General features: G+C 38.1%; 4 protein-coding genes and 1 long non-coding RNA gene across 12 annotated transcripts in view; 2 read left to right on the top strand and 3 right to left on the bottom strand.

Moving 5' to 3' along the window:
* The window catches only part of gramd1bb (GRAM domain containing 1Bb), a 132448-nt gene extending 93941 nt beyond the window's left edge, over positions 1 to 38507 (bottom strand). For 4 of the 8 annotated variants that reach the window (XM_039647567.2, XM_039647568.2, XM_089135287.1 and 1 more), the window contains exon 1: positions 38331 to 38507. The gene's annotated coding sequence lies outside the window, so the exon portion shown is untranslated. The remainder of the gene's footprint in view (positions 1 to 38330) is intronic. The other 4 variants (XM_039647571.2, XM_039647575.2, XM_039647576.2 and 1 more) reach the window with 2 other exon arrangements.
* LOC148977283 (uncharacterized) lies at positions 23220 to 25681 on the bottom strand. The gene is made up of 6 exons (XR_016169823.1): positions 25600 to 25681; positions 24644 to 24893; positions 24410 to 24471; positions 24205 to 24296; positions 24001 to 24119; positions 23220 to 23902 (listed from the first exon to the last, which is right to left on the bottom strand). It is a non-coding gene; the product is annotated as an uncharacterized LOC148977283 (long non-coding RNA).
* A 28723-nt stretch (positions 38508 to 67230) lies between the features above and the next one.
* Positions 67231 to 184324, bottom strand: clmpb (CXADR like cell adhesion molecule b). The gene is made up of 7 exons (XM_039647347.2): positions 183919 to 184324; positions 93515 to 93672; positions 87069 to 87264; positions 83740 to 83907; positions 75279 to 75401; positions 72843 to 72984; positions 67231 to 71740 (listed from the first exon to the last, which is right to left on the bottom strand). The coding sequence occupies exons 1-7, from the start codon at positions 183947 to 183949 to the stop codon at positions 71401 to 71403; spliced, it is 1158 nt and encodes a 385-aa protein (XP_039503281.1). The 5' UTR covers positions 183950 to 184324; the 3' UTR covers positions 67231 to 71400.
* Positions 184325 to 259499: 75175 nt separating this feature from the next.
* Positions 259500 to 262855, top strand: rbm7 (RNA binding motif protein 7). The gene is made up of 5 exons (XM_039647670.2): positions 259500 to 259696; positions 260468 to 260630; positions 261204 to 261291; positions 262108 to 262201; positions 262330 to 262855. Exons 1-5 carry the CDS (start codon positions 259604 to 259606, stop codon positions 262654 to 262656), a joined length of 765 nt encoding a protein of 254 aa, XP_039503604.2. The 5' UTR covers positions 259500 to 259603; the 3' UTR covers positions 262657 to 262855.
* A 5076-nt stretch (positions 262856 to 267931) lies between these two features.
* Positions 267932 to 287760, top strand: barx2 (BARX homeobox 2). The gene is made up of 4 exons (XM_039647387.2): positions 267932 to 268279; positions 279972 to 280245; positions 285341 to 285425; positions 285876 to 287760. The coding sequence occupies exons 1-4, from the start codon at positions 268093 to 268095 to the stop codon at positions 286122 to 286124; spliced, it is 795 nt and encodes a 264-aa protein (XP_039503321.1). The 5' UTR covers positions 267932 to 268092; the 3' UTR covers positions 286125 to 287760.
* Positions 287761 to 288358: the final 598 nt, after the last annotated feature.

Below are 288358 nucleotides of genomic sequence, written 5' to 3'. Positions count from 1 at the left end.
GGATGCTTTTGCATCTGAACTCTTCATATATATATATATATATATATATATATATATAAATAATCAAACCCGCAAACTTCCAGTCTGGGTCTCTAACCATTAGTCGTAGGCCACGACTGCTCAAAAGTTTGTATTTATCATTAAAGTACATGACAAAAAAGGGTGTTTAAACTCAAGCATATTCCCTTGTCAGATTTATACCATTGTTTCTCAATTCACATATATATTTTCTATAATGTATACAGGAAATAGGTTACCAGATACAAAGGTTCATTCCTCCACACCCTCCAAGCAACCCGGTCTCATCCCAAGACGTCATATTACTGACGTTTTGGGACGTCTTTTGACCATACGTCAATATTCGCCTTTTTAGGGCCCCCTTAAACGTCGGTAGATGAGGTTATGGGATCCTAACTCTACCCCAGACCTAAACCTAACCCTAAACCCAACCCGTCACCTTACTGACGTTAAAGGTAAAGCGTCAGTTGTATGACGGCCCGGGATCGCCATCTACCGACGTTTAAGGGGGCCCTAAAAAGGCGGATATTGACGTATGGTCAAAAAACGCCCCAAGACGTCAGTTATATGACTTTTTGGGATGAGACTGTGTTACTCCAAGCTAGTTGTATTCCTGTTTTTATGTAATGTTATGTAACTTGCCATGTGTAGAAATTTCAACAAGTTGGCCTGGAAAACATCCCAGCAGGACAGTCGACAACACAAGCCGGCATTTCACTTGCCTCTTCATTCAGGTCAGCATTGTGTGTGTGTGTGTGTGTGTGTGTGTGTGTGTGGTGTGAGTGTATGTGCCGAACACTCACTCCCTCTCTGCGTACCGTACCAAACACCAACCTCCAAAACTAAAGCATTTCAATCCAGAATTCTGTACAGTTTATCACGAGTTTATCATATTTTCCATTTATGTCTGTACAGTAATCCAGTGCATAACACCCATGTGGTCTGTGCAGTTTCTAATGTCACATGTTCACTATCACCTATAAACCAAGCCAGGTCACAGGTCATGACCTTGGGCATGATAGTGAAGAGATCCTGTCAGCTAGAGAGATTGATTTCCTCCTCTTACTCTCTTCAAAACAATAACCCTAAAACAATGGCATATTTATACACTGTACTGGTGCCTTCATTTCCATCCGGGAAGATACTTTTTACAAGTTAAGAAGCTGATATTGATTCTAACTTTATTTCACTCATCTTTAAATACAGGTTTTGATTGGCGCACAAATCACTCCACACAAATAACCTGTGGTTGTAGAAAACTGTATTAGAAAACCGATTGAATTCTTGAAAATGTGGTCCTTTTAGACCCTTACATCTGAATCCAACAACACTGAATGAGGATCATTGAGTGTGTAGCTGCATAATCCAACAAGTGAAATCTTTATATTAGAATGGACACCTGTTAACACACAAACACATGCTTACTGACACTCACACACAGCTTTGCTCTTTAACTTTGAGTGAAACACACAGAGATTACCATGAGCCAGTTGACAGCTGGGAAGAGCTAGTGTTACAAAAGCAACAATAGTCTGTGTGTGTGAGTGAGAGAAGAAGGGTGATATGAGATTGAGACGTTCTGATCTCACAATCTCTGCTGGATTCCAAAAGCAAAATACAATTTCTTCATCTACAACATGGATAATGAAACATATTTCAGGCTTCTCAGCAGAGAGCTCAGATGAGGGCCCACACACAGATATATATAACAACACGGTGAACAACACCGCTGCAAACAAATCAACCTTGATCCATAAGTTAAAATAAAATATTATATTCAAATATTGTATTGAAGGTGCACTTATAGTTATCTTAGATAATATGCAGATAATATAATATTAATTAAATAAATGGCCACTGAAATGTACATAAAGAGAATAAACTTTTTTTGATTATGCGAACATTCTATTCACTTATAAAGGCATTATGGGATCATTCTTTTTTTTATTTTCTTTGAACAAGCAGTAACATTTTAATTTTTTTTTTTTGCCAAACATTCAACTAAAACTTTTCAGAAAAACAAAATGTTCTGTGCTAACATTTTGAGAACCTTAGACCTGAACTCTGACCTGAACTCTGAATACTTCTATTAACATTACTGGATGTTTCAAATAATAAAATAAATATCAATAAATGAAATAATAATCAAGTATTCCAGAGAACTGCCACAACTGTATGCAAATATAGAATTATTTCTTCTACAACATTAATAATAAAAACATTTCCTTTTTTAATTTATTTATGAATAACAATTGGGAAAATAGCATTACCAAGGGATTGCATATAAATAGCTAGGTCTACTTAAAATACCCAAAATAGTTCAATTCAACACACACACACACACACACACACACAAAATACAACAATTTGAGAGAATAGTAACAATATACACACACACAACATATAATGCCCTGCTCCTTTGCAAAGAGTACACATGACGTCACACAGACTCTGGTCCTTTTTTGATAACTTTTGTTATCACTGTCATCTGTTTAATTCACTCTCGTGGAATCCATGGTAACTGAAACTTTCCCTGACCACAATATCTTATAGCCTATGAATTTCCACATATAACCCGTTAGACTACATGTGCGTTTTAAATCTCGCGTAGTCTATTCAAGTTAAGTGTGCGAGTTAGTGTATTCCTCCTATAGCCTATAGCCTAAGCATCATGAAAAATGACAACAACAAAAATCCTGACTGCAAACCCGCAACATCGCGAACAAAATAAACTGCATTGTAACCCTTACCTGCCGCGATGTCCAGCGCGCGCACTTTCCACATATTATTGACATCATCTCGCGTGGTAAAAGAAGTCGTAACATATTAAAACTCATTAAAAGTCCGTTTCTTCATGTCGAACCGCCCTAGGCAGCTGCCAAAAATAAACTCTGCGGCTTCTATCTGCGCCAGTTTTGAAGCTTTTAGAGAAGTCCGCAACTTTAGACACAACACCGCGCATCCATGTCATCATTGACTCCCGTTAGACCGTCACGGCGGCGGAGGAGGGGAGTCGAGCGGGCGAGCAATCACTGCTTCTCGGAGGAGGAGTTCAGTCGAGCCGGTCCTCTGGAAGTGGAGCAGACCACCACACACTGACCTATCAGTACCACTACCACCACCACACACTGACCTATCAGTACCGAGCGCGTGCTGAGCACAACACCGCTGACGCTGCGCTCCGTAAACACTTACCGAAACCGAGAGAGAACCTGTTGTTGTGTTCGAGTCATGTCGAAAAGATCATATTTACGCGCTGAACACACATCACCGACACCACAAAGTCGTAAATACGAGTTTTCTTTAAGCCCCGCGAGTTGGGGTCGCGTAGCCTACGTGTCAATGGCGGAATACCACAATATCTGTAGCAAATTGTCAGACTTTTTTATTTACAACACACTAAGCTAATTCCCTGCACAAAATGGCATTTACAATATAATATCCTACAATAAAGTTTAGAGTGACTTCATAAATTAATTAAAAAGATTAGAAAGCAACACACAAACACACCTGATGCACTTTGTTCATTTTCTGGAGAGTTTAAAAACCTTGCCGTATTATTGTGTCCATCTTGCTCCAAAGAAAGTCTGCACCCGAAATCATATTGAGTTATTTTAAATAAGTAGCCTAATTACTTCACGACTAAAAAAGTAGGGTATGTTCTATAGCCTATGAATGAATGCATTTAGTAGCCTAGTATGAATATCATTTGGATGTAGGCTAGCTATATTCGCCATGTTGACCTTATGACCAACCAGCATCAAGTTACGACCTTCACATACTTTTTTTGTCACATACCGTTTTTTGCTTACTATATAGTAGGGAAGTATGCAATTTCAGATGCAGTGTAACTTGAACGCACATGAGGTTTTCCCAACTCACTTCTCACCATAGCATTTAAGTGTCAGCGTGATGCTTTATGAGTTTAACCAACTTTATGAGAGCTGAAAATAAACCAGAAAAAAACTTTACAGCATGTTACAAAAGTCAAAGTAAAGATGTGATCTTTGAGGTTGTAATTTTGGTTTTGTTCCTATTTTTCAAAAATGTTTTAATGCTTGAATCAAAATGATCGCCCCATGCAGAAACCACAAAATATAACCTATTTATTTATCCGTTTGTCTGAACCAGCTTGTAACATTTTAGAAATGTTTATCAAATGAAAACAGGCAGCGGAACAGTTGTTTCCTAAGTCAACTTTCTGATCAAAGTCCCATTTTTTTTTTACATTTTTTTTTTTTATATAGGGCATAATTACTACAAATAATAAGTAGTGGACGAGACAGCTTCATTAAAGGGATACTTCAGGATTTAGCATTAAGCTTTGTATTAGTAGAAAACCTGTAGTATTTTCGAATTACCATGCTTTAATTGTTGCTTGCTTTAATGAAAGCTTGATTTAATTATTGTAACCTCATACATAAGCCTGACACCATTTAAAAAAAAAAATGTGGTGAATTCTAGGCATGAATATATGCAAATAATCAGCTATGCGTTGGGTCTTTTGCGTCATAGCTTAGCAATCGCTGTACTTAATCACTGTAATTATCTACACATTTTTTTCACACAAAAAACCCACTTCGCTGCTTAGCAACAGGAATATAATAAGTGTTTTGCCAGTATACTTGCTTGTATACTTGCTTACAGGTTGTTTTTATGAAAAAGGCAAAAAAAAAAAAAATAGTTGCTATTAATGATAATGCCATATTTATTATTGTCCTAATCAGAATGTAAAAACATGATCATTATGCAAGGGAAATACAGAGAAGAGTGATAAAATGTAAGATTTTGTGGAAATTACAGTGCACTTTTTTGGTTACCCAAACATTCATTTTAATGGTCATGCATTCAAAATGTGCAGCACAGATTATACACCGATGAGCCAAAACATTATGACCACCTGCCTAATATGCTGTTCGTCCTCCACGTGCTACCAAAAGAGCATTGACCCGCCGACACGGGCTCTACAAGACCTCTGAAGGTGTCCTGTGGGATCTGGTGCCAGGACATTAGCCGCAGATCCTATTCGAGGTGGATCGAACTTGTTGGTCCAACACATCCTACAGGATTGGACTGAGATCAGGTAAATGTGGAGGCCTTTATTATGTTCCTCAAACCATTCCTGAACAATTGTCATGAAGGGGTGGACCTGGTCTGTAACAATGTTTAGGTAAGTGGCACGTGTCAAACTTACGTCCTGGCCGGACTCAGGGTTTCCCAGCAGAATCCACCGCTTCAAGGTCCAGTTCTGATGATCACGTGCTCATTGGTGCTTTCAACAGTGGACGGGTCATCATAGACACTCTGATTGGTCTGCAGATTTCCAGCAGAGTGAGTGTTGTGACACATTCCTCCCTTAACCATCATTAGGGACCAGATCGGATAGCCTTTGTTTCCCTCGTGAGCTTTGGGAGCCCAGAACCCTGTCGCTGGTTTGTCATTTCAGAGATACTCTGACCCAGTCGCCTTGCCATAAAAATCTGGGCTTTGTCAAAGTCGCTCAGACTGTATTCCTGCATTCAACACGTTGATTATGAGAAGTGATTACAAGAATTGAACTGATTGTTTGCTCATCTAATCAACCTTATGTGGCATTGTTGAGATGATCAATGATATTTGCTTCACATGTGAATGGCCAAAATGTTTTTGCTCATCAGTGTACTGTATATTTACAATTCATTATTTCTATTTACTATTGCTCTTATATTCCTCGCTGTAGGTCAAATTAAAAATCAGTATATTTTCAGCTGCATGAAATCAACATTAGCAATTTTAACCTTCAAAATAACAGTCTGACTCTGTGTGCACTATATGAGTGTCCTTAACACATTGTTCATCATTGATCTTCAGCCGTCTCCTCGTACCGCTGTATCGATCACATTGACTGGTGTTGCAAAGGCTTTCTATTTATAACTTTCATAGTCACCAGAGCCAATGGCAGCCGCCGAACCCATGAAAAATGGGATTCAACTGAAGGTCAAACTTATATTTGTTTAAAAAGGAACAGAAATCTTTTTTAATCAGATATATTTCAAATCTTTTTTTTTAATCGGATTGATTTAAAAGGTAACAGCCACATCTGGGACAATACCACACAAATTAATCTTGAATGTCACAGTCCTAATGAATCATCACACATCTCTTTAAGGTTCAATATAAAAACCTTTCTTCTAAGATTGCATAATAATCTTAAAATGCCACTACCATTCAAATTTCTTCTTATTTGACTTAAATCAAAATGTCAAGATGCTAATTAATTCAGCTCATTTTAACATTTATTTGCATAATTTCCTCGGTTCCTTCTAAATATATTGATATACCATCTCTGTGAATATTAACGACAAAAAGCAATTTTAGTGAGAGAAATAGATAAAACCATAATAGCAGCCTAATCACACATTTCCTGTGCATGTACAGATGAGCTGATTAACTGGAATGAATCCAAGCCAACATGATTCAATTCAATAGTAATTATAAAACAGATCAATGACCCATCAAAACATTCAAAGACTAATTATCGTAAATCAAAATGATTCAGTGGATCGGTTGGCTCTTATTAATTGACTGTCATGATTGTAATCGCAACATCAATTTTAAATGCAACGTATAACAAATCTCATAATTAGACGTTGTTCATTAAACAGATTTTTAAAGAAATCAATTTCTCTTTGCAGTCCTGCTGCTGACAGCGTGATCTATATTGTATATCGTGCTGCTATAGCAACTAAATTCTCTCCAATAATCCAAAACAAAACAGTCAACTTTTGTTGCATTACATTAACAGCTACTATGAAATCAAAATGGACAATTTTGGACAAGTTTCTATTATTAATAATTTATTCGTCCACATTATTTTAAATGAATATGCTTCGTAATATTTAATCAAAATAACTTGCCCGACCAATAAAAGATACAAATATTTTTGGGTTTTAAAATCCGATATTCCGATATATCGGCCGATATTTTATTTATTTATTTGAAACTGGACATGATAGTCACAAATTTTTTCATGCTTATTTGAGATAAGAGAACTGATGGGGATGTTCTTTTAATCGTTATTCAAGCAATGTATGTATCGTGACCAACTCAACGAGTGTTGCCAACAGGGACTGTGTAGAGTGCCCTCTGGTGGACAAACTATACAACTCCAACACTCGTGACATGGTTAATGCGTGTTTCGTGCGTTTTTATTTTATTTTTGAAATATTCATTTATCGGCCATTATAACTGCCGATACCGATAGTTTGGAAAATGCCTAATATCGGCCGATAATATCGGCCTGCCAATATATCGGTCTGGCTCTACTTCACCCTACCTAAAATGACTTCTCTTCACTGATGATGAGGGCGGGACAACCTGTCACTCACATGAGATCCACCAATAGCAAACCACAACCATCCAATCAAATCCCCGTGGACCAAATCAAGCCCCGCCCTCCATTTGCTCTTGTTTGAGAAGCCTTTTCACTCATACATCACAATAGGGAAGAAAAGACCATCACAACTACCATTTCATGCAGACTTTCAGATTGACTTTGCACATTATTTACAACAAAACTTTACAAAAGCATTAAAAACATATTTCATGTTAAATAAGAAAATATCATTCTAAATAACCAGTCATGACTAATTATAAAAGTGCTGCTAGTGGCGATAATGAGCGAGTGATTATTCTTCCATAAGTCTGAACATCAAACTCAGTGTGATCAACAGCCTGGCATTGTCACAAAGTTCCTATTTATCTAAATTTCAATCAGTTTTTTTTTTTTTTTTTTTACAGTGCAGACACAAATGGATATTGATAGTGTGTCTCAGCTGAGTTTTTTCACACATCATGGATATTAGACTGAGGAGAGAGGCATCATTCACCCAAATAAAGACTGTGAAAGTGCTGTTCACATAGTGATGGGAAAATTACAAGTGAATTCAATTTTGCCAAGCTATTGTACAACTTCAGAAAACTTATCGCAAATGGACTACTTTATTTGAGCCACTTTTTAAAATGAAAAATTAATTTGTATAAGACATAAAAGACTTGAATGCGGTTTTGTGCTCGACAGAAAATCATGAAATATCATGATCCTTTAAAATGAACTAGTTAACAGCATACCAGAATACTATAACATTAAGGCAGACAAATAGACATTTTAAGATGTGTCTTCGGATGTCAATATATTGTTTATCTTATATGTTCGATGGTGATAATTATGATATACGTATACACATACATACAATACTTTTATTCAGAAAGGACGCATTAAATTGATCGAAAGTGACAGTAAATACATGTGTAATGTTACAAAAGACTTCCATTTCAAATAAATGCTGTTCTTTTGAACTGTCAAAGTATAACCCCTATGAAAAATGATGTTTCTTGAACAGCAAATCAGAATTTTAGAGTGATTTCTGAGAGGTCATGTGACACTGAAGACTGGAGTAATGAAGCTGAAAATTCAGCTTTGATCACAGGAAATTACCTTTTAAATTATATTAAAATATAAAACAGTTTAAATTGTAATATGTCGATTAAATTAATTAAGCCTTATTGAGCATAAGAGACTTCTGTCAAAAACACACACAAAAAAAATCAATACCAACCGTACCATATTATATTTGAATATAAATAATGAACTAAATTAAAGGAGTAGTTCACAAAAAAAAAAAACTTTAGCTGATAATTTACTCACCCCCATGTCATCCAAGATGTCCATGTCATTCTTTCTTCGGTCGAAAAGAAATTAAGGTTTTTGATGAAAACACTCCAGGATTTTTCTCCATATAATGGACTTCAATGGGAACCAAATGGTTCAAGGTCCTAAAGACAGTTTCAGTGCAAACTGCATACAGTTCAAAGGGCTTTAAACGATTCCAGACGATGAATAAGGGTCTTATCAAGCGAAACGATCGCTCATTTAAAAAAATAAATAACAAAGTTTAAGTTTCATAAGCTCAAATGCTCGCCTTGCTCTGTTCTGTGACGCGCGTTCGTGACTCTCCTGTTCGAACACGTTCATCAAAAAAGATTTGTTCATTTTGATGAACAAGTTCGTTTTCAAAATGAACACAAATCGTTTCGCTTGATAAGACCCTTAGTCATTGTCTGGAATCATTTAAAGCCCTTTCAACAGTTTGCAGTTCGCACTGAAACTGTCTTTTGGACCTTGAACCGTTTGGTTCCCATTGAAGTGCATAATATGGAGAAAAATGCTGGAATGTTTTCATCAAAAACCTTAATTTCTTTTCGACTAAAGAAAGAAAGACATGGACATCTTGGATGACATGGGGGTGAGTAAATTATCAGCAAAAGTTTTTTGTTTTTTATTTAAAGTGAACTACTCCTTTAAGTTAATTTGACAGTTCTAAATATATGTGTTTAATGAGTTTAATGCGATGTTTTCTCACACAGGCTCCAGTGACTGAATGACCTTGTTGTTGCTGAAGCTGGATGATGTGCATTCACAGGACGGACACAGAGCGTGGCTTCTGCTGTAACAGTAAAGCTGGTTAATTATAGCATGTGTCTTACACACAGTCACACCGAGAGACGGCAGCGGGGGGTTCTCTGAATAGACTCTTTCACACTCTGCATGTTTGGAGGGTGACTGTGTGCTGAATAAATACACAAAACAGGCGCGGGGAGGGAAACTGACAAGCCAACTCAGTTTCCAAGGAAACGACAAAAGTTCACAGCGCTCCGAGTACCAGATCCCCCAAGTCTAAAGAGTCTATTTTAGGCAATTTCAGAGCGGCTAGCAATAGCAAGCTAGCTTTGAAAGCATTAGATCCCACCCTCCCTCCTCCAAAACACATGAACACATGAACAGCAGAGTCTGCAAACCATCACAAGAGACGGCGTAAAATTTCCAGTACCTCATGTCTCAAAGCACAAAACATTACTATAATAATGACAGAGCTCTGACTTGCACTAACTGACTGCTGCAGATTTAGGCCGTGTGTCCACCAAAGCGTTTTTAGCCAGCTGAAAACAAAACGCTAGACGCTCTGCTGAAGACGCCGTGTTTTGGGCGCTTGAGAGCTTTTTTTCCGTTGAGACGTTTCGTTGCTATGATACAGAATATCCGCAGCAGTTGAATGTTGTGACAGTTGGTCGGTGTGGTATTAGTCCCGCCCCTCCTCCACTGTGATTGGACGGCTGGGAAAAAAGTGACAGTGATGAGCGCTGCGTTTTATCCAAAGTTGAACATTTTTCAACTCCCAGCGTGGCGCTCAGGGCTTCAGCGTGAAAAAAACGCTCAGCGCCTCGGTACGCTCATGACGTTTAAAAAACGCGGCGCTCCCATCGAAAACAATTGAAAACATACGCCAGGCGCGTGGAAAAACGCTTTGGTGGACACACGGCCTTAGTTCAGCGTTGATATTGTTCCCATATAAAAAACATAAAGCCGAGTTTAACGGCGTAAACTGCTCCAGGTAGAACGTCACGGGTGAACGACCCGGCATGACATGGCATGAACGCATCATAATCTTCTGTTTGTTTGCGGCACTCAGTGACTGTCTACAACTCTGCATAGCCTCATTGAACGCGCTTATGACATGCGATTCGATTATGCTGTTCCCAATGAGTCATGGGATTGTAGTTGAGGCACAGGTTAGTACACAGTCTTGTATTTTCGCCTGATTTCTAAACAGTTCTTTGCTTCAAGTCAAAGTTTGAAATGTTGTGATTCATCTTGTGGCTGATTGGCTTGGTTCAAGGCTTATATATATAGACTTTTAAAATGGGAAAAATGAATGGAAAAAATACTTCCAAGACCAGCGCCAGTGAAAAAGGGCACTGTAGGTACGTTTAGGATTAGGAGTGGGGTTAGGATTAGGCAATCAGGTATCGGCCTCAACGAGGGGGTAAATGTGTCCGAGAGATCATGTCCACATTCAGCATGTCCCACCTCTAGTCTGTGTTAAAGTCTTGTTTACAGACTTTCGAATATTTCCACACAAATGACATTTTGAGAAGAGACTGCAATGCAATTTGTCTGGAAGTCAAGAAATATCGGCCAAAATAAAACAAGAACAAACCGGTTGCTGATCATTTGTTTGAAGCAAAAACCGCCCGGTTCCCATTGATGGACAGTGAAGCGCCGCATTTCTAGTCAAGGATTGCCTCTACACCAGAGTTAGAGGAGTCAGAGGGATCAGACTGTAGTGGTTGATTGAAGTGTGCGCTCTGAAACCCAGTGGCATGCTGTAGCAACACCTGTCATGGATGTGGATTTGTAATTCTAGCAGTGTCTCCAGTGCTGTGCACCAAACAGGTCACCGCTGTAACAGCAAAGGTCCATTCCCTGCCTCACTTTCCTAAACAATCCACACTTAAAATATAACATTCTGAAAAAACGATGTGATATCACAAAGATAATATCTAATCACATGAGGACCATTGCATCCAATTGGAGGTAAAATGCTCTCCACAATCTGCCATGATTACTAATCACGTTGTAAATAGCAAACACATTCTCATCCATTGGCGTCATATAGGTGACGCCATATGACATTTCGTCGAAATACTACGCACATGGCACCCTTTAACGTCAATATAACACGCAGAACCCAAGGCTTCATACATGAGACGCAGACCCTACCCCAGACCTAAACCTACCCATAACAGTGCGTGTTATATTGACGCTAAAGGGTGCCATGTGCGTAGTATTTCGACGAAATGTCATATGGCGTCACCTATAAGATGCCAAAGGATGAGAATGGGCTCAAATAGCAGACCAGCATCATATTCCGTACGGGCCTAGATTAATTTATGCTGGGTAATGCTGGACAATTATATTGCTCAGATGTTCCTTTGTAATAATTGAGGAGGCTCAGTGGAGTTATATTTCTGAAATACCCGAGGAGAAATTACACCTTGGTTTGCTCTTTCGTCATCGAATACAATCACTTTCTTACTGCACAAAAAGCCATCATTTCTGCTTTCTACCATACACACATAAACAGTGCATTGACCACATTAACCCCGCCGGTTTGTCCCAGTTGTTGCCTGTCGAGGTAATCGCTCCTGACAGCTACTTGCACTCTTTACAACACAACACAAACCCTGAGAGACCAACAGAAGGAAAACACGGCTACTGTACTGTACGCACAACAGAGATTTGTTTAAAAATCTAAAAAGAAAAACTAAATGCTCCAATATATGGGTGACCCCGAATAGTCAAAGATTGGATAGGAGGAGCCTGATTCGACTACCAATCTCACGGTCGAATCTCCGCAGAGGTGTTATCAATCGAGGATCATATATGAGGATGCTCAGTGTCTGATTTCACAGAACAACTGGTTTTATTTTTTTGGAGGGAAATGCTTAGTGTGTAATTAAGCGTGTTGGGTTCATATTCTGAGCTCATCTGCTTTTTTATAGGCTATATTGTATGCTTTATTAATAAGGTGTGTACAGAATTGAATCTTTTAATACAACTATCTTAGGACATTTAAGCCATTGAATCTTTTTCACGTTAAGTGTTTGAGAACGCACACAATTTGAAAAGACTCAAACGGACCCAGGCAGAGTGAAAGACTGGATTTTTCTCTTTTTTATTCAGGTACAAGAAAAAAACGGTGCCATTTTTACTGTTCTTGTTTTTCTTCAGAGCAGAGAAGGCTCTCGGAAAGGAGGGGTTTGGAGAGACTGAATTCTTGATCAAACTGATGCTGCAATGTATGTCATGAGAACATTAAAGTGTTTTTGACCTTGGATGCATGTAAACCTACTGTAGGAGACCTCTAAAACAAAATTAGAAGCGTTTAATAGCATAATAGGGGCACTTTCATTTCAGAAACTGGTGGCTTAGTACTTCAATCAGAGATGGTGGCAGTGTCTACCTCAAAAAAACAAAATCAAATAAATGGAAATATAATTACACATGGTAGCAGGAGCTAAACTAAATGCTCTCTGCTGGGAGTTGGCACTCCATTTCCCTTAAAGAGACCCAATTCAAAAGTGATAGATGAACAACGATGACCAAACAGTCCTGGAGAGCGTGATAATGTGTGGCAGTGTCAGGGCTACAAGAAAATAAACATGATGAATGAACACAAAACCATTCAGACTCAGTCTGAGTGCTTACCGAAACTACAACCTTCCACTGCCTCTGCCATCACAACCTGATCGTACATTAGCCTTATTCCTCAACAGCTCAAGGTCAACAGAGTATGACAGCGTACAGAGGAGAAGTCAATGGGATGATTCAGGAAAGGGTGAGAGAATGAGAGGAGGGAAAGAAGAAGAAAAAGGAAGAGAGAAAATCAGGGTTATTTGAGGTTTAGTCACTGTAAAGGAGTTACTGACACCACCTGGATTTTAGAGCATCTACTGATAATAACGACATCCTTTCACCTTTGTAACCTCCATCACACAGCATTTCTGAAATGAGAATGCTGTTATGACAGTAAAACATTTCCATAAGTGTCATCATACTCAGCATGTTATCCGAGTGGGTCGAAGTGGCTGCTCGGAGCTGTGGCCTTAAGGTCTCCAGTGCCTGTCGAGGTGGCAATCCCTCAACCCGGTGATGGACACCGGAAGTAAAGGATGCCGTCAAGCTGAAGGAGGAGTCCTATTGGGCCTGGTTGGCTTGTGGGACTCCTGAGGCAGCTGACGGGTACCGGCAGGACAAGCGTAGTGCAGCCCCGGTGGTTGTGGAGGCAAAAACTCAGGCCTGGGAGGAGTTCGGTGAGACCATGGAGAAGGACGATCGGCTGGCCTCGAAGAGATTCTGGCAAACTATCCGGCGCCTCATGAGAGGGAGGCAGTCCCCTCCCAACGTTGTTTACATTGAACGTGGGAAGCTGTTAACCTCAACTGGGGATGTCGTCAGACGGTGCAAGGAATACTTCGAGGATCTCCTCCCGCCGTCACATCTTCCATTGGGGAAGCAGAGGCTGAGGGCTCAGAGATGGACTCGTCCATCAACCTTTGCTGAAGTCAACGAGATAGTCAAGAAACTCTTCAGTGGCAAGGCACCGGGGGTGGATGAGATCTGCCCCGAGTACCCTCAAGTCTCTGTTGTGGGGCTGTCTTGGCTGACACGCCTCTGCAGCATCATGTGGCGTTCGGGGACAGTGCCTCTGGGATGGCAGACCGGGGTGGTGGTCCCTCTTTTTCAGAAGGGGGACCGGAGGGAGTGTTCCAACTACAGGGGGAATCACACTTCTCAGCCTCCCTGGGAAAGTCTATGCCAGGGTACAGGAGAGGAGAATACGGCCAATAGTGGAACCTCGGATTCAGGAGGAACAGTGCGGTTTTCGTCCAGGCCGTGGAACACTGGACCAGCGCTATTATCTCACACAATTTGAAAAGATTCAAATGGACACAGGCAGAGTGAAAGACTGGATTTTTTTCTCTTGATCAGGTACAAGAAAAAACTGCTATTTTTACTGTTCTTGTTTTTCTTCAGAGCAGAGAAGGCTCTCAGAAAGGAGGGGTTTGGAGAGACTGAATTCTTGATCAAACCGATGCTGCAATGTATGTTATGAGAACATAAACGTGTTTTTGACCTTATATACCCTCTACAGGGTGCTGGAGGTTTCATGGGAGTTTGCCTAACCAATCCACATGTGCTTTATGGATTTGGAAGGCATTCGACTGTGTACCTTGCAGCGGCCTATGGAGTGTGCTCCAGGAGTATGGGGTCCCGAGTCCCTTGCTAAGGGCTGTCCGGTCCCTGTATGACCGAAGCAGGAGCTTGGTTCGCATTGCCCGTAGTAAGTCAGACTTCTTCCCGGTGCATGTTGGACTCCGGCAGGGCTGCCCTTTGTCGCCGGTTCCAAGGTGCCGCCAGGGGCCGGAGGGTGTCAGGTTTGGGGAGCACACGATTTCGTCTCTGCTCTTTGCGGATGATGTTGTCGTGTTGGCCCCTTCAGACCAGGACCTTCAGCATGTGAAGAAGCTGGGATGAGAAGCAGCACCTCCAAATCCAAGGCCATGGTCCTCAGTCGGAAAAGGGTGGCTTGCTCACTTCAGGTTGGTGGAGAGATCCTGGGGTTTTGTTCACGAGGGAAGGATGGAACGGGAGATTGACAGACGGATCAGTGCAGCTTCTGCAGTAATGCGGTCGATGTACCGGTCTGTCGTGGTGAAAAAGGAGCTGAGCCGCAGGGCAAAGCTCTCGATTTACCGGTCAATATATGTCCCTACTCTCACCTATGGTCATGAGCTTTGGGTCACAGTTTTTCAGTTTTTCTCACAGTTTTTCTCGATTACCCACACATTAAATGCAATTTTACCAGCTGCAAATCCAAAATAAGGTATCCAGCACTCAAAAGAAAATCACATAAAGTCTCAAAATCCCTGATTTACACAGAAAAGCTTTTACTGTCACTTTACAAAGTCATACCTGGTTAAAACACAATGTAAAAACAGACATACTGTTTTCAGAGTATTGTCAGAAATACTGCTCAATTTCAGCGCTTGTTCCTAATGCCTGCCAGTTCTTTCTTTCACCGGTTCCTGTGCTCCTTTGGGCAAGATTTTACAGTCATAGCCTATTTTAAGATGATCTCCATATGGTGGGTGATTTTTTTTCTACGTTGCTGTGTGAAGCTTTGAACAGATTTGTGAATAATACTCCAATTTTTTTGTTTGTACATGTAATAAATAAATCAGCACTACATCCCTCTGGATAAGAATAGACTCCGTGTGGAATAATTCCTCATGAACTGGCAGAATGAGGTTCAGTGCAAAAAACAGGAAAAATATTCAGTCATCATTTTCAACCACCCAAACTGGAGCAGCACGGATGCGTGACTTAAACTTGTAATGCGATGTAATGTAATGTACATGTTACATATAAATTTCTGCTTCTCAACTAGGACCCTTATTTTATATGTTTTAATATTATAATGCACAGGGCCAAAAATACGCAGAATTTTTTAGTCTTTTTTTAAGATATCTCTTGAATTTTCACATCATATCATCAAAAATAAAACATGTGAAACATTTTCATGCTCTTTTAAAACTTTATGTTTGTATTGCTGTTCTAATGCTAGACGATATGATCATATATGATTATATAATAATACATTCATCATTTGCATCAACTCTTTTCCCCCATGCACTCCGCAGCTCAGAACCGATGATATAAGCCTTTCCGTGTAAGCCTTTTCATATTCCACTAAATTGTATGTGAGATTGAAATCATCCATCTTAGCAGTGAGAAATTCAGGGCTTTAATGACAGGGAATTTAAATTCTATTAACTCACAGATAAAAAGGCTGACATGAAATTGCATCTATATTTCATGAGGGAACAAGTAGATTAACGAGCAATTAACACCTACTGCCTTCAGCCAATTCAAAGTTGCTGAAGTGATAAAACCATCATGCTTTAAAATATGTGTTTTAGCTGTCAGATGTTTTAATTATGGTTGAATGGATTTGACCTATAATATGTAACCTCATAAAATGAGTAATATGAGTTGAACATGGGAAACTTGTTGTTTCAGTGTGGTTTACTTTTACTTTTACCTCAGTTCTTATCGCATTATACTTGGTTGTTTATTTCCTCTTTCTAGTCTTGAGTTTCTTTGTAAAATAATCGTAAACATTTCTATTTAGATCAGTTCTTACGTCATTATTTGTATTGCAACCATCTAAAACAGAAGAACTGACCTTAAAGGAGAACTTCGGTACAAAATGAACCTTTGGTCTAATAAAACATCGGTACCTAATCAATCGTTCACTGAGATTTGTTTTCATGATAATCGAATGTAAAAAGTTTTATCTCTAAACACTGTTTAGCGTATAACGCCAGTAATGGGGCATTAACGAAGTAAAAAGAAATCGCTAGTTTATACCGGAGGGAGGCTACAGGAGGACTTTAACAACAGACTACACAACATTATTTGAAATAGCTTCTTTATAAATACTACCAAGAGCTGACGTGATGGGTTGAAATGAATACAAAAGTCTATTCAAATATGTTTTAAAAAGAAGCGCTTCCAGAATATTATGTGTTTCCAGGGAATTGAGCTTATATGGTGCTAAATGCCATCATAAATGCCAGAGTCAATCCATTCAAAAGACATAAATCGATGAAAAAAAAGAGATACTCCTAACCTGCATTAAGTCAGGTTCCAATATCAGATACTAAAATCTCTGCCAATTATCATAAAAATAGGAGAAGAAATAAACACACACACACCTCAGTGTGAGCCAGTTCAGTGAATGCGTTTGATCAACAGGTTATTCCCATATTTGAAACATCCTCCATCAAATCTCTCATTGGACATCATACAACCATAAAGGGCAATTGGAAAATTGATTGTATCCTATTCATTGTGATAAAAGGCTAACAACCTTATATGAGGTTTGCCAGAACTGGTACAATTACTCCTAAATTGTTCTTTCTTCAGATGCCCTGCTGCATTTCTGCTAGTCATTAGAATGGTGGTGTCAAATGATTCAAGACCATTTAGGCTTAAGCGACTGCAGACAGATCAATTTACTCAAGAAATAACAATCCTGAATGCTATTTTTATGTTGTTTCATGTCGGTCTGTAAAATGCATGGTAAGAGAAGAGGTTTAAATGGGGTTTGCGATTGGGCTGTAAGAATGCAAATATTTCATTATTACAGCAACTTGAATGAATGAATACTGATGAATACCATACACTAAATGTTTAATTACATTGTCAGAAACCCGATAGTGTTCAAAGCGACTAACAAGCTCCACCCCTGTTGCTAAGGTAGGATTACAGTTACAGCTTTTACAGGGTCTGCAGCAGCAATACAGTTAAGAGTAATCTAGTCATTTATTTGCCAAGCCATTTATCCTACAGTAAATCATTAAAATGTCCCTCACATGGTACACTGTAAAAAGTGATTCTTCGCAGTTGTAGATAAATCAAAGATTGAAGTATGGTTTACAAGAATATGTTTCTTTCTAATGAGGTTTGCCATGTTCTTTCTGAGGGAATTCTCAGATAAAAAGAAAAGCATATTGACACCTGTAATGTTTCTGTGAGCCATACAGTCCTGAATTACTGCTGAGAAGAACCTGACTGGCAGACTATAAGTGAAGGAAACTGAGGAGCGACATCATTAAATGAAGGAATAATCGCGTGTATGTTGTTCACATAAAACGCTAGCAGGGGAAATGTAAGCTATTTTTAGATGAAAATATTTATTTCCCCTATAGCTGAGCAGGTTGGTACAGTAGCGCTCATTAAACCCGACAGTCCTTCAGCTGAGTTCATCTTCATTACCTGCTGAAACTCACTGCTGTGTGATGGGAATTTTCCAGAAGTTTCCCAGATGTGTCCTGTGTTCAGCAAAGCATGAAAGCCACAAAACAAACACCACTGTTAAGCCATAGTCAGGATATTCATGGCTTCAGGACGTCATTCAGCTTCAACTTCTGTATAGATGGCAACACAAAAATGAAAATTCTGCCATTATTTAAAATCACCCTCGTGTTGTACCAAAGCTGTAATATTTTTTCATTCAAAGGAGGACTTCTTAAAGGACAAGTAAAGCCCTCTCCACACCAATTACTGCAATCAGACACAGGTGTTCATCATCTCCACTTGACCTACTTACTCAACGCGTGGCTCCGCCCTTTCTCTCCCGCTATAGACTTCGCGAAACCACGCCCCCCTCGCCACACAAGCTCTTTCAAGGATTCGTAAGAACCAAACGTGACGCCTGTTCTAACATACGGACCAGAGAACAAAAGTTAACAGCTGACCAAGGGGAAGACTACCAGTGGAAACTCAATGACTGAATAGACTTTTTTTGGCTTCCCATCCTATAAACATTCATGATATGAAAACTAGGATTCTTAAAATATTTATAATGTAGTTGTAATTTCTTAAAATAACCAAATTAAACTGAGAAAGACGTCAAGGGAGTCTGCGTTTTTAGGACTAGGGGTGTAACGGTACACAAAAATCACGGTTCGGTACGTACCTCGGTTTTAAAGTCACGGTTCGGTACGTTTTCGATACAGCAAAAAGAAAGAAATGCCATTTGTTTAAAGAAAAAATATTTTTAAATAAGTGTGAGTTTTCCTAGATCTTGAAACTTTCAGGTTTATAAATAGGGGTCATCTTTGAAGGATGAACAAATAATGTTTCGGTCATCACATTAAAAATAACTTTTAAATATATATTTATTTATATAATATTTGAATTTTGAAGTGCTGGAAAAGATGTGTGAAGTACTTGAAAGCATTTCACCATTCCAGCCAAACTGGTTCCAGTTAGTGTTACTATATTAAATCCATGGTGAATGTTGCTGGTCTGTGGACGAAAGTATTACTAGTTCATTCACGGCACACTGTTTCTCCTGGTTTCCACGTCAGCGCTGTTTGATCTAATAGAGATCTACGGTTAATAACGGAGAAATGTGAATGCATCACTAGATCTCGCAGCGATGTTATTACCTCAGTGGCGAATTCAAGTGTTTTCTTTACCGGATCTCTTAGCGCTGTGTAGTGACATTGTTGCTTGATCGAGATCGGCTCGCGCTGCACAGATGTTGCTGGTCCGAACTGATAAACGATCCGTGAAGCACATAACGAGTAGCGCAGTTTAGGGTTGGGTATCGTTTGAATTTGAACGATTCTGATTCCGATTCCGATTCCTTGTTTCGATTCCGGTTCCTAACGATTCTCAATTCCGATTCTTTTAAGAGGCAGGGTCAAAAAAGTTTAGCTAACCTTGCTAACCAACGGTCTTTCGGAAGGAAATAATCCTTTCTGAAGGAAATACTCCTTCTGTCACAAATTTTGCATTTTGCCGAGATTTCGTTATTTTTAGAAAAGTGAAGCCACACTTTGGACCGCCGACGTAAGCTTCTCATGTTCGACTCGCGCGGTTATGCCAACACTTCCGGTAGACGCTTCTTCGTTGGTGTTGTTCAGCAGTTTCTTCTTCCGCTCGGCGGACTGTGAATATCGAAACTAGGAATCGAAATTTTAACTTTTGAACGATTCCGGGAAAAACGAAAAGTTAGTCCCGGTTCCAATCGATACTCGATTCTCGATACCCAACCCTAGCGCAGTTTCGTTCTGCTTTCATTACGCTTGCCATTTGATGTTGCGCAACGTTGTGTTGGTCGCGTCAGCACGAATTTTGCCGGCAGGAAAAATGGTCCAAGCAATCGTTCGGTTTGTATGCGTACCGAACCGGAAGCCTCGAACCGAAACGGTTCAATACGAATACATGTACCGTTGCACCCCTATTTAGGACCATTGTAAAAAATGTCTAAGACACGTCAGCACAGCAGCGTCATTGCGGAAGCGTAAACGAGCATTGACAACAGAGCCGGAAGAGAATACAATGCTGAATAAAGTCGTTGTTTTTGCTATGTTTGGACCAAAAAGTATTTTCGATGCTTCAAAAAATTCGAACTAACCCACTCATGTCACATGGACTACTTTGATGATGTCTTTATTCCCTTTATCGACAAGGACAGTATAAGGTAAATATATTTTCAATGGAGGAACAGAAAGCTCGCCGACTAAATCTAAAATATCTTAAACTGTGTTCCGAAGATGAACGGAGGTCTTACGGGCTTGGAACGACATGAGGGTGAGTCATTAATGACATCATTTTCATTTTTGGGTGAACTAACCCTTTAAGAACATATTATGTTCTTAATATAAAGCAATATTTGCTGAATACCAGGTTGTTTTAATGGTTTCGACGGGGTTTGGGAAGCACAGTGTTGTTCAACTGCCTCCTCCTGAGGTCGAGAGAGAGAGAGAGAGAGCTGCTTTCTGGGATAATAGGTAGGAAAGTACCAGGTGTGTCTTTGGGGACTCGTTGCCATAACAACCTCAGGTTTCCATACAGCCGAAATAAGACTGGTACTCATGACCTTGTCTTGGTAACTCAAATGAGACACTACACTATCTTAAGCTCTCAGATCTCTCCTGAAGATGCTCATGTTGAGTCAGGCTTTAAATGTTCATACCAATCATACAGTACACACACACACACACACACACACACACACAATACTCCTTCTGTAGGCCCTGGTGCAGTTCAGATAAATACAAGTGCAAATTCTTTAGACATTGTGGTTTATGGCCATATATACACTAACCTAAAGGATTATTAGGAACACCTGTTCAATTTCTCATTACTCCAATTATCTAATCAACCAATCACATGGCAGTTGCTTCAAAGTATTTAGGGGTGTGGTCCTGGTCAATACAATCTCCTGAACTCCAAACTGAATATCAGAATGGGAAAGAAAGGTGATTTAAGCAATTTTGAGCGTGGCATGGTTGTGATTTCTGTTGAGACACTCAGATGGTAGAGTCAGAATTTGGCATAAACACTGCTAATGGCCTACCTGAGCATTGTTTCTGCCCATGTCCATCCCTTTATGGCCACCATGTCCCCATCCTCTGATGGCTACTTCCAGCAGGATAATGCACCATGTCACAAAGCTCAAATCATTTCAAATTGGTTTCTTGAACATGTCAATGAGTTGACTGTAGTAAAATGGCCCCCACAGTCACCAGATCTCAACCCAATAGAGCATCTTTGGGATGTGGTGGAACGGGAGCTTCGTGCCCTGGATGTGCATCCCACAAATCTCCATCAACTGCAAGATGCTATCCTATCAATATGGGCCAACATTTCTAAATGCTTTCAGCACCTTGTTGAATCAATGCCACGTAGAATTAAGGCAGTTCTGAAGGCGAAAGGGGGTCAAACACAGAATTATTGTATATACTAGAGTGTATTTGGCCACCACATCCCCATGGCCTTGTTGAGAATTTACAAACTGGAATAGTCAAATCCGTGGGACCTATGAAATATACGTTATGATCTATAACGATCCCTATAATATATCACTGCATGAAAATAGGTGTATCCGGACCAGTATACTCCTGTATACACTGCTGAAATTCGGAAGAATCCAGGAGTATAGTGGCCGGATATGTCAAATTCCATGGGTTTGTATATATCCGCATACATCCGGAATGATACCAAATCGGATGTATGTTGTGGACGTATACTTCCGTGCTAGAGCCATTTGTTGCCATGGCAAGTAATCCCATTAAAGCAGGAAAAAAATCACACCTTTTTGCAGGAAACATTCACACCTTTTTGCCTTCCAACCAAACTGGATTGGTTGTTCTTTTAAAGCCACTCCCAACACCCAGACCACTATTGGAGGGCAGGACACATTGAAAACCCAGTAAACGGAGTTTATTGGTTACTTTTAAACATGGCCCACCCTAGGCCTTGTAGCATACTGATTTGATTGGTTATATACCAGCTATGCAGATATTGCTCAAATATATACCAAACCTCCCTCCCCCAATTTTAATATATTCATTAAAAGAAATTTGATATATATATATATATATATATATATATATTTATATTTATATTTAAACATACAAAGAACAATGGGAAAGTCTGAAATTTTTATTAAGGTATATAACACATTCCAAATAGCATTATAAACAAGCATTACAGAGGAATTGGGAACAAAAACTAGAAAAAAAAGTATGAAGTAATAACATCTCAAAGGAAGAAAAAAAAATCATGGACATTCCAAAGAAAATTATAAACATACATTAAATAATTTGTTAACTTTTTATTTTCGTTAATTTTTTTTTACCCAATCATTTTAAAGGACAGATGTAAAGGAATAAAGTACACAGTGTATATAAAAAGTTACATATATATATAAAATATATGAAGAGTTCCATTTGAAATTTTCTCCTTTAATGATGATTTTTATCAAACTTGTGTATTTAAGTTCAGTAATTTCTCTTAAATGGCAATGATAATTGCCTATTAATTGCTATTTAAGTGAAATTACTGAACTTAAATATACAAGTTTGATAAAAATCATCATTAAAGGAGAAAATTTCAAATGGCATTTAGAGGCTTTTGCATCTGAACTCTTCATATATATATATATATATATATATATATAAAATATACGTAGATATTCCAAGTAAACAATATAAATAAATAGAACATTACAGAGAGTGCATTATAAACATACATTAAAATGCAAACAAGTAAACAAAATGGAGATAAGCAACATGGACAACAAAAAAAGGAACAAATATATGAAATAATACGAGAAAAGTAAATAAGAAATTAAAGTGTATATAAAATATTCAAGGTGTACACTGCCGTTTATAAGTTTGGGATCGGTAAGAAGTCTCATATGTTCGCCAAGGCTGCTTTTTTTTATATATAAAAAATACAAAAAAAGTAAGAGTAATATTGTTAAATATTATGACAATTTAAAATAAACGTTTCTATTGGAATACATTATTCTTGTGATCAAAGATGAATTTTTAGCATCATTACTCCAGTCTTCAGTGTCACATGATCCTTCAGAAATCATTCTAATGTGATGATTTGATGCTCAATAAATATTCATTATTATTACCAAAGTTGAAAACAGTTGTAGACTTTTTAGGATTATTTGATCAATAGAAAGTTATATTTCATTTATTTGAAATATGATGTTTTGTAACATTATAAATGTCTTTACTGTCACGTTTGATTCATTTAATGCATCCTTGCTGAATAAAAGTATTGAGTTAATTTGAGCTATCCCCCCCAAACCAAAAAAAAAAAATATCTTACCGACCCCCAAACTTTTGAACGGTTATATATATATATATATTTTTTTTTTATATACGAGTTAACATTTTTCAAACTGCCATGATACGCTGGTGGTGTGACGCATAGTGTGGGTCAGCCTCTAGTCTGTTTTATAGTACCTAGCAGAGAGCAGATTGGTGGAGACCTCACCATTCACACTGGCCTTCCATCAACAATAGCATCATCTTCATCAGACATCAGTTCTATTGTTGCGGTCTTCCAAAGTTCCTTTTCTGTGTTGGTTTGTACAACCCCGGACCTGGTCTCCAGCAACTGAAAAACATGACAGTAACTTAACCACTAAAACACAGAGAGGAGGATAGTTACATTCTGAAGAGAAAAAAAAGTGCTTAACCAGTTTCTTAACTTACCAGTCGCTTTCTTTGAAGGTTCTTTGCAATGCTCGTCATAGTTTTTCTTTTCTGGGCCTTTTCAGGCTGAGCCAAAGAATACTTCCTCCGCAAAGTCTCAAAATACATCTTCCAACCTGCTAAATATATCATAAATAAATGTAATGGCAATAAAAATAAGTAAAACAGAGGACAATAAAATGATTACAACATCTTTAAGATTACCTTTTACACATTCAGGGTCAACGTCTGTAAAAGTTGACCTTAATTCTTCGAAGAGGTAAGTGGTCACAGCCAGGTTATGTGATGAATTTATTCTGGGGGGGAAAGTTGCAGGTATCATTACTGAAATTCACTTTTGGCATTCCAAATCCACAGAGTAGTAGATTAAACTAACATTTAGGCTATAGTATATAAGAAACAGTCTTACCTGGTTTGTGGAACGTATTTGTGTGGGTTGTTCTCTGAATTATGGAGGCGCCTTACAGATTCCTGTAAAGTTTGAAATTAAAAAGCAATTAAATTGATTCACAATCTTCAAGAACCACAAAACTGAATTTTCAGTTGGAATAAGCTGACCATCACAGTAACCGCAAGAGACAAAACAATAATTGTAACCGAACTATGGCTTACAGCCACGTTATAGAACAATAATTGGACTTACCGCAATGTTCACGTCATGTGCCTTTTTTATTCTATTCGAAGCGTTGTAAGATTCTTCATGTAACGTTAGTCTGTGCTGCTCATACTTTCGCTAAAGAGCATCAAGACGCTGGAGAGTCTCTCTGAGAAGATCAGGTTGTGGCCAAAGACAGATTGATCCTCCCATTGTGATTCTGCATCACAGCTGTGGGGCATGTGGATGTGATCATCCTCATAGTTATCCACTGCATTACTGACTCTCATTGATGCATCTATGGAAATATTATAACCATAAACATTTTTTACATTAGTAGCTACTTAAAATAGATCATGGAGAATTCATTGATGATGGCACCCATAGTTACACAGAACAGTGTGTGAGAAAGATACATTAATTAAAAACGAAACAATACACAATCTCCTAACTCGCCATAAGTCAATATCAATATCTGAATGAGAGATGTAGCTAGCTGGCCTGCTAGCATCAGCAATCTCTGTATAGACCATTTCACAAGATTTCACAAGCACTTCCTGTTTCAGTTTTAACACTGTATAAACGTTGGGTTAAAGTACAACCAACAGAACAACTGAATCAAAAAGTTAAACAAACATATTCAAGATATTTTCTTTACATTTGAAATTAAGAAGCCTTTTACAAACTGAAACAGGAAGTGCATCTGGACCAGTGTTGTTTACATCTCGTAATGTGCAATAGCAGTAATGTGAGCTATTGTAAGACTAATGTAAGTTACCATACTATCTTGTACTACCGTGAATATTCATTCATTCATTCTTTCAGACTCTTAGGTCAATATCACAAAGTTAAAAAAATAACATGTATGTGGGCAATGGTAATCATGCAAGATTCATTGTATTTTGTTTACGGCTTGTTACTGATCTTAAAAGCATTCATAGAACGGACTTCACGAATCTAAAGTTAGGCAAACAAGCACATAACAGTTAGGCAAGTTAGCTTACCTGAATCTGACAATATTCAACACCCGGCGTGACTTCTTTATCGGAACATCGTAGCCGAGCCATTTCTGGGGTGTTCCTCAATGGGCTATATGCACGCATAAGTTCCGCATTTGACGCAAGGATGCTCGTCCATTTCCGGTTGTGGAGATTTAAGCGGAGGAGAACCGAGGAAAACGGGATTATGGTGGAGTCTTCAAAATTTACTGTCCTCCCGTCATTGAAACGAAACGTACATACGTTTAGATGTAATTTTATATATAGTTATGTTTACTTAATATAATTTTAAAAAGAAGCATAAACACAACGAGGGGTGTCTGTTTTATCTGTTTTTGTGACTAACGTTTCGTTAGTATAACCATGGAGTATAAAATTCAATATAAATTCTCGGTATTTCATTGGACTCTACGATCGGCGGAAGTTATCGAGCATCCCTAATGCTTCACCGGAAATACCGCCGTGCATAGAGCCCATCGGATTCCCGTCCTTAGGCCCTGTTCACACGAGAACGCTCGCGGGTGAAAACGTAAAAATATTTTATCGGATGTGCCTTTCGTTTACACGGCGATGGCGTTTTTGAGGCTCAAAAACGCAAAAAAAGTGAAACCACCCCCCAGAGTGGAAATCTTAAATCTTACCCGTGTAAACGATATAAACGCAAAAGTTTGCTTGACGGTGAAAGTTGTACGCAGGCGCGTGGACTTGGTGTTGTTGTAGTATGCACTCCTAGCCGCCTGAAGTGCATACTACATTGAATTTCACACACTTTTGCGTCTCCATTTGCACGCGGATTTCTCACACAAAACGCTCGTCTAAACGCAGAATAAAAAAAAGATGACGCAACGCCACTTTTGCGTTTTCTCATCAGAATCGTTTCCGTGTTTAGCCTCAGTTGGGCACTTTCAAGCCTATGCTTCCAAATGTAACGTTAGTGCCTTCCGCCATTGCCTCCGGTGCTCCTCGTCTTTAGGTGGTGGGTGTAGCTAAATCGTAAAGTGCACCACAACAACAATCTGACCGCCTCACATTATGTTCGTTACACCGTTGGTCCAATTGTTCTCTCCTCTTAATCCAACTGTTATGGCAGCACCTAACTGAACATTTAATACTTGACATATTTTACCGTTCGTTTCAACTAGCGCAGAATCTCATCCCTCTCATGAGCCGGAAGTTGAAGTCTTTCTCAGACGGGAGTAAGATGACAAAACGAACGCAATGGCGTCACCCTTGTTGTCGTGCAAAATAAGGTGAATAGAAGAAAACTGTTTCCAAACCTCGAACTGTTCTCTTTGCTTCGGGAAAGAATGCTGTAATTTTAAAGTATTTTTCTCGCGCTTGAAGCAATACACTAACGTTATTGGTTGCACCTCCATTACGTCACCACATTGTTGTGTTTATGGTTGTGAGTGGTGAATTTCAAACCTCAAAACGCCCCCTTTTCTTGCAGCTTGTTTGTTTGCGGAAGAACTTATTCACTCAAACCACAAACCTCGGTATGACGCGTTGCAAGTGAATCTATTTAATTTTGTGAATAAATATGATGCAGCTGGACTTACCTTTCAACATGGAAGGATAACCAGCTGCTGACAATAACACGGGAAAGCCCGGTGGTTTTGCGACCACTCGTTTCACATCATGCATGCCCAAAGAAGCATGGATTAACTCTGCCAAAACCGTGATGTCATTGTCCATCTCAGTTCAGATCTCATATAATGGTGTCGCAGGCAGTTCAATAACATTGTTGAATATTAAATAAAAATGTCCCCAACTAAGCAAAGCCAATGGCGACAAATGTTGTCTGCAATTTGTAAAACTTCACAATAAAAATTTAGATATTCTGAAATGTTTCCCTGTATTTTTTATTTCATTAAATATTCAGATGTTTTTGTGAACGTATATTCATGGTGTTTATTTTGTCCTGTTTTTATAAAAGAATATTGGATTAGGATACTTTTTTTCATACAGTGGTTTTAAGGCCCTGACACAGGCGACATAAGCCAACCCTAGAGTTGGCTTTAGTCATTGCTAGTTCTTTGACGTCGGTTTTCTGTTTCAGGGCCTTAAGAATTTATTTATTTTTCTGTACAAAAAACTTGTTTGCTGTAGACCAGAGATAATTTTCAATCCTGAAGTCCCCTGCCACTCCTCCATCTGAGAACAGCCAGCACCCTTAGTGTCAGTCATTAACATATGAAAGGTCTTCTTCACACCTCTCACACCCAGCAGTGTTTCAGCTGTATATGTCCGTGAAATTTCACGGATTCCTGTATATGCCCGCTTAGGTGAGGTTTCCGGGTTTGTCTGGAAATATACTGTTCCGTGTTACTCTGATCCGCTTTTTCCCACATACATCCAGCAAACATCAAATTGCACAGGAGTTTACCATGCCCGGATATTGCCGGATTTGAGTCTTTTCATGCAGTGTATGTCTGTCATAATTTCTTAGGGTTAAACCAAACTTTTATGTAGGTGGGATGTAGTAAAGAGATTTGAATTTCTGTGATTATCGAACTATAGTTTTATCAAATGAATTGAACTGCTAATGAACACACAGAGATAGATAAAAGTATTTTTGCTTTTTAATATTCACAGACACTAGTCCATTTCACAATTTAAGTGTACAGCTCTGCTTTTGGTTTATTCATCTGTGGATTCTGTGATTCAGTCCACATTTTCTTCATCTTGGAGAGCATAGGGCACTAAGTCTGTTAATTATAAAGAGGTGTCCATATACATTTGGTCATGCACTGTAAGTCACAAATTTTGTTTTGGAAATATTTCATTATTTCACATCTAGCTAATTGTTGTAGAACAGATCCCACTTAGCTGTTGCTAAAGCAACCGATGTTCACTCTTGCACACAAGTCCAATTACAGACAGACAAAGAATCACAAAATGAAAATGCTGCTATAAACATGTAATGTGTGAATACATTTCCCTTGACCAGACTTCTACATTTAAAGAACTCTTAATTATCCCTTAACAGACGTTGAAGTCATTAAGTCAGTTGTAGAAACACATCTAAGTGGCTCTTAGATTGATTAGCATCAAATAGTAGCTCAGCAGTAATTTGTGTCTTACGTATTTCCAAGAAAGCTATTTTTAAAAGAAACATTACAGGGCAGATCTCAATAGAATCCAATGATCTGATAAATGCACAGAGTAGATTGAGTTGTGAGTGGACTGGTGAGTGAGTCAAGGGTCGCTTTAAACCAGGAATTCACATTTTGGTCAATAATCTATTAGAAAGAAAACATGTTAACATTTAATAACTGAACAGGATTGCTCAGCATGCCTCCCTTAATACTAATCTCTCCTCTGATCACAGCAAAGCCTGACAAATATGTTCCCCATATTCCACAAACCAGTAGATCATGTGGACCAGAGCTGAATATTATATATATATATTTAGTAGTAAAAAAAGTCTGACTTGTACCGATTACTATTATTATTAAGTTATGGTTGATAAAAAATATATTCAAAATCTAGTGTATTTAGTCTAAATAAATGAAAAATAAAACTTTAAAAAAATAAAATGTAATTTTAAAGATAATTTTAGGTGCATTTAGGCATCACAACATATACTTAGAGATGCACCGATACTGTACTTCATTTCTCTGCTGATTATTCAGAATGATATCTGTCGACACCGATATTTCGATTTCATTGAGGAAAAAATATCTTTCCCAACTAATGCTGTAAACTGTTATAGTATAAGAAACAGAAAATAATTCTATAAATCAAAGAAATTAGCATGCAATATACATTATTAACCAATACAATAAATAAAATAAGAAAATCCTAATATGAGACTACAGGTGAAACTCGAAAAATTTGAGTATCGTGCAAAAGTTATTTCAGTATTTTATTTATTTCAGTAATTCAGCTTAAAAAGTGAAACTAATATAGTCTATTGTATATACTCATTACATGCAAAGTGGGATATTTTAAGCCCTTATTTGTTATAATTTTGATGATTATGGCATAAAGCTTATAAAAACTCCAAATTCAAAATTAGAATATTGTGAAAAGGTTTTCATAAGCTTTGAGCCATAATCATCACAATTATAACAAATAAGGCTTAAAAATCCCACTTTGCATGTGATGAGTATATACAATATATTAGTTTCACCTTTTAAGTTGAATTACTGAAATAAATGTAAATAAACTTTTGCACGATATTCTAATTGTTCGAGTTTCACCTTTATAACCAACATGGTCCCATTATAGCATGTAGATGTAGAAGTAGATGTGTAGTTTTCAAAAATGTGTGTAAAATAATAAAGTAGATGTAGATGTGTAGTTTTCAAATATATGTGTATAATAATGTCTACATGAGATGGAGACTCAACTAATATTAGTAGTCTAATAAAAGTCAAAGTTGAGGTCAAATTACCAGCCGAATACTACTTCCATTATCTTCCACATTATTAATCACTGAAAGAAAACAGAGCATTTCTTCAATGGCAGCTGTAACCAAAAAATGTTGCATTAGCAAGTCCAAGATGACTACTACATCAACAAAACAGCGAGTGAACCTTAATGATCTCTGTTCTCTGAATGCTTTCCATATTATCTGGGCGCCAGCTGTTTACGCAGTCCATTGTGCTACAGAAGGCAATGAGGCATTATTTAATAAGAAGTCATAAACTGAATACAGAATCAATTACAGCTCCCTTGGCTGATGGCGATGTTGGCATTCCCTTCCTATTAATATGTCTGGCACTAACCGTTCTCTGAATGCTAACAGGGAATGGTCACTCTAGTAGCAATCAGTACAAAAAAAATGTAGCAAATGTTGTTAAATAAAAAATAAATAAAAAAATCTTGTTCTGAATTAATTATGTTTTCCTTCCAATTGGTCCTCGAAATCCATAGTCAGGACAGACAGTGTTAATCCTGGGATTCTGTGGGTCAGTGCATAGCTATACATCAGATAATGATGCCAAATGGCCAACTGGTCAAGCATTTGAGGAGATTTGCTTCAAATAAAGGCAATTTTCCCTCCCTTTCAGCAAAATAAATGATTTTTCAGTAAAATCATTTTGGATAAATGCACGACAACTTGATGTTAGCTTAGCTATTACATTTTTTATTTTGATTATAGTCGGTATTTACAGAAATTTACACAGGTCTATTCTGAATTATTGAAATGCAGTTTTTATGAGACAGTCTTGTGGATCTTACCAAATATATCTATTTTTTTGTTGTTACTCTGTCTGTATATTTCTTGAGTTTGTGAATGATGCACTGCCACTGCCAGTACTCAGGGGTCACATTATCCACACACGTAACATAATCTTGAAACTTTTGATTCAGTTTCCCTCTTTTTGATATATATATATATATATATATATATATATATATATATATATATATATTTCGTCACTGAACCAAAAAGGTGAGGAGGATAAATAAGGATAGAGACAAGGAAGGAGACGAGTAACAGAAACACCATCTATCTCTGTCCCTGGTTTGCAGAAGGTGTTCTTTCTATCTTTGTCAGTTCTCTAAAAATGTTTAAATGCCATTCAGCATATGTTCGTGGCCACTTGCATGGCCAAAGTCTGGTGGGTTTAGCCAAAAACAACATAACACAGTCAAACGGATAAACCACATACTAATAATCCTATAATCATTTTTGAAGGGGCAACCAGATTTACACAACAGATTTAAGTCTCCATGAGGAACGCAATTATTGCTAAATCTGGGCTGACTTTCTCTGTTCCTAAATAAAGGTAAAGAAAGATGTGGCATTCATGCTCCAGAGTGGCATGGTTTGACCTCTGTAAACTCTGTCTGTCTAAGTTATGTCATTCACATTCACATCCTATAGATGCAGAAAAAAATCAATAAGCCAAAGTCACGCTCTCTTTACCCTGTAAAATGAACACTCTGCACCAAAGACAATGAATGAATGCCTTTTTAAAAAAAAAAATCTGCCATAGTTACAGGGACATGAAGCAGAGCCCATTATACACCTGAGACTCTCTTGTTTGAGAGAGAGAAAGAGCAAAACGATGGGTAAGGAGATGGCTGAAAAAGATCATGAAAGAGATGAAGAGATGTTGCTCGGGGAAGGAAAATGGCAGAGGAAGTGAGAAAACATGAGGGAACAGAGAACCCTCACACACCAGATTCATGTCCACTGAACACATGGTTGCAGAAACATTATAGAGTGACATTACAAAGAGAGATAAACAACAAGAACAGATTTACTTCAGACAGAGTTTCCACTTAAAGTCAACATAATAACAATAAAACATCTACACTGTGTAACTCTTTTAGTTTATTCTTAGCTAAAAACACAGTTCTTTCAAAAATATATGTGCTCATTAATGTATATTTACTTCGTTCATTAATGAGAGTTGGTTGATAAGTAGTTGCAGATTAATGAGAGTTAGTTTGACAAGTAGTTGCAGATTAATGAGAGTTAGTTGACAAGTAGTTGCAGATTAATGAGAGTTAGTTGACAAGTAGTTGCAGATTAATGAGAGTTAGTTGACAAGTAGTTGCAGAATAAGGAGAGTTAGTTGACAAGTAGTTGCAGATTAATGAGAGTTAGTTGACAAGTAGTTGCAGAATAAGGAGAGTTAGTTGACAACTAGTTGCAGATTAATGAGAGTTAGTTGACAAGTAGTTGCAGATTAATGAGAGTTAGTTGACAAGTAGTTGCAGATTAATGAGAGTTAGTTGACAAGTAGTTGAAGATTAATGAGAGTTAGTTGACAAGTAGTTGCAGATTAATGAGAGTTAGTTGACAAGTAGTTGCAGAATAAGGAGAGTTAGTTGACAAGTAGTTGCAGATTAATGAGAGTTAGTTGACAAGTAGTTGCAGAATAAGGAGAGTTAGTTGACAAGTAGTTGCAGATTAATGAGTTAGTTGACAAGTAGTTGCAGATTAATGAGAGTTAGTTGACAAGTAGTTGCAGATTAATGAGAGTCAGTTGACAAGTAGTTGCAGATTAATGAGAGTTGGTTGACAAGTAGTTGCAGATTAATGAGAGTTAGTTGACAAGTAGTTGCAGATTAATGAGAGTTAGTTGACAAGTAGTTGCAGAATAAGGAGAGTTAGTTGACAAGTAGTTGCAGATTAATGAGAGTTAGTTGACAAGTAGTTGCAGAATAAGGAGAGTTAGTTGACAAGTAGTTGCAGAATAAGGAGAGTTAGTTGACAAGTAGTTGCAGATTAATGAGAGTTAGTTGACAAGTAGTTGCAGAATAAGGAGAGTTAGTTGACAAGTAGTTGCAGATTAATGAGAGTTAGTTGACAAGTAGTTGCAGATTAATGAGAGTTAGTTTGACAAGTAGTTGCAGATTAATGAGAGTTAGTTGACAAGTAGTTGCAGATTAATGAGAGTTAGTTGACAAGTAGTTGCAGAATAAGGAGAGTTAGTTGACAAGTAGTTGCAGATTAATGAGAGTTAGTTGACAAGTAGTTGCAGATTAATGAGAGTTGGTTGACAAGTAGTTGCAGATTAATGAGAGCTAGTTGACAAGTAGTTGCAGAATAAGGAGAGTTAGTTGACAAGTAGTTGCAGATTAATGAGAGTTAGTTGACAAGTAGTTGCAGATTAATGAGAGCTAGTTGACAAGTAGTTGCAGAATAAGGAGAGTTAGTTTGACAAGTAGTTGCAGAATAAGGAGAGTTGGTTGACAAGTAGTTGCAGATTAATGAGAGTTAGTTGACAAGTAGTTGCAGATTAATGAGAGTTGGTTGACAAGTAGTTCATAATATCATATCATAATGTCTAAAGTGGACTATTGAAATAAAGTGTAACCTATTTTTCTTTCTTCATATGGCAACAACTTTCTTTGCTTCGGATACCATTTTCCTTTATGGATGTTGTCATCAAGCTCTCTTATTTTAGAACCCCTGCAAAAACGTAAAAGACCACAAAAGAATTTGAATAGAGGGAATTAAAGAGTATTTACTCAATAATCTTTGTTTAATTTACAACTTTGAAGATTTTTTTGCAGTGTTTTCAGTATCAAGTGGCTTTAGAAAAATGTCACTAAAGTGCCCACCCACATTCTTTCCATGATTATAATGTTGGCGATTATTGAGGGTGGATTATTTCTTAATAATTACTCATGTCTGACACGACATTCCACATCCTAAGCTGAAAAAAAATATCCCAAAGGTGTACAATCAATCTGAGGTGTTTAGTTCAGTTTGAGGTAGAATATCTCATCATCTTCCGTCTCCTCAGGCACACTGCCAGTGTGTGTTTCTGATGTAACTGAATGAAAATCGTAATGCGTTTCAGAATCACAGCCTGTTCTGCCCATGGGGAATAACCTGCATTTAATACTTCTGTCCTCATCTGTTGAATTGGTGGATACGTTTTTGTATCTGAAGGCATTTCTGCTGACCTTTTTTTTTAGACGACAAAAAGTCATTCATTTATAAATTTCATTGTGCCCTGAGCTCAGATCACTTTCCAGAGTTTATTTACATAGAAGCGGTGTTCATCAGAGTTGAGTTGTGTTTCTCTGGGGTGAAAAGTGAATGACGATAACTCTAAGCCTGTCTCCGCAGCAAAAGACTTAACCCTGATGGATTGTCCTCTCTATATCTCTCCCGTCCTCCATCTATTACCACTATCAGTGCTCATTACACATGGAGTATAAGAGATAGATGCATTCAATACTACAAATGTCTCACACATACTTCATATTGTGTATTTCCTTCCTTTAAAACCATTACAAGCAAACAACATCCGATCCAATCGATTCTTAACAATACACGCAAACCAACTCGGACCCAGGAATTAATCAACTAAATAATCAAAAAGTAGGGCTGTCAAATTCTTTTAGATTATTAAAACAGAATCCAAAAATGGAATTGATATGGAATTTGATTTAAAAAAAGCCAACTCAAAAACCCCATAAGAGTCCATTCTGCATATAACGCTATGTTACAACATAAAGCAATATTCCAATAATTTATGTATTATTGTATAATTATACCACTTTATATAGGGCCATTTTGCATAATAAGTAGTATCAGCTGACTACTTACTTGTGCCTATTTAAAATAGTATTAAAGTAAAAGTACTGTATGTAACATGTTGTCATGGTATGGTATTATTACTTTTACTTTAATAAAAAGATCCGAGTAGCCCACTTCCTCCACTGGTAGAGACTAGAGGAATTTGGACTAATAATAGAAGATAACAGGGTTTTGCAAGTGACCCTTTCAATATGTACTTATTGATATTATTTTGTATGATATATTTATTTTATGAAGTTATTTTTTTATATAACATGACTAAAAGACAAAGCCATTAGTGAAGATTTCAACAGTATTTAGAATATAATATAGAATAGCATGCAATTCAAACTAGTTTGGTTACAGTTCAAATGTATCATTCACCCTGCCTCCATTACATATCTTGGTCACACAAGTGTTGGATCACCACAAAAAATATGTTTATATATACATATATATATATATATATATATATATATATATATATATATATATATATACACAGTATGTATACTGTATTCTACAGTATCAGTCAAACGTTTATACACACGAATGGGAAAGTGTGTCCAAACTTTTTACTGGTACTGTACTATAATATGCACATAAATAATATTGCTGCTGTATTATAATATATACAAAAATAATATTGGCCTATATATCGATATGTGCTTTTTTTACTCCCTAATATCATAATCGTCCCCGGGCTTTAACATATAGCTGTGTACCAAATGACGCACTATACACTATGCACTAAGAAATGCTCTAAGTTCTCTAACATCTAGAGTACATTTGGTATAAGGTTATTTTGACATTCACATTGGAGTCTGATAGTCCCTTCCACTACAGAAGAAAAGCTGCGACAGCTGAGTACATGAAGTGTCTAAGGGGCCATTCACACAGAACATATTTTTGTCAAGGTCTAAGTGCTGCGAATTTGGAGCGAAGCGTCAGATGCTGCGTAAGACGTGAGTGCAGAGGTTAAAGGAACACTCCGACTTTTTGGGACTTTAGCCTATTCACCTTACCCCCCAGAGTTAGATAAGTCCATACATACCTTTTTCATCTCCGTGCGTGCTATAAGTCTGTTTGACGCACCCACCGCTAGCCTAGCTTAGCACAAAGACTGGATGTGAATGGTTGCAGCTTTCATACTAATCCAAATGAGTGACAAAATAACGCAAACGTTTTCCTATTTACATGTTGTGATTTGTATAGTCACATAATGTACAAATAACAAAGTCAAATGAGACACAGACATCTTTTAACCGTATAAAACCTGGGAACTATTCTCTGAAGGCGAAGCACTGCTACTTTGACGGCGTAATAACCGCAGCACCGGAGACACGCTGTGGTGAGGAGCGGAGAGTTCGCTCGGTGTTTGGGTAATAGAGTCAGCAATTTATAAATAGTAAAAGCGTAGTTTAGAGTCATGGGTTTTCGCTCTATTGTAAATAGCTGCGACTGTAAACAGGGGAGGTAATACCATGTTTCACAGAATTCCAACTAAAAACGCTGACTGGATGAAGAAATGGCTAACTTACTCTGGATATTTATCCAAACACACCTAAGATTATCAAGGGACATTATGTTTGCTCGGTACATTTCAATGAGGACGACTATTTTGAAAAAATGGAATTTGCCACACGGACCATAATGTGCTGAAGGATACGGCCATCCCATCGATAGCACAGACAGGACAAGTGGATCACCTGCGGCTGAGGTAAGTGTTATGTTTTTAGATGACCTACTGTAACAGTGCCTTTAGCCAGATCTAATGTAACGTTAGTGACACTATTATATGATTAGGGTATGAATATGTTTTTATCTTGATGCGGTGCGGACGCGCTTGGGAAAAAAAAACTAACGCGTTCACCGCGTTGAACTTGCACCCTGCGCGCGGCGCGCCTAGTAGCCTAAATTTGAAATAACCATGGAAATAACGAACTTGAGCGTGCAAAAGGGTACGATAGGCTGTGAGTTCATTGTGCAAAAACAATTTGTGCTATTACTTTCCCCTTATTCTATCCTATAGTAATGCAATACTGTATATTATATAGGCAAATGTATTTACTGTTGAATACATTTGGTTCAGCTAATAAATTGCATTTAAAACATATTGATTCCTGTAATAATAATTATTTATTCATGTGATATTTATAAATCTGGGTGCGTTTTTGGTTGGAAATCAATGAAACATGGTATTACCTGGTCTCCCCTGTTTATTGTCACAGCTCATACATAAAGCAAACACCCATGATAAACTTTGCTTTTCTATCTAACGTTAGTAATTGCTGACTCTTTATTCCAACGCTGAGCGAAGCGAACTCTCTGCTCCTCGTCACGGTGCGTCTCAGGTGATCGTTATCACTCTGCCCAAGTAGCAGTGCTTCCCCTTCAGAAAATATAGTATTTATACGGTCAAAAGATGTCTGTGTCTCATATGGCCTTGATATTTGCACACTCTGTGACTATACAAACCACAACATGTAAATAGGAAAACGTTTGCGTTATTTTGTCACTCATTTGGATTATATAAAAGCTGCAACCATTCACATCCAGTCTTTGTGCTAAGCTAGGCTAGCGGTGGGTGCGTCAAACAGACTTATAGTACGCACGGAGATGAAAAAGGTATGTTTGGACTTATCTAACTCTGGGGAGTAAGGTGAATAGGCTAAAGTCCCAAAAAGTCGGAGTGTTCCTTTAAAGACGTCCATCTAGCGAGTGTCTGTGCTGAAAACCAATGGGAAAGTAGTGCAGTGGAATGAAAGTGCGTTCGTTGTGAATGGCCCCTAATGCTAATTAAGTTCATAATCTGGATATTTAAACTGCAGTTGTTTTTTTTTTTTGTAAAAACACTATATATATATATACACTATATACTCTATATATACTACAAAATGTCACAGTATTATACATGCTGTAAGTGAATGTGATTTGGGGGTCTGATATACTGTAGAGGCAGAACCACTGAAGAACCTTTAGTTTTAAGAGTGAATGAATTAAAACGATTAAATACGGCTCTGTAAACACTGAATCTTGCTCAGCTGTCAAATAGTTGGATGCTCAAAGACATGGAAATAAAACAACATCAATTTCTAACACCACTTTTTGTCTATTTAGTAATTTACTCATCCATTGCAATTTGCAACAATCTCTGATTTATTATTTTATAGGTCTATTCTATGGTTATTAAATGGATGCATTTTATTAGTTGTCTACTATTATGCTACACAATGCCGATCAAGTTTCAAGCTTTTGAAACTGAAATACCAATGGGAAGTTGACAAGTTATACTGTGTAAATGTTGTACTCCATCTAAATCTACTTATGCACAGTAGTAAAGGGGTTTTATTACTATGCATGCAGCTTTTATGAGCTCAAATTATATGGAATAACTGAACTTTAAAAGATCCATTTGTCACACAGCAAGAACTACTGAAGGCAAATAAGTGATTCAAATATTGAAAACAGCCCTCTTTCTCTAAATTCAAACACAACTGAATCTATATATCTCATGGACATGTCATGCATCACGCAGCCAGCAGAAGTAATATAAGATTTAATGGTTATTTAATACTGTCAGACGACTGTTTCTCACTGTTATGTATGCATGTGCACACACACACACAAGAATACACATCCACACACAGCATGCAGCAAGTAAAAACTGTGCAAAATAAGAGAGGAAGAATGGCAAACACACAAAGCAAGCTTTATCCACACATTGATGCTCCGTTACCTTACAGCAGCTGAAGAACACACACTACGAGAGCGCTTCACTTTGCCATGCCATCTGCTCCGAGCACAGGGTGCAAAGACCAGGAACAACTCTCTCGTCCAACTCTGACGTTCCCCTGCTCTCTCTCTCTCTCATTCTCTCATTCTCTCCCCCCTGCTCTCTCTCTCTCTCTCGCTCTCTGTTCTTTCCCCTCTCGCTGTCTTTCTTCTCCAGCTCTGCCTTCAGATCATTGTAGCGCTCTCCTCCTGTGTGCTCTCTCCCCCCCCCCCCCTCTCTCTCATTAGATCACTAAGTTGACTACTTATCAATTGCATGTTGTTTATGGAGAAATGAGTGAGTGTGAACACTACTGGTTTTCCATAATAACCCTCTGATGCATTCATTGTTAATCACAATGGAAAAAAATACTGCCTCATTTTTTAAATAAGAAAATAATCATCAGCTGGTCATTAACTGAAAAAAAAACACCTTAAAATGTTTGCCAACCAATCAGAACAAAGCATTTATACCCTTTTTCCTATAACGCTGCGTTTTAGAATATGTGAGGCACTTCCGGTTCGAGGAGTTCCACTCAAAAAGACTGAACAAATCATTTCAAATCATACGGTTGTACAACAACTAATCCGTATCCGTCAATTTGACTGAATGAGCTGGACAATTTCCTTCATGTTCAGACTGCAACACTCTCAGAAAAAAAGGTACAAAAGCCGTCACTGGGGCTGTACCTTTTCAAAAGGTACACTTTTGTACCCAAAGCTGCATATTACTACCTTAGTGGTACTGTACATATTAGCACCTAAAATGTACATATTAGCTCCTAAAATTTACATATTAGCTCCTAAAATGGACATTTTAGCTCCTGAAATGTACACATGAACACTTAAAATGTAGATATTAGCACCTAAAATGTACATATTAACACCTTAAATGCATATTAGCAACTAAAATGTACATATAAACACCTAAAATGTACATATTAGCACCTAAAATGTACATACTAGCACCTAAAATGTACTTATTAGCACATACATTGTGCATATTAACACCTTAAATGTATATTAGCAACTAAAATGTACATATTAACACCTAAAATGTCCTTATTAGCACCTAAAATGGACAAAGGGTTATCTTTTGAAAAGGTACAGCCCTAGTGACAGCTTTTGTACTTTTGTTCTGAGAGTGAAGAGAATATTGTAATGCTTGGTATTTTAATGTGACGTGGAATAACAAGAATATAGTGAGAGCTGATTTCAGTGGCTACATTCTTTTCTTCCTTATCATTTTCTTTTTCCCCTTTTGTATTCTGCTGCAAGAGAGAAAAATGATACTGTGCATTTGTGGTCTGCTCTTCTGGTTTAATTTATGATATGTCCCATTAATAATTCACTGGAATGCACGAAGAACCTCTTTTTTTTCTACCCACATCCTCATGTCCAGGTTTGGGTTTTTTTAAGCCGATGCTTTAAAAGGTAATTGTCTCCCTTTTGACTAATAAATCCCTATTAGCAGTACTTACTGGAATGTTTCTAAAGCAGGTAAATACAATATTTATTGTCTGTCAAAACGTGTGCATGTGTGAGTAAACCTTAAGTTGTTATGTCAACCAAACTCAAAATGATATTTGCAACATAAAAGGCTTAATTAAATCAATAAATCAGAATTTTTATCTTGCAACAATTCATTTCATTAATAAGTGATAATTGGTCCCTTGAGAGTGTATATAGATAAAAGAGGAAAAATGGAGCAGTTTGGAAGTCCCTTTAAATACAAAAATAGCGATACAAATCTTAAAACAATTACTCTGCATGACCACGAATTAATAGAATGTCAAATGAAAAGAGTTCTTTATGTAACATAAGATACATTTACTCATAACCAATACATAAATAAAAATAAGATTATGTATTTATAACCCCACATCTTTAGATGTTGTTCTGGGGATTAACATTTTTTCAGTGTCTGTGATCATTTTATGCACACATCTTCATTCGTGTCTCATCATCTGGCACTCACAGCAGTGGAGCGCTATGCCCATGTTTCATTATGAATACATGTTCCACGATAAAAGAACTATACGAATTTGTGATGAATTATTGCTCTCGAAAGAGGGAAGTAGAACAATCTGTTTTATATGAACCTTTTTAGATTCGTTTTGAAAGGCTAGTATTGATATGCAATGACCGAACTGAATTTACATGAAAAAAATCCCTTTGTATAGACTACAGAATCTCAATTGATCGGCCGCATTCAAAATTATTGTAAAATGCCCAATAAAAGAGGCAGTGCATTGTGAAGGCTGATAAACTGAGAGCTTATATACTTTACCGCTTATATTTCTGATAAAATACCCTACTGTCTCCTGTAATCCAAACATTTTCCTATCATAGACCAATTCTGACAGATTTATGCATTTTAAAGGAATTAAACTCCCATTAAGGTGCAAAATCGTCTGTTGATCTCTCATAGAAAAATTAGCTTGAATCATGCAATGCACAACTTGCAGGATTTAAGAGCTTGCCTTTCAGGTTAATTACATTAAAAACCTGGTTGTCACTTTGATGCTGGTGTTAATTAGTTGCATGACACAGAATATATCAAAGACACTTTTAACAAACACTGAGAAAATACACGTGTGTATTCAGTTCTAACACTCATAACCATGACGGGATCAGTAGAAACTCACAGGTAGGTGTGTTTGATCAGGGTTTGAGCTAAACTCTGCAGTTTGGGGAATCCTGCTCTAGTGTCTGACCGTTTTAAAGAAAACAGTCCTCTTTATCAGTTAAGATCAGTTCTTGTTGTGTCACATTGACACTGGTGTTAATTGCATGACAGAAAATGTATCTAGGTGAGCTTTGATTAAAAGAAAATTCTGGCACACAAATAAAGCAAACTATTGAATCTAAAAACACAACTTGTGCATTGGGACTGATCTTGTTTGTAGAGGTCAGGCAATCTGAGTGTAATTGCTATGGATGTCCTGGAAATGGGCCCATTCATCTCACTGGAGAGCTCTTACAATAAAGATCGTGTGACGGACAAGCACCAAGCAGGTCAAAGGTCATCACTAAGCATTTTTACATGCACAACAGGCAAAATCAAGGAAATGTCAAGGCAAAAATCTGGGTTTATGCTTAAGGAAAATGGGTTAACGTCTTTACATGACCACACACATTGTAGGCTTACTAATCATAATTGGGTTAAAAACATGCATGTACAGGTCTTATCAGGAACATGAAAACATTACATTCTGCAGTGACGTTCACACACTTGTGGTTGGATTCAGTACAGTCTGACTTCTGCAAGTAATATTCAGAGGTCAAAGTCATCTTCAGCCCGTGATATATCCATTTTGGGCACAAACACATATTCTTCTACTGTATGTGAAAAGGTAATGGACGGGATATAAAAGATTACTTTAAATATAATGAATAAAATGTATGGAGTAATACAATTATTTCTTTCCATCTATCTATCTATCTATCTATCTATCTATCTATCTATCTATCTATCTATCTATCTATCTATCTATCTATCTATCTATCTATCTATCTATCTATCTATCTATCTATCTATCTATCTATCTATCTATCTATCTATCTATCTATCTATCTATCTATCTATCTATCGGTCTATCTGTCTATCTATCTATCTATCTATCTATCTATCTATCTATCTATCTATCTATCTATCTATCTATCTATCTATAATCTGCGAACTTAGAGTGCTGCTGTCATTAAACAACAAATAGGGGAAAACCACATACTGATACATTCAGAAATTCATATTTACTTGCCACTTAATATATTTTATGTGAAATTACCCTGACAATAACATTGGTAATGTTTTAAATTAGAAAAGGCAAGCATTTTTTAACAACTGCTCTATAAGTTTTTTTTTTCGATTCCCCACTATATAAATACACACACACACACACACACACACACAAAAAGTGGTATAGTTCTCCTAAAGGTGAGAGCTCTCATGGCAACCACCTCTGATTCTAATTGGTAGATGGTCTATTGCTAATGATGTACATTCATACATAGCTTACATCTTTGCAGTCTTTAAGTGCTATGAATTCATGAAAAGTCCTATGCAAAAACCCTTTTAATATAGAGAAAGTGCAATTCCAAGAGATATATCTCAGTTAGACCATTTCCTACTGTAAATACATCTAGCGAAACGAAGGATAAAGAGCATATTCTCTACTTGTCAGAAAAGCATGTTTTAGAAAAAAGAAATCAGCCTGGATGATAAGAAAGTTCATTCAGTTATTTCAGAAGCCTTTAACATTTCTTCCATTCTCCTTTTGAAATTATACCCTAACTCCTGTAATCTGACAGAGCAACTGACAACTTGCAGTTCAGGAATATCTGAAGAAATCTGGCAGGGTGATAGAAAAGTTTTCACACATACACAGTACAGGAACACAATGTTTTGTTGAAAGACGTTGAAAATCGTATTAATTGCATGCATTCACTTACAAATTTACAGCAGATACAATTCTAGCACGTAGTTATCCATGGTGAATTTCGTGTGAATAATGGTTTTAAATAAGTTTGAAATTGTTGAAATGCTTTGCTCACGGAGTGAGTTGCATAAGCCAGCAAGAGCATATCAGGAATAATTTTATTCATTAAGATTGCAAAGAATGCAGGAGAAAATATGAGTAAAATGTCAAACCGCAATGTAGTTACTAAGAGTAAAATCATGAAAGGTCATTATGCGGTTGCTAGGGTGTTCATGAAGGTTGCTACAGTAACCGCTCCTACTCGACTCAAGGGTTCTGAGCGGGCTTTGAACCGGGGGTCTCCGGCTTGGAAGTCTGCATTTTAACATGGGCATTAAAAACTAGAAGCTGAGATCAAGGGAGTGAGGTTTACACGCACAGCTCTTACAGGCTTACGTCCGTTATATATATTTTGATGTTTACTGGCTCAAGTAAAAAGAGCCTAAGTTAAAGACAATGGCTGCATCTGAGTAGGTCTGGCTCTTGAGTAGGTACTTATTTTGATTAACCCTCTGGGGTCTGAGGTGTTTTCTGGGTCCTGGAGGTGTTCTGACATTTGTTCTTATTTCCAACATGACATCATTACTTTTGCGTAAACATACACGCCACTTTCGAGTCAAGTGGCGTGTTATCTCTACACATTTTGAGCTATCCGTGTGTATCCACGTGTATGCGTGTATGTCTACGCCATTACCGTCCGAGTGATTCCGCGTGTCTGTACACGCCGTCAAATGTCCGCGCGAAACGAAGCAAAATGTACGTCCACATCTGGGGAGCAATCTTTTATTTCCTAGGATGATAAGGGAACAGTCATAAATGCCATTAACCCCAGTGACGGTTAGGTTTAGGGACGGGGTCAAAGTAAGTCATACGGCATCAACGGCATTCATAAACACGCTGAAAAGCGATTATGCGTCTTGATAGCGCGCCAAAAATGGAAACACGAATTGGCGTGTCATACACACGCCACTTCATGAGATCAGTCTGCTTATTTCAGTAGTTTGTAATATTTCCATGGCTAAAGTCTGATTACACTGTATTCAGCAAACTCTGCTGCAATAATATGTCAGCAGCATGTATGTAAACGTTTGCAGGGAAAAGAGATATGTTTTCAATTTGATTTAAAAATGTAAATGGAAGGTGCAAGGCGGATGTCCAGAGGCAATTGATTCCATGAAAATCTGAAAATCTCCTTAGTTTTTAAACGAGAGTGGGATATGGATAATAGAGCCCTGTCTGCAGATCTTACTCTGGAAGGAGGCAAAGGGGTAAGAAGATCTGTTAGGTAAACTGGAGCTTGATCATTAAGAGCTTTAAAAACAAACAACAAGATTTTAAACTGAATTCTAAAATGAATCGGGAGCCAATGAAGGGATGCAAACACTAGAGTGTACACTACACTAGCAATATATATATATGGATTATCATATATTACTTCAAATGTTCCCATTCGTTATGACGTTTTGAAATGAGATTGGAGTAAAATTATTAAGCCTAATGTTTGGCGCGTTTTATTTTTCAAACAGAGAACATTTACTAAACTTGTAAATATGTTTGTTTTTCGAAAAGCAAGCACACACCTCTTCTCAATGATTCGCGGGATTTGAGGCATCATACATGTCTGTAGCAAAACAGTGTAAGAAGAGTTATATTTAGACAAAACAGGATGCCTACATGAACCTCATTCAGTACTTTTAGGAGGGCATGCTAAACATGTTTTTCAGATGTGGTGATGAACATAATGCCTTTCATTTGCTGTTGGCTCTTACAGGACTCACATTGTTGTCAAACAGGAGAATGGTGATAGATTTGCATATCAAATGAAATATCCACAATTTGTCATGAATGTGGTTTGTGGGTGGCTAATACTGAGAGACAATAATGGATCTACTTTAGTCCTGTTTTCCATCTCAGGCTTTGAGCAATTGTGTTGTAAATCACGTTATTCAACACGTCCAATGCAGTTCCAGTAGGTGGGTGTGTTTTCCCAACACATTATAAAGTTGTTTTAAAGGGTTAGTTCAACCAAAAATGAAAATTCTGTCAGTATTTACTCACCCTCATGTTGTTCCAAACCTCTATGTGTTTATTTGTTTTGCTGAACACAAATGAAGATATTTGGAAGAATGTTTTCTGAATCAAATACATCTCATTCCCCATTGACTACCATAGTATGTATTTTTTCCTACTATGGTAGTCAATGGGGAATGAGATCTGTTTGATTAAAACATTCTTCCAGATATCTTGACCTAAAACCAGTCAGATAGACTTAAAACCAATCAGAGCGATGAAGGAGATGACGAATGCAGAGCGGCGGAGAAACATCTCCGAGTGTTGTTCTTTGCTCGGTTTTTAACAAAAAGGAAACGTTCAAATCGCTTAAAAACAGACGCGATAGCTGATTCGAGCGAGTGATGTTCGACGGCGGCGTCCATCTTTGTAATGTAGGCTACAAAATCCCAGCGCTGTCATCATCGTGTAAAGCCCGCCCAAACGTTTCTGATTGGTGCCGCGATTTCTGCGGACTGGAAATGGGTTTGAATGAGCTCTTTGCCAGACTAACTTTCAGAGCAAATCTAAATTTGCCGGAAGTTGTCTGGGTTTTCCCAGGCTATCAACACAGCTTCTTGTAGGTTTTTAGCATGCCTAATGACCTTGACCAACAGCTAATCAAGACCTTGAGGGGTCCAGCAGGGAACATCTAGGGTTGACTGTCACCTTGTTCCCTGAAACAGCTCATTGCCACACTTTATAGAGAAAGTTATAACCTGAATCCGCGTCTGTTTCACTTTTATTTATAGCACGAGTGAGCATCCCAATGACGTCAGCGTCAGAAGTTATTTAGAAGCGTGTTTGCCACACATGCTTCACAACCAGTCAAACAAAGCATAATGAAATGCAGCATCTCATTCCCACTTTTTCAGGGAACAGGGTTAAAGAGTAACCAGACACATTCACTCAAGTACGTAAAATGCTTATTTAAAAATTACATTCACAATTTAAGTAATCAACTAAAAAAAATTATTTGATTAGGTTTAGATAAAAAGTATTCAAACTTAAAATTAGCCTGTACCGCGATTACTTCTGTAAAATCAATCCACCAGATCATAGCTGTCAACCCTCCCGCTTTTTCCGGGTTTCTCACGTATTTTATCTCTGTTCCCGCTGTCTTCCCGTTTTACTATTTTCCTGTAAAATATCCCGTATTGTTACGCTCTGATTGTGTGAGACGTACAAGCTCGGACCTATTCGGCTTGAAGTCGTTCATACTCGGATGCAGCGCCGCGCGCGCTGGCCGGAGACACATTGGCTGCGTGCCTCTAAGCTGCGTGGCGTGACCGTTTTTATTTTACTGTCTATGGTTTTTATTTCGGCTCCCATGTTAACAGATTAGAGCTTGCACACACGCGCAAACGCATGCAATCCGTGCATGCTAGAAATAGAACCAGAAATGCCTATTTTTCACGTGACACGCAAGCGTGTTGGAAGCGTTTCCAGGCAAAAAAACAAACAAACAAAAAAAAAACGATGTTTATATGTCAAAAATTTCCATTATTTATGCCTATATATATTTTCATGTCACTTTTTTACACAATCGAGTCCTGGTGTCCACTACAGAGGTCATGGCATAACATAGGAATAAAATATCTTTTTTTTTTTTTCATTTGTTTCTTATGCTCTTAATAGTGTAAAAAAAAACAACCTTATTTTGGCGATGGATTCGGGGAAATCTCCCTTATTTTCAATGTTCAATGTTGACAGCTATGCACCAGATCCATACCCCTTTCAAAACGCTGACACATTGTTAGTGGAGATCACATAATACTGGAGCGTGATGCTTTAAGGAATTTTCTGGCATTAGGGAAGACTTATCGGAAATAATCTTATTCATTCTTTAAGCTGGCTGTCATGGCAATAATAAAACGAATTCATGCAAAATGACTTAATTACGAAGATGATCTGAGTTCACATCATCTGTGTAAATAACCATAACAAATAATTCATCTGGAATATTTTGTGAAAACAAGTGTGAAAATCATACAGTCGGAAGTATGAACTGGCAGACCTTCAAATGGCACAAGATAGCAGCAAATCTATTTTAATTGGGTTTTATTTTAAGAAAAAGAAATGGTGGTACACAGAGCTGGCATGAAATCAATAGGATATACGATCTTGGCTGCTGTTAAAGTCAACAGAAAAATTCAGAGATTAAAGTGAACATAAGAGCTGATTTTTTTTTTTTTTTTTTTTTTTGAGTATGAAATCATATTGCATTGTCATCTGCTGACATCATCAACGAGTCACACAAGAGCTTGTAAACCATTGTGACTGAATCAACCTCTTGTGGCCTTTCAATATAATGGGCGGGTGATTCTGGCAATAAAGAATGGCCTCTTATGAAAGAATGACATTTTTGGCCACAAAGAGAAAGTTATGAATCATTCTCAGCGTGACAATCCGTCCCGTCTGTGTTGAACAGGAAGACTTTTGGAGATGAGTGGGCATTTGTCATCAAAAGCAGCCATCAACACTGCTCACGTGCAAATAAATCAGAGGATGTATGTGCACAATTCAAAGCTGCTTCATCCCAGAATAACATTACTTAACTGATACAACCATGAGCAAGAACATGTCTTCTGCATATTCAGTTCAGCCCCAGAAAGAACAATCTGAACATCCAAAAACCTGTGCTAATTTGTTTTATTTTAAACCTTCCACGTTTTAAGCATTTCTATAATAGAAAGAACAGGAACAAGAACAAAAAAAAAGTTCTCAATCAATTCACAATCTCCTGTCGCAATGCCAAATGAACCCAATTATACTTTCCCAGACAAATCCTTAGAAACAAGCAGTCACTGGATCAAATCCTTATTTAAACCCAGCAGGAAGCACTGGCTCACTGCCCACTTAACCAGACACAGTTTACTACACTTCATACTATATGCATTCAGTCAGAAAAACAACGATGTGTGTTTGTGTGTATTACTGCTACAAAGTTTAATATGTGAATCTACAACGGATACAAAATGTATTTGAACACTACCTTTTGTTGAATTACAAGTAGTACAAGCACACTTTTCAGGCAAAACATTTCACACAAGTTTGCCGTTCAAAAGTTTGGGGTCAGTAAGATTTAAAAAAAAATAAAAAATAGGGCTGTGCAAAAATTATTTGCGATTAATCGCCTCCAAAATAAAAGTCTGTGTTTACATAATATATTTGTGTGTGCTGTATATAATTATTTTGTATATATAAATACACACACACATGCATGTATATATTTAAGAAAATGTGTTATTCATATATAAAATATTTATATTTATATAATATAGATTATGTAATTATATATATATATATATATATATATACAGAATTTAAGTGCAAATAATTCTTAAATATATACATGTATGCATAGGTATTTATATATACAAAATAACTATATACAGCACACACAAATATATTATGTAAACACAGACTTTTATTTTGGATGCGATTAATCGCAATTAATTTTTGCACAGCCCTAAAAAAAAATAATAATATTTTTATTCAGGAAGGACGAAACTGACAGTAGACATTTACATTGATACAAAATATTTTATGTCAAATAAATACTGTTCTTTTGAACTTTTAATTCGTCCAAAAAAAAAAAAGTCAACATTGATAATAATCATGAGCAGCAAATCAGCATATTATAATGATTTCTGAAGACTGGAGTAATGATGCTGCTGAAAATTCAGATTTGCATCACAGGAATAAATTACAGTTCAAAATATATTCAAATAGAAAAAGGTTATTTAAAATGTAAAGGTTTTATTGTATTCATGCTTATTTTTAAATGTTTCATCTTTTAAACGGTAGCTTGCGGTTTAAAATTAGTATAAAATCTGGATCATGTTGACAGTTAATTAGCCTAAATACACGTGCACATCGGTTACTTTAATAGGACATCAGTGTGAACTTAAGAAGAACTGATTTTTTTTTTTATCTTACCCCTAAGAGTTCTCCAAAATAGCAGCATGAGTGAAGTCTTAAGCTAAGGGAAATAACGGGTTTGATCTTCTTGCTATGGATAATGTGGATCACGCTTACTATCTAATGTTGTAGATCAAGGTATCATATTGACAAATTAAATACAGGTTTAAAAAATAAAATGTTGCCATATTAAAATAAAGATTTAGAAACAAAGTTAGGGAAGATCACTATCTAATCACACTGTTAGACCTTACCAGGTTTTTTACAGTAAAACACTGTTGCCAGTAATTTACTGTAAAAATGCACTAAAACTAATAAGTTGTATTAGTTAACTTGAGTTTTAGTGCATTTTTACAGTAAATGACTGGCAACAGTGTTGCCAGTATTTTACTGTAAAAAACCTGGTAAGGTCTAACAGTGCAGCTCGAGAGGAGGCTTACATGTACATACACACACATGTACAGTATGTATACATAAGCCTCCTCTCCAGCTGATTAGATAGGGATCTTCTTTATACACACACAGCCGACTCAACAGTTTTCTGCATCCCTCCACCAAATACACTTATTTTACTCTATTCAAACATTTGTTAGTGTGAAGTTAAACTATTGAAAACAACAGCCAAAGGTAATCGAACATTATTTTATTTATTTATTTATTTTTAAAGATTTATTTTTGCCTTTTTATTATGATATGACAGCGAGTAGACCGAAAGCGAAATGAAAGAGAAAGGGGGGACGGGATCGGCGACACATAGGGAGTTAATGTTTTATTCTCCAACAGTCAATGCATTGTACATAAATGAACCTTTATGTTTGCCATGTCATTGCCATTGCAGATTAAAATCTAAAAATCTAATTAAAAGATTAGATTAAAATCTCCTAATCTATAAATCTATTTATTGCATTTATGAAGAAAAGGCTTAATCGCCTCGCCTGTTATAGCTCAATGGTCTCTTTGCAACGGATTTTTGCCTATAAGTCCTCTCGACTACCCCTAACTTTTCAGATTTAGGAGCTGGCTTTAGCGTTAAAATGCTTTGTGAAATAATCTTAGAGCAAACATTTAGAAGTCTTAAAATTAGGACGGACATGCCCGTTATTTTTAAGAGTTTCTCCTTAAAGGGCAAGATGTTTTGTGAATACGGCCCCAGATGATTAAAAGTCATTCCCTCACCAAAAGATACTGTTTAAAAAAAGGCTCAGAAAAATATGACGTTAGTTCTGAGAAAAGCTGTTTTGTTTGCAGATGCTGCTTTGATACGTTGGTTTGATTTTTGAATGCCATGAACATGTTTACATAGCTCTGCCCCGAGGGGTGTCTCCATTTTTCTGCATTTCTTCTTTGTCCAAGTATGACACCAAGTGGCTAAAAGGCTTTGTTGCAGAACGGCCAAGTGCACCTTCTCTACTCTCTGTTTCTGCTGCTGTTGCTGCTTCACTTAGTCATAAAAGCCATTAAAGTGACAGTAGAGAGAAAATTATGATAGATACATATGAAAAGTGTCATTTGAAATTTTCTTCTAGAATTATCATTTTTATCAAGCTAGTATATTTAAATTCAGTGATTTCACTTAAATGGCAATGATAATTACCTATTAATTGTTATTTAAGTGAAATTACTGAACTTAAATATACAAGTTTGATAAAAATCCTCATTAAAGAAGAAAATTTCAAATGGGATTTAGAGGCTTTTGCATCTGAACTCTTCATATATAAACAGAGGCAAACTAAAAGAATGAGGCACCAAAGAGGCATTTATTGGACAGTAAGAGTTTTCTTTAAATAAAAGTTTTTTTTTGTTGTTTTTTCATTTAATCTCTTACTGTCCAATTAATCATTGCTGTGAACCCCATTTAATCATTTGTTCTAGCCCACGAGACCATATAGCCCAAACAGAAGATCTATAAGTCACTGGCCTCCTCTCATCTTTCTCTCTCTCTGTCTCTTACACACAGTCCCTTAAGTCACCATGAAAAAGGTAATCCTGTAGTTCACAGAGCTCGGTGCACCGAGAGGACCTCAGAGAAAGAGAGTTGAAAATGTAAAATTCACAGTCGTGTTGCTTTGAAGTCGGCACAGCCAAAAGCTAATCAGAGAAAGCTGGCATGCTAGATTTGGCAGGATAAAGGTTTGTGATTATGTTTACTGAAACCCAGCGCTGGGTCTCGTACCTCTAGGGCTTTAATTGAGTTCGCACAGCAGGCGATATGAAACACAGAAAAACGAGGCCTACAGTAGAGATCTGTTTTGGTAGAATCAGCCTCCTGAGGTACAGTAACCAGCATATTAGCGCCTCGTGACTCTTCTCTTGTTACCACATCCACACCTTCTTGTTTGACTGCTCAAAGACTCCCGATGAGCATTACACAAGTCTTATTTTTTTTAAATGAAGTAACTTATTTGTAATTGGAACCTACTAAACCAGTCTGAGGTCCTGTCGACACTACTGCGTTTTCATTTTTAACACGGCATTTTACAATGAAAACGACCCTCATCCATACTGGCCATCTCCATCCACACAACATGTGAACACATGCACATACTGTATAAACATTCATACATTCATCAACATCAGATCTGGTGGTAAACAGATTAAATAATGTAGGCTATGTGTACAATTTAATAATGTTTTGTTTCAAATGGAAACAAAGAGGAAAATATAGTGCCTTGAAAATCTCTGGGGGCATCGACTTTACATATTTACACCCCTCACGATCAGTGTTGGGTAAGGTACTCTAAAAAAGTAATTAATTACTAGTTACTAATTACCTCTTCAACAGTGTAATTAGATTACTGTACTAATTACTCTCTCTAAAAAGTTTTTAATTACTTTTAAAATTACTTTCAAAATCCCAGCTGAATATACAAGGATAGACATGAATCTGTTTTAATTCTTTGAAATAAATACTATAAAATTGCATGAATTATCCTTAAACAGACCAAGGTGGAGAAGGTTACATTATAAAAACATACTTTTTAGCATCAGACAATACATTTTGATGTTAAACCCACATGATCTCATGACATTTCACACTTTTTTCATACATACTTTACAATAATTCATACGAATTTGTACGAGTGCGGTCGTACTATTTAGACACCTCATAAAATGCATACGAATCGCTGTGAGATCGGATTGATCTATACACAGTATTTACCTCAATTACATCAGAAGTAACTGTAATTAAATTACAGATAAATTAAGAGTAATCCCTTACTTTACATTTTCAAGGGAAAAGTAATTAAATTACAGTAACGAATTACTTACACCAAACACTGCTCACGATGAACAAAACAAACGGTGACTGGTAGCTTTGCATGTCGGTCAGAAATGTCTTCTTGGGTGGTCCTAGGCCAATGAAAGCTATTCTGGAGTCCTGACCTTCTGCGATCAGTCTGAAGGTGTGGATAAGCGAGATTAGCAAGTAAAGGGCATAAAAAACGTGGACTTAAAGGGATACTTCAGGATTTAGCATTAAGCTTTGTATTAGTAGAAAACCTGTAGTACCGTTAAACTTCAAACAATAGCCGAGTCCCAAATGGACGACTGTCTCTTTTACACGCCTGGTGTGGCTGCAGGTTTGGATAAATAAAAGCTGGTCTCAAATAGAGGTCGGGTCTGTTTTTTTAGTTTCGGGTTGTTAATCTTCTAAAACCATCAGATCGTCCGCTTTTTGGAGGCCGCCAAAGTAAATTTTTGTCCCGCCAAAGCCTATTTTGATCGGTGAGTGATGATTTTCAATGAACACATAGTGTCGGACATCTTTTTTTGGAAGCTAAGCTAGCAGAAAGCTGAGGACACTATTAGACCTTACCAGGTTTTTTACAGTAAAATACTGGCAACACTGTTGCCAGTAATTTACTGTAAAAATGCACTAAAACTAATAAGTTGTATTTTTTAGTTAACTTGAGTTTTAGTGCATTTTTAAAAAACCTGGTAAGGTATAACTGTGGAGTAGCGGTTTCCATCCTCTTTTTCCCGGAAAAGTCTGGCCGTCGATGTCCGGGATACAGCTTTTGCTTTCTGCGGTCGCCATTCTTTGTTTACATGCACAGCTTTTGTTTCGATCTAACTGAATTGATTCCGATTGGTGAATCTGAATGTCGTGTTTACATGAACGCTAAACAAGTGATCGGTTGATGTGCGTTTTAACATTGCTAAGAAAATTCCCGCTCCTCCGTGAGAGACGAGACCGGTGCATCTCACAGGTGTCGCTCATCGGTAATCATGCCATTGGCCTCGCGCCGTTCTCCCGCGGCCCTCACTCATCCCGCTCGCCACAGTAAACATGGCGAATGTAGAACGCCAAAGCCGAATCCCGGACATTTTGGGCGATCTCGGGCAAGTGCATTCTGGGAGTTGTTGTCTTTCATCCACATACGTAAGCCCAAAATACATTTTCGGAGTCTAGAAAGCTCCAAATTCAAATATAATTTCACATTTCTTGATAAATAAATGACCAATTTTAAAATACACATTCATCTTTCCAGAGGTGAAGCATCCCTTTAAATGCAATAGAAGTTAGCTCATTGGTGACTTAAAATGGTAGTACAACAACTACGGATTCAAGTGAAACATGGCTTTTTAATAGCCCCAAATCTTAATTATTAAATCCATTTTCCATCTTTGAAGCTTGTCACAAACATAATGACAACATGGACATGACACAATAAAAATATTAGGGGTAAAAGTAATAATTGTTTCATAAAAGTCTCCTCTGGATTATTATTAATACTGTATCTTTAGAGTTTGACTGGCTTGAACAGGCTTGTAAAGTAATTCCACACTTCCATCATCATTTTTTTTTCTTATTTGCCCATGGAACTGAATGAAATTTTAATAAGCCGCTTGATTGGTCAATTTAAACAACCAGCTTTAAAAAGATAAAAGAAGAACTTTAGACTCAATGATTGTGTGGCAAGAGGGAAAAAAGATTAAAAGATAACCAAAATCCACCCACTGAATATTATCTCCCCCTCAAGTATCAAATCAAATCAATCAAAGCATATATCAATGAGAGCAGAGCTAACGTTATTTTACCCCTGGCGCTGGCTTGAGGAGAGCAGTTCTCTCTCATAAGCTCATTTATTCTGGAGGGAAGACAGCTTGAGCTGTTACAGGCTTTCCAGAGTGACTGATGAGTTCAGCTGAAAACAACCATAAATCTGCTTGTATAGAAATGTGTAGTTATGGCATCATGAGAGCCAGATGTGTGTTTGGAAAACTGTGGTGTTCTTGTGATCATTATGCATTCAAGCTGAACTATCAAAGCAAATTTAGTGTGCAAAACCAGCCTATATGAGCATATCTTGTTTATATGCTGTGAGTTAAAAAATAAAAAATCTGATTAAAGGGGTGGTTTACTGCTTTTTTTTTTCTTTGCATGATTGTGTTTATGGGGTGCAATATAACATGTATTTGTGGTTTTTCGTTTTTAAAAAGTCTTATTTTTCATAAATTTCAACTTTATTGTAAGACGCTTTCTCCTCTGTCATTTGAACGACCAGTTTACATCCTAAGTCTATGAAAAAACTCCCTCAGAAACAGGCAATGGGCTCCGATTGGTTAGTTTGGGCTGGTGTGTTGTGATTGGCTAAACTGTAGTGGATACTTCACGCCTAGTGTGTTCCTGTGAAATGTACATAATGGTGTCGATACTGCAGTATCAGAATCAGACCCAGAAAGCGGCGATGAAGAGAGGCAAGCAGAACCTCCCCAAACACGGCTCTTACAAAACGTTTCTGAATGGTAATTTGCCTATAACTTTTTTAACTTTATTCATGTTTGTTTTACAAAATAGTATGAAACTGACTGGCTATACACAAACAGTGTTGGCACTGGTTTACATTTTTGATCAAATCAAAAAATAACGTCATAATGTATATAGATGAAAAATACATTTACAAGATTAGTACATATACAAATTAAGGTCCAAAATGTTTGTACGCATTTGTCGTAGACACGAAATTGCAAAATTTAGATTTTTAAAAGACGGTATCTGCAACTTTGCAGATACTATTCATGCACCAACAGCAACATTATACACTATTTAAAATGAAAAAAGTGAAATCGCAATCAACCACCCCTTTAACAGTTCTGGTTGCATTAACAATTCTTAGTACTTTTTTAACAAATCTTATAGGAAGAAGAGTAATTTATTCAAGAACCAGACTTAAGGTCATATAGTACAATATAGGGATGCACCGATATGAAAATTTTGGCCGATACCGATAACCGATAATTCTTTATATTTGAAAGCCGATAACCGATATATCGTTCGATAAATTTAAATCCAAATTTTTGTATAATTTTGAGAGCCTGATTACAAAAACAAGTCTCACAATTAAACCATTTCCCAAGCGCACGATTATAATGACGTTCTCATTATAGTGTTATGTAGCCGATATGACAGATTTGCACTGCACATGTTGTACCGAACTGTATTTTCATATTTTGAAGAGATTTCAATCATATTTCAAGAAATTCAAAAACATAAACAGTGCTCAACAAATTATTTATCGGCTTTAATATAACGGCCACATTTTCTTACCAGGTCGATAACGATAATATCGGCAGATACCGATATGGTGGCCGATATATCGTGCATCCCTATATAGTATATATATCCCTATATATATTACATATTGTAAAATATTGTGATATACTATATTTTCTTTGCAAAATGCATCAGTTAAACAAGAATAGACAGTGGGTAAACCATCTGAGATTAGCACATCAGTAACCCAGTAATGAACGCTCTCTTCATAAGGTTCGCCTAGAGCTTTTTCTTTAGAATTAAAACCAATTACTGTGAGGCAGAACAAATCAAATGCAAAATGTCCCAATAAAGCAAAACAACTTAGTATGAGCGAAGAGCAGAGGAGGCGTTTCAAGCTCTGGAATAGAAATGAGAATAAACTAAGGGTACTGAGGAGCTAAAGTGTCTCTGAAGGATTCTCTTCTCTATTACGGGAATCGCGATGGCAAAGAGGCTTAACAATATTGGTTACGGGATTTGAAATGATCCAGGGACAGGCTTCTTTTATTAAGCATGAGGAGGGAGTTATTAGTCTCTTATCTCTCTTGAAGAAAGGTGCCTTTCAAAATCCTCAGCCCTCAGCTAAGAAATCTATTTCTGTACAAGTCTAGCTATTCACCTAGAATTTACATCCTGATACAAATTAAGTGCCTGTGCAATCTCTGTACTATCTTTAGCGGAAAGTCACACTCATCTTGGTTCCTCTCAACCGGCCGCCCAGACCACCTAAACACTCTCTTTCAACTCCCAGATTTCACAACAACACATTAGTTCGGCACTGTAATCTCGAACTGAGACTTAAAGTGGATGATTATAGAGCCCTGCAGCAGATGACAGGAATTATGCATCATTATTAGGGATTCAGAAATGCACCCAACAAATCATACAACATAATTATAGCAGCACTGATTTTGGAATAATTGAATCTGATATCTTATAACACTAACATCAATTTCCATTAAGGAGGGAATAGTCGAGATGGAGATATGAATACACACAGAGTGCTGCCCAAAAAACTTTAAATTGTCATAATTTACCTGAAAATCATTCATATATTGAAAAGTAATGCTATGTGAAGATGACAAATCCCGCTGGTTATCGTGTCACATGACATACTGTATGAAATCTACGCCATTATTATGCATTTATTAAATAATGGTTTAAAATGGCCTTTAGAGAAAAATAAATAACCTGCAAAATTTTATCTAACAAAATATTTTGATCAAAGTATTTCACCTTTTCCTCACACAAAGCTACGGTATGGCTTCAGAACACAACTTTTATGGCGTTATTTTTCTATTTTGAGCTCTGTTGTATTGGAAACTTCTATTTTACACACTATTTCACATCAATGTTTGTGGGCAGTGGCACTGAAACAGTTAGCATTAAATCGCATCAGATAAGTTAGCGTCTGTGGTACTTTACCCATAGTTATAACTGACGTTTGAAACACTGTAAATGTGCCTGCAAAATGAATAAATGTAACATAGGAATAGACTAATATGTCCCACCACATTGTGTTAATATATTTTGATGGGTTGTACTTTTCAGTAGCTTTGCAGTGAACGTAGTAGCCATAGACTGTAAAAAGTAGCCTAGTCTGCCAGTCGGCTGAAGAGGCGTGTCCACCGGCGGCTCAGTCTCACACAAAGCCCGCCCTTTTACCCATATATGGATTGGTTAGAAGGTGGGCGTGGTTAGGATTTCCCAAGATTTCCCAAAACCGTTGTTTAAGTCTAGGTGTGACTCACAATCCCTCTTATGTATGAGATGCATGATTATGGATATATGAAGTAGAATATAGCTTTTTAATGCTATGTCAGCATCTGAGGCAATCTTCATGGCAAAAACAAAAAATACAAGAAATGCATAAATACAATAAAAATGTTATTATTTTATTTATTTATTTACTCGCTTTCTTTTTTTCTCTTTTTTTCTTGTTGTGGTAAGATGTGAAAATAAACAGTTTAAAAAAAACAATAAAAATAAAAACTAAACAATTCTGGATATGACTCTACAATATTACTTTAAATAACCCATCAAAGAACTGCAAGTGTCTTCTCTTCAGTTCAGCCTTTGATTTTCTTTCATTTTTGGAACCTCAAAAGCAAGAAATCCTATTGGGAGTCTTGTGCGGGTGGAAAAAAAACAAAGTCCAAGAGAGACAGACAGCAGTCCAGCATGATGGACTGGAACAGCAGGTGTGCAAAGTGGAATATACAATGAGCCACAGCTCTCATGCCTCAGAGCAAAGACAAATGGCAGGACATCAAGGGCCGAGAAGAAATACATAACAGCCACACTGCCGCAAAAGGCTTCCGTTCAAGACGGGAAGAGCTAGCGGCAGACCGGTCATGTTGCAATGCAACATTTATAATGACTGAATCCAAAAAAACACATTTTATAATATTTTATGTATTATAATTTATATTATAATTATAATTTATATGTATTATAATTTATTATAATTTATATTATAATTTATATGTATTATAATTTATGTATTATAATTTATATGTATAATATGAGTCAGCTGTAGAACCAAACAAAACAGCCAGTAAGGCTACTAAACATCATGCATTTACACCAATAGGTGTCAGTATAAAGTCTAAACTACTAAAATGAAGAAGAGCAAGAACTGAAAATTGACAATTCTTATTTTTTTATAGATTATTTCAGTATTTATAATAAATTATTTATCCGTGCCTCGTAATCTAGAATCGAAATAAACACTAAAGCTGTTTCTGGGTAAATCCGATGTCGTAAAAGTAAAAAAAAAAAAACTTGTTTTCTGCATGTAAAAAGAAAAGACTATTTTCTTTAAATAGCCTTTAGGGATGGGCAACGATAAATCACGATTAATCGCATCCAAAATAAAAGTTTGTGTTTACATAATATGTGTGTGTGTGTGGTGTGTATAATTAATTTGTATATATAAATACCCACACATGCATGTATATATATTTAAGAAAAATGTGTTATTAATATATCAAATATTTATATTTATATATAATATTAATTATGTATAAATATATAAAGTATACATGCAAATATTTCTTAAATATATACATTCATGTGTGCGTATTTATATATACAAATTAATTATACACGCCACACACACACACATATATTATGTAAACACAAACTTTTATTTTGGATGCGATTAATCGTTGTCCATCCCTATGAGGTGAAATCAGGCCAATTAAATTTGCTGGAATGATTAGAGACTTTTAAGAGAGAAACAAGGACGCTTCTTTTTTCATTCATTTCAAACTCTTCTCTGATGATGCGTTTACCAGCGTGAGGGCGGGACAACCTGTCACTCACATGAGATCCACCAATAGCAAACCACAACCATCCAATCAACTCACCACAGACAAAATCAGGCCCCTCCCTACATTTATTATAGTTCGAGAAGCCGATTCACTCGGATATACGAGAAAATATTATGGCAACTTCCATTTCATGCTGACTTTAAATTTCAATGATAAAAATACCAAAAAAATATTTCTTCAAATCTTTCTTGTTTTACTATTGGCTTCCTGCTCTGGAAAAAATGTGAGATGTTTTGTGGTTTTTGAGTGAGTGAGTGAGTGAGTGAGTGAGTGAGTGAGTGAGTGATAAGTACGACCACCATTTACTACAAACAATTAAAGAAAGGCCTGAAGCAGAGAGTGAGTGTGTGTGTGTGTGTGTGTGTGAGTGAGAGAGAGAGAGAGAGAGAGAGAGAGAGAGAGAGAGAGAGAGAGAGAGAGAGAGAGAGAGAGAGAGAGAGAGAGAGAGAGAGAGATATTGCATAGGCAGTAAACTTACATTGGAAGCACTTTGGCCTTAAGTAATTAGATAATTAAATCAAAAACAGCAAAGGACTGGTCTGTGTTTGTTAACCCCATTTTCAAAACTGCATTAATCCACAAAGTGCTGTGCCTGTAAACGTTGGCATGAAACCAGGCCGGCACTCAAGATCAGTCAATAGTAAAGTAATGTAAATAACAATTACAAATACAATCATTGTGTAGCTTATTAGTGTGCTGTGCAAGGATGTGTTAATGTAGACTCTTCTAGGGGTGTGTGATACGTAACTTATATCGTAGTTGTTGTTTTAAAGATGTTGAAGATGACATAATCGAGTGTCACTTAGACAAAAACACTTCAAACATACTTCAAAATATATTTTTTTGTGTTCCACAGAAGAAATAAAGTCATATATGTGTGGATTGACATGAGGATGAGAAAATGATGACAGAATTGTCATGTTTGTGTGACCTATCCCTTAAATCCAGTTGTCTAATCTAAATCTACGAGGTGACCTTTGCTTTTACAGTCCATAATATAGGCCTACTGTATTTTGAAGCACAAGACCCACGGAAAAACTTTAGATAAACAGAAAAGCCCAGCATGAAATTGCCATTAGTCTCTGAAAGAGCAGATTTGGTCCTAGTTATTGCTTTTCTGTGGGCAAACATATACAATAACCTAAAGAGGCCTAAAAGCTGTGCTCTATTAAATTAGAATGGATGATCACATCTAATGTTCCTCTCTCGAAGCGTCGATGCACAGAGTCTGAGTCTCTAAAAAGCTTCTTTTAATGGGTCTCACGTGAGTGGATCAATGGCACGGCTCAAAGTGTAATTTGGGATCCCCAACACGGACAAAATGAGATTATCAGGGCAAATTGATTTTCTTGTTGGACATGTCTCTTCTCTTCTGGGAAAAGTTCAAAATAAATGTGATGAAATTTTCAGACAGCTTTCCCTAATCTGAGCACATTCTCGAGGTGCACACGGAACAAGAATATTGACTTTTCTCCAGCATTTATTGACTATCATTTTCAGGACTGAGCAGCGGAGTAATAAAGCTAATATTGTTTTTATCATCATTACTTAGTTGCAATAACGTTATTTTGAATTAATACTCGCTGAGGTGATGTAAAACATGTTTTTTTTTGGGTTTTCTGGGTCCTGCAGCAGTGCAAGTGTAACTTGTGTCTTACCTGTGCTGTTTTCTGCTCTTCCCAGGTGAGCTGCCGTGTTTCTGCACATGTGTGAAGGGTCTCAGAGTGTTCTTCAGCAAACTGTCCTCCTCCAGCCTCAGCTGCGGTATAAGGTGTCCAAACGCCATCCCAAACTCCAGTCGTTCTGTCCCAGTCTCTCGTTAAAGTCCTTAGTTCAGGGATGAAGTGAGCAGAAAGCCGGGTTAGTTTCGGGTTACGTTAGTGCAGCTGTCACTCAGTCAGACCTGTAGAGCAGAGCTCGCGCTGCACAGAGAAATATCTCGTGCATGGCGGGAGAGCAGCCTAAGTGAGGGAACGGAGGTGTGATGCTCACTCCTTCATCAGGTTTTCCTCGATGTTAATAGGAGAGCACTCTATTTCTCTATCCATCAGCCGCTCTCGGGATTACCGGGGAAATTAAAGGAGAATGTCATGCGCTGCGGTCACCGACGCGCATGCGCGGCAGCATCAGGTGCAGCGAACTTCAAGGCTGCAATCAAAGGCCATTTTGTCTAGAATGTTGTTGGATTATGACACAAAAAACACTAATGCTGTTTCTAGGTAAATCCGTTGCCGTAATAGTAAGTGTATGAAGAAGAAAACAGGTTTTCAGCATGTAAAAAGAAAAGATTTTTGTTAAAAATAGCCTAGTTTACGTAATCGAAATATATGAGGTGAAATCAGGCCTAAACATTTGCTGGAATGATAAGAGACTTTAATTTATTGGAAAATTAATGAAACAAAGACGCTTCTTTTTTCATTATGTTTTATTTCCTAATGCCTTGCTTTTTATTTATTTATTTACTCGTTTGCATTATACATGTACAAATTTTTATGCAAAACAACACTCTAAAAATGCTGGGTTGTTTTAACCCAATTTTGGGTCAAATATGGACAAACTTTTAAACTTTTTTTAAACTTGTAATTAAAACTTTTTAATTACATTTTTAACCCAATGTTTGAGTTTGTCCATATTTGACCCAAAATTGGGTTTAAAACAACCCAGCATTTTTTAGAGTGATCAGAAGAAAAAGAAAAGAAATTAAAGGCCGTGAAATCCAAAAAATTCTAAACAAATTTTAACTTTAATGCATATATCCTAGTGTACAACTAATGATCCTTTTACAGGCTTTCTTTTTCATCAAAATAGATGCAAATATTCTGTAGTTATTTGTCAAATATTTTCTCGAATCCTAATTACAGTGTTTAAGTAATTTCTACATTAGGCATTGCATTTATTCCCATGCACCAACAATTGAGAATAGCCTATAATTTGTTGAAATGTAAATTGTTTTTTAAACAATAGAGCATTTGACATGAAAACCATGCAAAAGGAAATCATAGCCTGTAAATCTTTTTTTTTTTTTTTTCGTTTTGCATATTTTCTGTGTAAGACAGGGACAAAAAGCAAGATTGGAAGTCTTTTAAGCTTTATTATTGCAGGTTGTCAAATAATAAAACAAACCCCATGAACTTGATGATATTTGATTCATGATAGGCTACTTTTTTCAAAAATAAAATAAAAAAATACTTGAAATATACATTGTAAAATAAATATAAGGTGTGTACACTCACATCATGTATTCAAGGTTTCAGGAATTATTATTATTTTTCCTTATAAAAATACTTTTTATCTGATGGTTGTGCCACATATTGTAGAAACTTTATTTTTGCAAAGTTTTCTTTAATGCGGATTTTCTTCCACATCCTTTCCTCTCCCATCAGTCGCTAACCTCAAAAAGTATAATTAGGGTGACAATTTCCACAAATGGGCCACAGGTCTCTAGTGACAGCTCACTCTAACTGAGCCATTAATCTTTAGAAACACAAGACTTAAAAGAAGCCGACCCAATGAGCAACTGTATTTCCCTCACCTGACAGAGTTGCATTCATTACACTCGAGAAGCCACAAATGCACGCGGAGCATTGTCTCAGAGCGTGTGGGTTTTTAAAAAGAAGATCATGCAGAAAGGCTGTTAAATATAACATCCCATTAACTTCTCCATTTGACTTTATAGCTGTTGCATAATTAGGCGGCTCTACAGACGGTGAAATGTGTTTTAATTTGGGTCACAAAATGTGATCTTCATCATCCGAAGTGTCACAAGAGACCAGAGAAATGAGATTGGAAGAAGGAAGTGTGCAATACATACAGGCTTTGTGAATATGAATGACAAACAGAAAGGAGAAAAATACAGTGTATATAGTGGTTTCAATGTAAAGTTTACATGAGTTTTTTTTTTACGTTGTGCTAGAACAGATGAACTGAAAGAAGCTTTTCTTTAAGAATATATCTGTCATTCATATTCACATAGTTGTGTGTATTTCTGTGTATTATCCATTATTTGAGATTATGCAGTTATGCAAGTCAACCTCCACAATAGATACACAATGGTATATTAGGCTAATTATCTTAAATATTATTAAAATTATTATCTTAAATATTAAAATTTGGACACACTTTGACATTTCAAACACTAGAGAGCAGAGTTTTACAACAAATGTATCAACTGAGCTAATATATTGACCAAAGGTCATTTTTATATATATGGGAAGAGTAGTATATCTATAAAACAGTATGGGTGAAAAGTATAGATGAACTACTTCCGCAGAGATTTTTGAAGTGTTCGTCTGATGGACACTTTACTATCCCATGAGGCCACAGGATAATTGTGAACCCCAGCGACTCTACTGATGCTGTAAATCACATGACAATGACAACATGACCAGATTTCATTACACATATTCATACTTCATACATCACATACAGTAGTGGCCATAAGTGATGTCAGGAGAGCATATTTGACCCTCAGATTTGATATGAGGAAAATATTTGATAGTTTTTAATAGTTTAAATATGAGAAAAGACCAAAACTAAACGTGGATAAGGTATTGACAAAATTATTTGGCCAAAAAAGGCTTTTTTTTAAATGTTTTTGCATGTGTTAATGCTGGGTTGTTTCAACCTAAATTTGGGTCAAATATGGACAAACCCAAATGTTGGGTTAAAAATGTAATTACAGTTGAAAGTGAAAGCTGAAGTTGGGTTAAAATTTTAAATTGCATTTTTAACCCAACGTTTGGGTTTGTCCATATTTGACCAAAATTTGGGTTGAAACAACCCAGCATTTTTTAAGGTGTAATTTCTTTGTGTGATTGCATGGTCAAAAATGATAGCCGCATAATTTGGCATTATGAAAAAGGAAATATTCTTACAAAAATATTGAACAAATCCTTAATCATATTTCAATAAAGAGTGAAGATTTGCATAGGCTGGACATCACTTTTGGCCACTACTGCACTCTGAAAAATGCTGGGTTATTTTAACCTAATTTTGGGTCAAATATGGACAAACCTAGCTCTTGGGTTAAATTTATAAATTGCATTTTTTAATCCAAAAATTGGGTTTGTCCATATTTGACCCAAAACTTGGTTAAAACAACCCAGCATTTTTAGAGTGTGTATAGATTACAAGCAAATCAAGGTATTTGGCTGATGGTTTAAAAAGTTCCACATCAAAAAATTGTGTGCAGGAAAAGTCACAACAATAATGCAAATGTCATCTTCATTTAAATGATAATTTGCTGAATCAAGGACGCATGAAAATGGAGTGTGCACATTATCAGTCTAATGACATCTACGGTTTCACTCATTTCACTTTGTCTACATAATAGCTCACATCAAATTATAATAATTTTGAATAATATTTGAATTATGCCTCTTTTGTTTCCAGCATCATTTCCACATGATTGCTCACGATAAAGGTTAATTCTCTCTCTCTTCATACTTGTTAACACAAATGCATGTTGTTTGAACTAATCAAATAACGGGCTGCCAAATAGCTTGTCATTGAATATTTTATTTGCAAATGAAGTATTAATAACTCAGAGTCCGTAAAAATATACATTTGTTTTTTACTTGTAGAGGGACATATTTACAAGAATGGATCTTCTTCCAAACGAACAAACTGGTTTACAAAACTCAAAAGGTGTGCAACCACATAGAGAAAGAAAGATCATTTCCTTCATTCTCAGCAGACAGAGGACTCTCGGGCAAATACAGGCACGAGTTCCCACATTTACAACGATAAAATAATAACAAAAAAAAACACTCAAGATAACAAAGGAAAGAACAATAGGTGTTAAAAAAGCAATGTGACCGAAAAAGAAAGACAGAAGGAAAGAAACAAAGAAAGAAAGAAAGAAAGGAGAAAAACTCACAGAGAAGATGTTGGTCATATTTACACTTACATATTCAGCCGAATACAGGTATGAACACAGAAGCAAAGCATTCCCAATATCTGACCTGTAGGCCATAACATGCAATCCCGTTGCTTTTCCAATGGAAAAGAATTCCCTTTTTACACCCCTCATAGTAACACATACTGCTACAGTTTCTAAGAGGAGTCGAAGGAGCCTTTTTTTAGACATCCAACATTATTTTAATAACAACCATGTTGGGTAACAATGATCAGGCTACATAGATAGTCAAGTACGTCTTTTAAATAAGAGTGTAACACCTCACAGATGGACCTCAGCAGTTTTCCTGGCCTGAGCTCCCGTTCAAAACTGAATGCCCTCATGCAATGTGAGCAACACTTCGGCTCTGAGATGGTTCCTAAATACCACATTAAAGCCACTAAAGATTAATTGTCTGGGGAAATAGACCGGTTCTTCTTGTTGGGAGAGGAGAGGAGGCCATCGGGATGGGCCATAAAGGAATAAAAATAACATTAAAAGCCAAAACATAGGAACGGAACTGCTGGAAGGCAGCTTTCCATCAGTTTTCTTGGTAATATAGTGGTCTGATCTTGGCTAGTTTTGGTGCAGTAAAAAACAAAGGACCAAAAGGAACATAAAACAATGGCTCTGTTCCAAAATCTAGAGAGCTGCCCATGTAGGCAGCATTTAAGGCTGTTCCAAAGGTTCTGAGATACCCTTTTTTGGACCAATTTTAAGGCAACATCACCTGAATCCTTATAATGCATTTCAATAAGATATTGATTAATAACTGAAACCTAACTTCTAACTGAGCTTCAGTTAGGACGCTGCTCTAAAGGCCCGTTACCTATGTAGGCAGTAGACAAGGCAGCATTTCTTGTATACTTGGGTATTGCAATCACCAGAGTGAAAAATTTCACCCAAGAAGAGTGGAAAATGAAAAGTAATTTAATACCAAAATGTATCGATAAAAAGTTCTAATTAAATACTAATTGTGTGTGCTATAGTCTATTTTACACTATATAGTATTGTGTTTTTAGCTTAGCAAAATGCTAACGCCAAACTCTGTTGAAATCAAAACATTGTAAATGACTTGTTTCCTCCCTACTAGACAGTTCCACATGTGTTTTGTGAGGTTGCATTTTAAAAAGTGCAGCAGTTGGGTTTTATTTAAAATTTAAATTTAATTACAATTATTTTTCTCTTTTTTTTTTTAATAACCAAGGGATAGTATACCAAAAAAATTCAAATTCTGTCATCATTTACTCACTTTCATGTTGTTCCAAACCTGTGTTTTTTAATTTTATCAATAAAATTGAAGTCAACGGGAGCCAAGGCATTTGGTTTCCGACATGAATCAAAATATGCACCTTTAAAGAAAGTCATACAGTTTGGAACGATGTGACGATAAGTAAATGATGACAGATTTAGTCTTTTCTGGGTGATCTATACCTTTAGCAAGGGAATTTGTGTTGAAAAACTACATTACCCATGATTCTGTAAAGAAAGCTCCACCAGTCAGAGAATCGCTACAAGCAAATTGCACCAGACAAAAGGTGTGGTCGACTTGAAGCGGCCTATTATACCAACGCATTCTCATCCTAGGGCGTCATATAGTGGCGCTTTTGACAATGTGTATACATCCAACGCTCATGGCACCCTTTAGCGTCAATATAACACGCTTCGGTTATGGGTAGGTTTAAGTCTGGGGTAGGGTTAGGGTTAGACCACTAGGAGGCGCCTTCTGGCCCATATATATCTGCGTCTCATATTGACGCTAAAGGGTGCCATGTGCGTTCGATGTTTACACATTGTCAAAAGCGTCACTATATGATGCCTTGGGATGAGACCGGGCTGAGGGCCATGAGAGAACGGCGCGAGGCCGGTGGCGTGACTGATAATGAGCGACACCTGCGCGACAAACCGGTCTCGTATCTCTGGAGGAGCGGAAGCATAAAGGAGGAGCGTCGACAGTGAAGATCGAGAGAGGCCAGGCCTGGATTTGTGTTGTGTTTTGTTATACGTGACAGCAGTCGTCCATGAGGGGCTGCTGTCTTTTACTTTCGTTTGGTATTTGTTTATTTTTTTTATTAAATTGTGTGTTGAACGTTCGCTGGCTTCCCATGACATCTAACTGCGTCACAAACATCAATGTACAGCGAGAGCGATTCGAAAAGCATACGGATCATTTTATTTTATCTTCATGCATTTTTATTAGGGCTGTGCAAAAATTATTTGCGATCAATCGCATCCAAAATAAAAGTCTGTGTTTACATAATATATTTGTGTGTGCTGTATATAATTATTTTGTATTTATAAATACACACACATGCATGTATAAATTTAAGAAAAAGTGTTATTCATATATAAAATATTTATATTTATATAATATAGATTTTGTATTTTTATATATATATTATAAGTCTTAAATATATGCATGCATACATATGTATTTATATATACAAAATAATTATACACAGCACACACAAATATTATGTAGACACAGACTTTTATTTTGGATGCGATTAATCGCAATTAATTTTTGCACAGCCCTAATTTTTATATCAACACTTGAATGTTAAAAAATGCAACATTTTGAACAAAAAGCGAAGAATATCGTGTTTATTCAAAAACTACAATGCTTTTATCGCTTGTATCGCTTGCCTGCGTTTTGATCCGAAGGTTCTGTAGTTCTTCAGTATGCGTAATAGCGCCCCCTACCGTATAACAGTGAAAACACGGAAAGCCGTAAAATTGAAGCGTTGTTTCCCATGAAAAAAAATACTTCCAGAGCCAAGGCCGTTGAAAGTGTGCGGGCACTGTTGCACTCTATTAAGATGATAACGTTTGAGCCAGCTACCTATATAGGCAGTAGACAGCAAGGCAGCTCACTAGCTTTTGGAACAGAGCAAATAATTTAGACAAGGAGAGTTACTGCCTACAAAAACCTCCATATTGAGAAGGCCCAAATTGGATTGGACTCTGTTTGAAGGTGAGAGCCTCTGTAGGGTTTGGACCCACAGACCTCAGCATGTGTTTTCCTTCCAATTCCCATCATTCACTTCTCACACTGCATGACAGTCCATCCATCACACTTACTGACAACAGTTCATCCACCTACACCGCCTTGTGGAGAATGTGGCTCTGGAGAGAACGTCTCGAGCGCGTCTCTATTTATGAGGTGTACACTTGGGAAGAAGTGTTTAGCTGTGTATCCAACACAATTGTTTGGGTAAAGTAACCGGAAGGCGGAGGCAGCGCTAGGCTACATTACAGACCCAATAAGAATGACGTAGGTTATTCTGCTTGGCACATACACTTGTGAAAATTGACAAGGGCGTACGAGGACGGAGTGTTGTATGCTCGCTCACGTCTTATGGCTTTACCTGTCTTAGATATATTCTTAAAGTCCATCAATGGCAGATATACAAGTAGCCATCAAGAAGGAAATGATTTTACTTATTAAAGGGAGCTTAGCGGGTCAGGGGCTACAATGACCAATTATTACTCTCTGAAAATGCATAATACCTCATCTACATCTTTATTATGACCTATAACCCCAATCTTCAACCGATAACAAAGAATATTGTGTGCGTATATTTATCTGTATGTACAATATAAAACAGCATCATGACTACAGAGTGTGCATTATGCGTTTGGACTGCCTCTTTGTGTCAGAATGCTCTCTAAAATAGCCGTTTTACACATGGCTTCCTTTTTTTTTTTTTTTGTCTGGCACATTGCGAAGGACAAAAGCAATCTCGGGGGAAGAATTCTCTGTGAAGGCACACAAAACAGGCAACTTGTCCATTTCAAATTTCACAAATGCACCAAGCAAGGTCTTCCCAGGGGCTTAGACAACACCGCTAATGGAGAGGGGTTTGACAGGAGGAAGCCGTGGGACGGCTGGCACAAAAAGGCAGCCATCTCGAGTCAGCTTGTTGTTAGAGGGTCCTAGGAGATTCCTCGGACGGTACCGTGGTGCGTACACGAACTAGAAAGGAGAGTACCGCAAATGCGCACACACACTCTGTACATAACTCCCTGTTCTGGCATTCCCTTTCATTTACTTGAAGTCCACAGTACTGTGAGATTATAGTAAAAAGTTACTTGTGCCTCATATGCTATTATATAGTACCACTGGGTATTCTAGAAAAGAAGGAAACAATAAATAAAAACCAAACCTATCTTTGATTTATACACATTCATAGTATTCGCGCGATTTTGGTTTCAGTATCATTGGAAATACAGCTGTATCGAATAATATACAGCGGTTGGTGTGTAATACAAACTGAAATTGTCCTTGAAGCGGTGAGGATGACATATGAAACCAGACTGCAGACTTTCTGGGAAGTACGTACACTCCATGTATATACACAGATGCAAAAATTCATATCAGTGTGCAACAGTGCAGACATAGTCTCCATGGTTTCGCCAAGTAAGACATCTTCCTGCATGGATCAACAGGAACCCAACCTACTGTAATCCTGGAACAACTGTTCTGTCCAAAATTGTTGTCCTAACCATATCTCTACTACCCCTCCCCATAACTTATCAGTAAAATCAAATGGAAATGATAGGTGAATAAAACACTGATGTAGAAGCACCTAACCTTGGTTGTTAGCCTCAACTTGAGATATTATTAAATGGTCCCTCAAATCTGATTGATTGATTGATTGGTCTAGGATCAACATCATGATTTTGCCAAGTAAGACATGTTGCTGGGTCAACATTTTTGTTGATCCTACACTCTCGGAAAAAAAAGGTACAAAAGCTGTCACCTGGGCTGTAACTTTTCAAAAGGTAAACTTTCATGAGCTAATAAGTACATTTTAGGTGTTAATATGCACATTTTAAGTGTTAGTATGTACATTTTAGGTGCTAATATGTCCATTTCAGGAGCTAATATGTCCATTTTAGGTGGTAATATGTACATTTTAGGTACTAATATGTACATTTTAAGTGTTAATATGTGCATTTTAAGTGTTAATATGCACATTTTAGGTGCCAATATGTCCATTTCAGGAGCTAATATGTCAATTTCATGAGCTAATATGTACATTTTAAGTGTTAATATGTACATTTTAGGTGGTAATATGTACATTTTAGGTGCTAATATGTACATTTTAGGTGCCAATATGTCCATTTCAGGAGCTAATATGTCAATTTCATGAGCTAATATGTCCATTTTAGGTGGTAATATGTACATTTTAGGTGCTAATATGTCAATTTCATGAGCTAATATGTCCTTTTTAGGTGGTAATATGTACCACTAAGGTACCAATATGCAGCCTTTGGGTACAAAAGTGTACCTTTTGAAAAGGTACAGCCCCAGTGACAGCTTTTGTACCTTTTTTTCTGAGAGTGCAGAACAACATTCCTGTCCAAAAACATAATCCTAACCTTACCCCTTAACCTAACCCTACCCATAACTTTCCCTCTGATTTTAGGGATAAGAATGGTGTAGAAAACCTTAACCCTTGTTATAAGCCTAAACTTGACAAAAACTGTAAACTTCCCCCAAATCTGATTGGCTGATTGGGATGTCGATCCAGGAACATGGTCGACTTGGTGAAATCACGTACACCTTGACACACAGAATCAATTGCACCCACGTTATTTAAACACCCAATTAACTAATCAAGTTGTGCAAATCACAACAATGTGCACGCTGTAATTACTCAGATCAGTTGGGAAGGATACAACAGACTAACAATCTGGCATACCTATTTGAACGTACTGTACATACAGCAACTCTTGGCACCTGAAATGGTGATTAAAGTTCGTTAGACTGCATGATACTTTGGGTTAAAATGCTCTTTTCCGTCATTTAATCATCATTTGCAAGACAGTTTGCTTAGACAGAATCTATACATTTCAATTACCGTCTACTTGCTGTAGGCAGTAATAGCAAAACTTTGTGGCAGGCAAGATTTTTGGTGAAAAGGTATAATAATCAGCCTAATTCACTTTTGTTTTTGGGTTTGCGGGGGGAAAACGAATGACAACGACCATTTAAATACAGTTACGGGTGGTTTTTGTGAAATATAGCACATTAAGGTATAGCGCACTCATTTAGGGAATTGACCCCAGAGTGTGTTCTGCATTTACTGAACCACTGAAGTCTCTCTATGCCACTACATCAATGACATGCTGGAATTTCCATCGAGGGGTCACGTTTTCCAACCACTTCAAGTTTTCTTCTTGATAGTACTGTAGATTGATAAGGTATTCATAAAATTGCCTTTGAATTTGAAGTCTGGGCCACAGTCATTGAATTCTGAAAGAAAATGAATGAGAACTTTGCAAATGAGACTTCCCAGAGGTAATATCCTTGCATTTCTCTTCGTAGGGGCAGTCGCTGGACCTTCCCCTCCCCATCGTGTGTTTCATCATCCCAGCCTGCCCTGGGTCCTCTGACCTCTCTGATTCAATAAATAAATAAACTGCACTTGGGGAAATCTTTCCACTGCCTTCAAGAGTTCAAAAAGGGAAACAAATAAAGTGAAGAAGGGGTCAGATTGCACCATGAGATCAAAAGAAGTAGAGAGAACCAAAGAATGAGAATGCAAAATTCTTGTTCTTCAGTTCCTGTCTGGTTTTCTTTTAATACTTCAGTAGGGGGGCAAGCACTTTGCAATTTCCCTTGTAAATATGCATTCAACATTTTAGATTTGTGATATATATAGTTTATTTTTTACGTACATCCTTTAATTGGGTTTTTTATTTTATAGGTTTGTTTTTTTTTCCAATCGTAGTTGCAACTTTTGGAAGAGTCACTGTGTGTGTCTTGTACAGAGGCCTGCATCAGGCTGCGTTTCCTTTACTCTCTACACTGTCTGAAAGGCCTTGCTTTGAGCAGGGACCATGACTCCCGCCGGGATGGCCATGCCCACCGGAGGATTTGGGGGTCTGAACTTTGGGGTGGCAGGGGGTTCTGGGGTTTTGGGCACGACCTGCGTGTAGGCCGGGGGAGACTGGGGGAAGCCGTGGGGCTGTCCGTTCTCCTTGAGAGCGGCGACAGCGGGTGGCCGTGGACGTTGGCTTCGGAGTGCGCTGTTGTGCACCATGGACTGTGTGGAGGAAGCACCGGAGCGGGAGCTTCCAGAGCGGGACGAGGACAGGGAGTTGGGCTTCACCAGCTTGGCTTTTGGAGCTTCTGCATCCTCTCTACAAAAGTAATGAAGAAACAGACATCGTTGGGGAAGTCAATACTAAAATAGAAAATCAAAAAATGAAGCTCATTGTAGTCTGAACCTGAAGCCTAAACGTGCTGCCATGTAAAATAATTATAAAATTATATATTCATAAACAAACAAATTTACATTTACATTTTTGAATATTTACTTATATATTTTATCCTGAAAAGCTTCAAGCACTATTTACTCTATTTATATATGTATTATATCATATTTTTAAATAAAGAAGAGAGTTCAATAGCATATTAGTTATTATTAGGGCTGTCAAACGATTAATCGTGATTAATCGCATCCAAAATAAAAGTTTGTGTTTACATACTATATGTATAACACACAAGTGCATGTATATTTAAGAAAAAAATATATTATTTATATATAATATATTTATATATAATATAAATTATATATAAATCTATATACATTAAAATATTTATTAAATATATACAAGCATGTGTGTGTATTTATATATATATATATATATATATAATAATTATACACAGTGCACCCACAAATATTATGTAAACACAAACTTTTATTTTGGATGCGATTAATCGCGATTATTCGTTTGACAGCCCTCTGTAAAAAAATATTTTCAAGATATATTTTCTTTTGTCAAATCAACTTTATAATAATTTATTTAGTTGAGATAACTTATTATTTTGAGTTTCTGATGATTAAATTAATCTCCTTCATTGTATTAACTCACTTTTTCCAGTTCAATCAACTTAAAATTTAGAGGCAACCCAGGTTACTTACTTTGTTAAGTTAAACCAACAATATTTTTTTACAGTGTAGTAATCACAACATTTTTTCTTTTGTCAAATCAACTTAAATAATTCATTTAGTTCAGATAACATATCATTTTGAGTTTCTGGTGATTAAATCATTCTCCTTCATTGTATTAACTTACTTTTTCCAGTTCAATGAACTCAAAATTTTAAAACTCAAAAGTTAAACCATCAATATTTTTTTACAGTGGAGTTATTAGTTGTTCTTTTTAGAATGGAATTGATAAAAGACATTGAATCAACTAGAACTACAGTATAAAAACACAGTCAATACTGAGATCTCACCTGATCTCATTAGGTGTCTCCTCTTCTTCATATTTCTTCTTCTCCTTCTTGCGAAAGACCAACCAGATAATGAGAATGAGAAGCAGGACGCCGAATGAAACGCCAACCACAGCGCCAGCCACCACACCAATGCCTCGCACATCTAAACACACACAAGGACATTTCTGTCATATTGTCACACGTCATTCCATCATATCGCATTCGCCTCATTCATATTATGATAAGAATTAAAAAAATTGGATAGAGTAGAGTGCAAAAGCCTGAGGATACAGTGAAAATGTTTAAAATTAGTCAAATAAATAAAGGAATATGTATATTTTTCTTTATCAAATGTAACATTTACATATCCATACATCTAATTTATGCCAATGCCAATGGTACCTGAAACTTTTTCTTTTGCATGATTCTACATTCATGCCACTGGGTGTCAGTATTTCAGTCTCAGGTGACTGCCATATTGGCCAGCACAACATTAATAAATACTAAGTGCGCCACTTTTTTTTTAACCTTGTTTGACAAAGAGCTTTTGATTTGTTCATTGTTTAAACATTATATTATCAGGGGAGCCCATATGGTAGTTACACTTTATTAGTGTTCTCGTGAGATATCTTGCGAGTAAAACTGAATTAAGTCAGACTCAAATTAAACTTTGCCAGCCACAACTGTAAAACGACTCTTTCACATATTATTTCCTCTGTTGTGAAAGACTTGCGCAAGGCCTAAGCGCAGGACAGTTGTCAAGAGTTTATATAACTCCCTCCATCTTCTCCTCTGGTGAACATTAAATTCTTCTGCTTCTTCCAAAACCATTACACACAAACACTGAAGGATGGCTATTTGAGCACGAGCAATGACAAATGGCCACACTCTGGCTTTCTGTAGTTCCCAGTGCTCAGTAAAAGAGAGAGAGAGAAAGGGAGGGCAGGTTTGGTTATACTTGTGAGGGCCTTATATAGTGAAATATTATGACAAACCGACTAGTGAGGACTTTTTACTGATCCTCATTAATAAAAGAGGCTTATAAATTGGCCCAAACATGTCTTTTTTAATTAAAATCTAGTGTTTTGCACATTTTAAGGGTAAGGGATGGGTTAGATGATAGAAAATTTCATTAATCTGATGAAATCAATGGAAGCATATCCAATGCCTTTACTAATAGATTGAAACAAACATATAAGTTAGTGTGTGTGTGTGTGGTCCTGGTAAACCCAACAAAGGTGATATTGTCCAAAATCATTGTCCTTGTGGGGTATTTTTTTTGGTACCCATGATGAAAACATGGTGATGTTTTTTGAAAAGTTTTTTTTGAAGTTTTCTTTGATAAGTAGGTTTAGGGTTAGTGTAAGGGGAGAGAATATACATATACAAATCACTATGTCTATGGAAACTCCCCATACAGCATTAAAACACAATAGATTTAGGAAAATAGTTCTTTTTTTAACTATTCAAGACAACAAAGCAGGATTTATTGTTATAACAGAATTATTGAAAATATTGTATTTTTAAGTTAACTAGCTAACTAACTATAACCAATATATAATCTGCCAAAACATCGGAAACAATGTTATTTGACAGTATATTGTTAAAATATTATAATTATTAAAGTGTTCATGACATGAACAATTCAACATTGCCTTAGTCTTTTGACATATGAGAGGTCTTTTTACCATTAAAAACATCCAGCATGTTTCATAGAATAAAATGTCCTCCTCATAATAAACAAAGCATTCATCTAATCAAGCTTGAAGAAAGGCTTGTTCTGATATTGGGTGAACAGTGACATCACACAGGCAAACACATTCACATCGACGAATAGTTACACATCATCGCACCATAGGCCCCGCCCACTGACATTCAGTCGCTGTCTACACTGGATGTGTGTCGCGTCAAAAGCTAATGTAACCCATTATAATCACTGACTCTATACTACAGTATCCACAAACAACAAAAGAGTGAAAGAACGTTTGCTTGGACTCATCCAGTTTAAACAGCGTGTTCGCGTCTTTGCACAGACTTCAGGAACAAGTTTGTGGCTCATTTTTAAGCATACAGGCTTAATTAAGCTTTCACATTAAAAGTGAGTACAAACTTTTTAATATAGTCTAATATCTAGATTTATATGCCATTTGAAGCAATGCATGATTGTGAAATTTCATTATACATTTTTTGCCGTGGAATTTTTGACTTATCAAAATTGTGCCATGGCAAAAGAAACACTGATTTAAACTGCATGAATCAAAACAATAAAAACAATAGGTGTCATGACCATGATGCCCCACAATAAACAAATACCATCTCTCTGCAGTGTGGAAACAGCCTCCATCCATCACACTGAGGCTGTAGCTCCAACTAAAAGCGCCTGATCCGGGATCAGAGTATCATAACATCCACACTTATTACACCCGGGGCACAGGCTGACCTCAGAGCAGAACTCACATTGCATGGTGACCTCGATGATACAGTTCTCCTCTCCTACATCGTTGCTGGCGGTGCACTTGTAGACCCCGGAGCTGTCCTGCGTCAAGTTCCTCAAGGTCACGATCTCTGGGTTCTTCAGATCTGAAAACAGGAAAACATACTTATATACTGTACATGAGCTGAGTTACAACCAGTGTTGGGTGTAACTAATTACTAAGTAATTTGTTACTGTAATTTAATTACTTTTCCCTTGAAAATGTAAAGTAAGGGATTACTCTTAATTTATCTGTAATTTAATTACAGTTACTTCTGAAGAAGCGTTACAGCCATCGAAGAAGCGTATGAGCGCAAGAAACTGCGCTATTCCAACTTAGCAGCTGAGGCAGAAGAAAGAGGCTGGAAGATAAGGGTGCGTCCGGTGGAGGTGGGGTGTAGGGGCTTTGTAGCCAGCACAACAGCAAAGCTTCTTAGGGAAATTGGAGTTAGGGGGCAGGGTTACAGACAAGCCATTAAAGAACTGGCTAACACCGCAGAGAGGACGAGCCATTGGCTGTGGCTGAAGAGGAGTGACACCACCTGGGCTGCTAAGGAAAGCAGCTAACCGCGGGACACACACCCAGGCTTGATCAACCTGTGGTGGGCCTGCCTCAGCAGAGGGTGTATTGTGATAATTGGCCGAAACACCCTGTGATGCTGCGGTACACAACTGACGATGTGTCCCGCTGGTAAAGCCCTATAGCAGCCATCCTTCAAGAACTTCCGAATTAGAAGTGGTGCAACATTAGGGATTGCAACATCTAGTCCTTTATCAATCCTTGAAGTCTGGAGTGATCCAGTGACTGCTGCGAAAGAGCAGCTGACAATCAGGGAAAGACCCGATGACGGCTTGGAAAGACTGCTGACAGGAGGGAATAGACCCCAAGGGGGCTAGTGTGGGTTAGCAACTCACACCGGCAGGATCCAGCGCTGAGTAGCGTTCCTGGATCCACCCATCAACGCTACAAAAACCTCAAAGAAGAAAATACCCCCAGGGTCTGCGAGAGCGGGGGCGGAAGATGACCCAGCACGGACGGATCTCACGGTAACAGACCATGGAACGGAACTGACATCGATTAGAAGAACCAGCGCTGCAACGGATGGACCATCAACATTGGCAGGACAAGAGCTGCAGAACTGCATCTGCGGCTGGTCAAAACTAACAACAGCGAGGGGCTTAAAAATACACCAAGGCTTAAAGAAATGCCTCACCAAGCTCAGCAAGGGGTCTCGCATTGACCAATACTTCTTAAGGAGTCGGCCAAATCAGTCGAGTGAAGCCCAGAGGCAGGAGAACCCCCACAGTCCTCAGGGTATCAGAACCTCAGATGAAGCTCAACATCGCATAGACCCTCCAACAGATTCCGGCCTGGAGCCCAGCCAGGAACAATCAGCAGCACTTTCCACCCCAGAGGCCAGCAATCCACAGCCAACACCAATCCTCACCCCAGAGCCAAGCTTGCAATACCGAACAGTAGTCTCCAATCCAGGGTCCAGCGAGTTACAGCCAGGAGCAGTCTCCAGCTCGGAGCCCAGCCAGCCACAGCCAACACCAGCCTCCAGGCAAACACGTAGCCAGCTACTGCCAGCAACAGAGAGGAAGATGGAAGGAAGGAAACCTCAGGTCCTATGGCCCAAGTCCAGCCAGAGGAGAGAGTGGGAGACCATTGATTTAGACCTGGTTCTCCTACTAGAACAACAGAAGGGTCCGGCTGAGAGAAAACTGGAGAACATGGGATCTATCATCTACAGCTATGGTGCCGAGCGGTTTGGGATAAAGGGTAAAACACAGAGGCAGCAGAAAGACCCTCTTAATCAGTCAAAGTCCAGGAGGCAGCGGGAAATTGATAAGTTGGTGAAAGAAAGAAGACAAATGAGAAAGCAGTGGAGGAAGGCCACAGAAATGGAAAGAGTGGGACTTGACAACCTGCAGGCCGAGATAAAGCAGCGACTAACAAAGCTACGAAGATCAGAGCAGCTCAGACAACAACGCAAGAGGAAAGAACGGACAAGGACCCGCTTCTACAGCAATCCCTACAGCTTTGTTAAAGGCCTCTTTGACCAAGAAAAGAAAGGGAGTCTCAAGGTGCCCATAAAAGATCTGGAAGAACACCTGAGAAAGACCTACTCTGACGATCGGAGGCATGAGCCTGTCACGATTCCGAATGACATACCACCAATTCATGCACCTGAACATCAAATGGACACAAGGCCTCCCACATGGAGCGAGGTGGAGAAGACAGTGAAGAAGGCGAGATCAGCATCAGCACCTGGGCCCAATGGTATCCCGTATAGGGTCTATAAGAACACCCTCAGAGTCCTTAAATATCTCTGGAAGCTGATGAAGGTGGTTTGGCAGAAGGGGGTGATACCGAAAGCATGGAGAAGAGCAGGAGGTATCCTAATCCCCAAAGAGAGGGACTCTGCATCCATCAGCCAGTTTCGCCAGATTAGCTTGCTGAATGTAGAGGGAAAGATCTTTTTCAGTGTCTTGGCCCAAAGGCTCGCAACATTCTTGCAAAGAAACAACTTTGTTGATACATCGGTGCAGAAGGCCGGGATCCGGGGTTTCTCAGGATGTCTGGAGCATGCTAATATCATCTGGCACCAGATACAAACTGCAAAGAAGGAACGGAGAGACCTACATGTGGTGTTTTTGGACCTAGCCAATGCCTTCGGCTCAGTCCCTCACAAGATCTTGTGGACGGCCTTCAACTACTTTGGCATACCAAACCAAATCACAGAGTTGGTCAAGAGCTACTTTCATGATCTCCAGTTCTGTGTAACATCTGAGAACAACACCACTGCGTGGCAGCGTCTGGAGATCGGCATTATGGCAGGTTGCACAATTTCCCCTCTGGCATTCGTCATGGCAATGGAGCTGATCATACGGGCATCTCGGTGGGTAGTGGGAGGTGAGAGGACCAAGAGTGGTCTGCGTCTTCCGCCAATTAGAGCTTACATGGATGACATGACTATCATCACTACAACAAAACCATGCACTAGACGCTTGCTTCAGAAGCTCCAGGTAAATATCCAGTGGGCAAGAATGGAATTCAAGCCAAGTAAGTCTCGTAGCATCTCTGTCGTCAATGGCCAACTGACAGGTGAGCAGTTCTACATCGGTGATAAACCGATTCCAACAGTCCTAGAGAAGCCCATCAAGAGCCTCGGACGATGGTATAACGCAGACCTCAAAGACACCCAGCAACTCGAGCAACTCTGGCAGGACGTGGCTAGCGGCCTTAAGCAAATTAACAAAACGGCACTACCGGGGAAACTGAAGCTCTGGTGTTATCAGTTTGGGCTGTTACCTAGACTCTTGTGGCCACTGACCATGTACGAGGTCTCGCTTAGCCATGCCAATCGACTGGAAAGGCTAGTAAATTCCTATGTGAGGAAGTGGCTCGGTCTCCCCAAATGCTTTAGCAGCGTAGGACTCTACAGCGACGGAGCCCTGGCACTTCCAATTTCTAGCTTGGTCGAAGATTTCAAGTGTGCCAAGGTGAGACTGGATATGTCTCTCACTGACTCCCAGGACCCTGTGGTGAGAGGCACCGCTCCCACCCTGGCAACAGGAAGGAAGTGGACCCCAGCCACAGCCGTGCTACAGGCCAAATCTGCTCTTCTCCATCGTGACTTGGTGGGCCATGTCCAACAAGGCAGAGGAGGCTTTGGCCTAGGAGCTGTAAAACCTCTCTGGCAAAAGGCATCTGCAACTGAACGTCGAAGCATGGTGGTAGAGGAGGTGCGCCGACAGGAGGAAGCAGCCAGATGCTCCAAAGCCGTAGCACAAGCCAAGCAGGGTCGCTGGATGACGTGGGAGGGGATTGAGAAGAAGAAACTCACATGGAGCGAACTCTGGGGCATGGAATCCAACAGGCTGAGCTTCATTGTTAGAGCTACGTATGATGTGCTGCCCTCTCCCACAAACCTGAAGCTATGGTTCGGAAAGGACCCATCCTGCCCCCTGTGTACAACTCCTGCAACACTCAAGCACATCCTGGTTGGCTGTAGGACCAGCCTTACTCAAGGCAGATACACATGGAGACATAACCAGGTCCTCAGGTGTCTAGCCGACAAGCTTGAGTGTAAGAGGGCATCCATCAATGCCCAACCCTTTTACAACCAGGATGTGCGCCGACACCCACAGCTGTTCGTTCGAGAGGGGGAAAGGGTGAGGGCTAGCCACTCAAACCCTGTTCTCAACCCCCTTAATGTAGCCAGGGACTGGCAGATGCGAGTCGACATAAGTCAGAAGCTCATTTTCCCTCCGGAGATTGCAACAACCAACCTGCGACCAGACCTCGTTCTCTGGTCTAAGTCCTGCCGGCTCGCCTTCATCGTAGAATTGACCGTTCCCTGGGAGGATGCCATCGAAGAAGCGTATGAGCGCAAGAAACTGCGCTATTCCAACTTAGCAGCTGAGGCAGAAGAAAGAGGCTGGAAGATAAGGGTGCGTCCGGTGGAGGTGGGGTGTAGGGGCTTTGTAGCCAGCACAACAGCAAAGCTTCTTAGGGAAATTGGAGTTAGGGGGCAGGGTTACAGACAAGCCATTAAAGAACTGGCTAACACCGCAGAGAGGACGAGCCATTGGCTGTGGCTGAAGAGGAGTGACACCACCTGGGCTGCTAAGGAAAGCAGCTAACCGCGGGACACACACCCAGGCTTGATCAACCTGTGGTGGGCCTGCCTCAGCAGAGGGTGTATTGTGATAATTGGCCGAAACACCCTGTGATGCTGCGGTACACAACTGACGATGTGTCCCGCTGGTAAAGCCCTATAGCAGCCATCCTTCAAGAACTTCCGAATTAGAAGTGGTGCAACATTAGGGATTGCAACATCTAGTCCTTTATCAATCCCGATGTAATTGAGGTAAATACTGTGTATAGATCAATCCGATCTCACAGCGATTCGTATGCATTTTATGAGGTGTTTAAATCGTACGACCACACTCGTACAAATTCGTATGAATTATTGTAAAGTATGTATGAAAAAAGTGTGAAATGTCATGAGATCAGACGTACTGTAAAACAATAGTGGGTTTAACATCAAAATGTATTGTCTGATGCTAAAAAGTATGTTTTTATAATGTAACCTTCTCCACCTTGGTCAGTTTAAGGATAATTCACGCAATTTTATAGTATTTATTTCAAAGAATTAAAACAGATTCATGTCTATCCTTGTATATTCAGCTGGGATTTTGAAAGTCATTTTAAAAGTAATTAAATACTTTTTAGAGAGAGTAATTAGTACAGTAATCTAATTACACTGTTGAAGAGGTAATTAGTAACTAGTAATTAATTACTTTTTTAGAGTAACTTACCCAACACTGGTTACAACTATAGTCTATCAGATAATTAGGCAGACATGTTGGCAATTGTACGTTATAAATTTCTTCAGTTATAACAGCCAGAATAAAGTCCTTTTTCTGTTTAGAAAAATGAATGTGAACATTTTGAATATAATATAATAAATCTTCCAGAGAAAAATTCTTATGCTGGACTTCTCCGATAATTTAGCACACTTAAACCCCTTTCCTACAATTGAAATCACATTCAGATCTGCTTCCATCCAATCTACAACTGATGCTCAAGTCCACACCCTACATTATTATGGCCCGAGCACTAACGGTGCGATAAAAAATATATTTTTTATTTTTTTCTGCAAAGTAAGCGCCATTTTATCGTGGCCGCAGCATGCTCAAAAACTCACCAAATTTGGCACGCATGTCAGGACTGGTGAAAAATTTCGTATTTTGTGGGTTTCGCAGATGGGCGTGGTAAAATGGCTCACGCCTCCTAGAAAATTGGCAAAAAATTAGCCCCTCGTCCACGTTCAACCTACATGCACGAAATTTGGTGGGGACGTGCATCATATCAAGACGCACAAAAAAGCCTCAAGAAACCATACCCTAAACTCGACAGGCTCGTTCGAGTTCGAACAGGAGAGTAACGAACGCTCATCACAGAACAGAGCAAGGCGACCATTTGAGCTTATAAAACTTAGACCTTGAACCATTTGGTACCCAGTAAAGTGCATTATATGGAGAAAATCCTGGAATGTTTTCATCAAAAACCTTTTCGACTGAAGAAAGAAAGACATGGACATCTTGGATGACATGGGGGCAAAACTACTGAAAGGGATCAAATTGCCACCACTCTCCCCAAGTTCCCAAGTAGAATTATATATGGGTGTTTTTGTCATATTTAGCAAGTTTTCTTGCGTATTGTGTTGTGTGCATTGCTCAAGAACACAATGCTGATGAAGCAACTCTCCAGTTCCAGACTCATCCTGAACCTACAAAACAGTGCCGTCTTTTACGACTTCCTTTACTACACTACTTTACAGGTTTCAATCAAACAGAGTGTTTTAATCAGAGAAGGAAGTGAGAGCAAAGTAAAGTGTGTGCGTTTATGTGAATGAATTAGTGTTTGTGTGTGTCAGGGTGATTGATGGTTCTGCTGGAGCTCCGGTAGATGTGATGAACAGTAAACGTTTCCCTGTAGCCCGTGAGGAAGCGCTCGTGTCTTGAGACCCGAGAACCGCGTTTGCATCTTCAACCGAGGAGCGTTTGTCAGCCAGAGTGATTTGAGTCGCCTGGATCATTTACACATCCAGGATGCAATGCTTCCTCTTTCCTCCCCCCATTCCCTGTCCCATCATCCCTCTTCTGATCCGCTATCTGCAGTGAATTCAGGAGTGCTGGAATGTTTATCGGCCAAGGAAAGCTTATTAGAGAGAGCAGGTGGTCATTGATGAGGGTGGGTAATTGTTGAGCTCGGGCGAAGGCACGGTTCACCTCTCAGCAGCACTGACTGCATACGGCTAAATAGATCGTAAAACAATATGGGGCTCTGATGATCTGGTGTCAGCAGGAGAAACTGTTCTGGAAAAGTGCATTATTCTGTCCCATCTGCAAAGCCATATTACACTCGAATTTGTGTAGTTCTCGCACTTTCGCCTAAGTTGTTTTGTTTTCCCAAGCAGAACCCGATGAGATCGAATTCTAACAACAGCCAAAGGCTGTCAAACCTCATCGTAATGCAGTCTGACTATGTTTAGCATATGTTTAGCATAAAAATAGTACTTTGAACATAAGTAAATCTGTTTTGAAGGCATGTGTGAGTTGAAGTCAGTTTGCAGTGCAGGCTACAGTCTTCTGCTAGTGTTATAAATATACAGGTATGCTATAGCCACCTACCAATTGATACATTTCACATTGGGGTGGCAGTGGTTCATGTAGGTTGTCTACACACCAGAAGGTTGGTTGTTCAATCCATGGTTCAACCTAACCAAGTGTTGAGGTGTCCATGAGCAAGACACCTAACCCCAGTGAAAGCGCTATATAAATGCAGTCCATTTACCATATACTGCCAATTGTGGGCTAATATAGCATCTTAGTCCCAATTTCCCATTAATTTCTCCCATTGACATTTTGTAAAATCCATATCTAAAGAGTTTTAGAGCATGTCTGAGGATAACCAGCTACGGCTGAACTCATAAGCATACAACATATCATTTCGAATGAAAAAACAAAGAGAAAATTAAAAAAAAGTCAGGGGTCCAAGCCTGTGTACATATTTTCACTTCCGAGCAAAGGAACTACACCTCCCATAAACCAGTGCGCCTCACTAAAGTCGACTGAAGCCACCGTGAAAAAGCCTTTTGAGTGACTTTCAAATCTGACGACGGCCACGTGAACTTTTTCCTTCAGTGAATTATATATAGTGAATGTGCAGGGAAACTCCTTATCCTCGATTTACTGAAGCAGCTGCACATGCTAAAACATTGAGCATCTGGCTCGCTCATAGGCTGAGCTGCGGCAACTGCATATCCAATGGCGCGGGGGCGTCTCTGAGGTGCGACCAATGAATTTAGCCCAACGTCATTATGCGATCTTCAGTCTGTCACGTATCTTCGCGGGTTTCACACACGTTACACGACTTCCATCAATCAGATCACTGTGGGATTGTGGGATTGTTCAGGATTGTGGGTAATGAAGTACTTATCCAATACATCGCAAATAAAAGGCATTTATCTTAAAACAAGTTTAGTGCCCCATGAACTTTTGGCGTTTATATGAGCATATACAATCACTTAGTACAGCCGTAGCTGGTTTTAAGTCTACCATGTATGGTTACGTTTTAAAAGCTAATGTCCCAACTGTCAATGGAGAAATTGTATTGAATTTTTACTTCAGGCACCGGCTGTGGGCGGGACTGTGATGCTCTATATCACTAGACCTGTTAATCAGCACTTCGGTGGAAGTACTAAGCGATGCTTTTGTCAAAGTGTGTGAGGATCATGGCATCAGATCTTTGAAAGACATTCAAGGCTATTATTTGGACAGTTAGCAGCAAGTAACTGTCCAAACCTCCCCTTTCTGTCCAGAGTAAGGTACGATATGCTGGTTTGCGAGATGTTTGGGTGTTTGACTCACCGATGAGGGCGAGGGGAGGCAGTTTTCCCACACTCTTGCCTTTGTCCAGCACTCTCTCCCATTTGTACTGAATGGGGTCAGATCCGTCTGAAGACTTACAGCTCAGTTTCACATCGCTGCCCTCCAGGAGCCGGCCCTCCATCCAGCAGCGGGGTTTAGAGGGCTTCACTGTAAACGAGGAAACACAAATGTGTGTTAATGTTAACTAATCAGTCATTTAATATTGTTATCCAAAGCAGTTTACTATAGAAACAAGCCCCAGATTCACGCATTAACCCTTGTGGGGTTTCAACCTTTCAGTTACCAGCCCAGATGTTTGGTGATGGTCACACACACCACCTAGTGGTTGAGTGACAGCCATCCAGAAAAATGGTTGTGCTTTTAAAATCATGGAATCAGGGAATTTTAGCATAAAATCTCAGTAGCACCTCATTGCAGTACACAAGATCCAGGGGGCGGAGTCGGATCCAGATCTGAGGGGTGGAGTTGGGTAGATTTAGGGGTTGGGTTTATGGATCAGGGGGTGGAGTTCGGTAGGTTTAGGCATATGTACAGTAAGGTGGGAGGAGCATCTATCTATCTATCTATCTATCTATCTATCTATCTATCTATCTATCTATCTATCTATCTATCTATCTATCTATCTATCTATCTATCTATCTATCTATCTATCTATATATCTATCTATCTATCTATCTATCTATCTATCTCAGTATCACCTCATTGCAGTACACGAGATAGAACGAGAACCATCTCATCTATCTATCTATCTATCTATCTATCTATCTATCTATCTATCTATCTATCTATCTATCTATCTATCTATCTATCTATCTATCTATCTATCTATCTATCTATCCATCCATCCATCCATCCATCCATCCATCCATCCATCCATCCATCCATCCATCCATCCATCCATCCATCCATCCACCCACCCACCCACCCACCCACCCACCCACCCATCCATCCACCCACCCACCCACCCACCCACCCACCCATCCATCCATCCATCCATCCATCCATCCATCCATCCATCTATCTATCTGCCTGCCCGCCCATCCGTCTATATATATAAACCTGTATAGTTGTGTTCTAACTCGATATTGTTTGACACTTTGAAGCAGTATTTTTAATTTACATTTGAAACTAAAACTTGCAAACTCCGCACACTGTCTTTTTTGTGCAGGAAATCGATATTAAAGAGTCAATCCATCTCAACTTTGACATTTGGGGAGGCAAGGGTCAGGATTTGGGCAAGGGTCAGGATTTGTTGTCCTGTGCACTGACTGGTTTGAACTCCCCAATGACCTTACGCAGCAGATCTGAGTGGACACTGAAGCCGAATCAAACACCACACTGCCTCACACTGACCTCAGACCAGACCCACTGGCATCCTGCTTACCACAGCACTGCTCTAAACAGTTCTGGGGTCAGTTAGATGAGCCTGTCCAGAGGGATCTCTCTGGAGGCTGAATGACAGTTAGGAGACAGTCTGCAGACCTCTGTGGCCCTTACTGGCCCTATCCTGACCCAGTCTATAAACACACAAACACATCAGAAGGATGCAAGAACCAATCCATCTATCAAACACTCTATGTGTGCTGAGTTAGTGACATTTTATACAATGACATCCTTTTTAAAATTAAACAGAGAAAAACAAAAATTAAACAAAGAAAAGTTATGACAAAAACAACAAATAGAAAATATATGAAATTCACGTTCATTCGTTACTAAAGTTGTTTTACTGATAATATGATTTGTCATTAATAACGTTGTATTATATTCGAAAAATGCAAAAAAAAAAAAATGGTCTTGTTTTGTGTCTCCCTGTACAGTATGTCAATATTTTTACTGGATCAGGATTAGTAAACTAAAATTACAACCATAAAAAAAATGTTGTTATTGGAAATAAAATATAAAATAAACCAAAAATTAAACATATTTCAGCTAGTTGCCTCTACATCTACATACACTCTAAAATCACCCAAATTTGGGTCAAATATGGACAAACCCAAATGTTGGGTTAAAAATGTAATTACAAAACTTACAGTTGAAAGTGAAAGTTGAAGTTAGGTTAAAATTTTAAATGACATTTTTAACCCAACATTTGGATTTGTTCATATTTGACCCAAATTTGGATTGAAACTTGTTCTGTTGAGATCACAAGTTCACAAGAAGCCAAGACAGTAAAATAAAATGTCATGGATTGTGTAGACAGTATGATTGGAAACAATATGGTTATTAATTTTGCAATTCTTGGTGCCTGAAATAACTGCACTGTTCCAGGATGCGGTCGTCATCTCATAAAATAATCAGCGAACAAGATATTTCACAGCTTATACTGAAAATCAATGAACAGTCCAATTGAAACAATGCCCATTCGTTTAGCTCTTATTCAAGAAATCTCACGACGAGGGACCATCATTGACAGTAGCTGCGAGCGATTAATAAAAATTATGATTAATGCGTGTGTGTCATTTCCTGTGCACTCTCAACTGCAAATTCTGAAAATAACATCCTCATGTGAACACTAACTCGCCGTAATGTGTTTATAGAGTGACGGAGAGGAAAGAAAAAAGAAGAGTCGCGGGAGAAACGGGGTGGAGAATGAGGATTATGGGAAGGCAGAAATTAGCTAATCTTCTGTGATATGCTAATACGTGAGAGAAACTCTAGGGTGGAGGCCGGATTTACATCAATTCATCCTCCCATTTATCTCTCTTTTTCTCTTTCTTTCAACTTTACACCAATACCCTGTCCCTCTGTGGCTGGCGTACTAATCTGGTAATAAAATGATTTAAGAAATAAAAATTAGGACTTGAAACTGCTTGAAAATAGGAACTACACAGTGATAGAGATGAGTCTAACGTATTTCTATTCAGTTCTTCTCTTGGCTGAGCGCTGTGGCGTCAGAGATACCGACGGCTTGGAAACCCTACGGTCTATTAATGGATACCATACCAGTAGCATGAGAAGCTCATCTGAACCTCATTTGGGATGACAGTAAACTGTTTTGCTAGAAGAAGAGAAATCACATAAGCTCCTAATTCTGCCTCTTCTGTTTTTAAGAGATAGAGCTCAATCAATGTCCTCTCATCCCACCATTTCAAATTAACATCCTCTTGATTTACCATCCAAAGTGAAGCAAACATAGCCAGCCAGCCACCAGTTGAGAGTGACTGGCCGGCAAATGCAACCAATCATAGTTCTAGATTACGTCAATGATGGGCAAATTGTGTAATCTGAATGATGATCAAATTGAATCAGTGCGAGGCTGGCTGATGGAGGAAATGGTTGCGAGCTGATTCCGGGAAGACGAGCCTTACCCAGCACAATGAGGTTGACTTGGCTCCAGTGGTATTTGCCGCCAGTCTTGACCTTACAGTGGTATTCTCCAGAGTCCGTCAGCTGCAGATCACTGATGAGGAGAGAGGCGTCTCCGTTCAGGTAGTCGCCCGCGAAGGACAGACGACTGGCGTGGTTGTCGTTGGTGTAGACCTCATTGTTGAAGAATGTGATGATCTGAAATGTGACAGCGAAGAGCTTTTAATATCAATGAAAGAAATCAGTGGAATCAGACATCTATTTAAAGGTGCATTGCGCAACATTTCATGTTAAAAATAGCCGTTTTTCTAACCCATACGTGCTTAACAATCGCCTGATGGGCTGAATGAGGCCTTCTCTGATCACTGTGATTGCCTCTATGATCCTGTACAGTGAAATAAATAAGAGGGATTCGGGACGGACTTTGAGCATCACGTTCGCCTGGCTATGTCTGGCAGGTTTGTGTATTCGCCGCCATTTTCCGTATCAGCGAAGACAACTCGAACGACTAAACTTTAGTAAACTTTCGACAAAAGCAGAAGATGGATTCAAAGAGATCGTCTTGTAGTCCTTTTGCGCCGACGTCACAGTTACGTCACGGCGCTAGCTGGAGGCAAAACAAAGTGAAAACTGGAGGCGGCCAGTGCAAAACAGCACAGATTCGGCTACATAATAAGGAGCTTAAATAATTGTTACTATTATTAAATGTCATCTTGTTGTGTTTGGTGCAAGAATTGCTGAAAAATGAATATGCTGTATCTGGAACTTTTATTTCTAGAAAATATTCACATCATTAAAATTGCACTGTAATGACACTCATTACATTGTCGTGGTCTCGGCGCTGGCTCGGCAGAACTGCGGATCGTACAAAAAAGTCTTGTACAGGACCATATAGGCATCTAAAGATTTATATGCCCTCAGTTTCTATTTACGATCGGTTTCTCTATAAGGTAGGTGTAGAAGTCAGGCCACTCAACCGAGGTAACGTAACGTTAATCCTGTCAGATCGTCCATGCATTGAGTGAGCGTGTAGGCGGCTATAGGTCGGCCAATCTGGTTCCGTCCGTTAAAAATAACTTTTGGAAATAACAATCGCGGTCCATGACACTGAGTGACCTTACACATTAAGATAATATCGGATTTTCTCCAGTCATTGTTAAAAAACAAGCTAACAATCCTTGCTAATTAGCGTTAGTGAAGCGGCGTCAGCGTTTTAGTGAAAAAACGTCACCAACTGTAAAAGGGTCTATAGAAATGCCCTTGCAACTAACCAAAACAAGCAAATGATGTAGCAACCATCCAGAATACACTAATAGCCACATGCATTGAAAACATTCAGAACACCTCAGAAGTGAAATAAATAAGAGGGATTCGGGACGGACTTTGAGCATCACGCTCGCCTGGCTATGTCTGGCAGGTTTGTGTATTCGCCGCCATTTTCCGTATCAGCGAAGACAACTCGAACGACAAAACTTTAGTCAACCTTCGACAAAAGTAGAAGATGGATTCAAAGAGACCGGCTTGTAGTTCATATATAGAAATGCCCTTGCAACTAACCAAAACAAGCAAATGATGTAGCAACTATCCAGAATACACTAATAGCCACATGCATTGAAAACATTCAGAACACCTCAGAAGTGCGTTACAATCCCTTACCAGCCAGTAAGGGACCTCTAAGTGCCATTTGAAATTTTCTTCTAAAATGATCATTTTTATCAAGCTTGTATATTTAAGTTCAGTAATTTCACTTAAATGGCAATGAAGATTACCTATTAATTGTCATTTAAGTGAAATTACTGAACTTAAATATACAAGCTTGATAAAAATGGTCATTTTAGAAGAAAATTTCAAATGGCACTTAGAGGCTTTTGCATCTGAACTCCTTAAATATGCATGCGTATATACGTATATAACATCCTGACAACTGCCCGCAACACTCTAGCACTGCAGCGAGGAACTTTGCATTAGAAAGCACTTTCATTTTCTTCAGAAATGTACAAATCTGTTTTTTTTCCTTATTTTTCTTCTGATGGTTACTTCGCGACAACTGTACTGTGCAAAAGACAAATTTAAAGAACCTCTACCTTTACTGACTGCCCTTGGAAAAGATGCTAAATGGCTGTCACACACAAACGCAGCTGCCAACACACACATTCACACACAGTCTGACTGTGACAACCGCCTGAATGCCTGGGGTTAAGAACTAAACGCCGATGCCACGACACATCAGCAGACCTGCAGTTGGGTTCACCTGCCAAAGCTGTCTGCGATGACTGCTCGTTTCACACACACATTTGCATTTCTGGCCAAAACATCTGTGATTCTTATTGTGTGCATTCAGTATCACTGACAGTTATGACACGATAATCTTTGTCATTCTTATTTATTTAAATTACAATTGAAGCTCGAATAATCTTCTCTAACAAGAGTAACATTTGAGTCACAGGTTATGGCTTCACTTCAAAGAAAGAGGTTGTTAGCATCAGCCAAGTATTGGTGTAATTTACCCGGAGACAGCCATGTTAGTATTTCCGTTGATCTCAGTAACAGCACATGATGCAAAGGTTTGCTGGTCAAAACGTTCACTCTGGCTGGGCTGTTAGCAGGTTTTAAAGGGTTTTTGCATTTGGAAGACCGGCTTAAACCACCTAAGACTGGCAAATGAGATTAGGCTGGTTTAAGAAGATCTTCTTTGTAATTTTTCAGCAGCAAGGAAAAATCTGTCTGTTTCAGAATTTCAAGAGCCCTCTAAAACAGTCAGCTACAACAGCAACCTCCAGCGTAATATATAATATAGCAAAACATCTGCGGTTCACACACAGCCATACAAAAGTTTGGTGTCAGGAAGATTTTTTTCTTGACCAAATGCGAGTGTAAAGACTTTTATATTGCTGCAATAGATCAAATACATGCTGTACTTTTGAACTTTCTAATCATCAAAGAATCCTGAAAAAAAGTGTCACTGATGGTTTCCACAAAAATCAGCATATTAGAGTGATTTCTGAGGGATCATGTGACACTGAAGACTGGAGTAATGATGCTGAAAAAATTCAGCTTTGATCACACACAAAAAAAGGTACAAAAGCTGTCACTGGGGCTGTACCTTTTCAAAAGGTACACTTTTGTACCCAAAGGCTGCATATTGGTACCTTAGTGGTACATATTAGAACCTAAAATGGACATATTAACACCTAAAATGTACATATTAGTACCTAAAATCTACATATTAGCACCTAAAATATACATATTAGGACCTAAAATAGACATATTAGCTCCTGAAATGTACATATTAACACTAAAAATGTACATATTAGCACCTAAAATGTACATAATAACACCTAAAATGTACATATTAGCACCTAAAAGAGACATATTTGCTCCTGAAATGTACATATTAACACTAAAAATGTACATCTTAGCACCTAAAATGCACATATTAGCACCTAAAATGCAGATATTAGCACCTAAAATGTACATAACACCTAAAATGTACTTATTAGCACCTAAAATGTACATGTTAACAACTAAAATGTACATATTAGCACCTAAAAGAGACATATTTGCTCCTGAAATGTACATATTAGCACCTGAAATGTATATATTAGCACCTAAAATGTACATATTAGCACCTGAAATGTACATATTAGCACCTAACATGGACAAAAGTTTACCTTTTGAAAAGGTACAGCCCCAGTGACGGCTTTTGTACCTTTTTTCTGAGAGTGAAGGAATAAATTACATTTGAAATATATTCACATAGAAAACAGCTATTTTAAATTGCAATAATATCTCACAATTTATTTTTTTTTTTCACTTTATTTTTGATAAAGTAAATGCAGACTTAGTGAGCATATCAGTTAGAATACTTTAAAAAAAATATATGGTGCAATTAGAGTATTTACTAGTAGTGATCAGTAGTTCGGATCATTTCACTGACTCGGATCTTTGAATCTCGTTCATCAAAATGAATGAATCTTTTTTCGAGTCAATTCGTTCATTTCAGCAGAATGTATTTAAAATGTTACATCATGTAAGCCAAATTCCCCAAACACATCATGTTGATCGCATTTATAGTAGAATAAGAAAAAAACTGCAATGCAAGGAAAAGGCCAAATTAAGAGAAACAGAAACGATTAGTTCATTTATCAGGGTCTTCATGCAACGATCTAAGCCGTACGGTTCGTTCATCTCGTGATATCCTCATAACCTGAGCTTTGCGGTCTGTATTACCGGATACACAATTGATTAGTTCACGTTTCAAGGCTATCGACTTCGGGTTCGAGTCATTCGTTCATCACGCGACAGCCCCATATATGCTGAATTATGCAGTCGTACCGGATACAGAATTGATTCATCTTTTGAGTCTTTGGGTTTGAGTCGTTCGTTCATTACGTAACAAAAAAACGGAAGACTCAAGAGGTGAACTAATCATTTCTCTTTCCGGTAAAGACACTATATTCTCAATGGGACTGACTGGAAGAATGAAAGACTCAAGAGATGAACTAATCATCGGTGCAGAACCCATAGGATGTTGCGCATGAGTAGTCAACACAGAATGAACGAATCACTCTAAAGATTCAGCTCGTAGTTCCTGTAAAGATTCGTTCAAAATGACCGATCCATCACGAGTATTTATTACCAACAGGGGCAAACTGGGCCATGCTAAACATGCAAAACCACTGTCTATATCACTACTGTGTGTGAACACATCTCCTTAGAGTCTACAACACATTGCTAAACAAGCTGTGGCTAAATGTTGACAAGCTGAAGCCTTACAGTGAAACAAAAGAATGACTTATTTATTATGCCAGAGGCTCAGTTTTATTCCTAATCTCATTTTCAGACATTTTATTTCAATTAATGACGTCTCAACTGTTGTCGTTCCATTAAATATTACATGCGATGAGCCAGTCGTCCCAGAGCTTTCAAAGATGCGAGTTTCTTTATAGGCCTTTCTTTCTTCAGAAATGAAATCTCAACTGATTATATGAACAGATCTGTGCTGACTTTCAAACAAAGGAAGATCGCTGTCTGTCATGTGCGTGGGGGAATAAAAAGCCTTATCACAATCAGATAATTCAAGTATATCGCCTTTTGACTTCCCCCTGATGAATTATTGTGCGCTGCTACATGAAATATATCTAAACTTGAAGCTGTGTTCAAACAATGTTAGTTTCACAGTGAAAGATTCCCACTTCAGGCGGATAAGACGAGCTCTTATCTGAACGTGTTTATGCGAGAGCGAGGGAGACAGAGAGATGGGTGAAGCGTCTGTTTGGTATACTGATACATGCGGACCAGACGGGTGTGCATTGCAAAGAGATGTGTAGAAAAAGCTGATTTAGAGCTGTGACAGACTCAGATTCTGTGACAAAAACTGTATGACAGTCAAAACTAGCAGTTGCTTGGGTTATTTGTGTGGTTGCTATGGTGATCTGAGAGATTGCTAGACGGTATATTTTGCGAGGTTGAGATTATATGTCTGTCCCCTTCTGACAAACACAAAATATAAAGATTAAGGGGAGATTTTCACTTGCCCCAAAAGAGTTAAGACTTCATTATGAAAACTTTTTATTATTATTTATGGTTTACTTAAAAAGGAAATATGATGGTAACCAAAATAACACCCAACTTATTAGCTATAATTAATAAAACAATTATTATTTGGATTATATATGAAGAGTTCAGATGCAAAAGCCTCTAAGTGCCATTTGAAATTTTCCTCTAAAATGATCATTTTTATCAAGCTTGTATATTTAAGTTCAGTGATTTCACTTAAATGGCAATGATAATCACCTATTAATTGTTATTTAAGTGAAATTACTGAACTTAAATATACAAGCTTGATAAAAATGGTCATTTTAGAAGAAAATTTCAAATGGCATTTAGAGGCTTTTGCATCTGAACTCTTCATATATATATATATATATATATATATATATATAAACGATGCCCAATTGGCACTAAGGGGCCTAAAGTGTGCCAAGAAAACATCCCCCACACCATTACACCACCACCACCAGCCTGCACAGTGGTAACAAGGCATTATGGATCCATGTTCTCATTCTGATTACACCAAATTCTGACTCTACCATCTGAATGTCTCAACAGAAATCGAGACTCATCAGACCAGGCAACATTTTTCCAGTCTTCAACTCTCCAATTTTGGTGAGCCCTTGCAAATTGTAGCCTCTTTCACATGGCATTTCTGAATACAAAATTATTTTTTGGCTAGTATCTGTAAGGGTAAAATCACCTCAGGTTTTTGTTTTCACCTCAGGTTTCAGTTTTTTTAAACAGTTAGCATCCAAAAATAACATGATTAGACCAAGTGACAGGAGACCCGGACGACAGACAAAATAGATGAGAAATATAATGCAAAAACAAAACTTGTATCCAGAGAGAGAGAGAGATTGTGAGAGAGGGTAAAAAGCAAAAGATGCTTTACCACACGCTGTTTGACGTTAGGTTTCTGCAGGAGCCACTCGATGTCCAGTGTTTGTCCATTCGACTGCCAGAACTGGTGATGGCAAGGCAATGTGGCGTTGTCCCCGACAACCCTCTTCATCTCGGTCTGAGCCCCAGTCGAGAGCAAACTCAACAGCACTGTAGAGAAAGATACAAACACAGCATGTCTGTGAAATCATGCAATTCCACATTTAGGACATTATTTTCTTTCTTTAAAAAGGTTCCAGGTTTTATTGCAACCCAGTCTCAATAAAAACGTGCATGCAAAACAATATTATGTTCCCCCTTGCATGTTTTGTGTGACACTTGCACATACATGCATTTAAAAGCATGGTTTTGTCCAAAACAGATGAATGTGAATCTGGCAACGGTTTATTACGTTGGTTTTTGTACATACATGTCACAGAAGTTCAGAAGTGAAATGTCTGGCGAATGATCTATCTAGAGATGCAATAGACAAAGTGTAGTAAAATAAAGACGTAAATATTAGGGCTGGGTATTGAGACGAATTTCACAATTCGATTCGATTTCGATTCACAAGCTTGCAATTCGATTCGATTACGATTCGATTCAATATTGATTATTTTGGATATCAGTTACAATAAATGGCAATTTTTCTCAAGGGAATCAAATCTCTTAACTAATGCTGTAAACTATGGGAGACTAGTTGTAGCCTACTAGGCTTCATTAGCATAATATGAAGGTAATAATGAACTATTTTGTAGCTATACAAACACTTAAATTGCACTTTTATTTATTTTTTATAATAAGAAGATTATATGAAATATAAACATTTAAATGGTGGCTGTCATAAAAACTTGCCAGATTTATTCAAATATGCATTAAATATTGAAGAACATTAAGATTATAATGCATATGTAATATGGTGTATATATTTAGCAAAATGCTCCTCTCTGGAGTTATTTTTTTCTAGCTGACTAACGAGTTTATGTGGGTTTTCTGAGGTAAATATGACGATACATGACATTGATTACAAGCTGTTTAACTGACGACTTTCCACTGTTGAAACGCTGATTGAGCGAATCAATGTGACATGATACAGATTTCGATAAGTTGTACTCTATCTTTTAACACTCTTTCAGATCCTCATTCATGTTTATTTCGCGCTGTAACTGGTATTATTAAACCGGAAGAGAGATCAGCGCTGCTGCTACAAAGATTATTGCGATTTTTTGGATACAATGTTCCATTCATTCAAATGAAAGAGGATGACTAATCGATTCTTGAGATTTAAGAATCGATATCGGTTCGTAAAAATGAGAATCGATTAATATCGAGAAATCGATATTTATTACCGTATTTTGGACTTTTTTAGACAAATAGCCCAAAATCTCAAAATTGACCAGTGAAAAAAAAACAAAAAAAAACAACAAAAAACAACAAAAATGTTTTTGGCCTGCCGTGTCTTGCATTAAAGTACTACAAAATCAAGTTCCACTACAAGACTGGCATGGGCTTCAGCATTTATCATGCAGTCTACACTTTAACTTTGGAAGGTTAGTCCCAAAACTCATTTTCACACTCTTCCGATTCATACATTTACACCAAAAATGGCAAGTCCACATCAAGAATACTATTTCAGACTCTATGAACCTATAGCTCTTTCCGCCACAGGGATCCTGGCTAATTTACTTGAGGCTGTTGGACATTGCCGGAGGCTTGAGTAGCATTACAGACAGGCGTCGTAGGGATTTGCAGACTAGTTAGGTCCCATGAGGCAGGAATAGGACGAGCTGCGCAATTCCTTCCACCTGGTGAGAGGAGCTCGCAATACAAACAATGCAGCATAACTCACAGCTTCACCGCTCTTATACCAACAGATATTTATGGAGTTCCGGCATTAGCATAACATTACACTTAATCTGCTGTCGAATATCACAAATAGCTGCAGACTCTTCACCTATGCAACAGTTGCTAAAATGATGCCAGCATACACATTCATCCTGCTTCTGTAAATATTGTGACATTTCCTCATTTAAGCTCTTCAACCCAAGGGAATAGGGAAGGGAATGAGTTGAATTGCTAAACACAGACTTGGGATTGATGGACGTACGGTTTCAAGTGTGTTTTGTCTGGCTCTGCTCATTTGGCAATCACCACGTCATGGTAAGTATGCATGCGCCACGGGTCGCTAACAAAGCACTCGTGATTAGTTGACTGACATGCATGAGTGACTGTCTGCAACCCATGAGACAGCACCTGTGCCAAAACACTGTTCCTACTGCGTCATAATACAGAATCAACGGGATGTATGCGTAATGCGATTTATGGTTTGATCTTCCTGGAGATCAGCAGGGCATGCGGCCAGGAGACCTCCACAACGTCATTACGATACTGTAAATCTAAATTAAATTATTATGAGATCTCATTCAATGATTCTAAAAATCAAAATTAATTTAGATTTACAGTAGTAACATTTATCATATTTTATTAAATTATATGTTTAATAGGTTTCATTATTATCTCTAAGTTGGACAACCATCTTAATATAAGATATTTACCTTTACATATTCTTCTGTTATTGAAAAACTGTTGGTTTAATTAGCTTGAACAACACTGAAAATTATTAACAAGACCTTTGTCTCAGAATATAGTCAAGAATTGTAGCGATTCTCGTTTGCTGCTTACATCTACAACAACAAAAAACCCCACAACATTTTAGATCAAATAGGGCTTGGGCGCTGGGACGTGGCAGCCATGTTGACAGCTTCGCGAATGTAAAATTACAGCAAGTCGAACGAGGAGAAGCAGCAGAGTTGGGAGAAAGAAAATAAAAAAGATTTTAAAATCCCTAAAAGGATGCTGAATTTACCGGGATACGTTTAATATGGAAACCAGGGACCGGTATGTGGACAAAACCGGCACTTTTAACGGTTTGCATCCATTTGAAATTTCCAATAAACAGTGGGAGCACAGTTAATAGTAACCTACTATTAAGAGTAACAGTAACCTTATAGTGCTAACAGCCATTCACACATGTAACATGCTTTTAACCATGTTAGTTGCTTTAAAAGCAAAATTTAAGATAGTAAGCAACAGGACAACAGTACAGAGACTGACAGGTCCGATTGAAGGGCTAATGTTAATGTTATGAGATATTAAAATATGGGATATTTTTCTGGAAAATACTGAAACGGGAAGACAGCGGGAAAAGAGCTCAAATGCGCGAGAAACCCGGAAAAGACGGGTTGACAGCTAACGTTACTGACTATACTTTTGAAACACATAGTTAAAATAATTATTTTTAGCACTAGCAGTTAGGTGGAGCGCATCTAAAAGTTACATTTGCCCGGATTACTGAGTTCCCACTGTTTGCAGACTCTTTGTTGGAAATTTCATATGGATCCAAACCGTTAAAAGTGCACGTTTTGCCACATCGCATTGAGGCTCAGACAAAAAATCCATGCGTATCTTGAAAAGCGGATGTTTTGGAAAGTGCTACGTCAAGTGTTTGTGCCATCTAGTGGTTTAGAGGATAATAAAATCAAAGGAGCCTTTTACCCTGTGGAGCCTTAGCCCTGTTGTACACTGTTTACCTCACCCGAGGCCTAACGGTTAGAACATGAGATTCAATACTTTGAGCTCTAATGCTAATGCTAATTAGACTGAAAACTTGAGTCTGAGACTGTTTTTCAGCATTTCATATTCAAACATACAAATTCAAACAAACTTTTTTCACAAAAGTATGTTGTTTGTCGGACCTGAGGCCTCATTGTTAACACACATGCTTTGGCATTTTTGAGCCTTGATGCTAACATGAGTTTTTCCTTGATGCTAACATGAGTTCTTCTGTAGGCTCTCTCTGTTTCTATAAATAAGTGTATGGTTAATCTATTCATATTGTACCTGCATGTCATTCTTCAAACAGAAAGAACTGAATTAGCATAAAGTGGAAATGTTGATGTATATGTATACCTGGTGTCAGCCATGGTGGATAGGTTTAATGAGAAAACCCCGAGGAGATCTGCATGGGTCTCTTCAGGGTACATCCTCAAGTCATTCTCATTAAAGCTGTGTTTCTGATTCAGCACTATGATCTCAATAGGCTGTAGGCAGTGAGAAGAATAATAGAAATTACTTCTCTGCCATGGCTCTTTGTCTCTTCGTGTGAACTGCCAAACTAAAACGATGAGTCAGCAAAAAAGCAGCATGAAGCCCCCCTGCAGTCAGCTCTGCTCATGATTTTTTAATGTGTTGCTTGCACTCTATCATCGGGTGTGATCTCCACAGTTAGGCGTGTGTGAGAAACACGGAAGTCAATTGATTTCAGTGGGGATGGTATGATTCAAGATGGCAAAAGAGAAATGCAAGTGTCTTTGAAGGTTGAAAAGTCAGGAAAATTTCAACTAACTAGCTATTTGCATCCATTTCTTTCCATCAAACGCTCCATCAGAGCTTTGGGACTTACAGAAACTTGGGACTTGTTGGTTGATATTTTTTCCTCAGCTGTGTGGCTGTTCATAAATATTTAAAAAAAAAAATTCTTTTTGACGTAATAGCTGATTAACAAAAAATTCAAAATATAGTGACAGTCAACTCAATTGGCGATGCATTTAATATTTTCAAATTGGGTGATTTTGAATACTTTTTTTGAAAAACCAAATTTATTTGACCACTATTGATGAATTGTCTGTGCTGAGAAGAACAGACACAAGAGTGGTTCATTCTGTCCGGCCAGACTGGGTCTCCCGAGACTTTCTTTAGCTGGTTTGATAAATGCTAAATGCCTTTATTCTCTCTCACACACACATCTCAGAAATGTGATTAAACCATGCAATAACTATCTTTCCTGTCCTCTCCCCACATCCAGGCCCAGAGGTGAGAGGTGTATATCTATGCTCAGACCTTTGACAGCACATTTCTTAAGGCACATTGGAGCTCAGCTTGCTGAGTCATTCCTCGCCTGTTACCGTTAGGGATGGACATAATAATGTGTTGGAACAAGCTGGCAAGATATCAAAGAACAGAATGAAAGCCGTTTTAATTTCATCCTCCTTCAAGGAAGGTAAAGCTCAGCAGCAAAAATATCCAGCACACTGCCAGCCAGGTGGTTTAATAGCAGTGCTTCACATGTTGGTCTGCTTTATACTTCAATTCAGGCAGAAATGAAGAGCTACGTGATGTTGAAATTGGAAAATGTATCCTTTCCATGACGCAACAAAGCAATCGAATGTCAAATGAGATATCCTTGAAATAGAAATAAAGTATCAACCTCAAGAACATTCAACATTTTCAAAGGTTATAAGCATTTTGGTAAAAAGCCTCATTTCTTTGGAATGCTAGGTGGCGCTGTCTTAAAACGTTTCAGGCACCTTCAGGACATGGTGATGATGATGTCTACCAAATTGTATGCCAAAATGTCAAAGAGTTTTTACAGTTTATGACTAAATTAAAAATGGTGGAAGGGCGATCAGCATGACCTGAGAAATCTGATCGTTTTTCTGTTTTAGTGTCAACATGAAATCAGCATGGACTTTTTGAGATTTCTTAAACGTTTCTAGGAAAACGATAGTTTGTCTTGAATATCATTTCAGAATTGGATGTTGATGAAAGATTTTAATCACAAATCCCACCACTCAGGTAATTAAAAAACCCTTTTAAAGTAATTCAAATTCCTTTGTATAAGATCCAGTCCTTCACTTTTCCTTGAAAATACAATTTCACACTATCACACCATGGAAGTAAAATTGATTGAGATCAGAGTTTAATGTCAACTTTAAGAGTAAATTGCAACATTCTCACTGTTACTGTATATTTTATGTGTACACTATCTCTCTACCTGACAGCTTAGCAAAAAACCACAACACTTTTTATGTGTGAAGCCTTGACATGAGCGAAGGAGTCTTAAAGGCAAGTATATTTAGTGTAGTAAGCCTTCTGTTTTCTTTGGCTTGTGTTTCCACTTCTGCTACAGATGTTTTAAATTGCCAGTTTACTGCATTCAATTGCCCCTTAGTCTAAACTAACCTGGTTATACCAACCCGATCTCACGGGAATTCGTACGAATTTTACGAGGTGGCTAATTCGTACGACCTCACTCGTACGAATTAGTACGATTTTGCTAAATCGTACATATTTTACGAATTAGCCCATTCGTATGAATTCGTACTAATAACCTACCCCTGACCCCACCCCTAAACATTCGCCCCTAAACGAATTCGTACGAATTGGTCGTGAGATAGCGTAGTAGGTTATACCAAACTCTGATACTTAGCTTGGCCTTGTAGACAGAGTCTGGAATGCCATAATTGAAAAGTTTGAAATTTTGAAAATTGAAATTGAAAATGTATTTCTCGCGGGGTTGGACGCTTGTCTGAACTATAAAATCATTGGTTACCCATAAGCCAATCATATAACGTTTGGTTATGATGTGTGTTCTTCGCCAGCTCAGCCACATTGAACTTCCTCTGTAAACACATGTAAGATGCGAAAATGAAACAATCGAGCGAAATGATGGAGTGAACATGGCTGACTGAGTTTTGCTGCCTCCTTAAAGAGATACTCCACTTATATAAGTACATACTATGGAAGTTAATGAAACCAGAAACTGTCTGGTTACTGATATTCTTCTAAATATCAGAAAATCGGCTGAATGGATTCGAAGACGGTAAAACTCGACAGTTTAACTCTGGGGGAGTTGTAAAATGAGCCTATTTCCAAAAAAAAAAAAGTGGAGTATCCCTTTAAGCAATGCAGTCTACACTGGATGCGGCGAGGGATGAAGCTACACAACACATTACCAACAGTAAACTGATCACCCAGGCGCTCTTTTTCTGACGCACTTCACATTTGCTAGGCGGGGGAAGATTGATGCACCGGACCAGAGTCAGGGGACTTAGTTACGTTTTTATGGGGTAGTATTACAAATTCATGTTTTTAAAATAGTATTAGTATACAAAAATCACTCGTTCGCTCATTTTTGCGTATCCCAAAAATGTTACCTTTAGGGGCGAGGATCTCTTGGATCGGTTGGGACCCCTCCTCCTCCTTTGGCTCATACCAGCGAGCTAAAGCTGGACCAATATTGATCCTCGTCCAGCCTTTTATTTAGCCACTCTCCTGTCCTCCGACAAAACCTTTGGCTTCTTGGTTTTACTTACTGCTTCAGCCATGAAAACATACAGAGGAGAAAAAATAAAACGCTCATTGGGCTCTCGCGAAAGGCTTTCTGAGGAAGTGGGGGAAGTGACGTATGCCGTAAAGCAGTCGAATTTTGTAGTTCTTTTTGTGCTTGGGTTCCTACCCGCTCCCCGAAGTTACAGAGTGCCAGTAAAAGCGATACAGACCACGTCAGGCTATGGCAGACCTGTCATTCAACCTTTTGTAAGTCGATGTACCATCTCAAGGGTTTTGGAAAAATATTATAAAGGTTGAAAAAACTACAGAGTGCTGCTTTAACCTGATACTCCATGAGTGCAACCAAGGGGGGCACAATCACAACTATCGCCTTACCCAGTTTCTCGTTGATGATCAGTAATAGTTGATAAATGATCACAACATCACCTCCATTCAAAATGTTTAACACTCTTCTTGTTCGGGCTTCAGTCTGTTCTAATGCCGGGAAATGCAAATGTAAGTTCTGTGAAAATGCCCTAGGGGGAGTTGTGCTCCATTAGATTCCCCCCTCTCACACACTCAATGAAAAGTCACCACACCGATCCAACAACCGATTACCTCAAAATCTCGTCTTTAAACCCCTTGACTCTGCAAATCTAATTTACGACCACATCCATCCCTGGATTACATTCAGAGCACAACGGCAGTAAAGAAGATTCCGTGCTGACCAAAACAATGACTGCTAATAAGCAATAATCTCATAATTCAATCTGACGCACTAGCCAACACACAAACTTGCAGTCTAGCCGAGTCAGAATTTAAATTCGATTCAGTGCTACAACGCAATCCCTCTTTAACCCACATGCGATAGGAAATCCACTGTCCCAGTGAACCGGAACAAAGGCAAATCAAACTAGTCAAACTGTGTCCAAACAGAAGTCTATCTGCATTAGGCAAAACGTGTGACCTTTGACCTCTAAGAGTCTTACTTTAAGAACAGATCAAGCAGAGCTTACACATCTTAATGCTGCTCGTCCCGTTATCCGCGATCTCTCGTGAGCTCTCTGTCTGCTGGGAGACTCAGGGACAGTTGCTGGCATGTAAAGTAACACATAATGAAACGGACTTCCTGATGAATTTAACAGAATAATCAATACGTGCTGTTAAGCAAGTCATTGTCTAAGCATGTTGTACCTTTACAGCATGTACTAAATATCTCATATATAAAAAAGAGAGAATTTATGTTATATACTTGTGGTTACTATGTGCTGGACTTTTAGACTTTGTGTTGGACTTTATAAGTAAATGACATCTGTTGTGATTGGTTAACCGCATGCACTGTTGTAGTTCACACTGGCGGGCCATGTTTCTAAATACTGAATAGGCAACGATATGCAAAGATGCTCAGTCACCCGATCTAATGTCAAGACCAAACTGTGGGGGAACTCTGACTGGGGATGGAGGTTTGCATTGTTTACTACATCTACAAAGCACATGCAACTCTTTATTTCAAAAAAGCAAGGACAATCCTGTCCTCCATGGTCCCTTTAACCCTTAAAGACCTAGAACATGATTGGAGAACCTGACTCGCCTGTTCTTTTCCTTGTTTTTCTAACCCATTATAGCATCAAGTGCCATATCATTTTAAACTTGAAGTTTCAATATAGCTCATTTAACTTCCAAATTTTACATTTGTTTTGTCTTCGAATGAATGAATTTACCTGATTTAAGAAAAATGGCAGGAAATTATTATTATTTTTTTTTTACTCAACTCAAACAAAACCTCCTGAAGTTTGGATTTTTTCCTTTAGAAAGTTGAACTTGAATATTCTAGATATTTCTAGATGAAATTTTGTCTACATTTAACAATCCCAAAGCAAGTTATAGCCATTTATTACAACATTATTATTGAATTTCAGTAAATAATTGAATTTCAGTTAAATAATGGTGTTTTTTTAATTTACTATATATATATATATATATATATATATGTGTGTGTGTGTGTGTGTGTGTGTGTGTATTCAATCTAAACATGGACAACAAACACACACAGTGCAGCAAGTAGTGTAAACAAGTTTAAATATCCTCAGACCCCTGATGCTGCTTTGCCCTGTCTTACATCTCAACTGAACTCAATTCAATTCATTTATGAAAATAAATTCATGGGCGCTGCTGACATATAGCACACATCATCTGATTCTCTCTGACACATGATAATGTGCCGTTGCAGATGAGAAAACACGGAAATATTCATGCCTCCGGGGCAGTGGAGAACTACAGCACTACAGCACTTCCAGACAGGTGGCAGAATTAATAGGCAAAACTAATTTTTATATTCCCCTTTGGAAGCTTAGCTGGATGTGTTTTAGAGGTTATGACAAAACCATGTGAGAAAAATAGTACATGAACAACAGGACTCATGAGGAGAAACCAATGCTATATATATATATATATATATATATATATATATATATATATATATCTTTAAATAGAAACAGTTATTTTAAATTAATTAATCCTATTTCATTATCTTTGATTTAATAAATGCAGACATCCTTCAAAAACACTACAAGTACAAGTAATCTACTGTATATAAATTGATTTAAAAAAAAAATCAATAATACATAATTTATTATGGTTCAGATGATTTTGAATGTTGCATGAGAGTTAGGTCACATTTGAATGTGCTGCTGCATGGACAAATATGATAAGTTGTATGTGATAAGTTCCATCTGCTGTTTTAAAGACTTGAGATCATCTGTAGCCTTCATCTGTTCGGAAGTTTATTAGCTTCCAACATCGTCCAAAATGCACATCTTAAGTTGTCTTCGATCACACCCTTATTAAAAAAAAAACATTTCACCCGTCAAACGTTTCATGTAACTTACATTATGGGGAATTTCCATAGACATAATGCTTTTTTTCATTGTAAATTCTACCTCCTAACTCTACACCTAAACCTATTCAGTCATCACAGGAAACTTTGTGCATTATAACATTTTCCAAAAACAACATTCTGTATAATTTATAAGCTGTTTTCCTCATGCATGGGGACCAAAACAATTGTCCCGGCAAGAGCAAAAATTGAGGGTATTATAGCGAATACCTGAACAACACCCCTGCACACACACACACATGCTAGCGAGCTACTTCTGACTGGACAACAATTCCTTCAGACTAAAGACAGTCCTTTGATGAGATAATATCCCATAATCCTCTTCATGTCATGGGTGGTCACTGTAACCTCAGCTGGGTCGTCTCATTTACACTGCACTAATACCAGCAGAGCTCGTCCTTGAAAAACGACCGTGGGGATTGTGATCGCTGTAGTGCTAATAATGAAGGATTGGAATAACGGATGACAGGATGACCGGGCGTTTACACTGGTTGTGTTGCGGCGTAAACGAACCCCTAATTATACATGTTATTATACATGAGAATCACCTAATTATACATGATGGGGCAGGGACTGTTTGCCCATTCGCATATTGCCTTGGCAAACAAAACATGTTTTTCACAATATAACCCAATTCACAGTTTTATGTGAACGATTAGGAGGATGATTTTCAGATCATTGTGAATAAAAAAAAAAAACTCAAGGCCACAACACCCAGTGGACGCATATTTCGTATGTGTTTTGTGGCCTTAGTTCAGAAAATTACATTTTTTGTTTTTTTAAATAACTACGCATAAACAATATTCTCTCAAAAATACATGTACATACATGTTGCTCACATATTATGGTAGCCCTGTTTGTGTTAAATATAGTGTAATTTCACCAGTGACATTAATATGTTTATAAGCAACTGAAAAAACCACCCCAAAAACACCTTAGACCCCAGAGGGTTAATTATAGCTATTATACATGACAGTGTAATTGAATGAAAGCTATACATTGTTTCTAAAAACATTTATTAGGCTTAAAAAAATAGAACAACTTTTAAGTTGAACTTAACCACTCCTCACAGAATCCCATAATGAATGTCATATTTACCCATTCCCCTTCCTGTAGGATATATATGAAATTGAATAAAGTTATCAAACAGTCTGGACTGCATAAATTATAAATTCATCGAGCGTGGCTTTCTGCGCTGGAACTTTCTAGACCTCATCTGCTTTCCATTAAAACACAATACATATGGCACAATACTTTCGCCAAAATGCATTAAACTCACATTCAATCACTCATATTGATTGAACACTGAAATAAGCAAATATTAATAAGATCTGGATTCAATCTGTAACTAGGAAACAAGTCCATGTTTTTTTCCAGTAGATTCTGTCCCCTCTGGAATTCAGCTGGATCATGGAAAACCTGGCCATGTGGTCAAGATTCACGTCACACGGACTGCTTTGAGCTCAAGAAGAGAGAACGAGGGTTGCTCATATACAACGCTCCCAGAAACACCGTCAGATTTCCCATCATGCTTTGGCACGCTGCCTCCGTCTCTCTATGTTTGTAAACCTAAAACATGCTCATGACAAAATGGAAAAGGGTAGAGGACATTTCACACCGACGCAGAGCTCCCCGCCCACGGTCGTTCGGCTGACGCTTCGCTCAAAGCCGGTTAGACGTTTTTGGAATGGATGTTCGGCATTTACATTTTAATTATGCCTATGAATCTTTGAGAGTTCTGTCAAACCCTGAGACTAATCTGTGGGTGCCTTTGGCCAGGAAAGCTTTGAAACAAATGGCCGCCAAATAATGGCTGGCCAACACAACGTTGCTTCACAGGTTTTAAAGCCGCAGTGTGTCTTTTTTGTTGCACTAAACTGAACTGAAGGGATAATGACCAAACAAAAGAGTTACAGACTAAACAAGATGAGGTTTCCAAACAGAAAATACCACTGTTTTCACACAACTCTGATGAAAACAACTGTCTGAAACTGGATATGCCTTGTGGAAATGAAGTGTCCTTTAATGTGCACTTGTAGTGAACTTAAAAAATATACTTAAAAAATGTCTTGCAGATAATATAATATAAGTGAAATAAAAGGCCAACTTAAAGATAGTATACTTTTAAAGTGTACTTTGTAATGTCACATGTTGTAAATTACTTAAAGTACACTTATTTCGCATTGTTGACTAACATATGGAGTAACCGTAGTGTGTATTTACAGTAAATATACTAAATTGCACCATCATTATGAGTAATTTTAATTATATTGAAATACATGACGCACGTTTCAATAGAAACTACATAAAAGTATAATTTAGTCAGTAGTGTTTTGAAAAGTATGCTATCACAGCAAACATATGTTTACTTAGCTCTCATATTTCAGATAACTATATAAATATATGTGTGGATGGGTCAGAAGAAATATAGCTCCTTGACTCTCCAGATATTCATCATCTGTGTAAACGTTAAGCTTAATTTCTAGAACGAACGCATTCCTTTCATCTCCTCCCTGACAAAAAAACAAGCACTTTTTTTTCAGTAAAGCACCAATCTCAGGATGACAGTCTGTTATTTTCTCTGGCAGATATTTAGTTTTGTGAAAATGGGGAGTAAATATCCATTACTGGAATCTTACTTGATGAAGCAAAGCTCACAATAGCCTCTCCATTTCTCACTGCCGATCTCTTTCTCTCGCACACACACTCAAACACAAACACACGTTTGTCCCTGCAAAGTTCAGGTTTATTCTTGACCTTGATATCCAAACAGATGGTCTGGGATCTGAGGAGGACATTGACTGTAGGAGAGAGAGAGAGAAGCACACTCTCCGGCTCACCTGGACTTTACTTGACAGCCACAACACTGTTTTGAGGGGTTAGGAAACTTGTAAACTGTGAAAGACATAAGAAATCTGCATATACGCACTTTGAAGGTGCAATATAAATATCTTTCCTAGTCATAAGAAAGAAAAAATAAAGAGATATTTTTAATATTTCAGTTGTTTCTCCTAGATGAGATACGTATTATTTCAGTATTCATTTTACTATTATAGATTTTATTAATATTTTGAATTAGCTGTTATTTTGATATTTTAGTTATTTTAGTTTTTTTCATTTTAATTTGAGTCAAATTTGTAATAATTTTGTTTTGTACTTTTTTTTTTAAATATTAGGCTACTATTTAAATAAAAAAAAATATTTAGTTTTAATTCAGTTTCAGTTTTAGTTTTCTAGTTAGTTATTTAATGCTTTAACTCAAGCTTATGTGTTTACCTATATTTTATTTTTAGATATAGTTTTAGTTAGCTTAAAGAAGTCCACTGAAATATAGCACATAAGTCATATTGACCATTTTTATTGCTTATTTTATGTGCTTTTTTCATAATTTTGGAACTTGCCAGCTTCCTTTTAACTATTTTCCCTGCCAAAGTTTTACACTGTTATACGGTAGGGGGCGCTATTACACATCTTCTGAAAGAGTAAACAATCTCTGGATCAAAACGCCGAAAGAAGCAGAAACAAGTGATAAAAGCATTGCTTACGCATTTTTTTTCAAATAATGTGATCATCAAACATTCTGCAGCATACAAATCAAAACTGCAGAAAGTCACTGAATGAAATGTCGACCTGAGGTCTCAGCTTTTAGGCTCTGTTCTTTCTTTTGATGTATTGCATGTTCAGACATTCACACAAAACAAAATATTTCTATGTTGAATAGAAGAAAGAAAGTCATAAAAGCATGATGGTGAATGATTTTTGGGCAAACTATTTCTTAAAAATAGAATAAACACAGGCCTTTCTCAGATTTATCTCACACATTCATCTACAGATTCAACAATGTCTGTTTGTTGAGAACTCAACATGACCTCAAACATTTCTCATAAAACTCTTCTGAAACCAAATTATCTGAGCTATGCTACCCTCATTCATATCACTCTGTGTCAACATTTCTCTTCCTTTTGTCTATTTTTATTTCTCTTAAGGATTTTTTTTGTAATCTCTGAGCCATAAAAATCTCCTTTGGGTAAGTTCAGACCTGGCTGCAATATCATAATAAAGTTTTGTTGTCAGGAAAGATGGAAGGTGGGTTCTCAGTTCACTGACTAAAAAGTGCAAGCCACTGTCTGCGGCACAAAAAAAATATCACTACTGAACATCGCTGAACTTTTTTCATGACTTCAGCAGAATCCGTCACAAAACGGATTCATTACCCAGCACAGAAAACACTCAAATCACTGACACGGGCCGTTCTGTTTCCATCTCCCACCTGACGTTCAAAGCCACAGTGCAGCGTTCCACCTGATCTGAGACGCCAGAAAGAAGGACACCTCCCGCTTTTTTATTGATAGCGTCTCATTTCCATTTCTAGCCAGCGGCGTCCGATCCTGTCACACATTGTAGGAGCTGAATTTCAGCAGTGACCTCCCTGGATCGATACTTAATAAGCTTTTGTGCAGTCGAGCCCATTTTGCCACAACCTGCAATTTTTTTTTTACGCCCATTATGGGAAATCCAGCTGACTAGGTGTATGAAGTGGAGTCGCAGAGATGTATCTGCATCTCACAGCTATTGGATGATGGATGCCTGCAGACCAATACAAACGTGAAATACTATCATCCTTACCACTGCTTCTCTCTCTCTCCCTCACCGGTATATTATGAGCAATTCAATACTCTGCAGAGGGTTTAAAAATGAGTCAATGGCACCGTGTTCACGGCTCATAAACAACGGAATAAAAAAATAAAAAATAATAATAAAAACCAAAGTGAATACAAAAAAATGCTTGAACATAAAAGTTAATTGACAGTAAGTCCCATCATTCATATCTGATTGAGTCTAGGGCTGGGAAATATATCATTGAATATTTGCATTATATAATAATCCTGATCATTTTGCTGATTATATAAAATTAATGCACTTTTTATTTGAATTTGCCCTTTCGTATAGAGATATTTTTTTTCTAATAATAAATATATTTAAGTTGCATGATTGAGTTTAAACTGTCACGTTCACTGAATTGATTCAAAACACTTCAATGATTCATTTGCATCATCAATTAGGAACGTCCTGTGTGGCAATTTTCATTCAAAATTAAAATGTCTGTACTACAGTTTCAAGTTTACCAAATGTCAAACCTCCTTTCAAAGTTTGGAATAATTACGATTTTTTATGTTTTTTTGTTTGTTTTTTAAGTCTTATATGCTGACCACTCCAAGGCTACATTTATTTGATAATATAAATGCAGGCACAAATGTCATGTGCAAATGATTTCAATGTTAAGTCAATGCAAAGACGCGTTACGCATGCGTCAGGAATAAAAAAATCGGCGTAGAGCGCGGTGCGGTAGACGTGAACACACCTCATTCGCGCATCAATTTCGCACTAATGGCGCGAATTGAACGCCTGGCGTGTAAAGCACGTTACGCGCAAATTATTTAGTTAGTGCTATTTGTGCATTCAAGCGTTTGACGTGAATTCGCGCCTGCCGCCCGAGTTGAAAAATCTGAACTTTGACGTCAAATTCGCACGTAAATTTCGCTTCAAACTTTAGTTTTTACACTTGTCAGTTTCACTCTTGACGCGCGAATTAACACAAAGTGGTCAAGCGTCAAACTAGACGTGGTAGACGCGAATTTGAGGCGCTATTTGCATTTGGTGTGAACGCAGGACGTTGATGCCTTGGTAGAAAAACAGGGAAGGATAAAGCGATGTAATTCTAATATTGAGACTTGCTTTTTTTCTTTAACAATCTCTGATGAAGCTATAATCTAAAACCATATATTCCCGGCGTGTTTATACACTACACTACACTACACCTAAACTACAGCAACGACAACTAAATGTGTGCATTGTAAGCACCAGAGGAGTAAAAGACAACATCTAAATCCAAGTTAACGTTATTAATCCATGAGTAACACACAAAAAAGCGCAGTGTGCAGCCTTGTTAAACATAAGAGACTTCTTTCAAAAGAAAATAATAACTATTCCAAAATTTTGACCAGTGGTGTACAGTATATATCTCAGCTCTAGGTGACCGACAGTCACGTGTTACGTGATAGCGATGGGCTTTAGCACATTAGCAGCCCTGCCTCATGAAGCCTATCTGTGCTGGACTCTGACAGCATAAGAGTGAGACACAATGACAACGCGACAGGACAGTTCACGTGTTGCACGTCTAACTGGCTAATTAGCAACAGACGTTCCCATTCCCCAGCGTGAGGGAAATACTGAAGCTGTCTTTGACTTCCTCCACTCATCTGGGGATCACGAGATGCTCACCTGCAAGAGGAGCTGGGCGTTGGGAGAAGAAAGCAAACGAGATTGATGAGGCATGTTCAATCTCTGGGTTTGGTTGGCATCAGCTGTGCCCCTGGAGTTGAGCTGGTGTCAAGGCTTTATGTGTTACAAATATGAGCGAGTGTTTGATGTGAAGGTGGTGTGACAGTGACAAACTGCCGACTGTCCTGACACGGCAAAGAGAGGCTTATTTGAAGGTCCCATTAAAGCAAAGATGCTCACTAATAGAGCAGGGAACCATCTGTATCGTTGACTACTCAATAGGACCAAATCTGTAAAACTTCTTTGTTTACACCCCAAACTTATGGCTGACTCAAATTTTTATTTCAGATTGAAAATGCCAATGGTGGTTTTAACTATCATACATAAATATACTCCCAAAAGCCCAAAAGTTTTCCGAAGCTGTACAATGGTAATACCATATTACCGATATTTTCTGTCGTACCTTGGTGCGCTCTAAAAAAATGCAGGGTTGTTTTAACCCAAATTTGGGTCAAATATGGACAAACCCAAATGTTGGGTTAAAAATGTAATTAAATTCACAGTTGAAGTTGGGTTAAAATTTTAAATGACATTTTTAACCCAACATTTGGATTTGTCTATATTTGACCCAAATTTGGGTTAAAACAACCCAGCATTTTTTAGACCATATGTAACCCCTCCACCCGGGTCCTACTCAACCCGCTCCAAGCGGGCCTCGAACCCGGGTCTCTGGCATGAGAGTCGGGCGCGCTAACAAGGAGGCTAAAGCCTCTAGCATCCGTCATTAGGGTGCCGATTGAGATCAGAGGAGTGAGGTTTACTTGCACAGCAACTACTAGCTGGCCTCTGTTACACATGCAAATGTTATATATCAAAGTATCATGTTACTACCACCAGTATACCATGCTGACACTACTACTACTTGCTTAAACACATTACATACTTATCACAAAGGGTTGTTTGTGAACAAAATGCCATGTAATAAACAAATATTACACAAAATAAATTGAACTTGTATGATTCTCAATTATGAAGACTAATCTCTGACTGTTCCACTTCATTCATGACTCATCCATTGCATCCCTCATTTATGTACATCAATCTTTAAGGGGCTGTTCAAACAGAATGCATTTTTGTAATCCTCCCGTTGTGTGCGTGCCAAGACGTGGCACTCAAGTTTAAAGAAGTTCAACTTTTAAAAAACACATTGTCCAAAACGCAATCTGTGTGAACGGCCCCCTCTGACTGTGTTTCTTATTCTCGTTGACCCGTACCAGTACCGGCTCGCTACTGCCTCCCTCTCTGTCCCTGATAAGAATGCCCACGCGTCCACATCCGGAGGAGGAAAGCAGAGAAGATTGAAAGCAGATGGAGGCGCTGGAGTGGCGGGTGTGGCGGACTCATATTTCACTCCCTAAAGGCTGATTAAAAGGCCACTCGGAGACTCTGACTCTCTGGGCAGACTTCTGTTCTCTGACTGACATCCCTGCCGCTTTGATTCCTCGGTGCGAGAGCGAGCGATTCTCTCGCTCTTCGATTGGCCCTCTTGACCTTCTATTCTAGTCTGAGAGGATGATAAACACTGAAAAACAAACCAGCCTTCACATTTAACTTGGAAATATTGCTGCTGTGTAGGGGAGATACTTGAAGACTCTTTGCCATCTTTTAGCATAAAAGACATTTATTGTATGTGCGCCATTTTTGGGAGTCAACTTAGACGCCCAACAACATTAATTAACAAGCTAGACATACATCCACAAAAGAGATGTGGTGATGGTGCAGAGGATAAGGCACATGCCTTTGGTGTGAGAGACCCGAGTTCGAATCCACTGTGCGACATCAATGTGTCCCTGAGCAAGACACTTAAGCCCTAATTGCTTCAGAGGCATGCGACCTCTGACATATATAGCAATTGTAAGTCGCTTTGGATAAAAGCATCAGATGTTTTGAAGCTCTTAAAAAAGGAAAGCATACAATACCAGACGGCAACTGTACCAATGTCTGTCATATTTTTCTCATAAAGTGATACAATTACACTTTTTTCTCAGGTAGTTTGAGAACTATACTGAATAAACATCAATTTTAGAAATTTAGGCAGTCTCACAAGTTTAATTTAAAGCTACACTGTGTGATTTTTACCCCCCATCTAGCGGTGAAAAGGTATATGACCATCCAGTGTATATTAGTTTCTGTTCCTCTCAATTCCGATTTCGTTTTAACTCCTACGGTGGCCAATGTAGTCCAAGATAAACATGGCTTCCAGTTCGACCTCGTCCATGAGTGTTAACTCAAACGTAAACGTGGAAGGCAAAGCTTGACTTGACGGGTATGTCCCTCTTTGGCTAATGTACTTTCAAGATGGAGGGGCAACATGGCGACCCCTTACCCGTATGTATTTTCAATGGCATATTATACACTCACGAGAATACTTTATTACTTGAACGAAGTAAATATACATTAATGAGCACATATATTTTTGAAAGAACTTAGTGTTTTTAGCTAAGAATAAACTAAAAGAGTTACACAGTGTAGCTTTAAAAAAAAGTTGGTTTAGCAGCATGAGACATTGTGTCATTGTGGCATTTTTTTCCCCCTAAATGCTCTACATGAAGGCGAAATGTAGGCCATGGGGTGGAAATAATGAAAAACTTCCATAAATTGAGCACAAACTGCAATATTTCTTTTTTTTGGAAGTTTTCTTTAAACTAGAACGACAGTGGCAGTGAATAGAAGCGCAATTCAGTACAAATGTGCAGTCGTTTCACACCTCAGAAATTCCTTTTCTTCTTACCAAACAAAGCGTCACCCTCGGGACACATGTTCTCTGGCCTTGTGGTGCAAAGTTTGACTAGCTGACATTCTGAAACCCACAATTGCAATGGATTGAGAAACTTGGCCTATTTCCTTCTGGTCTTTACATTCCCTGAAGGACAGAAGAAAACAAATAAAGAGTGGAGGTCTGTTTTTTCCAGTCTGCGGCTGCCACGTGTGCCTGTGTGGAGGCTGGCGTGGTGCCGGAGCTCTGCGCACACAGAACAGCAGCGCTGGGGTTGGGTGTGGGTGACTGGAAGTCTTGTTTGCAGTGCCGTTGCACAGACGACAGCCCCTCTAGGGAGGCACTGCTGTGTTTTTTTCTTCCTCTCTGGATCCAGGACTCTTTTCTCTCTCTTACTTACACAGCTAGTCTGAGCAGCAACACTGTGCAGCTCGTACCAACCAGCTATGCACATTCCCATGACATTGCAGCAATGTCATGATGCAGCCGCTGCAGCACAGCATAAAGATGTAGCCATCTACTGTACCCAACAAACTTTCATGTGCTCATGAAAAATAAATAAATATATATAGATCAATATATTAGTCAGTCCGATCAATCAGCCAACAAATTGGCAGATTAACAGAAATGTTCTCTTCGTGTCATATATATTTCTGTCATGAACTCTCAGAGTGTTTGGGTTGGTAATGGATACGAAATGTTGATATGGTCTAGGTGGAATAGATCTGCTGCTGTGGTAGTACAGGACTACAAACAATACATACACAACACACTGTTGTGAAAAAGTAATGCCTGGTTCAGATTACACGATTAGCCCGATTTTGGCATGATCCGTTTGACGTAGGGTGTCGTGGGGATTCGTAAACGACAACGGCCGTCGGGATGCAAGATTCGATCGTATCATCTCGTATAGTGACTAGCATAAGACTAGCATGACTAGCATGTTTAATTTTTTTAACGGCCGTCCACGACGGGTTCTGTCACATGTATGAGGTTGACCAATAGGAGCACAGAAGCTTTTCCTTACACAACTTTCAAAAATTGGTAAAATATCAGTAAAAATAGTCAAAATAAATAAGAAAATATTTCAATATTTTACCTCAAGTTCTCTTTGGAGGTTTGACAGCCCATACTGTCCTCTTCGAGCAATTCAGGAACGTGTCCATTGTCGGGTTTTCTTTCTTTTTTACCTTTTCAGAACACAGGACAGCCAATACAACACTCACTGCTTCATCCATTGTTTCTTTACGTTCGTTTCCGGAAGTCACTCGCTACTAGTTTCGCCTTCTCGATGATATCACGCGCGCCGTTAACATGTTTCTTGTCCACGACACGACAAGATTTTAAGAGTCAAAATCGCGTTATCTGACATGCTATCGTAACAGACAAAAAAAAAAAATTGTGTAATCTGAACAAGGCTTAAAACATGCGTCTGCTTTACAATATAGTGTACATTGATTACCAGTAGCAGATCTAAACAGGTGGAGCTGGGGAAGGTGGAGGGTTTCTGAAAGTGCACTGCACCTCTATAGCAAAAGCTGACCAAGTATCTGAAGGCTAAGCAGCGAGTTAATTGACTACTGTTACAGCAGGAACCAATCAGCCGTGCACTATAGAGATTGCAGTTTGAGTTAAGGACTTATCAGCCTGAGCCATCTAGAGTTTCATGGCTTGATGCCACACTAACCATGCTTCACTCACCACACTTGGATATTCCATTTTATTGCCTCTATTTATTCATTATAACGTGTGTAATATTTGGCTTGTAAAGGGAAGGTTACTCACATTTGTTTCTGGAGAAAACCACAGGCATTGCTCTGTCATGAGCAACACAGTGAACATGCTGTTGTTTTGGAGGAGTGCTACAAGTCACGACCCCTTAAGTGAGCCCAGCACGTCAGATCCATGAGCACTTGATCCAGTAAAGATCACAGTCCTCCATGCCACTGTGCCAAAGAGCCATTCACTAAAGCTAATGACTCATTACAAAAGCAGAGCAGAGAAACAAGGAATTTTCCCAAAGAAGAAGCGAGTAGGAGATCTGGGCATGTGGTTCCCATCATGCCGAGGGAGAGGAAGTCCTGCTAATATTCTACCTGCTGGGAGAAACTGTTTTACGGGAGACTCGCTCCCACAATACAAGTGTAGGCCAATTAGTTTTCTAATCAACTTAATAGGACTAAGGTCTGCTTTTCATTCACCTTTATCCCTCTTTCCTCCTGCTATCAATCATAGCTGGGCCTTAAGCATTATGTGGGTTTTAATTCATGTCTGTTAGCTTTGAGGTCATTACATGCTAGTGTACTGTACTTCAAAAAGTCAACAAAAGAAACCAAGGTTTTTCCTTTTCCACGTAAATGGACCACAGCATCTATCATGCAGGGGCCTATACAACACCTTGACCCATTCACTTCAATAGCAGCAACAGCTATTTTGTCCATGGATGCTCACTTCTGGCCCGTTTTGAAATGTAATTTGAGTCATGAATGCCACTTGACTTCTCTGAAGTTGCATGCAGAAAAGTGTCCTTGTAATGCTGACTAGCTGATAGTACCTAGTGAATGTATGGCCACCAAATTATGCCACCTATTATGCCAACTTATTGTGACAAGCATAAGCTATTGTAAATCAATCCTAAAAACTATAACATACTGTTATTTTGTATTATGGTATTATAATACAGCCATTCATTTGTCAAAGCAAATGACTAAAAAAGGCTTTCAATCCAGATTTCTTTTAGCCCTAGTTCTGTAAACAACAGAATCCCAAACTCAACATTTACAGAGATAATCAACCAAAACAAAATGAGGGGAATTTTAAAAATTACACTCTTATATGCTTACCCATCCATCCATTAATCAAGCAATCAACCAATCAGTCAACCAACCAATCAACCAACTAACCAATCCCAACCAACCAACCAATCCCAACCAACCATCCAATCTCAACCAACCAACCAACCAACCAACCAACCAACCAACCAACCAAACAACCAACTAACCAACCAACCAACCAACCAACCAACCATCCAATCCCAACCAACCAACCATCCAATCCCAACCAACCAACCAACCAACCAACCAACCAACCAACCAAACAACCAACTAACCAACCAACCAACCAACCAACCAACCAACCAACCAACCAACCAACCAACCAACCAACCAACCAACCATCCAATCCCAACCAACCAACCATCCAATCCCAACCAACCAACCAACCAACCAACCAACCAACCAATCCCAACCAACCATCCATTCCCAACCAACCACACAATCAATCAATCATGCAAGCAATCAAGCAATGAATCAATACATTTCGATTTCAGTTCAAATTCTAAGGAACAAGAATTTGCACAAAGTTTTCGGACCATTTGAGATGGACAGAGCCATGATGAGTATTCATGTTGAATTTGCATACTATTTTCAAGTTCACACATAAACTAACATATTCTGCAAATGCAGACCAGGCAAATCTTACCCTCTGCTTGCAAACAACTGGCAATAGCGAACAACGATAACCGCGCTGTAAACTAAAGGCTACTGGCTTTAAAAAAAGCATTTGCTCAAACTTCCAGTTTCAATAGCAAACACACCAACACATAAAAACTGCACTCATCAAGCAATAACACGGGACCAGCCCTGCTTCCCCTGTGGCACCACTAAAAAAGATCAGTGAACAAAGCTAACATCTCCCTCCATCTTCCACCAAACGAAGCTCTCGATTATTAATGAACGCAGCTCGTGTGCTCATGCACTGCTGGAATGAAAAAGAATACATTTACAGATGATCGCATTTGAGATGCATTCGTAATGTTGGCTTTCGGGAGATGAAAGAAAACATAATTTTCACTTCCTATCAGTCTCTGTCTCTTCCCTCCCTGATATATGACTTTCCACTCTTTTTTGTCTGCTTTTATTGTTTCGCATTTAACATAATATAAATCAAACCTTCAATCTTCTCATTTCAAGATACCTCCACAGCCTTAAAAAGCGACAAAGAGAGAAAGGAATGTGTGTAAAAGACAGAGCAAGAGAAAGAGAGCGAGTGCATTACGTTAATCAGAGCAAGCCCCCTCTCAGCCATGAGAAAGCATGCCCTGGAGTCCTACATAAATGAGGTTTATTTTTGGCAACAGAATGAAGAATCTTATTTAAGGCTAGACATTTTAAATGCCTTGTCTTTTATGTATCAGCCCAAGGGTAATGTTTTTGGATGAATTTTGAAGGAAAAATAAGGTGCAGCGGCTTGCCGCCTAAAGCTGGTGTGGCGACTGCTGGCTTTGCGTAAAAAAAAGGCATCTTTGGACACAGTCCCTTCTCACTCCTCGGCTCAAACCTCGATTCTGCTGATGCAAGAGCTTTGTCCAGAAGATTAATGACAGGCATTTGGCTTCCTGAAACCAACACAGAGGTTAAAAAACAATCCCCCTCCAGAAAAGCCCACCGACTTTGTGAAGCAATTTCTCCCTCTCCACCATTTTATAGCAATTTCAAATAAACACCAATAGAGCAGGTCTGCTTCACAGGCAGGAAATCGGATTTGGACTGCACTGAAATGGCGATGCAGTCAGATCCAATAATGTTGTATGTTTGAGACCTCCCTTTAACTCCATCGTCTATATGTCATCCGCATTGATGTGCTCGTTTCATCGAGTCGAGAGTGAGATATACCTTCATGAGATTGGCGTTTATAAAGGTGATCTGCATTCAGAAATGACATATAATGAAACAAAAGAAAACGCTAGTTTATCTTGGCGTGTCTGTATCAACAACACAAATAATAATTTTTCTTGCACACCTTGTAATACTTGACAGATCTCAATGGAAAGGATTTTTTCTGTCTGTCCACTTGCTCAGATTTGGCTTCCCAGCATTTTTACTAGAAAAAATTAAGAAAAAAAAAAAAGATCTTGTCTGGACAAAACATTGCAATATATTAACTTATATTTATTGAATTTATAAATATAATGGTTACACTTTCATAAGGTTTCATGTTAGCATTAGTTAATTACATTTGTTAACATGAACTTGAAACAACATATTTCCTCATTGTTAGTTTATGCATTAATTAATGTTAACAAATGAGACATTTTATAAAGTGCTACCATTTTAATTTTAAACGTGTAGTTTGCACATTTATTATTTATTTTTAAATTGGCTATTTAGCATTAAATCATTTAAAACATATAATAAAACAAAAAATATCAAAATATGCATACAGCGTTATTGTCACCATTGTCACTGAGTATCCTGAGTATCCTGAGTACCCTGAGTATCCAGAGTATCCTGAGTACCCGAGTACCCGAGTACCCCGAGTATCCTGAGTACCTTGAGTACCCTGAGTATCCCGAGTACCCCAGGTACCCCGAGTATCCCGAGTACCCTGAGTACCCAGAGTATCCTGAGTACCCTGAGTATCCTGAGTACCCTGAGTATCCCGAGTACCCTGAGTACCCTGAGTATCCCGAGTACCCTGAGTACCCTGAGTATCCTGAGTACCCTCAGTATCCTGAGTACCCCAAATATCCTGAGTACCCTGAGTATCCTGAGTACCCCGAGTACCCTGAGTACCCTGAGTACCCTGAGTATCCTGAGTACCCTCAGTACCCTGAGTACCCTGAGTATCCCGAGTACCCTGAGTACCCTGAGTACCCTGAGTACCCTCAGTATCCTGAGTACCCCGAGTATCCTGAGTACCCTGAGTATCCTGAGTACCCCGAGTACCCTGAGTACCCTGAGTACCCTGAGTATCCGGAGTACCCTGAGTACCCTCAGTACCCTGAGTACCCTGAGTACCCTCAGTACCCTGAGTACCCTGAGTATCCTGAGTACCCTGAGTATCCTGAGTACCCCGAGTACCCTGAGTATCCGGAGTACCCTGAGTACCCTCAGTACCCTGAGTACCCTCAGTACCCTGAGTATCCTGAGTACCCTGAGTACCCTGAGTACCCTCAGTACCCTGAGTATCCCGAGTATCCCGAGTACCCCAAGTATCCTGAGTACCCCGAGTTCCCTGAGTACCGAGTACCCTGAGTATCCCGAGTATCCTGGGTGTCTAAAGAAAGTGTTTACTATGTTCTTTGTTTGTCTTCTCTGAACCAACCCATGACAGATATTTTAAAATTTTAGTTGTTTTTTTTATAATTATAAACGATACTTATATACGATTTCAATTGTTTTGCATCAATATGCTGTTTTTGGAGAACATATGCAAATGGAGAATACTATGTTCTTTCAAAAAGTTTCAAATGTCCAACATCAAGTAGCTTCAAATAGTTCTGTTGCACTTTTACAAATAGAAAGTTGGGATTTCAGCCTTTTCATTGAATTCAATGAAATTCCTGTACTCTAAGCAAAGGATTGTGGGTATTGTGGTCTATTTATTTCCTTCTCAGCAAGAAGCAGAATCAGAATAGTCTCAAAGTATATTTATTAATTCATAGCAAAATAAGTGCACTTCAGAGAGGAGTGAGGAGTAAAACGAGAAGCTTGAGAGGCTAAGTGTCAGATAACTGAACCCTGGAGACTCTCACTGTGTCATCCATACAATATATCAAGTGCATCCAGCACTGTTAAGTGTTTTGTGATATTAAGCACCATACTACTTAAATGCACATGTTTTCCTCAAACACTATGGGTTGTTTTAGAGTCAAATCCTGGTTCTCATAGGCATCACTGTCATGACCACCAGGTGCAACATTTCAACAGAACCGTAGCCTATACTCTGAGATTAATCGGCCTCTTTTTCTCTCCCCCTTTCTCTACCTTCCCTCTCTGTTTGCTCAGTCGCATGAATCCGTCTCGAAAATCTGCCAAACAAGCCGAGTGTTGTACATTCTTCGCTCCTCTGGTCCAGACTGCATTTGTGTCAACACTCAGTAACATTACTTTTGGCTGAACATGCATGAGTCTACTACATTGACAACACTCCCAGTGGGCGATTAAAGACGGCATAAAAACAAAAATGAAGTTTTTCGTGTGGATGATTTCCATGTCTATTAAATTTAAATGTCATCAATATGAGAGCGCACAGTTAAAAAACAAACAAATTAGATGACAGTCTTTCTTTTCCTGGAAAACAAACCAAAAATATTGATGACTCATCCTGCACTGAATAACTTTTGTCCAATCAAATGTGCTCTAGAATGAGAATACTCCTCCCCCTAATATCACCAGCCACTGACTAACAATAAAGTGGTGTCATGCCTCAAACATACACCGTTTAAAAGTGTGTTTTTTTAAAAAAGTAAATTAATACTTTTTTCAACAAGGATGCATTAAATTTATCAAAAGTAACATTATACAGTTACAAAATATTTATATTAGAAATAAATAGTTTTATTCATCAAAGAATCAGTTTTCAGCATTGATATTGAGAAATGTTTCTAAATTAGCACATTAGAATGATTTCTGAAGGATCATGTGACACCGAAGACTGGATTAATGATGCTGAAAATACAGCTTTGATCAAAGGAATAAATTACGTTTTAAAATAGTTTTAAATAGAAACCAGTTGATGAGCAAAATAAACTTTTTTCAAAAACAAAAACAAATCTTACCAACCGATTTTTGAACGGCCAAGCAAATAATAGGATCTTAAAGGGATAGTTCACTTTGAAATAATTTTTTTTTTGGTATATATTTTAGCTTACCTCAAGGGCATTCAAGATGTAGGTGTCTTTGTTTGCTTCGAACAGTATTTATATCGTTTTTACCTCTTGTGACCACAGAGGTTACAAGGTTACAAGAGGTAAAAACTATAAATACCGCTCGTTTTGTGTCTTAGACCATCAATACTTACATTTACGAGTCATTAAATCATGTTTAATTTGGACTTCTCTGTGCATGCTCTTTGAGGTGGTGACCATAGACCTCCATTATATGACTGACAGACAAGAACGGTTTGACCTAAAAATATAAAAATTAAAAAACACTGCGGAAACAAAGACACCTACATCTCGGATGCCCTTGAGGTAGCTAAAACATATCAAAAATTAATTTCAAAGTGAACTATCCCTTTAAAGTCATCATGTGTTCATATTTCTCTGATCCTTACAGGGAGCCCCCCAACGTCCCTTGTCCTGTTCATATTAATCACATGATTCCTAAAGCACAGTTTAGATTACCCATATTCTCTGTGGATTAGTCTGGCCTAATCTGCTCAGCGGCCCAAGCATCGCTCCAGCGTTTGTGTTTCCATCATTCCAGGCACGGACAGCCTCCTATGCAGCACGTCACGAGCCTCCTCGTGTGGAGGAGTCCGCTAATGGGGTCGTGAGAGGAGAAGCTATATGTTACAAGAGACTCAATTTTCTCGTGCGTCGTTATCTCGGCCCTTTTTCATTAGCCGTCTCTCTTTTCACCCTCTTTCTGTAGGTCTCGGGCTCTCTCTTACAACCCGTCTCATTTGTAAACATGCCTCCATTCAGTCTCTCTCTTTCTCTTTCCTTCTGTGGGGCTGAGCTGACTTTGTCAATGTGGCTTGAGAAAAATGTCTCCTCAATTCATGCTCACAATCACACTGAGTTTACCCAGAATCCCTCGGGTGAGGAAGAGGGAGACACAGCAGGCATGATTTAATGAGCAGCGGAGGCTTCCCTAGAGCAAACGTGCATATACCACCATGTTTGCACACGTGCACACACCATCGGCCGGAGCTGTGCTGAGGCCTCTGGGGAAAGAGCAACACGATCCATGATATGACCTTCAAGCCCGAGTGTCTCTCCTGGTCCGGATAACGGTGGGATACTTGTAAACTGCCAGTCATTCAAAAAGGCAGGGATATTTGCATAAGCGTGAAGGGCAGGGTGATCTTGACTTTCTGTCATACTGCGTGAATCAAACTGCGGATACGGACAGCGAGTGTCAGAGAACACTGCCGAACAAAAAAAATGTGCTCAACCATTTATTGCTCAGAGTTTGCTCTTTCATAGCTCTGGAGACTGTTCCTTTACAGTAGGTATTTTATCTCAGATGTTTCTCATAAACTTCTTTACTAACTTCAACAGTGTTGTGCCTGAACGCGTTCATATTTTGGGCGAACGTGTAGGCCTACTGTATTACTGCCTGATGAACGCTAATGTAAACGAAAAAAAAAAAAACTCTTTGAATGAACATAAAAAAAATATGGAAAAGTTTTCCACATGATTAACTCGCTTAATTTCAACATTCTGTTATTCCAATTTAATGTACTTACGTTGGGTCAACTTAATGTATTAATGTTGATTCAACTTATTTATTATGGTTGGGCACAGCTTCATGTTGTCAGTGAATTTAAAAAGGTTCCCTGATATGATTCAAATTCATAATATTTATTCATCTAATACAAGAAAATTTATTTTAGTGTCACACTAATACATTTCTAGACTATAACCAAGAAACAGCAACAAAAAGTTAGCATTGTTAGCATTTTATATTACAAAAATCACATGCTTCATTAACCAAAGCATTTGCTTAAAGTATAGCTGAATCGGGTTTCATTCTCCACTTTTTTTGGGAAATAATCTCATTTTACAACTCCCCCAGAGTTAAACAGTTGAGTTTTACCGTTTTCGAATGTATTCAGCCGATTTTCTGATATTTAGAAGAATATCAGTAACCAGACGGTTTCTAGTCTCATTGACTTCCATAGTAGGAATAAAATATGCTATGGATGTCAATGAGACCAGAAACTGTCTGATTACTGATATTCTTCTAAATATCAGAAAATCGGCTGAATACATTCGAAAACGGTAAAACTCAACTGTTTAACTCTGGGGGCGTGGTAAAAAGAGCCTATTCCCAAGAAAAAAAAGTGGAAAATCCCTTTAAATGGTACTAATAATTGCAATGTAATTGAACATTAAACACAAGTACGCACTATAAAGTCTTCCCCTTTTCTCATTTTCCCAAAAACACATAAAATAGCACTTCATTTAGATATTTATTCTCTCTTAATTCAGCCATATGCAAAGCATGCTGGGAACTAACAAGCACAGCCCAGTTTCAGTTAATGCAACACAAATCATTCATGTAATCTAACACAAACGGATTAAGTAATCTTAAATTTTACATATTTAAGTAGATTGAACACAATCAAATTAAGTTTGGAAAAAAATTGTGTTGCTTAAGCTCATTTTAATTAAGCAATTTCGACAAGCAGCAAAAATAGTTTTTGAGTGTGTGAACGCACGCTCTCTCAGTTTAACTTCGTACAATAGCGTGCCAGATAGAGCCTTCCAGGCAAAAAAACAGACGCAAACAGGCCTGAACATGTAGCGAAAAAACACCCAATCTGGCAACACAAGACACCAGTGGCCGCCGTCGACAAAGCAGTGAGCGAAGAGCCGTCGTATTATCATTTAAAAGTGTTTTATGACGAGGTCGGCGAGGATGGGAAAAATTTTTCATTTCTGTGAAAACTTTGCCCGTCGATAAAATAATTGTCTGTGGTTGTATATGGGCTGTGGCAAAAAAAAAGAAAAAAAAAAAGCTCGCAACATATGAAAAAAAAGAACTCTGAATGAACTAGTTCATTTTTTGAAGTATGAACTACAGTATAAACTGAACTAGTTCATTTTAAAATGTGTGAACTAAACTTTGAACTAGTTTATGTACAAAGTGAACTTTCCCAACACTGAACTTCAAACATACTGAAAAGCAAAAATCTCAATTTACTCTCCTTTAAAGCTCATTGCTATCCACAGCCCAGTTCAGATGAGACTTGTTTTCCTCTCTCCCACAATGTCAAAGGAATAAAAGTATAGTGTAAAGGAAAAAAAAGGACTGCTTGATCATCTAATTTTGTTACACATGCTCTACAGTAGATGAACAGACTAGAATGACATTTACAAGAACATCATCTTAAACTCCAGACCAGGCATGTATTCGCCCAGAGAGGGACAGCGGTAAAGGTGTGTGTGCGCTCTCAGCGAGTGATCAGCGGCGTAATGTCACTGGCTTTTATAAGAAATTAATCTTAATGTCACTCTGCCCACATACTCTGAATGTCAGCGCAGTTTAATTGGCTGCTCAAATGGCACCATTGTTTGTGTCCAAAGGCAACATGAGATACGGACAAATAAGGAAACTTATAAAAAATAAAACTGTATATTGGGCTTTTTAGTGTAGCGTCACACTCCGCTGACTCTGCTGAGGTGAATGTTTCGGTGACAAAACCAAATGGAAAATGTCACTGCTGCTATGATTAAAATAGAGGTCACATGCTGCTTCTGAGAGTCTATTTTTATTAGTATTTGTAGTAGTAGAATTATGAATTATGAATATTTCTTTTTTTATGTTAACCAAATCAAGTGTTAGCAATCAGATACTGCAGCTTTGTCAGACCGTCAGCTAAACCAATTATTTTTTTAATCAATTTTCGAGAAACATGTCTCCTTTACATGTAGTCATCATGGCAGTGCCTTTAAAACAAATAAGAACATCAGGCCTGAAGACTGCAGTGAGACTCCATGGGAAATTTCCACCTTTGCAAAACAATTTCAAATTCCCACAGCTGTAGGTTAATGGCATCCAAAAAGTCACTTAGCCGTGACAGTTACCCGTCCTTTCCAGTATCCATAAATGTGAGTGAATTAAACACAGCATGCTTTTATTTAATCATGCAAGGAAGCTTGGAACACATATTATTTATAGAATAAAATGTCCAGGACTTTATTATCAACTTAAAGGAGACTATGTAGGAAAAGTGGGAGTGTGAAACGCCCCAGTCTTCACATCTTCACTACCAGACTATATATACTACACCCACATCAGAACAGAACACATTGTAGAAAACACAAGTCGTTTAAAGACTCTAGCATTAGAAAAATATCCTGAAAACACGCTCACTAACACAAACACTCCCATTGCCTGTAAGAGTTGTTGGATTAAACAAAGCAGACCTGAACCTATCAAGGGGAACAACGTGGTGGCTGTGAGAGCAGCACATTTCCTGTTAAGTCTCAGACACACACTCCTGTCACACAGCTGAACAGCTCCTCTCCACTCGAACCATATACAGACATGATGGGAAGCTCTTGCCTTTCATGGGAGAGAAAAGGTTGCAAGGAGAGAACGAAAAAGAGAGAGAGAGCAAGAGATAAGTCTAATCAGCCAGGACTTTTGTCATGTGTTATTTTCCATGCTCATATCAATCACGTCATACAGAAAGGAACTGCGGTGAGGGGTAGGCGGAGGGAGAGAGGAGTACATGAGTAAAGAAAAGGCCTTTTTTCCATGCCTTCTTCTGGTTTACACAACTTGCAGTCCCGCTAGGACTTTGCAACCTTGATTTTCAAACAATTCACTAATCAGTGCAGTCTCTTCTTTTGACCATACGTCAATATCCGCCTTTTTGGGGCCCCCTTAAACATCGGTAGATGACGTTATCGGATCCTAACTCTACCCCAGACCTAAACCTAACCCTAAACCTACCCCGTCACCTAACTGACGTTAAAGGTAAAGCGTCAGTTGTATGACGGCCCAGGATCGTCATCTACCGCTGTTAAGGGGGCCCTAAAAAGGCGGATATTGACGTATGGTCAAAAGACATCCCAAGACGTCAGTTATATGACTTCTTGGGATGAGACTGTGTTACACTAATCTATAAGTCTAATAATCGTGTCATTGTATATTACAAATATAGTTGGCTTTGCTTGTGTTCCTCTTTTTTAAGTCACTATGGATTAAAGCATCTGTTGGATACATGTAGATGTAAGAGCAATCACAACAATGGCAATGACTGACCAACCCGTTCTCATCCCAAGGCGTCATATACTGACGCTTTTGACATTTCGTCTACATCCGACGCACATGGCACCCTTTAGCGTCAATATGAGACGCAGATATATATGGGCCAGAAGGCGCCTCCTAGTGGTCTAACCCTAACCCTACCCCAGACCTAAACCTACCTATAACCGAAACGTGTTAAATTGACGCCAAATTGTGCCATGCGAGACGAAAGTTCACTATATGACACCCTAGGATGAGAATACGTTGGATTGACCCCTGTTGAAATGATGCTGGCGTTAACCAACCTACACTGGTCAACCAGCTTCACCAGAAACTGATTCTCCAGATTTACCACCTTAGTATTGTTAGCGAGCGCTTGTTCCATCGGCTAACCAGCATAAACCTGCTGGATACACGAGAAAAGGGATTGCTTGATTCCCCAGTAGACTTCTTAACTATTTTAACCAGTAGATCTGCCTGTTCTACCAAGTTTTTCTGATGAACAAGCACCAGCACCAAATCAGCAGCCTGGATTCCTTAACTCAAGTGCAGCAGCTGCTCTGTCTCAGCAAGAATTGTGACTTAACCATGACACAGAGCAGATTCTTCAGTCCTATAGGACGATCTGCTTGACTGCACTTTAGGAGTTTGCTCTCCACGCTGCAACTCTGGGGAACAGTGGCAGACTCATTATAAATGGATGACAATAACTGTTGCCACGCATGCACATTAGAACTGACATACCTTAATGGAGGCAGTTAAAAAGCCACAACATTTTAAACAAGTTATGGGAATTACAACTGCCTTATTGATTTGCGCTCACAGTAAAGCAAGTGGCTTCACTTGTTACAGCAATGATAAAACATGATTGCACAAGATGTGGAAAAGGAATGAGCACGACAAAAATAATCCAACAAAATCAGAACACACAATATGTGCATGTCAATGACGCAGGAATGGGGGAACAAAATCGACTCCTGTCCTGTGATGGATGACCTGCTCTAAGCCACGGTCTGTTGCATGTATGTACAGTTTTGCAGGTCAAAAGGGCGTAGTAATGAGACACAAGTGTGCAATGTCTTCTCAGTGAACACAATTCAACCTGACAATCCAAACAGGACTTTGGCAATCCAGTGAGGGGAATTCTACCATTTCGTAACTCAAATCCCCATTTGCCTAAAACTTCCAAGACAAAATATCTGCACTCAATTTAAAACTCATCTGCTGTTCATATAGTTTGATGAAACATATCTAGCATTTTCCCCAAAGTTTCCAACATTGCTGCAATCACTGCACTTTCTAGTTTAAGGCTAATCCAACCAATTTAAATCCAATTAAAAATCCAGTTAAAGTCTAAAAACAGAAGTAGTGGCAGATCTTTTCTTCCATATTTCGATGCACATCCGAGTGTAAAAGATTTGGTGGGGGGAAAGGTAGGGAGGGGACTTGGTTGTAACCATCCGTAGTTATTTGGATTTTGAAATGTAGTCATTGCACTCAAAAGTGGAGGCAGAGGAATGTGAGCTTCAATTATTTCCAAACGTCCTCCATTCGTCACCAGAGAAGTCATTTCGGACAGTGTAGTTTGTACAAAGTACAGGTATCAAAGTATCATGGCATATATCAAAGTACAATGGATGCTCTATCACTGTACCATGTTTTTTTTTTTGTAAGTTGCATTGGTTGTTTCACCGACCAGAGTCTACATTTCCCTCTACAATCCTGTTGAGAAAATAATGTACCTTCCCATCAGTCATCTGAGACTGAGTTTCCCAGCTGCCCTTCCTTGGATTCACAACCATCCATCTCTTTAGCTGCTGCCTGGTGAGCCACAGCAAGAGGCCAGTTTCTAGCTTCCTCTCTCTCTTCAGTCTCTTTCTCTGCTCTCTTTTTCTCTGTGTAGAGTGAACAGATGGAGCGCTGGCATCAACTGTAAGTCAAGAGCCCACAAACAGGTAAATGGGACCACAAGGAGTCTGACTTTACATACAAACCCACCTTGCTCTAATGTTTAGTGTGGATGTTAGGGATGTTTGTGCTCTTTGGTTTTGGTATGTCTGGCTGTGAAAAATTAAATTAGCCATTCGATAAATCTATATTTTTCTTCTTCACCAGACTTGGGTCTTGTTTCAGGATAATAGTCAATCCAATTACAAAAAGTAATAAAATTACAATTTACATACATTACATTTAGAAGCAGGGAGAATTCTATAAAAAAAATAGCATGGGCTTTCTTGATCACTGCTGCAAAATCCTGCTACTGTAGCTGTGTTTTGGAACATGTTAGCTGGTTTCTAAGTTGCGGCAGTGACTCAGTGGTTCATGCAGGTTGTCTACAAACCGAAAGGTTGGTGGTTCAATCCCTGGTTCCACCTGACCAAGTGTCAAGGCGTCCATAAGCAAGACACCTAACCCCAGCTGCTCCCGACGAGCTGGATGGACCCTTGTATGGCTGACACCGCCGTCGGTATGTGAATGGGTGAATGTGAGAATGTGAGGTAAAATGTAAAGCGCTTTTGGCACCATTGGGTCTATGAAAGCACTATATAAATGCTGACCATCTTGATGGAATTACAAACCAGAAAAGCTACTGGGTGGACACATTAAAATGCATCTTGGCACATGGTGGCCTGGAACCAATAAATGACTAGTTTGGACTTGTTAATGTCTACCTTGAACCAGCTAATGACCAGTTTGGACTGGCCAATGACTAGCTTTAACTAGCTAATAGCATGTTTGGATTGGCTAATGAGTAGCTTAAAGTAGTCAATGAACAATTTGGATCAACTAATGACTAGCTTGAACCAGCCAATGACCAGTTAGGATCAGATAATGACAAGGTTGATCCAGCTAATTACCAGTTGGACCAGATATAATTCAGTTACCATGATGCAAAACACAACTATCATCTTAAATTGTGTTTTATTTTTTACTGGTCAGGCAGGTATTAAGCATGGTGCACTCTTAACAATGTCTGGCATCGGTCTTCTCCTATCATCTTCACTCTTTCCGTTATCCGTCTCTTCTGAACATTCCCCCACCCTCGTTCTCTCACTCCGATGTTCCCCTGAGAGCTGCAGATAAAAGCTAGTGAGCGTAGCATGTTCCCGCAACCCTGTGCACCATTATCAGTGACAAGCTTTCATCCTCAGTCCTTCTCTCACCTCGCCCGAGGCCCAAGGGTTTCATTCTCATCGTAAATACAGCACTGCTTAACCCTCCCAGAATCACAGAGGCCACAAGGTTAACAGTGCAAAGGGCGGCCATCTTTTTCCCCTCTGCTCTTACCAAGGGTGGGGGCTGAAAGCAAGTCCTTGAGGTTTAGTCATAAATACAAGGCTTTACCTTCTCTTCATATTAGATGCTAGGACTAATGGCCCGTGCTGTGACATAAACGACTATTGTTTATCACTGGGGACAGGGGTTTCCACGTTTATCAGGCACGCTTTAGTAACACCTATGACCTCAGGAGGTCAGCTTTGACCCTCTGTACGGTTCAATGACCAGGCGACAAAGATCAGATTATGGGTTATCTAAGGTGATCACTGTTCATCAGCTCCATCACATTCAGGCGGTATAAGGTGCTTAATTAGAGATGTGACTTAATTCATTTCTGATTAATTCACCAGGACTTGACAGGACTTGAACCAATTTAATCACACAGATGAGAAAGCTAGCCATCCAATCACTGCATTTAAAATAAAAGGATATTTCTAAGGGTCCCTGAATGATTCAGCCATTAAGAGCAGCAGATTCACAATGTGCCAATTAAGAGTCGCCGTTTTTCGAAAGGAAAGGGATGCACATCTGAATAGTAGGTGGGTTTGATTGCTTGATTTGTTGAAGGAGAAACCTGATTTGGAAGATGAGAGGATGAAAACAGAGGGACTGAGAGAAAGTTGGCATCTCCTAGATTGCACTGCTCAGGCAGAGAGAAGGCCTTGCTGTGCCAAGAAGAAATCACAGTGAGCCTTGCCAAACCTCCTCACATCTGGGACTGAGAGTAACAGGGCTGAGCACACTCGTCCCCTCCCATCAACCATTTCCCCTCACACTGTAAACATCTGGTGTCCAACCCGCACACTGAATCCTCATCCCAGACTACGACTCAAAGCCAACACCGGGTCATTTGATTGGCTGAGAGTGGACCAGGGAATTCTGATGATTCACTCCCACCAATAAGACATTATGACTGTGAAGGGTCTCATTGGGAGGCTAGTTGTTATTCTATAAAATCCAAGAATTGGGGGAAAAAAAATCTTATACAGAGAAGCAATGAACCAATGAAAAGCTCTCTCTGAGGACAAATGCCATAAAAAAATGGCAGAGTAAGCCAAGCATACCTCATTTTACTCAGACATTCTCACACACAAATGACTGTCAATTTACACATTTAGTAATTTTGCGAACTTTGAATCATTCTCCACTGACAGTGATGAGCCTCAAAAATTCCTCAAGGGGTGAATAGCTTCAGAAGTAATTTCTGTGAATTACATTACCGTGCAATTTCTGTTCATTACGCCTTCCTTCTACATAGAGGCGGCAATTGTTCAAAGAGTTGATTTGCTACAAATGGAATTCCTGGTAAAAGCATCCAAAAGTTTTCAACATTCCACGTCAGTCATTTCCAGTTTTTCCATGATTAGTGCATTAGTCGTGATGATGATGATGATGATGATGAAGGAAAAGAGGAGGAACGGCATCTGCATCGTGATAATTTGCCTGATGTCTGTACACAAATTGATCTAGCAAGAGAGAGTCATCTTTTCTTATGACATAAAAGAGGGTAAATCATTTTTATCAATTTAGCTCAGGCTAAACTCATTGCTTATCAAGGTCTACAAGTCCTCACTAAATCAAATTAATGTATGATAGGCCCAACTAAACTAAATCCAATCCATATTTCATAATTTGATGAAAAAGAAAAGTCTGGGAAGAAATACCACATCAAATTCCACAGGTAATGATGAACATCAAGCTGAGTTTTGTATTTTTTAATGATAAAATGTATACCACATGCTATTTAAAATATAAGAAATTATATATATATATATATATATATATATATATATATATACATGAAGAGTTCAGATGCAAAATCCTCTAAATGCCATTTGAAATTTTCTTCTTTAATGATGATTTTTATCAAACTTGTATATTTAAGTTCAGTAATTTCACTTAAATAACAATTAATAGGTAATTATCATTGCCATTTAAGTGAAATCACTGAACTTAAATATACAAGTTTGATAAAAATCATTATTAAAGAAGAAAATTTCAAATGGCATTTAGAGGCTTTTGCATCTGAACTCTTCACATACACCATAAAAATGCTGGGTTGGTTTAACCCAACTTTGGGTCATATATGGACAAACCCAAATGTTGGGATAAAAATGTAATTTAAAAATTTAACCCGATGACTGGGTTTGTTCATATTTGACCCCAAAGTTGGGTTAAAATAACCCAGCATTTTTTAGAGTGTGTATATATATATATATATATATATATATATATATATATATATATATATATATATATATATATGGTTGTAAATATTTTCTTTCATTTCTATTATATATTTTATATGAAATAAAAAAAAGTGAAGAATAATTGAACTTGACATAACATGCAAGCTTCTTCACCACTCTCAGCAATCCTACTCACTACACAAATAGATTTACCATATAATGCACCAAATCACATGTGGATTCACCAATCATAGCACTGATTCACCAACCTAAACACTAATCGTGTGTGCTTGTGAACAAATCTCTCTCAACACGCTTTCTCTGTCTGATCGAAGAGAGACAAATACTCCATTCATTCATTCTTTGGTGTCCCTCCGTGTTGTCTTATGCTAATCTTTTCATCACCGCTCTGTATCATTTAGTTATCCTTCATTTCAGTAATAATCCTGTGGTGAAGCAGCAGCCGGGGTTGTGTGCTCTGCTGAACCTCTCCAACACCACACTCCTGTAGACTGGTCCAAGGCAAATACAATCAGATTGATTCGGAAGTCGCTGAAGTTGAGGTGCACAGATGTACTTGTTTAGGCTGGATTACACTCCATTAAGTGAGTGTGAGGACAGAAGTGACCTGCCACACTTCGCACAGTGTGTCTGAGTGATGCTACATAACGGGTGCTGTTTGCTTTGTGTTAAACAGGGTACAGTGTCTTGGGATACAACAAGACAGAACATCCGCTAAAAAAGCCCAAGTCAAAGAATATATCCACATATACAATGCAAAACATGTTTATTTTATTCTTCATTTCCAGGACATTTTTTTAATTTGTTAATACTATTAATTACTTTTATCAATTAAAGAGGACTTATTACGGGTTTTTTTTTTTACATATTCATCTTTCTTTAGAGTGTAATGCTGCTGTTTGTGCATGAAAAAGGTCTGCAAAATTCGAAGTTATTAGGGCCCAAGCCCTGAAAGGGCGAAGGCCCTATTGTTTTCCTTGGGATTATTAGGGCCCAAGCCCTGAAAGGGCGAAGGCCCTATTGTTTTCCTTGCGATTATTTTTCTTCTCTATTATTAGGGCCCAAGCCCTGAAAGGGCGAAGGCCCTATTGTTTTCCTTGGGATTATTTTTCTTTACTATTATTATTATTATTATAATAATTATTATTTTACTACCTTTTGGGCACTTTTGGGGCCCTTAACATGCTCGAAAACTCTTGAAACTTTGCACACGGGTCAGAACCCGCGGCCATCAGAGCCGGGCTGAAGCTGGTACCCGGGCGTGGTAGGGCGGCTCGTCAGCGCCCCCTGGAACGGGGTCCGAACACTTGGTCCATAACTCAAACACGCTTGTATGTAATAATATGAAACTCGGTACACATGTTGATCTCATCGTTTCATCTATACCTCACACTCTTACTTTTTACCCCAGCCCAACAGGAAGTCGGCTATTGAGGTTTGTTTGTAAAACGCTCGCAATGGAATGTCATATACTCCTCCTAGAGCTTTGATCCAAATTCGACGAAACTCTGTCAGCGTGAAGTCAAGACATTGAGGATGAAAGTTTGCGAGGGGATTTTTTATATCTCGAACGGTTTGTCCGTGGCGAGGAAACGAAATCATGGCGAGAAACGTGAAACAGGAAGTGTGTTATAACTTCAGCATACATTAACTGATCTTGATGAAACTTCAGCAGTGTGTTCGCTGTAAGAGGACGATCACATGGATGTGACTATTGTGAGTCAAAGTTATAGCGCCACCAACTGGCAGCAGGAAGTGTGTCACTTTCAAAATGCTTTAATATCACCCTTTTATTTTTACCCGATTTGCTTCAAACTTCATATGTATAATGTAAACATACGGCAGATGTAGACCTGTGAATGGATTCTTAATATCTTTGAAACTGTTGCCGTGGCGACGCATCAAACTTTACCCTTCTTTTAGGATGCTTTTTGGATGCTTTTGAGACCCTTAGCATGCTTCAAAATGCATGAAACTCGACAGACACATCACATTTATTAGCCAGTAGACATGTGCAAAGTTTCAGAAACGGGCGTGGTGAGGGCTCAGTAGCGCCACCTTTTGACAAAAGTGGGGTTGTTAGTTTTAACTAGAGTTACAAAAATTGGTATGTATATTGTACTCCTCGAGCCGGACAACTTTCTAATTGACACTTATTAGCTAGGACCCACAGAAAGTCAGATATTTTTGTTTGAATATGGCCACTCTGAGCCTACATGTGTCTGTGTCTCTGTGTCTTTGGCTGGCTGGCTGACTGACTGGCTGGCTGTCTGTGTGTGTGTGTGTGTGTGTGTGCAGGGGGAGGGGGCTTAACCATTTCACTGCTGTGTGTATGACCTGCATAAAGAAAATACATTTCTCAAGCCTGGTATTTTTTAAATAAGTTTTTATTTTTATTTTTTATAAGTAAAGGCATATAACTAGTTTAATTGTAGTGAATTGACAATAGTTTTATATAATTAGTTTATTAATCAGATTAACTTGGTCAATAAACTTGGTCTGAAAATTTGGTCCATAAATCAAACACACTTGCATGTAATAATATGAAACTTGGTACACATATAGATCTCATCGTTTCATATATACTTCACACTCTTACTTTTTACCCCAGCCCAACAGGAAGTCGGCTATTTAGGGTTGTGTTTAAACAACCCGGTCTCATCCCAAATCGTCATATAACTGACGTTTTGGGACGTCTTTTGACCATACGTCAATATTCGCCTTTTTAGGGCCCCCTTAAACGTCGGTAGATGAGGTTATGGGATCCTAACTCTACCCCATACCTAAACTTAACCCTAAACCTAACCCGTCACCTAACTGACGTTAAAGGTAAAGCGTCACTTGTATGACGGCCCGGGATCGCCATCTACCGACGTTTAAGGGGGCCCTAAAAAGGCGGATATTGACGTATGGTCAAAATACGTCCCAAAACGTCAGTTATATGACGATTTGGGATGAGACTGTGTTAGTTTAAAACACATGCAATGGAATTTAAATTATTGCTCCTAGAGCACTGAACCAAATTCGCCGAAACTCGATCAGCGTGAAGTCAAGACATTAAGGATGAAAAAGTGCCACAGGATTTTTGATACCTCGAACGGTTTGGCCGTGGCGAGGAAACGAAATCATGGCGAGAAACATGAAACAGGATGTGTGTTATAACTTCAGCATACATTAACTGACCTTGATGAAACTTCAGCAGTGTTTTCGCTGTAAGAGACCGATCACATGGATGTGACTATTGTGAGTCAAAGTTATAGCGCCACCAACTGGCAGCAGGAAGTGTGTCACTTTCAAAATGCTTTGAAATCACTCTCTTATTTTTAACCGATTTGCTTCAAACTTCATCTGTATAATGTAAATACACGGCAGATGTAGACCTGTGAATGAATTTTTGATATCTTTGATACTGTTGCCGTGGCAACGAAACAAACTTTAACATTCTTTTTTGATGCTTTTGGGACTCTTAGCATGCTTGAAATTGCTTGAAACTCAACAGATACATCACATTTATTAGCCAGTAGACATGTGCAACTATGGCAAAAGATTAAAGTAATGTGAAAAAAGTAAACACTAAAAGCCTCATATCTTCTAAAAATGTAATTATACATCATTTGTTTCTAAATTAAATTATACAAATATTATAACTTCCCCAATTTTTCCCTTTTTTCATTTAAGAATTATGTTTACGTTCAAAAACAGCCAGAATTGTTGTAAAATTCAGAAAAAAATAATAATCTGAGTCATACGTAGTGCTATACTGCCCTCTTGTGTTCAATATCAGGTAAGCCTATTGTGTATATTCCCACCGGTTAATCAACGTGTGACTCCGCTGGGACTTGGGAGCTTTTAAATCGCTTACTTAAAACCGAAAGTCAAAATACGGATGTCCGCACAAGACATTAATGGTGTGGAGTAGAGCGAGCATTTTAAATAAATTCCTATTAAGTAGGATTGAACTAAACAGAAAGAATGTTCACTCTGTTCTGCTGGTTCCTCGCTGGTGGATCATATGATTACTTTGTCATAATCTATGACAAAAATGCTATTATAAACTATATTAATAATAGATAATACACATTGCTCTTATTTTTAAAAAATACATTCATGAAAAACAAGATAACAAAAATCATAAAAAGATATAGCCATGGCTGCTATAAATGTTTGAAATGCATAGGACAGATGTTTAATGACGCAGCAACATATAATTGAAAGGCAATTAATAATCTGTCATTACGTCACTGCATTATGATATTACGGCTCTAATACGGTGCAGCACAAAGCACTTATGTGCATCCCGAGCGGAGAATGATGTGCTTGAAGCCACATGAAGTTACAGCGCATTGAGTCCGTATTGAAAAGTTCAAAGCACAAAGGAAATACATATTTATGAACAGTGTATTATACATTATATATCTATGCAATAGTTTATTGAGCCTTTTCTTTTAAAGGTTTTAAATTTCAGTTACTGTGTGCGTGAAGAACAATTATAGTGCTCTGACTCTAGTGTTGTGATCTAACCGACAGCGTCTGACACCCGGTAGAAAGTAACACGATTAAGTTACAGCAATAAAGTCCAGCAAGAAAAAGTTTCTTCATTCGAAAATATAGACCTTTAGACCTTTATCTTAAAGACCCAGTATAATAGGATTAACATTGAATCATCTTGAAGATCGTTTCATCATTGACTGTAACCGAATGCGACGTGCTGTTTGAATGCTGAATGGAGAATGACTGACAGGCGCAGAGAGGGAAAAGTTTACGTGTTCTTGAATTTAATGACTTAAATATTAATTTCTATATCACATAATAGCTTCAGAACACTTATAATACAGTACACAAAAACTTTATGGTACTTTAGAAAGTTTTTGTGCCTTTGTGCCTTACATAGAATAGTATATTCACAATATAGAATTTGAATCAGCCTCGTCAAAGATGGCAGTGTCAGAGCCGATACCGATCCTGAGTATCTAATCGGCGCACTTCTTTTCAACAGTCAAATTGAAATTGAAATTGCTTGAAACTCAACAGATACATCACATTTATTAGCCAGTAGACGTGCAAAGTTTCAGAAACGGGCATGGTGCAAGGACTAAATAGCGCCACCTTTTGACAAAAGTGGGGTTGTTAGTTTTATCTACAGTTACAAAAATCGGTATATACATTTTACTCCTCAAGCCGGACAACTTTCTATTACATAGTCATTAGCTCGGACCAAGAGGAAGTCAGATATTTTGGTTTGAATATGGTGAGCCTCTCTCTGAGCCTACATCCCTGTATGGCAAGCCCTTTTAACATTTAAAAGCTAAGTTTGCCTATCCGGAATTAACATTGTAGATATCAACAACGTCTTTCTGTCTATTCGTAATTACATTTTGGATAGTTTGTATTATCATTTAAGATATCTGTAACATAATTTTGACTAGTCGAAATGACAGAGTATGGCAAGCCGTTTTAACATTTAATCATGAAAGGGCCAAAGCCTTCGGCACCGCCACCCGGGTGCCTTTAGGTAACTAAAGGAACCGGGGTTGCGGTGCCACCGGCTTGGGCCCGCCATCGCTGCTCGCAGCTATATTTATTATAATAATTATTATTTTACTACCTTTTGGGCACTTTTGGGGCCCTTAACGTGCTCGAAAACTCTTGAAACTTTGCACACGGGTCAGAACCCGCGGCCATCAGAGCCGGGCTGAAGCTGGTACCTGGGCGTGGCAGGGGGGCTCGTCAGCGCCCCCTGGAACGGGGTCCGAACACTCGGTCCATAACTCAAACACGCTTGCATGTAATAATATGAAACTCGGTACACATGTTGATCTCATCGTTTCATCTATACCTCGCGCTCTTACTTTTTACCCCAGCCCAACAGGAAGTCGGCTATTGAGGTTTGTTTGTAAAACGCTCGCAATGGTATTTGAAATACTCCTCCTAGAGCTTTGATCCACATTCGACGAAACTCGGTCAGCGTGAAGTCAAGACATTGAGGATGAAAGTTTGCGAGGGGATTTTTGATATCTCGAACGGTTTGTCCGTGGCGAGGAAACGAAATCATGGCGAGAAACGTGAAACAGGAAGTGTGTTATAACTTCAGCATACATTAACTGATCTTGATGAAACTTCAGCAGTGTGCTCGCTGTAAGAGGACGATCACATGGATGTGACTATTGTGAGTAAAAGTTATAGCGCCACCAACTGGCAGCAGGAAGTGTGTCACTTTCAAAATGCTTTGAAATCACCCTTTTATTTTTACCCGATTTGCTTCAAACTTCATCTGTATAATGTAAACATACGGCAGATGTAGACCTGTGAATGGATTCTTGATATCTTTGAAACTGTTGCCGTGGCGACGCATCAAACTTTGCCCTTCTTTTAGGATGCTTTTAGGATGCTTTTGAGACCCTTAGCATGCTTCAAATTGCATGAAACTCGACAGACACATCACATTTATTAGCCAGTAGACATGTGCAAAGTTGCAGAAACGGGCGTGGTGAGGGCTCAGTAGCGCCACCTTTTGACAAAAGTGGGGTGGTTAGTTTTAACTAGAGTTACAAAAATTGGTATGTATATTGTACTCCTCGAGCCGGACAACTTTCTAATTGACACTTATTAGCTAGGACCCACAGAAACTCAGATATTTTTGTTTGAATATGGCCACTCTGAGCCTTTGGCTGGCTGGCTGGCTGTCTGTGTGTGTGTGTGTGTGCAGGGGGAGGGGGCTTAACCATTTCACTGCTGTGTGTATGACCTGCATAAAGAAAATACATTTCTCAAGCCTGGTATTTTTTAAATAAGTTTTTATTTTTATTTTTTATAAGTAAAGGCATATAACTAGTTTAATTGTAGTGAATTGACAATAGTTTTATATAATTAGTTTATTAATCAGATTAACTTGGTCAATAAACTTGGTCTGAAAATTTGGTCCATAAATCAAACACACTTGCATGTAATAATATGAAACTTGGTACACATATAGATCTCATCGTTTCATATATACTTCACACTCTTACTTTTTACCCCAGCCCAACAGGAAGTTGGCTATTTAGGGTTGTGTTTAAAACACATGCAATGTAATTTAAATTATTGCTCCTAGAGCACTGAACCAAATTCGACGAAACTCGATCAGCGTGAAGTCAAGACATTAAGGATGAAAAAGTGCCACGGGATTTTTGATATCTCGAACGGTTTGGCCGTGGCGAGGAAACGAAATTATGGCGAGAAACATGGAACAGGATGTGTGTTATAACTTCAGCATACATTAACTGATCTTGACGAAACTTCAGCAGTGTTTTCGCTGTAAGAGACCGATCACATGGATGTGACTATTGTGAGTCAAAGTTATAGCGCCACCAACTGGCAGCAGGAAGTGTGTCACTTTCAAAATGCCGTGGCAACGAAACAAACTTTAACATTATTTTTTGATGCTTTTGGGACTCTTAGCTTGCTTGAAATTGCTTGAAACTCAACAGATACATCACATTTATTAGCCAATAGACATGTGCAACTATGGCAAAAGATTAAAGTAATGTCAAAAAAGTAAACACTAAAAGCCTCATATCTTCTAAAAATGTAATTATACATCATTTGTTTCTAAATTAAATTATACAAATATTATAACTTCCCCAATTTTTCCTTTTTTTTCATTTAAGAATTGTGTTTACGTTCAAAAACAGCCAGAATTGTTGTAAAATTCATAAAAAAATAATAATCTGAGTCATACGTAGTGCTATACTGCCCTCTTGTGTTCAATATCAGGTAGGCCTATTGTGTATATTCCCACCGGTTAATCAACGTGTGACTCCGCTGGGACTTGGGAGCTTTTAAATCGCTTACTTAAAACCGAAAGTCAAAATACGGATGTCCGCACAAGACATTAATGGTGTGGAGTAGAGCGAGCATTTTAAATAAATTCCTATTAAGTAGGATTGAACTAAACAGAAAGAATGTTCACTCTGTTCTGCTGGTTCCTCGCTGGTGGATCATATGATTACTTTGTCATAATCTATGACAAAAATGCTATTATAAACCATATTAATAATAGATAATACACATTGCTCTTATTTTTGAAAAATACATTCATGAAAAACAAGATAACAAAAATCATTAAAAAAAATATAGCCATGGCTGCTATAAAGCAACATATAATTGAAAGGCAATTAATAATCTGTCATTACGTCACTGCATTATGATATTACGGCTCCAATACGGTGCAGCACAAAGCACTTATGTGCATCCCGAGCGGAGAATGATGTGCTTGAAGCCACATGAAGTTACAGCGCATTGAGTCCGTATTGAAAAGTTCAAAGCACAAAGGAAATACATATTTATGAACAGTGTATTATACATTATCTATCTATGCAATAGTTTATTGAGCCTTTTCTTTTAAAGGTTTTAAATTTCAGTTACTGTGTGCGTGAAGAACAATTATAGTGCTCTGACTCTAGTGTTGTGATCTAACCGACAGCGTCCGACACCCGGTAGAAAGTAACACGATTAAGTTACAGCAATAAAGTCCAGCAAGAAAAAGTTTCTTCATTCGAAAATATAGACCTTTAGACCTTTATCTTAAAGATCCAGTATAATAGGATTAACATTGAATCATTGAAGATCGTTTCATCATTGACTGTAACCGAATGTGACGTGCTGTTTGAATGCTGAATGGAGAATGACTGACAGGCGCAGAGAGGGAAAAGTTTGTGTTCTTGAATTTAATGACTTAAATATTAATTTCTATATCACATAATAGCTTCAGAACACTAATAATACAGTACACAAAAACTTTATGGTACTTTAGAAAGTTTTTGTGCCTTTGTGCCTAACAGAATAGTATATGCACAATATAGAATTTGAATCAGCCTCGTCAAAGATGGCAGTGTCAGAGCCGATACCGATCCTGAGTATCTAATCGGCGCACTTCTTTTCAACAGTCAAATTGAAATTGAAATTGCTTGAAACTCAACAGATACATCACATTTATTAGCCAGTAGACGTGCAAAGTTTCAGAAACGGGCAATGTGCAAGGACTAAATAGCGCCACCTTTTGACAAAAGTGGGGTTGTTAGTTTTATCTACAGTTACAAAAATCGGTATATACATTGTACTCCTCAAGCCGGACAACTTTCTAATACATAGTCATTAGCTCGGACCAAGAGGAAGTCAGATATTTTGGTTTGAATATGGTGAGCCTCTCTCTGAGCCTACGTCCCTGTATGGCAAGCCCTTTTAACATTTAAAAGCTAAGTTTGCCTGTCCGGAATTAACATTGTAGATATCAACAACGTCTTTCTGTCTATTCGTAATTACATTTTGGATAGTTTGTATTATCATTTAAGACATCTGTAACATAATTGTGACTAGTCGAAATGACAGAGTATGGCAAGCCGTTTTAACATTTAATCATAAAAGGGCCAAAGCCTTCGGCACCGCTACCCGGGTGCCTTTAGGTAACTAAAGGAACCGGGGTTGCGGTGCCACCGGCTTGGGCCCGCCATCGCTGCTCGCAGCTATATTTTTTCTTTACTATTATTATTAGGGCCCAAGCCCTGAAAGGGCGAAGGCCCTATTGTTTTCCTTAGGATTATTATTATTATTATTATTATTATTATTATTATTATTTATACGACTATTCGGGCACTTTTGGGGCCCTTAACATGCTCAAAAACTCTTGAAACTTAGCACACGGGTCAGAACCCGTGGCCATCAGGGCCGGGCTGAAGATGGTACCCGGGCGTGGCAGGGGGGCTAGACAGCGCCCCCTGGAACGGGGTCCGAAAACTTGGTCCATAAATCAAACACGCTTGCATGTAATAATATGAAACTCGGTGCACATATAGATCTCATCGTTCATATATACCTCAAACTATTACTTTTTACCCCAGCCCAACAGGAAGTCGGTTATTTAGGGTTGTTCATAAAACACTCGCAATGGAATTTGAAGTACTACTCCTAGAGAATTCAAACTCACGGCACGAAACTCGGTCAGCATGAAGTCAAGGCATTGACGATGAAAGTTTGCGAGGGGATTTTTGATATCTCGAACGGTTTGGCCATGGCGAGGAAACGAAATTATGGCGAGAAACGTGAAACAGGAAGTGTGTTATAACTTCAGCATACATTAACTGATCTTGATGAAACTTCAGCAGTATGTTCGCTGTAAGAGGACGATCACATGGATGTGACTATTGTGAGTCAGAGTTATAGCGCCACCAACTGGCAGCAGGAAGTGTGTCACTTTCAAAATGCTTTGAACTCACCCTTTTATTTTTAACCGATGTGCTTCAAACTTAATCTGTATAATGTAAATACATAGCAGATGAAGACCTGTGAATGGATTCTTGATATCTTTGATACTGTTGCCGTGGCAACGCATCAAACTTTAAAATTCTTTTTTTTTATGATTTTGAGACTCTTAGCGGCTTTTGGGGCCCTTAACGGGTTTGAAAACTCTTGAAACTTTGCACACAGGTCAGATCCCACAGCCATCAGAGCCGGGCTGAAGATGGTACCTGGGTGTGGCAGGGGGGCTAGACAGCGCCCCCTGGAACGGGGTCCGAACACTTGGTCCATAAATCAAACACGCTTGCATGTAATAATATGAAACTCGGTACACATGTTGATCTCATCGTTTCATCTATACCTCACGCTCTTACTTTTTACCCCAGCCAAACAGGAAGTCGGCTATTGAGGTTTGTTTGTAAAACGCTCGCAATGAAATGTGCAATACTCCTCCTAGAAAATTCAAACACACGGCACGAAACTCGGTCAGCATGAAGTCAAGGCATTGAGGATGAAAGTTTGCGAGGGGATTTTTGATATCTCGAACGGTTTGGCCGTGGCGAGGAAACAAAATTATGGCGAGAAACGTGAAACAGGAAGTGTGTTATAACTTCAGCATACATTAACTGATCTTGATGAAACTTCAGCAGTGTGTTCACTGTAAGAGGCTGATTACATGGATGTGACTATTGTGAGTCAAAGTTATAGCGCCACCAACTGGCAGCAGGAAGTGTGTCACTTTCAAAATGCTTTGATATCACCCTCTTATTTTTAACCGATTTGCTTCAAACTTCATCTGTATAATGTAAAAATACAGCAGATGTAGACCTGTGAATGGATTCTTGATATCTTTGATACTGTTGCTGTGGCAACAAATCAAACTTTAACATTCTTTTTTGATACTTTTGGGACTCTTAGCATGCTTGAAATTGCTTGAAACAGATAGATACAGATAGCTCGACAGATACATCACATTTATTAGCCAGTAGGCATGTGCAACTTTGGCAAAAGATTAAAGTAATGTCAAAAAAGTAAACAGTAAACACTAAAAGCCTCATATCTTCTAAAAATGTAATTATACATCATTTGTTTCTAAATTAAATTATACAAATATTATAATTAAACCAGTTTTTCCCTTTTTTCATTTAAGAATTATGTTTACGTTCAAAAACAGCCAGAATGGTTTTAAAATTCAGAAGAAGAAAAAATAATCTGAGTCATACGTAGTGCTATACTGCCCTCTTGTGTTCAATATCAGGTAGGCCTATTGTGTATATTCCCACCGGTTAATCAACGTGTGACTCCGCTGGGACTCGGGAACTTTTAAATCGCTTACTTAAAACCGAAAGTCAAAATACAGATATCCGCACAAGACATTAATGTTGTGGAGTAGAGCAAGCATTTTAAATAAATTCCTATTAAGTAACTAAACAGAATGAACGTTCACTCTGTTCTGCTGGTTCCTCGCTGTTGGCGCGCACAGTTATGAATGCTTGTGCAGCCATGAGTTTTAGTTTAATTTTAAAATTAGCGCAATTTCGGGATTTGTATTATTTGAATTTATTTTTAAAAAACACAATGTTGAGTTTTATTGTAACACTGTTTAATCGCGCCCACGGTTATATTTTGTATATTATATATAATTATAATGTATTTCTGTATAAAATAATACTACAATAAAAAACACATTTGTGACCGACCTGATCCAGCAAAATTAGTCACAGTGACCCAAATTTAAAAATTGAGATTTTGATATTAATAAAAAGAGGACACTGTAAGCTTTCAAATGATACCTTGGTCATACCTTGAATGGTTGTAACGATATACAGATTTGAATTCTGGTCGTCTGCCCTTTTTTTTCCAATTGAAAACCTAAGAAAATCGCTTTTAAAGTTTTTTTGCCCGTTTTTTTTTTTTTTTTTTTTGATATCTTTCAAAATCCATAGCATTTTAAGGGATAAACTATTTATTTTATATAGCTTAATTTGACCAAATAGATTAACATATATAAATGCAATTTAACGAGGCTGAAACTCAACTTATTTTTAATTTTTTTGAAATAAATAATTAAAAAGTCACTTTTACAAAAATGTTCTAAAATCAGAAAGATTAAAGAGGAGTCAGAGAGAAATTCAGTTTTCATACGGATTAGCCCACATAAGCAGAGAGCAGTCTGTTTTCTTTCATTTTGAATGGTTGTGTTTAAAAGTAGACATTTCAATATATATATGTCTGTGAGGATACCTTATACGCTGACTTTCGGTTCACGAGACAAGCTTCAGTTCACGTGCCGCGCGTCTCCGCGTCGTGATTAGGCCTAGCCTATTGTCTGCAATTTATTTCTTATTATTAAATCCTAGTAATTGGTTGATGAAACATTGATTTAAATTAAGATAATTATTTTAAAACGAAATTTACTTTAAAGAAAGGCTTTGTGCTTGCATGTTTAAGCTATGTGAAAGTTTTAGTGCTGCTTCCAGAGAACGGTCACGTTCGGATTGTTTTTCCTCATAAATGCGAACACGGAAAATAAAATAAAGATTTTATGTTCTGGAGAGAGTCAACCCTTCTTCATCGGGTGAGTATTACTTTTGGTTTGTGCAGTGTGGTTCACATAGGCCAATTTATTAAAATATTTAATTATCTGGGAATTGGATCTCCTCCATAATGCTGAAATTGCCCAATTTAAAAAAAAAAATAGTAATAATTTAAGTTTTGTGGTGTAAGTCTACGTATTTTATAATGTTAACTTCGAATAATACTAATAGTAATTTAAAGATGTTGTAGCTAGCATTGGGTCTGGACGTGAAGGATAACTTCGGGAGTTGAAGGGACGTGTCGGTGTCGTGATTCTGTCTTCTCACACCGCGACACAGGTTCGTGGATCTGAGTGTCGCGATCGTTACAGCCTTACATAGGCTATATTCTTCTTGCAGATAAATATACTCACGCAGTTTAGGTTAGAAGCCTCCAGTGAGTTCAACGTTTCAGGGGATACCCGGGAAATGCTCAGAGGTGACGAGGGGAGTTGAGAAGAGCAATGTTTATTTCAGCGAATTTAAAGCTTTGACAACTTTAATCGTTATTTAAATACCTTTACTCAATTATCTCGACTACGAAACCCTGTGAGATTATTTTTGAATGTCTGTTCTTTGAAATTTTGAATTTTTTTTTTTTTTTTTTTTTTGTTATTTCATGGTTTTTCCACATAATCGGCCCATATCTTAAAATGGAAGGTTGAAACTTCCGACTCATTTCGCCAGAGCGGGTCACATTTGATTTTTATTTTTTAAACAATGTAATGTGTAACCTAAAAATAAACAGATTATTTGATAAATGGTATATTTAAATCTGCATATTGTAGCCTAATATCTGCAGGGCAGCCTAGTCTTAATAAATGTATGCTTCATTTTTCATTAGTAAATTTGATCAATAAATTCAATAATTTAGAATAATAAGACACTATAGGGCTGTTACCCTAGGTAAGGCTGATCAAATTAAATCGGTTACACAATAATGTTACGAGATTGGTTTAACAGGAGTCAATTAAAAATCGCTGTAAAGAACGATACTTTTAAACATAACCCTAAATCACCATAAGGTGTCGCCAGATGACCGTCTTAATGAACGAGTCATGGATTCAAAATGCTGAATCATTCAGTAATGAGAAAACACATTGCTTTGAGATGCGCGATGGGTCGCTGTGATCTTTGTTTAACTATTTTCTCTGCTGAAACAGAAAAAAGTCAATATTGCATCTAAAAAGTCAATATTGCATATAAAATGTAAGTGACTTGACTTGTGTGTGTGACTATGTTTGTTGTAGTGATAAGAGTTGCACCCTTGTTAAAGTTTAAGGCCTTGTGTTTTTGGATATATATCTTTCTTTCTTTTTTTTTTCTTTTTTTACAAAATATGCATATAACCCATATATTTTAGATTTATTATTTGCTTTAAATTAAATTAAGATTGTATTTTTGGTAATTGAACCTGAATGAATTTAAAAATGAATGTGCTATATTTCAGATCATAAATTTGTTTTTCTTAAAATTTGAACTAACTTTATTCTCAGCTGAATTATAAATATTTTATTTCTGTATGAATTAAAAACACATTTGATTTTTCTTTTTTAATCAATGTAGAATGTGTAACTGAAATATAAACAGATTAGGGCTCTGTTCGAGGACAAGTAACTAAAACCAATGCGACATGATGAATGTTTGTTTCCCAAACCATCTCAGAGTAACAGCTTACTTTTCTTTCTTACTATATTCTTTCTTACTATAAACTGTGCTGTAGAGCTTGCATCAGTCAAAGCAGGGTTACATTTTGCATGTCGTGCACAATAAACCTAAAGGCACCAGGGTGGCGGTGCCACTGGCTTCATATATATATGTATATATACAGTATATATATATATATATATATATATATATATATATATATATATAGCTGTGATCCGCGATAGCTGTGGATCTTTGAAACTGTTGCCGTGGCGACGCATCAAACTTTACCCTTCTTTTAGGATGCTTTTAGGATGCTTTTGAGACCCTTAGCATGCTTCAAATTGTATGAAACTCGACAGACACAACACATTTATTAGCCAGTAGACATGTGCAAAGTTTCAGAAACGGGCGTGGTGAGGGCTCAGTAGCGCCACCTTTTGACAAAAGTGGGGTTGTTAGTTTTAACTAGAGTTACAAACATTGGTATGTATATTGTACTCCTCGAGCCGGACAACTTTCTAATTGACACTCATTAGCTAGGACCCACAGAAAGTCAGATATGTTTGTTTGAATGTAGAGAAAATCTCAGAATTTTGCCAGTCTCTCAGTGTCCCTCTGTGTGAGTGAGAGGAGGGGCGCCTGTCAGATTAATTTTAACCCTTTATTTGCTGTGTGCGACTTCTCTGGCATTTTCGGGGGCCTTAACATCCTCGAAAACTCTTGAAACTTTGCACACGGGTCAGAACCCATGGCCATCAGGGCCGGGCTAAAGCTGGTAACCGGGCGTGGCAGGGCGGCTCGACAGCGCCCCCTGGACTGGGATTCGAACATTTGTCCATAAATCAAACACACTTGCATGAATTAATATGAAACTCGGTACAATTATAGATCACATCAGGCCAAACAACTTTCGTGCTCTAAGTTTTATGACAGTTCAAATGGAAGTTATTTATGAATTATGAATTATGGGTTGTTTGAATAATTGTCCTAGGAGAAATACATCAAATTACAACGCATGTGTTTACCAATCACAACCAAACTCGGTGTGCATGAAGTCAAGACATTGAGGATGCTCAATTCCGGACGGATTTTTGTTATCTCGAACGGTCTGGCCGTAGCGAGGAAATGAATTTTATGACTAAAAAAGGACACATAAAGTGTGTTATAACTTTGCTCAATTTACCTACAGTTACAAAACTTACCACGTATATTGTTCTCGTCAAGCCGATCAACTTTCCAATTTAAAGTAATTCGCTCTGAGCAACAGAAAGTCAGATATTGTAGTTTGAATGGATTTATTTCCCCTGCGATTCTCTCTCTCTCTCTCTCTCTCTCTGTGTGTCTGTGTGTGTGTGTGTGTGTGTGTGTGTGTGTGTGGGTGGGTGTGTGTGTGTGTCTGTGTGGGGAGGGGAGGGCTGTTGTCTGTGTTTATGTGTGTGTGTGTGGCTGGCTGCGATTTTTCCTACAAGTCCTTGTCTCTAAGTCCTTGTCTTTTTGCATAACAATTTTGCATAACAATATTTTTAAATGACAAAATAGGCATATAACCCCCATCTTTTAAATGTATAGTTTTCTTTAAATAAAAGTAAGATTGTATTTGTAATTGAAGTTGAATGAATTTAAAATTCATGTGCTATATTTCAATATATTTGTTTTCCTTAAGATTTTAAAACACTAACTTCATTCTTATCTGAATTACAAATATTTGTTTCTGTATAAAATAATACTCTGACTAAAAACACATTTGATGGGATTTTTATTTACATGTATTTATGTGTGTGTGGTGTGTGTGTGTGTGTGTGTGTGTGTGTGTATAAAGTGCAGGGTTTTTTTTAGATAAAGTAGAATTTCTATAACTATGTGTTGAACTAATAAATCACTCTTGTGTGTGTTAAACACAATCTACTTAATACAGACAACTTCATTATAAAGATAAATAACAAATCCAAAAAATATATGATTATAATCTATGACAAAAAAAGCCATTACAAACTATATTAATGGAAAATACACATTGCTCTTTGTATTGTTGTAAAATATTCATGAAAAACAAGATAACAAAAATCAAAAAGATAAATTATTTTAGATATAGCCATGTTTTAAATGTATAGCAGAGATGTTAATTGAGGCAGCAACATACAAACTTTCTAGAACAACATGGACCTGAATAGCTGTTTTTTATGGAGGACAGTGAAGAGGAAGAGGGTGCAAATCAAACAGCTCATTCTCCGACTACACAGCAAACAGCTTAAGTTTTTAGTGCTTTGTTTGAGGTTTTGAGTGCTCTGTCCTATCTATTATCAACATATAATAGATGGAACAGAACAAGAAAGGCAATTAATAATCTGTCATTGCGTCACTGCATTATGATATGAAAGGCTCAGTACAGTGTGGCACAAAACGCTTATGCGCATCCCGAGTGGAGAATGATGCGCTTAAAGCCACATGGAGTTACAGCGCACAGCGCATCGAGTCCGCATTGATGCAAGCTCTACAATACACTTCTTTTTGATAGTCAAAGCGGGGGTTACGTTTTTACACGTCGTACAGAATAACCCTAAAGGCACCAAGGTGGCGGTGCCACCGGCTTTATATTAAATATAAATATAACTGTGAGCAGCGATAAAGGGCCAAAGCCGGCGGTACCACCATCCCGGTGCCTTTGGGTAACTAAAGGCATCGGGGTTGCGGTGCCACCGGCTTGGGCCCGCAATCGCTGCTCGCAGCTATATTTATTATAATAATTATTATTTTACTACCTTTTGGGCACTTTTGGGGCCCTTAACGTGCTCGAAAACTCTTGAAACTTTGCACACGGGTCAGAACCCGCGGCCATCAGAGCCGGGCTGAAGCTGGTACCCGGGCGTGGTAGGGCGGCTCGTCAGCGCCCCCTGGAACGGGGTCCGAACACTTGGTCCATAACTCAAACACGCTTGTATGTAATAATATGAAACTCGGTACACATGTTGATCTCATCGTTTCATCTATACCTCACACTCTTACTTTTTACCCCAGCCCAACAGGAAGTCGGCTATTGAGGTTTGTTTGTAAAACGCTCGCAATGGAATGTCATATACTCCTCCTAGAGCTTTGATCCAAATTCGACGAAACTCGGTCAGCGTGAAGTCAAGACATTGAGGATGAAAGTTTGCGAGGGGATTTTTTATATCTCGAACGGTTTGTCCGTGGCGAGGAAACGAAATCATGGCGAGAAACGTGAAACAGGAAGTGTGTTATAACTTCAGCATACATTAACTGATCTTGATGAAACTTCAGCAGTGTGTTCGCTGTAAGAGGACGATCACATGGATGTGACTATTGTGAGTCAAAGTTATAGCGCCACCAACTGGCAGCAGGAAGTGTGTCACTTTCAAAATGCTTTGATATCACCCTTTTATTTTTACCCGATTTGCTTCAAACTTCATATGTATAATGTAAACATACGGCAGATGTAGACCTGTGAATGGATTCTTGATATCTTTGAAACTGTTGCCGTGGCGACGCATCAAACTTTACCCTTCTTTTAGGATGCTTTTTGGATGCTTTTGAGACCCTTAGCATGCTTCAAATTGCATGAAACTCGACAGACACATCACATTTATTAGCCAGTAGACATGTGCAAAGTTTCAGAAACGGGCGTGGTGAGGGCTCAGTAGCGCCACCTTTTGACAAAAGTGGGGTTGTTAGTTTTAACTAGAGTTACAAAAATTGGTATGTATATTGTACTCCTCGAGCCGGACAACTTTCTAATTGACACTTATTAGCTAGGACCCACAGAAAGTCAGATATTTTTGTTTGAATATGGCCACTCTGAGCCTACATGTGTCTGTGTCTCTGTGTCTTTGGCTGGCTGGCTGACTGACTGGCTGGCTGTCTGTGTGTGTGTGTGTGTGTGCAGGGGGAGGGGGCTTAACCATTTCACTGCTGTGTGTATGACCTGCATAAAGAAAATACATTTCTCAAGCCTGGTATTTTTTAAATAAGTTTTTATTTTTATTTTTTATAAGTAAAGGCATATAACTAGTTTAATTGTAGTGAATTGACAATAGTTTTATATAATTAGTTTATTAATCAGATTAACTTGGTCAATAAACTTGGTCTGAAAATTTGGTCCATAAATAAAACACACTTGCATGTAATAATATGAAACTTGGTACACATATAGATCTCATCGTTTCATATATACTTCACACTCTTACTTTTTACCCCAGCCCAACAGGAAGTCGGCTATTTAGGGTTGTGTTTAAAACACATGCAATGGAATTAAAATTATTGCTCCTAGAGCACTGAACCAAATTCGACGAAACTCGATCAGCGTGAAGTCAAGACATTAAGGATGAAAAAGTGCCACAGGATTTTTGATACCTCGAACGGTTTGGCCGTGGCGAGGAAACGAAATCATGGCGAGAAACATGAAACAGGATGTGTGTTATAACTTCAGCATACATTAACTGATCTTGATGAAACTTCAGCAGTGTTTTCGCTGTAAGAGACCGATCACATGGATGTGACTATTGTGAGTCAAAGTTATAGCGCCACCAACTGGCAGCAGGAAGTGTGTCACTTTCAAAATGCTTTGAAATCACTCTCTTATTTTTAACCGATTTGCTTCAAACTTCATCTGTATAATGTAAATACACGGCAGATGTAGACCTGTGAATGAATTTTTGATATCTTTGATACTGTTGCCGTGGCAACGAAACAAACTTTAACATTCTTTTTTGATGCTTTTGGGACTCTTAGCATGCTTGAAATTGCTTGAAACTCAATAGATACATCACATTTATTAGCCAGTAGACATGTGCAACTATGGCAAAAGATTAAAGTAATGTGAAAAAAGTAAACACTAAAAGCCTCATATCTTCTAAAAATGTAATTATACATCATTTGTTTCTAAATTAAATTATACAAATATTATAACTTCCCCAATTTTTCCCTTTTTTCATTTAAGAATTATGTTTACGTTCAAAAACAGCCAGAATTGTTGTAAAATTCAGAAAAAAATAATAATCTGAGTCATACGTAGTGCTATACTGCCCTCTTGTGTTCAATATCAGGTAGGCCTATTGTGTATATTCCCACCGGTTAATCAACGTGTGACTCCGCTGGGACTTGGGAGCTTTTAAATCGCTTACTTAAAACCGAAAGTCAAAATACGGATGTCCGCACAAGACATTAATGGTGTGGAGTAGAGCGAGCATTTTAAATAAATTCCTATTAAGTAGGATTGAACTAAACAGAAAGAATGTTCACTCTGTTCTGCTGGTTCCTCGCTGGTGGATCATATGATTACTTTGTCATAATCTATGACAAAAATGCTATTATAAACTATATTAATAATAGATAATACACATTGCTCTTATTTTTAAAAAATACATTCATGAAAAACAAGATAACAAAAATCATAAAAAGATATAGCCATGGCTGCTATAAATGTTTGAAATGCATAGGACAGATGTTTAATGACGCAGCAACATATAATTGAAAGGCAATTAATAATCTGTCATTACGTCACTGCATTATGATATTACGGCTCTAATACGGTGCAGCACAAAGCACTTATGTGCATCCCGAGCGGAGAATGATGTGCTTGAAGCCACATGAAGTTACAGCGCATTGAGTCCGTATTGAAAAGTTCAAAGCACAAAGGAAATACATATTTATGAACAGTGTATTATACATTATATATCTATGCAATAGTTTATTGAGCCTTTTCTTTTAAAGGTTTTAAATTTCAGTTACTGTGTGCGTGAAGAACAATTATAGTGCTCTGACTCTAGTGTTGTGATCTAACCGACAGCGTCTGACACCCGGTAGAAAGTAACACGATTAAGTTACAGCAATAAAGTCCAGCAAGAAAAAGTTTCTTCATTCGAAAATATAGACCTTTAGACCTTTATCTTAAAGACCCAGTATAATAGGATTAACATTGAATCATCTTGAAGATCGTTTCATCATTGACTGTAACCGAATGCGACGTGCTGTTTGAATGCTGAATGGAGAATGACTGACAGGCGCAGAGAGGGAAAAGTTTACGTGTTCTTGAATTTAATGACTTAAATATTAATTTCTATATCACATAATAGCTTCAGAACACTTATAATACAGTACACAAAAACTTTATGGTACTTTAGAAAGTTTTTGTGCCTTTGTGCCTTACATAGAATAGTATATGCACAATATAGAATTTGAATCAGCCTTGTCAAAGATGGCAGTGTCAGAGCCGATACCGATCCTGAGTATCTAATCGGCGCACTTCTTTTCAACAGTCAAATTGAAATTGAAATTGCTTGAAACTCAACAGATACATCACATTTATTAGCCAGTAGACGTGCAAAGTTTCAGAAACGGGCATGGTGCAAGGACTAAATAGCGCCACCTTTTGACAAAAGTGGGGTTGTTAGTTTTATCTACAGTTACAAAAATCGGTATATACATTTTACTCCTCAAGCCGGACAACTTTCTATTACATAGTCATTAGCTCGGACCAAGAGGAAGTCCGATATTTTGGTTTGAATATGGTGAGCCTCTCTCTGAGCCTATGTCCCTGTATAAAGCTAAGTTTGCCTATCCGGAATTAACATTGTAGATATCAACAACGTCTTTCTGTCTAGTCGTAATTACATTTTGGATAGTTTGTATTATCATTTAAGATATCTGTAACATAATTTTAACTAGTCGAAATGACAGAGTATGGCAAGCCGTTTTAACATTTAATCATGAAAGGGCCAAAGCCTTCGGCACCGCCACCCGGGTGCCTTTAGGTAACTAAAGGAACCGGGGTTGCGGTGCCACCGGCTTGGGCCCGCCATCGCTGCTCGCAGCTATATTTCTTCTAATTGGTCATGCAACCACATTGGTTAATCATGTTATGTAGGTGGTGAAGTAATAACTACTTTTAATTAATCTGTTTAAGATCAAATTAATGCTGGATGTTTTGCTATAAATTACGGATATGGCATCTGAGGACTACTACTCATTTTTTGGCTTTATTTCCAGATTCAATTATAGACCACAGAAAACACCCTAGCAAACACCCAACATACCTTAGGAACCACCTAGCAACCAAACAGAGGTACGTTTCCCGAAAGCATCGTTAGCCAACTATGGTCGCAAATTCCGTCGTTGCCAATAGAGTTCAATGGAAATTGCGACCATAGTTGGCAAACGATGCTTTCGGGAAACGCACCCCAGAACACCCTAGCAACCACCCAACATACCTTAGCAACCACCTAGCAACCAACCAGAACACCCTAGTAACCACTCAACATATCTTAGCAACCACCTAGCAACCACTCAGAACACCCTAGCAACCCCCAGAAAACCCTAGTAACCACCCTAAATACCTTAGAACACCCTAGCAACACCGTAACCAACCAAAATACCTTAGCAACCACCTAACAACCACCCAGAACAGTTATTTCTCAGAAAAATAATAGTCACAGTTATTTAAGAGAGTGAAATCGCATCTACAACTGATATTAGGCATTTATGTACAGATCAGCTAGTGTGGACCCAAGCCCACCCAATTGTCAGTTACATCTGCCATTGCAGACATTTTATTTCTATAAATTAAAATTGTATCAAGAAGCCAATATAAATCGAGCATCGCATTCGTTCAGGCAGGCCACGTCAGCCAAGCTCGCATCAGCTGATCCTGACGCACATCTATCGTTTGTAATGTAAATTCACATATAATGGCACATATAAGTTCCCATTGCTGCTCGCATTTAAACTCCCTCTTCCAACCCCAACTCCACCCAACAAATAATCATTCTGACTATTTAGTTTTTTTTTTTTCTGTACAGTCCAATACATTGCAAGCTTATGCATATTCTGGTCCTGGTTTGACTGCTCTGAGTTTACAGTTTTGCCCAGAAAAGAACCATACCGCCAACACTAACTGTATGCTATAATCGTAATACATTGATATACTTGGCGAAGTGGTCCTGAATGAAATGTCCCTATAAAGCCCACCCATTTTGGAGGTCCATGCAAATGACAAATCCAGCTCACTCTCGTGGTTTAGAAACACGGCAAACCAGTTTGTTTTCAAAAATACAGCATTTTGCTTCTGGTTCAATACATGGAAACATTAAAGCTGTTAAAACGACTACAGGGATTTCTCTAGCAAACTGAAGACCTTGCTGTTTTAACTCATGTGTGGTGGTTTTTAAGAATTATGAAATGAGTGAACAAACAGCGCTAAACAAAATGTTCCAGTGTTCTGCACTAATTCATTTGGAGCTAAATTGCACCGTTGTGAATGAATCCCCCGGGGCGTCTCTCCATGAAGCTAATTGAGCACTTGAGGAGCTCAAACTTGCAGCTACTCCTGATTAATGTACCTGTGACCATTTGTAAGAAGGAGAGATCTGAGAGAATATGAATGAGTCAGAGTGCGGTAGGAAAAGAGGTCATTCAGACTGTTAAGAGACAAATTAGCATTCCTGCTAATCGCACAAAGAGGAGGACAGGGAGACGGAGAGCTCTCGGAGGCGCTATCATTACGAACTGCTAAATAGCTTTTCATTAGCGCGTGAAGCGCCGAGGTCCGTGTATCTGCACGGGCGACTGAACTCTGTGACCGAAGAAACGTTCTGGACTGGCAACTGCCCTGAGAAACGAGCGATACGATCGCTTTCCCACCGAGGGACGTTTCGTTATCGCACCATCATTGCAAATGGCTCGTTGCAGCACACAAAAAGCCAGGAACCAGCGCACAATAAAGGCTTTACTCACATTCTCACCCTGCCTCTGTAATTTATTTAACTATTTACGGTGGTTAATGATGTTACTTTTAAAGATGTAATTACACACTCCTCACACACTATATTCTCCTGCAAATAAGGAAGCGGTTTGATAACATTAGTCAGCCGGCGGAATAGACTTGGTCCGTTTTATTGCTCATGCGGAGCTTGCTCTTTTATTGCTCAGGATAATTAATAAGTTATGTGTGTTATGTGTCTGTATTTTGTGTCAGAGGTTGCTCTGGATTTCATGGTAGATGCAGATTCAACAATCAGTAGACAATAACCCAACGCATTCTCACCCCAAGGCGTCACCTTTGACCATGCTTCAATATTTGACGTTTTAGGTGCCCTTTAGCGTCACTTACATGACGCGATCCTACGGCGTCATCTAACTGACGCTAAAGGATAGCGTCAGTTAGAGGACGCGGTTAGGTTTAGGTGTGGGGTGGGGGTAGGGTACACGCGATCCTAGGGCGTCATCTAACTGACGCTAAAGGGCGCCTAAAGCGTCAGATATTGAAGCATGTCCAAATGCTTCCCAAGGCGTCAGTTAAGTGACGCCTTGGGGGTGAGAATGGGCTGAATAACCATACAATAAATACAAAAATGTAACTTTTGTATGAATATAACTTTAAAAAATTTAAAATGAATTCAATACCATAACAATTGACCTATGGCTAAGCCACGCCCCCTCCACTCGCTCGGACACACAGTCAACATTCGAGAACAGGCGCTATGGCAGCGGTCACAGTAGGAGGCAATTGGAGGGTTATATTATTAATTTTATTGTTGAGAAGGTCGATGAAAATCTCCAGGCAAAGATGTACAGGTCAAAGTGTAAACGTGATAAACCGCATATCGTTGCCATCACCGTTTGGTTCTACAGTATTTACATGAATCATTCAGCACAACATTGTTAACATTTATTATCTCGGTTATTTACAGATACGTTAATGAAGCTAATGCCTGGTTCAGATTACGCGATTTTGACTCCTAAAATCTTGTCGTGTCGTGGACAAGACACGTGTCAGACTACACGTTGCTTCCTGACCAGTCAATGTCACCAGCTGTGATGTCATCGAGAAGGTGAAACTAGTAGCGAGTGACTTCCGGAAACGAACGTAAACAAACAATGGATGAAAAAAGTAAAAAAAGAAAGAAAACCCGACAATGGACACGTTCCTGGATTGCTCGAAGAGGACAGTATGGGCTGTCAATCCTCCAACGAGAACTTGAGGTAAAATATTGTTTTCTTATATATTTTTACTTTTAGCACCATCGTCTCTCTTTCGTTTCGCCATTTTTGAAAGTTGTTTACGGAAAAGCTGTGTTCCTATTGGTCAACCTCATACATGTGACGGAAGCGCCGTGGACGACCGTTAAAAAAATTAAACATGCTAGTCTTTTTGTTGTGATGTTGTGAAGCATCGCAGACGCGACGTAGGTTGTCGCCCACTATGACACACTATACGAGATGATACGATCGAATCTTGCGTCCCGACGCCCGTTGTCGTTTTACGAATCCCCACGACACCCTACGTCAAACGGATCGTGCCAAAATCGGGCTAAAATCGTGTAATCTGAACCAGGCATTAGTGACATGATGTACAACGCAGCTAGAAGCTAACATTAACGTTACGACGTTAGAGATTTTAAAGATAACGTTCAAACGTAGAACAGATTTAGACCTCCTTGTTTAATTTATCTACGTTTAGTTGGTGTCGTCGCCCAGCCTCTCGGGAACCTAGTGTCGGAGCTGTACCCCATGCACACCGTTTGACCATTTTCAACTTAAAATGACAAAAAAAAAAAAAACGAATGAAAATTGACTAACGGCAATGCATTTTAATGGATGTGGAAGCAGAGAATGTCCGAGTGTATTGGGTTAGCTGCGCACTGTGATTAGCCATAGGTCAATTGATTTTCGAGTGTTTGAGTTTGTATTGAGACGTATGACAATAGAGACAAAAACAAAGTAAGTCTCCTTTAGCTAAGAAAACAAGATACCACACCACACAAATGACTTACTTTAATTAAATTACTGTACTAAACTATATTTCTTAAGAATTTTTGCAGTGAAGAAACAAAATATCTCCTTGATGTCAAAGAGAGACATTCGATATTTGTCTTTTCTATTTGGCAAAAGCGTGAATAAATATAGAAGAATTTAGATGTTTTAGTCTTTGTCTTGCATTGATTCTGATAAATCTCTGGATAAATGTCAGCGTGAGTTCAGCATCTTAAGTTTTTGTTTTGTTAGTGCCACAGCTGAGATGGGGACAATATAGAGCAAAAAGAAGAGAAAAACACAGAGGAACATCAAAGGTTTGCTCCGAATCCAAGAAAAAGCCATGTTCTCCGAAGAACCCCTAGAGACAGACAGAAGAACGGAGCGCTGTGACTGTAATATCTGATATTTAGGTGAACGGAGAGGGAATAAAACACATACACAGAGACACAAACATGGCTCAGCTCTTTTTTGAAGGGCTCAGCTTTTGTCCTCTAATGAAACCGTTCCAGCACACCAAGCACAGAGACTATCTGTGTTTATGAGAGATGGCCACGTAATTCCTTTACTGTGTATCTGAATGGCTCAGCACGAGGCAGCAGGTGCACCAGCACTGTTCATTACGGCTGACTGACTGAACTGACAACTCCCGCTTAACTGAGACACACACACACGATTGAAAGTGTATATGCATGCAGACCCCTACTGAAACAAACACACAATCAGTTTTTAGGTGGGTAGCTTTCTCATGTAATGCAACTATGCAAATTTAGGACCACAAAACTACCTTTTTAATTTTCAGATCACTGAGATGATAATATACGGATATGTAATATATACTATAATAACTGTACTATAATTACAGTATACAGAATGCATGATGTGCACGGAAATATTCTGTATGCATGGAGTATGAAGACAACCTGCTACATTTTGCAAAAAGGCACAGTGAGTGACACAACTGAACTGGAGGTAATATCTGACACAGCCATCTTGACTGACAAAGTTAAGACGTTTGACACAAATATGCCATAAAATGCAAAATAAGCATATAAACGTTCTGCATGATAACTAGATTCCATTTGAATAATTGAAAACGCAATGTAACGAGGTCATGTGACAGTAATGTTCCATACTACAGATTCAATAGCGTGTTGTTAGATAATGTATGCTGTTCTGTTTCACATTTAAAAAATACAAGTCAGTAAGCGGCGTGCTTAGGGTTCAGCGGGGTTTCCTAAATGGGAGTTGGTGAGTTGATGTAAAACTAATATATATTTTTTAACAGAATGTTGCAGTGTTTATTATAAATAAATTTATATGTGCACATTTTTTTTTTCTTTTTCATTTTTCAATTCATGTCCACCCCTCCCCCTTAAAACGGCATCTGTTCTCTTCATGACGTGTGTCTCGGTGGAGGGTGATACTGAATATCTGGCAGTCAGACCTGCTTCTACGGAACCCCTAAAGGGACATGGTAAAGAAAAAATTTTGAGATGGGAGGAAAATGTTTTGCTTTCCCCCAAAAACTTTGTGTTCACTCACGAAGAACACACAACTTTTACAAGTTTCTCAGGGAATTCAAACATTTGCAAGAGAACGCAAAAGCATTGACTTATTATTTTCCCTCCCATCTAATTTTTTTCCACCTCCATGTCCAGTTCGTAGCCTTTATTTAGTTAGCAAAGCCCAACTTCCTGGATCCATCAAATCTAGAAAATGAAACCAAGTCCTGCCCTACATTTTTTTCTCATTAGGGTTAGGGTTAGGGAATCCCTATCACAATAGGGAAGAAAAATACATGACAACTTCAATTGCATGTTGACTTTAAATATATATTTTTTTACAGTACATCTGTAATTTACAACAGTAATTTTTGTCTTCATTTTTATAATTAGAGTTAAAACTAATCATAATAATAATACAGAACCTAAAAGAGGTCTTGGTTAGTTTCAGCAGCATCAATATGAGTCGTTTTCTTAGGAGATGATGATCGCCATATATGACAAAATAATAGCTAAATTTTGTTTAGTGCTAAGTTGTGTTGCCCAACCAAAATGAAACATTAACTGAAAAAAAAAAGATTAAGGGCCAGATTTATGAAACAGGGCAAATTAATAAATGCAATCCCATAAAAGTGCAAGTGGAAAGTTCTGTGCTTGATCAAGGATGATGCGCGAATGAAAGAATTATCCTATTTCCATATAATGACTAAAGCAGTCTGAGCCAATGATAATCAGGTGCAAGGGATCTACTAACAACACTGGCACAAAGTACTTAAGATATGCTTTTATTGGCCATTAAATAATGGCGAAAATACTACTAGACTGGTGCAAACCTAAGTAAATCACTTTGCGTGATTCATTTAAATCCTCTTCTCCCCTAAATTTTGCATCTGAAAGGGAAACTCCAACAAATGCATATGCAATAAGATCAGGCGCAAATATGTCCTCGCCTTTTCATTGCTAATTTCTCACTGCGTGTCTTTAGTAAATCCTGACAGTAGTTTTTAATGGCAAAATATTTGATCTGTTTTCCTAAACCAACGTCAGAGAACTTTGAATATGCAAATGAGCCTTTAAATGATTGAATTATTAACTTAAAATCTCAGTTAATATTGTTTGAGTGACAAAAGAAACATTTTGGAAACCCTGCTATAGAACATTGATATAAAACATGCTGGTCTTCCTGAGATGGGTATTTTTTTCCTTACATTTCTATACTAGTGGAGAAAGATGACTGACAGAGCGGGTGGATTAAAGCACTGATCCTCCAGCTCGTATCATGACCTCTATACTTTAAGTGCATTGTGGATTATCAAATGAAATGACATATGCCACCCCATAAAAAAGATTACTGTGTTTCTCGATAAGCCAATGGCATGTGCTATTCACCCCTTTGTTACACATGACTGAAACATGGAGCCTCTTACGCCTGGAAGGGAGAACTCACTTAGGAAAGATGTGTGCATTATTTATTCTTGAAGCTGTTTCAACATGTACAAAATAAGTCAGCCGCATTAGCGTTCAGACGCATGTGCGGATCAGGGGAATGCTTGGGAAAGTCATAGGTTCTCAAACCTTGGCGAAACCATCTAGTATTGATTCATCGGCAGGAAGGAAGTCTTCTGAAGTTGCTCCCCTGGCGAACCAAACACAACTGTGCAATTGAATCCAGATCAATTCAGACAACCAAAGAATTGTGTGTAAGAGGGTGGGTGAGAGAAAATGAATAAATGTGCATGTGTGGTTCAATCAGGAAGTGTATTCATGACTTGAGGCTGAATTCTGAGCAGATGTAATAAAATCGGTGAAGGCCGGGATTTTAACGATGCGTCTACGACCAATAAACTGTTTTACCGCTTACAAGAAAAATGATAGGGTTGATGAGACGGAGAGGTCAGAAAGAAAGAGATAAAGGGGGTATAAGAAGGACTTCAGGATGGATGGATGGATGCATAGATGGATAGATGGATAGATAGATAGATAGATAGATAGATAGATAGATAGATAGATAGATAGATAGATAGATAGATAGATAGATAGATAGATAGATAGATAGATAGATAGATAGATAGATAGATAGATAGATAGACAGATGGATGCATGGTTGATGGATGGATGGATGGATGGATAGATAGATAGATAGATAGATAGATAGATAGATAGATAGATAGATAGATAGATAGATAGATAGATAGATAGATAGATAGATAGATGGATAGATGGATGGGTGGTTGATAGATAGATGGATAGATAGATGGATCGATGGATGGATGGATGAATCAATCGATAGATGGATGGATAGATAGATAGATAGATGGATGGATGGATGGATGAATCGATCGATAGATGGATGGATGGATAGATAGATAGATGGATGGATGGATGGTTGATAGATAGATAGATGGATTGATGGATGGATGGTTGATGAATAGATAGATGGATGGATGGATGGATGGATGGATAGATAGATGGATGCATGGTTGATGGATAGATAGATAGATAGATAGATAGATAGATAGATAGATAGATAGATAGATAGATAGATAGATAGATAGATAGATAGATAGATGGATGGGTGGTTGATAGATGGATGGGTGGTTGATGGATGGATGGATGGATGAAAATATGGATAGATAGATAGATAGATAGATAGATAGATAGATAGATAGATGGATCGATGGATGGAAGGATGAATCGATCGATAGATGGATGGATGGATAGATAGATGGATGGATGGATGGTTGATAGATAGATAGATGGATTGATGGATGGATGGATAGATAGATAGATTGATTTGTTTATATTTTCATTCGTTTGCCTCAAATTCTGTCTCCCTCCCAGTGTGTCTCCTCTGGATGGTGTGAAGAGGAAAGGGCATTGGGTATTCAGAAACTAACACTGACCTTGGCCCACCCATCCCATCTGAGACAGGAGGAGTGAATTTCATATCATGCACCTGTACGTGAACACACACACACACTTCTCTCCAGCGACTGGGTCTTGCTGATTCACACATTGGTTGGTGTGGGGAACGTGACATCCCAAGGTTACAACACTGCCTGCAATCACATACAGTATTTTCAAACACACAAGAACTAAAGCTGAGCAATATATGATATTCTTAGGACATTTTCACAGTAATTTAATATAAATTAAAGCAACATATTTAATATTGCAATGATTAGTTTCTAATTAGAAGACTTATTAAAAGGGGGCCTATTATGTCCTTTTACAAAGTGATTTTGTATTTGGGCTCTACTATAGGTTTCCATGCATGAATGTTCAAAAAACACATATTGTTCTCCATATTTGAGATAGTTGCAGCTTCCTCCTCTTCCCAGTCAGTGACACTCTGTTTAGTTCCTGTCTCTAAGAAGCTCCTTCTCCTGAAAACCACACTGTGCTCTGATTGGTTGGCTGGACCAGTGTGTTGTGATCGGTCAACCGCTTTGAGCGTGTTTCAGAAATGTCACTGAGAGTATCAACACACCAATAACGCAACTCAACCAGGCCCCGTCCCCTTTTATGTGTATGCCTTGGGCGGGAATTATTTAAATGAGGAATATTGTGAGATGTTCGTTCCCAGAAGAAAACCCAAGACTAATAGGCCCATTTTCAGTCATATCACAGATCAAACCGATATAAAAATACTTTTAATCCTGCAGCGATCTTGTTTTGAAATGACCTATTGTAATGTGTGTTACAGTGTGTTGTGTTGCAGTACATTTATATACTGTGCTGTCAACATAACAAATTGCCTTTCAAGGACAATAAGGTAAAGAGCAAATACATTAGACATTTATCATCCAAACTGTATAATTTTGCTATATTGCCCTTCTCTAATCTGAAAGAAGATATTTTCATACACAAACGCACAAATATTTTCACAGTAATTTTCTTTGTACCGACTCATTTTTCCGATAAAATTATCAGAATGACAGCATGTGTGCACTCTAACAAATGCTGGGTTGTTTCAATATATTGTTTCAAATTTTAACCCAACTTTTTCAATTACATTTTAACCCAACATTTCGGTTTGTCCATGTTTGACCCAAATTTGGGTTAAAACAATACAGCATTTTTTAGGCAGGACTCAGGCGATTATGAGGATCCATCATCATAATAATCATCATTTTCATAGCTCAGCCCCCTGCAGCGGCACGTATCACACACAGGGGGAGTGAAAGAGAGGCGACCGCATGTTCAAAATCAGTATGATGGAAAAATGGGATGATGGAAACGTTTCCTCACACAGGTGTGTGTCAAAGGGAACAATACCAATTCAGAGAGTGAATCGGGGCTGTCCCTTCAGATTGATGGAGTGAGGAGTGTGATAGAATAGCACGTGCGTGTGTTTGTGAGGGTCACAGGAGTGTTAATGTGTATATTTTGAAGTGTGGTAACCTTGAAATGACAGGTATTCGCCACGGCATGATGTGTTAAGTACACAGGGGGATCAGGTCAGACCCGAAACCCTGCAGCCATTGAGCACGGCAGCCTGTAAAGGGCAAACTACAGCAATCCCTTAATTTAACTGGGTCCTTCCTGCCACAACACACATGGGACTCTTCATGATGAGGTCTTTCTACCAATCAATTCACAGGAAAGTATTGATTTGCTGCTCAATCCATGAACGACCACCAAGAGCACCTGCGATAACAGAAACTAGTTCAAAAATGAGAAAGAGAGGGAAAATGAATAGAGGCTTTGAAATCCCAATGTTCTCGCCCTGTGGTCAATGCATGCTAATGCGTTCACATGATAATGCGTCGATAAATCAAAATGTCTGCCTGCCAGACACGACGGGTTAAATGCTTTTCTCTATGCCGCAGGAAGATCCTTCTGAATCAATAGTGGGAAGTAATTAAATATAGAATAAAATGCCAGGGAATAATACAAGATGAGGTTCAATGGCACTGAAGAAAAGGCATACAAGTCTTACATATGAAATAATAGTCATACAAATATATTTTTTAAACGGAACAGCTTCAGAACCTTCAGACAAAATATAAAAGAAAATGTTTGCAAATGTGTTTTTTTTTTTTTCATGGCACTTACACCGTGTCCAAACCAGAAGCAATGCGGTAAGATCCCAGCGACAAGCAGTTTGAATGTTCTTGTAAGTTATTTTTCAAGATCTGAGGTGAATTATCCGTTGTTGATATTCAGTTGTCCAAAATTATTCAAAATCACATTAAACATTAAATCAAGCACATAAACAGTACTGATTATCATTATCATACTTTGTGTGTTGTTGTTCCAGCCTCAACTTTGCAGAAAAATAGAAACCGTTTCTAAAAAAAGAATCGTTGCGGCATATCACGGCATCCAGTCTGGTTAGGACACAGTGTTATAGAAGTGACAATATGGAGCTCTTACTCTGGATGATAAAAAAAAAAAAAACCCTCAATTTTATTCAAAGACCCAAACTGAACAAAAAAATGCAATTTGGTGCATTTATTGTTATTTATATGAGCAAAAAGTAATGTAAATGATATCTGTATATCTGTATATTTTACAAGATTGGGACCTAAATATGTGTTTGGCCAACCCGATCTCACGGGAATTCGTACGAATTTCACGAGGTGGCTAATTCGTAACAATTTGTACGAGTGCTAAATCGTACATATTTTACGAATTAGCCAATTCGTATGAATTCGTACGAATGACCTACCCCTGACCCCGCCCCTAAACATAACCGTCACGTGGGTTTAGACAAATCGTACAAATTCGTACGAGTGAGGTCGTATGAATTAGTACGAATTAGCCACTTTTGAATCACTCGTACGAATTCGTACGAATTGGTCGTGAGATAGTGTAGGTTTGGCTGTTGGTTAACATTAACCATTTACCGTCCCTGCGAGACCTACAGAGGACAATCGCTTTAGAAGAGGATGTAAGTGTCCAACACAACTGAAAATGCGTCTAATGTTCCTTTACGTTGACTTCAAAAGGAAACGTTAGCAATGTTACTTCCCCACAACAGTGAGGATGCTGTTGTTAGAATGAATTCAATGCTTCCAGGCAGAAGTGTAGAGCGGTAACCAGCTGGTCAATATTCCCGTTCCCTTCATGCCTCAATGTGCCTGTAACTGATGCTGCAGCTAAAAAAGGTGCCATGTTGTCGATCCATCTTCCAGTTGATCGTTAGATCTTGCTAATGAGCACATGTCAATCACTCATTACAGCCGAGACTCCAAAGTCAGGTCTTGACATACCCAAAGAGCAAGTAATGTCTTACACTGTTAAAGCCAGACATATACTACATCTAACTCTCCAAGGCACTTCAACTCCAATTCAAGTCATTTGTAATGAAACAGGCCAACACAGCCACGCTACGAAACAGAACCTTGGCATGGCGTCGGATGTTTCTGTGAAACTCTAGAGGGAATAACTTCCCCGGATGCCCTACAGGCCCATAAATACATCCGTGCTGGAAGGACGACCTTCCTCTTGCCATGATAGAATTGATGTACTCAGCCGCTGCAAACCAGAGCACTTTCAAGGACCTGTCCTTGAGCCCTAAAGCTGACCTTTAGAAGCCAGACCGCCTTTCCGTCCCCTCTCTGTCACTGAATACAGGGCAGTGATTTCTGGGTATTGATTCAGGTCACATGATCCAAAGATCAATACTCACCATACATCACCCCACATGGTGTTCTGAGATGCTAAAGGCAACCAAGGATGAATTAGTTGCCTAGCATGGGTCTGAGGAAACAGACAAAAGCTAATTACACAGTTCTTTCAGAGCAAAGCAGCTTCAGTTAAAGGAAATGTTTTCTTATTGACCAAGAAACAGGTGCACACTGAGACATAAGTGTTCTGTGTCGATGAAAAATAATGAACCCTTGATAAAGCAAGTCTTCTAAGATCTTACACTGTAAAACAAATTGTTAGTTACATTTAGCAAACGTTAAGTTACATGAGATTCATCAAGACAATATTTTAAAAAATGAGTTGAAATTACTTGTGCTGCAGCTAATTTGATTATTAGCACAGCAAAAACTCCAGTGTTAAAGTAACTCTCCTGGGAGTTTATTTGGCTCCAGACTCAAGAGTGTTAAAATATGTGTTAAAGTTAATGAGCTAATTAAGTGATTAATTGAATGATGATTGACCATCATTGAAGACACCTGATGTTAACAAGCAGAATCACTGAACAATAAAATCTCATTTTCGAAGTCACCATTATGGTGATTATTGTTTGCTTTTGTTGGCCTCTTGACCCTTAAACTATTAACATTAGATTTAGTTTGGCTGTTGTAATTAAGTTACAACTGCCAGATGAACTGAGAGAAAAAGTGATCAGGTGGTGTTGGTTATGGTTTGACATAATCATCGTTTGACCAGAATCACAAAACTCATTTAGAGCATTAGGTTTACCTTGTTGATTACAGCAACACTATAATTCTGTAGCAAATGTTTTTCAGCACTTTCAGTATAACCGTACTTATACATTTCCGTACTTATCTAATGTACTGTATTTCATAAATTTGTTCTTATCAAAAGAGTTAAAAAATATTTTATTTAGACAAACTGATATCAATAATCTGCCTGTGAATCTCAACAATGGTGACAATAATAAAGCATGTTGAAGTAGATTCTGGGTGCCTCCAATCAAAACTCATTCATGGCTCCCATCATGCATTGCAGTATGAATAAATTTTGATCTGACTTGTCTCAGTAATTTCCTTTTCCTTTTAAATCCACTTTTTTATTGTTATCATTCTGCTTACCATCTATAGATGGTTTTGTGTGGCTTTTAAAAAAAAAACATTTATACCCTTTTCAATAAACGTTTAAATTTGGAGCAACCATCAAGTAAAAAGGAACATTTTCCTTACACCGTAAATACACACGAGTGTATATATGTTATCTAATTATTAAAAAAAGTTTGTTAAACATATTTTTCAAGGTAAATAATGTTAAATAATATCATTTTTGTAGACTATCACAAAATGTTGTTTTACAACCATTACTAACCCTACCTTGTCAGATTTATTGACAACAGAGCAATTTTTTTCTGAATATTGGTTGCACCATATGACTTTGTAGAAACGTTTGCAGAAACAAAACTCTTTCAAATGTTATGCAGTGAAGTAGTTTCAATCAAATATTATTTTTCCTAATAAAGAATAAGGAAAGATTATTAATCTGAATAAAAAATAAAGAAAAATGTGTATCAAGTCATTTACCCACTAGGGACTGTGCAGAGAAACTATATCACAAAAACAGTCTTGATGCGAGACAGACAACAATTCTGTTCTTTCTTGACAGGTTCTCCCGCGGCGAACTGTCCAGACCCCACCTGTATGGCGATAATGAGTCGTGCTCTGCATCACTCAGCATGAGACGCTGCCTTTCATACATTCTGCCCTAAACACACGCCACACCAGCCATTCATTTCTGCCAGCAAATCTGTCGGATAAGCTTCACATTATAAGACAGACAGCTATACTCTGTAATTCCTTCAGAGTAGCTGTAAGCCTGTCGTTATCAGTCGGCGCGTTCGTTTTAATTGTGTCTGCTTTAAACACATTAGCCTGGTGCCCTAATGCGCACCCCGTCATGGCGTAACATTACAGTGAACCGCACAGCTAGCAGCTAATTGATGTCACTCTAATTAAATAGCACAAAAGGAGGCACTTTTATTTCCACAATTCTCAACTTGCGATGTGGTGTAAACAATCAGAATCAAACTATGAATAATATCAAGCCAGATGGGAGAGAAACTGCCCTGCAATACTTCTGTCCAGGAGCTAAAGTGCTGTAGAGGTCAGAATGAGGTGAGTAACAAAAGATGAAATTTAAAAAAAAATGCTTCCCCTGCCCACTGAGGTGCAGACGCTGCGGTTTACATGGGCATGCGTTTTCTTTCTGAAGTGTAGCGGCTCACATTGTGCTATGAATAAGTCATGGACGTAGCGGGAAGGAAAGGTAAACACTCTCCTCGAGCAGCGGAGGGCTCAGTGACCACTTCCTAGATGCTTGGGCTGTGTTTGCCTGGGTCAAACGCTCCTAAATAGCAGAGCACACACAGACCCAAGGACGGCAATCAGGCAGAGGAGATGCTGTGCTAAACTGGCTTCGGCAGACAAACAACAACTGTGATGCTCAGCGCCTATGGGGAATGTTACAAAAACTACATTACTAATCAAGAAAAGTTGTCACCAGTAGTTAGTCTTCCAAAAATACTAGCATAGCTGTTTACAAGCAATGTTTTGGATGCTAATGTCACCACTAGTATGTTTCATCTTAAAGGGATACTCCCCTTTTTTTGGAAATAGGCTCATTTTACAACTCCCCCAGAGTTAAACAGTTGAGTTTTACCGTTTTCGAATCCATTCAGCCGGTTTTTTGGTAATTAGAAGAAAATCAGTAACAGTTTCTGGTCTCATTGACTTCCATAGTATATTTTTTTTCCTACTATGGAAGTCAATGAGACCAGAAACTGTCTGGTTACTGATATTCTTCTAATTACCAGAATGCTTTTGAAAACGGTGAAACTCAACTGTTTAACTCTGGGGGAGTTGTAAAATTAGCCTATTTCCAAAAAAAGTGGAGTATCCCTTTAAAGGATAAGTTTGCCGATTTTCAACCAGCTTTATATTGTTGGTAATCTATGTAAATTATGTCAACAATGTGTTAACTGCACCCAGATATTCCTGTTTATTTGCCAGCAAAAGGTTGACACAAAACGCTTCATTTTGCATCATCCGGTGACTTTTGACAGATCCAGGTATTTTGTTAAAACTATAGATCAACATTGTCCTGAACTGAGCTGTATGACGACACTACACTCTTAGAAGAAAAGGTTCTATATAGAACCTTAAAATGTTCTATCAGCGCTACATATTTGGAACCCCTAAAAGGTTCTATACACTCGTAAAAAAAGGGTTCCTCTGGGTTCTATATAGAACCCTGGGGTTCCATACTTGGCCAATAGAACCTTTTACCAAAAAAAAAAAATAGTTCCACATATGAAGCGGGGGATGGAACCATTTCTGGTTCTAAATAGAACCATTTTTTATTATCAGGGCTTGTTCTCAGACTAACAATCAGATCTCATTGCAATAAGCCTGTAAAAAAGGCACACCATTAGACGGATTTGAATCTTAAGCACGGTTCAATTCAAGTACTCTGCGATGACACGTGACGGGACCGTGCAGCACCCAGCCGAGCTCCGCTTCTGCATTCAGAAGGAATTTAGAGTCGCTCTGGGCTGTTCTTTGCTGAGACAGCACACTCCCTTTCCTCCCTCATTCCCAGCCCTCTGCACCACGACACCAGGGATTTAATTGCCTCATTAGCACAGAGCCTGGTGAAGAGCTGAATCCACCACATTGCTCAATGTCAAAAGAGCATCCAAGAGGAAAGGTTAACCGACTAAGAGATCACATGCCCTTTCACATCACAGTGTGTTGCTTTTGAATAATCAAGGCAAGAAGATCCTAAGAGCAAACAAAGACCAGAGAAACTCTGAGTTAACAGATGTATGGACTCCCGAGGAGCTGGAAATAATAAGTTGGCACTGGTGCTCCATATGTTGCAATATATCAAAAAGTCTGAGTCAATAAGACTTGTTTACTGAAGCTGTAAAGCATTGTTTAAGGTCTGCTGCCGTCCTCGCGTTTAGGTTTTAATTATTCTGAAAGCCTCATTTTGCAAACGTAGCCATTTTCCAGCCCACCAGGTCTCTTTTGGACCGAGGCAAATCAGAATACTCCACATCCTACATGTGACCAGCACAAATACGAGGCTGATGGACTTGATCTCAAGACACTTCTGGTAGGGTTGGGTATCGAGAATCGAGCATCGATTGGAACCGGGACTAACTTTTCGTTTTTTCCCGGAATCGTTCAAAAGTTAAAATTTCGATTCCTAGTTTCGATATTTACAGTCCACCGACCGGAAGATGAAACCGTTGAACAACACCAACGAAGAAGCGTCTACCGGAAGTGTTGACATAACCGCGCGAGTCGAACATGAGTAGCTTACGTCGGCGGTCCAAAGTGTGGCTTCACTTTTCTAAAAATAACGAAATAACGAAATAACGAAAAATTTGTGACAGAAGGAGTATTTCCTTCAGAAAGACCGTTGGTTAGCAAGGTTAGCTAAACTTTTTTGACCCTGCCTCTTAAAAGAATCGGAATCGAGAATCTTTAGGAACCGGAATCGAAACAAGGAATCGGAATCAGAATCGTTCAAATTCAAACGATACCAAAACCCTACTTCTTTGCAATTTGGACAGAAGCATTGTCTTGTTGAAAAATCACACCATACCTCTTTAGATGACTTTTCAAGTTGAGGGAAACACGCCATTCTTCACTATTCTGCTGTACTCCAAAGCATTGAATTACTTTTCACAGTGAAGCAGCTCCAATGCCAGCAGCTAAAAAGGCTCCTCACACAATGACAACTCTTCATCTGTGCTTCACTGTGGCAGAGACGAGGCATTTATTATTATATTTCTAAGACACCGCTCTGGAGTATCACCATGCAACTTGTTTCCACACAATTCTGCTGAACCCCTGAATCTAACTTCCCATATTCGGCCCAAAACTTAAACAGTTTAAACATTGTGCATTTGCTTATTTTTTATTTAATTTTTTTTTTTACATTTTATATAACACGCTGTAAAAATGAATGCGCTTTATCTAATCAAAAAAAATTGTGGCAACAGATTACAAGCAATATTATTAATTCAATTTAGAGTAAAAATTAATCAAATGAATTCCTTAAATGTTAACCATTTAAAAATAGTAAAACTTAAAAAAAAAGTACATTTAAGTCACCATTAGGGTGATCAGTGTTTGTTTTAGGTTAGTTTTAAAATGACGGTTTTCTCCTTCATTGATTCTGTTTGCTAACATCAGGTGTTCTTAATTAATCTTTGACCTCTGTCAATTTTTTGGTGTAAACTTTACTAATTTTTAAATGGTTAACTTTTAAGTAGTGAATCGTGATTTGATTAATTATTACTCAATTCTAATTTGTTCAATTTAATTAGTAATATTGCTTGTAATCTGTTGCCACAATTTTATTGATTAGATAAAGCATATTCATTTTGCTTTCAATGCATCTGGATCTGGGAACAGTTTCAACAAAAAAAATGCAGTTATTTATGTGTAGTCGAGGCGAGAGTATAACTTTAGACGGTTTGCAGAGAGTGAAGAACGACTGAGCCTTTATATGGAGATAATCGCACACACCGGCATTTAGAATAATCCGGATTCATCAACATTAAAAGAAGGCCAAGATTCAATGTACATATGCACCTGTTCCAAGAGAACATTTTCTGCTCACGTAAGAACCCTTGTGTGCAATTAATAGCGAATAAAACCCACAGTGTGCAAATACATTTATGCATTTTTCGAATGTCTGACTCGCAAAACTGCACTGCTCATTTTCACAGCTTCACTGTATTCTAGTTTTAAGGAGACAGCTTTCCTACATGAACATCATAAATACTCAGCTGTAAAGAGACACAAGGGAGGCGAAAATGACTAAACAATTAAGCATGTACAGAAGAATATGGCTGCAGGCTGGGATTCAGGAAGAGGACGGCTTTAATGTTTGATCCCTGAGGTGCGGTAAGCTTGTTATGCCATACGCAGACCTAGTCTCAAGGTCTCAATGTGGGAGCGTGCATGTTTCGACCAAACAGAGTAACAGCCAACGGCTTCGGCTGCATCTCTAAGTAAATGTGCTGTGTTTTAGACCTCCCGACATCACCTCCATCAGATGCTGTGTAATGCACAGTCGGCTATATAGCGCTTCCTGCACCTGGTATGCAAGGACACGGAAGATATATTAAACTGTGAGGATACACTTCTGCATTAGCCAGGTAGCGGAAGGTCTCCATTTCATCAACAAGTCAAGTCTAACGACTCGTAAAAAAAAAATGAGGGTGGGTACGCCATCTGTTCTGAAGCCATTGCCGAAGAATAAAGAAGGAAGGTGGGTGCTTTTTACAGCAGAGTAGTGCACAAAACTGTTTTTTTCAAGGTGAAAGCTCCTGGACAAAGGGGCTCAATCTAGAGTGCAAACAGTGAGTGTGTGCAGCGGCTGGCCGTTTAAAAGGTTGAGGCACTTAGTTAAACGGGCGCGCTGGAGTCGGTGTAATCAGGCGCATTAGGGAGTTAATTGCAGACAGGCTTGCGATTGATCAACGATACTCCTTTATGCAATGTTTTTGCTCTGGTATGAAGAACGAAATGTCTGACACTGAGGCCTGGTAATTAAGCCATTCATCACCCAAGCCTATTACTTCCTTGTACAAGTACCATTTAGGAACTCTCCAGATTTCTCCAAATAAAATCCATTTAACTTGGAAGAACAAAAAAGTGACCATCCATCAATTTTTTTTTTTTTAACATATTTTAAATTTGAGGGAAGAACAAAATAAACTTGAATTTGGCAACAAATGCAAGCTACAGCTGTAAAAACATATGGTTTGTAATTACAGCATTTTTTCTTTTGTCAAATCAACTTAAATCATTGATGTAGTTCTTATAACTTAATATTTTGAGTTTCCGATGATTAAATCAGTATTAACTCCTTCATTGTATTAACTCAATTTTCCATTTCAATGAACTTAAAATTTTAAGGCAACCAAGTTACTTCATTTTTTAAGTTAAACCAACAATATTTTTTTTACAGTTGCTTGTGTTCATAATTTCTTTGTGTAATTTCATAATTTCAACATCATTGACACATTTTCAGTAGTAGTTGAACAGGGAAAAGAGTGAAGATGTCCATTTACTGTATATTACATTTTGAGTACTCTTATATAAGTGAAACATAAAAGAGTTTAGATTAATGTGCATGTGATGGTGGCTATATGTCTGGATAAACTCAACAGTGAATTTAACTACAAATCAAAGATATCTTATTTAATTCTTTCCTGTTTGGAACTTGATGGACACAATGCAGAATATCATATTCAGATGAATCCATAAGTTTCATCACTGTAAAAAAATATTGTTGGTTTAACATAAAAAAGTAAGTAACCTGGTTGCCTTAAAATTTTAAGTTCATTGAACTGGAAAAGGTGAGTTAATACAATGAAGGAGGATGATTTAATCATCAGAAACTCAAAATTATATGTTATCTGAACTAAATAAATTATTTAAGTTGATTTGACAAAAGAAAAAAAGTTGTGATTACTACACTGTAAAAAAAATATTGTTGGTTTAACTTTAAAAAAGTAAGTAACCTGGGTTGCCTTAAAATTTTAAGTTGATTGAACTGGAAAAAGTGAGTTAATACAACGAAGGAGATTCATTTATTTATCAGAAACTCAAAATAATAAGTTATCTCAACTAAATAAATTATTATAAAGTTGATTTGACAAAAGAAAATATGTTGTGATAACAAATCTTGAAAATATATATATATTTTTTTTTACAGTTTTTGACATGTCAAAACAAAAAATTTAAAATAGTAGAGCCAATCCTTTTTAAAATTCGGACTAAAATGGAATTGCGACAGGGAGAAATGAGCCAAACAGTTGGGACACGTTTATAAGTAAATTATAAATTTAAACAATTCAGTTTGCATGGATTTAATTATCAAACCTCAGAAAGTATGAAATATAAATAAAACACTGGTGATTATATGATGATAACATTAATGTCTGTCTCATTTTTTTGTGTCTAAATTAAGGGAACTGTGAATATAACAGTCATCCTCTTGGAAGTAAAAACATCAACTTAACTAAGTTTAGAACACAGCCTTGAAAAATCCTCAGTCCTGGCCTGCATCTCATCAATCAATCAATAACTGATCGTTGCAAACATATTCCGCTTGTGCCGTTCCCTTCCACTAATTAATGACCTTTCAGAGGTAAAGTATCCGCCAACAACAGATGAGTAATTCCATGAAACAGATTCCTTTGCAATGTGATTTCTTAAGTAGCCTTCATTTCTGTAAGAATGCTTAGAAGTGCTAATTTTTGCAATGTTTTAAACGGACATATTATGACCGTTATGTGGTTTTAAGCATTTCATTTGCAAATATGACAAATGCAAAAAATGCATGCATTACTCTTAAAACAATTAGAGAATAATACACTCTCATCACATGAGATAATAAAATAATATCTACAGTAATGGTTTGGACATGGAATGACTCAAATGCATCCTTTCAACAGATCATGACTGAATTGACTGTCGATAAGAGCAAACCTGTAGACAAAACAATGTGGTCAAGGACGAGCAAAAATGATGTTGGCAGGAACGATGGAAATGAAGTGAGACCCTGGAGCAAACCAGTTCAAAAGAGCAAATGGAGTGGGCTGCTAGCAGAGCTAATCGACTGTTTCAAATCGCAAGGAACAGCAGGTGTCTAAATAGAGCGACGTGGAACATTTCCCCTCACTTTCCGTCTCCAGCCTTTCCCAGAACAAAGAGAAAAACATGCGAGAGTCTAAAGGCCGCGCTCCGCATGGAGAAACATGCGTCTGCAGTGGAGAAGATATCTATCTATCTATCTATAATCAATTCAATTCAATTACAGCTGCCTGTCAAACCAATGGAAACAAAGCAGGAGTCTCATGCTAATGAATTCCTGGTGGGAGACAGAAGATGCTTTCCTGCCTGACGATGAAACATTCCTTCCTGCTGTAATAGAATATCTTGCTTTGAGGCATTCTGTGCATTAGCTATGAAAACATCAAGCAATCAAAACATAAGCATCCTCTTCAGACTGCCATATTCGGATTTCACGGCTCTCGGATAGCAATTATCAGTTGATTTGGATGGATATACTGTACAGAAGACTTGTGGCAACAATGCAACAAAACAAAGAGGGAAAACTCATTTGGAAGACGTTGCGTCATTGCATCAGACACCACTGCAGGTGCATGCAATCTTATCAGAAAATAAATACAAAAGCACAGTGGGAAGCTGCAGATAAAACAAAGAGAAATGTAAATTAGCACAGAGCATCAGTGCAAAAACACATTATGCCTACGATCGCGAAACAACTGCTGCATGAAATCAGATCAGAGCAGAAAATAAAAGCTTAATGAAAAGAACACACACCCTGAAAATGCCACCATCCATCAGTATTTTTTAAAGAAACTTAATTTTGACATCAAATTAAGTCAGTCATTAGGAACTTGGTGCAGTGCATATTGACATGTCATTTTTTAAATGTACACAAGCGCAAAATACAGACACAGAAGAGGGGAATTCACTTTGTCGAATTAAAGTCAGCATGAAATCAGAATTGATCATCCCAAATCGTCATATAACTGACGTTTTGGGACGTCTTTTGACCATACGTCAATATTCGCCTTTTTAGGGCCCCCTTAAACGTCGGTAGATGAGGTTATGGGATCCTAACTCTACCCCATACCTAAACTTAACCCTAAACCTAACCCGTCACCTAACTGACGTTAAAGGTAAAGCGTCAGTTGTATGACGGCCCGGGATCGCCATCTACCGACGTTTAAGGGGGCCCTAAAAAGGCGGATATTGACGTATGGTCAAAATACGTCCCAAAACGTCAGTTATATGACGATTTGGGATGAGACTGTGTTAAATTGATCATATTTACTTGCACATTTCTAGTCTTGAACACGTGGTGAACAATTAAAGCCTAGTTCACACTACATGATTTTAAGCCCGATTTGCAAATCGTTGAGCTCGCCCACAGGTCAGGGTGTTATCGCGTGCAAATCACGGGGGATTAGCACCAACACTGTAAAAAATATTGTTGGTTTGACTTAAAAAAGTAAATAACTTGGTTGCCTTAAAATTTTAAGTTGATTGAACTGGAAAAATTGAGTTAATACAATGAAGGAGATTAATTTAATCATCACAAACTCAAAATAATAAGTTATCTCAACTAAATAAATTATTATAAAGTTGATTTGACAAAAGAAAATATGTTGTGATAACAAATCTTGAAAATATTTTTTACAGTGAATCTGTTAGCATGAAAGAGCCAACAACGCATTAAAGACGCACGCAGACGCATCGCCGAGCCCAGAAAAAATATCTAGCATGCTAGATATCCAGAGCTGTCGCACGTCTCAACCTCAGTGATGTCATGAGCTACAGCCAATCAGAGTAAGGCATGGGTTGAGGTCAGTACACTGTAAAAAAATATTGTTGGTTTAACTTAAAAAAGTAAGTAACCTGGTTGTCTTAAAATTTTAAGTTGATTGAACTGGAAAAAGTTAGTTAATACAATGAAGGAGAATAATTTAATCATCAGAAACTCAAAATAATAAGTTATCTCAACTAAATAAATAATTTAAGTTGATATGACAAAAGAAAAAATGTTGTGATCACAAATCTTGAAAATATTTTTTTACAGTGTATTCTTCACTGGGTATCGGCACGCGTGCTGTTTCGCGTCATTTGCGGTTCGTTTTATCGCATGATTTTTCTTGACAAAACGTGGTTTGTACAGTGTAAAAAAATGTGTTCATTTCACGGTAAATGAGCGGCTGTGGTTGCCAGAAATTTACAGTATAAAAGACTTTGCGGTAACAAGGTTTTACAGACTTAAAATTTACAGAAATAAACCGTATTTATTATCTGATATAATGTTAAATTATCGACCAATTGAAGTATTACTATCTGTTTTGTACCATTGTAATACACTGACAACCAAAAATCACAGCAGTGATGAGTCACATGATATATGAATGCTCATCACATGACACTCTATCACATGAAATTTTAAAAAGGCAATAAACATTAATTTAACAACATGTCACATAAAACCCTAATGTACATAACTGAATAGAAAGACTAAGCAAACTATGAAGAAACAAGCTATTTCAGAAATTCAAAAATACATCAAATGCGAAGTGTCACGCAGGGAATTGTGGGAATGTCAATTTACGTTTTTTTCACTGTAAATTATACGAGTTGTTCATTTTCACTTTAAAAACTGTAAATTTAACAATATTTTACAGTAACATGACAAGAAATGTAATTTACCATTAGCTAGATCTGTATATAGTATATATCCGTATATAGTAAGGAACGGTTCTGTTAACCAATTAACAGTTTTTCACTGTAGCATTTTTACAGTCTTTTACCGTTAAAATCACGATCATTTTTTACAGTGGGAAAAAAACACGTCACGCTCTATTTTTTACTCAAAAAATACGTCACAAAACTGAAGTTCACTGTGATTATAAGTAACTTATTGTTGTTGTTTTTTTTTGTTTTTTTGTCATGTTTGGAGCTTGACATTGATATTTATTTATCATTGTATGGAAAAGAGATCTCTGAAAAGTTTTATTTGAGCTCGCCGATGGACAGAGGGTGGAAATTTAAAGGAAATTGTGGTAAAACTATCATTTTGGTGATGTGATCTGGTGAGTGGTGACAACACTGAAGAACATTTGCCATCACAGCTCTAGTCTCTAGCTTCACTTATACCACACAAACACATTTTTCGAACTCCAACAAAACCGTCTCAGCGGATCAACAAAGCTGTATCTCTCAGAATAGAGCAGGTTATCTCCTGGGTATTCTTTCCTGAGCAAACACTTACTTTTATATCTATGATCCTCATGTACACTCTTCAAAATTTGATAAGATATGATTTTTTTTCTTCCAGAGCCGCAATCTTTTTGGCAATCGGGTTATTTATTTATTTATTTGTCTCTCTGAATAGACGGATCACTGCTCCTCACTGGAAATGGAAATATACCTGTTTCCCTCCCTCCCCAAAAAAGTCTAGATCAAAAGCTGAGCTCAGAATAGACAAGCACGCCAGTCTCATCCGTGCTGCATGCTTTCACTGAGGTACTGTTTCCTTTCTCGAGAGGACGTAAGCAAAGCCTCTGGCTCAGGCGGAGAGTCTTCAGTCGATATACATCCATGATGAAATCACTGCTACCAACATGATGCAAAAGCTGAGACACTGTTCTGTTTGCTCTTTCTTTATGCTTTAAGAAAGAGAATAAATGCAGACACATCAGGGGAATTCGGAATAACTACATACTGCATTGTTTCTTTTACATAAACTGTACACGATACTCGACTGCGAGTGTGATATTGAGCAACTTGTGTTTTACTTTGCCTGTTTTAGTTCCACCCAAGAAAATAGATCCAAACGAAGCTGAAGTTAAAGGGATACTCCACTTTTTTTTTGGAAATAGGCTAATTTTACAACTCCCCCAGAGTTAAACAGTTGAGTGTTACCGTTTTTGAATGCATTCAGCTGATTTTTTTTTTATATATTTAGAAAAATATCAGTAACCAGACAGTTTTTGGTCTCATTGACTTCCATAGTAGGAAAAATATATATACTATGAAAGTCAATGAGACCAAAAACTGTCTGGTTACTGATATTCTTCGAAATATCAGAAAATCGGCCGGATGGATTCGAAAACGGTAAAACTCAACTTTTTAACTCTGGGGGAGTTGTAAAATGAGCCTATTTCCAAAAAAAAAGTGGAGTATCTCTTTAAAGCCAAATTACACTGTAAAAATAAAAGTGGCAACAGATTACAAGCAATATTATTAATTCAATTTAACAATAGAATCAAGTAAAAATTAATCAAATTAATTCCTTAAAAGTTAACCATTTAAAATTAGTAAAACTTAAAAAAAAAAAGTCCATTTAAGTCACCATTATGGTGATCAGTGTTTGTTTTAGGTTTGTTTTAAAATTTTGTTTTTCTCCTTCAGTGATTCTGCTTGTTAACATCAGGTGTCTTCAATGTTGGCAATTTTTATGGTGTAAACTATACTAATTTTAAATGGTTAACTTTTAAGTAATAATTTGATTAATTATTACTCAAAGCTAATTTGTTAAATTTAATAAATAATATTGCTTGTAATCTGTTGCCACAATTTTTTTCGATTAGATAAAGCATATTAATTTTTTACAGTGTAGCACATCTACATAAGTGTTTTTGAAATTGACACGGTTGAAATTGACACTTATTTCTTCACTGAATACTGAGCTAATATAACCAAAGATACAGCTAATAAAACCAAATTACATTTATAACAGACTTTTGTTACTGTTTAGCTCTTTCAAATAGGATAATTTACATTTATTCAATTAATAATAGGATAAAAATAAATGAATATATACATGAATACTCATGGGCATATTATATAGTAAACATGTAGTATTGCACATGTAGCCTACGATATCAAAACACATTCATTACCTCATATCATTACACAAAATTCTCACCCCATTATTCATCGTTTGGTTCATTGGCAATTCTCCTGGCTATATTGTTTATCATTGCGCTATCTCAGCTCCTCATTGAGGACCCTCATCAAACTGTTTACACTCACTGCAAACAGAGTACTTCCAGGAACCAGGAAGAAATTAACTGCCCTTGCACCATTGACTTTCATAGTTATTTACTGCATCAAATAATGCACTCAATCCTCTATTCTATCTCTTGCAAATAAGCATGGAGGTGGCGATTAGCGAAATCCTGTTGGGCCATGCGATCCTAGAAGCCAAAACCTGTGTATCGGGGCGGGGGCCGCTCGTGACCAACGACTTATGTAAGCGAGCCGGGCTTTGCTACAAAACGAAGCAGCTGGATTGAATTATTGTCAAACCAGACCATTCATGAACATCTGTCAAAGGTTAGCCGTAAAGGAAAATAGGCAGTTCCTGTTGAGCGGCTCCAAAGTAATCTGGGAGTAATTTAGCCAAGGGAGTCAAAAGAGTCTGAGATTTATAGGCTAGAGAACGACTCAAACGTGGCCTGGTGTTTACTGTGGCTTTCTTTGATTTTTTATTTATTTTATTTTTTTTCAGTCAAGGAGTGTGTTATAGTTATTCATTGTTGCAGACATTAACGTTTTCTCCATTAAGAGTTTTATTTTTATATTTAAGACAAATACAGCTAACATTTTCTTATAGTGGATTTGAGACAGGGTGGTTTGAAATGCCAGGAATGATTGATCTCCTTGCATTAATATGACTATTTATTTTTTGTTAAGGAATGATATTCCTTTATACTCTCACAATTGGTTGGACAAACAGATATAGTTCTGTCCCAAGCAATTATGTATATATACACACACTAATGTTCAAAAGTTTGGGGTTACTCAGATCATTTTTCTTGAAAGAAATTAACTTTTATTAACTTTTAACACCAAAAGTGACAGTCAAGACATTTACAAAGTTACAAAAATATTTATATTTCAAATCGAGTTCCTTTTGTTAAATTTGTCTTCAACAAACGATCCTGAAAATAAATAAATTAATAAATAAAATAAATAAAAAATCAGTTTCCCACATTGATAATAATTTTTTTCAATGTTTATAGAGTAGCAAATCAGCATATTATAATGATTTCTGAAGGATCATGTGACACTGAAGACTGGACTAATGATGCTTAAAACTGGAGAAAAAAAATAATAATGGATTAAAACTGGATTAAAAAATTAATATTAATAATAATATTTCACAATATAACTGATTTTACCGTTTTTGATCAAATGAATCAACCCGATCACAGCAAAAGAAACAGCACATGTTCCTCAAGGCCAAACGAGTAGAATAACACATCTGGAGAACTCTTCAAGCTGTTTGTCTGCTCTGAGAGGAGCGGCTGCGTGACAGCACAGGGAGAATATTGAATTTCAGGACTGAGTTGAGACAATGTCACCTCAGATGTTCTGCAGGAGGATTGAGGAGGTTGTTCTCACTGCACCAGCTAACTAGAAGCTCAGAGACGAGTCCATAATGTTAATATCCCATGACAAAAAGAGTATCCAAGGAGGAAAAACATAAGTTAGATTTGAGCACTGTGTTTTTGTGAGGCCCTAAATGCAGATAGGCTTGATTTGAACGATATCCTGATGGAAAACATCGGGAATGTTTATGCCAGACAGTCACCCAAACCACTTCGGGAAAATTGCAATGCTATTTATGTTGCCTAACCAAACATCTGAGCTTCAGTAAACAAGGCAGAAAAAAAAAAGAATCGAAATCTCCAGATGAAAATTTCAGCCACTCGAAACCCACTGCACATACTAAATTAAAGTCTGCAAAAGTTTTCTCATAAATATTTATTGCAAAACAAAACAAAACAACAACAATCCTCTTAAAATATAATCATAAGAGCGTTCAGTTGCACCATTATGTATTAAAATGCCAAAGATCTCATCACTACGCAGCATTTTATGGTAAAAGTTTGCAAGTGTTCCTCGTGCTTATTCATTCTGTACACATTTCCTGTGATTCAGGAGCGTGCGCATCGAGCTGTCATTTTATAACCTCTGGGTCTGCTGTGTCCTGTCATTTTCAGATATGAGAGATCTTCTTACTGCCTGTGGTTATCAGCCAAATATAGCACAGGATGGGAAAACGAGTTATTTAACCAACACTCTTTCGTGATAGCGTAACTAATGGCAACCTGATTTTCAAAACATTAGGCTGATGACTGCATTCATTCACTGAATTATGAAAAAGTCAAACGTCTAGTGGTCACGCCACATTCACACAGCAACAGAATCCAGTTGTCAGTCCTGTATTTGAGTCCGAAAAGGAGACATGGTGTTTGCACATACATAGTGTGTACACAACCACCCTGTACTGGTGAAAATCCACCCACTCCTCTTTTTTTAATTCCCATAAATCATGTCTCAAAAGCGGCCATTTGCATTTCTACCTTTTGTGACCTCACATTACACAGGCCCCGCCCATGACTGCTGGAAGACTCCGCCCTATTAGCATAGACTCCGCCCTCAGTGAGCTGTACACAGTGTTTATCTCCTCGCCGGAAATAGTTGTCTGTCACGTCATACACGGCAAGAGAGACGCTCTGCGCTGCACAAACGTATGTCTACCGACTATTTGTTGTGTGTTTTCATGCGTGGTTTTGCTTTTGGTAACTTACATCGACGGAGATATCGCATCTGAATGTTTTATATCCAGTCACTGTTCTCCCTTGGTATAAAACTGCTGATGAAGATTTATGAACTCTTGGCTCGATTGGACTTGTCGTATCAAACATAATAAATCTTTTTAAGTTTTATGGACGTCGCCATCTTTGATGTGGTTACGGGCAATATGGTTACTGGTGAGAGAATAATACGGGCTTGAATCCTGTTCTGTGTTCATTCAGACTGTATTTGGGACTTTGAGATTCGCACCTGTAAGTACACTCTAAAAATGCTGGGTTGTTTTAACCCAACTTTGGGTCAAATATGGATAAACCCAAACATTGGGTTAAAAATGTAATTAAAAAATGTAACCCAATGGCTGGGTTTGTCCATATTTGACCCAAAGTTGGGTTAAAACAACCCAGCAATTTTTAGAGTGTAGATGAGGCTGTCAATCCCCAAAACTGAGAGTGTGAACGTCATGGAGTCTCTCACGTGTTATTATGGTTCCATTATTCCTGACAAGTACATTACAATCTGGTATTACTTCCCAGACTTCCCATTTAATGTTTTCCATTCAAGTCAGTCAGGATGAGCGGGGTTAGACTATTATCATCCATTTGGTTAGCTGTGATTTCTGCACAGTTTGGTTGGTTTGTCCTTTTTTAGCTCATTTCCAAAGTAGCAGCAGTTCATGTCTGCAATAAGACTTTTAAATAAATATTACTTTCCTCCAGGGTGCTACACTTAAATAATGTAAGATCTTCGAAAGCATCAAATCAAATGAAATGGAAATTACCCAATTATGCAACATTGATTCACTCTATCATTGAGCATACTCAGCAATGAGATGAGCTCTACACGCCAAACATACCAGTAATAAAGCTTTTTTTTCCCCCATTAAATGTTGTTATACATTGTTAAAGACATGCACTTATAATGATGACACTCCAAGGCTATTAAATTAAACTAATTTAATGCAGAATCCAATGGGATTTACTACAAGCACAGTGTCAGTTCTCAATCCATTCCTCTCTCACAACACAGACCAAGATAATCATTAACCAAACAAACAAAAGCTAATAAGCATGACCTTTAAAATGCCGTAACCTGATTGATAAATCAATATTTCAAGAGTGCTCAAAGTGAAACGGGATTCTATCCCTTTATAAATAAATACGCTTAGAAATGATTAGTTTGAATTTGTATATCTGTATATTAGATATAACCATCTTACTTCATTTGAAGCAAATGTACAAACATGAAGGATTTTATTCTTTACATAAAACCAATATTTCCCATGATCTGATGCACGTGTCAGGGCGCATGAAAAACACTCTGTCTTCTCTTGCCATCTTGCCATTACCATATAATGGGATTACACCAACTAGCAGCCTCCCATAGGTGTGTGGGTTACAGTTTCAGCGCTATAAGCAATGCATTGGTAACACTTTACATTGCAGTGTAGTTATTAAACATTTCTAACTAATTAGAATTAGGTATGCAATTAATTTCAAATTAAGTCATGGACACTTACGTAAAGTGTTACCAGGCATTTTATACTTCTATAAGGCAGATATGTTAGCTGTAACATTGATAGTTTAAAGTTGGTAGTAAAAAAGCAAATACAAACATAGCAGGTAACATTTAAACAAGGGTTCATGCATAAAATGAAAGTAGATTTGAACCCAAACATTGAACTATTTATTAACAGTTATTTTTGTATGTTAGTCTTTTACATTTATACTCTTTGTGTTTTGTAATTGTTTTGCTGCACATTTAGCTGAAAACTATCTTTATGCTATACAGGTTCCCAACGTGACAACTTACCCCAGACAGTGGGACAACATGCCCTGGTATGGTATGGTATGGTATGGGATAAATGCTTTATTTCGAACAAATAAAAAATAAAAACAATAAATTGGAAACGACTATATATATATATATATATATATATATATATATATAATCACAAAATTTTTTTCTTTTGTCAAATCAACTTAAATAATTTATGTAGTTCAGATAACATAATATTTTGAGTTTCTGATGATTAAATCAATCTCCTTCCTTGAATTAACTCAATTTTTTCATTTCAATGAACTTAAAATTTGAAGGCAACCAAGTTACTTCATTTTTTAAGTTAAACCAACAATATTTTTTTTACAGTGCATCAACAAGCCTTTGCTAATGGGTTGTGTGTTAAATCTTTGTTCCTCAGATGGTTGTATACCTACGAACTCTTTATGGAAAGAACTGAATTTCAAAACAAACTAATTTCTGAGAAATATCCAATTCGCAAACACTTTACTGAAACATTTGAGGAAAAAATGAAAGCATGAATTATGCTGATATACAATAATAGAGTGAGGAGAGGATTTTGGAAAGCTGAGTGTTACAGCAGCGTTGACCTTCTCAACACGCCACGGAGAATGCGCGTGGAATTTTAATACAGCTTATCATACATTTAAGAAACACAATAATAGCCAGTCAGACTCAACACACATCGCTTTCATGCTGCATCATATAGACGCGCAGAGGACAAGATGAGACAAAGTTTGGCGCAGTGATTATAATAAACGATGGGTCACGCGCACTAAACTACGAACGTGCCGCCCGAGAATTGGACAATGAACCGCGCGCGAGACGATGGAGGACTCCCAATGTGACCCATGCATGCTTTCACACATCCTCCAGCACACGCAGACACGCGAGATCCTCGTGCCCACCGGACAGCAGCGGCTCGCGCCACCGGCTCATCACTGGACGTTTAACATGGGGATCTATTTTCGTCATCAGATGTCACAACAAATTAAGAGACGTGGATTGGGCGGCGTGCCCTGTCTTTGTTCCGCTCTGCAATTTAGTGCCGTAGCACAAATCTTAATACAAATGCTAACATTTGTTTTGTATTTGGATGATGCATGCATACCATGCATTATGATTAAATGTTTCCATAAATGCACATTGTAGACTAGCGACTGTCTCTCCCATTATGTCATTGGGGTCTCAGACACAAATACAGTAGAACAATGTAAAAAAATACAAATAAAACAACCTCAAATTCGTCATAAAAAAATAAAACAATTGTATGCCCTTCCTGGGTTCAAACCTGGTTCAGACCTTGAGATTTCATTACTGGGTTTTTGGATCAGCATTTTGGTTTTTGGGTTCACAAAAGCACCAGTACATATGGATTTCTAAAGAACTAGTGAATTAAAAGTTCTCCAGGGAACTTTGGGTTATTTTTTCAAGAGTTGTCTGAAGGGTGTAATTAGAACCCCCAAACCAAAAGCATCTGGATTTGATTTACTCCACTGGGTGGGGGTCTTGTTATGAACAGGACTTTTGACTATTCTGTAGGTTAATTGTTATATTTATACCTTCGTACTGAAGACTTCATCCACTGCTCAAACTTATTTGACACGGATGAAGGTGAAGAATATGTTACTAACGATAGGATCGGACAACTTAAAACACAAGGTTAGCTTTCCAAAAAATAAAACCGCATGCCATACCCTAAAGGAATAAATAACTCAGTTTACTTACAGAGGAACAAGGAGCGGTATGTTGCAGACATCACGAATCCCGAATGAACTGGAAGTCCTTTATTGATAATTGGAAAAAATGAGCAATGCGCCCCGCTTCCTTCACTGTTCTTCACGCCGTCTCAAGTGTTCAATCACCAAAGCTGTAGTAAAGCAGAAGTACTTGAGGAGAGAAATGAATCAGCTGTCTATTAGGAGACGAGCACAAGGACAGCATAGCTGGACATGCTGAAAGACGAATCCATCATCAAGGACTGGAACATCATCTCAACGTTTCCATCCGTTTCACCGTCAAATCATCAAAGTTCCCGTTCGCACTGAGGGAGGACACGCGTGTCAGGTTGCCGTTGCGCGGTGTCCTCTCTCTCTCTTTCCCTCTCTCTCTCTCTCTCTCTGTCCCTCCCTCTCTCAGTCTGTGGCCGATGCAGAAGAATGCACAGCGCGTGGATGCTGAAGGATGGAGACCTCTAGAGTCTAAAGTACACTAGTCTCTCGCACTGGATGGAGAGGGATAGAGGGAGCACATGTGCTCTGATGGAAGCGGATGCAAAAAGCCACAGTGTAAGAACAGTAGCTATGTTAACAATAGTGTTGCTGCATACACGACACGTCATTCTTAATATTTCATTTTGAGTATTTTTTGTTGTTCCTTCATAGGCCCTTTAATACAGTTATGCTATAGAAGGATCTTGCAAAATCAACGATGTTTTATCATATAGTGCATTTAGCATCCCATGTAATCAAAGTGTTTAATAATAATATTATTAATACATAAAATAATAATAATAATTAATTAATTAATAATAATAGTATTTGAAATTTTGCGGTTAAATGGCTATGGATTTATATAATACAATTAAAATAAATTGTATACTGTCGCTAGTACTTATTTATTTATATTGTATGGTTTTACAAATATCAGATATCGTGTGCAACAACATTTTTTTTTTTTAAATATTAACTTTGGCATTGTAATAGATTTGAATATATCAACACAATAAAATATATTAGACTAAAAAATAAATATGGTTACACTTTTTAGTGTGTCCTTCACATTTAAGTGAGTAGTATTAATTAACTAGGCTATTTATGGGTTGGGATTTAGGGTTTGTTGCTTGTAATTTTGCATAATTTACTGCTATTACTTTAGAAAGTACATGTCGCAAGACACTGTAAAATGACGTGTCTCTGTCTGTTTTTTTATCTTAATCAATGGTGTGAATAAGTGCATAAATGCATACTTAATACTTAAATATTTGCTATTCCATCTTCAGTCTCCTCCCAATTATGAAATATAGTTGCTAATTGTGTTAATAAGGGAGATTTTCCACAAAGATGCTATATGGAATTCACTCCAATAATGGTGTGCATCCTCATGAATAATTTGGTCGTAATCAGCAATATCAGCTTTTTGAAATATTATAGTATATAATAGAATTACTTTATTTTTAGAAGAACCGATTATCTGTCAGCGTAGGTTCCAGCAAATAAGTGCAGCAGCTTTACCTTTAATTTTAGGCACAAACTCAAATGTTCACAAAACACTTTATTGTCAAAAAAAACTGACAATAAACCGAAAGACGCACATGGTTTAAATACACAGAAAATGAGGAATAATGAGACCAATTAACGAAATCAAATCAGTAACCATGGAAACGAACAGGCAAAGGACAGAACTAATTAGCAATCTAGAAAGATAACAAACAAACAAACACAGACATTCACAGAATTGCTTTAGCATGATTTTTAAATCATACTGTACTTATCGGACCTTATCAGACCTAATCATACTTATCAGTTTGTAGCAGTAAAGAAAGAGATGTCATACCGATCACAAGTTCAGTATGGAGTACCACAAGGCTCAGTACTAGGACCCTAGTACATGCTACCCTTGGGAGATATCATTAGTAAGCATGACATTAGTTTTCACTGTTATGCTGATTTTACTCTGCTCTATATTTCTTCAAATCCTGACGAAACAAATCAATTTACAAAATGAATGGAAAACATATAGCTGTATTTAAATAGGGAAAAAGTGGAAGTGTTTGGTCGCTTCTCTGCTTGGCCCATATTGAATGAACTGGGCTAGTTAAGTGCTATTAAAGTGTTGCTCGCCAGAGCAATTGAGCGCACGCACTGAGACGACAAAGGTATGCATCATCTCGTCTTAGTTAAGGGAATAACAGTTTAATATGGAAAAACAGTGGAGTACCCCTTTAGTAACGCTTGAAATTTATAGTTAGTCTAGTCTTGTTTTTCTATGGTAAAACACAAGCAAAAGTTCCTTGTGTAAGTGTTCTTAGTCTGTTGATTTTTGTTCACGATATTCAGCTATAATTAAATGTTTTGCAATAAGACTAAATGTGAATGATATCTACGTTTTTTTGTGTTTTTTTATCTTATTGGAATCGAAATTAGGGATCAATCAGAATCCGAATTGATAAGCAGAATCGTGAGGAATAGAAAGTATTTTAACAGAAAACAGACACATTTTATCTTGAACACCTGCTGCACCAGTAATAGCACAGCGATGAGAGCAATGATGCAGCTCTCTCTTGTATTTTTGTAATGTCAGTCACAGTTCATGCAGGGCATGATTAGAAACAATGACATTTAATAGAATTCAGCTTTGATCTATATTTGACGTGTTCCTGGGAGAGCTGACTTCCCACTCTACCACATTCCCTTCACAGCAGTTTGGGCTAGTGATTTATTTATTCTGTTTCTATGAGAATTGAGATGGAAGGTTTGAGCAAGAACAGGCTGAGACAGGCAAACAAGCTGAATAGAGAGAAGAATACAGCGGTGTGCATGTCTGAAGACTTATAAAGAAGCACTGACCTCTCAAAACAACTTACCAGCACTGCAACAGGCTTGAACTTCCTGACGTAAAAGCACGAGTGAATGCATAGAGTTAGTATGCACCCACATAAACACATACTAAGTTAATTTCGACCTTGCCTTCTGTTCTTCTCAGGATTGTCTTTCATTATAAGCAGAATAACTGCAAAGAGGAATCATCACATATCACAAGTATCTATTTCGGCATCTACATCTGCGTCCTTATTTAACATGAATTGAACACCGGAGGCTATTTTTAGGCTCTTGTCACGGGGGACTTTTTTTTATTTTTTTTTATTTTTTGGGAAAGGATTTATTATGGTCTTCTAGGGAAATTGTTTTCAATCTTCTTAATCACATAGGAAGGAAAGAAAGTTTTATGAAGAAAGCAGTCTGTGATGTATTCTGTGAAGTTCCCTTTCATTTAGTTTAAGCTGTAAGGAATAAGAAGCTCATTTCTGTTCTCTCATTTCCCTACAGGACTATACAGTGAATTTGTTCTAACAGTGACAGACCCAAGGACACTCTCTCATTAGCAAATCAAACATTTTTGTTCAGTAGCTACTTTCAACACAACTTTTTACTTGAATAAACACAATGTAAATAATGAGTCAATAAATCATCAATCCCTCTTCCAAAACATGTTTAAGTCTTATCCTGATCTACTATGGTAAGCCTGTTATAGGTGTTATAGTGGTATATTTTTCACTGGAAAATGAGCACGTCACCCGCCCATGTGTGTTTTAATAACCATAAATACCAACCCGATCTCACGACCAAATCGTACGAAACTGACGCATGATTAAAAAGTGTCTAATTCGTACGACCTCACTCGTACGAATTAGTACGATTTTGCTAAATCGTACATATTTTACGAATTGGCCAAATCCTATGAATTCGTACGAATGACCTACCCCTGACCCCGCCCCTAAAAATAACCATCACGTGGGTTTATACAAATCTTACAAATTCGTACGAGTGAGGTCGTACGAATTAGACACTTTTTAATCATGCGTCGAATTCGTACGAATTGGTCGTGAGATAGCGTAGTTGCTCCGTCTACTTTGTCAAGGTTAAATGGTCCCCAAAAAATAGTCACACTTGTACTGTTCGCGGTCAAAAATGAGCCCATTAAAAACGAATGTGGAGAAAATTTCATCTAGTGGAAGCGTTTGGTACTGCGCCAAAAAAAAATCTTCCTGAAAGGTCATATTTTGAGAGACCACCAACCTCAAAATTGGAACACAACTTGTTTAGATTTATGGCTTTGATTTTCTCACACTTTATGTTTTGGAAATTATATTCTTTTTTTATTTAAAAATAGTATTTTTATGCATTTGTCATAATAATGAACTGAAACTTTTTTTTGTGTTTCTTTTTTAACTTAGGCTTAACTTAACTAAATGGCAAACTACTACAAGATTTATGACAGTTTAAGTTGTTAATTTTATTTTCAGGTCTACGATAAAAAATATAACCATAAAATCCTCTTAAAAATACAAAATATGAAATAAAAAACATTATTGAACTAAAACATTAATTTTATTGAAATAGCCATGCGAGCAGAACCAGAGTGTTAATTACACCTTGAATACCTTCCAAAGTATTTCACTTCATTTAAATGCTTCTATTTGCATTTTAGATTTCTTATTGAAAATTAAAAAATCTTAGTGTTCACTTTTAACGGCCATTTTAGCATGTAATAGCTGATTTGAATCTGTGACTATCAAATTTGGATTTAGATATATCTTCAGAATATGAATGGATTATTGTATTTCCATTTTGTTGAGTTACAAAAATATTTGCACTCTCACTGGACGTATAGATGGGACTCGGCACTAGGTATGATGTCGTAAAGTCCAGCCGAATAAAAACCAATAAGTCTTGGATTATCCTGCCTCAAGGAAAAGCAGGAACAGAGACTTTGAAAATGGAGGACCAATATGAGGCTGTTGGGTGGCTTGGCCTTTGCACTTGATAGCATCTGAATGCAGATGGTCACACAGATGGTTGATATTTAGATCGCAGGTCCCAAAAACTCATCCGGGTGGAAAGAGCTTTTTAAAACTGATTGGTTTGGAATAAAATGTGTCACACTGTAGCACTAAACTATGACTCTGGCCCGTTATCTATCTGAAAAGGGTGAGTGAGTCAATTGCTTTCTGATCTAACATGCAAGCAATGACTTGTGAGTGTATGAAGAGTTCAGATGCAAAAGCCTCTAAATGCCATTTGAAATTTTCTTCTTTAATGATGATTTTTGTCAAACTTGTATATTTAAGTTCAGTAATTTCACTTAAATAACAATTAATAGGTAATTATCAATGCCATTTAAGTGAAATCACTGAACTTAAATATACAAGCTTGATAAAAATGATCATTCTAGAAGAAAATTTCAAATGGCATTTAGAGGCTTTTGCATCTGAACTCTTCGTATGTTTTGTGTGTTAATGTTGAGAAGAAGACCTCTTCATGAGTAAGTAATATTTGGGAACTCTTTCCACGCATGAAAATATAATCTTTCCTAAGTGAAAACTGCAAAGGGAATGATTTAAAAAAGAAAGATAAATCTATTTTAAATTCGAGCCCCTTTTCCTTACATGCCACAAGCGACTTCATGATGCTAATTGTGAGATGTGAGTGTACCGTCAGTAGCCGGTCGTGCCGCTGCAAAGACTTTCTGTCTCCTCACGCTCACAAACACCTCTCTCCGTGACATCTTTCATAGACGTGTGAGCATTATTCTGACAAGAAAACGAAAAGAGACACATTTGCACTGAGGGAAGGAGAACGCATGTCTTCGGTGACCTCTGGGACTGAGACAAAGATAAAATGCTTCTGAAGAAACAATACGGACGGAAAAGTCTGTCGAAGTCTATTTTTAGGCACCACTGGGATCTTTCGGCCACAGAATTTCACGGCTCATGGATCTTTTATAATTTAATGAACGAGTGGCCTTCTGAGATTTATGGACAGCGGCTCATGGCCTCGGTCGCCACATGGCTTATTGATCCACATCATTTTGTTTGTTTATGGATCAGTAAAGAGTATTCCTATTAATTTTATTAGAGCAGGGTCTGGGTCACTGCACATTTGCATCCAGCACCTTTTAATCTAATATAAAATCATCACCTGTATCATTATATATACATATATATATATATATCAGTCTTAATTTAGTGTAGAGGAAGAATGTATGACCCACAATGTGTGTGGAGGTTATGTCAAGCAGCGGGGTCCAAAATTAACACCAACGCGTGGTAAATAGGCTTGTTGCGCAATCGACTGTGTGAATAATATGCATTATAATATATTGTTTGCACTTATATGCATGCACACACACACACACACACACACACACATATATATGCAATATATCAACATTTTTTATAGGTGATCATCGACTTTAAATCTGACTTTGATAGAAAAGGTAGTGGGACTGCAAATGTCAGATAAATTCTAAGAAAGTCCATTTTTATTACCTTTTATTCAGGACGGATTCCCATCACTACATTAAGAGATATAAAGAGTCCAGGAGGCTGGAAGTAATGATGATGGAAAGGAAAGGAAAGGAAAGGAAAGGAAAAGGAAGGAAAAATGATAGGAAAGAAAAGGAAAGGAAAAGGAAAATGATAGGAAAGGAAAAGGAAAGGGAAGGGAAGGGAAGAAAGGAAAGGAAATGAAAGGAAAAGGAAAGGGAAGGGAAGGGAAGAAAGGAAAGGAAGGGAAAGGGAAGAGAATAGGATATGAAAGGAAAGGAAAGGAAAAGGAAGGGAAAGGATAGGAAAGGAAATGGAAATAAAAGGGAAGGAAAATGAAAAGGAAAGGATAGGGAAAGGGAAAGAAAAGGAAAAGGAAAGGATAAGGAAAGGAAAGGGAAAGAAAAGGAATAGGAACGGATAAGGAAAGGAAAAGGGAAGGGAAGGAAAGGGGAGGGAAGAAAGGAAAGGGAAAAGGAAAAGGTAAATGATAGGATAAGATATGAAAAGGAAAAGGAAATGAAAGGAAAAGGAAACGACAAGGAAAGGAAAAGGATAGGAAAGGAAAGGAAAAGAAAGGGAAGGGAAGAAAGGAAAGGAAATAGAAAAGGAAAATGATAGGATATGCTAGGATAGGATAGGAAAAGGAAAGGAAAGGAAAATGAAAGGAAATGAAAGGAAGGGAAAGGGAAAGGAAAGGAAAGGGAATAGGAAATGTAAGGAAAGGAAAGGAAATCCCAGCAAATGAAGCATGAGGACAAAAAAACTATCAAACAGAAAATCAATGCCAAACAAAATGTGGATGTTGTCTTTGTTTCTGATGTACTGAATATGAAGTTACTTCACTGTAAGTAAATGGGATAAGGGCTTAAAGATTGTGATCAAGACCGTGTGCTTTCAAAAGATGGATAGAAGCTACAAATTATATTCAATACCAAATCTAAATTCTTACTCTTCTCAAAAAATATGTCTGCACAAATTATGGCTATATGGTTACTGTATATATTATTATATATATAATAATAATAAATATATATTGTACTCATTTTATTATTCGTGTTTATCAAAAAATTACATTCAATTTATTCACTATGCCTCCTTCCCATGTATTATTCATAAAGTGATATCCACATCCTATTTGAAATTGAATTAGGTGAATATTCATGTAGTTCATGAGCATCTTCTCCTCTGCCGTCTTGTTTGCACTCTCTTTACATTCCTTCTACAGGACCTGATGGTGAACTGAGTGCTTCAGCACACCGAGACGACAGAGACACTAATGAGATGAGATCAACTGAGATTGTGGCTAAATTAAGTTACAGCCTCAGTGGAAGATCTCGCCATCAACCCCCAACTCCAACCCTGACCAGACTCAAACCAGTGCTCTTCCCGCCCCTCTGGGGATGTCCTGTTGGGAGTTCATTCGCAATTAAAATAATCACAGCCAATAATGTTTTAGTTCACGGTTCCTTGCTGGTGGAATAATCTTCTCAACACTATCCGGACAGCCAAATCCCAGACCATTTTCTATATATATATATATATATATATATATATATATAATTGAAGGATTGCTGAAACTTTGTATAAAAAGCATTTGCCTCTTAAGATGAATTGCTTGTTGTATCCCTGTATTATTGTAAGTCTCTTTGGATAAAAGTCTCTGCTTAATTAATAAATGTAAATGTAAACAACACTCAAGAAAGATATATATTACACGTTTTAAACAAATGAAGAAAACAGGGGAGAGTCTGTTGGCAAAAAGAGACCCTGAAATAGCTCGTAATAAAACCAGAATCAACATTGATTTGCCGAAATGCCGCACAAATTAGTAAAGCGTGCTGATGTATTAATAAGTCGTATGAATGAGTTGTTAATTCGTGACAAACAAGTGAAAAAATTTATTTTTTTCCAAATTTGTGGTTATGTATATTTATTTCACAGCTGGTCATATTTTTACCATGTCCAGTTTATTAGTAAGTTTATTAATTTGTTTATGTTAATACTGGGTCAATATGTTTCTTAGTGCAGGTTGCGAAACCTAAAACCTCAAATAAACCGAGTGTATGAGGGTAATCGGAAAAACGGAAGCTTTTTATTCCTAAAATACCTTTTGACTGACTGTACAGCTTAGGCTAGTTTAATGAACCAAATGAATGACTAAATGTATTACTTGATTAGCCTTGGATTTAGATGCAAATTGAACACTTTGATTCCTAAGCTGTTGTGTTGATAAGGAAAAAATTTACTCAGAATTCTTCCAAATCCTCTTTCAGTTATAAAGCATTTCTGTCCTTTATGAATACGTTTCATGATGAGAGCAACTCTGCTGATGTTAATTAAAATGTCATAATCACAGACGGTTGTGATTACCGGCCTTTTTATTTATTTAATATTAATGTCATCAATATTAAATATTAATGTCATGTTAGCAGCAAAGCTATCTTCATGGAGAGAAGTAAATAAAAGTCTTACAGATACTGTATTTTTTTTTTGCATCAGTTAAACACCCAGTCAAATATTTTTAACAGTCATTTGAGTTTGACACTTGAGTTCTTCACCTTTTCATAAATAGCCACAAGTAATTCTTAAATGGTCTAGTAAAAACAACTTGATCACCTAGATATGAAATGAGTGCCGCGATCTTTAGAATATTGTCTTTGAACTTCCATTTTTTCGGTCGCTTTGTATATCTCCATGGCATTGCTGTCCAGGAGTAATTAGCTTTTGAAGTGGATTTACTTAATGTAAAAATAACAAAAGTTATCATGAGGATAGTAATGTTTAAAGCAGATGTCTCAACAAAATGAGTCGTTCATTCATAAATAGGGAAGATGGCTGTAAAAATACAGACCCGAAGACAAAAGACAAGGAGCGCAGCGCTGAAAAGGGGCGGGGCTCCATAATGTCTGGGATGCGTGAATGTAACTTATTTTCTGAACACTCTTAAAAATAAAGGTGTTTCCATTCAGTTCTCCAAAGAGCCTTTCAGTAAACACTTCTTAAAATATTTCAATTATCTAAAAAACCTTTTTAAGAACCTTTTGCGCTATGAAATGTTAAAGGTTCATGGTTCACAAGGGGCCTTCATACTAGCAACATAGGAACTGGGGCAAACGGCCAGAGAACAACATTTTCCCCTAGAGCAATTTTCCTGGTTGCATTTACACGCCTATATAAATTACACAATCCATTACTTGCACCCTGCCGCTCTGGGGGGGCATTTCCCAAAGCTATGGTCGCAATTTCCATCATTAAAGGGACACTTCAGGATTTAGTATTAAGCTTTGTATTAGTAGAAAACCTGTAGTATTTTCGAATTACCATGCTTTCAACCGTCATATCGACCTAAGACGAGAGATTTATGTATTTTTTGTTTTTTTTTAAACGCAAAAATCGGCATTTTGTCATTTATTGTCCAGAAGCTAAAGACTACAGTCAGTATAGGGTCTGACCCGCATGTCCTCAACCCGCCCATAGAGGGTAGGATCTCACTCACAGAATGAACACATAGTGTCGGCCATCTTTATTTTGGAAGCTAAGCTAGCAGGCTCTTGCTCTGTGGAGAAAGCTGAATAGTAGGGGTTACCATCCTCTTTTTTTCCGGATATGTCCGGTCGTCGGTGTCAGGGATTCAGCTTTTGCTTTCTGCAGTCGCCATTCATTGTTTACAATTATATTTATTCATTTAACTGATGCTTTTATCCAAAGTGACTTACAATTGCTATCAGAGGTTGCACGCCTCTGAAGCAACTAGGGGTTAAGTGTCTTGCTCAGGGACACATTGGTGTCTCACAGTGGATTTGACTCACACCAAAGGCATGTGTCTTATCCACTATGCCATCACCACCCACACCGAGTTGATTTTTCGGAGGCGTAATTGACATAACGTGTGGTCGTATTTATTTTTTAACGTGCGAAAATTTCGGACGCGAATTTCGGACTTTGAAAAAAACAAAGTAAATGGAAAAACAAAGTAAATCATAGCATTTTCCGTGTGGTTGATGAGGAATGTCGCTAGCTGAGCAGAAAAACGTAATCATCTTTCGCTTGGCCACTTTAATGTTGTATTGGATTTCCACCGTAGGGTGAAGGTTGAGAAGTGTAAAGTTTCCTTTCGTGGTTTAAGTTATGTAAACTGTGTTTACACAGCTTTTAAAAAATGGCTGGTGTCGGTGTTTCGCATGCATTCAGCCATTATTGTGGTAGAACTGATTTAATCCCCCCAAAAGGCATTCTTATAACTAAAACCATTCCCAGTTCCAGTTCCCAGAGCGAACACGCCAAAAAGAGGCTCCATCTACCAATAGTTAAATGAACTATGAAATGTTCCTCCCTATAGATGCCAATAAAGAACCTTTATTTTTAAAAGTGAAGTATATTGCAGGAGGATGGAAAGGCTTCTAAATCAACAAGTCAGCATCGGAGGGCAAACTCAAGCACAACCAATCGCTTTGGTTTATCAGTCACGTCATGAATCAAATGGCTACATGAACCATTCAGCCTTGACCACAGAGTAAGTTGTCTGTGATTTACACACTAGCCAGGCGGTTCAGTCCAGTCAACAAAACCTAAGAAGCACGCGAGTAATTTATGGCTTTGAATAAGAAACTCGAACTTGGCAAAAGCCCATGACTGAAACTGAAGAAAACTGGCCGAGTTGTTATTTCAGGCCACAAGGGTTTCCTCATGCGATTCACCTGAAGGGGACAGTGTGGACGGCAGCTTTTCTCTGGGGTCACTGGAAATCACCTGTCCACATCGCCGCTTTCTCGCTTAAACTAGCACAGACAGCACTTTTCTTTACTGCTGTCTCTTAACCATCAGAATCACCAAGGTGAAAGGTGAGATTGCATTTCTGAGAGTTTCGACCCCGTGCACAAAGGCAGTGTGATGAGCCTGGCAAAAGGGCCAGCTTTCAATTTATAGAAGTGGAGAAAGATGAGACGACTCGTATCTCCGTGTGTAAAGGCTCACGGTCACTCAGAATTCAAAGATAACTGTGAGGTTCACCTTTGCTCACCTCATAATTCCAGCAGAAAGAGAAATGTCATCATTCTCTCTCATCTCATCAATAGAGGGAACATTGTATGTTGTAATGTAGGCTACATTAACGAGGCTAAATAATATTACTAATGGCTATATTGAGTGCTACATGCATGCATTTTTAAAGCGAATAGGGTAACACTTTATTTGAAGGGGTGTGCATAGGACTGCACTTCTAATTCAATTTAAAGGATTAGTTCACTTTTGAAAAAACGTTTGCTGATAATTTACTCACCCCCATGTCATCCAAGATGTCCATGTCTTTCTTTCCTCAGTCGAAAAGAAATTAAGGTTTTTGATGAAAACATTCCAGGATTTTTCTCCATATAATGGACTTCAATGGGAACCAGACGGTCCAAAAGACGGTTAATAACAGTTTCAGATGCAGCTTCAAATGTCTTTAAACGACACCAGACGATGAATAAGGGTCTTATAATGCGAAACGATCGGTTATTTCAAAACTTATTCCAAAAATGTAACTTTTCTAAGGACAAATGCTCTATTCTGTGAGGCGCGTTTGTAACGTCACGTAATACGTAATTACGTTCAAAAGGTCACGAGCGACGTAGCCGGAAGTACAGAAATCGAAAAATCGTCCGACATCTTTGCTTTACCTTTTAATTCCTTTTTTTGTAAACGGCGTTTGAGTTAGTTTGCACGTGCGTTCAACTTGTAAACACTGACTCTGTACACTGTACTTCCGGCTACGTCGCCTGTGACCTTTTGAACGTAATTATGTATTACGTGACTTTTGGACCTTGGACCGTCTGGTTCCCATTGAAGTCCATTATATGGAGAAAAATCCTGGAATGTTTTCATCAAAAACCTTAATTTCTTTTCGACTGAGGAAAGAAAGACATGGACATCTTGGATGACATGGGGGTGAGTAAATTATCAGCAAAAGTTTTTTCAAAAGTGAACTAATCCTTTAATGACGTCATGGCTATGATGTAATATGGGTTTCAAAGGCATATGTGAACCAAGTTGACATTTGCACTTTCCCCAATGCTATGCTCTTATATTATAAGAACATCTCTGAATGATCTACTTGCTCAATTGCCGAACAACACAAATGATATCATCAGGAAACAAGGAAGAGACAACACAGGTCAAACTATTTTTGGCTGACCAATGGTGGAAGGAATCGATTCACAGTGAAATCAAAATGGACAATTGTTGTTTTTTTAGTTTTCATTTATATTGCAGTATATTTATTATTTATATATTTTTAATTTATATATTTTTAATTAAAGGCATGTCAAGTCCCTCCCTAAATGTATTATTTTTTCAAATAGTCGTTTCACTTGGATATACGTCACAATAGAAAAGAAAAGACTATCACAACTTCCATTTCATGGCGTCTGTAAGGCTCTACGCTTTAGGTAAAGTCATTAAAACATGCGACCCAAAGGAATTTTCCATATTGATTTCTTACAGGCATTTACCCACATTGCATTACAACAATTTGCATAAGGGACTGTCCAAAAACTAACCAAACTACGTATAAACACAACTGATTTACTTTAGTTATAAATAATGTAAAGAGTTAAGCCAAGCAAGGGCATTTCTTTGACAAAAGAAAAGTGACAGTCCATCAAAACCTCAACAGGATTAAAAGACACTTTATCTCCAAACACTCACACAACTGCAGAGACTCATTAGACGGGCCTGCAGCATATGATATAGAAGATTATACGCTTTACATTAGCTCCTAATGAACGTACAGCAGAGCCGATGTTTCAAAATCCCTTTGTATCCTGAGCTTATTCTTGTGAAGTAACGGCCAGTGGGCTAAAAATAGATTTCCTCTAGTCTGGGATTCAAGGAGCCATGAATTCCTCCTCACAGCCTCCGAAAATGCAGTCAACGGACAATTAAATAGGAAAGAATGGCTTTTTGTGGAAATACCAAAGGGTCTTTCGAGGCAAAACATATTTTCAAGGTTCGCTGTTTAGCATTCTCGGCAGCTGTGTGTAGATTACGCTGGGAGTCCACAGTCTCCCCACAGGCTTCCAGCACTCACACATTAAAAAAAAAATCAATAATTCCACCCTCGCTCACAGACTCTCCTGGAGACCGCATACAGATTATATCCAGAGATAAGGGCGCAAATGAACGATTTGTGACACTTGAATGTGAATCAGTTGACAGATAATGTGCATGTAATTGGTTGTTTCAAAGGCTTTGTGCTGGAAAATAGCTCAGACGGTATTATTTGATGTCGGTTGAATGATAATGGCATTCGCCACATGAGTACCATCCTAAACGTGTCAGATGTCTGCGATATACATATTCGACATGTGGATCGCCTGAAGGATATCAGACGGGAGAAAAACACTATCGTTAATCCTATTTCGGATTATAACCGTTTATCTCAAACGTCACTTTTTCCCGATATTGGTTCTCGAACCAGTTTCATTTATCACAAAAGTAGATAAAGAAATCTCCATAGATTTTCTTCTTCTGTAAGGGATTTTGGACGTTTAACAGCGATACTTCGGGCGTTTGGCAGAATGGAGTGGTGAATCAAATCCCTCCTGTCCACAGCCTCAAATGCCACTCTGGTTTAATTCCTCCTTCTGTTTCTCTTAATGCATCAGTCTTTTTTTTTTTTATCATGCAGTTCACCCATGACCTCTCTGAACTTTCATGACTTCTTTTTCTCCCCATCTAGATGAAGCTTAATGTATTTCACCCAAGCGGCAACCTCCCCGTCTCTCTCTTGAAACCAACACGGAAGTGAATTAAACTGCAATTCATCGAGTGGCCACTTGAGGCTGGCTGCAAAAGCGAGTCAAATCTGTATCTCTCATATGTTAAAATGCCTAACTTCACGGCAGAAAAAAACATGTTTACAGCCTGGTGGCAAATAGTTGTTTTGGTCTATGTGCTAATTTTGCCCTTCATGACGACTGTGAGGGCGGTGAATTTTTTTTACAACTCATCTGTTTAAATTATATTGAGGCTTAAGGCCATTGCACACTGAGTGTGAAATTTTCGCACGTTAAAAAAAAAAAAAAAATCGACCCTACGTTATGTCAATCACGCTTGCACACCACCTCCGTATCTTTCGTCCGTCATAAAAAAACAGATCAGGTACGGCAGCGCTTTTCGCATCCACAGTTAGCATTTTAGCATCCGCACATGCGCAGTACTTTCAGTTTCGGTTTTCAATTCAATCAAGTGTTTATGTTCTCTCGATCGGATTAGAAAAGGAATAAACCTCTCCTTTCAATCAAATCGAAATTTCGTATCGATTAAGGTGTGATTGAGCAGCCAATTCGATAACTAATATATTATGTGGGTACAATATATGCCAGGTCGCGCGTGTGTGTCCATAACTACCTTAGACATAGGCTACTGTCAGACTCTGTTCAGGATCGATTGGTTCACGAATCTTCTTTTTAATATGTGGTTCCAGAATCGCTAGCAAAGCATCAAAGTGTCCCACTGACATTCTGAAGTAAATTTTGAATCGTTCGGGATAAATTCGCAACTCCTTGATAAGTTAGTGGAACTCTCCTTCCTCTCGGCGCAATTCCAGGATTGGATGGACCCAATATTTTCTCTTTCTTCTCTTTTCAATAATTTTCACCTCGGCTCCACCCATGACCCGCCTCTTTGCCCATTTTATTTTATCCGGTAATGAGATGGCGACGACCGGCCCCGCCCACGTTAGGCTACAAAAACGCTCTTCAGAATCCTACGGGTGACGTCACGGATACTACGTCCATGTTTTTTTTACAGTCTATGATTTTGCTGCTTCCTTTTTATAAAACTGAAATCCAACAGCGGTGGCAGCTATTGTGGCTCTTTGCCCATAAGAGTTGAACATGTCAACTTCGCAGGAATGTTTTCCAATCAAACAGGTATGGGTTTTGACAATAGCAGCCTGGTTTCTAAGTAGGGAAGAGAGGACTGGGCAGGATTGTGCTTTGGGCTGCATGAATCCAGGCAAGAGCCTCTAAAGACAGAAGAGCTTGCAGGCTGAAATTCAGCACTCATTTAAGTGGAGCTCCCCTGCTGGGATCTGAGAGCACTCTTTGAGGAACTGTTGTAAGAGCTAACTCTTGTTCTACTTTAATGCTTCTCACAATTTTGCAAAGAAAATGAAAATAACAGCCTGTTATGAAGCAGCCCATATCTGAATAGCAAAGTTGCTATCGTGGGTTCTGATTCTTTATTGAATCACCAAGAGTAAAGGATGTATAAGGATAATTTGAAGATCTGAACGGCCATATTTATACTACATAGAGCATACATATATCAAGATTTAAGTATTTTTGCTGGAAATTAATTAATTTATTTAGATAGATATTTTAAAAACCACTTAAAGGGATACTCCACCCAAAAATGAAATTCTGTCATTTACTCAGTTATTGCAAACGTGTATGAGTTTCATTCTTCTGCTGAACAACAAAAGAAGATATTTTGAAGAACGATTGGAACCAAACAGTTGTTTGGCACCATTGACTTCCATAGCATAAAAAAAAATTACATTGTAAAAATATATTTTCATGATTTGTAATCACAACATTTTTTTCTTTTATCAACTTAAATAATTTATGTAGTTCATATAACATAACATTTTGAGTTTCTGATGATTAAATCAATCTCCTTCATTGTATTAACTCAGTTTTTCCATTTCAATGAACTTTCAATGAAGTAACCTGGTTGCTTTAAAATTTTAAGTTAAACCAACAATATTTTTTTACAGTGGAAGTCACACTCTAAAAATGCTGGGTTGTTTTAACCCAACTTTGAGTCAAATATGGACAAACCCAAACGTTGAATCTGATTGGTTAAGCCACGTTCAAAGCCACTCCCCAATTTGCTTTTAACTCATTTGAACCTGATTTTTAAATGACTCTGACCCCAAAATATTACATTTTGGCACTGTGACTTTATTTTGTACAACTTACACATCAAAACTGCCCTGCCCTGCCCAGTTTCTGTAGCTGCGCACCCCAGGACGGCATCCTAGTTATGCCACTCAGTAAGAAGCCTTTGTTGATCCCGCTGAGCCAAAAACTCCATCAGCCACTCTCAGACATTCACACTCGGGTTTCATAAAATACAAATGACATCTCCGCATGCCGGCAGACATAGAGCGTTACGAGAGCAGAGCACTCTCATTAAACGCTTGCCGTCTCTTTGCTCATTATTCACATCAGAGGAAAGCGGGGCTGCTTTGTGAGTTTTGTCATGTATGCTCTGAAACTTTATATATTGGGATAAGAGAAAGTACTTGCAAGTGAGTAATTACTACTTTGGGGATTTTGTTTCAATAACAGGCTCAATGAACTCTGCATGAATTGTTTATAACATCATAAATTGAGTTTTTTTTTTTTTGTTGCTGAAGACACTACCACATATTTGGAATCATTAAGAAATTTTAAATGTTTTGAAAGAAGTCTCTTATGTTCTCCAAAGGCCATTTGATCACAAACAGAAATATTTTGAAATGTTTTGACAATATATAAAAAAAGAATTTTCAGCATCATTACTCCAGTGCTTCAGTGTCACATGATCCTTCAGAAAATTATAATATTAAGAAATGTTTTTGGAGCATAGTAAATCAGCAATAAGAAACATTTTAATATTATAATTTTGAGATGACTGCCTCACTTTGAAACAAAGACAGCTTTTGAAAAAAAAATATGGAGCACCTTTCTAAAGTTCTACATACTACATCCTTCCTTCCTTCCTTCTCTTTCCATTTCCTTCCTTCCATCCGTTTCCTTCATTCTCATTCCTTCCTTCTCCTTCCATTTTCTTCCTTCATTCGTTCCTTGCTTCCTTCTGTTTCCTTCCTTCTCCTTCCATTTCCTTCCTTCTCCTTCCATTTCCTTCCTTCTCCTTCCTTCCTTCCGTTTCCTTCCATTTCCTTCCTTCTCCTTCCATTTCCTTCCTTCTCATTACATTTCATTCCTTTCTTCCATTTCCTTCATTTCTTCCTTCTCCTTCCATTTCCTTCCTTCTCCTTCCATTTCCTTCCTTCCTTCTCCTTCCATTTCATTAATTCTCCTTACATTTCCTTCCTTCCTTCCTTCCTTCTATGTCCTTCCGTTTCTTTCCTTATATATGTATATATATATATATAGACACACACACACACACACACACACACACACACACACACACACACAAAATAGTTCTATTAAAAAATATTGTTCTTTAGAATGTTTAACTCAAAAAAGAATCATGCAAAAATTGTATTCAAAATTGATAATAATCTATAATAATAATCGCAATAATAACAATAATACTTGTTTTTTGAGCAGCAAATCTGCATATTACAATGATTCTGAAAACCGGAGTAAAGATAACGAAGCATCACAGGGATACATATCATTTTCAATATATATATATATATATATATATATATATATATATATGTGTGTAAGAAAAATGTATTTTAAATTGTAATAATATTTCACATTATTTACTCTATTTTTAATCAAACAAATTTGTGATTTCTTTAAAAAACACTTGTATAAGTGACAAATCAAAAAAAGACCTGCTTACAGGCAGAGATCATTTTCATACGCAGCCGTTACTCGTTGCAGATTTTCTATATCAATGCAGCCTCCTGTTTACCTGCCACACACACACACGCTTCCACAAACGCTGATTTGTGGGCCGGCTACAGTAGGTGATACTGGCCTTGTGCCAGCGATGCAGTCTCCCTCCAGCCTGGCTGAAGAGTTGCTCTGCTAGTGTGAGTGATCACTGACTGCAGGCGCGCTACAGGAGAACACACAGGGTCCAACACTCTGGATGAGAGAGCCGTACACTCACACGTGCCAATGAAACATCAGCGGCCACTGATTGTGCTCGAACAATACATGCTCTAGGTTTTGTGAAGGAAAAGGTTTGCTAGTGCCTCTAACAGTCTATGTCCATTGATGCAGAGTGAGGAAAGCATGAGCAGCCGTTTCCAATTCGTTCTCTATGGGAGATGAGCTCCAGGCTTGTGGAGGGATTGTGGGATTGACAGTGAAGAGGAGCAAGCCGTGAGTGCATCAACGTTGTGGATGCAAAAGGTGAGGTGAGGTAATTGCAGGCGGTAACCAATAGTTGCAAGCCAAGATTACAATGTCTTATAATCTGCTGCCAAAAGTGCATTAGCTATGCATAAATAGTTCAATATTCCTACATATTAGTTCATTTACTGCAGATTTGTGCTATACACCCACCTGATTGATCCCAAGCAGCGCTAGCTTCGAAATAAGAAAGAGGGAACAGGATGTTCACGCAACAGGCTGACACGCCACATGCTGTAGCCTTGACAACACAGCTAACTTCACAGATGCTCATGGTTGGCAGGGTGACCTCCAGCCCTTCATCAAAGCAACAGAGAAAATGACATATACAAAGTATAATTGTGCATGAGTACTAAAAATAACTGACTTACCGAAGAACAATTATACCAGAGCTCACAGTTTAGCTGGTGCTTTAATTACTGCTGTTGTGCTGAAGTTCAGCAGTAGCACAGTGGATATTTTATGTTAAATTAGCCAGATACATTACTTTTTAACAGAGTCATCATTGGATGACAACCTAACAGCGTGCAAAAGGGCAAAGTAAAAACTGGAAGCAGTTCTATATATGGTTTTCGGTTTGGCGAGGATCTGGGTCTTATGTAGAATTTATCTTAGCTTAATTCAGTCACTTTTTTCAACAAAGGTGACAAGAGGTCCCATGATACTTTCACATATTTAGGGGGGTTGAAATGTAAGATATGGTTTAGCAACACCTAGTCGGGATACTGAAGCAAGATTATGCACAGGACATCTCCACAAGACGAAGCATGTATTGATGAAATTCAATTGAAAGAGGAGTCCTTTTTGTAGCTGAAGAATGAAAAGAGAGAGGAAAAACAGTGTGGGAACTCAGAGGTTGCTTTGAAAACAAAAGAGAAGAAGGTAACAGGAGAAGGAATGAAGAGGACACATAGAACTGCGGAAGGAAGAGAGGAAGGAAGGAAGGAAATGGAAAGAAACAGAAGGAGAAGGAAGGAAGGAAGGAAACAGAAGGCAGAAGGAAACAGAAGGAGAATGAAGGAAGGAAACGGATAGAAGGAAGGAAACGGAAGGAAAAAAGGAAGGAACGAAAGAAAAAAACGGAAGGAGAAGGAAGGAAACAGAAGGAAGGAAGGAAGGAAGGAAATGGAAGGAAGGAAGGAAGGAAACGGAATGAAACGGGAGTAAGGAAGGAAGGAAGGAAACGGAAGGAAGGAAGGAACATCATGACATGGTAAAAGAAAAAGAAGTAAAGAAGGAAGGAAGGAAGGAAGGAAATGAAAGGAAGGAGGGAACATGATGACATGGTAAAAGAAAAAGAAGGAAGGAACAGGAAGAAAAGAAAAGGAAATGAAGGGAAAATAGAGAAATAACGGAAAAGTAAAAAAGGTGAAACAGATAGGAGGAAGAAAAGGAAAGGAAATTGAACTAAGAAAATAAAGAAAAATGGAAAGAAAATGGAAGGAAAAAAGGAAGTAATATGGAAAAGTAAGGAAAGGGAAAAGAAATGGAAGGAAGGAAACAGAAGGAATGAAGGAGGGAAATTATGACATGGTAAAAGAAAAAGGAAGGAAAGGAAAGGAAAGAAATGGAGATGGAAGGGGAAATAGAGAAATAAAGGAAAAGTAAAAAAGGGAAACAGATATGAGGAAGGAAAGGACACTGAAAGAAGAAAATAAAGAAAGGGGGAAGAAAATGGAAGGAAAAGTAAGTTATAGGGATAAGAAAGAAAGGTAAAAAGAAACAAGAAAGGAAAGGAAAGGAAAGAGTGGCGGGAGGAGGTGTTCGCTGCTGGATAGCAGTTATAGAGAGAAATGATGTTAAAATGAAAAGAGAGCAGAGACTGTGTTATTTCCCCTCTCTGAAGTCCTGATACACACACGCACACACACACACACACTCTCTCACACACACATCTGCTCCAGCCCAGAGAAGCATTACGCCCCTGCATTACCACTGCAATGTCAATGAGGACTATACATCATTGACTGTATGAATGGATTTGTTTTTGCATGGGTCCCGCAAGAAGCTATTTAAAGGCAGAGCACCAGCATTCATTTGTTTCGCAAACCTCAGCCCAATTCAAGCACATAAAGCAAAAGTCTTAAAATAGCTTCAGCTACAAGGCAGTAACTTCAGGCTTTTTTCCACATGTATATATTTTTAGAAAGCACCACTTTTTAGCACCACTATTGTTCATATTTAGCATTAAGGATTTCAACAACACCATATAACCCAAGTATTACACTTCATAACTGAACATGAGAATGAAAATGTGACTTGTTAACAAGCTGAAATAAGCATTTTCTTTTTAACATTAAAGGATTAGTTCACTTTTGAAAAAAACTTTTGCTGATAATTTACTCACCCCCATGTCATTCAAGATGTCCATGTCTTTCTTTCCTCGGTCGAAAAGAAATTAAGGTTTTTGATGAAAACATTTCAGGATTTTTCTCCTTATAATGGACTTCAATGGGAACCAGGTCCAACCGCGGTCCAAACGACAGTTAATAACAGTTTCAGATGCAGCTTCAAATGTCTTTAAACGACACCAGACGATGAATAAGGGTCTTATCATGCGAAACGATCGGTTATTTCAAAACTTATTCCAAAAATGTAAATTTTCTAAGGACAAATGCTAGCCTTGCTCTATTCTGTGAGGCGCGTTTGCAACGTCACGTAACACGTAATTACGTTCAAAAGGTCACGGGCGACGTAGCCAGAAGTGCAGAATCAAAATCGTCCGACATTGTTGTTTTACCTTTTAATTCCTTTTTTGTAAACGGCGTTTGAGTTAGTTTGCACGTTCAACCTATGCGTTCAACTTGTAAACACTCTGACTCTGTACTTCTGGCTACGTCGCCCGTGACCTTTTGAACGTAATTACGTATTACGTGACGTTGCAAACGCGCCTCACAGAATAGAGAAAGGCTAGCATTTGTCCTTAGAAAAGTTACATTTTTGGAATAAGCTTTGAAATAACCGCATGATAAGAGCCTTATTCATCGTCTGGTGTCGTTTAAAGACATTTAAAGCTGCATTTGAAACTGTTATTAACTGTCGTTTGGACCGCGGTTGGACCTGGTTCCCATTGAAGTCCATTATATGGAGAAAAATCCTGGAATGTTTTCATCAAAAACCTTAATTTCTTTTCGACTGAGGAAAGAAAGACATGGACATCTTGGATGACATGGGGGTGAGAAAATTATCAGCAAAAGTTTTTTCAAAAGTGAACTAATCCTTTAAGTAATTTCTTTTTTCAAAAATATTTTTTTTTAATGGTCAAAGTTTTAGTTAATAATAACAGCCCTGTTATCAATATCCAGCCCGTTCTCATCCTTTAGCGTCACATAGAACGCCATATGACAAATAGGCGCTATACGCACATGGCACCCTTTATCGTCAATATTCACGCGAACCCAAGGCGTCATAAATCCTTTAGCGTAATATCAGACTACCCTACCCTACCCCACACCTAAACCTAACCATCACAGCGCGTGTTATATTAACGATAACGGGTGCCATGTGCGTCAGCCCATTCTCACCCCCAAGGCGTCACTTAACTGACGCCTTGGGAAGCATTTGGACATGCTTCAATATCTGACGCTTTAGGCGCCCTTTATCAGTTAGATGACGCCCTAGGATCGCGTGTCCCCTACCCCCACCCCACACCTAAACCTAACCGCGTCCTCTAACTGACGCTTTCCTTTAGCGTCAGTTAGATGACGCCGTAGGATCGCGTCATGTAAGTGACGCTAAAGGGCGCCTAAAACGTCAAATGTTGAAGCATGGTCAAAGGTGACGCCTTGGGGTGAGAATGCGTTGTGTGCGTAGTATAGTGGCATTTTGTCATATAGCGTTCTATATGACGCTGAAGGATGAGAATGCGTTGCAATATCATCTAATATTCGTGGAAATATTTGTTGTGTGGAAGGATGTACAGTGGACAGACAGACACAAAGCAATAGAGACAGAAAGAGAAGTAGTTTTGCCCTGCGCTGTATGCAGCACCTCTAGGTGAGCGCACACATGGCCACGCGTGGGCAGGGACTGGCCAGGAACAAGGCACAGACTGACTAGTAAAAATAGCTGCCCTCCCTGGCCTCTCTTTCTTCTGCCTCCAGCACTTCCACTAATATTAGTAAATACACAGAGCTCACGGCCAGCGCAAACACACAGCACACTAACCCGTGCCTGGGGCTCGGCTCACACACAGCCGTCATCTCCTGCCTTTAACAAGGCCTCTGCTGAATCTCCTCATGCCGTAATGAGCAAAGAGAGCTTTAATGATGGAGAGACTGAGATATGGACAGATAGAACACTTTGATTTATGTCTCTGAACATAAATGTTTGCATTCCATGAACGTTTCAGTGTGATTCACCTTGTTAGCAGCCGTGCTGCTCCCCTGTGACACAATCCTCGAGAACAGTTCATCTGGGAACGTCAATTCTATTGTCATTTACTCATCTAAACCTTGACAGTATGGAACACTAAAGATGTAGCAGAACGTTCACACAGCTCTTTTCTATACAACGAATAGTGAACATCAGCTGTTAAGCTCCCACAATGCCAAAAAGAACCATACATGTCTTATAAAAATAGCTATTTTGAATATAAGGTCCTGTTTACACCTGGTAAAGTTGATGAGGGAGACACACTCCCGTTTACAACTGGTGTTTTAATCCGTCCACTTTCAAACACTTCTCTCTTTTCTTCGAGGGGAGGGTCTATGGGTGTGCAAACACACGGGATTTTTCAGATCTTTCCATCTAATGGACGAAATAAGCTCATGCAATTTAGATAAGACCGTGACCGGAGATGATGGAAAAACACACTGAGAGCAGAAGCTTTCAATTGTACGGAGCCCCCCTAGTCCCACTTTAGCAAAAAAAAAAATATATATACTATCTTGAGGCCAAGATAGTTACTATCTTGAAGCCACAAGTTACTATCTTGAGGCCACGAGTTACTATCTTGAGGCAACGAGTTACCATCTTGAGGCCACGAGTTACTATCTTGAAGCCACGAGTTACTATCTTGAGGCAACGAGTTACCATCTTGAAGCCACGAGTTACTATCTTGAAGCCACGAGTTACTATCTTGAAGCCACGAGTTACTATCTTGAGGCCACGAGTTACTATCTTGAGGCAACGAGTTACCATCTTGAGGCCACGAGTTACTATCTTGAAGCCACGAGTTACTATCTTGAGGCCACGAGTTACTATCTTGAGGCCACGAGTTACTATCTTGTGGCCACGAGTTACTATCTTGAGGCAACGAGTTACTATCTTGTGGCCACGAGTTACTATCTTGAGGCCACGAGTTACTATCTTGAGGCAACGAGTTACTATCTTGTGGCCACGAGTTACTATCTTGAGGCAACGAGTTACTATCTTGTGGCCACGAGTTACTATCTTGAGGCAACGAGTTACTATCTTGTGGCCACGAGTTACTATCTTGAGGCCACGAGTTACTATCTTGAGGCCACGAGTTACTATCTTGTGGCCACGAGTTACTATCTTGTGGCCACGAGTTACTATCTTGAGGCCACGAGTTACTATCTTGTGGCCACGAGTTACTATCTTGAGGCAACGAGTTACTATCTTGAAGCCACGAGTTACTATCTTGAAGCCACGAGTTACTATCTTGAGGCCACGAGTTACTATCTTGAAGCCACGAGTTACTATCTTGAAGCCACAAGTTACTATCTTGAGGCCACGAGTTACTATCTTGAAGCCACGAGTTACTATCTTGAGGCAACGAGTTAGTATCTTAAGGCCACGAGTTACCATCTTGAGGCCACGAGTTACCATCTTGAGGCCACGAGGAATGGTCATATACATTTGTTTGAATGTTGATTTATGTACATTGACCCTCACCCTTTTTAAACAAATAAAACCAATAAAATACAATATGTTTGTGCTTATTCAAATATGGAGCATCATAGTTCACAGTTCACAGTTCAGTGTTTCCAAATTTGTGTTTGATTAGGAAGAGTTTGAAAACGTGTAGTGTTTGGTGTGCCAGTAACATGATTGTGAATATACATATATTCAAATTGTACAAATGAGATTTTAAAACTATGGTGCATGCAAACTTTTTCAGTGAGAAATTACTTTGAAAATGACTAAATGACTTTCACACAAAGCTAGGCGTCTAGTAATAGTACAGCACAGAAGTCTGGTAAAAAATCACAAATGTGATTTTAAATCTACAGATGAAGTGTATTTGATCGGTTTGTTGTTCATACAAAGCTGGATGACTTAAAATGCAGTGCATATTCAAAAATGTAAATAATTTTTGGAGCTTGACATTCCCTCACCATTCATGTTCACCCAGCCTTTGTATTTTCTAATGAAGTCAAGTCACCTTTATTTACGGTATATAGCGTTTATTTGTTTCAAAGCAGCTTTGATAGCAGGAAAATAATAATTGGTTATTACTTGCAGATGACTACGTCTCCCGAGGAAACTGCCACCAATCCCCAGAATTTATCCCATATGTGGCTTCTGAGCTCAGATATTTCTCCATCACATGGGGTTTAAAATATTAGATCAGTGAAGAAACTGTGCTTCTTACTCTGGAGTCACATTTTGCAACATGCACTGAAAGTGAATGTGAAATTTAATAGAACAAAATAATATCATTTCATAGGCACATTTTGTAATGACTGCGAAGAAAGCAACGTAAGCGGGGCTGATTCACATCTTTTGTTTGAATCTCCAGCCATTTTCATGAATATATTATTCAAATTCCACTGAATAGCTGTGAATATAAGATCCAGAGCTGTTTCTTCAGAGACTCTTATGTAAAGGCTGAATCAAAGCTGAAATGTGCTTGTGTTTCCTATGAAAGGCCATAGATCATCAATATCAAATGGTAAACGTTAAGCTGTCAGCAAGCATTTGCTGTTATCCAGGGTGGGTATGGGGGATTTATAGTTGTGCATGATGGCAAAAGAAATCACTCCCATGTCTTTCTCACCTTGCAGCAACAGAAGGCTATAAAGTGAGCCAGGCTCCAGAACACACGCACCATTTCGTCTGGGCCAGATAAGACTCTCTCAAATTGAATTGTCAAAGAGAGACAATATTTCAATAAAACTAAAAGACAAGAGGATACAATGAAATAGCATATTGCAGTCGTATTCATAGTAGACTGTGTAGCAAATGATCTCTAAAGAAATATTAATAATCAATAACTTAACTTGAATTTGGATCAGTTAATAGAATTAACGTAATGTAGTCAAATTAATATTACAATCAATCCACCGGTTCCTCCAGCATGAACACTCAGTGTTAATTGTTTATTAAAGGAGTAGTTCACTTTAAAAAAAAAAACAAAAAAAAACTTTTGCTAATAATTTACTCGCCCCCATGTCATCCAAGATGTCCATGTCTTTCTTTCTTCAGTCGAAAAAAAATTAAGGTTTTTGATGAAAACATTCCAGGATTTTTCTCCATATAATGGAACCAAACAGTTCAAGGTCCAAAAGACAGTTTCAGTGCAAACTGTTCAAAGGGCTTTAAACGATTCCAGACGATGAATAAGGGTCTTATCAAGCAAAACGATTGCTCATTTAATAAATAAATAACAACGTTTAAGTTTTATAAGCTCAAATGCTCGCCTTGCTCTGTTCGTGACTCTCCTGTTTGAACTCGTTCATCAAAATGAACGAATCTTTTCGTTCGAAACGAACGAAACAAACAAATTGACTCGGAAAAAGATTTGTTCATTTTAGAACGAATCTTTTGACTGCATTTAGTTCAAATCTCCCGGAATCTAGAGCGAGCGAGCGAGCGAGCGAGCAAGAGCGCGTGCAGAGAGTGAGAGAACACTTGCGCATGCACAGTAAAAGTATAAACTGTGGGGGAAAAAGGTGTTTTAAACCTTATTTTGGGACAAAGTCATCAAACTTTTTCAGCAATTTTTAATACTGTTTATACAAGCAGTTTTTATGTCCCGGTGACCAGTGAAAGTGCAGTTCTGAGTCTCTGCCCATTTATTTAGATGAGTCTGGTCTTGTTAGTCTGAAATAGCTGCCCGGAGGCGTTGCCAAGATGGTGGCCGAGTGGCATGACTTGCCTAAAAGGAGGCATGAACGCCACATGGAACCAAGACATCTACAGTAAATGAACCAAAAACAGGACATGATGTCACAAGATATAACAATAAAAAGCGCCGAATGCTCAAGCATACCTGTTTGTTTCATAGGAACAATGTTCCATAACAGCAGATCTTTGGTGTGTGTGTGTAACGGAGGAATTCCTGACACTTTATTGACTCCTTTACACATTTTATAAGCTTTCATCTGGTCAAAGTCAATCTGGTCAAAAACCTAAACGAACCAGGACTACATGTATCAATTTTTCTTTTTGGTTCGAACCAAAAGAACCAAGAGAACCAAACTACAAGTGTGAACACAACCTAAAATTTTGACTGAAGCATTAAAAGCTATTAAATCATTCTCATAGGGCCTCACTTTGGGACTTCTATAGGTATTCCATAATCCTATAGATTCAGTAATTGATTTTTTTTCCCCTTGAAAATTGGTTTCTGGGTTGACAGACTTGATGAGAATGTCAACCTTTGTGCTGTAAGGAGGAAATGAGGTCACTTAACAGGTAAACTGTGTCTCTAACATAAAATAATCGGATGTTTATTTACAGGTGAGTAATAGGGTGGAATTAATTAATGACAGTTTTATAGTGGCCATTGACTAACGAAACCAAACACATCTTTTTTCTGTACTTAACAGTGTCAATTATTGCATGTTGCCAGCAGAGATGCATGGGCTAAAGGGGCTAACACTTTAAAATAACACCTCTTGACCCAAATATGTTACATAAATAACCACATGGACACCAAATCCACTGTGCTTCATGACCGCAAGAAACCTAAATCTTATTACATCTTCACCATGAAGTCTGAAATTCAGTTGCCCAGAACACAAAAAGAGAGAGAAAGAGAGAATAAAACAACATTGAAAATAAGAAGGTTTGCTGAAATATTTGCATGCGTGTTTCAATTGTTTTAAAGTTAAAAATGCATGTGCAATATGATCAGATTTACAGAATGCCAGTAAAGCTAATACAAATGAAAGGTTTGGTTAGACTTTATTTTGATAGTCCACTTTAACTACAAGTAGTTTGCAAGTAGGTTTAGGTTAGAATTCGGGTTAGAATAAGTTGACATGTAGTTGCAATTGACAAGCTACTTACAGCCAGTGGAATGATGGTTTTGAGGAACATCACAAAAAAAAAAAAAAAGCAGATATTAAATAGACAGTCTACTAATACTCTAATGAGAGTTAGTTGACATGGAGTTGTAAAGTTACTTATAGCTAGTAGAATATTTTTAGTTGACTAATGAAAATAAAGTGTTACCAAAGGCATAATATGCAGCATGCACACCTGTGATCGCATGTGCATTAAATACTAAATAAATTGCTATATTATTGCTGGAATATTTTGTGATGCATTGTCACACTGCACCTCGTGTTCTTTAAAAACACCTCAGCCTCTCTTTCCCTTGGTTGCCATGACAGCTTATTCTCTGAAGGCATTTCTCTTTAATTAGAGAAAGAACCTCGGCCAGGGTGCGAGCCGTCTCTTCCTGCATATCTTAAACACATCAATGAGGAATGGCTCAGGGAACCGTGTGATTATCTTGGACGGTATCTAATTGCACATGATTATATTTTCTGCATAATGGCTGTCTTATTAAATGACCTAGAATCAAAGGTGCAAGTATTGAAGTGAAGTACCTAGTTCATTTCACACAACTGATAGAGAAATCAGGCTCTGATGAGCGAGAATGAAAACGGTAATGATTGGGAATAACAGACGGTGAACGAGATGAGACAGAACGATAGAACAGGAAAAGAGTCGTGTGTGGTTAGATGGTGGGAAAACTAAAATGACAACATGAAATTTAAACAGGTGAAGACATTTAAAAGAAGGAGGAGGAAGATAGTATTAGACAAGTAGAAATCCTAACATGACAAACAGACTTTTTTAAAACATACATGTTTTATATGTACCATGTACTCTTAAAAATAAAAAGTTCTTTATAGAGCATCACAGTCCCGTCCACAGCCCGAGAGAGCTTTGGTGCCGGAAGTAAATTTCCCATTCATACAAAAAAAAAATAAAAATAAGGAAGTGGGGCAAACTGTTTGGTTTCCAACATACTTCACAACATCTTCCTTTATGTTCAGCAGAAGAAATAAATGGATACAGGGTTGGAACAATTTGAGGGTGAGAAAATTATTGAATTGTAATGGAACCTTTTCATTCCACAAAAGGTACTTTAGAGTGTTAAAATATTATTTACGCTAAAAAAAATAAAAAAAAATAAAAAAGGTTATTTTAGATCATGTTCCCTGAAAGATTTGTTCTTGACATCAGTTCAAAAAACAACTTTTGGAAACTTTATTTTTAAGAGTGTGTATGGACAATGCAGTCTCATCCCAAGACGTCATATAACTGACGTCTTGGGACGTCTTTTGACCATACGTCAACATCCGCCCTTTTAGGGTACACTTAAACGTCAGTTAGATGATGTTATCGGATCCTAACCCTACCCCAGACCTAAACCTACCGTCACCTAACCGAAATTAAAGGTAAAGCGTCAGTTGTATGACGGCCTGGGATCGTTAACTAACCGACGTTTAAGGGTACCATAAAAAGGCGGATGTTGACGTATGGTCAAAAGACGTCCCAAGACGTCAGTTATATGATGACTTGGGATGAGACTGTGTTAATATGGAATGAGTTGTCAACATGTCTTTTTTCATAAAAGAACTTTGTAAGTGTACAGACCATTTAATAAGAAGATACTTTATAAAGAGTCCACGTTGTGTGTACAGGCGGCAAGTCGAAGTCTCGACAAGTCGAACCACGAACACCGTGCCAAAGGAGCTAAACAGTATGAAGTTCAGCGAACTTCTGAACTGCATGAACGGCGTTCGAGACTGTTTCCCAAAGATGGCTCCTTTATAAAGTATCTTCTTATTAAACGGTCTGTACACTTCCAAAGTTCTCAATGCTTCGTTTTGCATGTAGGGACCCTCATTATGTTACTGTGTTAGTGTGTGGCTATTGAGGCTTGTTAATGGTATTAACTAGAGATTTCTTTTTACTTATTATATGCCCCCATATACTAGCGTTATATGCTAAATGTGTTATTAGACCAAAGTTCATTTTGCGCCGAGTTCTCCGTTAAGAACATTAATAAAGGATGAATAACAATTTGAGTTTGTAAGAGTTCCAACTGTATCAAACATGAATGTTTAATTGAGAAAGACATTATTCACATTAATTTATATGTTATTTAGCTTCTTGATACGGCCTTTAAATAGTTACATAAGCCGCTCTCTGAGCTTCAGGGTGACTCATTGGGAGGAGATGGGGGTCTTAGCGTGGAACATCCAAATGGGACACCTCACGGTGTGAGCTTGAGCCAATGCTATTCCAGTCCTGCTCCTCTGAAGAGCGCAGGAATGACCTACATAGTAAATGATTATCCTTTCATTCGTCCCTCCCTCACTCCCTCTATTCTGCCGGGGCTGAGAGGAGCAGAGGGCAAACGCCCCACTTCCACTGCAGAGGACAGATAAAAGACCATGAATCCCCCTCACCCAACACACACCGACTCTTTCTTTTACACACTGGCTTCTTCAGTCACTATCTCTTACTCGCTCACCCCAACTTTATCAGTGTCCTCTTTCCCCATGTTTCTCACCCTCTCTCAATCATCTTTGAGGGGGATTAAGTTCTTCATATGCTGCTTTCCATCACTTCTCTCTCTCTCTCCATTACCTCACCCTTATCTTTTCCCCACTCTGGCGCCCTCTCTCTTATTTCTTTGCCCTAATTACCTTCCCTCGTTCATCCTTTGGCTTTTCCCATCCAAGTTCTTCTAGTATTTCTCTTTTTCACTTCTCAGGTTTTTGTTGGTCTTTCTCTCCTCACCCTCATGTTTACTCCTGGCTGATCGACTATCATCTCCGTTGTGCATCATGCCAGGTTGAGTTGGCCCCTTTTCTCGTTCCTGTTGTCTGAAATCTATAAATAACACTTCATCGTGCGCTATCTCTGAACTCAGTGAGATGATAACTTTTTTTCCCGGCCGTAGGGAGAGAATTACATGTGCATGTAAGACTTTGACGTCACGGGGAACTAGTTGCATTTTAACAGGCTCTGTGGATCCCATTCAACCTCTTCTCTTCAACATTAATATTTGAGTTTATAAAAGCTGGTAACACTTTAGAATACTGTTCCATCATTAATGAATAACTACACAGGAACAAATGAGAAACGCACTATTAACACTTTTGAGGGTTTGTAAAGTGTTGGATAGTAATGACTCAAGTGTTACCAAATCCACTGGAAGGAAGTACTATCCAAAACTTAACAGAAACCTCAACTTACAATGACTTTAGTCAATAGGGAGTTAGGGGAACACTTTAGTTTAGGTTGCAATTCTATAATTAATTAGTATTGCATTACTCCTGTGTAGTTATTCATTAATGCCAGAACTGTATTCTAAAGTGTTACCAATAAGCTTTAGTTTATTTTTGTGATTGTTAATAATGAAAATCTCCAATTATGTGAAGGCATTGCAATGCAGGACTGAATAAAGGAACATGGAAGTAGTTAAACAGTTAAACTTTCATTAAATGCATTAGGTTAAACTTTCCTTATTTTTAACTTTAATATTCATGTTGGTATTCTGAGTCATTTCAAGGGTTCAAGAGATTAATTATTATATTTGTTTTACTAAATTCAGCTGTTTTTTTTACATGTATAGCATTTGAAGACGTTATTAGACACAAACTTTGTTCTTTGTTGTCAGACATTGAAAATATAGATGAAATAGGAGAAATATTGATCATCCTTTAGATCTTTAAAGCTGTTTTTATTAGTCTGCATACATTGGTAGAGCTGCATGCACTATCAATATATGCCAAAACACACTGAGAATCACTTGAAAAAAATATTTCTAAACTGAAAGATAAATTAAACTGTTCTTGATTCAGCAGTCATGCACTGTTGCTGCACTTTCAGTTTTTTGGCATTTTTGAAACAGGTGTGCGCAGGCTGAAACTCAATGCATAGAGAGAGATCTCCCTGTGCATCAGTGCAATGACTCACTTCCACAAGATTCTAATAAAAAAAGGAAAAAAAAAATGGTAAGGGAGAAAATGCCGGGAGCAAAGCATCTTGCTTTAAATTCAGAAACTATGAAGTGAAAGAACACGAAATGGAGGGTTTCTCTTTTTTTTTTTAGTCTTATTACTTTTTAACTCCTAAGTGCCTTAAGTTTCTTTGATACCGGCAAACAAAGCACTTGAGGAAAAAGAGGCAGGAGAAGCCCCTTCAGCTCATGATCATCTGAGTGTTCCCCATGAGAATGAGACTACATTAATTGGGATTTGCTGAATGTGGAACATGACGAGGCTTGGAATGACTTTGACTTGTTGATGAGCAAACGCAATTGTTAAATAGCCCACAAGGCATGCCACTAATAGACACATTCCTAATTACATACAGTATACAATCACCTAAAGGATTATTAGGATACAATAATCTGATATAATACCATACTAATACTTTGTTTGACCCCCTTTCGCCTTCAAAACTGCCTTATTCTACGTGGCATTGATTCAACAAGGTGCTGAAAGCATTCTTTAGAAATGTTGGCCCATATTGATAGGATAGCATCTTGCAGTTGATGGAGATTTGTGGGATGCACATCCAGGGCACGAAGCTCCCATTCCACCACATCCCAAAGATGCTCTATTGGGTTCTGGTGACTGTGGCGGCCATTTTAGTACAGTCAACTCATTGTTATGTTCAAGAAACCAATTTGAAATGATTTGAGCTTTGTGACATGGTGCATTATCCTGCTGGAAGTAGCCATCAGAGGATGGGGACATGGTGGCCATAAAGGGATGGACATGGTCAGAAACAATGCTCAGGTAGGCCGTGGCATTTAAACGATGCCTAATTGGCACTAAGGGGCCTATAGTGTGCCAAGAAAACATCCCCCACACCATTACACCCCCACCACCAGCCTGCACAGTGGTAACAAGGAATGATGGATCCATGTTCTCATTCTGTTTACGCCAAATCTGAATGTCTCAACAGAAATCGAGACTCATCAGAACATTTTCCCAGTCTTCAACTGTCCAATTTTGGTGAGCTCTTGCAAATTGTAGCCTCTTTCTCCTATTTGTAGTGGAGATGAGTGGTACCCGGTGGGGTCTTCTGCTGTTGTAGCCCATCCGCCTCAAGGTTGTGTGTGTCGTGACTTCACAAATGTGTTACTGCATACCTCGGTTGTAACGAGTGGTTATTTCAGTCAAAGTTGCTCTTCTATCAGCTTGAATCAGTCGGCCCATTCTCCTCTGACCTCTAGCATCAACAAGGCATTTTCGCCCACAGGACTGCCGCATACTGGATGTTTTTTGTGTGAAAATCCCAGTAACTGAGCAGATTGTGAAATACTCAGACACCAACAACCATGCCACGCTCAAAATTGCTTAAATCACCTTTCTTGCCCATTCTGACATTCAGTTTGGAGTTCAGGAGATTGTCTTGACCAAGACCACACCCCTAAATGCATGTGATTGGTTGATTAGATAATTGCATTAATGAGAAATTGAGCAGGTGTTCCTAATAATCCTTTAGGGTGTGTGTACAGTAAGTGTGGCATGACTTTTTTTTAATCCTTCTTTGTACTTATCTCTCCCCAAAACTGATGAATAAGCCAACATCTTGCTACACTGGTTAATTAAATTTTAAAAAGTCATATATTTACTAAAAATGGAAAGTTTATAGTTATTATAAGCCAGGGATGGAGATGGGTGCAATGCTTACAGGAGCATAAATGAGACTGCTGACAGGGCAAAATTAAGGTTATTAGTGTGCGTTACCACAGCTCATATTAAACACTCTGGCCTCTGGAATGCAGTGCTCTTTTCTCAAACTCCTGCCTGTTTAATGTGCACTTTGCTCGAAATATCACTAGTACTGCATTTATTCATCTGACTGGAGCTGATCTGGCAGCTATAATGTAAAGAGTGACTTTAAGCACAGAGGCTATATGAACGAATGATTTCACACTGATTTAAGAAAATCTATCACAGAAATAGCCAGATCTCACTTGAATGTACGTGTTGAGTCTCATTGTGTAAAATCGCTGTAGGCTACTAGACAAAACCACTCCCCTGCTTCGTGTCTTTCTATAAAACATAGACACTATAAATAGTGCTCACTGCTTCGCTATTCAGCTGCTGTGATTTCAGAACTGACCCGTGGGTTTTTGAGGCTCTAGGCGAGATTATGAAAGTATGAAAATAGGCTGGTCCACTGGTGTAAAAAAATAAAATAATAAATAAAAAAATAATACAACCACTGTGGGCTGAAAGTATTTTCCCCCTTCTTTTTAGGAGAAAGCGCAAAAATAGCCATAGTATTATCAGAACAGCAAGTGCCTAGATAAAGACTAAACTTTAATACAACATTTTTTCAAAGTTGTGAATAAAACAAAGATTAAACCAAATTATTCGAGCAAGTTTGCTGTAAAAAAAATATGTTCATGGCTTCATCACATTTTTTCTTTTGTCAAATAAACTTAAATAATTTATGTTCAGATAACATCATATTTTGAGTTTCTGATGATTAAATCAATCTCCTTCATTGTATTAACTCAATTTTTCCATTTCAGTGAACTTAAAATTTTAAGGCAACCAGGTTACTTAATTTTTAAGTTAAACCAACAATATTTTTTTACAGTGTAGAAATTTCAGTATGTCAGAATTTATTTGTGTTGTATTTCTTTAGTACGATTTACTAGCAACTTCTGAGTGATGTAAATCCCACACCATTTTTTTCTCTTCAGCGTGCAGGCGTCACATAACATTATAAATAGAAATGCTCTAAACAAGCAATGCCAGTAGGTTTTAATATCAAATACTCAGTTTACAGGATAAACGCAGAGGAAAAACGAAATATATAGATTGACGAGAACGGACCAAGGCTGAGGGAGAACACCGGGGCTACTGTAAATACATGGTTACATGTTACAGTGTTGGGGAAAGTTACTTTTGCTAAAATATTGATGGGCTAAAATATTGCATTACTCCCTAAAAAAAGTAACTAATTATGTTACTTTTTATGAAAAGTAATGTGTTATGTTACATTTTCTCATCTGGGCTGGGCTTTTTTTCTTTTTTCTTGTTTAGTTCTATTTTAGACAAATGTAAGGTCTTTTCCTTTCATACCAAAAGCTAAATGAAGTCTCTGGTTGAAAGAAATGCAAAAAAGTATTTTTATAGCCTAACTTATCAAATTAATTCTAGGGGTACCATGTCATTTAAAAACAAAAAGAACCAAGACTGTAACATCACTGCGAGACAGTTTAGTTGTTTCATTCTTAAACTTTTAAACAGCAGAGCCCCAGGCAAGCAATTCCACCGCAGGCAAGAATGTTTGCTACAGGCCATCTAACTCAAGTCAATTCTGATTTCTGCCCATATACTGCATGATTATTCTTGACACAAAACAAATTACAAATGTGTAGACCATTTAATGCCTTTGTTTCATTTTCTTTGTATAGTTCCTTTCGTAAAATGTCAAAATGGTGGGGAGATGTAGGTGAGAGTCCACTGAAAATGACAGTTACTACATTGTTCTTTTAGTGTTTAATAATGCATTCAGTAGTTTGGAGCTAAAGTTTTACACATTAAGACATAAGTTGTCTTTCTGTGATCTGACTTGTGTAGACAAATGAGATGAACACTGTTTTCTATAAAAGTTGTTTTAAATATATTTTATGCATTTCCAACCCAATCTCATGAAAAAAGTAAAAAAAAAAAAAAAATTACAAGGTGGGGATTTGGTTTGATTATGTTCAAGGTACGGTAAATAATAGGAACAGATACAGTTTTTAGAAACTAAAGTAAGCATGAACGTCCACAACATAAAATAATTATGAATTGCCATCAGGGTGCATCATCCCTCAATATACTGTATTTTGGCATGTTGAAAGGATGTGACCATAGACAGTAAAAGAAATAGACAGAGCGACCCCATTGATTTCAACAGAGAAGACTGAAGCCCGATTTTCGCACTTCCTGTCTGATGTCTGAGCGACTGCGCAGGCTCAAACTGAGCCTGACGACAGTCTTACAGTTGTAAATCTTCTAGTAGCTGTGCCAAGGCAAAATGTTGTTGAAATATTTTCTCCCGTTGCTTTTATGGACTCTATTTATGGGCTTCTACCTTGACTTTGTGCCTCCATGTCCCCCCGATTGCCTTGTAGACAGTAAAAGATTGCCTGAGAGCTTCTCCTCCTGTCTATACGGTAATGTCTCTATTGTGCGACAAAAAGTTAAGTAGTGATGACGCAATCGTTAGCCTATTTTTCACAAAAACAGCATGTATCCCTCCATCCTAGTCGCACCATTACGGTAGCTACCATTTTTCATTTTAGAATTGACTTTTTAATGTTTAAATCTGGTGAAATAAATAAATCGCATTTCAGGGACAAACATAAGCAAACCTTTTCCCCCCATGCATGTTGGAACGGGGAAGCCCTCTAAAGTGAGTTGTACAATATTAAACTATATTAATATTACATGTGCAATGAATATTTGATCACATTAAAGTCCAATGAAAGAATCATCAGAATAATTCAGGTCAGACCTCTGTTCCTTCTGTCTCTCCTCTGTTTTTCTCCTCCATTGATCTCCAGATACCTGAGACTTCCTAACCCCCTCCCTACATCCAATATGTCCAGCAGTTCGACTGAGCACTTCCTTTCTACTCGTGCTATGTGTGGATTCCAAGCAACAATAAAGCACCATCGATTTTCTTCTTCCATCCCCTCTGAAGGACAAATAAAGGGCATTTGCTGCACAGAACCAGCAAGCCTGACAATCTGGGCCCATGCACCCCTTCAGCAGGTGTCAATCAGTCCCACCGTAGACGCTTTTCATTTAACAGGGAGAAGCCCCATTATGATGGTGACAGAATTAGCTGTACTTATCAGAGGTGTGAAGTGACTTACAGGCTTAGGGACACAGTTTGTTTACTGTTTCCACTGACTAATTTCTCTACAAGAGAACTGTTTACATGGTACACACAATTAGTAAACATCCCTGATTATCCCTCGGGCAATGTCGTCTAGAACAGGTGGGGAAAATGGCTAATAATAACTTGAGGTATTTTGCTCTCTTCGCTTAGTCATTATTATCTAATTAATTCCAATCAAATCTACACTTGTAAATGGAGAACTCTAAGCTAAATAGCCTACATTATAAAGATATAAGCATTTCACCTCAGGAAACTGATTATCGGGATATAATGTTTGGAGATATTACTGCCATTGGGGTTTTGAAGTAAGCTTAACTTCATTGTAAAACAGGTTATTGCTTTCCATCGGTTCTCTTTCTAAGACAGTCAAATCTACGCAGAACCGAGCTGAAGCAATACTGTATCTAGTCACTCTCTGAAAATGCCATACAATCAAAGGGGGAAAAAAAAGATGAATCCACTTGTGCTGTTTATGTTATTGGTCTTTACAACATAAGTGGGGAAGAGAGCGCATGCGCTATATCAAGATAATAAAAAAAGCATCTAATCAAGCTTTTCTAAGTTGATGTAATGGAGTCAAAACAGCTAAAGATGAAATCAGGGGAGAGAACAAATCAAGGTTAACCACCAAATAGCACTAATGAGTGTATGAGCACCACTTCCAACATGACAGACCATCCACTGACCTCTTCAGACCACTCGACTTTAATAGCAAGGGCCACTCAGAGGGCTTGTAGATTGTGAGAGAACGGAAGAGACGGACAATTTGACCTCTCCCTGATAGGACTGTTTCAATTAGTTTCTTATCTCAAGATGAACCTCCTCATCTCCCTGCACTTAATTACCTTAGAAAGATGTAGCCACGAGAAAATCACGGGATCCCATGGTGAGCAGTCCCTTGAGGGAACTGTCTGCGGTGTGTGTGGGTAGGGAGTGTAAAACTTCCAGTCTAGTCAGGAACTTGGTTGTCACCCGTCATAACATGCACACTTTGGTTGTAGAACCACTGCAAGGCTGAGGATTTTTTTTGGATGAGTGTCGACAATTTCAACAAGTGACCTTGACATGGCGGCCTGCACTAGCCTGGCCTGCAGCACTCTCAACATGGACAGTGGGTGGTAGTCAGTCCACCATCTCTAATCCGTGAAGAAAAATGACACATTCGTTCTGTTTGAAAGGTGAAAGGGAGAAGTATTAACATTGACGTGCACTCACCAAATACTCTAAGTAAAACAACCACGAAATGCTCCCAAGATAAACTCATAGTGGGTTGTTATTGTGGATAGTAATACACAGATAGAGAGGTTTGCTTACACAAGAGAACCATTTGCACATGAAATTGAGTGAAACAAAAAGGTTAATAGCGGAGTTAAATGCCGAAACTGCAACAGCACATAAATAGATTGTTGTTATAGTGGAGAGAAAATTGATCGGCAGCATGTGTACTCGCCATGTGTATTCTCATCGTCTTCTCTGATTTCCATCTATACAGCGCAACTGTGTTTCTGTGGTGGAATGAAAGACAGCATTGCATATAGAGACTGTTAGCATAATTTGTTCATGTAGTACATAGAATAGAACAGTCACCTGCATTTAAAAGGCAAATGATCTTGCCAGACGGGCCGATCTGAGTATTTCACAATCTGCTCAGTTACTGGGGTTTTCACGCACAACCATTTCTAGGGTTTACAAAGAATGGTGTGAAAAGGGAAAAATATCCAGTATGCGGCAGTTCTGTGGGCGAAAATGCCTTGTTGATGCGAGAGGTCAGAGGAGAATGGATGAGCTACAACAGCAGAAGACCCCACCGGGTACCACTCATCTCCACTACAAATAGGAAAAAGAGGCTACAATTTGGAAGAGCTCACCACAATTGGACAGATGAAGACTGGAAAAATGGCAAAATGAAGACTGGAAAAATTTCTTGGCACACTTTAGCCCCCTTAGTGCCAATTGGGCATCGTTTAAATGCCACAGCCTACCTGAGCATTGTTTCTGACCATGTCCATCCCTTTCTGGCCACCATGTACCCATCCTCAGGATAATGGACCATGTCACAAAGCTTGAATCATTTCAAATTGGTTTCTTGAACATGTCAATGAGTTGACTGTACTAAAATGGCCCCCACAGTCACCAGATCTCAACCCAATAGAGCATCTTTGGGATGTGGTGGAACGGGAGCTTCGTGCCCTGGATGTGCATCCGACAAATCTCCATCAACTGCAAGATGCTATCCTATCAATATGGGCCAACATTTCTAAAGAAAAGTTTCAACACAGTATTAGTATGATGTTCCTAATAATCCTTTAGGTGAGTTTATATTTTCAATACCTGACATTTGCTTCTTAGGAGACCAAATAGATCGAACTTGGCAAGTATTTCCCACTTGCTAGCTTTCTCGTCTTGACAACAAAAGTAAACACTTTAAAGAGGACTTGAGGGAAAGTGACATGGCATGGTCATTTATGTCTCAGTGGCCCCAAGTCGTGGTGTTAATTGCAAGTCCCAGAAGAGATGTGAGAAGAATGAGAATCAAACTGCAACATAGTGCACAAAGCCCTAAAAAGAGCAAGACAGAGCTTGGCCTTGTGGCCAATTCATCTCTCACACTGTTGTATTTCAACATAAAGCGTCACCATGGGTTTCAGTAACAAATAACACCAGCAAACAACGCAATGACAAATACCCACTAAAATTTTTAGAAGAATGAATGGTAATTCAAACAAGCAAATTATATAACCTTAAATGTCATCTAGATGTACACTTGAGTGTAAGATAGACCAGATCTACGTATTTGACCAAGTGCCAAACATGAATCACATGTCACGCCGGCACATGTGAGGAAGTCTGGTGTTTATACCTCACTGATATCCTCCTCTCTTCCTTTGGCCCTCTTCTTGTTTATTCCATATATAATCCCCATATTTTTGATCAGACAGTTTGCAGCTCTGGAAACCATCATGTAAACCAGAAAAAAACATTCAGACTGACATTCAACTCTTTCAAATACACTGACTCTTATAGTTTAGGCACAAATACACACAACTGACAGTGACAAACTTGATTCATTTTAGTAGTTATCTCATCTGGACGTTAGGGAAACTCACCTGGGAAACTTTTCCATGATGTTAGCCACTTACGGTGTAGTTTGTTGTTGTAGTTGCTTCCCAGCCCTCACCTTGGATAAGGGCCAGTTGAGTGATAACTCTCCTTCTCAACCATGCAGAACTACACTCAAGTCTGGCTGGCCAAGTGTCATAAAGTATAACAGGCAGATATATGACACATATCAACTCACACTGATTAAAACATATCTCATGTTCATGTTTTGTACTCAGAATTTGGTTAAGCACTGCATGCTCTGAACTTCATGCTGAACCGGTCTCTGCATTTTTAATGGATTTGTTGACTGAACACCTGACATGTTCAACATCTGTTGTGTGTTTGGAAAGCCAATTAGTGTGTAATTGCCCACACTCTGCAAAAATCGCATAAACGAGTCAAAATTAAGATCTTAGCATGTGACAAGTATGATGCTGCCAATTTGAACAGTATTGGATGTTTTGACTGGTGACACGTTGATGTGTAAAAGGCTCAAGTGCAAGATATCTATCAGCGTTTGACAGAATCCATTCTAGAGTGTAGATAAATCAGTGTCTACCACATGTGTCTGAAATGTAGATCTATTATAGTTGCATTTATCATGCACGGGTATTCAAGAGATGTGCCATTTCAATGCAGCCAGATGGAACAGTGCATTACTTTGGTTATACGTGACACACACAGACAGAGTAATATCTGTATCTGGGAGATGGGTAAAAGTGTAAATGCATTTCACGCTTCATGTTATACTTATGTCTGAGACACTGCATTTAATAAAACTGAGAGAAAGTACAGACAGCTTTCGGCATAAATGAACCTAAATGTTGGCTGAACGCAGAAGTGAGTCCCCATCTACGGAGGAAGCCAGACTGATCCGAGCCAAGTTCCACCCACCTTGGATTACACATCACACAGATCCACTGATGGAGGTTTCGACTAAATGAGTCATGCTGACTTGCACACTCAGCAAGGGTCCGTCCCAGCTTTGGCTCTATCCCAAAAGCAGCAAGGAGAGGAAGTGAAAGGGAGAGAGGGAGCCATGCCATCATAAGTCACTTGACTCGGTTTCTGCAACTGGCGAGACCGAGCCATTGTTTTCATCCTGCAACTTCAGTTAAGATTAACCTCCTAATTGCTACTTTAATAGCTGAGATAGGACAGGCCTATGCGTGCAAATACAAATCTCCAGCACAACCTAACTGAAGGAAGCACCTTTTAGCGGGTCTACTGATCACATGGTATTGGGATTGGTGCTATCCTCTGATCGGATTCCTGCCCTGTTGTATTTAGTCAGGATGGCTACATGTTGTTGCTCTCCACGATAGGACCATCTGCTGTAGGAGTGGGTTCCAATTCCTCTCAGTTTAGCTAACTAAACCAACCCAGAAGTGAATTCAAGTGGTTACCAGGAATATAATTGTATGAAGAAATATTTCTGAATTAATTGCAAATTGGAATTTGTAATCAGTTCCGTGAATTGTGCCTTTCTAAGTAACCCAATCTCAGTATCCTGACCCTACAGATCTTTTCCGACCGATTACCTCTCACTGTCTGTTATTTACTTCACATGGTCTCAGGAGAGGAGAGTGCTGGGAGAGGACATGGGTGGGGGCCACTAAAAGCTACATCACAACATACTAAAGTGGCGGAGAGGGAAAAGAATCAAACACTCTGGCAGGGCAAACAGAAACTGCGTGTCCCTACTTGTCAAAGGCGGTGAGGCTGTTCTTTTCAGCTGAGTGGATATTTAATATGAAAGGCTCTTCCTCTAAAGTTCGAATAATCTCTAAGAACGGTCTGTCCAGACAGTTATGAACAACCTCCGGCTACCGCTACTGACCGGTGCAAGGAACAACGACGGAAACGCCAGACACAGTCCCTTGTCCTTTCTTCTTCTGCTGTCTCCTGAAGAAATGAAAGAGAAAAAAAGTCTGGTAACTGACAACCTGTCTTTCTGTGTTTGTGTGCCCTTGAATCATTTATAGGGCCCCGGTTTCCCTGGAGCAATAGACATGTTCGGCTTCTTTAATGCTTCATCTCCCACACTGAGGCTTACCAAAAAAAAGTAGAGGAAGGATCCGGAAAATTCCCTGGCAAATCCTCGGAATAAACTACTGTTAACTGCAGACTGCGTCCTGACTGCTTGTAAATGCTGAACAAGCTGGTATGAGTCTGGATCTACAGGCCCAATCATTTCTGCTTTTCATTTTTCTGTCTCTGTCATTAGAGAGGGCAGGTGTGTCACTACTTGCAAATAGCTCTCTTTTACACTGTTAACCGTCAGCATGGAGATATGATATTCAAATGAAGTGCATACAACTCAGTCAATCTGTATATTATGGAAGCTTGTTTCCGCCACTGAATAAAAAAAAAAATGCGTCTTTTTATCTCACAAATGTGTTATAAAGCCAGAATTGCGAGATATAAAGTCAGAATTGCGTGATATAAAGTCGCAATTCTGAGAAAAAAAAAAGACAGAAGTGCTGACTTTATAACACATAATTGCGAGTTTATATGTCGAAATTCTGACATCTTTTCTCAGAATTGTGAGATATAAAAAATTCTGAGAATTCTGAGCAATTGCGAGTTATCAGGTTAATTCTAAGGGGAAAAAAGACAAACTTTTTTCCCCCTCAGAATAGTTTAAATCTCGCAATTCTGACTGTATAACACGCAATTGCGACTTTACAATCACGCAAAATTTTGACTTTATATCTCGCAATTCTGACTTTATATCTCACAATTCTGAAATACATCTCAGAATTGCGAAATGTAAACTTACAATTGTGAAAAAAAAGTAGCAATTATACTAACTTGAAAGTCCAGGCTAAAAAAAAAAATTAAACTGTTGAACGTTTGCTCCATTATTAGCAAGGAGCCAGTTCATTTAGCACATGTTGACATTTTGTGAACCTTATTGAGGCATGTTGTCACACCTTATGGGAGTTGTCACAATGGAACCTGCTATGAAAGGGTTAGTTCACCCAAAAATAAAACTTCTGTCAGTATTTACTCACCCTTACGTTGTTCCAACCCCGTAAGACCTTCGTTCATCTTCGGAATACAAATTAAGATATTTTTGATGAAATCTGAGAGCTGGATCACTCCTGCATACTAGTCCATAGGCTTATTGAGGGATTGAAACTTGCCGGCCTCGAAAAGTTATTGAAGATATCGTTAAAATAGGCAAAGTGACTTCAGTGGCTCAATCTTAACTTTATAAAGCGATGAGAACACTTTTTGTGGGCAAAAACAAACAAAAATAACGACTTTATTTATTCACTTCCTTCACTCTGGGCCTCTAGTCAGTTAACGTAGTGTGATAGCGTAGAGCTACGTCACACGTAGGCTCACTATTGGCCGACGCTGGTCTAGTGTGTGATGCGTGTGACGTAAAATAACAGAAGCTTACGCTATTAAACTAATAACCTTACTCGAGGCAGAGAGAGAAGTAAATGAATAGTTGAAATAAAGTCTATGTTTGATAAATTTAAGATTGAGCCACTGTAGTCACTTGGACTATTTAACGATGTCTTTAATAACTTTTCGAGGCTGGCAAGTTTCAATTCCTCAAGAAGCCTATGGACTAGTATGCAGGAGTGATCCAGCTCTCATAATTCATCAAAAATATCTTCATTTGTGTTCCCGAAGATGAACGAAGGTCTTACAGGGTTGGAACAAAATGAGGGTGAGTAAATACTGACAGGATTTTAATTTTTGGGTGAACCAACTCCTTAAACTGCCCATATAGAGTTAGCTATATTTAACTGTATATCAATTATACAATGCACATTTTAAAAATTGGACTTTTGACTTTTAACATTATTAGTTATGGAGATAAAGCCCTTGTGACAACTTCCCTATGTGTGAACTAGCCCCCGTCTCCCCTGCATGAAATAATACTGGAGCAAAATAAATAAGGTCACGGCCTTGTTCATGAAAGCGGAATACATTTTTATGTAAATTTTTCACAAAGCAACTCTTGCATAAATTGATATAATAATTTTTGACATGATGCCCCATTGTGTGAAAAGAAATAAACCATATATTTACATAATACGAAAGCATTTTAAAATCAATGCTCAATCCTTAAAAGGACTCAGTGACAACCACTGTTATCCAACTCTCCCTGAAAATGTTACGCTCACTCGAACACCTCAACATGACTCAGATCTTCATCATACCAGATCATCATCACAAATCACATCCAGTCAAAACCTTTAGCGTTCAGAAACACATGAACCATGACATCGTTCGACATCCTGCGTCTGAGCATTCTTGTGTATCTGGAAAAGCATGCAGTGACCCGGGGGCTTTACAGTCACATTGTTTGATTAAGAGTTACTCTTGCATTGTTCTGCTCCTAAGTGTGGCATTACTCATCAAAACTTGCGTTATCTGGCAGGCATCTTTACATAACACCATTGTGTGAATCACAGAGCCCACATGGGAGACATGAGGCGAGATGTCACTAAGCCTTTCACTCTCGAGAGATTGAGATTCAAAACAAGCCTATCAGAGACTTCGGATCCTCCACTCTGGATGGGGAACTATATTATCTCCATCATCATTTCTCCTCATGTCATTGTCTCACCTCTTTTGGAACTGTAAGCGGATGTAATGGTTCTCGCCGTCCCCGTCGTTTCTCACCAATCATATTTAAATGTGTCCACTTGATTGATTAATTGCATCTGCTGCGTGAATACACTCCCGACCTTATGACACAACATCCACTGTATCCTTCAAGCTGTGGCCAGAAGCGTTCACGAAAATCTAACGGCTCAGTAGTCACTGCTGATGCATGGGATTTTTCCTGCTAGCATGTGTGCTTTTGTGCGTTAGGTGTGTACATGTGACCGGCTGCTGTAAGCTAATCACGGCACATGTGTCCTACTCCAAATCCATATTGATTAGGTTTGAGGGAAGAGGACATGTAGGAGCCTACTGGTTTGACAGGTGTCCTTGGGGCCTGTTTCGTTTTGGCTGCGACAAAGCAAGAGGAGGACCCCTGGAGAACAGACGTGATATTTGATGGACGTGCCAGTCGATACCAGCGGTCGGGGTGAACGGCAGGGACAAACTATACAGTGCCCATCAGCCAAGATGTGCAGCCATTGTTTTGTTTCTTTTCATTCGTACACACTGTGCATAAAAACCCACTTTCACAGTGCCTGTGGGGTAAGGCTAAGACTGACCCATCTGCACAACTGTTATATTGGGTTGAGTCTTAGCAGCACGTCTGCGGTGAGTTGATTATGATGCATTCCACAACTCTCTTTATTACTAGGATATGCTGCAATGATGCTAGCCGTTCTTCCGTGAAATTGAAGAACTGACACACAATGTTTACCCTCTCTATTTTCATCTATTCCTCTTTGAGTTCAATATCAAGCTGGAAGGTGGTCATTGGCATGTCTTTCTTGCTTTCCTCTTTTTTTCGGAAGCTCATTTTGATGGGCATTCAGCTTATCGACTCTTGACTGCCCTTTCCAAGAATCAATCTAACCTTTAGACAGGCGAGTCTTTATGGCTGGCTAGCTGGAGAGAAGTGTGCTGTGCTGTATTGTTTAAGGCAAAAAAAAAAAAAAAAAACACACCACTTTTGACAAGACATGGATTCTCTGTGGAAACACAGGTAGACAGGAGTTCCAGGAAGGACTTGTCATTGGATTTAAGCCCAGTGGTAAAGGGATTTGAACAACTGGCTCCAAGTGCTTGTCTGCGTCAGCACAGAACGTCACTTGTGAGCATTAACATTATGAATTTACCTGCAGGAACGCAACACATTCTCATCCTTTGGCATCATATAGGTGACGCCATATGACATTTCGTCGAAATACCACGCACATGGCACCCTTTAGCATCGGGCTCAGGGATGGCATAAACCACAATGTGGCAACAATGCTGTTCGTGTCTCATTGGTTTCAAACCCAACTTCCTATGATCACTGCCCTCGGTTATGCAGCATTCTCTGTGTTGTTACGATAACAAAAAAGTTCTGAAAGGTACATTATTGGGCTGATCTTCTTTAACAGACTTATCAATGTCGATGATTGAGATGGCCATTCAAATTAAATAACTTGAACTGTTTTACTGTTCACAGAAGTACATCAATTCCAACACTTCAGTTTTAAATAGGGATCCACGATATATCGGCCACATTATCGGTATCTGCCGATAAATGATCGTTTTTAATGTTATCGTTATCGGAGACAAGAACATTTAGCCAATATCTAAAAGCCGATAACTAATGTATTATTTCCTTCAGCTGAGGCACTTTGGATGTGCACTGTTCAACATGATGCTTTTAAATTGCTTGAAATATAATTGAAATCACTTTAAAAAAGGAAAATCCAGTTAAAGTGCAAAATGTGCAGCGCAAGTCTGTCATATCGGCTACACAATATTAAAATAAGAACATCATAATTGTGTTTGTATCTTGACTTTTAATGAGGAGACTTTTTTTATAATCAGGCTCTCAAAAATTGTCTAAAAATTTGGATTTAGATTTATCGGCCAATATATCGGTTATCGGCTTTCAAATATAAAGAATTATCGGTCATCGGTATAGGCCAAAATTGTCATATTGGTGCATCCCTAGTTTTAAAGGAGCTGTATGCAAGAAATTTATTTCAACTAATCATGAATTTTCCCTGATATGTCACTAGACATTAAGAAATCATGTTCATTTCAAATGCTTATATCATTTATTGGATTTTATTACAGGATATTGTCATTTAAAAAGTGAAGTTGCAGCCCTCAACTGATGTTGATGTTGTCATGTTGTGTTTTGTTCTGATGCGCCACCCTCCAACGATCTACCAATCACGGAGTCAGTAGTGTTGCGGCATTCGGGTTGCTAGCTCTTCTCTAGTTACCACAGCTGCAGATACAAACGTGTGGGAATCGGATAAAAAAAAAAAGTCTAATGTTGCGAAACCCCCCCAAAAAAACTTGATATGAAATACTGAAATACTTAGAAAGTCCAAAATAAGTAATTGTCAGAAAAAACCTCACTGTGTAGGACTCGTTACTTGCCATTGGAAGCGTCTTGCTGCAGCCTACGTTCCTACTGGAACCTGCAGCATATCTGGCAACCTCGAGTCGGATACAACGCCCTACAGTAATTTGAAAGTGATTGCAGTACCAGTTTTGGCCACAATCTTGCATACAGCTCCTTTAACAGTGAATGAGTGCAATGTTAGATGTAAGTAGCCAAACATTTCCTTAAAAGACTGACATAAATATACGGGGATGCAAACTACCTGACTTTGTCAAATTCCGCCATACATAATTGAATGTGAAAAGACAAGGACCATTTAAAATCAAAATATTATTGGCAAATAGTCCAAACAGGTTACAATACATGTTTTTAGTTTAAATCCTTAAATTATTATTACACTTAAATTAATCTAAATGTACATAGTGTCTTTAAAAAATACTTTTCTCCATCCGTAACAATTAACACATTTATACCATTGGACTGAACGGATTCTAAGCTATTGATAAATTGTGCCTTTCTCCTTGCATAATAACACTTAGAGTGTCTCTTTTCTTTAGTGGTGCTGGAACATCAAGATTCATTGCACCAATGCGGTTCTCCTGTATTAAGTATGAGAGAAATACATGCAGGGGTTCAGGCAGCAAGACTGCAGAATGACTAAAGAAACTTTGTCAGCAAGATGGTAGAAAACTGTACATTTCTTGTCTATGACGGTGACCACCCACTGCTACTTATACTAACGACAGAAATAAGCGCAGTTACAATAGCTTAATGTGTCGGAGAGCGTAGAGAGTGACAATATTGTAGCAATTCAAAGTCAATGCCGAATTAAAACTAGTTAGCACATCCTTTGCAATTGAAAAGGTTTAATGACAAAATATGGTTACACTTTAAAAATTGTCACAAAATGGATGTATGAGATGATGATAACTATACAATTAATTGTACCCAGCATATATGTAAAATGTTACCAGAGAAAGAGAGAGAGAGAGAGGAAGAAAGAAAAGAGGAGGTAAAGAGAGAGCGCCCCAAGAAAGGGACCCAGAGAACAATAGAGGTTGAGCAACAGTTACAATCTTGTTTGATACTTTCCCTGACCATGTGACTTTAACCCAAATGTGAGACGTTCAAACTGACCAATCAGATAATTACAACTTCCCCCATTGTACTAAAGGTGTGACAATACATAGACCCCCAAAGTACACACATATTGGCCTAGGCCTTGATCACTATCAGCCCCTCTGTGCCTTTAGGAACTCAAAATGGTGATTTGGGAAAGACGGGGTGGAAAACAATAAAGCAAATGTCTTTGTTCATTTCAAATATCTTGGATTATTTTCAATCCAGAAAAAGTATTTCAGAGAGCGATTAACTGCCCGGAATATCATCATTATGTCTGGCTCCATCAGTAATACTATTTTAAGCCCACTGCAAAACTTGTGGACAAGTTTTATCTCATGGTTCATGGGTGAGGCCCTCAAGAAAAAAAAAAACGAATAAATATTTAGATTAATTTCGTATCTCTCTTTACAGTCCATCACAGCACCCATAAGCCAAGTCTTTTTGCTGAAAAGATAAATATTACATGCTTTCTCAACTTTTTGAGAATTGACAGCAAGTGCTTTCGTTAAATATTAAGAAGAGTGTTATGTTTAACCATGCCTGTCAAGAGCATTTGGGACAAGAACATTGCGTGCCAACAGATTTTCTTGTGTAACATGCAATTCTGTCCAGAGAGATTATTAAAAAAAAAAAAAAAAAAACGTTATGTATTGATTCCTCATGTTCGTTAAGCTATTAAACAGATTCTTCAACAGAGCTCTTATTTATTGAAACCGCTTCACCACTGCCCAGCCATAAACCAATGAAGCAAAGCTGACCCAAACAGATGACCTCAGCCCTTTAACGAACATGTGACACATCTTGACGAAAATCTGCCCTCGGCATTCTCTGTCCCTGTCTCCTAAGTGATCACTTACATGCTCTTTGTGCAGAGAAGCATTAAGGTGTGACTGACTCTCTTGCCTTTAGCAGATCAGACAAGAGTCTGATGTCTCTCAGCCCTGTTGAAGTCTTCTGTTCACTCGGAGCATGCCTTTGAAGCTTGCCAATATAGTTAGGCTACGTCCCATAAGTAGCTCTTAAAACCGTCTCGTTCTCTAATGTTTCCACTTTTTAACTTCTTTCTTTCCTTCTTGCACTCTATTTGTCCACTTTGTCAGGTCTCATCAGCACAGAGATGAAGAAATGCTCTTTCCGGGGTTTGTGAGCGAGTATGTGTGTCCATCTCCCAGTAGTTCTTTTCTTCTTTTCTTTGTACTTTGCCCTATTTTTCTTCCATTAGACTCAATCCCCCCCGGATGTAAGACTTTACTTTATTTTTTTGTCTTCTCAACATTTTCTACAACAATTAGCGTGTACAAGAAACAGGCCACTGCCCTTGATAGGTAAGGTTTTTTTAGTTATGATATCCAGGCTAAAACAACTCATTTCATTTATCCTCATACAGACACGATGTACTGAATGGTTCAAAAAGACCATTTATATAAACCTATAAACACAACTCTCTCCATTGTTCTGCAACTTTCTGAACTTATAGACCATTTCGCAAGATGTAAACAACACTGGTCCAGAAGCACTTCCTGTTTCTGTTTTTTAACACTACATAAAAGTTAGGATCAAATACAACCAACAGAACATTTAAAACTGAATCAAAAAGTTAAACAAACATCGTTAAGATGTTTTCTTTACATGTGAAATAAAGAAAACAGTTAAAAAATGAAACAGGAAGTGTTTCTGGACCAGTGTTGTTTACATCTTGTGAAATGGTCTATACGTGTCTATTCAGGAACTACTGTTGTAATCTTAGCGGTAGGAAAGAAGTTTAATTTTAGATAAAATATTGTCTCATACTGATCTTAACCATTTTTAGAAGCTAATTTCAGTGTGGATTGTGATTTTGGAGGATGGGGCAGCACATACACTCACCTAAAGGATTATTAGTAACACCTGTTCGATTTCTCATTAATGAAATTATCTAATCAACCAAACACATGACAGTTGCTTCAATGCATTTAGGGGTGTGGTCCTGGTCAAGACAATCTCCTGAACTCCAAACTGAATGTCAGAATGGGAAAGAAAGGTGATTTAAGCAATTTTGAGCGTGGCATGTTTGTTGGTGTCTGAGTATTTCACAATCTGCTCAGTTACTGGGATTTTCAAGGGAAAAACACCCAGTATGCGGCAGTCCTGTGGGCGAAAATGCCTTGTTGATGCTTGTTGATAGAAGAGTAACTTTGACTGATATAACCACTCGTTTCAACCGAGGTATGCAGCAAAGCATTTGTGAAGCCAACAACACGCACAACCTTGAGGCGGATGGGCTACAACAGCAGAAGACCCCACCGGGTACCACTCATCTCCACTACAAATAGGAAAAAGAGGCTACAATTTGCAAGAGCTCGCCAAAATTCATGCCTTGTTACCACTGTGCAGGCTGCTGGTGGTGGTGTAATGGTGTGGGGGATGTTTTCTTGGCACTCTTTAGGCCCCTTAGTGCCAATTGGGCATCGTTTAAATCCCACGGCCTACCTGGGCATTGTTTCTGACCATACTGTGGTAGATGATGGTAGAGTCAGAATTTACTACCCGTATTTACGAACAACAGCAGAACTGATATCTTTCTGTCATAATTTCTAATGTTATTTAAAGTACATTATGATAAACACCGTGCTTGTTACATATACAGTACATGCAACATTTCAGCTGTAAATAAATTATAAATGTTATAGCTAGATTATGTTCATTACCTGTCTAGTGATGTATGTTTGTGTTGAAATATAATTAAATGTGATTCAAATAATGGTTATCGATACTCCCTGGTTTTCACGGTTTTCACGGTCTGGGGTAGGGTTAAGGTTAGATAGCGTCATCTAACTGACGTTAAAGTGTGCCCTAAAGCGTCGGATATTGACGTATGGTCAAAAGCGTCAGTTAGATGACGTCTTGGGATGAGAATGGGCTGGGCTTGGCGCTAAACTCTACAGGAAAGTAGATCTCAAGGGCCAGAGTTGCCTAGCCCTCTTTTAAAGGAAAGTGACCCAGTGACAAGACCCAGTGCTGAAGGTGAAAATGTTGTGCAACCAAGAAACTCGTCGAAGCTGCTTAGGACTGAAGCTCAATCATAAAACATGGCCAAAAAACTTTTACCAGCTTTTCACTTAGTGAATCTCAGGGGTAAAAACAGATTCCTTTGACAGCATTTTCACACAGTGATGAGCTCTCCAAAGCGAACAGGGCTTTAGACAACCATTTCACACATTTATAAGACTGGAATACAGACAGACAGATGACTGGGCAGGAAAAACAGAATGCCAGGGAGCAAAATGAAGAGAAAGAGGATGTCATGATGGGAAAGAGAGGAAGGGGCATGCAAACAGTACTCATCCAGGGCTGGAGATGGTTGGCTGGCTGATCAGGGGGATGAGAGATGAAAGGGTCTCGCGCTCCTCTCGTTGACTGTCTGTGCGTGCGAGATACAATGTGACAGCTGAGCGGAGCTAGAAGGCCAGACATGAATTCACAAATGATAGCCCCAAGGATGAGCACGAGGTTAGGGATGAAAGGGTGGGGCCGAACCGATGGGAGGGTATGCAGGAGGTGAAGAAAAAATAGGGATCCCATCCAGCACGTAAAAGTCATGATTGTAAATGTTTGTTGTGTTAGGGTATTGCTGTTCTTCAGATTCATTTATGCAGGCAAGTAATTGTCTAATGGCTTTAAAATGCCAAAGCAAGCAAGGCGGTAGACACTTCGTGTCTGTTGAGACATAATTTAATTGTCTCCTTTAGGGAAAACAAACAGCCCAGACATGCTTGCATGTGTCTTTTTCAATGGACTGTGAAATACAGCACAACATGTGAAGCAATTTAAGGTTGCGTAGTAGGTTTATTTGTAGGTTTATGAAAAAACATGGAATAATTTGAAAGAAATTTGGAATGTGTCTCAAATGAGCCAAAAACAGGTTATTAAGGGGTTATTAAACAGTTTTTACAGCTGCAGTGCAATGGCGGGTTAATGATGTACTAATAAAGAATTCAACTGATATATCATGCATTCAAAGATTTTACAACTGCTTAAATGTTGTTCACTCTGGTTGTGCTCTTTAAAATCAGTTTTACCGTTTTGTGTCTTTGTGTGTGTAAGTGAAACCTGCGTGAAGGTCTGGTTTGATTATTTTAAAGGTTTTGAAACTTTTAGAAATTTTCAAACCAGTTGGCAAGATAAGACCAGATTGGCTAGTCTAGAACCAGCTGAAACCAGCAAACCATCTTAAGTTGGTTTAAAGGGTAAAATTGAAAATTCTGTCATTAAAGACTCACTATCATGTCATTCCAAACCCGATCGAAGATTTTCGTTCATCCTTGGAACCCAAATTAAGATATTTTTTATATTTTAATCTGTCCCTTTCTGTCCCTCCATTAACAGTCTACGCACTTTAAGGCTCCATAAAGAGATCATAAAACTAATCCATATGAATTCAGTGGTTAAGACTAAATTTTCTCAAGAGACTCAATCACTTTACACGATGAACAGATTTCACAGTCTCATGAAAATGCGTATCTATAACACGAATGTCATTTCTCGTGGCATTTATACGCCAAAATGTTTTTTGCATACAAATGCTATGCACTAAACAACCCTGGGGTGGGTTTAGGGGGGAGGGGGGTGAGTAGTTCGTGTGTATTATATGCCAAAAATTGGGTATCATATGCACGTGAAAAACGCGTACCATATACACGCAAAAACAGTTTTTGGCGTATAAATGCCACGAGAAATGACATTCGTGCTATAGATACAAACTTTCATGAGATCAGGCTCTGTTATTCACACATAAACATTTATCAGTGAACTTAAACAGAAGCTCAACCAAACCTTCTTGACTCGCGAGAGCAAACTTCATTGAATCTTGGAGAAGCTCAAACGTGCTGCGTAACACGAGAATTAATGCAATTGGTTCTTACAGAAGCTCAAACGTGCTGCGTAACAAGAGAATGAACCTCATTGGCTCTTGCAGAAGCTCAAACGTGCTGCGTTCATTATATAAAGCAATCCTGTGTCTTCGTGTCTTTTAGTTTTATGAGCTCTTAATGAACTTTTTGAAGTGTCAACAGCGGCAGTTGCATAGCTGACAGTGGAGTGACAGAAAGGTCAACTTTTGTGTTCAAAAGATGAGAGAAAGTCTTAACGATATCAGGTTGAGTAATTGATGACAGAATGTTCATTTTTGGCAGGATCAATATCGTCAAATACAATTAGCATACAGTTTGGATTGGCGGGATGGTTCTGTTCTGGGCAAGATGCAGCCTAGCATAGATGAGAGCAGCAATAACCCCCCTTAGGGTGAACAGAATAAAGACCAACATGAATCTATTGCAGATATCATTAATTAATTTGAATATACAATATAATTAGAGAATTTTACTCTGATTCAGGGTTGCCAAATCCTGACTGAGACAGGAGGAGTTGGGGATTGAGGAGGGTAATTCGCTCCAGAGAAACGCGATAGCTGCTGATAGCTGCTTATGTATGCAGAGATTACCCATATCATGAAGATTTTAGTCATGCCGACCACTCCTATTGGGAAGCACATGTGTGGACAAATATTCTGTCCTGTCAAAAAGTAAAAAGACACAAAGTCAGTGTGACTTCTCGTGCCCCCATCACCACAACAGATGTGTTCTCATCTCGGTTATATTCATTTCTTCAGTAGGGCTTGGCATTCTGACACTTTCATAAGGAGTCATGGGCATCTGAAGCCCAGGGGTATTTAGAGGAATCAATTTAAATTGGTCCGACGGATGATGTGATTCCATCGGAGGGACCTCAATGCATCACATCAGGGTCTGGGTTTGTGTTGCATCAGTAATTTTAATAAAAATACCATTTCTACCTCAGCACGGCTCTAACACCATCGATAGGCGCCACAGATTACGGATGAAATTGTGAGGTTTTATTTTTCTCCAGGGCCGGATGTAGGAAACAGGGAAGAGAGTATTAATATATCTCTTCACCCTCCTGAGAAAAAAAGAAAAAAGAAAAAAAAGAAGAAGCAGCAACCCACATTTGCCTGTTAAAAATACCCACACCCCACTGCAGGGACAAACCTATATACAGTATCTGTGCCCCGATGAAGAGATTTCTCATGCCTCTCATTTAAAGCCCACTTTACCACTATAAGATTGCCCTCTTCCTCTGCTCATATCGATGCCCAATTAAATATGACAGCGACAATCAAAAAAAACTATAGTAACAGCATCTGTTAATGTCATATCTCTTCCCTTTCCCTCTGACAAAACTCAAATATTTTAAAATCCAATATTTATGAGTAATGTGAACTTATTTAATTTATATCCAACAAAACTTGCTCATCATTCTCCAACATTTTTCTTGGAAATTTAACACATATATTACGTATATTTAAAAAATGTATTTGTTCGTCAAATACTAATTCCTTTCTCATCCAAGATATCCATGTCTTTCTTAAGTCGAAAAGAAATTAAGGTTTTTGATGAAAACATTCCAGGATTTTCGTATAATGGACTTCAATGGGAACCAAACGGTTCAAGGTCCAAAGACAGTTTCAAGTGAAGCTTCAAAGGGCTTTAAACGACACCAGACGATGAATAAGGGTCTTATCAAGCGAAACGATCGCTCATAAAAAAAAAAAAAAAAAACGAAAAAACCCCCCCCCCAAAGTTTAAGTTTTATAACCCCAAATGCTTGCCTTGCTCTTTTCTGTGATGCACGTTTGTGACTCTCCTGTTTGAACTCGTTCATCAAAATGAACAAAATTGAAAAAAATGAACACGAATTGAACAAGTTGACTCGGGAAAAGATTTGTTAATTTTGATGGAGTTTGAACAGGAGAGACACACAAATGAGCATTTGAACTTATAAAACTTAAACTTTTTTTTTTTTTTTTTTAAATGAGCGATTGTTTCACTTGATAAGACCCTTATTCATTGTCTGGAATCGTTTAAAGCCCTTTGAACATTTTGCAGTTTGCACTGAAACTCTCATTTGGACCTTGAACCGTTTGGTTCCCATTGAAGTCCATTATATTGAGAAAACTCCTGAAATGTTTATCAAAAACCTTCATTTCTTTTCGACTGGAGAAAGAAAGACATGGACATCTTGGATGACATGGGGGTAAGTAATTAATCAGCAAAAGTTTTTTTTTTTTTTGTTTTTTTTTTAAAGTGAACTACTCCTTTAACTCTTAATTATCATTTTTTTTTTACCTGTAAGAGCAAAACTCCATTTTTTCCATTCCTTCACTCTACCAAAAAAACAATTTTGTGATCCTTTAGAAAGCATTCAGACATGCTAATTTGGTACCTGTTTTGTTATTAGCACAGCTGAAAATGGTTGCGCTGCTTAATGAAGTGTGGAAACAGCAATATAGTGTTTTATTTTCGGCTGCTGGAGTATTGAGCACATTTGCATTTCTCTCAAGTCACATTGCACTTGCTAGACAAGCACAAACACATTTTTCTAGAAACACATCAGTCTGATGTTCTTTTGAAATATGAAGGCTATTCCATACACTACTGTCTCAAATTTTGAAATAAACTGGATCAAAGCAGAACAGACAGAGTGAAAGGAGCACTCGACGAGGAGCACATGAGTCTGTAGTTTTGAGAACCAGACCCCTGACTGGTGCTCAGCTGGAAGCTTCACTGAACACTACACACTAAACACCGGCTTCATCTGCAGCAGTGAAGAGAAGAGATCCTGCTGGCCTTTCGGGAGAGTTTCAAAGACACTCACATCTGACATTGGCAAACAGAAAGAACACTTTATTGTGATGCTCAAAACAACCATTCAACTGACTATAAGTAACTTTGCAAGTACATGCCAACTTATTCTAACCCTACCATGTACTAATACTCTAATAACACTCTAATGAGAGTTGGTTGACATTTAGGATCCAACGTTAACAGAAGGGACCATTCAAATAAAGTAAATCCGGATAGGTTTCTCTAGGTGTTACAGACATATTTGCTTGAACTCTATGTAAGGAAGAAGTGCAATGGAAAGCTTACACTGTAAAAACGAATATGCTTTATCTAATCAATACAATTGTGTCAACAGATTACAAACAATATTAGCCTATTAATTAAATTGAACAAATTAGAATTGAGTTAAAAGTTAACCATTTAAAATGAGTAAAGTTTACACCAAATAATTAAACAAAAATATCTGAATAACAGACAGACGTCAAAGATGAATTATTTTATATTATCTTTATTTTATATGACACCCGATGTTAACAAGCAGAATCACTGAAGGAGAAAACCGTCATTTTAAAAGCAACACTGATCACCATAATGGTGACTTAAACATACTTTCTAAAAAAAGTTTTACTCATTTTAAATGGTTGACTTTAAATGAATTAATTTGATTAATTATTACTCAATTCTATTGTTACATTTAATTAATAATATTGCTTGTAATCTGTTGCCACATTTTTTTTTTGATTAGATAAAGCGCATTAATTTTTACAGTGTAAGGAGGATTTTAAAATAGCTATGGCTATTAAAAGAAGTGGAGCAGTTAGAGTCGATGGTGTGGGATTCCCTCTCTTATTCACTTTACTACGCCATTACGGAGGGAACTAATCTGGGCAGCCAACTTTATCATGATTGGATGAGGGTGATTTATTGCTAGTCTTCGGGAGAGATGACAAGGGAAGCCCTGCGCTCACACTTCAGCTCTTGAGAAGAAGTGGATTAATGTAGAAGGAGCATACTACATGTCTGCACAATGGCTTCCTCAACTCACTCATACAGCCTCATTTGACAAATATGTTAATTCCTGTCTCATAGATGCATTACTGCAATAATTCAATGCAATTGACAACTAGGGGCTGTTGGAGATTTTTTTTTTTTCTGCAAGGAAGATATTTTTTTCTCCTAGAGCAATTTACTCACAATCCACCTTCAAGGATGTGTAACCTCAGGAGATCTCACACAGCTGTAACAAAAGTTTCTGTGGTGTCAGACTGGTTAATGCAATTCTGACTGGCACTTTACCTTGAACTAAGAGTAGGGAGGTGTGCGACATGTAAGGAAGCCTTTAAAAATACATTCACAAAGAGCTTTTAACGGACCCTGCACCAAAGCGCCGTAGCATCAGTCGCACACAGCGACAAGCTCTCTCTCTCTCTCTTTCTGCCTCTCTGACAAGTGTGCTGTTTCCAAGGCCGCTGAGCGTCTTTATATTTAATTTAAACAGTAGTTTGCATAGAATCTTGTTAAAATCAAAATGCACTTTAGTGTACAATGCAACTGCAGGAATATTTTTGCTTGTACACTGGGCATCAATGTACTTATGGCTTGGTTCACACCAAGGACAATACTATAAAATGTTAAGAGTCGTTGTAATTCTATGAGAACAGAAAACTTCCACACTGCCGCCGCATCTGCATCTGAAAGTACGCGCAACAAAACACTGACTTTAGACCAGGTTTTTTTCTGGTCAGTGGTGCAATTCACCTTTGACTAAGCCCCGCCCCCCCTTAGTTACTGTTGCTACATTCGTCAAACTTCATCTGAGCTCTGCATGGCTTATGCTGTGACAGCTCTTCCTGCTGAAATGTTATCAAACTTTTATGAAGCAGCAAATAAAGTGTCCGATAGAAGTAGGCAAAAGGGGCTGCAATATGCGTTCGAAGGCTATATTTTAAGACATACAGGTTAAACGCAAGAAACAACAAGGCGTTATGCAAAAGCATAACGTTACCAGTCACAGTCAAAACATGAACCACCCAACATAACATCATGACTTTTGCGTAAACATACACGGCATTTTCGAGTCAAGTGGCGTGTTCTCTACGCATTTTGAGCTATCCGCGTGTATGCGTGTATGTCTACGCCATTAACGTCTGAGTGAAGTACGCGCCGTCAAATGTCCGCGCGAAATGAAGCAAAATGTAGATCTACATCTGTGGAGCGATCTTTTTTTTTCCTAGGATGGTAAGGGAACAGTCATAAATGCCATAAACCCCAGTGACGGGTAGGTTTAGGGACGGGGTTGAGGTAAGTCATATATTTATATATACAGTAATAACGTTAAGTCAATGGCGTTCATAAACACGCTGAAATGCGTCTTGATAGCACGCCAAAAATGGAAATACGAATTGGCGTGTCATACACACGCTACTTCATGAGACCAGTCTGAACCACCGCATATCCTAATCGAGACGGAGGCTGGGACTAACAATATCAGGGAGCAACTCTGTTCATGCAAAGCTGGGTAGGTCTCTATTCACTTCTATAATCGTTATTACAAAGCAAACGGACTACACGAGTACAACGTTGTTTTTATTAGCAGTGTGTGCTAGCGTATCAACAACCGGTATGAGAACCGAAATCATAACCTAAAACATTATAAAACGGTCTAACTAGTAGAACTTCACACTCACAATAAGGTTAGAAGTAAAAAAAGATGTGCTTGTTGATCTTTGCGGGGTTTAGCTGACTGAGGACGTCCATACAGTTTAATACAAAGACGACACTTGTCAGGATTTGACTTCGGTTTTGGGAAGGGAAAAAACGGACACCCCCCTCCAACCTCTCTGGAAAACGCGTATCTGTGTTACAAATGCCCGAGGCACAACGTTTAACCCTATTTTTGATAAAACTACGACGGTAATAGCCTGCCGAGACCAAAAATATGAGACGTCTGTGTTGAAAGTCAATGGAGCGCTGTGAAAAAGTGTCTGACCTCTGTGGGAGCTCGTTCTTGGCTGCACTGTGATTGGACAATCTACATTCTAGGGCGTGGCTTAGCCAAAGGTGAATTGTTTTCTGGAACTGCAAAATAGCACCAGGGATTGTTTGTGCCGAAACACGCCTCCTTTTTGCGCCAACCCGCCCAGCGAGCGCAAGTTCATTCCCTAGTTTACAGACATGCATCTGTGGAGAGAAAAGTCCGCTTTGCGCGGGTGCAAACTACAAATGATACATGCATCGGTGTACAAAGTCAATTGCGCTGGGTGCAAGATAGGCCCCCCCGTGTGAATGTTGTCAAAGAAATAGCTGTATTTGCATGACTGAAATTGCAGGCCGAAGATGGAGGCCAAGTGAAATGACTTGCCTTAATGGGACTTTGACTTAAGGTCCAAGTTAGTAGCTGAGAGTACATATTAAAAAGAACTACAGTACATTCAGAAGCAGCAAATGAGCCGAGTAGCCTCACATTTAGTGTTTATAGACGAGGACAAAAGCTGGTACCATGCCTCCTGTCTTAATAGCATGGGATAATGTGCTATTGCATTCAGTCACTGTTAGCATGCACTAATGGGACCCAAAGAGGGAGACTCGGGGCTAATTACACTCTCTGCTCATTAGTGGACCATGGGGGTTGGAGTAACAAAAAGTGCTTGTAAATAATAGTAGTTTCAGCCTGGGAGGCGATGAAAGATGCTGGGAGGCTCGTGAAGGAAGTGTGAGGAACGGGACTCTTTCCAAAACCGACAGTTACATCGTTTAAAGGATGTGCCGATTGCGCTGTTGATTTGAGATCATTGAGTCAGCGTCACGCCGGCTCGTAAGTCTCCAGGTGGCTGTTAAGAGGGAAAGCCATATTTCATAACACCCAGAGATAAAGTCAATAAACAGCAGAAATCCTCGAGAATTACGGTAACACCTGAAGAAATTATTTCTGCATGATATTAATTAGGTTTAAATGAAATGTAGAGGATTTATAATGAATGAATAAAAACTCCATTAACATTTAACTAGGAGTAAAATGGAGTAACACAAACAACAGCACCTCTGGGCTAAATGCTAAATCAGACCTAATTAAGATGGCGGAAATTATGAATATAAATGAACGCAGAGCCCTTCAGGATGGATGAGCAGAGGCACACACAAACAATCACACTCACGATCTACACAGAGAAATTAAGAGTGACCTGTATAGGTGTTCATTACAAACGGATGTCAGACACCGCACTAATGAACTTTAATGCGAGAGGTAATGATTTATTAGAACATATAAACAGAGCGATTTCTCTCTCTCTCTGTAACAGACAAAGAAAATAAGTTTTAAACTAAAAGGTATTTTAAATACATCCTACAGCAAACATGCACTGGTGTGCAGTCATTACTATATTTAAAAAAAAAACAAAAAAAAATATATTTAATATTAAAATAAAATGTTTTTAGACCAGTCCTCTGGTGCAATTGTGACAAGTTCATTGAAGAAAAAAAAATCCATCTAAGAAAGTAGACAATGTGAGAGAAATTATTATAAATATACATACAATCGTAATGATCTTTTGTTGTGTTTTTAAGAAGTACTCTTATTTTGACGTGTTAACTAAATCACATGTAAAGTACTTTATTATCATTAGGGATGCACCGATATGAACATTTTGGCCGATACCGATAATTCTTTATATTTGAAAGCCGATAACCGATATATCGGCCTATAAATCTAAATCCAATTTTTATATAATTTTTGAAAGACTGATTGCCAAAATAAAAGTCTTACAATTAAAATCTGTCCCCTAACACAATTATAATGTTCTCATTATAATTTCATGTAGCCGATATGACAGCACATTTTGCACTTAACTATATTAAGATCAATCATGTTGAACAGTGCGCATATTAAGTGTCTCAGGTGTCAAGTGTTGAAGGAAATAATTCATTATTTATCAGCTTTAATATATCAGCCAAATTTTATTATTGGGCCGATAACGATAACATAAAAATGAGCAAATATCGGGCCGATACCGATATGGTGGCCGATATATCGTGCACCCCTAATTGTCATTTAAACTGTATTATAAACTGATTATATTTTAATCTCATTTAAAGTTAATACTTCATTACAAATGCGTAATTAATTACAAATATATTTAACTTCCTAATACAAATTTCAATAGGAATTACATTAAAGTATAGCCTATATTTTAGTTTAGCATAAATGCTTGTCAGTAGATTCGAAATTATTATACAATTGCATATAAAGATGTACTTAATGCTTTTTTGATCCACTGAAGTAGGATTAAGTTCAACTAATTGCATTTAAATCACATTTGATTTTAATTGTAAGAAAAAAAATCAAGTATCTGAAAACATTACATTCAGTCAGTCAGCACAAAGCATATAAAAACATGAGCCCTAGAGTTTGTCTTTGATTTACCATTTTCACTATACAGCTCATGGCTTTGGCTTAACCAGAAACCCAGATCCCATACTTCATTATGCATGTCAGTGTATCTCATTTGACAGAAGATATGGGGCTTGAGCACTAGCCATAAAATGCATGAATTCTGTGTGAATTCTTCAGACCACAGTATAATATCCAACAAGTGATTTATGAATTCTTCCTCTGATTTCCCAATCGTCCACACACTGAGGTCCAATTACACTCAGCGGTCTCTTTTTCCTCAGTACGTGCCATGCTCAAACTGATGTGCATAATTTACCTCCCAACAGTTTTTCAATAAGAAACACATAATAAGAAACGCTGCATAACCTTGTTGCATCCACCAAGCACAGTCGTCTCACTGACACTTTGAATATAAGTGATTCTGGATATGCTAATTCAGTAAACGCACAGTCGTGACTCCCTTCTATTTGTCATTAAGAACGTTGGCCGTGAATATGGGAACAGGCTGTGGCTTGCTCTCTATTACCACATTTGTAATATTCATTTAAAGGTCTCAAAAAAAAAAAAAAACTAAAAAAGGATCAAGATTTGTTTTTGTAAATCTGCAAATGTGAGGAAGTAATTACACACACCTAAAGGATTATTAGGAACACCTGTTCAATTTCTCATTAATGCAAGTATCTAATCAACCAATCACATGGCAGTTGCTTCAATGCATTTAGTCAAGACAATCTCCTGAACTCCAAACTGAATGTCAGAATGGGAAAGAAAGGTGATTTAAGCAATTTTGAGCGTGGCATGGTTGTTATTTCACAATCTGCTCAGTTACTGGGATTTTCACGCACAGCCATTTCTAGGGTTTACAAAGAATGGTGTGAAAAGGGAAAAACATCCAGTATGCGGCAGTCCTGTGGGCGAAAATGCCTTGTTGATGCTAGAGGTCAGAGGAGAATGGGCCGACTGATTCAAGCTGATAGAAGAGCAACTTTGACTGAAATAACCACTCGTTACAACCGAGGTATGCAGCAAAGCATTTGTGAAGCCACAACACACACAACCTTGAGGCGGATGGGCTACAACAGCAGAAGACCCCACCGGGTACCACTCATCTCCACTACATATAGGAAAAAGAGGCTACAATTTGCAAGAGCTCACCAAAATTGGACAGTTGAAGACGGGAATAATGTTTCCTGGTCTGATGAGTCTCGATTTCTGTTGAGACATTCAGATAAAGTCAGAATTTGGCGTAAACAGAATGAGAACATGGATCCATCATGCCTTGTTCCCACTGTGCAGGCTGGTGGTGGTGGTGTAATGGTGTGGGGGATGTTTTCTTGGCACACTTTAGGCCCCTTACTGCCAATTGGGCATCGTTTAAATGCCACGGCCTACCTGAGCATTGTTTCTGACCATGTCCATCCCTTTATGGCCACCATGTCCCCATCCTCTGATGGCTACTTCCAGCAGGATAATGCACCATGTCACAAAGCTCGAATCATTTCAAATTGGTTTCTTGAACATGACAATGAGTTGACTGTACTAAAATGGCCGCCACAGTCACCAGATCTCAACCCAATAGAGCATCTTTGGGATGTGGTGGAACGGGAGCTTCGTGCCCTGGATGTGCATCCCACAAATCTCCATCAACCGCAAGATGCTCTCCTATCAATATAGGCCAACATTTCTAAAAAATGCTTTCAGCACCTGGTGTTCCTAATAATCATTTAGGTGAGTGTATAAAAGTGTAATTTCTAAAGCAGGATAAATTATGCAACCTAGTAAAAACTTAAAAGAAATAGACTTGCCAGGCTCATACCATAGGGTATAATCCTCCGCGAATGAACAAAACACATATTCATTGGTTAAAAAAAGTGGGATTTCTGAAGAATACTTACATTTAAAATATATTTTTTGTAAAGTTGTACATAAAACAACAACAGGGATGTGCCCAAAGCCGAATACTATGTTCTGAAAATAAAATGACATTCTGCAGATGGCGATGAGGGGGAAAATACGTGTTTACATGTTTAATGCATTGTCACTTCCCATTTCTGTTATTAATTATGAAATTTAATTTCAGAGCGTACATTTTTTTCCAAGTCGACACACTATTAACTCATAGTGTCTGTAATTAAAGTTAGAAAACAAGCAGCTTTGTCATTAAAGCAGATGTACCAGAGGAATATCCAGCATTAGTCTACAATGAATCAGATTGAAAACCAGTGTAGAGGACATAAGTAAAGAAAAAGCAACCTAGTCATTAAAGCATGTATAAAGGGGTCTTGTGGTCTTTGCTATGAAGATACGACAGGACTAACAGGCATATTAATACTCTAAACAGTCCATAAGCATGCAAGAGTTCAATACATGTTCCATTGTGCTAGTTATGGACATAATCTCTGCTGGGTTAATGAACAGAATGAGTGTTTTCACTGCCCCGGGCAACATCCTACCTCTCGCATTTAGGGACAGCACCTCCCATGATACAGAAATTAATATTTCACAGGGCCACAACACCCATCAGACAAATGCGTGTGGACGTCCCGTCAATACGTGGCTGAAAGATTGATGAAATATGATGGCTGTGGGCAGGCAGGCCATGAACCTGTGTGAGTGGGCGTTGACACACAGGCTATTTTTGGGTGAGTTTTATATATTTTAGCTGGGAGCCAGAGTCGGGTAGGCAGCCGCACGTCATGGTCTCCTGCTAAATTAGAGTTAACAGCTTCAATGCAATGCACTGACTTGCCATCTCAAGATTTATTGGGTGCATGACAGTGGAATAATACGCTTCACATCAAATATTACATTTATCTCTAAATTTCCACCTTGTGGCTTTTTATACACATTGAAAAAGAAGAAAATATCACAACAATAACTCTTGTAACCACAGTTATTCTATGATAAAACAGTGTGCAAACTGTTTATAAGCCTGAACCGGCTGGTCTGTGTGCACGTTTTATAGGGGTTTGACACTTTTTAGTTTCTCATCCCAAGGCCAATTGTAATATATATAATTTAACAGTGGTTTTAGTGATTGGAAGTCTCATTCCAACACAGCTCCCAATTCAGAGGCTGCATCCTTTGAAGGTCTGACGAGAGTTGTAAATGTAACCCTAATCCATCGCAGTCTTTCTCCGAGTCCACCCTTTTGTGATGTAACGCTGCATTAACAGTCGGGAAGAAGTCTGCTGTAGAGCTCATGGGCTCGGCAAGAGGGCGCATATCGACCATAGGCCCTGTCCCAAATGGCACCCCAAACACTCGCGGTCGTCCAACGAATCCGCACTTTTGTGTAATGTTGCTTTGACTGCCGTGAAGAAGTGGGCGGCAGTGGCTCAGTGGTTCATGTAGGTTGTCTACAAACCGAAAGGTTGGTGGTTCAATCCCTGGATCCACCTGACCAAGTGTCGAGGAAGTGTCGAGGTGTCCATGAGCAAGACACCAAATGGGTGAGGCAATATGTAAAGCGCTTTGGTGGCCATTATGTCTATGAAAGCGCTTACCAAGAACCAACTTGGTACCAACTTACCAAGAAGTCTGATGCGGAGCTCGCTTCAGTGCGGCCTCGGCAAAAATGTGCATTTGACAAATGGGACACTCTACAGTCTTATGGACTTAACGGACACGCACGCATGGCAATTGTAAGTCCACAAGACCGAAACTGCACATGAAGTGTGACATTGGGCCTTCGATCTAGCCGCCGGAGGACTGTTCTTGTCGCCTATCAACTGTGACTAGATTTGCCATTGACGAGTGGCAGTAATATTTGTTCTGGACTTTTTTAAAGTTATACTAAACTGTAACAAAACGAAACAGTCTAAATATGTTCACCATGGTCCATTTAAGTACGTAATAAAGAGTATGCACTATCTATATAATCACATGGTAAGATATGCCACTTTTTTTGTGTACATCGTTAAATATTTAGGTTCGTTGAAACCCAATACTTTTATTTAAAAGTGCAATTCTGCATTTTCTCAAAAAAATAAATAAAAATAAAATAAAAAAAATCCAGGGTTCACCAGTGTGCAATGAATCTTGGGAAAGGTTAGGCTGCGAAGAACCCACTTGTTCTAGGTGACCTGTAAAACGAAGGATGCATTTGTAGGCTTTATTTAAAGGAGACATCGAATTGGGACAGTCTTTGTGGTGACGCTCTTGGCCAGTGTCTGACGCAATCTCATGGCATTCGTAACATTTCAACCTTTGGAGAATTGGTGGGTAATGTGTAAGTTTTTGTATGATCTGCTCGTGTCACAGTAACGGGGGTGCTTTCTTTTTTCTAATAATCGAACATTTTTGTATGATTCACATCGTACAAATCTATACAAAATCACAACTTCGTTAGTTACATTTTCCTGTGAGTGTCAGGATCACCATGCGTGTTTCCTCTAAACACTACATTTCCCATAATCCACCCTGGCCATCACCTGCACACCCTTCTTAATCACCACACCTGTCTGACCAGAGTCACCCATCGACTCTCCAAAAAAGCCAGCACCAGATACACAGGGGTTGCCTAATCTCGTCCTTGCTAACTGGGGTTGTGTCATTGTCTATGTCTTGTACAGTGTTTGAAATCACCTCCTCATTCACTCTTCCCTACATTACTCCACTAATATAGACCACTTGAGGGAGTGAATGAAAGTGCACCAGAATGGCTGCAGATTTTGCATAGTTTGTGCTTGCTGTTTAATAATAATTTGAAACCGCAAACCGGCAGCTCCAGCAGTGATGAAAAGAGTTATCATGAACTTTGCCATGGAAACTAACATTTAAGTCTTGATTAAACAATTTAATAACAAATTAAAAAGGAATTTATACCTGAATGATAATCCGCAGGACCAGCGTGGTTTGGAAAAAGTGCATTATGGGTATTCTCTAGCCGTTGAGCGTCCATCGGTTGCACACTCGTTATTGCAGTGCATTGTGGGATTAAATGAGTGCACTCAATAATGTCCACTATAGTTTCGGACACCACTACAAATGGCTGCCCCCTCAAATAGTGCCCTATATAAGAGTATAGGGGAGATTTCTGACACTGCCTGTATTGCTAATCGCTACTTACCTGCATTTACTCACCTGCACTGACTTCCTGTGCTCCATTCATCTGTGTTCCTGGATTGCTGTCTCCTCCATTATCATCTATCCTGCTAATACAAAGATAAGAGACATTATTATCTTGATCTTCAGCAATCATCAAGGTGTGTGTATGGTTATATTCCTCATCCACTCTGGTTGTGTGATTTGCCATCATCTCATTCACCTTGATTTTTAATAAACTGTTTCATCATCTGTTCTCCTGAGTCTGTTTTGTGACGGAGAGATCATGTAATCAAATATTTTGTACCTATTATTTTATAAATTTCATGTGAGCACCCAATTCAGGTTAATAATTGTTAAAAAAATGTGTTTATATTAAACAATGGCAAATACCATGCGTTTTAATGAAATGCTTTTTAAATTGTGTCAGATATATGTGTGTCAAACTCTTGTTTTGAACAAGTGAGTCAGTGAGTTGGCGACTCGATTTTGTTAAACGATTCAACCGACACACTGAAAAGATCTGACTCTGAAAAATGTTTGGTTCACAAGCTGGACAATGCTACAGTATAACCCAAGAGAAAAATGATTAATCATGTCAAGAAAGCATAAACATCACTAGCACTAACGTCCAATAGCTCATATGCTAGAGGAGAGTAAATAAGTAATGTGATGATCTAACCACAAGCATCACTTGCACTGATTGCCTCATTACAAATGATTAACATGCTTCTTCTGCTAAAATTAGCATGGCGATGTGTACAATTAATTAAAAATCTATTAGCTAAAATATCATTACACACTCCATGTACTCTTTCCGGGTGCTGATGAAGCAGTTTCTGAATTTATCAACATACTTCTCAAAGCAGATTGACGCAGACTTCATTAGCAGAGACGAACTGTAAACGTGTCTTCTCATGACCTCGGCGCTGCATGGCTGTGCCTCCTGGTTTAACTCTGACGTAGAGAGGAAAAAAAAAAAAAGATGAAATGTCTGGATGAGAGAGAAAAACAGGACAGCCTCCAGAGAGTTACTTCTTATTTGAAGGTTAGCTTTGCAATTTTAGGCCGATACAAGTCTGCTACTTGATTCAATTATTCCATAAAGCCTCCGCCCGCAATTAATTTACACGCCAAGCGTTGCCAACAAGATTGAGGATTCTTTGACCTTCTTTTACACTCTGTAAAATGCTTTACTATACAAACAGATTTCTGCTATAATTGCTTGGCTAAATGCAGGTCTCAGTCTTCAGCCCATTTCAACTCTTGAGGCATATGCTCTAAAACTCCGAAATGTGATTTATATGAAAAATATAACCACAAGATACATGTGACATTTTAATGACAAAATTACAAGATTAATGACACTTGTGAGCAGAATGTTTGTATGGTGCATTATTTTAGTCAAGCTTTAAGTTTGGCAAATTATGCAAAAACAAAACAAAACAAAACGTACAAATGCTATTAAATGGTGTTTATTTTAGGATAGACATAAAATGTTAGCTATTAAATTAAAGGGAAATTAACTTTTGATATGTTTTAGCTTACCTCAAGGGCATCCAAGATGAAGGTGTCTTTGTTTCCACAGTAGTTTCAATTTTTATATTTTTAGGTCAAACCGTTCTTGTCTGTCAGTCATGTAATGGAGGTCTATGGTCACCACCTCAAAGAGCATGCACAGAGAAGTCCAAATTAAACGTGATTTAATGACTCGTAAATGTAAGTACACACTGATGGCCTAAGACACGAAACGAGCGGTTTGTGTGAGAAAACGAACAGTATTTATATCGTTTTTACCTCTTGTAACCACAGTGATCTCACGCGCGATTGCGGAAAAAAATTCAACGTTGTCTGTTTATATATTGAAATTATCTTCCATTGCGATTTCCTGTATATCTAAATATGTTTAGATCTTCATAGTTTTCACTAACGCTTCCGAAATTTCATGTACGAGTCATTAAATCATGTTTAATTTGGACTTCTCTGTGCATGCTCTTTGAGGTGGTGACCATAGACCGGCATTATATGACTGACAGACAAGAACGGTTTGACCTAAAAGTATCACAATAGAAAATACTGCGGAAACAAAGACACCTACATCTTGGATGCCCTTGAGGTAAGCTAAAACATACCACAAATTAATTTCAATCTCTTTAACCTTGACAGCATAAGGGAGGTGATTTCTAACACAGAATGCTATGAAACACAAAACATGGAAATGACGCAGTGTTGGGTAATCTTCAGGAAAATAAAAATCAGAATTCATGTCCTTCCTGACCCGTAAGGCCCTGAAGATTACGACATTAATGACATTAGATATTTTTGTCTCAGGCACTTATTGATTCCCAATTGTTATTCCCAGGGATGTCACTGTGTGTGTGCTCTCTCTCTCTCTCTCTCTCTTGCTCTTTTTCCAATCCCCTTCCTCACAGATCAGTCCACCCTAATTTCCGTGTGGCGACAAGGAGTGCAGGGGTCTTTAATAAAGGAACGGAAGAGGGACATTTGAGCAGAGAGAGAAGCCCACTGATAAATAAGTGCTGGGTAGCATCCTGAATGACTTCACTCTAAATCTATGCAGATCAGCTCCAGTCCCACTCTAGACCAACACCTGAATTTAATCCGTAGTGACGATTTGGGTCAGAATAATGGTAATTCCTACAAATTAAACTCACTGTGGTGTCAAATTGCTCTTTTGGGTGAATTGTGTCTAATTTCACCCTCAACTGCGCAGTCATGGTTACTCAGATTATGCTAACTAAGGATCAACGCTTTGTTTCCTCAACTTCTTGGAAGAAACACGTATACTGTAGCTATAATCTGATTCCTTCACTGAATCCGCTCGACCTCAATCACTCTCTGGTGCTGTTCGTATAAAATGGGAGGTTTGACAAGAGTCATTATCTTCTTTGAAGCATCTGAAGCGTAAAATGCAGCATGGGGATCCAGCAGATGCTGGAGATTGGAGACGAGATAGCACTGATCTTAATGTCCCTCTGTTAATTAGTGCTATAGGCGTATGGCTAATACAACCCGACTCTGATTTCACATAGCATCTTGATTCTAGCTCCTCTGGCTAAAGCTATCATCTCACCAGGAGATCGAGGACGATAGCGGAGAGAGAGTCTCTCTTGTGGGTGAATTAAGGCTAATGCAGTGAGTTTGTAACTCTTTGATTCATGATACGAGTGCTCTTAAGTCTCTCCTAGCAACACCGAAGTGATTCGGCCTTATTGAAATAATTAAACACCTTCGGAGACAGACTTGATTATACCAGTGGAAGCCATTCTGCAGTCTATTTGTGTGTGTGTGTGTGTGTGTGTATTGTGTTGCCAGCTAGCATAGTGTGAGTGATGCAACTGTTAGCAGAGTGGCTGGTATGACAGTAATTGTGCCTCCACTCAGAATGGAAATTTAATAATGCTGCAGTGCAAACAAGTGTTTAATCCAACAGGGGGAATCAGTGTGTGGGAAGTTTCACACAAAACAATGATTTTGTATGATACACCCTTAAACATAAAGGTTCTTTATTTCTGTCGATGGTTCCATGAAAAACCTCTAATTTTCACTTCCACAAAGCTTCTTTTCTTTTCCATTTTTTAAATGTTCTTCACACTAATGCCGGTTTTTCCACTACACAGTACCAGCTCGACTCGGCTCGGCTCCCACTTGTTTGGTTTTCCACTGTGTAAAAGTTGTACCTGTACCTTCTTTCGGGTACTTTTTTTTTTAGTATCACCTCCGGCGAGGTTCTGAGCGAGCTAAGGCGATACTAAAATGTGACGTGAAAACAATGCCGACTGCTCATTGGTCAGAGAGAATCGTATCCAGAAAATCCTCGCCATTTTTAAATAGTTTTTACAGAGATTACTAAACTTACTACTATAGCAACGTCGTGGTCAAATGAGGAAGTGCAGACTTTCCTTTGTTTGGTTGCCGAAGAGAGGATCCAGAGAGAGCTTGACAGGGCAACAAGGAACGAAAGACGTCGCTATGACGACTGGGTACTATTTGTGGCGGTACTGTCTGCAATGGAAAATGGAGCGAAAAGCGAGCCGAGTCGAGCTGGTACTGGTAATGGAAAAGCGCCATAAGAAAAAATGGTTTTTTTTTTTAAGAAATGCTCAGAAAAGGTATTAGTGGAACCAAAAAATGGTTGACATGGCTGTTAAAACAGTACCCTAAATAAAAGGATAAACTGGAGAGCTCTGTATCGGGATCAGGGCTGAGATTCCCAAAATAGCAGACCTCTATGGTCTTCAACTCTGCTCTTGATGACCCACTGTCCTGCAAGGATTTTCCCAACCTGCTTCAGAACACCTGCATGTGTTTATTTTTATTTTTAACAAAGCCACTTGAAGGCAAGCCTGCAACCTTAACCGGAAAAATCACAAGAAGGAGACAAGAGGCCGTTTTTTTGATTGTATTGATGTCAATGGAGAGGAGTCTTCACTCCACTGAACAACCCGATTTGGTGAGGATATAGCTTATCATTTAATGAATCATCAGCCTAACGGCTAATCTTCAACATGTTTGCTCTATGCTCTTAAGCATTTGTTTTGGATCGATCTATTCTCAGAGCTTACACTGAAAAAATTTCTGTTTTACAAGAGAAGTCACAGTCAATTGCACAACACGCAGGTATGATTTAGTTTACGGCGCTGTGTGTTCATTTCTATAGTATCCGCAAACTGTGATTGGCTGTTGGTCAATTCTGAACAAAATTCAATGACATCAAGGCTGTAATGTGATTGGTTATCAAGGCACAGCTGATTTAAGTTAGCAGTTAGGATTTCTTTAGTAGAAGAGTAAGACCATCCCTGTCGAGGTTGAATGGAGCAAAAATCTGTGGAACAATGGATTCACAGGAGCCTATAACTGACCTATAAGTCAAGCTCCAAAATTTCAAAAACAAAACCATTAAAGTATCATAAAAGAAGTACTTGTGCACTGTTTCAAGTCTTCTGAAGTCATGTGATGGCTTTTTTTGGTTCTAAAATTTAATGCGTGCCATTTTAATCTGGCAAACAGACTGACATTTCGATTTTTAATTTACCAGGGTTGTAGAAAATTCTGAGTGTGAATTTGAAATGAATTGGCCAAATGACCCAGGAAGTTGAATTGGAATTGGAATGCTAAACGCTATCTCATGACCAATTCGTAAGAATTCGTACAAGTGATTAAAAAGTGCCTCATTCGTACTAATTCATAGGACCTCACTCGTACGAATTCTTACGAATGGTCTAAACCCATGTGATGGGTAGCTTTAGGGGTGGGGTCAGGGGTACGTAATTCGTACGAATTCATACGAATTGGCCAACTCGTAAAATATGTACGATTTAGCAAAAATCTTACTAATTTGTACGAGTGACATTGTACGAATTGTTACGAATTAGCCACGTCGTAAAATGCGCACGAATCGCCATTAGATTGGGTTGGAATGCCAGGAAAAGGAATTTACTGACCTTTATCTATCTATCCATCCATCAAACTTCAAGGCCTTCAAACAAGGATTCTGTTGCAAAGTTAAATATAAATATGTTGCTTTTATAAGTTAACAATTATGATTTTCTTTTAATTTCAATTAACTGGAATTTATCGGTAACGCTTCCTTTTACAGTCCTGTTACCCATGTACATACTATGTATTTATTATAGTAATTACAATTATTGGGTAACAATAACTAGGTAGGCTACTAACCCTGAGTCTACCCCTAACCCATGTACTTGCCTTATATTAGCCAGTACTTTCTAGGTAAGTACACTGTAAGTACACGTAAAAGGAAGCGTTACCAATTTATCTTCTTACATGTGAATTTGAATTGCAATTCTGCATTCTGCTTACCTTAAATTCAATAAAACGTAAAAGATATTCTCAATTTAATACTGAATGTTGCACATCCCTGTTATTCACAATTGATCTTAACAGCCTCAAGTCACTACCAGTATATTCCAGCCCGTTCTCATCCCAAGGCGTCATATACTGACGCATTTGACATTTCGTCAACATCCAACGCACATGCCACCCTTTAGCGTCAATATGAGACGCAGATATATATGGGGCAGAAGGCGCCTCCTAGTGGTCTAACCCTATCCCTACCCCAGACCTAAACCTACCCATAACCGAAGCGTGTTATATTGACGCTAAAGGGTGCCATGTGCATACACATCGTCACTATATGATGCCCTAGGGAGAGAATGCGTTGCATATTCTCAAAAACATCTCCTTTATGTCATCCGGAAGAAAGAAAGTCATACAGGTTTAGAATGGCGATTAAGTAATCACAGAATTTTCATTTCTGGATGAACTGTCCCTTTAAATTCAAAACTGTCTCCCCTAAAGCAGTGCAAAGTCTGAGGAAATCAGTCTTGTTAAAGGAGAGTCTATACGTCTGCTTGAGTTATGATACAACGCCTTCCGAGATGTCTCACAAAAGCAGAAAAATCCGGAAAACACAGTCAAATTTAATAACTAGAATTCTTCCAATCATTGTCTAGGACACAGTCATTTGCCTTTGGCCCTATATATGACCTGCACACTGCAAACAGGACATGACATCAGTGTTTCGCTCTGCACACTGATAGGACTTGTATTTCCACTTATCTTCAGGACATTTCATCGAAGTGTGGCAGCCATTTCACAGCCACGACAGGCCCGACGTCTGCTCCAGTCGAGACCTCCTATCACGCATATGCATAGTTTATGTCATGAGCCACATTCCGCCTATCACTCTGCTTTCAATACGTGCATGCCTATCCATGCACTCTGCAGATCCATCAATAATTACAGGCATTCACTTACGATGCAGCACAGGGCAGGGCAGATGCATTCCCTGGCCGTTGCATTAAGCAAGATTGATCATTGTGCGTCCCGTGACACCTCAGGGGCATTTAAAAAGCAATCTCTCCCAAGCGGAGGGGGCAGAGAGGGCGTAAGCTCGGTTCGTCTCCCATGAAGACATTGCACCCAACTCTCAGCCATTCAACCGGGCTGAAAGCGCCAGCGGCCGGTTAAGGTTTCACCCCGCAAATATTCATGTGCATTTAATGATGCTACATCACATCATTCCACATGAATTATGAATACGATGAGTCAAAAAGAAATTGCTGGAGAGGCGGAGGAAGAGGGAAACTGGGACAGAGGTTGAAGCCACCAGCGAATAATCGTGGCGATACTGGTGTTTTCCCCAAGGTTAGACAAGAGGGTGAATGCGTAGCTGATGGCCTAGATCTGGGAATCTCCACAGCCGTGCTTTGTGTTTTGTTTTTTTGCAAGGCTTCACTCTTTCCAACCGCGCTCAAAACGATGAACCCCCACGTCACGTTCCTCTGTGACGCTAAAATAATGCTGGCTGGCTAAAAACGCTCTAATATGATAGAGACACGGATGCCAGAGTGCATGTCTTAATCATGTTAAGTGTAACAGTTGACATTTCAGTCTGCCTAGAGCTGCCTTGGACACATTTTAATCAGGAATTCAATACGCTTAAGTGCCCCCTTAATATAAACAAACTAGAACTATTCTGCGCTCGCATGCTTTAACATTTCAGTGACTGACAAAGAAGAGTAAATAAAGAGAAAAATCTTGAAGAATGAATTTAAAACCAGTGCTGTCAATCGATTAAAAATATGAACTAATTAATCACATCACAAATTTAATCACACCTAATATTTTATATTTTTTTATGTTGTAATTCTTTCACATGGAATCTCCAAATTGAACAGCATAAAGATAGTAGGCTAGTCTATATTTTAAATATTTGTTTAATGGCATCTTTTATGAATGAAGGCCAGTATCACTGATACCAATGCTACTATGTAGCCATTAATTAGGCTATAGCCATTCAGAATTATCGTATAATTGAAAGCTATACATTTAAACATTTATTAAGCTTTAAAAATATAACAAATTTGAATGTAAGTGAACTTTAAACAATTTTCACATCTAACTACTGTAATAACTGACACACTTACCTGTGCCAATTTTTATCTCTTGGCCCAGTCAGGCGGATTCAAATTTTTACTTTACTGTCAAAATGCACATAGAGTTATTGTTTTAGTTGTTTTTGACCCATGTAACCTTGTAAACAGTGCTTTAAATGTTCATGTATAGAGCTATTTTTTTATTTAGCCCAACGTTTTTATCTTTTCTTTTTTACACCGTTCTTCTTTCACACTTGCACTCGATCCCACTACAACTATCAACCTTACATCAGTATATCTATTTTTAATTCAGGTTATGAATAAAATAAGGCTAAAACAAGGTACATTGATTTTTATAAATGACTGAAAACAAAAGCATGATAATTTGCACCAACAGAAATGTTGCATCAAGAAAGGTCGCGACCATTATAAGGCCTACTCAATCGACGCGACTGGAATATATTCTACCTTGTTATAAGCGAACAGGTCACTTGTCAGGGTACAATGACACTTAATAGTACACGAGGTCGTGACTAAAGACAGAAGAAATCCATCCCTCACCTGCGACGTCGAGCAGCCTCTGTAGACTAGAGTTCGCCTCAGAAAATGTTGGAGAACAAACTCAAGAGTGCAGCTTTATTTCGTAGTTTTGCTCCTTTTGTCCTCTCTCACTCTGTCTTTTACTGACTGAGATGTGTACAATACACATTCGCTAAACAGATTTAACGGAGTTAGCTATGTTTTTTTTATGTTTTGGGAGTTTGTCGTCGAGTTTGTCTGTTGTCTCAGTGCAGTTCTGAAGGTGAACATTGCCATCTACTGTTGGATAACGGAAATACACCTGAGAGAGTTACACTACAAAATAAAAAATGATACTACAACTACCATTTCATTGCTGCTTCAGATTTTGTATGAAAATATGTGATTGCCACTTGTAAGTTTACTTGTTACTTGTCCCCAACTTAACGATCAGTTTTGGAAATGTTTAAGTCAGCAGCCTATCATTCAAATATGAAATAACACCAAAAACATCATCATCATCATCATCATCATCATCAAACCCATCCATCTTGAGTCATTGATCAAACAGAGCATGTTGCATGTTACCATAATACAGTACAATACACATTATTTATTTTTACAAGGTCTTCATTTTAAACCATATCTGGAACAAAACGAGTGACTCATTTGTGAATATTGCATGGCAAGTTGTTAGAAAATATTAACATCTCACTCATCACTGTGTCACTTCTTCTCCAGTTTAACTGAAGAATTCCAGCTTGTTATATACTGTACGTTTTATTCTCCAGGGACCGATTTTGAACTGCCATGAAGCATGAAATCTGTAGGCCTATACCTCACTTCAGTTTAATTCAAGAGTGATCAGTGAGACCTGAACACATCACTGAATTGTATGCCAATACTTATTTATATACTTTATAAATGGGCTAATTTATCTCAAAGTAGTTATTAAATAATGTTGTTGAAGACTAAAACGCCAAACTCTTTTTTTAGTGAGTCACAGGCTGTTCGTCATCTGACTGTGACAGAGCCAACCGCAGTGTCAACAAGTGCAGCCTTCTGTTCTTATGGTTTGACCGAAAAAAAAATTATATCTTAATTAATCTAATTATAGGGCAAAGGGCACCAGGTTGGATAAATTGATTTTTCTTTATTAAACGTAATTGCTCCTTTTTAGCTCACGGTGAGTTATATATTCTCTAAACAAGCGTATAATAGCGCCACCCTGTGGTTGGAATTGTTGGAACTGTGTGTCGTGAAGCGGCTGTTCATCACGACAGTTATTGCTCACACACGGCAAAAGAGTTTATTAAAAAAAAAAATACAGATGGGTTGCTGATAAATTCAAGCTAACCGAGGTAACGCTAACGAATTCAACCGGTTGGGTTATCATTTTTTTTACAAAATGGGAATCGCCGACGAGGCTGACCGGACTCTGTTTGTCGGCAACTTGGACCCTCAAGTAACAGAAGAAATTATATTCGAGCTGTTTTTACAGGTACGTGCTGAAGCGTCATTGATTAGCGTGCTAATGCTAATGCTAACTCGACTGTTTGCTGTTAGCTGTAGCTCGATTTGCAAAATAATTAGACGCGTGTGTGACAGATAAGTATCGTTTTATATAAAGTGCCATCACCGTGTTGTGCTGTTACGTTATTTTTGTTGTCTTTGCAAACACACTTTCGCTCTAGCCATTCGTTTATATTGCCTTTAGTGTAATTAGTGTCGTTCATTAAGCGATAGCTACAGGTGAATAGAGTTAACATTTCAACGAATACTTATCACCTAACGTTACATGATTAATCACAGTAACGTTACATTAAGACAATTGTTTTGTATTGCATGATTTCTCTAATGTTATTTTTAAATTTGCTGTCATTTAGGCGTGTATTTCAACATTGGATAAAGCCAGCTTTGTTTCATTTTGTTCAATATAAATCAGGCAAATTATAAATGAATAAACCTTCACAATATATATCGTTTGGTGTATGTACGTGTTGCTAAAGTGTAGCTTCTGTGCAGGTGAAAAAATATGACCAAAATAGTCTTTAAATATGTATTATTGTAATTGAAATAGACTGGCACAAGTAGATGGTGTAATAAAATAAAGACATAAATGTGTATATTGGATCTTTTTCTTTCCACTAGTCTTAAAGCAGACCTGTTGAAGAAGCAGAATAGGCCAACATCTCAAAAATAACCAGTGCATGGAAAGTGTTTTCCCAGTAGTTCCTTCATCAGACCTCTCTCCTGTATTTCTTTCCATTAGGCTGGGCCATTAATCAAAGTCAAAATCCCCAAAGACAATGATGGAAAATCAAAACAGTTTGCATTTGTGAACTTTAAACATGAAGTGTCTGTGCCCTACGCAATGAACTTGCTCAATGGAATCCGTCTACATGGACGGCAGCTCAACATACAGTTCAGATCCGGTAGGAGTTTCCATGTTATACTGCTTTCAAGAGTTAGAACAATATTTTACAATTGTTTTTAAGAACATATGTAAGTCATTTTAAGGTTTAACATTTATTTACTGGTAGTTTTTTGTCATTTTGTGAGTTAATCAGGTTGAAATATTAAAAAAAATCATTATTAATTATTAAATCTGCAAACTGTAAATGGCTAATTGAATGAATGCATATCTAACAAACTCACTCAAGACTCACTCTTTTATATTTATTGAAAGGGGAAGAGAAATCGTTTTGTTTTGTTTACAAAGGACGAAAAAACATTTTTTCTCAAGTCAAAGTTGTTAAATTGTAAATAATGTATTGAAATGGCATTGTAATCATATATATATATATATATATATATATATATATATATATTTTATTTTGTCATTAATATAGCCATTGCTGCTGATATGTTAAATCATAAATAAATGAAACGATCACATTACAGAAATAAAATGGGCTGTGAAAGGGTTGTCACATTTTCTTTCCACATTAATTACAGTAAAACAGTGACTGATTAATCATCATCTAAACCTGTTGTGGTCCTAACAGGAAGCAGTCATATTAATCAGGAAGGCAAAAGTCCGGCAAACTCTCAAAACCCCAGTCCAGCAAATACACCAGGTCACCGCGGTGGAAGGTAATCTTTGTTTTGTAATGTAGTTTTTTTGAATCTTTAACTTTGTGATTGTGTATATGATACTATTCAATAGATTGGGAAGATTTTTAGATTTGACAGAAGTCAAAATGTGATTTTTTCTTTTGTAATTTATTTTAAAATTAAATTTATTCCTGGAAAGGAAAGCTGAATTATCAGGGGTGTAACGATACCCTCACATCATGATTTGATACATATCACGATACAATATTATTGCAATACTCCAAAAAAATATGATAAAAGGATAACAAAAAATGTACTTTTGATTAAAATACTAACTTCGATATTACATTGTGGGTTTAAATGAATTGGCTTGGACTCGGTGCTTGTAACCCAAGGACAATGGAGATCCCAGAATAAAAATATTCATGATTCTGAAGCTGAAAATATAGAATTATTTTAGATGAATATTCTTGCACTTTTTCTGTCTAGATATGTTTATTATATGTATATTAACTTGCATAAGTCATTTTCCATTATCAGGACCCACAAATATTCCCCCATTGCATTATTATGCATTATAATCAACATAATATATTAATCTTTTGTAAGAATGTTTTTTCTACGATACATATTGTCATTATCGTACTGTGTTATACACACGTACACATGCACAATACGTGTTATACAAAACACAATACGTATGGTTGCATTTTTGTGTTGCGACATATTATGGCTTATTTTATTTTTCCTTAACTTAGAAAATGAGAAAATGCCAGATAAGAAGAATAGTTTTCAGACTGTTGAATGTGTGTGTTTCCCCTGAGCTGATGAGTGTGTGTTGTGTTGTTCTGGCAGAACCCCAGAGCAGATGAGCTCTCCGTCCTACTCTCCTCCACAGAACATCCAGAGGTCTTTCAGTTCTCCGGACAGTCTGCAGAGACAGGCGATGGTCAGGACACCTCCACATTCAAACTTCTGTTGATTCATCTACATTTTATTTCTGCATGGGCACATGTAAATGTATACCCTGGTGCATTTTAAAGTTGTCATTCACTATTTTTTTTTATTTTTGAATAGATGAACAACATGTGGCAGGTCCAGATGCAGCAACAGTTGCAGCAGTTTAACGGGGCCTTCCAGCAGAGCATGCAGCAGCTCCGGGGCACCGGAGACGGTAACCCATGGCAACCGGACTGGTCAGGCCAGCGAGGTCATCGCCACTCTCCCCAGGACAATAACAACCATCACCAACGGCACACAAACAGCGGGAACAACTACGACCGCAACTGGCGCGACAGCCATCGGGGAGACCTGCATCACCAGGACGAGCGCACCGGAGGAAACCGCAATCACACCCCTGAGAGGCGCAGAGACTCACGGGACAGCCGGTGGAAGCGCTTTTAAAAAATCTACTTTAGTTCTCCTGAAAACCATTTTCTTTTTTTAATGAACTGTTTTTATCTTTTGTTTTCCTCAGATTTTTACATCTATTCAGGTGGATTACATATTACCTGTTTTAACAAAAGAAATTGCAGTACAACTGTAGGGGGGACGACAAATTTGACACAAGGTTTAGACTAGAATCTCTTTGAGATGCAAGAACAAAAAAAGAAAAGAAAAAAGACGAGTGACGCCCTATTTAAAAAAAAAAGATATATGTTTCGATCTCAGGGGGACACCTATGTTTATATACATTTTTATTTTTAGGAATGTTCTTTTTGAGAACTTTCTCTATGTACAACATCAAAGTGCATCAAATAATCAAATTTGCAATGGTGGATTTTTGTTTTTATAGAAATTTGTAATTTCTCAGGATTTCACAGAAAGCATCTGAAAACTAGTTTTCTATTCTTTATGTTTGAGTAACAATGTTTAATGTTTTTTAAAAAGCAGATTGTTTTACTTTCTACGTTCCTCTTTTGGGAGAAGAATGGGATTATATTGACTCTTAATTAAGACGCTCTTTGAAAACTTGGAACAGTAACTACTTTTAATACTTTTGTAAATACACCATTTTTTATTGTCAAGTGCATCATTTGGTTATTTGTTTGTTTTCATAAAAGTCACTCTTTCACTGATCTTTTTCTCTTGTGAATTAATATATTGCACTCCCTTACATTGCATTAGAACCATATTAAGACCATGTTGATTGCTTTCTATAATTCAGCTACTAACTGATTATGATACATTTTGTAGTCTGTCCAGTAGGTAGCGCCATACTTCATTCCAGTTGAAGCTTATTTAGGCATAATATTTATAATTCTGGCTTCTAATGCATTTTAAAGTTATGAAAATGTAGGGTGTTACATGTTGGGTAAAATGCACATAGCAAAATATATATATGGCATCATATATATGGCATTTAAATTTATGTAAAACATGTTTACTTAAAAGTCTTACACAAAGATTTACTTGTGTAAGTCTTAAACAAAGTATCAAGTTCAAATATAATTTAGAGCTACAGAAACATCCCTGCCATATCATCTGAAGGAGGACAATTTTTCTAATTTGGAAAGTTTGTAACTTATTAATCGTGTTATTTATAGAGAGCATTCTCATTTGCTCAGATGTCGGTATTTGATTTGTTTTTACCATACAATTATTTTTCAGGAGTACTTCTTGATATTTAGAGGGGGAAAATACGTATTCACCAATGTATGACACGTCTTCCGTTTAAACATTAATCTCTCGTAAATAAAAAATAAAACGCTTATTCGTTAAATTACTGTGGGCTAAAATTTTAAATCTATAACCTAAATAAATAAGGAATTTCCTGCAACCCGGGAAGTTTTAAAAATGTCATTTTTTCTTTCTAAGTAGCCTAACTACCTTTTTTTGTATGTGTGTGCAAAAAATATGACACATTTTTAGCCTATGACAAGGGTTCCGTTGAAAAATCAAATCACTCGAGAATAAAAATAAAATCATTCGCCAAATTTCTGTGGGCTACAATTAATAAAACTATATCTTAAATAATAAATATACATATTTTCTCTTTTTTGTGCAAAAAAATGGCGGATTAGGAAGGCTATATCCTGGGAAGTGGACGGGAACATTAATAGTCGAGAGCAGCCAGTGGTCAGTGACACCCCGCAGGAATCTTTTAATGTCCGATATAAGGTCATAATCTGCCCTTCCGAAAGTGCTTTAGCAGCTAACAGCGGCTCCCGGTGTGTGTGAAGCCGCACATCCCCGCAAAGCTCCTCGCTCCAGAAGCGTCAGGCATTAATCTGCGGAGGATCGTGTTCTCGCTGTAATGAATCTGCCGGACCGAATAAAGGGCTGGTTAATAGGTTGAGCTGCTCGGCGTCGCGATCCCGGAGGCTTGAACTGTAGCCTCACACTGCGCCTCTTCTGTCTCTCTGCACACTAATACAGGCGATTACTGACTCCTGTCCCTGTCTCTTCGAGTATTTTTCATGGTCTATAGGCTACATTTAGGCCTACATTTCCTACATTACATTTCAAAAAAAATAAAATAAAAAATAATAATTAGAACTTTTTAAATCTTTTTCCTAGTTCATTTTAAGTTGAAATATTCTACCTGTTAAAATTCAAATTTTAACGTAGACCTATGTGTACAGATCGTCAGATCGTGTAGTGGAAAAACACCATTTAAAGGGATAGTTCACTTTGTTTGAAACTAATTTTTGATATGTTTTAGCTTACCTCAAGGGCATCCAATATGTAGGTGTCTTTGTTTCCACAGTATTTTCAATTTTGACATTTTTCTGTCAAACCGGTGTTGTCTGTCAGTCATGCAGGTTTAGGGGGTCCACCACAAAGAGCATGCACAGAGAAGTCAAAATTAAACATGATTTAATGACACATAAATGTAAGTAGGCTACACATTGATGGCCTAAGACACGAAACGAGCGGTTTGTGTGAGAAAACGAATAGTGTTTATATAGTTTTTACCTCTTTTTAACAGCTATCAAACTGATCTGAATCCGATGTCCAACTGAACCGAACTGAACTATTTCCAACGTTACGCCGGAAGTGATCTCTCACGCATCTATATACTTCATGAATTGTTTACACGGAGATTCTGGAAGTTTTACCTTTCACTAAACATATTTAGCCTAGATATATCGAAATCATCTTCCATTGCGACTTCCCGTATATCTAAATATGTTTAGTAAGGTTATTAGGCTAGTACTACGTCATCAGTGTAATATATCAATAGGCCTGGCTATATCAACGCAATACATCCTCTAATATTTCCTATCCATCCATCCATTCATCCATCCATCCTTGACAGGTGCCGCAGTGAGTCCACTTGACTTCTTTACTGTCTGTCAGTTTATCTTGATATTCTGTTTTATCCCCCTGTTTTAGATCCAGCAGTTGTTCTCTCGTTTCTTCCTTTGATCGAACAGAAAGAGCTCAAAGCTTTTCCAGTGGAGATCTTTATATTTCCTTTACATAATCCCTCGCGCTTTGAACACGGCGGCTGTTATCTCGGACTCTCTCGAGTTATATTTACTCTCATACATGGGAAAATGATAATCATTTGGACAGAGACTCACAGAAACCCGACACTCACATCAAAGCAGCGCTCCATCTGTAATAAGCATCATCATGTCCAACTAAACTGAGCTGTCTGGAAAGAGCGGTCTTTCTCACTGTTCTGGAACAAAACCGAGAGGAATATCTGTTCACCTCCATCATTTCACACGGTCGGATATGAGCAACACTTCAGCACCTGTTGACTCTTACAGAAGCAATGCAGGGGGGCATGACTTCATTTATTTAAACATATTATTTTTACAACGATTTTTTGCTAAACAAAAGGGAAACATAACCTTTTCAGAACTGTCACTGCAGGATAGGCCACTTTAACGAGCGCATTGTTTCTGCCTAATTAATAGCTAAAACTGTGTGTTTATTATCTTAAAATGTAGCCTATTTGTGAAATATGGACTTTTCTTGGACACAGTCACCTCTGAAAACAGATCAGATTCTGTGAAGCTGCTTTATATTGTGGAAAACGCTATGCAAATAAATTATTTTATTTTTTTATATAGGCCTATAAAAAATATTTTATTTGCTACGCAGGGGTAGCCTATAGGCCTACGATTTCAAATAGAGATTCACGCTCTTTTATTTTTGGGATCTCAGTGACCATTGGAAGTGTAATGCACAATATAAGGTATTTATTATTATTATTTCAATTGCATCATTATGACATCATTGCTCCTCCAGAAACAAACCGCTAACATCACAAAATAAAATGCACTCCGTCTGTAATTTATTAAATTTAAGTTATAACAGAAGTGTCGTTAACAATCGAATATTTGATTAGACTTGGCTACTACAGAATTACGTTTAATGTAGCTAAACATTTCCAAATTCTTAAAGTCAATAAAAAGTAATCATTTGATCAAATATAGCCCTTCATTACAAACTGGGCTTGGTATCTTTTCTCTTCCGCTGTTATCAATAATTATTAGACAACCCGTTAACAGCTAACGAATGTCTTATTAAAATATATAACCAAGAACTGTTGTGTGTGTGCGCGTGTATATAGGCTTATATAAATATTGATATATTGATAATCTTGATAATTTTTGTGACTGTTAGATATTAATAAAAGTAATGCCATTATGCCATTTATTATTATTTTGAAGAAAAGAAGAGCCCGCGCAGTGATTTCCTCTTGTTGTAACTTTGCCCTTCATTTGTGAATGAGTGATGCCGCTTGTTCTGGCAAGTGAAATAGTCGCTGAAAGTTTTAAGACTCGCACGTTTCATCGACAGGACTTTTCCACAACAGCCGCAAGAAATAACCGCAATAAAAGAAATCCTTAAATGATTCAAATTCGTTGCCTTTTCAATTTAAATTCTACACTCGTTTAAATAAATAGCATGCCCGATCCATGTTTACTTCAGTTCAAATATATTTTATTTAGAATAATTCGGATAGATAGATAGATAGATAGATAGATAGATAGATAGATAGATAGATAGATAGATAGATAGATAGATAGATAGATAGATAGATAGATAGATAGATAGATAGATAGATAGATAGATAGATAGATAGATAGATAGATAGATAGATAGAAATGCAGACTTTTAAATGAACACTAAATTAACTGTAGTTCCATCAAATCCAAATCAGTTTGTTGTTTTCTGTAAACAATCAAATCTGACTGAACTTCATTTTCGATAGGAAACAAAGCCTTTTGCGAAGCTTTATCATTTGTAATAAAGCACGTTTCCTCTGCAGATAAACGACTGATTTTTGATAGATAGATAGATAGATAGATAGATAGATAGATAGATAGATAGATAGATAGATAGATAGATAGATAGATAGATAGATAGATAGAACAAAAATAATAATACTGATCATAATACTTCTAATTAGAAATACTGACTTTTAAACGAGCACTAAATTAACTGTTATTCCATCAAAATTAACTCAGAGTTGGGTGCAGAAATCCCGTTTTTTTCAGTAGCTACAGAGAGAGAGAGAGAGAGAGAGAGAGAGAGAGAGAGAGAGAGAGAGAGAGAGAGAGAGAGAGAGAGAGAGAGAGAGAGAGAGAGAGAGAGAGAGAGAGAGAGAGAGAGAGAGAGAGAGAGTGATTGACGTGAAGTGTGTCTGCTGTGTAGTGACAGGAGAGCTGGTTTATATAGCGGTGACTCAGAGCGCAGCGCGCACTCGCTTCATGAATGAGAGCTGCAGACACCAGCAGCGAGAGCACGCCAGGGCTGTTTAGATGAGATGTCGTTTTAGGTCAGTAGCATATGCAATAAGCTTTACACAACTTTTAACGAGGCGAATTTCAGAGCTTTTGTCTCGAGCGTCACGCTGAAGGCGCGTATCTGGACACTATGCATTGCCAAGCAGAGCTGAGACTCGCGAGCAGCGCGCAGCTGAAAGCAGTCAGAAGACGATACAAGACTTTCATGATCGACGAGATCCTCTCCAAGGAAACATGTGATTACTTCGAGAAACTTTCTCTTTACTCGGTTTGTCCCTCTTTAATCGTCAGACCCAAACCTCTGCACTCATGCCCGGGTAAGTGACGCCAATTCGCAGGTTTTCAAGAGATTTTGTTGTTTATTAGCCTACTTGAAATGCTGCATTCAACGGGTTTTAATATCTTTCACTTTCTTTGTCTTCTCTTTGACTTTTATATTTGTAATCATAACTGAAAAAATAACAACAACACTTGCACTGCACTGCAAATTCAACCCAAACTAAAAACTGACGCGTTCAACTTTTTGAATTTTATTGCAATTACTAATAGGCCTAAATAAAATCCAGCGGAAAGTATAGTCATAATATTATAAGAAACTACTCAAATGTTTGTGAAAAGTTAAAAGGAAGGTTTAACAATGAAAACCTTTCTACAGTGAGCATGAAACATGAAAGAGCACGCATTTGAATATTTGAACAATATTTTTTTTAACAATACAATACTAATTTGGAGGATGCTTTCCCCGATTTGAGTGCACGTATTTTGCTTTCTTATAATGTGTTCATTTCAGTAATAGTAGAGGATAAAATATTACTGAACCATTGTTATGAGAAGGAACGGTGTTTATTGAAACTGGTGTTTATTGTTGATATTTTTGCCGTTAATTAAACTATAATAAACATTGCTTGCATTGTTACGCGCGCTTTAGTACGTTTATATTTAAATAAGTTGATCGGACGCATTTCATTTCAAAACATGTTTGTAGGTCGTGAGTTACACTGTAAAACTGTTTGTTCAATAACGTTTTTACATATTTATTTTTCACAATTATATTTATCATAAAATTGTATGTGATTGATTCAATTGCGTGAACATATAGCCTATGTATTTTATTACCTTTACATTAACTTTGTCTGACTGTTGACTGATATTGTCAGCATCTAACATTCATCTCATATATACATTACACATCTTATTTGAACCAAACTGCATTAAATTACACATTTAAATAATAAAACAATGGCCACAGAAATGTTTTGACAGTTGAAAAGATTAATAGTTGACATTCCCTTGAAATATCACCACACCTCACTGATGATTTATGATTGCACAGCATCATATTTCATCTTTAAACTTTTTTTTTTTTTTGCACACCATGTTTTGAGCGCTTCAATGACCTCAGAGTTCAGGTGTGTGCACATTCTGCAAACCGCTTTTGTTTCATTCATTTAAACTGTCACACATAATGAGTTGGGTATATCTGTGGTAAAATAATGACATATTCTCCTCTTACTTGCCCCAAGGAACACAAACTCTTGGAAGCCACAGGACATTTATCTATTTCGAGAACTGTTGCCACACACTTGACTATGCAACATAGGATGCAGTCAGGTATGAAAGCAACAGGTGCGATATCATTCCATAATGAGAAACATTGTGCGAAGTTCACAAGACATTTTCATGTCATTAATCCGGGTTGTAATACATCAGCCAACGTTGGACGAGCACAGAAACGTTTGACCCTTAAGATCATGCAGTGTCGGTAGCGGCCGCGTGTAATTAGGTTTAAAGGATTGATTAAATGCATTTGTAAACCAATCCAAAGGTTTAGCAAGGACTTAACTCTGTGGTTTCCGATGCGATTTTCCAAAGAGAGCATCATCGCACATCAAATATTATTCCGGTTGTAAACATACACTCAATGCATATGATCGTTCCCTATATTAACACTTGACATCTGCAGAAAATACAGTAGCTATGTTGACAGTTATCCATACTAGTGCAGATCATTTCATTTTTGTCTGTTTCCTGTACGACCAGATAACATCATTGTCTCATAAAACTAAGTGTTACTTTTGACACTTGTAAGACGCGCAAGTTTTTCAGATCAGAATGACTGATCTTTGATGGATAGCTTGCATGTTTATCTTGTTTCCCTAACCTTTAACACAAAACCATAAAGAAATTTTCCTTGATTAATTTAGCTCATGTAAAAATGAATGCGCTTTATCTAATAAATAAAATGTGGCAACAGATTATAAGCAATATTATTAATTACATTTAACAACAGAATTGAGTAGTATTTAATCAAATTAATTCATTAAAAGTCAACCATTTAAAATGAGTAAAACTTTTTTTTAGAAAGAATGTTTAAGTCACCATTATGGTGCTCAGTGTTTGTTTTAGGTTAGCTTTAAAATGACGTTTTTCTGCTTGTTAACATCAGGTGTCTTCAATGTTGGCAATATAAAATAAAGATAATATAAAATAATTTATCTTTGACGTCTGTCTGTTATTCACATATTTTTGTTTATTTTTTTGGTGTAAACTTTACTAATTTTAAATGGTTAACTTTTAAGGAATATTTTGATTTAGTATTACTCAATTCTGATTAGATAAAGCATATTCATTTTTACAGTGCAGGCGTCACTAAAATGTTGACTAAGCCAGTATTGGAGATGTGAGGTTTTATATTTTCCCATCTATTTGTGCATAAATCTGAGTAACAATCGCATGTGGCGTCATCTAACTGATGCTTTTCCTTTAGCGTCAGTCAGACGACGCCATAGGATCGCGTCAAGAAACTGACGCTATAAAGGGCGCCTAAAGCGTCAAATATTGAAGCATGGTCAAAGGTGACCCCTTGGCGGTGCTCTTCATTACACAGACACATTGGTTTCACTTTATTTTGATGGTCTTTTTTAACACATTCTGGTTGCACCTACATGTCTACTAACTCTATTAGTAAAACTGTTACGTTAGGGTTCGGGTTAGAATAAGTTGACGTGCACTTGCAAAGTTACTTAGTCAGTTGAATGTCTGTTGAGGAGCATCACAATAAAGAGATAATAAAGCCAATATGAGAGTTAGTTGACATGCAGTTGCAAAGTTACTTAGTACTGCACTGTTACACTTTAATTTGATGGTCCCTTTTGAACATTCTGTTGACTCATATTAATTGCATTTAAGGTTAGTTGCATGTCATTTTGCAAGATTTATAAGTACTTGTAAAAAGGACATGAATGAAAGTGATTTGGCAGCAAGTGTTGCAGTGCAAAATTCCAAACTAGCACAAGTATCCGTCTCTAGACTCGATGCGTGTTGACAGCATCTTTGCTCCTCGTACCTGCTGTGCAGTTTGTGAAATCGGAGACACTTCCTCTGAATGGATGGGACCACGATAAAAATAGGTTTTAGCAGTTTACTTACACCAAACACACATGTTGCCCATGTAAACACAACACAACATACATACACATGTATGAAGTCATGAACTTGCAAGCTTGAATGCGCACATGCTTCCTTGTGTTTGTAAGTCCAGCTGTGTGGTAAAGGCAGTGTGTGAGGTTTGGCAGGCCGGCGGTGGAGGATAGAATATCCAGCCCGAATATCAGAACGCTGCGCACACTGTCTCTTTTCAATCTGAGGGGTGTGAGATATTCTATATGCCAGGCCAGCACATCAATGGATGGTAATGCTTAATATAGAATGTAGCTGGCATTAAGACTGGCACTCACTGAAAGGCCACTGGCTCTCTCCCACATCACCATATCTCTCATAACTCACAGCGTAAACGCTGTCGCCACTAGGAGCCGCTGTAAGACACGTCAAAATACTACAGGAGAGTCTGCAGTCAAATGACATGATATTTCATAAACAAAACAAGTAATACGCATTTAAATATAAAGATGTTTAGGCGGGATATAAATACGGAGCTCCAATTTGTTCCCTGTCAGACTACTTCCAAACTCAAACATGATAGATTTCAGCCCCGACATGTTTTCATGTGTGTGCAATACCCGTAATGTGAAACTTTATGTGTAGATATGAAGATACATTTCCTCTAAACTTAACTGTCACCTTGAGTAATCCCTAAAATCAAAGGGAAATGATGGGTGAATAACAACTAGACATAGGGATTATTAGGAACACCTGTTCAATTTCTCACTGATGCAATTATCTAATTAACCAATCACATGACAGTTGCTTCAATGCATTTAGGGGTGTGGTCCTGCTCAAGACAATCTCCTGACGCGTTTAAGGATTGGACATTCAGGTCTCAATAAATCTTTGTTCATTATACACTCTAAAAAATGCTGGGTTGTTTTAGCCCAATTTTGGGTCAAATATGGACAAACCCGAAATGTTGGGTTAAAAATGTAATGTAAAAATTTAACCCAACGGCTGGGTTAGTCCATATTTGACCCAAAGTTGGGTTAAAACAACCCAGCATTTTTTAGAGTGTAGGGAAACATCATACAGGAGCCTGTGAATATTGCGGTCAGCCAGAAACAGCTGAACATGTCCTAATAGAGTGCAGTAATTACAAGGAAGAGCGTAATTGTTTAACATCAATCCACCATAAAGAAGGGAAAACACTCACTTTAGTTAATATATTAGGAGATATATCCAAAAGTATTAAAAACCAAGTTATACAGTTTCTCAAAACAGGGTTGTTTTACCGTATTTAATATTTGAATGTTTATACTATAGGTATAAGTGTACATCCCTCTGACTATTCTCGATGATCACACTCCAGTCCGGTAGGTGGCGGTAAATGCACCTTAAGTTGGTTTGCCATCCGCCAGCTAAACTCTAAAAGAAGAAGAAAATCTCCTGAACTTCAAACTGAATGTCAGAATGGGAAAGAAAGGTGATTTAAGCAATTTTGAGCGTGGCATGGTTGTTGGTGTCTGAGTATTTCACAATCTGCTCAGTTACTGGGATTTTCACACACAACCATTTCTAGGGTTTACAAAGAATGGTGTGAAAAGGGAAAAACACCCAGTATGCGGCAGTCCTGTGGGTGAAAAATGCCTTGTTGACGCTAGAGGTCAGAGGAGAATGGGCCGACTGATTCAAGCTGATAGAAGAGCAACTTTCAAAACTTTATCAAAGCAACAACACACACAACCTTGAGGCGGATGGGCTACAAAAATGTCGCCTGGTCTGATGAGTCTCGATTTCAGATGGTCGAGTCGGAATTTGGCGTAAACAGAATGAGAACATGGATCCATCATGCCTTGTTCCCACTGTGCAGGCTGGTGGTGGTGTAATGGTGTGGGGGATGTTTTCTTGACACACTTTTGGCCCCTTAGTGCCGAGTTCAGACTGCACCAGATCTCAACACAATAGAGCATCTTTGGGATGTGGTGGAACGGGAGCTTCGTGCCCTGGATGTTCATCCCACAAATCTCCATCAACTGCAAGATGCTATCCTATCAATATGGGCCAACATTTCTAAAGAATGCTTTCAGCACCTTGTTGAATCAATGCCACGTAGAATTAAGGCGAAAGGGGGTCAAACACAGTATTAGTATGGTGTTCTTAATAATACCTTAGGTGTCTCAAATCTGAAATTTTGGTCCAGGATAAACAAAGATTGATCCAGAGATATCAATAGGCTACCATTAACATTACCAGGGCAGTCAGTGGATTAAATGGCCTATACACTATAAAACCGCTCTCATTTATTGCATGGACAAAGAACATAATGTGTTTAAAATGCATTTACACTGTTCAGTTGATTAATATTTGCCCTCTATAATGCTGTTAAACTCAATGCACAAAGCAAACTGTTTGCTGAAAATATCCACATTGAAATAAGAGTCAAATCAACTGCGTGTGGAAGTTTCATTCATTAGTATGTATTTCAATATACAGTATACACACATCCTATAAGTACTAAACCCCACACACCCTGGTCCTACCCACTTAAAAACCTGACGTGAGAGTATAATAACAGGTTTTAATATTTCATTTGGAGACATGTTTTTAACTATACGCGGGAAAGGCTTTTAGAAGCATTTCTGAAAGGAGGAGATGCAGATTAAAACTGTCGATAGCGTAATCTTCTGTGACAGCACGCTGAAAAACAGCCTAATAGGAGGATGAGTCTCCCTTAGAGGAGGAAACCATCACAACCGTCCACAACCTGTCTTCACATTTATTAAAAGCAGACAATAAAAGCAGATGTCATTCAGATGAGAACCAGTTATGTTCACACACACACACACAAACATACAATTATGGAAGCATTTTGTCAAAATTGTCAGACCTCACCCATGATGCAGCCCGGAGGGTGTGGCTTTACACATTTATGGAGGGTGAATATCTAATTCATGAGATCTTGTATTAACCCTTCGGGCAAACGTGAATGCCAAATAATTCACAGGGTTTTGTTTCTAAACATTTTTAAGTGTGACAGACAGAAGTATACTCTGTAAAAAATAAAACCGTAATTTTTACGGTAAAAAAACGGCAGCTGTGGTTGCCAGAACTTTACTGTTAAAAATACGGTAGAAACGTAATGGTTTTACAGACTTAACTTAAAATTTACAATAATAATCCACATTTTATTTTCTGATAAAATGTTGATTTACCAACTTATTGACGTATTGATACACTGACAACCAACAATCATCACATCAGTGAGAAGAGTTATCACAAGTGAATACTTTTATAAAGTAATACTAATATAAAGAAGCTGCGCAGTGTCATTCACACAAACATTAAACACCATCATGGTAACACACATGAAATAATAAAAAATGCAATAAACATTAATTTAACAACATTAAATGTAACATTAAACCCTAATGTACATAACTGATTAGAAAAATGAACCATAGTTATTTCAACAAAAATACATCAAATGTGAAATGCCACACAGGGAATTGCGGGAATGTCGTTTTACGGTTTTTCACTGTAAATTTTACAATGAGCTGTTGTTTTTCACTTTCGGTATTTTACTGTAAAATTATATTACAGTTATTTACTGTGTATAGTACTGAAATGTTCTGTTAGCCAATTAACAGTTTTGCACTGTAGCATTTTACCGTTAAAATCGCGGTTATTTTTTACAGTTTTATTCTTTCCTGATCCTCACACGAAGAGTCAAACGGAAAGCCATTAAAAAACTTTATCTGCAGCAAAAATACACTCTATCCATTCGCTTGCCTATCTTGTGTGTTTCTAACTTGCTGGATAATAGATATTGACATATAAAAACTCAAACGAGTGATGAAACATTAAATCTGTCACCACATGACCCAACCAAAAAAACAAACCGTACCGTGTTATTAAGAGTTCAGATGTTCATCAAGCGCCAGATGAAATCATCTCGCTGGAATCCAATCAGTCAGGGGAATAAGACAGGGCTGAAAGAGCGCGATCAAGAGCTTAACATTTGCTACTGTTTTTTGGCCGTCGGTTGGAGAAAGCATGAGTTCAGCTTGATTGCGAGTCATGAAAACTTGTCACTTCGTTCACAACACATGAAAGACGGGTCAAGATGTTGAACTCAAAGCAAAAAAGATTTCCTGAACCCGGCATGTCATAACAAGGAAACGCAACAGCAAAATTTACCTCGGATATTTTTAGGTCAGAATGAAATGTTACCGCTTTTTTTAGAGCACAATTTACGTTTTAAATCCAGACTTAATCCATAAGTGTGGCATCATAATAACAAGGCCTCGGGAAAATGACCTCATTGACTGGTTTAAGTAAGCGAGCTAATTAAATTACAGATCTACAGTTATGGAGAAGGTTTAACAGGTTGATAATTAATTTGCTACAAATGAGAGAACTAGCACGTCTATGCGTCTGCTGTTAGGATAATTATACAGAACAAATATTTACAGGCTTCTTGACGGCGCACAGTGTCAGGGGGATAGACGGATTAGCATTGAGTGATACGTTATAGATTTTGAAGAAAGAACAGGGAGGGAGACAGAGTTAAAGAGATGAGCCAGAAGGGATGTCATGCCTAGACGTGTTGCATTGACAACAATGAGATCATCCTGATTTGTGTGCAAGTGTGAGTACATGCATGGTTGTGCCTTTGTGTGTGTGTGGAAAAATGTCCCGTCCTTCCATGTTGCTCATAAAAATGTACATGTTTTGTACAGACGTATGCGGGTCTGCCTCATGGCATTACGAGCCAAGTTAAAGTGGTGTTATCTGCATGTAAGCTCTGCTCCGTCTTAATGAAACGGACATCTCTGTCATAGTCTCATATTCAGAGATTCATTCTCCAGAACCATGTTGGCATATTTTTGTAGGCCTTGACCCAGAAACGAATTAGCATTTTAGCACTTCCCCTTCCATATTAGTCATTGGATTTTTTTTTGAATGGGTTTATGGTTAAAAGCCTGAAATAAGTTCTGTGCACAAGCACGTTATATTCTTATTTTTCCCTATCACATATTTTAGTAACCATCACAAATTAGGTATAATCCTCTAAAAAATGCTGGGTTGTTTTAACCTAATTTTGGGTCAAATATGGACAAACCCAGCAGTTGGATTAAAAATGCAATTCATAAATTTAACCCAACTGCTGGGTTTGTCAATATTTGACCTAAAATTGGCTTAAAACAACCCAACATTTTTTTTACTCTAAAAATGCTGGGCTGTTTTAGCTCAATTTTGGGTCAAATATGGACAAACTCAAACATTGGGTTAAAAATGTAATTTAAAAATGTAACCCAATGGCTGGGTTTGTCCGTATTTGACCCAAATATTTGAGAGTGTAGTAGACTAAAACTTTTGTGATAACAACTTTAAATTTGGAACACAACTTGGTTAGACATACGGCTTTTTTCTTCTCTAGCAATTTTAGAGTCCAAATTATTTTTGTAAAATATATATTAACAGAAAACGTCAAGCCGATCTTACAACAATTTGTATGTGTTTTACGAGGTGGATAATTCGTATGAATTTGTTTAATTGACCTAACCCTGACCCTAAACCCACCCATCACTGGGGTTTAGACAAATCGTACGAATTATCCACCTCGCAAAATATGTACGAAGTGGTTCATTGCATTTCCTATGCAGTTTTAATAAACTTCTATAACTTTTTGTTATACTTTAAGCTACTGTAATGCTTTAGCCTGTAGCCCGCAAAGCACTGCGTAGTGCGTAAGTAAAACGATTTTACATCGTAACTTTCTATAGTGTACCTATGAAGTATGTACGTGTCGGTATAAGGGAAAACAACCAGGAAAATGTGTAAATTATATGAATATGTTTTTTTTTAGAAGTAAAGGGTACTTATTCTTCTATTATGATAGGCAACAATCTTATCTTTGGAGAAATTTAGCGAGAACATACACTGTGCGCTTTATTGTAATATAGTCTATTAATATATATAGCCTAGGCTTTTTTAAATGATGGGTATGTAAATATTAGTGCATTTATACACTCTTTTTTATATACACTCTAAAAATGCTGGGTTGTTTCAACCCAAATTTGGTTCAAATATGGACCAACCTAAATGTTGGGTTGAAAATGTAATTTAAAAAAAAAAAATGTACAGTTGAAAGTGAAAGTTGAAGTTGAGTTAAAATTTTAAAATACATTTATGAACCAACATTTGAGTTTGTCCACATTTGACCCAAATTTGGGTTGAAACAACCCAGCATTGTTTAGAGTGTATCAAAAGAGCAGCTGTTTTAGTTTGCGCTTCCCTGTTTGCAAAATCTATAATAATACTTCTAATAATACAATAATATAAATAGAGTTCAGCCTAAGGTCTGTATTCCAGAGAATTCATGAATTGCAACCATTTATGTTCATAAACTCTAACAATGCTGGGTTGATTTAACCCAAATTTGGGTCAATTATGGACAAACCTAAACGTTTGGTTGAAAATGTAATTTAAAAATTTAACCCAAAAGCTGGTTTGTCCATATTTGACCCAAATTTGGGTTAAATCAACCCAGCATTTTTAAGAGTGTATCAATGCCAATATTTTCAGTAAACAACTAAACCTTAATGCCTTTAAATGCTTCCTTCAGGTCATATTCAATAAGGAAATGATATTTGATCAAATATTTGGCTTTACCACAGTTATCTCTTTATCTAAGCAATCAAACAATCAGATAAGACTGTATAGTGACATATGAGCTTGTGTGAATTAAGATTGTGACCAATTTGCCTGTGAAAGGGACATGACGTGATGTATTCATTTCACAAAACGCTCTTCCATTCTCACTTGATGACACACGCTTTATTTCTCTTGGAGGTATTACACTCTCTCTCTCTCAGCTCAGACGGGTCCCGTGTTGCATTTTATGGACTCTGGCGTCTCGCTGATGTCTGACTAAAAAAAGAGAAGGAGACAAAGAGAGAGAGTGTTGGAAGTATTACAACTGCAAGGGAGGGCGTGCAGATGCTGCCCCAGTTAAAAATTATTACCAGAGTGCATTGTGTCGGTGACAGCGTGTATTATTATCGGTGTAAAACAGCAGTTACATCACCACAGCAGACCTCCAGTTCAGGCACCTTACATCTCACAGGGCCAAACTCTTAACACTTACCTACACCATTAGTGCCGGCGGGTCACGCTGGCAAGAACGTTTCGGCTGGCTCACTTTAGCAGCGTGTACAGTACATGTTTAAGATCCGATCAGAACAGAACTGTTCCTCTTAAACTCACTTTAAAATAAGGTTTCCTATGTTAACATTAGGTATTTGTTCAGATGAATTTAAATTTTCAATCAAAATTTATATCTGTTAATAATAATTAATGGCCCTGAGCTAGCATGAACTAAACCATGAACGGTTGTATTACTCTTTTTTTTCTTTTTTTTTAATGGTATTTTTATGGCTTCTGAATAAAGATTGTTGTTGATTTTGAAGATTTGATGATTGTGTGCAGATCTTTAATGTTTCAGCCGTGGAAATAAAAACGGTAATTGTGACTCTTTATCTCACATTTCTTCCAGACTTTTTTTCTTCAAAATGTCTGAATTGCAATTTTTTTTCTTCAAAAAAAGTCAAAATTGTGAGTTTGTCTGAGATAAAGAGTTGCAATTACCTTTATAAATTGCAAGTTTATATCTCACAATTCTGCATTTTTTTTCTTTTTTTGTGAGTTATAAATTCAGAAGTCTGAACTGCAAGATATAAACGGGCAATTCTGAGACAAAAATTCCAAATTGTGAGCTATAATCTGGGAATTGTGAGTAATAAATTTCAAATCACAAGATATAAAGCATTTCAAGTTATTGTGAGTTAAAAAAAGCTGCGATTACATTTTTAAATTGCAGTCTATATCTGATAATCCTAACTTTTTCCTAAAAGTTAGGAAACTTTTTATTGAAATTCTGAGTTATAAACTCACAATTATGAGAAAAAGGTCAAAATTCTGAGTTATAAACTCACAATTATGAGAAAAAGGTCAAAATTCTGAGTTAAAAAAACCTCACAATTATGAGAAAAAAGTCAAAATTCTGAGTTATAAACTCACAATTATGAGAAAAGTCAAAATTCTGAGTTATAAACTCACAATTATGAGAAAATTCTGAGTTATAAACTCACAATTCTGAGAAAAATGTCAAAATATTCTGAGTTACAAACTCTGAATTGTGAGAAATAAAGACAGAATTCCTAGTTATGAACTCATTGTTGTAAGTAAAGTAAGATATAAACTCTTTTTTCAAACTGAATTGTGACAAATTAAGTCAGATTTGTGAGATATAAACTCAGAACTGCAAGATATAAAGAATTGTGAGTTATTGCGAGTGTAAAAAGTCAGCAATACGTTTTTTTTTAATCCGTGGTGGTTTTAGGCCTTTTTTATTATTATTGATTTTGAGGCCTGCGCACCAGAGGAATGTGAAACCGGCCGCGGCCGTCGACATTGCTTTTGAGTCACACATTATAATCAATGTGACCTTATTATAAAGAGTTGCCTCTTCATGAATGCTTTCCGCCAACAACGTCTGTGGATATGTGTGTGTGCTATCCGTGCTAACGCTAGCGTTCTGTTGACTGTGTTCTCCAGGCTCTACCCCTCTGAGGTCGTACCCTCTCCTCTCCGTGATCACACACCAGCAGCCTCAGTCTCCACACCTGCCCCTTCTCTCACCCCAACACCCGGTCAGCTCAGAGCCCGCGCACAGCGAGACCCCCGTCAGCATCAGCAGCGAGTCCGAGACGGAGCACTCCGCCCCGCGGCTCAAGAAACCCCGCCGCAGCCGGACCATCTTCACGGAGCTGCAGCTCCTGGGCCTGGAGAAGAAGTTCCAGAAGCAGAAATACCTCTCCACTCCCGACAGGTCCGTGGCTGCTCTCAGAGGCATTTTACACTATACATTTTACAGTTACAGTTTACGTCTGTCGAAGTTATACTGAAAAAAGGGAAAATATATTTTTTTTTATTTCTGCAAATTGTTTTGAAGATGCCAAATTGGCATCTTATATAATGGAATTATATATTATGAATGATATTATATAACGGAAAACATTTAATTTGGCAATGTGCAATGATGAATCTTGGGATTTGATTTCATTTTGAAATTATTCATAGTTCATATATAAAGCCTGAAATCCTGAAGCAAATCACTGTCAGCCTAACTATTACATTGCTCAGTGTTGTAGTTAAGACATTTCAGCAAAAGAAGCCTTTAAAAGAAACACTACCCCATTCAAGACAACAGGGACACAGGCCAAGAAAAGCAAACAAAAATGTATTACATTGATTTCATGCCAATCATTTAAAGCACACGCAGGTGTATTTAAAAAACTTTGGGGTTTGTACAATGAGATGAGGTAATTTATGTGTCGTGGGTCTTCTCGCATGGGACAGGTTTTTTTTTTTTTTTTTTACCGGCAATAACACATTTTCCATTTCAGTTTGGCTCTGCGTTTAGATTTGGCTGGAGTGTGTTTCCATTAGAGCCCAAAGGGTGTATTTGGGTAAAAATCCCACAAAATCAGTTCTGTCCCACCTACAAGGATTCTGAGCGTGTCTGCCACACACACACACACGCATTTCTCTGCATTTTTGGTCAGACACAGCCTAAGGATGGATTCTGTCCTTCAGCAACATATGAACATTTCAGACATAATTGTCTGAAAACTGTCAGCACCACCAGACGTGCAAAGTTAAGACAGCCGCCGCAAGACTATCTCTAACTTATTCACTTTTGTTTTACAGATAGCTCTCTTTTCTTTCATAAAACTCAAAGATAAACTTGACTCAAAGTATTGTTAGAAGTTATTAAAATGAGTTAAAAAGTAAAAAAAGTACACAAACACACACACAGTAGTGAACAAAAGTGTTGTCCGGTGGGGATAAAAAAAAAAAAAGATCCTACAACTTCGATTAAACAATAAAAATTTACTGTAAAAAAAAAATGTTTTACTGTACACTGTAAAAAAATATTGTTGGTTTAACTTAAAAACATGAAGTAACCTGGTTGCCTAAAAAACTTTTAAGTTCATTTAAATTGAAAAAATTAGTTAAAACAATCAAGGAGATTGATTTAATCATCATAAACTCGAAATATTATGTTTTCTGAAGTTAATTTGACAGAAGAAAAACAATTATGATAAGAAATATTTTTTTTTACAGTTTAAGTTCATTGAAATTGAAAAATTGAGTTAATACAATGAAGGAGATTGATTTAATCATCAGAAACTCAAAATATTATGATTTCTGAAGTTGATTTGACAGAAGAAAAAAAGTTATGATAAGAAATCACGATTTTTTACAGTGTATAAGTGTTACAAGAACAAACCATTAAACTTTATTAAGGTATTTATCTGACAAAATTGTCTGGCAAAAATAAACCATAAAAAAATAAAAAGCTCAGAAAAAAACAGAGAAAATTCTAGGTTGGCAATTTTATTGTGAGGACAGGAAAAAGCATATGAATAAATAATGTATTGGTAACTATCAGGATCAATCATGCATTTTATCATATGCTATTATTATTAGTAGTTTATAAGTCTGATTTGTCTACTATTGTAATTAAAACAATATTAGGGTTGTTTTTAAATATTATGTTTAATAAATTGTGTTGTATATATATATATATATATATATATATATAATCATCCAAATCAAACTGATAAATAATAATAATTGTAATATGTAATAAAAATAAAACTATGCACGACTGATTCCGATATACCAACTTATTATTCATTCTTAATTTAGAATAATAAGTAATTTCCTCAGAAATGCAGAGTTGTCTGGTTCTACGCTGGCCTGATAGAGGTGTGTTTTGTCGGGTCCTGTCGCTGTGGGGTCAGTTGGGAAACTCTTTCTAAGGAGGTTTTGGCTCAAGGCCGCTTAGTTCACCGCTAGGTCATGGTTAGCCTCTGCTCTATCACTCTGTCACACACTTCGCCCCAGGAACGAACAAATTCATTCATGGCTGAATGAAAAACAAGTGAGGGGAATTCCTCATCTTCTGGCGAGTTTGAGGAACGAGCCTCAGAACGCCTCAGGTTTGTGCTGATCAATCTCAAAGACGACCCGGAGGTGTTGTGCTGTTTTTGGCTTGTCCGCCTAGGCCACACAATCAGAACATGAAAGCAATGAAAAACATGTCGCAATATGGAACATAATGATTTATCATGAAGTTTTAATGCTTTTTTATGAGGCAGAGATGATTATAATCATCTTTATCATCATTATGAATAAATGTCAGAACCCAAACTGAGCTTAAATTAGACTCATGGTTGCAAGGAGTGTGTTTGGCATTGGAATGCAGTGTGTGTGTGTGTGTGTGTGGTTTCTCTCTGAAGAATAATAAGCACAAACACAGAGGTGCTTTTCTTACCACCAATTACAGCACAGAGAGCAGCCACAAATCACAGAGACTGCTCCTTTAAAAATAAAAAAAAATCATAAGTAGTCATACTAAACATACCTCAGTGTAATATGACACATGTGACACTTAGCAAATAAATAATACATTTGTCATGTTTTACTCTGTCGGTTTGCAAGACAATTAAGTGCTGTTTTCTTTTAGCGTCAATAAAAACACCTCAACTACTTTATGAATAGAAAATACCTGGGGAAAAATATAATTCATGGAATATTTTTAATTTGATATTTTATTAAATTATTTGCACAGAATTATAATTGTTGAAAAAAAAAATAAATATATATATATATACAGACAAATTGTGTGAGGGCTGGGATGAGAGAGTCTCACTATAATAAAATGTGTAATACAAATAAATACAAAATATTTTATTATATTAAAAGAGACTACAAAAGGAAATTGATACCCAGATTCAAAATACATATAATATATTAGCTGCGATCGACCAATCAAAAATCAAGTATTCTGCAGCAACGTAATAAATTAGATGTAATACCATAGTGTCAGCATCTTTACCATAATACTGCCATTTCAGGACATTTAACATTTCGTTTTTTCACGGGAAAACTTGTCTCATACACAACTTAGAAGAAAAAGGAGATAATAAACAGATAAAGAGGAAAGAGCGAAGTCAAGGGCGTTTGAGAGCGAGTGTTAATCTGTTCATTTCCAGAAGATCCCTGCACCTCGTGTGACCCTTAGACTTTGAATGGAGATGTAGTAGTAATCTGTGCACTTGTTTGATATGTGGCTCTCTCGTTCCCTCAAATCCCATCTCACATGTCCCCTCATTGCCTATCAAGTTCCAGCAGACCGATCGCTGCATTAGTCATGCGCCGCCTGCCCGAGTGGCCCGAAAAGATCTACTATTCGGGCACGTCAGTCGCTCCATGACTGGATTACCTTGTCCTTGTCCTGTACAGATAAAACGTGATGGCATTCCACGGGAGGTCTGCGATTACATTCGGCCTGGGAAGACTCTTCTGTTCAGAGCTTGGCAGAACTTTCTGATATGTCATGCCAGCTTTGGGAATTTTGCAGTGATTAGATATACATCTGCACTCTAGATGGCCACCCACTGGCTTTTATGTGTAGGACAACAGGTGACTTTGGGATTTCGGTCGATTACTTCCAGTTCTGAAGTTTCCCGCCTTCTTTGCAGTCGTTCTTGTGACTTGCTTGAGGGTTTCACAGGTCAGAACGCCACATCTACTTTAGGTTCAAAATACTCACAAGTGTCTGATTTGGAATCACACACACATATAAACTGTAGGTATAATACATTATTCATTTATTAAAGGGATACTTCACTTCTGGAAAGATTAATGTGTATTTAAAATGGGTCATTTATGTAGAAGAAATGTGAAATTATTTTTGAATTTGGAGCTTTCTAGACTGAGAAAAGCCAGAAAATGTATTTTTGGCTTATGTGGATGAAAGACAACAACTCCCAGAATGCACTTGCTTCGCTGCCGTAGGAGGCCACGCCTACCGGTAACAGAGCACAGTAGTTAAACAACAAGTCTAGGCTACTAGTGAGTCTCCATGATGAGTCTACCCGAAAAAGTGTTTCAAGATCACCCAAAATATCCGGGATTTGGCTTTTGCATACAGTCGGTATTCATCATGTTAATTGTGGCGTTCATGTAAACACTACATTCAGATTCACCAACCGGAAAGAATTCAGTTAGATTGAAACAAAAGCTGTGCATGTAAACAGAAAACATAAGCTGAATCCCTGAATTTTTTTTCCAGGACAGCGAAATTGTAAAAATCGCTCGAAGGGGGTCTCGCCCAGGGCTTAATTCAAAGTACACTGCACTCTAAAAAATGCTGGGTTGTTTTAACCCAATTTTGGGTAAAATATGGACAAACCCAGCCATTGGGTAAAAAATTAAATTTAAAAATGTAACCCAATGGCTGGGTTTGTCCATATTTTACCCAAAATTGGGTTAAAACAACCCGGCATTTTTTAGAGTGTGTAAAAAAATATTACATAACATATTTTCTTTTGTCAAATCAACTTTATAATAATTTATTTAGTTGAGATAACTTATTATTTTGAGTTTCTGATGATTAAATGAATCCCTTCATTGCATTAACTCACTTTTTACAGTTCAATCAACTTAAAATTTTAAGGCAACCCAGGTTACTTACCTTTTTAAGTTAAACCAACAATATGTTTTTTACAGTGTAGTAATCACAACATTTTTTCTTTTGTCAAATCAACTTAAATCATTTATTTAGTTCAGATAACTAATTAAATAATTAAATCATTCTCCTTCATTGTATTAACTCACCTTTTCCAGTTCAATGAACTTAAAATTTTAAAGCAACCAGGTTATTTACTTTTTTAAGTTAAACCAGCAATATTTTTTTACAGTGTAGAACCGCCACTGTTGGAATAAATATGTATCTTGTAGCATAGTTTCTTACTTTTAGTTTCTTTGACTTTTAGAACAGAATAATAACCTATTTAGGTTTGATTTATGTACTTTCTTTTAACCTGCACTTTGTCTGTGTGTGTGTGCAGATTGGACCTGGCTCAGTCTCTGGGACTCACTCAGCTCCAGGTGAAGACATGGTACCAGAACAGACGCATGAAATGGAAGAAAATGGTGAGTCGAACGAGCTTACTCATCGCAAGTTCATAGGATTGTCTACTTAGATCGTTAAGATACTGTCATCTTGTATCAATAAAAACATCTGTGTTGAAAATCCACCAAAGCTTTCAGTGTGGAAATGGAAACTCTGAGACATATCATTAAAAATCCATTAGACACTGTTGAGCTGCCCTTCTCAGCACTCAATACGATCAGTGTGTGTAACGGCTACGGCCCCGGGCTGCTCGGTGAGTGTGTGTGGGACAAATGAGCGATGATTTAAAGAACATTACAGGTCTACGTCAGCGCGATCAACCTCTCAAAGCAGGAACAAAAGATCCACAGCGCGAGAAAAACGAGCGTTGAGGGCCAGCCCAAATGGCCATATATCTTCCCTTAATCACTGTAATAACCATCCTCACCTTTGACTAGGCCCACATCTTTCACGTGTGTCTGTTTCTCTAGGTGCTAAAAGGAGGACACGAGGCTCCCACCAAGCCTAAAGGCCGACCCAAGAAGAACTCCATCCCGACCACGGAGGAGATCGAGGCCGAGGAACGGCTGGCGGCCAAACTGGTGGAGGAGGAGAAACATGTGGAGAACAACGAGGTCTTCCAATCTCAACCTCAAGATCTCAGTTCATGCGCTACATCTAGCGAATCAGAAACCCCGGCGCTAGAACAGGCTCCGTCAGAAGAAATGACCACCAGCTAAACACAGCCATGCGGATGCACAACCAAAGACAGCTACTGAAAGACTGAGGCACCAAACAGTATAGGGGTGCTTTAGACACAAACAAAACGTCAAACCAAACCAACCGATTTCACAAAAAAAGATGCTTTTGCTGGTGTTCAATGATGAAACAATCACCAGCGGTTACATCCATCCACCAAGGATCACGATGGCCCATTTGTTTGCTGATTTTGTCGTCTCATGGAGGCAGTGTCCAAATACTTTCCACTACATGTGATTGTAACATTGCTTTAAATGTTTCTGTCACACAGCTGCCTTTCTGAAATGTATTTTATAAACCATTTTATAATATGCTGCCAGATCGCACAGACTCACCGGTACAGCGCCTTCTATATGAACAAACAGTAAGTGTTTCTCTCTCTCTCTCCCTGTAAATAGTGCCTGTTTAATTGCGCCTGTAGTTTACAGTGCACCTGTGTACTGTAGCTTGGGATTCTGTGCCAAAACACATATATTTGAATAGCTGAAGTGCCCTTTGAGGTATTTTTTCCTTTTTTTACACATCCATGAAGCTGCTGCCATTAAAAGTTAATAGGACGGGTTAGTATGATGAATACCAGTGTAAACATGTAGAGAGTTCTGGATTTCACGTGAGAAAATGTGGCTCTTTTTAAAGCAGGATTGTCCAGTTTGGGTAAAGATTAGCTTTATCCATTCAACATCTCGATGGATAAAGAATCTGTCAGCTTATACAGAAAAAGAACATAAATTTTGAGAAAACATTAAAGGGAATATTGATTTAAGTAAAGCTTCCAAAGTGCCCACTCTCTTCCAAACGACAATGTGTTTTTCCTTTTCTGTTTGCAGAGAAAAGGAGTTTCTTTTGTTCGTTTTATGCGTGACATGCTTCGACTACATTGTATTTCAACCGTATCCTTTCTTCAAATCACTTTTTTTGTGTGTGTGTGTGTATAACCTTTGCACGACCATTTAGTACTATTCTTTGAGGCTGAAACACATGATATATGAACTCCCAGATGGAGCATGCTGGCTATTGTATGCTTCTTCCCATTTCATTCCCTTTGAATGAAATAAAAACAACAAAAATGTTTCCCCCCTCTGTGGTGTGGCGCAGTATGACACCACTAAGTGCAGGCTGGTTTTATTACTGTAAGAAAAACCACTTAATCTGTCAGGGACGCAAAGCAATTAATAAATCAAACTCGAACTAGTAAAAAAAAAAAGAACCAAGAAAAACGAAAATCTGCGGGACATGTCGAAGCCCGCGGGAGCTCGGCACATGCCTACATCTGACTGACGGCCCACTAATACATCACAGCCTCTTCTACCTTGCATGTCATAAGCTCTTTCAAACCAATGTTGCCTTTTGCAAAGATTTTATTTGTATAGTTTTTTTCTGTGTTTGGCTAACAACAAATATCGAAAATATATTCCTTCTTTGATATAAAAAAAACACTATTTTTCTGGTGTACATACTGAATTGTTTTGGGTGACTATACCTTTGTTTTTGGAGGAGAAGACTATATAGATAGATATTTGAGGAGAATCCTTTTTCACCCGAACGTTATGTCATTTTTATTGTGTGTGTGTGTGTTTGCATATTTAATAACATTTAATAAAGATGCCATTAATTTTGGAGGTCTGATATGATGATTTCATGTAAAATAAATGTTACTATGAAGCTGTTTTCACTGAGAAATTACTAGTAAATTTCACAAATAATAAAAAATGGCAAGTATCCCATTCAATTAAACATGCACATTTGAAGTAGAAATATCCTGTACTAACTGGAACACTTCTTGTGCACTTGTGATCTTGTGGAATGGCCGCCACGTGCACATATCGGTTAAGTCAACAAGATTTTAGGTTTAGGTTAAGTCCTCATTTTAAGTTTCAGAAGGATGTTCCCTTGGTAGCCAATATACACCCTTAAACTCTGCAGCAGACTTCTACCTGACAGTCTATGGCCCTGACCCAAATGGCACCCTAAACACACACGGTCTTCCTTACGAGTCCGCACTTTTGTGACGTAATGCCTCTTTGACTGTTGGGAAGAAGCTCGCATCAGTGCGGTCTCAGCAATAGTGTGCATCGAGGGCGCATATCAACTGCAAAGAGGGCGCTAGTGAGCACCCTTCTGAAACATAATATAACAAATGGGACACCCTACAGTCTCAATTACTTAATAGACATGTGGTAAGTCCAAAAGATTGCAAGTGCACATGAGGTGTGTC

The sequence above is a fragment of the Pimephales promelas genome, chromosome 10 (genome assembly GCF_988280905.1).
Source record: "Pimephales promelas chromosome 10, fPimPro1.hap1.1, whole genome shotgun sequence".
Lineage (NCBI taxonomy): Eukaryota > Metazoa > Chordata > Actinopteri > Cypriniformes > Leuciscidae > Pimephales > Pimephales promelas.
Note: the sequence above shows the minus strand (reverse complement) of the source record. Positions and strands in the feature narration are given on the sequence as shown.

Bases quoted from the DNA above. Each gene is read 5' to 3' on its own strand.
- clmpb (XM_039647347.2), bottom strand. From the start codon at position 183,949: ATGTCTGCAACATACCGCTCCTTGTTCCTCT. The intron at 87,265-93,514 runs GTAAAGCATCTT...GTCACATTTCAG, and splicing joins CTAACGTCAAACAGCGTGTG to ATCATCACATTCTTCAACAA. The intron at 75,402-83,739 runs GTGAGTCAAACA...TCCTGTTTTCAG, and splicing joins GCCTCCCCTCGCCCTCATCG to ATCTGAAGAACCCAGAGATC.
- rbm7 (XM_039647670.2), top strand. From the start codon at position 259,604: ATGGGAATCGCCGACGAGGCTGACCGGACTCTGTTTGTCGGCAACTTG. The intron at 260,631-261,203 runs GTAGGAGTTTCC...TGGTCCTAACAG, and splicing joins CAACATACAGTTCAGATCCG to GAAGCAGTCATATTAATCAG. The intron at 262,202-262,329 runs GTCAGGACACCT...ATTTTTGAATAG, and splicing joins GTCTGCAGAGACAGGCGATG to ATGAACAACATGTGGCAGGT.
- barx2 (XM_039647387.2), top strand. From the start codon at position 268,093: ATGCATTGCCAAGCAGAGCTGAGACTCGCGAGCAGCGCGCAGCTGAAA. The intron at 268,280-279,971 runs GTAAGTGACGCC...TGTGTTCTCCAG, and splicing joins ACCTCTGCACTCATGCCCGG to GCTCTACCCCTCTGAGGTCG. The intron at 285,426-285,875 runs GTGAGTCGAACG...CTGTTTCTCTAG, and splicing joins GCATGAAATGGAAGAAAATG to GTGCTAAAAGGAGGACACGA.